General features: G+C 42.1%; 7 protein-coding genes and 2 long non-coding RNA genes across 21 annotated transcripts; 4 read left to right on the forward strand and 5 right to left on the reverse strand.

Annotated features, from left to right (window-relative positions):
• Nucleotides 1-44,662: 44,662 nt before the first annotated feature.
• Nucleotides 44,663-62,644, reverse strand: slc2a1b (solute carrier family 2 member 1b). The gene is made up of 10 exons (XM_034585133.1): nucleotides 62,277-62,644; nucleotides 54,467-54,562; nucleotides 49,749-49,909; nucleotides 48,161-48,401; nucleotides 47,873-48,035; nucleotides 47,155-47,342; nucleotides 46,935-47,039; nucleotides 46,315-46,416; nucleotides 46,013-46,216; nucleotides 44,663-45,718 (listed from the first exon to the last, which is right to left on the reverse strand). The coding sequence occupies exons 1-10, from the start codon at nucleotides 62,289-62,291 to the stop codon at nucleotides 45,518-45,520; spliced, it is 1,476 nt and encodes a 491-aa protein (XP_034441024.1). The 5' UTR covers nucleotides 62,292-62,644; the 3' UTR covers nucleotides 44,663-45,517.
• Nucleotides 62,645-83,539: 20,895 nt separating this feature from the next.
• phc2b (polyhomeotic homolog 2b (Drosophila)) lies at nucleotides 83,540-114,019 on the forward strand. 2 transcript variants are annotated; one of them, XM_034584770.1, is made up of 16 exons: nucleotides 83,540-83,674; nucleotides 94,330-94,666; nucleotides 96,823-96,984; nucleotides 97,122-97,199; nucleotides 97,695-97,856; nucleotides 98,796-98,930; nucleotides 99,226-99,520; nucleotides 105,738-106,060; nucleotides 106,659-106,754; nucleotides 106,923-107,070; nucleotides 110,525-110,736; nucleotides 111,493-111,622; nucleotides 111,997-112,102; nucleotides 112,189-112,303; nucleotides 113,298-113,616; nucleotides 113,744-114,019. In XM_034584770.1, the coding sequence occupies exons 2-16, from the start codon at nucleotides 94,388-94,390 to the stop codon at nucleotides 113,896-113,898; spliced, it is 2,715 nt and encodes a 904-aa protein (XP_034440661.1). In that variant the 5' UTR covers nucleotides 83,540-83,674; nucleotides 94,330-94,387; the 3' UTR covers nucleotides 113,899-114,019. The 2 variants fall into 2 exon arrangements, with proteins under 2 accessions (XP_034440661.1, XP_034440660.1); XM_034584769.1 differs by lacking the exon at nucleotides 83,540-83,674 and adding an exon at nucleotides 90,972-91,128 and having other exon boundaries at nucleotides 105,753-106,060.
• Nucleotides 114,020-114,585: 566 nt separating this feature from the next.
• LOC117761132 lies at nucleotides 114,586-115,274 on the reverse strand. The gene is made up of 2 exons (XR_004613795.1): nucleotides 115,144-115,274; nucleotides 114,586-114,786 (listed from the first exon to the last, which is right to left on the reverse strand). It is a non-coding gene; the product is annotated as an uncharacterized LOC117761132 (long non-coding RNA).
• A 3,499-nt stretch (nucleotides 115,275-118,773) lies between these two features.
• Nucleotides 118,774-125,758, forward strand: LOC117761223 (T-complex protein 11 homolog). Its single transcript, XM_034584919.1, is given in 11 exon segments — nucleotides 118,774-118,844; nucleotides 118,968-119,093; nucleotides 119,205-119,325; nucleotides 121,554-121,774; nucleotides 122,496-122,578; nucleotides 122,581-122,613; nucleotides 123,529-123,629; nucleotides 123,923-124,039; nucleotides 124,041-124,105; nucleotides 124,545-124,717; nucleotides 125,520-125,758. Coding segments are annotated over 11 exon segments (1,350 nt in total).
• On the reverse strand, nucleotides 125,491-171,500 carry anks1ab (ankyrin repeat and sterile alpha motif domain containing 1Ab). 11 transcript variants are annotated; one of them, XR_004613792.1, is made up of 15 exons: nucleotides 170,980-171,499; nucleotides 157,412-157,484; nucleotides 150,705-150,820; nucleotides 145,749-145,847; nucleotides 144,543-144,689; nucleotides 141,652-141,759; nucleotides 139,672-139,842; nucleotides 137,447-137,584; nucleotides 137,257-137,328; nucleotides 136,821-136,904; nucleotides 136,551-136,688; nucleotides 134,981-135,157; nucleotides 132,869-132,967; nucleotides 127,972-128,119; nucleotides 125,491-125,504 (listed from the first exon to the last, which is right to left on the reverse strand). XR_004613792.1 is itself a non-coding variant. In XM_034584776.1 (14 exons), the coding sequence occupies exons 1-14, from the start codon at nucleotides 171,262-171,264 to the stop codon at nucleotides 128,081-128,083; spliced, it is 1,746 nt and encodes a 581-aa protein (XP_034440667.1). In that variant the 5' UTR covers nucleotides 171,265-171,499; the 3' UTR covers nucleotides 126,498-128,080. The 11 variants fall into 11 exon arrangements, 6 of the variants coding, with proteins under 6 accessions (XP_034440667.1, XP_034440664.1, XP_034440662.1 ...); XR_004613791.1 differs by having other exon boundaries at nucleotides 132,869-132,984; XR_004613790.1 differs by lacking the exons at nucleotides 125,491-125,504; nucleotides 127,972-128,119 and adding exons at nucleotides 130,059-130,165; nucleotides 131,416-132,035 and having other exon boundaries at nucleotides 132,869-132,984; nucleotides 170,980-171,500.
• Nucleotides 171,501-185,422: 13,922 nt separating this feature from the next.
• On the reverse strand, nucleotides 185,423-190,662 carry snrpc (small nuclear ribonucleoprotein polypeptide C). Its single transcript, XM_034585907.1, has 6 exons — nucleotides 190,545-190,662; nucleotides 188,702-188,744; nucleotides 188,481-188,589; nucleotides 187,436-187,498; nucleotides 186,488-186,592; nucleotides 185,423-185,972 (listed from the first exon to the last, which is right to left on the reverse strand). Exons 1-6 carry the CDS (start codon nucleotides 190,550-190,552, stop codon nucleotides 185,851-185,853), a joined length of 450 nt encoding a protein of 149 aa, XP_034441798.1. The 5' UTR covers nucleotides 190,553-190,662; the 3' UTR covers nucleotides 185,423-185,850.
• A 1,077-nt stretch (nucleotides 190,663-191,739) lies between these two features.
• On the forward strand, nucleotides 191,740-200,017 carry ilrun (inflammation and lipid regulator with UBA-like and NBR1-like domains). Its single transcript, XM_034585906.1, has 5 exons — nucleotides 191,740-192,325; nucleotides 195,208-195,362; nucleotides 195,480-195,677; nucleotides 195,899-196,203; nucleotides 197,914-200,017. The coding sequence occupies exons 1-5, from the start codon at nucleotides 192,168-192,170 to the stop codon at nucleotides 197,947-197,949; spliced, it is 852 nt and encodes a 283-aa protein (XP_034441797.1). The 5' UTR covers nucleotides 191,740-192,167; the 3' UTR covers nucleotides 197,950-200,017.
• On the reverse strand, nucleotides 197,121-200,310 carry LOC117761731. Its single transcript, XR_004613875.1, has 3 exons — nucleotides 200,182-200,310; nucleotides 197,291-200,143; nucleotides 197,121-197,252 (listed from the first exon to the last, which is right to left on the reverse strand). It is a non-coding gene; the product is annotated as an uncharacterized LOC117761731 (long non-coding RNA).
• Nucleotides 200,311-212,084: 11,774 nt separating this feature from the next.
• On the forward strand, nucleotides 212,085-221,252 carry LOC117761728 (SAM pointed domain-containing Ets transcription factor). Of its 2 annotated transcripts, none has more exons than XM_034585903.1 (6): nucleotides 212,085-212,562; nucleotides 218,658-219,104; nucleotides 219,782-219,979; nucleotides 220,123-220,170; nucleotides 220,328-220,462; nucleotides 221,040-221,252. In XM_034585903.1, the coding sequence occupies exons 2-6, from the start codon at nucleotides 218,660-218,662 to the stop codon at nucleotides 221,216-221,218; spliced, it is 1,005 nt and encodes a 334-aa protein (XP_034441794.1). In that variant the 5' UTR covers nucleotides 212,085-212,562; nucleotides 218,658-218,659; the 3' UTR covers nucleotides 221,219-221,252. The 2 variants fall into 2 exon arrangements, with proteins under 2 accessions (XP_034441794.1, XP_034441796.1); XM_034585905.1 differs by lacking the exon at nucleotides 212,085-212,562 and adding an exon at nucleotides 217,764-218,343.
• The last annotated feature ends 739 nt before the right edge of the window (nucleotides 221,253-221,991 follow it).

Genomic DNA, 221,991 nt, shown 5'->3' on the forward strand with positions numbered 1-221,991 from the left:
GCCACTTAATGAAAAAACACAATAGAGGCAGGAAAGGAGCTTTTAACGCCCTTCACTGAACGCTTTATAAATATCTTGGCAATAATACTGGTTCAGTGTGTTTAAACCTAGATGAAAAAGCTGCTTCATAAAGAAATGAGACAGCGCATGTGAGAAAAAGCTTCAGAAACCCATGTATCTAAAGACAAATGCAGAGCATAAAGGATTAGACCATGTTTCCTCTCTAATTAACCACGGACTGGTCTGTAATTACAAGGTCGTGCATTCGAACCTCTCGAAGTATCACATCTTTGTCAAGGTAATTTCTGCAGTGAAGAATGGCCTCTATAAAGACAGTGTTGCATGCTGCTCACCGCCTCTGTCGCCGACTCCATGCAGAGGCAATAATCTCAACAAATAGCGGTCTCAGCCGTCTCAAACGCCACAGGAAGTGACCTGCGACACTCCCACCACATTACAGCTCGCCACACATTGGCAATACAACATGTTTTTCCTCTGTAGTTGATATTTCTAACCACCTTCCCGCTGAGTAGGTGACGCTATATAAGCTCTGATTCTTATCTCAAGTTTTGTTGTCAGTAAAATGTTGTGACGTGATCTGGGTGAGATGATAAATGATTGATGGCCTATATGTGAAGCCCCTTTTCCTTTTGTCAGATTGGCAGTGATGCATGACACCCGGATGAACCCACCAATTTCTTCTTCCTCTTCTTTATTTTGCCAGTGCAGAACACCTTTTGCGGCACAACATTATGATGCGCATTGAATTTCCAGGAGTGGGCAGGTAAACAGCCATGAAGGTTTGTGCACGTAATGTTTTTTACATCTTGGGAACGTGCAACACTGTGATTATTATCTTTGTATCTGGCAAGATGCAACACAGGCAAGACAGCGAGTTTGTTTCCGGTGCAGAGAATTTTAAATGTGATCAATCCCAATCATGTAACTTTATAGAAGTAGCTGTAGCCACAGGTGAATGCACATATCCATCACGCAGTGGATTTGTTGGATACAAAATAAAGGAATTAATGGTGCTCTCATTTGTCAGTATGATCCAGTATGAATCACGTCTTAATCGGCTATAGTTTGCCTTATTTGACTGGTTTGTTGACTTAAATATGACACACATCCTCAAGCAGATTAAACCTCCCACCCCCCCCCCGTCTGTGTACTCGGAATTCAACTGGCAGCTGCAAAAACACACATCATGAATATCAATTTATTGCTAAAGTGGAGCTGTGAAAATTAGCAGGGCGGTTCTATTGTGTAGGTTAATGGAAAGTCAGACAGGCATTTCACTGTCGGGTTAATGCCAGTACTAAGCCGCCATGACAATACTGTCCTTGAGCTTGAATAATAAATTGAAAATGTGTGTGGGCCTTTATGATTGGCTGGCAATAGGCATGAAATATTGGATTTATCAAAATGGAGAAAGCAAGCAAATAAGCAAAAGGGAACAAATTATAAAAACATCCAATTTGTGCTTCACAAGGTTTGCTTCTAAATTAGGAATCAAATCATTTAACAAAACCAAAAACATGCTGTGTTTGAATCGTATGACACATCAAGAAATCGTACGTTTGTATCTTCAGGCAAATTCCCTCTAAATAGGAAGCAGAAACTCTAATTGACACAAATCACCTTGGAGGCGTGAATCTGAACTGAAGCAACAGGATTATGTTCAGTTAGAGCCTTAATCGTAAAAATTAGCAGTATAGTGTTTTTGATCGTATTAATTCAAATAAAAAATAACTCGGGATGTTCTGAAATTCTCCCAGTGATCCCGTTAATTAGCATTTTTTTATTAATCTTCATCTGTGTCACTTTAAATCCCAACCAGTTGTCATGATGGGTTTTATTGTCAAGTATCAATAGGAAGTGTTGACTTTTTGTAGCAGCTGAACGTTTCTTTTTGTCAACAAAACCTGTAAATGGATAAAAACGAGCAATATTGATTCTACTCATTTTCCATGACGTTATTCCTCAGTAACAGAGCTCAACCATCGTCCATCAAATATTACAAAACATGTTAATCGTATGTCACGTGATCAATGGATTTTGTTTGCTTGTTTTTTCCGTCGACTTAAAGACGGTTCATAATCTGGAGCTGAAAAAGTTTGAAAAAAAGTCACAGAACATTTTATTCGTACATCTTAATAAGAACCAATGGGATTCTGAATCGGCGTAGAGACACTGGAGTGAACCATCACAATGTTTGTTTAAGTCTTTCCATGAAATTTGCCACAAAGAAGTAAATACAGGCATAACACTGCTGCTGCTTTATCTTTGAAAGAGAAACTCAAACATGCTGTTATGTTTCCTTTACGCCCGAGAGATCATTTGAGATGCGAACATTAAAAAACAGTTTTCAGTTCAGCATCTGCAGTTACCTGGAAAATCAAGACTGAGGGTGAAATCCCATCACCTACGGAATGAGCAGTGGGAACACAGTTTACCGACGGCTCTGGGATTAACTGGCGGCTCTGTCAAGAGATGTTTTCTTGACGATTATCCTGCGGGGAAAACTGAGATGCTTTCTGAGTTTATCCTGATACGAGACAACAACGGTAATTGAGAGCGACGCCTACGGCAAACTAATCATTTTAATTGCAGGATTGAATCTCAGAAATACATAATGCATCCCAAGGTTCACATCAATTCACAGCCCATTTAATAATTAACTGCTGCTGCGTTTTTCTTCAGACAACAATGCCTCACACACACCAGACCTAATTTCAGACAGCGGAGCCATTCTCACTATCACCCACCATCAATGATATATCCCGTGTGCGCTCTAATCCTAATTAACAGCAGGAGGTCAGGCTAATCAGCGAGTCCAGTTATTTACATTGACCTACTCTGCAAAGGAGAAAATGGAGAAGGAACAAAAGTAATTAGGTCGAAACCACAACTGTAATCAGAGCGTCTTGATGAGAGGAATGAGATAATCATCTGTGGCAAAGCCTTCAGGTGCAGGAAAAGCACAATAAACCGATTTAAATGTAAATAGTCTGAACATAGAGGAGAAAACAAATTGAGCGATAATGGCAAAGTGAAGCCGGATGATTAGTTCAGAAGAGGAGAGACTCCGGGGCGACTTCAATCCTGATAAAGGAGATTCAGAAAATCATCAGTTTATATTTGCAGTTTGTTCACATACTCTGGTTCTCTGCTGCTTTTTTCTGCCCACACCACAGCCTGCACCTGCTGCACCGAGCCCGTTTCCACACGCTGCTCACCTCCTTGATGTGCTGAAATAGCTTGGTTGTATTGGATTTCACCTTAAGGTGTAACATGTGAAAAATCAATGCTTCCACAAGATCTAAGAATGTGTCTGGCTTTGTACAAAAGAGGTTGTTTTTTTTTTAAATAAGAAAAGAGGATAATATGATTTTTAGATAATGCATGTATATAGACGTCTAAATGCAATGCAGGGAATGCATCGCCCCTTCAATGCTCTTCATTGCATTTGTTTTTCTAGCCTTTTCGGTTCTTAATGGAAAGACGAGTGCACTGAATCAAAATACTGTTTATCAGACATTTCCTTTAATGAATGGATTTGGAATAAAATCTAGGAAGATGTATTGGGTCTCAGAATGATGGAAATTCACGCTTGCAGGGAAAAGCTGTGAGCATGAAAACATTTCAGTCTTTTTACTCCTACAACACAGGGATTGATGCAGCGAGTAATTACTCGTGGAAGCGCAGCAGCGTGAGGAATGAGGCGCCATTCAATCTGTGCTACGCTACAATCAGTCAGATGATTGGGACGCGGCGTGTTTGGGGTAATGATCAGTCGTTCACTTTAAGATCTGGTGTCGTATATAGAGAGAAAACACTGAAAACCTTCTGCTTTTAGTTGCTTTTTCGTGACTGGACAACAGGGTCAGTACAGGATGTTGTTTACTAAGTTATGGCACAAACAAGAACTGTTCTCCACAACAGTTCCACCCACACTAAAGCTTTTAGAAAGCACTGCGGATCAAAGTGCGATGGAGGGATGGGGCTCAGGAGAGCATCCTAAACAACTCAACTTCTGCCGAATTACACGGTAAATATACCAAAGCGTGTATAACACCATTATTAATTATTTATTAACTATGAGCTTCAGATCTGACTAAATGAAAACATAGAGCTCACAACATGCAATTTCATAAAATGTGCTGAAGCTGAATTGCTTTATTTGAATAAAAAAAAAAACAATTACGTTTTTTTAATGAGATTGTGATACTATGCTTTGTCTGACACCGCCTGACGCTACATGCAACAATAAGGGAAACAGAAACTCGTCGAAGCGGTGCCTGGCAGGGGCAGATGTCCCTGAGAGCCGCAGGCGTGGAAAACATTTGGGATGATAAAGAGGGAGAAACAATGAGTTGCCAGAAGGTAGAAAAATGAAAACACGGAACATGACGGAGTAAACAAAGTCTTCAGAATCGAGTGTTCACATTCGCAGGAACACAGGACCCTGGGGGAAACTGTCTGCTCTGTGGAGCAACGATTGAGGGAAAGGGACTGTAGGACATTTTTATAAAGAATTGACACCGGCTTTCTATTCATAGAGTGAAGAAGAAGGGTTATATTGACTTTGCATTTTGGATTTTGGTTTCTTTTGTTTTGGTTCTTATAGCTCAAGGTATCATTTTAATCACCTACTTCATGGAAAAGAAAGAGAGACTGACCTCTCACTGTTTCAGCTCATGCTCCAAAATGACAATCTTTTCTTCTTAACTATGATCATTCCATAACCAAGTGTTTATTATTATAGTAAAAGACTGTCACCATGACAACAAAGATCCCTTTATCCTCACTCATCACTTAAACCCAAACCCATGTTGATGTTCTAAACCTAACCGAACCTAAGGCGATTTCAGAAGCGTTTTTTTCTTACATCTCTTGAAATCCCTTTTACATCCCGCCAGCACTGAATAAATGAAAAGCTCTGACAACAAAAAGAAATAAAAATCCTTCATCTGTGGAAGGCTGTGAAGAGTTCATTCGTCCTGGATCACATGATCGAAGGCCCGACCTACGTGCACTCTGCTCGTGCATCATCACGCATGACCAGAGGCTTCGTATTCTTTATGATAATGTTTGGTACTTTATCAACAGTGAATGAGCCGTGAGTTTACAGTCGGCCATGCTGGGCTCCTCTTTACAACTTGAGGATTCCTCCACCACACAGTCGCTGTGATGTACAATTATTGGTTTTGGAGCAAAGGGCTTGGATTATTTTTTTGTTGTTGTATCCTTTCAAAATAAATCTGCTTTGCCTGGGTTCTCTGGGTTCGCCGACTATACATTTAACTACAAGTCTACATCTCAATATGGCGTTTCCTTTTCAGCAAGTTTCAGAAGGAACAGACAAACGACCTTCCTGCAGAAAAACAGTCAGATCTAAAGAGCACTTTTCTATTCGGAGGATTTCCTCGGGGATTCTTATTTAAACAATGAAAGTAGGAGACAGGTTAAACTGAAGTGTGGAGTTGACAGCGAGTTTGAGGAAGGTAAATAAATAAGAAGAGCACAAAAGTCCTGCAATAAATTCTACATCCACCAAAGGTAACAATGTGAAATATTCATTATTTCTTTAGAGAGGTGTTGATTCAACTTTATGATAATTTGGACAGTGTAGTTTTGAGGTTGCTATTGAACTCTATAGAGTTATACAGACTTTCTGCTTTTTAAACTACCTGTGTGTACTGTGCAGTAAATGTGAGGAAGCATTTTTTCATCACCATAAATTGTGAATAAAGGTGAGAGTCTACCTGTAGAAAGCTTCTTACTCAAGTAAGGAAGTGAAAGCTGGAATAACATCACTACGACAACATGCTGTAGATAATGACTGGGTTACAGAATACTGTATATTTGTGATTGGCATGTTGCAGCCTTGCCTGAGGCGTCTGTCACAGCCCCGAGGTTGGATTAGAGCCACAAACAGTTATTATGGGTTTCCAGTAGACCGTGAAAACTATGAAATAAACTGTGTGGGCACAACTCAGGTCCCTCGAACGCCCCCCCCTTTATGTAAATGCTGTCTGGTGCAGTCAAAGGTAGAGGTGTACATGCTGTTAGGAGGCTGCAGACAGCACTAACTCCTCTTTACTGTAATTGTGTTTTCCTCCTCTCTTTGCACCCTGGGGAGCAGAAGGGCAATGTTGCACAGCTCACCGATATTTCACAACAGGCTGTGTGTGTGTGTGTGTGTGTGTGTGTGTGTGTGTGTGTGTGAGAGTGTGTGAGTGTGAGTGAATGAGCATAAGAAGTGAGTGTATGCATGTCTGCTGAGAGTCGGTGAGGTTGTATGTGAGTTACAACTACTACGATAAACTCTCCAGAACCATGTTAGAGAATAAAAGACCACATGCATGCTACATATTAAAAAACATAAACAACTAAATAGAATGACCTCGTTTGCCGACTAGTTTTGATTTAAAGCCTTCAACACTTAATTGTTAGAAATTGGGCTTTATCAGGAGGGGGTGCCTTAAAGAGACAGGAGCTAAAACCAAGCAATTTAGACAGAGGCTGAAAGGAGGAGCTGCAGCAACAGACAGTTTGTGGAAAGATAACAGCATGTAAACATTTCCAAGTAATACCCCAAATTAAAATGATGCACCTGACTGTGAGCATACATGTCTCCATTTTCAGTTTCTTCATTATGCCAAATCGTATATATCTGAAGGTTAAGACCTTGACAATACATTATGTACGATACAAGAGGAGAAACCCAACAGTTCCCACTATGCCCCTCGTTTTACCATCGTTTTGTGGAAAACATCAAATAACTTAATAAATTCAGATTCCACTGTCCAACTTGCAAATGATTCCTTGCTAGAACTTTTAAACTTGGTTTTCACAAAGATTAAATAAAAAAAATATGAAAATCAATACCACAGATTTCTGTCTGGTTGCAAGCTCGCTTCTTTGATAAGGGCTAACCTCCAAACATTATTGATTTGACACAACAGTAAGCACAAGAAAAAACTATAAAACATTATTACTGCCGAAAAAAATCCATCTGGTTTTGTCACAGATTTGAGTCATTGTCAAAAACATGGTCATGAAACAGCGTCACATACTTCAATCAAACAGTGTTGGAAGAAATAACAGGTCCCAACACTTTTCTCTTCCAGACAAACTCCAAACACAAGAGATGCTTGTTTTTAAGAAAACTGGAAACAACAACTGGCTGGAACAAAAAAAGGCAGTTTTAAGCATGCGAGTGCCACAACACAAAATACTGTAAATACTTCAAGATTCCTTTACTGGTGAAACACTTTCACAATAATGTTTTGAAAATCTCACATCATCACCACATGATCAACATTTCTTTTCCAGTACTGAAAACACTGCAGCGGATTATACACAACCCACTCCCCTCAGTGTAATCAATACATACTTAGAGGATTGTAAGGCCAGCAGCAAAGATCACCAGATATCCATCTATATATATAGACCTTTACAAAGAGTTCCGTGACACCCTGAGAAACGCTTGATGCCAACACTGAAAATCTAATTTCAATAAACTTGCCTCAAAGAAGGTGATTTTCTCCCTTTTTTTAACCTTTTATTTTGGAGTACTTCTGCTTTTTTTTCCTGCCTTTGTTCTGTGGATTAAAGACAGTTCTTTCTTTGAGGCAGAGCACCTGGCTGAACTGCAGATTAAAAAAACGTGCCCCCCTTTCCTCTTATGAATTCATCACAGTTACCTTTGGCACCGTGTGATTTCTGAGAACTGTCCGAGAAATATATTCAGAAGATACTTTCTGAAAAGAACCAATGCATTTACAAACAAATCACAAATAAAACTTCCCTGGGGGCTTGTGTAAATATTTATATGATTGCCTGTTATTCTAGTTGCAATAGAAACCTTGTAGCTTAGATTTTCCTCGGAGGCTGTTTAACTGGTGAACACTGTAAAGATATCATTAAACTTAACAGACTGAAAAACAAACCTAAATTCTTTATGTCACCTTAATGCTGTGGATCTTGACCTGGGGGTTGTGGGAAGGGTGTGACAGTAAGTCGATATCAAATCAAAGCACACAATATTGTAATTGAGTGCATGGCATAGCGCCATACTTAATAGCACCACCATGGGGCACAAGCTCCTGATTGAACATTATAGTTGGGTTACAGACACATGAACCGATTTCTTATAAGTGTGTGCAGAAAATCCCCAGATGCAAACACTACAAAATGTCCAACAGAGAAAGAAAACCAAGGAATTAAAGCGGTGAAATGTGACTTCTCAGATGGCGAAGATCCAAAACCGCAGTGTGTGATTTGTTGCAATGTGTTGGCGAACAAGAGCCTTAAACCTTCCAAGATTCTAAGGCTTTTGCAGACTCAACGTTAAGAGCTGCAGACAAAGGCGTTTTACTGTTACTACAAGAGCCACTTGGTCAGAAATCAGTCCTGCAGTGAGCCTGAATGGAATTCTAAAAGTGGGACGCCGCATGACTTGCAGTGAATAGTGTTTTTTTTCTAACCACGCAAGAGATGGTGTAAATTATGCGAAACGTGCAGCAGATCAATTAGCATTGATACGAGAATCAAACGATACTGTGGATAGTAAAACTGCACATGGCAACAGATGTGAAAGAGTCCCGAAAATAAATTTGAGTGTGAATAATCACGTTATAATAATCTGCCCTGTAAAGCAGCAGAGGAAAGTGGATGAGAAATATCTGTTTCAAAAGGAGCGACAACAATACGACTCATTAATTGATGCTATGGGTGATACAGCTCTAAAGCAGAGGTTCGTGGAGAAGCTACTGGCTGAAGGTTGGACATCAGTGCAAAGTGAATACTGAAGAGTGACATTGTCAGAGTGACATTGCTCTAAAACACCCCCCCCCATTCATTTCAACCAGTGTGATCTTCTTATCAATCTCTGAGGTCGGCTCTTCGGTGCTGGTGCTACTGAAAAACAAGCTCAAAGCCCGTTTTGGTTCAATAACGGTCTTCAGCCACGACTGGAACACCTCATCAAGTCATTAAGGAGGCTTTATACCGTCAGACTTTTAAGATGAACCAAAATGAAAAGGTGGTCTGGAAAGATTTTTTTTGGGATACTCCAATTTCAGACCAATTGCATGAAGTAGACAGAAGAAGAAAAAGAAGCTGAAGCGGCTCTTTTTCTGCTTGACGTCTTCGCCACAGATGATATAATCTTTGAGTAATGAGGACGTTCATTTAGACGTTAGTACGCCCAATACCTTAATGATATTACAGAGGCAACAACATTGACTCAGTGAACCGGTTCATTATTATATATTCAAATGAAAAAGCAATTGTCTTCCATGCACTATATTCAAAACAGTGAGCTAATACAAATGTCACATTGACAACACGCCCACGTCAGATGCACATCTACAAACCAGTCCCAGTCAATAGGCAGATGACAGGACGTACGTACCTATCGTGCAATGTGAAACCACAACTAACCGGTTCATCTGTAAACAAAAACATGAACGCCCTGAAATATGAACCATCTTATTTCCTTGTGTTTGTGCTTCTTGACCATTTCTGTAACCGAGACATAGAAATGGGAGAGAAACTGATCATTTACAGATATTTGTGGGGATGCAGCAGAATGAGGGCGAACAGGGCATCGTCGTCACAAGGTCTGACTCATGTCTCCTGCAGGCTTGTTAGTGATGCATTGAAGTTCAGGCTCTCCCAATGTTAAATTCCTTTCTCTCTTTACGTCATCACCACGCTGCATCACGATAGTCTCGTCTGGCCGTGGCCTGGTTGTAGCAGCCATTCTGGCATTTGATTACATCTGACAGGCTTTACATAAAAAAGAAGCCTGAGCTTTATACGACTGGCTTCTTTTCAATTCCGTCCATTAATCACTGCATTTCTGGGTCTTTGGCCGAGCTTCCACCAGCAGATGCACCCTGCATAAAAGATCTTGTCTCAAGGCATTTCCCCTCGTTTTCAGGCTTGAAATCATTTCAAAAAACGTCTGGTGACATCATTTCACTTGCTCAGAGTGAAGCAGTCCCTGGCTTCTGCTTTTGTGTCAAAGATACAACACTTGTAGTGACTCATACACGATCACTGCATTACAGGATTCTTTAAATATACAGGGCTTCACCTGCAATTATTCACAGGAAATATGTAAGAAAAGGTGGTAAGTAAAGTTCACACACACACCTTCACTTGCCGTCAATCACATGGTATCCAAGCCCCAATGCAGACTGTGCTTTATCATCCGTAATTTACAAAATTAACATCATGCTGTATTGAAGAAGCCTTTTAAAACTAGAGATTGAGCCCATGAACTCTTTGTGAAAATGTTTTAAATCAAATGAGGTCGGGTCATTTTCTCAAAGAGTTCAGTAGAAACTGCGTCGCCCTCTCAAATACAGTTTGAAGGTACTTTCGCATTGGCTTCACTTTTCCAGGCTTTTGTGATTTAATTGCGATTGATTTGGACGATTGTTGCTTTGCCTCATGTATGTTTTTGTAATTAATATTCTGACATGCTGGTCTGATTACTACAAGTGAATGTAATTGATCGATCAATAACCTATAAGGTGAAACAGTTTTTTTTGTCCTGTAATGTTTCCCCTGAAGCCTTCATAAGGATTTCTTTATTTCTGCTAGAAGCCCTGTATGCATTGAATAATACTGTCAGAAAATAATGAAAATCTGACAGGGAAGTTGCTCATTCCCAAACATTTTAAAATGCATTTTCTGTGAACAACACCGTCCGTGCCCAAAACGTTATTGGTCTTCAACAGCTGACTCCAACTCAGTGATTTCCCTGTCGAGCTTCCCTGGGACATGTAAAATGTATGAGCTGTTGATTGCAGCCTTTTCAAGCTTCCCACTTCTCCACGGCCTGTATTCAAAAATATATATACAGTTAAAGAAATGTTGAAATGTTGCCTTGAAAAATGTTAATTTAAGCTCCGACACAAGCTTACTGAAGCTTTTTTGGTTTAGTTTTGTTACTTCTGTGCTCCGCAATCGAAAATATCCAATTCATGACCACGGAAAAATGCTATTTCAGCCCATAACACTCTCTGTGAATACATATCATTTCTGCTACTCCGGCATAAATTCATTCAGCTCCACGCACAACGTACAAACAAAATATATGAATTGATAATGTTTAAATATATAATAACGAAGGTAAGCTCGGGAGCCCCGTCTTTCTCTGGGTGTGAATGTGTGTTGAGTCAGAGGTGGCTGTCATTACACCATTTAATTACGGAGGTGACAGAACCAAGGTCCTCATGCTACATGAGTAATGGAAGGGACTGTGCAGCCAACACAGCCCATCGGCCCCAGAGCGCCGTGATGACTCTTATCAGTAAACTCATTCCTGCCTCATGACCTTTCAACGGTTCCACAGTCGTCCGCTCTGCCCTCCCACAGAAGCGCAGCGCAGGGGACTGTTCTTTGTTTGATGCGGGGAAAGGATTTCACTTAAGAGATTCTGCCTAAGTGGACATCGTACTGCTCTCAGCGAGGAGTGGATCGACCCAGCAGTAAATCAAGAGAGTCTGACTGCAGCAGCCTTGTTTTCTTTGGCACAAGGGACATACTGCTGTAAGGTTTATTGAAAATATGACATGCACACAGTAGCAAACGCAAAGAAAATCATCATTAGACTGCAGCTAAATTCTCAAGCAACACTCCAATGTGAAGATCAACGAGATCTTTGAATTTTATAATTGTGTTTCAGTTTCATCTCTCCAGAGCACAGGAAACTGCATTTAGTGAAAAAGCTCTGATAGACTAAACATTACCTGCCCACATGTGCAACACACACACACACACACACACACACACACACACACACACACACACACACACACACACACACACACACACACACACACACACACACACACACACACACACACACACACACACACACACACACACACACACACACACACACACACACACACACAGCTAGCAACTAACAAGGGAACTAAGTGGAGTGTTCAGCAGCTACGGAGCCATTAATTTCCCTCGGGGGTCGGTGGAGACCAAAAATAGAGCCACAAGGAGAGTGGACTTGGACAAGGGCCCAACTTCAACTGAACGCTAATGTTGCTGTGTGTTCGACACAACCACTTTACAAGGTAATTATATGTAAATGTGTTTTTTACAGCTTGTGGCATTGAGACAAGCCAAAATTCGATAAGAGCGGAAAATCTTGCTTTTGTTGACCTCACAGTTGAAAGTAGGCTATAAAAGTTAGAAGATTTACAGAACCACAAAACATGTTTACACTCATGCCTTGTCTAATGGTTATTTTACCCTCCCTTTAAAACAAAAAAAAGAAATCCACATAACTTTCATTTTAAGAAAAAACACGGAAACAACGCAAAAAACAAGTATGCTTGGCCAGTAGGTGGCGATAAAGTCTAAATCAATGATCCGTCAAGTACCAGAGAATAAAACTGTGGTCCAAGTAATATTGGACGAAGCCGATATGTGTGAATTCCATTTATGTGGTGTAGTAATGATATATCCAGCGGCAAACTTGTAATTAGACCTCGCAGTGCTAACCAAACATAGAGAAACCGTTATACAGCCGCCATATTTGTTGTTGTAGCTTTCATATACGGATACACAGAAACTGCTGTTTTTAAACTTCATCACTTTGTAAAATGTTGGTAAAAATCTCTGTTTGGGTTAGTGAGTGGATGAGAGGCTCAAACACAGAGGGAAAAGTTTGCTTTGTAAAACATCCACATTAGTGTGAGTCATTTGAAACTACAATGGTAAACAGCACATGCAATGTCTCAAACAAACAATGTGCAGTGTCTCGTTACAGCATGAATGTGGATTTGACTGTTTCTTTTTAACAAATGCAGACCAGAAGGAATGTGTCACCCTCCGCCCCAGCACAGAACCCTGGGCTGCTAATGTTTGTTATATTTTAAAAAGGCTCCCACTCTTACCCTATGTTTCATAACCAATTCAGATTTGCAAATCATTATTCACATTTTAAATGTGACAAACATGATTACGCAGGGAAATGCTTGAGAGATAAATGAGTAGTTTCAAACACATTTGTCATTTTCCATCCTTCAGTGTTCCTGAAGAAAACATTGATTCAGGCTTTTTATTTAATTACACCCTGGAGTTCAAACCAGGGCTACTCTTTGTTGGTTCTCACAAATATTTGGTGCTGTGCAATTTTGCACCTCACTGAGTCCCATCTTCTGAGAAAAATAATTTGTGATTCAATGAAGAAATTCCAGAGGACAATATGTAAATGGTTGCAAGACAGAGAGCGCATTTCACAAAGTCTCCATGCTGTTTACTCACAAATTGTATGTAGGTGCAGCCCTGCAATTACAGCTGCACTAAATGGACTTCAATTTAATCCAACACATTACAGCTCCACAAACCAGCCTGCAAAACTAAGCACCGTTGATTTCACCGTGACGGATTTCTCATAATCTCAACAACAACCGACAAGCATGTGACAACAATGTGACGAGCTTCACATAGGTTGGATTTACCGAAGCGCTGCTGCGGAGTATTTACTGGAGGTGTATCTCAAATAAACTGGCAGCATCAGTGCATATTTAAAGAAAGCTATTCAAGAAAGGCAGCATCTAAGAGTGCATGGGAAATCTCCAGGCAGGAGCCTAACATATCATTAAAGAGCAATTTACAGTGGAAAGCAAAATCCACAGAGTTCTGATCAACGAGCGATAGATAAGGAATTTGATTGAACACATAATTGTAATTAAGATATAAACAGATTTATAAGTGGTCGTGACATATTTCACAGTCTTTACCTCGTCCAATCTACTGGTTATTATATAGTAGTTGTGCCACAATTTTAATTACAACCCACATTATTTTCTGGTGACTTAACAAGCTGTCGAAAGCTGTGTTGGTTTCGAGAGCTATAATTTGTCCCTGGGAAATGCAAAATTATGGTAATTCTGTGAGGTTGTGAAACAAGAAGCGGTTTTCTGGTCGATATGGTCAGTACATATTGGCCAAACACCACGCTACTCACACGTACATATCATAGACTGTGTACAAAGATGGACGACATGTCACCAGTATACAGAAATTAAGCTTAAATACCTTGGATATGAACGGATAACACCAATCACGAGTCAGTCTCAGCTGTCAATCATCACCCAGTTTCTATAACATCAAATAACTAATTAAAATCATACCATGAAAATGAACACTTGGACAAACAACAGTGTGATAAGAACAAACATCTTTGAGGAGAAAATGATTAAGCATGTTTACTTTGGTCCATGTCCTGTGTGCTAACATGGAGAAGGAAGGGTTTATGACCTTTTAGTGCATCCAGTCACCAGGTGGCCATTGAGGCTCTTTGGCTTCACTGTTGGGGAGCCGTCACGTCATCCATCTTTATACAGTCTAAGCTCGGGACACACCATATAGCCAGCTGCTAATACGGCATGCTAGCTGTAGATGCAATGCTACGTGGGAAGTACTCAGATAACATGATTAGGGCAATTGGATTGATAGGGCTCAAACTACCTTTCTCAACTTCTACCACATGATGCACAAGCAAAACCAGGCAACAGAACCACAATGCACTTCTGCAACAAGTAAGATTTGTTGCCAACATCTAGAAACAGTGTAAGTGGTATTTATAGCTTAAATCCGATCACCTTAACAACTCAAGACCTCCAGGACTGAGAGAAACGAAGAGAAACTAGTTCTGTCACCGACTTTCTCCGGGTTTTCATCCCCACTCACGGATCCAGGCCTTGGCCATTAAAGTAATGAATCGCCACTGCTCGCTTCTCAGATGCCTCAATTTGGTTTCGTCAAATCCTCTCCTCTCCACAATGTCTCCCATAAATTGAAATCTGGCTTCCTCTCCAGGCGTCAGGGCTCATGCTCCTCAGAGGAGACGACTCGTCTGCCTGCATTTCAGGATGAAGCCTCATATCAAGTCATTTTTCCAGCCGAGCATGTGAAGACAGAGGGAATTTGGGAAATCGCACATAAAGGTGAAAAAGTTATAATGTGCTGTATAATGACTCGTGCTGGCAAACAAGAATGTAATGAAAGCAGAGGAATTTTTTTGATAACTTGCTCCGTCTCTGCCAAGGTGCTGATACCTGGAGGATAATAGATTCCATGTGAACAACACAGGCAAAAGCAATCAAAGAACAAATCAGGGAGCACAAGGAAAAACTAATAGTGTCCTTCCAGAGACACTTATCTGGGACCCGTCTTTGGGAGAGTGCAGAGTCGGGCGGTCGCGGTTCATTACATATACAGACAAAAAACAGCCGGACTATTATTGGACGAGGGGATGATTGGACTCCTCTAGTGCTGCTCTCTGGCAATAAAGCCGCTACATGAAATGGGATCTCTGGTCGCACCACAGAATACCAAACAAGTTTCCTGTTTATTACAGCTCGGAGTGCCTCTATTTGTCGGATTTATAACACCAGCAAGAAACTGCACGGAGCAGCAGAACAGTGGTTCTCTGTCAGAGGAGCAATTCAACACAAAGACGGAAATTAAGAACATCCCCTCAGTGTCACACAGTTTATTTAACATCTGCGTTTTTTATACACTTTATACCCATGTGTATTGCTGAATTTGTTATTATCCCTTCTTTTGGTAGTTATGCAGTTTGTATTATTATGGCTTCGATTTTCTTGCCTGCATGAAATAAAATGTACAAGTGACTTTATAAAAACATAATAAATAAACTTTCCATATCTACTTTACTGTTGGAGATAACTTTAAACAATGCCTAAATATCCATTCAACGCATAAAATGACAATATCTCGCTATTTTACGTAAGTAGCAACATATCCAGGGGACTTCTGACCTAAATACGTAGTTAATTAAAGGTCATTCATTGTAACGAGATTAAGAAGCCATTTTGAAATCAGGAAATTATGTGATAGTCTGTGTCAAAATTCAGATGGTGTGATCTCTGAAGTCTGCGAAAGCCAAGCTGAAACCTGACGGTCTGGTCTACGAAGGATTTCCTGTTTGTTACCGCCGCATCATTAGCTTCTTTCAGCAACTGCACTTACTGCAGCTCGGCCTCTCACAAAACTAACTCATCAGCTTCATCACTGGCGCTTAATGAATCCTGGGATAGATTGGCACTAGAGTGATCCCCTCGTTGGATCCTTCGTTGCTCAGGGATGGAAAGGACGCATCTGACGGAGACTTTGAAATGTGACCGTCTAGTCGCTCGCTGTTGTGATGCAATCTGTCTTCAAACGTAGACCCTCAAGGAAGCGGCCCCTGAATTGGGACACATCATCAAAAGGACCCAGAAAGAGCCCTGTGGTGCCGCAGCAAGGTGATTAGAATTTGATGATCTGTCGTAAATGTTTGACAATTTCACTCTTTCATGATGTAAAAACCTCAGTAACAAACCAAAATAACACTCAGTGAAAAGTTTATGTTACAGCATGTTGAAATAGACATTTAATTTAGTGCTGACAAATGCTTTAAAAACTTAATAAATATCAACATTAAGTATTTTTGTATAAGTGTTTGAAAACTGAGTTTATGTTTGTGTAAGAAAAAGACTGAGTCAGTATCTTTTGATCTTCCACAGAGGTGAGAAAGATTTTTTCTGAAACATACAAAAAGCCATTTTGCTTTTCTCACAACATGTGGCATGAAAGCTAGAAACCGGCTTGCTCACAATTTTTTTTAATGGAGGTGACGCAATGTAATTTCTTCTGTGCAACACAAGCATCGATCCTCCTTCAGAATAGCAGTGGGGATAAAAATCAATGGAGGATCACATTAATCTTTATTGGAAAGTAAACAGAGATTTATCTTGTGCTGTTCATGTTGGGGGGGGGGGGGGGGGGGGGGGTGACAGATGTGCTATTTACATGAACTCAACAGTGGCAGTGGTTCGTTTTTAAATCTTTCATCCGAGGCTTCTGGGCTTAACCAGACTTTCCCTTTCATCCTTTGTGAAAATCAATGTCAGATGACAGAATGAGGCAAACTATGGGGTTGTTTGATTCAACGTTCTGTAGCGTGAGTCAACTCCAGAATCAAAAATGACGCTTGTGTATATACAAGAAAGCAAAGAAGCCTGTGTGCGGCATGTGGATGTGATAAGTGGTAATAACAGTTGTTTGAGTATATTAACACCAGACTGATGTGTTAATGCCCCTGAAACACGGTACATGATATCATCATCTTGAGCGCCCTCTACAGGTTGGCTGAATTAAAAGGTCATAAACACTGCCTCCTCCATGTTAAGAGATCGGACATGAACCAAACTAAAAAGGACCCAAGTACACGTTAAATCTAAATTTTCTAAAAAGAATATATGTCATTTTAGGTAGTTCTTATACAATCGTTTAAGAACTACCTAGTGTTCATATGTCTGCTAAGTTTGGCTTTAATTAGTTATGGCTCCACACCACGATCACTACTTTACAAACTGAGTCCAAATGACGTCAAAAACACAAGATGGCAGCCCCCGTATCCGAGATATTTCGGCTTCCTTTTCGTACAATGAGAAGAAGTGGATACGCCTCACCCATCTTTATAGAACCTACATTCTATAGGTGAGATTTTATTTGTTCACGGCTTGCAAACACAATTTTGTTCCAAATTCTCAGGCAATCAGAAACAATCTTACCCAGTTTATTCCTAAAACTCCAGCGCTTTATTGATATCATATATCCTGAGGATCACTGGAAAAGGCAGATACACAAGAAGATATAGTTAAAGACAATTTAAAGTGGAAGAAGAGGAAACTCGAAGCTCCACAATGAGCACTTTGCTAAGATGTAGAATGTGCATAGCTCCAGTACATCTATCTGATTGGTTAATTACAGTTAAGTGCAATGAAACACAGTCTGAGTCAGACTCTGGCTTTTCCTCCAGTCCTGCCACAGGTTTGCTGTGACATCGCAAACACAACAAAACAAAAAGACAAAAAGGCAACAACAAAAAAAAATGTTGACGCCTCTCATGCATAATGGAGGAACCCCTGCAGCCAGTCAGGAACAACAGGCACCTTCCACCCCGGATTCTTCAGAATCAGACCAGTGGTGTGTCAGAGAAAACCCCTGAGAGTCTCACATTCGGATCTTTATTTATTGCATCTTTAACCTGCAGATCTGTGTTGTCTTTTTAAATGAATGTTAGAGCACAGTGATGTTTTTCAGCTGCTTTTAATAAGCGAATAAGAGACGTCCTTGAACATTCAAACTCTTACAGAGCAGCAGCAGTTATCTTTCTCTGTTCACAATATACACAGGGTTTGCTTTCACTAAGAAGGTGTGCAACTCTATGATATTTGTAATGTTTTACATACTGCATGTGTGGTGTTAGCCCTTCAAAATGCATCCTTTATAATTTAATACCATTTAATACAGCCGCTAAGAGTTACAGGCATTCCTTTTACAGACAATAAAAAGGTTCAGTTCTTGGCCACGGGATATTTAAAGGGTATTGACATAGAAATGTTCTTCTTTAAATTGTTCGACCTGAGGCACATATTCAGTTTGTTTACAGAGCAGTGTATGAAGATTGCACGAGGTGAATGTTAAACCAGAATAAAGCCCGAACGGAGGAGAAGACTGCAGACTGAAAGCTGAAAGGATTACCGGGAGCACATTATCAGAGCCACTCAAATTAAAAGACCTGCGAGTGGAGACGCCACAGAAAACAGGAAAAGAGAAGCTGCACAAAGCTCACGAGTGAGTTGTGTGTTGTTCACTCATTAAGTGCCACAGAACGAGAGCGAATTTGCAGGGAGTTTCAGAATTGCATTTTAAGCAGCTATATAAAAAAAAGCAGACACATGACATTTCCTCAGCTGCATGATTTAAATCTTTTAAAGCGCGCCTCAGGTGAAAATCAAGTTTTTAAACATTCAACACGTCCCCCTGTGCTTTTTATATTACCGTGCCCATTCTAATCCTGCCTGTTTGGAATGGGCTGTATGTTTGAGCTGTGGTGATGCTGGTTGCAGCTTTTCTTTTTTTAAACTGTAAATAGTGACCTGCAATAATTGAGCCGAGGTGAGTAAAGACCTGCTGCAGAAGCCTGAAGCTGCACCCCCGCTGCTGCACAATGATCTGTTTACCTGTTCATTCAAACCTCTGAAGCTCGACTCAGTACGCAGAACACCAAACTGGAGAATCAGTCGTGAACACCTTGTTGAGATCTACAACGTCAGATATGTTGATGAGTCCCAGCCACAGAACACTGGTCGTCTACTTATTTAAAGCATACTGAACTTTTGTGTCCAAATGGCACCAAATTCACCACTACACCTCCTTGGCACCTCAACAATACATATGTCAAGTGTGAAGCTGATAAGATGATCGGTTCTTGAGAAATGAGGCCCATTCTTCAGGTGACAGGCAAATCCAAGATTCCTCTGGAGTGTATGACAATGACTCTGGCTCCCTGAACACAGCTCAGTGCTACTGGCCGATAACGTCTACGTCTCTGGAGCCTCCCAACATAGTTTGTCAGGAGCAGGTGGCGTGATCGAGTGACGTAAACAATTCTTACGTCTTTTAGTTCTCAACAGAATACGTCTTTTGCACAAGCTTCACCAAGCGTGTACCTCTCTGACATATAGTTAATCCTCATGTCACGAGCAGGAGGTGATTGAGCAGGTGTGCACCTCCATATAGCAACACATAAAAGATGAAAGCCGCCTCAGAGATGAAAGTCGGTCCTGATTACGTTGTGTGTGATGAGAAAAGTAAAAGAGTAGTTGGCAGGAGAAGAGAGCAGCTCTGACATTCAGTAAAGGTGATGGACTGGACTGCCCAGTGTGCAGCCAGGTTACACTGTGGGTGAGCCGGCCGCCTGCTGGGCATCCAGGACCAGCAGGACCAGGGGTCACATCTCGGAATGTGCAGGACGCAGACGGACACATGTTCGCCTGATGGGCTCTGGAGAAAAATCCCATTAATACTGAATAAACTGCCGAGCTGTTTGCACCCGCTGAGCCATGCCTTGCTCAGAGGCAACATTTTTCACATGTGGGAATCAAACCAGAGGCTTTCGAAACATAACTTTGACTCCGTAAACAGCCCAGTGTTCCTTTAAATTGACGACCAGAGGAAAATACAGAGATAAGCAATAAAAAAGAAAGATTTGTCATATTTGGAAGGAAGCAAATCTGAGATAGAATAAAAACTACAGCAACAAAACACACACAAAAAAAAGAGAAAACACTTAATGGCAGTTTCATCAGGATTGCCTCTGTGTGTTAAAGCGTTTAAAACTGACTGGATTTTCTTATCGGCATGTTTACCCAGTGTATTGGAGGAGTGCTAATTGGAAAAGGGGATTTCGTACCGAGGCTACTGGGAAAGGCAGAATTAATTACACATCAAAATGTTTAATTAGGCTGCTGCGGTGACTGAGTGTAAGTTACCCTGTGGCCCGGAGTCATGAACAACACTTGCAGTTTGCAGATGTTGGAGAAACAACAAACAGCGCGGGCTTCGTGTTGGCGCAGTTTCCTCACATCTCACCGCCTCTTGCATCTTCAGGTGCAGGAGGTTTGTGAAAAAAAATGTTGCAGGGACAATGAACTACTCTGGTTTGTTAATTGCAAAACGATGCGTAAAAACCACACTTACGCAGCAAATTACGCGTAAAAAAAAAAGTTGTATTCTCTTACCTTTTGGGGGAGAAATGGTGCGAGCTGTTGCGTGGAAAGCGCGTCCTCGCCGCTGTGGTGGTGATGGAGGAAACAAAAGGTGCGGTAGGTGCGTTTAATTCTTGCGGGGGTTTAGTATTCTTGCAAACTGCGGTTGGAGAGGAAATGAGGACCCTCTCCTCAGGAGGCTGCCGGGTCCGGGTCCGGGGTGGAGCAAGTGCGGGTCTGTGCAGCCGGATCCTCGGTGCGTTATCAGCCCCGCATCTGACGCTCAAGTCTCTTTTCCCCTTTCTTTTAAAACGCACATGCTGTCACCGTCATGTGACCGATCCGCGCCGACCAATGCGCTTCCACCCGCTCACGCACCGAGTCACGCTGCAGCTTTACTATGCAGCAGCTCCTAACAGCTGGAGCAGCAACACGCACACGCTCACACACACACACACATGCTGCATGTACTCTCCATCTAATTGGCTTCTTGTGTAAAAATCCACATGAGGGTAATCGTGAGGGTTTGCGAGGACATCTGCTCATTTTCATACTTTTCATAAAACCCTCACCTGAGCAACACAGGGGAGTGTGCATGCTCATTCATTTTCAAGGGAGGGGGGGATTAATATTTTACACACTCACACACTTTTCCTCCAGCTGCTTCATGAGACCCGCCTGCCTTCCACAAACCATCCCCATTATAAAGATCCAGTCCATCCTCCCAGTCGTTCTGTGTCCATCAGCGGTTGGGCTGTTTTTCTCCTCAGGCGGTGCTGATGTGAGGGATTTGATGTTTGGGGCTAAGTGGAGCCGCATGAGTCCAGACGGTGAAATTGTGGACTGCATCAGGTTCATGGAGAGAAGCGCCGGCTGACACTGAACCCGGCAAAGCAGAGAGTTAGATTCAGACAAGAATTTAAAATGTGGTTGTGTATGGATGTAAAAGTGATGAGAAAAAACCCTCAACAGGTGGTCGACTAGTTGTTTGCTGGATGGAAATGTTGCTCTCTGGGTTAGTCCACAATTTTGGATGTTGAGTACTGATCTACCGACTGCTTCTTCTTAGATTTTTATTGAAATAAGTATTTCAAGGTCAAAATTTTCCAATAATGTGTCTCATGACCTGATAACTGCAAAGCTAATGACATATCAGTTGCGTTTTGTATTGTGCTGTTGATCAAAGGTTAGCCTGACAACATCTTAAACTGAAGCTAACTTCAGAAACTCTGCACATATTCTTGACATTTTCCAGAGGGGCTGTATGTGAGAACCCAAAAGTCTGAGACAGTTGGTCCAGACATTTACCGTAACGTTTCATGACAGCCCATAAAGAGAATACAGCAGGAAATTGCATTTCTAACACGCAACAGATGTGAAATTGCAAGAATACGAATATCTGATAATGAAAACGAGGGGCCAGCAGACACAGACGAAAATGCCCACTTGGATAAATGAGATTCAAGAGCTTTTGGTGATAAGGGCCGACACAGATGGGCTGGGAACAAAAGCACTGCTCATTTCACAGCAGAATTTATACGTCATGTCCTGCCTCCTGCTGCTCTACCCAGATGTTGTGAACACGTCTGACTTGGACAATCTCCTAGTGTAAAGTGTGATGTGAAAGGCGCAGTGTCTCAGGTTCCAAGCTCTACCGATCACAACCAGAAACCAAAAGGCAAAACCTCAAAACCATGACTCAGGACAAAATAGAATCCAAAATGTTTGGTGCACAGGCAGAAATTTGGCAAACAAATCCAGAGGGTGAGGCAAGAAGAAGAAGAAGTCAAGAAACTGCCTCACAGGCAAAAACAAGAGAGGACGATAATGAGAAAACGCTTGTATGCTTTGTCACAAGATGAACAGAGACAGAGCGCAGGGAGCACACAGATTAAATACACAAAGAGAGGAGACAATTAGACTCAGGTCCCACAAGTCAGGTCGACAATCACAGGAGCGGGAAACACACAAGGGCAGGAAGTAAGAATCTGAGAGGAAAGGAAGAGGTTGGAGACAACAAAATAAAACAGGAAATAATGCAATGAAAATGAAAACACAGAAAACGTGACCTGGGAGGTGGAGCGGGTCAGAAATTATTCTCCCACCAATGCGCCCAGACTTTTTATTGCATTAAAAATATTGGTCTGTCATCATCTTTACTTTGAGTCACTGAGGCTAAAATAATGCATTGTTCATTACGCTAAGAAAATGTTGGATGAAAAACAAATATCCCCCTCAGAGCATGAATTTGCTCTGATAATTTCACGGTACTCTGGTTATTAAATCACTTATTATTTGCTTTCTGCCAATTTAAAATTTTTACTTCAGGGTGAGAGGAAAACACAGGGAGTTCCAAAAATGGAAATGATTCATCCTCAGGGGAGCATGAATGTTTTCAGTATTTTGTGGGTAAGTGCAAAATGTGGCCTGTTGGTGGCTCTACACCAAAACCCCAGTGGAACATTACAAATCATGAGCAATCATCCCCTGGGGACAATGAATATCCACAGTACATTTCCTAGTAATTTGGCTAATGTTTGTTATTCTGCTCTGAAGCAATGTTGGACATATTGATGCACAGGCTGACCTCAACGTCCTCAAGGTCGCAGCTATTGACACGTGAAATATGCTGAAACTAAAAATCGATCTTGCCCGTGGATATTTGCGATGTTAGCATGTTCTTCATTGGTTGAAACATGAGGAGAGTCAGTATTTTATCACAGACACCTCAGCAGAAATCCAACATGTCGCACCGCAAACTGCAAAACTGACGGTTTATTTCACCTTCTTCTCAGGGATCCAGGAAACATGCTGATAGCACCACCCACTGAACCTCCCACTTCATAAATAGAGGAGTCGACTTCTCCTCTGTGTCTCTTTGTCTCTAACGCTTCACCCACACAGTGTTTCATGGTGTTTGCTGGTGTTTGCCATGTGTCTCTTGATTTACCGTCACTGTAGCTAGCAGTTTATTTCAAATCGTTTGGATTTACATGAAGAAGAAGAATAATCATATAAACATCTAGTTTGTTTGTAGTATTATGATTAATAGTGTTCAGCTAACCATCAAATTAAACTTCAGGAATTATGAATTTATGGTTTGAGAATGTGTTTGTTTTTTCTTTTATAATCATGGCAATCATTATTTGAATCATTGTGAGAATCATCAGTCACATCAGTCAGGAGAGATAAACTGTATCTTTGTAAATTGTTTTATCCGGAAGAAAAACTTTAAAGCAACATTACATAACTTTTATAAAGTGACAGCGCCCTCTGCAGAAACACGTGGTGATTGTTTCTTTTGGGCCTCGTATCTGAGCGATAAACTGGTTGCTCTGACTGCACAGTCCCTGTCCCTGAACTGAAACAGTACCTATTTCCCATGATGCCTAGTTTCCCGACTCAATAGAGCTGCCGCTGTAACAAATCCACCAAACTCTGTTTAGAATTCTTCACACTTTAAAAGTTTCTTTTGTGCAAAATTCTCCAACCGATAAAAATGGCAGATCTATAAAGACCTGGCGTTCAGGGTGAGGCGTGGGAGGAGAAGTGGCACCATTCTCCCAGATCAAGTCCCTGAATCATCAAACTGACGATGAAGCTGCTGTTTTATGGTAAAATAAAAGATGCGTAGTGCTGCTTCAAAACCTGCAGTGGAAACAGTTACTGCTGCACGTTGACACCAGTTGCTCCTGTTTATGTTTTGGAAGACGAAGTAAGAGTCAGAAAGAGACGAGAGGGGAATCCTCTGTTGACTCTCTCCCCTTTAACACATGCCAAACAGCCGGCAGCGGTGGAGCTCCTCTCGTGTAGCAGCATTATTTTGATGCATTTTAATGAAGAGCGAATTCCCTCAGACACCAAATCTCACTGTTCGTGGCCCCACCTAGATGAGGCCCGGGGGGGGGGGGGGGGGGGGGGGGGTCTATTTGTGGAGTCCCAAACCCGAATTGGGATATTGCCTCGCTCTAGTGTGAATAGATTACACGCTTTAGGCTGCAGCTAGACAATCCCTTTTAAATGCACTGCTGTGTGTGAAACGAGAGGCTGTGAGTATCTGCAGAAACTCAAAGGACGGAATGAGGATGTGGAAGATCCCAGAGAAGACGAGGCCTCACACCGACACTATATCTGTCTTCTGTTTTTTTTATCTATGTTGTTCCATCTTCCTCCGATAGTACCTCACCTCTCGTCTCTGCCATTGTCCGCTCGTCTTTTTATGTCTTCATTTTCTAGTTGGCATCCGCAGCTGATCATCAATCAATACACATCCACGGATCAGAATCGATCCTTCAGCAGCGGCTTCATCTCAGCTTCATCTTTCTCCCCTTGGAGGAGTTTCCTCAGCACCTTCAGGGATTAGGTGAATGTGCCTCGCTGAGGTGACAATAGATCTTTTTGTGCACAGCCGATTTTCCCCCGAGCGAGGACACGTTTAAAGCTGTCAGTGCACAGAACATTTCTCTGTCCTCCCACGCTCTTACCTCATAACTCTCGATTCAAGTCACTGCTCTAACCATCGCTGCCTCGGGTAACTGAAAACCGTTTGACTAAACCAGCATCAGGTGGGAAAGTCTATCAAGTAGCAGGGCTGCTGCCAAACAGAGAAGAGTCCAAAGCAGCGACAATTTGGGAGAACCCCACTAAATATTATAATGAGCCATGTGTACAGGTTGTTTTTGCTTTTATTACACAAACCTTTTATTGTATTGCATTCATAATACCAATGCTTGTGTCTTTTATGCTTTGATATACTTTTATATTTTCCTTACTGGAAAAATGAATTCTCTCACTTATATGGAATGGACCAAATATCATAGTATTATGTATCGATACTATTTCCATTGTGAAGCTTTTGTCTGCATCGGAGAGGTTAAGATTTGCTTCCTTCTTCCCCTCGTGAAATAAAAGGTCTTATTCTAATCGTGCTCATATTGTGCGACGTCCTGTCAGTCTGAGTTGTAATATTCACCAAACAGATATTTGAGTTTTGAAAAACACCTCAAGCCAAATGAAAGCAAATGCTCTCATCTGCTCTGACTCAGTCGTCATTAGCTGGGAGGTGATTAGATCTGTGGCCTGGGAAAATCCACTTTCAGAAATCTCTGTGCGACACAGGCCGCGGTTATGGATGAACGTCATTTGTGTGGAAGTTGCCCGAGGAGACAGACGCTCCATCACAATAAAGCTCCGGTTAGTGGAGTTTAGCTGCACTCACAACTTCAACAGATGTTTAAAACGTGATGTTGTGACATCGTTTCGCCCTTTAAGAAGTTTTATTTGGGTCATTATTACACATAATTCTGTCTCTTTGCCAGAGGTTGTAATCCTGAGAAACCATTAGCATCCTCATTTTCCCATTCCGTCTCTGAAACACGAGCCTCGTGTTGTTTCGTCTGAGCAGCGGTGGCAAAATGATGTTCTTCACTCAAGTAGAAGTTGTTAAAGTAAATGTATTGAATCAATCTCTGTACTCAAGTTAAAGCATAAAAGTACAGGCTCTAAAATGTACTTAAGATATGAAAGTATAAAAGTACCCCTCTGAGAGCCATTTCACTGACTGTATCTGTGCAAAGCAAATGAAACCAGCCTGTTTTGAAAATTTAAGTAGTAGAAAGTAATAAAATAATTAGTCAAGTAAAGTACAGATACCTGAATATTCTACTTAAGTAAAGTAGCAAAGTATTTGTACACTGTATCACTTCCCACCTCGGCCTGTGAGGATGTGAAGACGGAGGCAGAGTCACAGTCGAGCGGTGGCATTGGTGAACAATCTGCAGACCTGGTGCCGAGCGAGGACACAGCCTGCCTGCCTGTCGGGAGGGAGGAAGGGAGGAAGGCATCAAGGCTGCCTAATAGATCTGTATTCATTATTCAGACCTTGGCTCGATGCTGCACAGAGACGGAGGGAAATGTCAACATCATGCGCCTGTAACGAGCTGCGCTGTCGTTCCATTCCAAAGACGGAGCTAATGAAAGGAGCTTTTCTTGGTTTGCTGTCGTGAAGAACAGGTTGTTTCTCAGGCAGTAGCCTTGTACCTAAACATCACAAGCTACTTCTTCTCTCTACTAACACATTTTAATAGGTGTGTATCAAGCCGTGAATTTATTGTAGTTTCAAGGACAGACTCTTATGTGGAAATAGGGTCAAGAGGTCCTGAGTGTGAATAGCTACAGAAACGTGCAGATGTTGAATGATGTAAGGACGTGGAGGCTCTTACTATCCCTGTGGTGAATTTGAGAACTTTTAATGTATTATTGTACTTTTTAAATTACTTTTTACTTGTTTTTAAGTCTAGTAAAAATGTATGTGAACTATCTCTACAGTCACATATAAATCAAGTGTTTGTGTTTCAACAAATGACTGTAAATAAAGAATATTCAGCATTTACTTTGATTCTAGTTTGGCCTGTGTCCCATCTGCTAATATAGAGGGGAATAAGGTTTATAATCTATACTGTAGCCAGCCACCAGGGGGCTATGAGTGTCTTCATATACTGCAATTGGAGATACATCTGTGTGATAAGAAATGCCTAAAATCACAGAAATCATAGGTTAAAAAAAGTTATTTAATTAATTTCTGTCGATTTTGGCTCAGGTCCCATCCACAAACATGGAGGAGGCCGCATTCATGACCTTCACTGGACCACCAGGGGGCCCACGGTGGTGTTTCACTTCTGGGGATCTTTTGATACCGTTTTACTATCAAATTAAACTCGAAGCAACTCTTCATCAAAGGAGAACCTGCGAGACGAAGAGCTTTATTATTCAGAGTTCATTATAAAACAATGGAGTCCTCACGCTACATGAAATATGACGACCTTGTTGCACGCTCCCACAGCCGAGCAGAACAATCCCATCTGCTGCCTTGTTCCTATTCTTTTATTTCCATTAATTATTTGCTCCTGTCTGAATGTGAGAGGAGGCAGAGCTTCGACTCCTCAGAGGACCAAGAAGCTGCTTTCACCCAAACCCCTTGTTTTTCTACTATATCTCTATAACTCTATCCTCACAGAGTTTGAGTGGTGAAGACACTTGTGGCCAAATACACTTTAACATCAGAACCTGCTGGACATTATGTCTGATTTCACTTCCACAGTTCTGCCAATAAAGAGGCATTAATGACATATTTCCTGTTCGTTGGTAGTCGTATTATTACATCTGCCTACTGTTATTTTATTTTAACAGTGACCGCCCTCCTTGACGTGACCTCTTTAGGGATTTGCAAATTTTACATTTGGAGTTATTTAATGGTGAAACATGAGTTTTAATGCCCCACTAGTTTACCCCTTGTTGTACCATTAGCTGTTCAGTGAAGTTGAAACCTGATACTTACATTTGAAAGTGTGAACATTGGACCTTGTTTCCTGGTGACATTACTTCTTCTTCTTCTTCTTTGTTTGGTTTATTGGCGGGTGGCGTTAAGGTGCATTACCGCCATCTACTGTGTGTTTCAATTACCTTCTTCTTCTTTGTTCAGTTTATACCACGTTAAATAAAAAATACTACTGGTTCCTCACTGAAGCTCAATGAATCCTGGGATAAATTGGCCTGAGAAGGATCCGCCCGATGGAACCTTGGTTGGAACCTTGGTTGGAACCTTGGTTGCTCAGTGGATTGAAGGATACATTTGTTGGCAGCACTGGACGGAGCTTTGAAAATGGGACAGTCTCGTCACGCCGCTGTGACACAATCAGTCCCCGAAGGATCCGGCTCCTGAATTGAGACACAGCGTCTGTCATATGCCTAATCAGTTGATGAACTATACCACTCAAACTACCTCTCCAGCATGTGACAGTGGCCTCACTCCTCACAGAGGCGTCTGTCGGCTCAGATTTTATAGATGTCCCACACTTGAGTAGCTTCATCAGTTCATTTTAGTGACCTAATTCAGAGCTGCGCTGCTTCCGTCTAAAGGGGACAAATCCTTTTATCCAGGTAAATTGGAGATGCGAGTGGGCATTATGATTCTCCATAAGTCAGGCCCGGGCTCTGCTGTTAACCAGGGAACATTATGCTCCACTCTGCACCGGCAGCTCCTGTATAAATAGGCTCTCTACATGAGTCAGGATGCACTTGCATTTCAGAGTGAGAGACAGCGTGACCCCGGAGGCTGATGGTGAAAGTCGGGATGGTAGTTTTGATCGCTGCGAGCTGGAGCTTCAGCGGCGGCTGCCTTCGCCGCGTGAGCTCCCTGTCGACACCATTTGTGAAATGACATGTTTGACGATGGGTGTTTTATTGGCAAGTGGAATTTCATGTGAAAACATGGCTTTTATTCCACAAATGACAGGTAATTATTCATTCCAGCTATTGTTCCTGTCCGCATGTGTAGAGCCATTGACTCCCCTCTCCACATGAGTCACGATTTATGCACATACAAGAGTGGGAGAGCGAACGGGGGGGGGGGCTGATGATAACATTTTATGTGTGCTGGATTTTTCAATAAGTCGGTGCAGTAACACTCTCTCCCTGCTGGAGCTTTCATTCCTTTATGTATTTTTCTGCTGTTTGGGAAAAACAATCAGCTGCAGAAGATCTGGAGAAGAAGCCTCTTTTCTTCACAGATTTACAAGAACTCAATCTATCAGTGGATTAGAAACGATCCAGTTTCGACATTGAAAAGCTCAGTTCTGCTCTCTCCGCTGTGAATGTCAGAAATGGATCATTTGCAGCTATAATTATGTTTATGTGGGCGGGAAGACAAAATGCGCCACAACTGCAGTTCTTTGTTATTTGATCCGTTGTCCTAACAGAGTGTGCTATGTACAAATTGTACGATGCTGTGTGTTGTCACTTGATTTGTCTGCGACGGTGCAATCAATTCAGCTCCGGATGATTCCGACGGACACTCTTTTGTATCGATGGACAACAAAAGACGTTGAAAAATCCTGTAGGATGAAAGCTGACAACAGAATAGCCCCTGTCGTGCTCACAGTCTTAATCCATCCATTATCTATACAGCTCATCCTTTAAGGCCTTGTCTACAGATATTTTCATCTCAGTTTTTTATTTTTAAATCCGTCCACACGACTAAATATCTCCGTACAGGCGAGAACACAAAAACAAACGCTCAAAGAAGCATGTGGGGCCAGTAGGTGGCGATAAAGTCTACACATCAACGATCCGCCAAATACCAGAGAAGAATGCTGTGGTCCTTGACCCAAGCTGTGATGTCACTGTTTCCCTAATGCTTTGTTTTAGTTTGTGAACATCTGCACTTTGGAGGGCGATTGTAGAAATGATCGGCATTAGCGACTTAAAAACACCACTCACGTGTGGACGAGAGGCTCAAACGCAGAGGGAAACGTTTGTGTAATAAATTATCCACATCAGTGTGGACAGGGTATTGGCCCCGAGTGTCACAAAGGGCTGTAGCCAATCCCAGCGGACATTGGGTGAGAGGCAGGGTTCAGGTGACAGGTCGTGTAGAGCTGAGACAAACAACCATTTAATCTAACCCCCCTCTGTAAATCATTGGATTGTGGGAGGACGTCAGAGAACCCAGGGAAAACCCACGCCTAACCCTGGCCCTGGCCCAACTGGGAATTTAACCTTCTTGCTGTGAGGTGACAGCACACGATTACAATTTGAAACAAAGGTGAAGTTGATCTGCACCTTTACGTCCTCTGGCCAGTGAGGAACCTAAACGCTGATTGATTCTCAGGTGAAATTTAGCTGGAAGGAAATTCTGCTTCCCGTGTGATTACTGAAGGTTTTCCCAGGATGTGTTATCTCCGCTCGAGCCACAGAAGGATCCGTTTCCTTCTCTCTGGGGGCGACGCAGCCGGGTGATCTGTGTCTGCTGGTCCGTGCCACAGGCGCCATTGAGCCTGGGATCGATCGAACTCAGTTAAATCTCACTGGCAGGGTGTAATAAGCTGGAGCATTACTGCTGTTAGGTGCGTATGAGAAAAAGAACTTCCTCCACCGTGATTGAAAAACACATAAGTGGAGAAATGGAACAGTGCGAGGAGGGAGGGAGGGAATGACTGTGTGTGTGTGTGTGTGTGTGTGTTCCTGTGCAATATGTGTGGTGTGAAAGGTGTATACTGTTATTTCCGAGTTCAGGGGTGAGTGACCGGCTGTTTGTCGTCTCTTGAGGTAGAAATAAGACTCATAGCTCAGCCTTACTGCGATGGATTAAAGTTATTCGCAGAGTTTCAATTTCAATTCCGAATTCAATTTGCTCTCTGTACACTGATGACCCCATGAGTAAGCCAACGGTCGTCTCCATGGTTTTCCACTCGGAAGAAAAATCAAAACACTTTTACTGCTCATGTGTGGTGACGAGGATATTTCTGAATCCCTGCTTCTGTAAACCTCCTGTTGTTTTCTCTCCCACATTTTTTTCCTCCAGGCAATCGAGTACAACATTCATATTTTTGATCCCCATGAGTGATGGGCTCCTGCATCAATGCACCATTTTCTGTCAGTGTTTACAGACATTTCTGCCTCTGCTGTTTTATCCCTGCTCTTGTCGAAGTTAGTTCAAATTATGACGACACTTTTAATCGTTTGTTGTCTGCTACCTGTGATCAGTTACTTCCACACCGGCCTGATGAAGCAGATTTTGATTGTTAAACTCTTAATAATTAAAACCTTAATGATTATATCTATAATTTCATCTTGGATATTTACTGTTATGCAGAGATAAACATCCATCATGTCCATCCAAATATCCATTTTAGCTCCTCACACACTTCACATCCATCAAGTTTGTTTCCATTACACTTTGTTCTTTTGTTGATGCAGCACCTTTTCCCAATAAACAGAAAACTATTTTTCAAGCTGTCAGGGTTGTTTTTTTTTAAATGTACAAATTAAAAACGCACAAGCGGATAGAAACACATTTATTCTCTCTTGCATGAAAATGTCATTGAAGAACCTGGGAGAAGTTAGATGACAGCTGGTCACTCAGATACTGTCAGAGTGTAACGTGACATCTTTTAACTGCAGGTCTCTCGTCATATTCCGTGTGTTTCCACGGCATCGCTGGCATCAGCGGCTTCATTCACGCTCCACAAACAGTTTGGCAGATCACCTTCTTCTAATTGTTCACGTTACCTTGTTATCACTTTCTTCTGATCTTTGCTTGGCTGTCGTTCAATTTTCTTTAATTATCTTCCACAGGGAAAAGCAGCTCTGGCAATAAATCATTGGAAAATGCAGTGGTCCCTGAGCGATGTCGGTGAGGAGGGAATGTGTTTTGTGAGCTTACAACGTATTTATTCACCAGATGAAATTAGATTAATTTTTTTTTCTGTCAAAATCCAAAACAGAAATACGAAGGCAAAGGTTTATAATTGTGTTGCCTCATTAATGTCTTGTTGGGTTAAATTAATGATGGTTTCTGTTTAAACGTAACAATTTGCATATATAGTAGCATATTTGCATTTTGAGCTGATGCCCTGATCCAAAGCAGCAAACTTTCTGACGTGCCAACGAACCACCATGTTCATTATACAGCGCACCAGTGTTGAACTTGGGTCACTGTATTCAGTTTGTATGCATCCAGCGTTTTTGTATATTTCCATATGTGGGTTTCCTGGAGAAACCTCCCCCCCCCCCCCCCCCCCCCCCCCCCCCCCCCCCCTCCAGGACCTGGAGACCCCGGGTGGTCCTCCCCACTGCCGGGTGCTCCTGCCGTGCACGTGCAGCGCTGGTGGAGCCGCTCGCTGTGGGTCCTGTGGGATGGAGGCTGGTGGGGGTGGAGGATGGGAATCCGGGGCTCACTGTGGCAGAGCTGCTGAATAATTCATGCTCCCCCCACCCTGCCTGCCTCCACTGCTTCCTGCAGTGCATCAACCCAGAGCTCCATAACCGTGTGAGGGAAAGATCTCAGTCTTCGGCCTCTACATCTCAAATGGGGTGTTCTTTCTTGGTTTTGGAGAGAATCATACGAAAGCAGCAACAAGACACAGCCGCCAAGAAACTTCGATTGAATTTAAAACAAAAGGAGGTTGTTCATCCAGGAGGTTGTTTCAGGATCTCTGTGTTCATTTTATATAACAGTAAAGAACAACACACAAACGACTGCACCGCAACTAAAATCAATATTTCTTGGCACGCGGCACACACACGTGCACTCTGTCAAGTTCAAGACGAACATGCCACACGCACACTGAAGACCTGCAGGACTCTGCTGAGTGGTGGTGTTAATGGCTGAGCTCGCCTTTGTATAAATAGGAGGCTCTAAATTTGTCTGACCTCAGATACTGTGGAGAAAATGGATCGGCCGGAGGGGACGCTTGTACTTGTTCCTTCCCATCAGCCTCCTTCCAAATGTCAAATTTGCTTTTCACCTCACAGACACAAAGACTCCACTGTACATGTCCACCAGCGCGGCATCAGTCCGGCTAATGAGAATTAGTTTTGCTCTTCATTAGTATTCACCAGAGTCACAGGAAGGTTGGCCTACCTTATTAATACGACTCACCACAGGCTGCTGTCGCTCATGCTGAGTTCTCTGCTGCATGGCTGATCAACACACAGATAGATGGACCCGTCGTTTCTCCACATTTACATCTCTGGATGAAACTTATTGATTTCACTGCAATTTGTTGTGTTAAAATGTTCTTTAATGTATTTCATTCCTCCTTCTTACCTTAAAGGGATAGTTCACCGAAAAATGAAAATTCACTCATTATCTTTTCACCACTATGCCGATGGTGGGGGTGGGTGAAGTGTTGGTGAGTCCATAAAACACTTCTGGAGTCTCAGGGGTAAACAGTGTTGCAGCCAAGGTCGCTCCACTTCTTCAGACGTGATATAAAACAACAGAAAGAAAGAAAACCCCTAACCCTAACCAGAAAATGCCTCCATGCTGCTCCTGTGATGTCATCCAAGTGTCCGCAAGCCCCGAACTTCATATTCGAAACTGGGTCATTGAAACTGTGTTTTAGGCCTAAATGTCCACTACTGGAAGTAGCGATGCAAACTCACACCCCGCTTGTGCCCTGAGGCGAGTGCAAGCGGTTTTCCTGTGTGTCTGCGAGAACGTGGACGAGCCTCCGAGGATATCAGATGACATTTAGGCTAAAGACTTGGAGGAAATGACCTTGTTTCGAGTTGAATTTGAATGTCGGGACTCACAGACACTTGGACGACACCACAGGAGCAGTATGGAGGCACTTCATGTTTTTTTTCTGTTGTTTTATATTACGTCTGAAGAAGAGATCGCCTGGGCTGCAACACTGTTTACCCCTGAAACTTCAAAAGTGTTTTGTGGACTCAAACACTTCACCCACCACCTCCATCGGCATAGTGGTGACTAGATAATGAGTGAATTTACATTTTTGGGTGAACTATCCCTTTTAAAAAGCACGTCTCTGTGAGTCGCAGCGACAGATGATATCTTCTGTTTGTTTAAATTAAAAGACCTGTTGGAAAGCACAGAGACAAAGGTAATCTGCATCCCAACGCTGCTCCGAGGGGAGAGTGAGGAACGCCATCTGTTCCCCTGAAGCTTCCAGTTTGTAGTCTGACACCAGATTGAGTCTCATCATCAGGTTTCCTTCGTGTTTTTCTCTGCAGCCACACGATTTAAAATACAAATTTAAAGTACAAAGCGCTGGGGGTGGGCTGCGTCTCCCGCTGTGTTTTCAATGCATCATAATTTCCTTTCCACAACACATTATGCCCATACGACTGCGGTACCCTCCCGACCTTCCTCCCCACAGCAGCATCCGCCTTCTCCTCCTCCTCACCCTCCTCCTCACCCTTTTATTTCCACTTCACCTCCTGGTAGTTCAGCCACCACTGCCGGGCTGTTTGCTGCAGACACTGTCTCTCCGTCTCTCTGCGTCTCAAGCTTCACTTCGTTGTCATGTTGCTTACACTGTCAGTCCTGAATGTCTCGAGCTGTCACAGTTGATGTGCAATGTCAGAAATAATTGCCCAAGATGGAAAATGAATAGCACCATGTTCTCGGGCCATGTTGTTCTCTCTCTCCCTCTCTCTCTCTCTCTCTCTCTCTCTCTCTCTCTCTGAGGTCAGCAGCTTCACTGAGTTGCAGAGAGAAGACTCAGGAATTAAGAATCATAAAGATTTTGGCAAATTTAGTTTTCGCTTTTTTAAAATCAATATTTCATCATCTTGGGAAATAGTTGTTTTCTTACATCGATGCAACTTTCCTATCTTTATATATTTTAAACCTACAGCAAGCAGGCAGGTAGTTTACTTTAGCATCAACACTGGAAATAGCCAGCAGGGTTTTGTCCCAAAGTAACAACATATACTCTATTATAGAGAGTATTTAAAGACGGATGATGTGTCACCACTTCCTACGACTATCCAGAAATGAAGCCAAAATATTACAGATACGAACGCTGCTGTCTTGAACCCAGTACGTCATCTGGAGCCACAGTCTGTGCAGTGAAGGAAGGGTCCCAGCGATACACGACCAATCACAAGTCAGTCTGAACTGTCAATCGTGACGTTTCACCTCGTTTTTATGGCTTTGAATAATTCATTGAAACCAAACTTACTGGAAAATCTGCATTTTAACATATTTCAGTGTCAAGAACTACCTAACATGTTAGTTTTACTTTGAAAAATTGGGGTTTATGAACTACACTGCAGCCAGCCACCAGGGGGGGATCAAGGCACTGTGGCAGTCTATGATACCGACCAGAGCAACAATTTACAAGGATATTATCATTCGATTATACATTCGACTAAAATTAAGAGTCATCTTTTCAATACCTGAGAATGAGCCATTTAGATCCACATTGGGAGTGGATCCTCTTCACCCATGTTGCACCGCCATGCTTCTACAGTAGAGAGGGTCTTGTTTCTCAAACTGCCTGAAGGCCAAACTACTGCAGTTTCTCTTAAAACAAGGAAGAAGTTGTGGATTCAGTCCCCTTCACTTTACAAAAAAGAGGAAAGTGTCTCACAGAGACAATAAATAGTTAGAATTTCTATAAAATCAGGCCTGCACTGTACATATTGTTTGTAAAAACATTTCTCGCTTCATGTCAGGCGGTGTCAGTATCTACTTCCCCCTCCTTCAAACATTACTGATTAATTTGTCTGTACAAGGCGACAGGGATTTCCTCTAACTCCTGTGTACCTTCAGCTCGGCACCTCTCATGTTCACTCAGCTTTATGTGTTGGCTGGTGGTAACAGCAGCCTGGCATCTGTAGATTACTGTCACGGGAAAGAGGTTGAAACCCAAAGTGTGGCTCCATCTTGACAGAAGCCACTGGAGCATGAGCTGTGTGACCCCCGGGGAGCAGGGATTTGCATAATCAAGTCTTGATTACACAGAGATTGCAGTTGGTATCAGAAGGGGGGATTCTGCAGTTGATAAATTGTCGCTGCTTATGAAGACACAAACTCCGCTGGATGCTTCCAGTGCCCTCCATCCTGCCCTTCACTCTTCCGTGAGCGCTGCTGAAACGCTGTGTGCCTGCTTGTTTTCCCGGCTGACAAAGTTCAGCGCAGCGTGCGGACCGACTGTGCACAGCTTCCTAAAATGATCGTTTGCAAATTAAATTGCAAATGTCACAATTATAAAGCTGCAGGACGCTGAATACATATTTCACCCAGAGCTCAGTTTGATGTAAAGTCGTGCTCCATGGTTTCAGCTCAATTATCTCATTGTAATTGTTTCGGCCAATATATGTATTAATAGTAAATACCGTGTACTTTGCTGGTAGTAATGAAGAGTAATGAAGGAGCATATATCTACCTCTAACTGGACTAGTCACAAACATTCCAAATACACAGTTTTAAAGTTGTTGACATAATCTTTGATATTCAAATGTCAGCCCCTAATTTATAAATATTATTGGGGGGAAAAAATGTATTACAATTTCTTTTGTGACAGTTATAGGACAATGGGAAATTATTCAAATAACTGTATATTATTATACTGGTCATCAAAATCCAGTTTCTCCAAAGGGCAACTGCTCAACAAATCTTCACCATCCATCCATCATCCATACGTTTATCCTGTGGGGAGGGAGTCTCCAGTCAACCTCATCCAAATTTGCATGTAGTAGGAATGGGGGAGGAAGCTATAGAGAATTCAGAGAACACAGATGTGGAGAGCAGCTTTGTTTTGCATCCTTTAAAATGTACCAGTTCATCCTCCCAGTATGCCCCAGCAGTACACATTAATCATACTTACATAATGCATGCCTTATGCTAAAATGTCATTGCTCACACACACACACACACTCCTGGTGTTTTGACACTCACTCTAAATCGGTGTGAGCTTAATGGCTGGTGTTTGGTCAAGAAGAAACATTTTTCCTTTCCACCAGCATCTCTGTGGCTCCCCCGCCTCGAGCTGCCCTCATCCACACATGAACGTATCCGTGTAAGAACTCCTCAGGTCAGTGTGTTGGCGGCAGAGAGCCAGAGAGACGAGGGGAGAGCAGGGAGGAGCAAGGAGACTCAGAGGTGGTGTAATCACCGGAGGCACCGGGCTAATCAACACACCACAGGGGCAACAATAACAATAACAACAGGAGGCCTCGGCTCCTCCATGCACTGTGCATCCGTACTCATGTCCTCCATTTAGCACCATATGTTTCAATTAATAATAAATACAAGCGTTTACTTTTGCTCGTATGTCCAATTTCCTGTATTCAACATACTGTGAACCTTTATTTGGTGGTTTGCATGTTTTATTAGATCAATCTGTGTGTCTCCACTGTCAGTTCCTCTGCTGTTGCCCTCTGTTGACTCATCGATTCATCTCATCAGTGTTGCTCCCTCATCTTGTAAAAGTTCTTCACCAACATCATCAATTAAAACTCCAGCAACACACAAAACTACATGGATATTATCTCTCTCTATGCTGATGATGTTTTACTTTTTGTTCCTTTACTCTTCTAGTGTCCTCGTGGGTTAATTGTTTTGTGTTTTGTGGTTTTTTATTCCAGTGGAATAATGTCAACATATAATTGTTCAAGCATTAGTGACATCGTCGTGAATTCAAAAATTTACAGTTTTTTCAAATGATTATCTTCGTTACGTTTATATACTTAAATTCCAATGATTTGTCAATTGAGAGCATGGCTGGCTCCACTTAAGTCAAATTGTGTTTTGGCTCAGGTAATGAAAAACAATTTACAAATCTAGAGTCAATTTGTTGAAGTAAATCGATATCTGATATTTAATCATTCATCTTCCTGGAGATATGTTGTCAGATGATGATTCCTGATGCTGCAGCTGCTTGATCCTGGATCTTGTCTTGTTCATGAAAAAAAGATGTTGACCAATAGATGGCAGCAGAGCAGCTCACTTAGTCATTTAACACACAGGGGTGTTTTTCTATAAAGTATTTCTACGACAAAGTATATTATCATCATTATAGAAAATGGTCTGTAGTGTATCTGTCTGAACTTTTTGAACTCGTGTAGTAGTTTTGTAGAAGTCTGACAGTACTTGTTCAATATATGTTCGTCAAATAGACCCAGTGTTTGTTCTGTGCTGTGAGATGAAACTCTCTGTTTTCTCCAGTGTGTTGATTCATCATGTTCCCTTCTCCTGCACACTGTGACTGACTGACTGACTGACTGCTGGGAGACCTGGGGACCCTATCACGCCGCAGGATCCAGTGTAATGCATTGTGGGAACAAGGAGCAGTGACAATCACACAAGATGCAGAAGCCAGCGAAGCGTCTCAGCTCTTTCTCTGGTTTGTCTTTCTTCTTCGCAGCAGATCAAAACCTGCAAATACGTGAGAGAAGTATCATTAATCTGCTAAATATTACAACTTCAAGGTCCTAGGTCGACCACTGAAGTGTTACATATTTCAAAAAGTAATGGTTGTATGTGGATAAGTTACAGTGTCAAAGATGATGAAGCAAATGATTTGGTATTGATGTTTTTATTTTGATATTTTCACTTTGAGAACAACCAGCACCAACTGATTGATTAATTGATTTGCCTTGATTCAATGTGGACAGCAAATTGAACATGTATTAAGTATGTAAAGTGTAAAACAATTGACATACATCACGTCCTGAATCCATAAGACACACTAATGCTCTGCAAGTTTTTCGGTATGTAGCGTGTTCATACTGGAAAGGTGACAAAATAAATTATCCTTAGACTGGAGAGCATGCATATCAAATACAGTTGTTTTGTTTGAGTGTGCTGTTAATGGATACTAGTGTCTCTGCAGGAAGATGACAGTGTATTGTGCTGATTATATATATACTATATAGACCTGTGTGTACGGTGGCCCTGAAGTTCAAATCACAACGACAAGTAAGAAAACACAATGGAATTAATTTCTTAGACAACAGGTCGGTATCTGCGATTGACAAGATTTATTGTTGATTGGAAGGAAGCATTGTCCACGTGTTTTGTGGTTGGCTGTGTTTTCTTATTTCCTGTTGTGTTTTCTTATCTATCATTGTGTTTTCTTATTGCTGTTATTCTTCCTTAATGTTGTGTTTTGTGATTTGCAGTTGCATTTTCTTATTTGCTGTTGTATCTTTGATTTACCATTGTGATTTTTACCTTAAGGCCACCGTATATGTAGAATAAATATTGAATAAAAATGGTAGGAGTCAACTTTCATTGTTTCTCATTATTCAGAATCATCTCCCAATGTCCTGCTCGACTTTAAACACTGAGGTTGCAGCCTCGAACAGCTGGGAGTCTTTTTTCTTTTTTAATCTGAGAACCACCTCTGGCTGCAGGAGAGATGATGAAGCATTTCACAGTAAATATTGTATCACACCATGAAGCCCTGGGAAAAACAGGAATGAGCCTGTTTCTGTGTTAAGTGTGAGACGCCTGCATGGAAATGAGAAAATTATATTCTAGAAAAATTGTGGCGTTAAAAGAATCATCAAAGAAACCTCGCACCTCATTCTGTGGAAGAGCAGCATTTATGTATCAAAGCGTTGTCCTGGACTCCGGATGTTATTTATTCAATGGTTTATTAATCCCTGTCTGGGGACGGACTGCAGAGCCGCTGCTTCACAGAAAAAGGTGCAGAGACAACATTTGGATGCATGAATATCACATTATACTTCCATCCTGCCTCCTGCTCAGTCATCCTTCTCCTACCGTTGGATTCATTCTCACAATCACAACTTTATTTCTCTCGTCACACCTTCTTCCTCTGCCATTTTTTGGGGTTTTGCTTTTCTCTCCAGGGCCCACACTCACTTGTTAGATGTTCATCCTCCTGTGGAACCACCGGTCTGTGAGCTCTGGCTGCTGCTGAGGCTCCACCACAGCAAATGGGAGCTGAATGTGTTTTTTGCTCAAAGCCAAATTGACAGAGTGGCTTTTGTTCACTTTCCCCAGGCAGCGAGCGGATGTGGGCCACTTAAGGCACTGGTGCGGCACTTCAGCTCTTCTTGTCGTACAAAAGGGTCACGAGCCTTGTGTTACCCGCTTGTAAAACAGCATTAGGGTTAACACAAATATCCCAAAGCAGACATGGGGCCTTTTGGGGCAAACGTGCAGGGCTCTGAGCAAAGTGAAATCTGGACGTGAACCTCAAGGGGCCGAAAGGGTAAACGGTGAATTTGGCCCTAAATAGCACAAAATAGAAACATCGCACCTCATCAATATTCATGTATCGATTTCACCTCCGTCTCATTTCCATCTTTGGTTCGATCTTGTTCCTCTCAGCTCCACGGGGTTCGTGAGCTCGTGGCTTTGTTTACACACAGAACAGTAACTGAATGCATAAAATATCAAGCGCCGCTGCCTGATATCGATTTGCAGCCTGTTACATAATCCACATCTCAGCTGTGTCAACGATTCAGGATTATATTCAAACTTTAATTTTTACAGTAATACCTGTGATAGAATCCGTTTCTCTCACTAAACACAAAGTGAGGATGTGTTTTATTATTGCACAGAAACATGGGATTAGTCAACAAAAGAGGACAATCAAACAGATTCTCCAGGGGTCACAACAATTACACACATTAATCCGAAGGTAATCTGTGGAAATTTGCTTTTTAAAAAGGGGTCGGCCCCCCCTGTGTGCGGCGTATGTACCCTCCTTCCCCTTGCTGGAATCAATAATGGCAGGACATCAAACAACGTCACAGTTATATATAGCAAACATGCCTTTGAACTGCTTTATCCTATCCATCAAGCAGAGGGGGAGGGATTTATCTGTGTAATTACAAGTGAGGGAAATATGGAAGCTGCGCCCAGGGTCCCCGGCGTTGAGAGTGCCTCCGCTTTGTTCCACCCTGGAGGTTCTGGCTGCCTCGCTGTCTGTCTGGGCTACAAACGCTCATGTGCCAGCGTGGGATCAAACATATTCAAATGCTCGTCCTCTATCTCATTATTCAGTGCATTGCTCTCGGCGACCTTGAGAATTGTTTAAAATGCACAGGAACACGCCAGGACTTCAGAATGTGTGTTGGATGTTTGCTCTCTGCCGTTTAAGTGGCTCTTTTGCGAACCGGTCTAAAGCCGAAAGGTCACAGATGATGGATAAATGTTGTGCTCTAGTGTTTTGCAGGTGTGTGGCTGCTGCTGTGCAGCCATCAGAGGAGAATGAGACGTTATCCAGAACAAACAAACAGTCAAGAGTGAGAGAGGGGAGACTATCCAGCCCTTTACAGTCAGATGGAGGACGTGAGTGAAGTGTCTGTGGAGACGATAACCCTGATGTCTGTCCTCTGGAGGTCGTCCATGGAGGTTAACATGAAGGCCTTTTCTGAAAGGCAAGAATAAGCTTGTTATATTTCCTCAGTTGTTCTTATATATCATTTCTAAGAGATGTGCACTTTGAGTTGCAGCTTACACCAGTCCAAAACTTGCTGTTCCTCTTCTGGACAGAGATTTTGGATGTTGTTCTTCACAGCAACTTTCCGGTCCCGACTTCTCTGACCCTCACTGTTGCCTCTGCTTTCCACATCCTCTCCAGCTGCTCACTCAGTGTTTGGTCTTTTTCCAGCCTCTCGTGCTCCTTCTTCTTGATGCTGCTGTCTCTCGGGTTCACTACGTTGACCACCACGATGTCCGGTTGGTTAGCCGTCACCATTTTACCCGTCTGGAGCTGGACGTCCCACAGAATTTTAGCTCGCTCATTCCAAACCTCCTTCTGGAGGTGTCTGAAACTGTCACTGTCTCTAATATCTTCAACCATATGTCGATGATACACTGCGAAACCTTCCATCAGATAAACCTAATAATGATTATTATTATTAATCAGTCACATCTCAGAGTCCTCTCCAGTGAAAATGTGAAATGTCTCACATTGTCGTAACAAAATAATCCAAGCTAAGGGTCCGGTTTCTGGTTTTATAGTTGTCAACCATATATCAGCTAACAGAGACGGCTCAGGGTCATGTACAATCACTTGGTGTCATGTGAGCCAAGTTACACATAATGACCCCCCAGGTTCCGCTGTTCACTGAAAAATCCATTTCCACGCTTTGCTGCTGCGATCAATATTGTCATACATCAGTAGATTACACTACGTCTGCAGTAATAAATCTAGAGATAATTACCACCTGACTCCACTCAGCTCTTCTCTGTCTCTCATTGCTTCATCAGCGTCGTTCTGGGACTAAAACAAACCCACACACACGTTCACTCACACTCTGCCGGCACATTTGTCAGGGTTCAGACTTTTGGGTTCAGTATCTTGCCCAAGGACAAGGAACAGGGGGAGACAGGGATCGAACGGCCCACCCTCTGGTTAGTGGACCACCGCTGAACCTCCTGAGCCACGGCTGACCAATGCAATGCAAGGTGTTGTGTTCACGTATTTACTGTTAACCAGATTTTAACCTTGGTTTTACTTCTTTACTACTCTAGTGTCACATATGTTGTACTGACAGGAGTTTACGTCTCCGAATCCAATTTTAACGCTTGGTTTTACTGTAAGTATTCACGTGTTTATTTATGATATATTGTCATTGGCTTTCTAGAAAGACGTTGTGAAATAAAATGTATTATCATTATTATCTTAAAACCCTGGATACTTGAAAGAGGAAACTAGAGATGAGTGATTTGTTTTTGGATAAAGCTAAATCCAGGTAAACCTTTATGTGTAACTTCCACTGACCTGGATCTGAAGACTAGATTAGAAATTACATTAGATTCGTTTGTGTAAGAGAGGACATTTAGTTTCATGTAGAATTTGTGTGTATGTATATTCAAATAGGGGAGGGAAGGAAGAAAATATAAATATATAATATTTCTTCTGTCGGGTGTCAACACTAGACGACACAGAATGGAACAGACGCTGGTCCCTTCAGTCTTTGGGTCTTTGTGTCTAATTCACATTCAAAACCAGCTCATCAGTCACAAAGTGCCTCCCCCACCATCACAAGTTACTGTAGCTACTCAAAAGGTAATAACGTTGTAGTTTGCTGCCCCCAAGTGGAAAGCAGAAACTGTGAGTTTAAAGAAAAGTCAAAAACTTCAACTTTTGCATGTATGATTTCTTTTTATTCAGCCTTTAAATCCCTCGTACAAAACTGTAGAAACGTTCAGATCCCATCCATCACAATCCATGGTCCCCCTCCGCAGAGGCTCACACGCCAGCACCATACACACAAAACTTTTAATACAACAAACATTAGAATATGCTCTGTGCACTAAAAAGCTACCGACTACATCTCATTGGAAAGATCCTTCAATGTAAAATCTGAATTAAAAACTATTAAAAGTTATTAGGCCACAATATTGTCAGATAGCAAATCCCCCAAAAAGGTAATAACGTGGAAGAGATTCACGACCCTACACTAATCATTAATTTATCTATTAAAAAAAACAAAAAAACAACCTAAAACTTAAATATGTTATGAATTGGGAGTGGGTAAGGCTTTAGTGACCATCATATTTACATCTTCCACTGTGTTTTTTCGACCACCAACCCAGACCATGAGGCTACATGAAAAATGAAATGCCCATGCAGAAGTGTGAATCTATGTACAACAAGAACAAATTTGATATATGCAGTAGACGTCATGTGTGGGGACGTGCGTGTTTTGGTGCCATCGCCCGAGTTTGCTGGTGATGTTGCGTGATGTGATGTGAAAGTCACAAAAAGGTACAGAGACGTGGATGTTACAGTGCATTCCAGGATAGGTGAGTTGACCCACTCCAAAAAAAATAATATATATATATATATATATATATATAAATATATATATATATAAACTATAGAATACTACTATTTACAATAATTAACAATTATGGAATGATTAAAATTTGTTTGGGTCTACTGGGTGTGTGTGTGTGTGTGTGTGTGTGTGTGTGTGTGTGCTGTATACAAGAATGTACTAGATATGAACAAATGACAGATTGACATACAACTTAAAAACATCAAGTAATCCATCAGCAGTACTTCAGTCTCTCTTCAGTAAAAGTTTCCACACTGTTTAAAAAAAGATGACAGAGAAACATCTCAGTGAAGAAAATAAAGTGCGGCTACAACAGATGAACTTTCCCCCGAACGATGCACTTTGAAGAGAAGAAACACACGTGACACAGCAGTCGTAGACTTGTACAGCAAAGTGAGCCAGGCAACAGTACACGACTGAAAAGAGAGAGAGAGCTACACAACGCTGCTCAGTGCACGAGGCACCGCAGCGTTAGGTGTCCACCTCCTATGACACGAAGTTGTGGAGTGCAAGGGACTCTGGGAGTTTGATGTCAGGAAAACCTTTAAGGTTGACGTTCATTTTGGTCCCCATTTTTTTCTTTCTTCTTCCTCTTTTCTGAAGATACCCTGTTATGATTGTTTGTAGAGGAACAGCCTGCAGCTCCAGGTTTGTGTGAAAAGATCCCAGACTCGTGACGTTCAGAGGCTCCACAGGTGACCTCAGCTCAGAGAGGCTCGACAAAAAGGTGAAGATCCTGACAGGAGCTCTGGGTCTGGGTCTGACCCGGAGCTGCGACGGGCTGCGATAGGCTGGAGGCAGAGGAGGCTGGATTGTTTTCGACAGGCACTTAAACTCACAAATGTTCTGGTTTTGCGAGACAGATTTGTGATTGTGTGGCGGCTGATTGCCGAGTGTGTACTTTCCTCTTGTTATAGTAAAAAAACCGGATGATTTATTCATGCAGCTTCACTGCCAAGTTCAGCGCTGTGTTACAGATCTGTGCAGATTCTGCTCCTCCTCCACAGACCCGATATTCATTTCATCATCTGTGATGACCGAATCTCTTGATCTATCCGACACAGTTGTGTCGTTATGACCAATAATAAAAGGACAATTTCCGTAACAACAGTAAAAAGAGTAAAATATTGTCGAGTAGGAGTAAATCAGTAACAAATCTGTGTAAGAATTTGGATCACAACCATTAGAATCCTCGCAGACATGCGACAGATTGTGTTCTCAGTAACTTAAAAAGGTGCAAACAACTTAGTTTTGATCAGTTTCTTCAGGGGAATGCTCCACCTGGTGGAGACAACGTGTAGCTGTGCAGCTTCTACAGTGTGAGAGTCTACAGTGATACAGCTTTACAGCACACTCAACCTAAAGTATTTTTTTTGCACAGTGAACGGATTCTACAGCTACAGCGCTCGATATCCATATAACAACAGACCCACTGTATTGTAACAGGCTACAAAGAACAGAGCATATGCAGATATAATAATAAATTCAGTGAAAAAATGTTTAAAAAAGGTTGTGGATTGATGCAGAAATTCCTTTTCCTTCTTTTAAATATTTAAAATCTTCCCCGTCTATCTTCGAGTCCCCTCGTCCGCATGTCAGGCGGCAGCGCCCTCTGAGTTTTTAGATTGACGTGGCGTGGAAGGGGCAGCAGAAGATGTCATGTTGGGAGAATCACGCTGGGCTTTTTTTCCGTGTTTGGTGAAGACGCCCGAAATGTGGTGACAGTGTTAAAGTTATTCTACCGATGGATCTGTCTACGTCTAGTCAGTCGTTCCTCCCCCCCGGTCTGAGAAAGAAAAAGTTTGTTGGAACGTTGGCGCTCAGAGCTGAGAATCAGCTCCCAGGCTGTTGAGCTCCTCCGGTGAGTGCTTCTCTGCGCCCGTGGCAGCCGTCTGCCGGAAGCCGGCCGAGATCTCGTCGAACGTCCGGCCCTTGGTCTCCGGCACTTTGAAGTAGGTGAAGACGAAGAAAAACAGCAGCAGCACAGTGAAGATGACAAACACGTAGGGGCCGCAGAATTCCTGTAAAGAGATTTCAAGAGGAGAATCAGTTGTTTAGTCGTAGGTTCGGTGAAGGTGAGGACGTAAGTTGGCTTCTACAATTTGGAAAGAAAGCAAACAAATAAATGGAAAATAATTTGTTTTTTAAACTTTGGTTTAATAAGGTTGTGTTCAGGAAAATTCGCAACAATTGCTAATAAATTGAATCAAATCCAAACTAGAAGAATGTTTTCTGTAGAGTTAGTAAACCACATAGAAACTAAAGACACATTTCACAGTTACTTGATCCAGTGTTTCCCCATGTTCTCGACTCACCTGTACATACTGGAAGCCCATTCCCACTATGAAGTTGGCGGTCCAGTTGGACAAACCAGCGATAGCGATGGCTGCAGGCCGGGGTCCCTGCGAGAACAACTCGGCCACGATGAACCAGGGGATGGGACCCGGTCCGATCTCAAAGAACGCCACAAAGGAGAAAATGGCCACGATGCTCAGATACGACATCCACTTGTACTCCTCCTACAGGGACAGAGCACAAGAAATAAAACAAAAAGATTATTCATTGTCATTTTTAGTGCAATCACTGCAGATCTAGTAAGATGCGTTTGTTGATTTACCAGCAGAGCCAAGGCAATGGTCATCAGGACGGCAGACGCGGCCATTCCCATCAGCCCCACCAGGTGCAGAGACCTACGTCCTGCACGCTCCACAATGAACAGCTACAAGAGAAAACAACAAACCTCAATGAAGAAAAATAATAAACTTAAAAACAGACAGTGATTCAACCTCTGCTAAGTCATTCCTTCAGGAATTAGCATTTGCTTTGGTACTACATGACAGATCCTCAGTGTTTAATGAAAAGTGATTTCTAGAATACTGGTTGCAGTAACACAGGAGTATTTAACATTTACGACCTCAGATACGTCCAAAAACAACAACTTAGTATCTTGAAAATCACCAAATCATTTCTGGGTAAATAAATCAACAATTTCAAGAGAAAAGTCTAAATATTAGGAGAATAAAATCGTAATATTACAAGAAAAAGTCATAGTTTTATCAGAATAAAGTCTTAATACAATGAAAATAAAGTATCTTGTAATATTATGACTTCACTCTTGTTATATCACATTATTCTTTAAATCTCTTTTTCATTAATATGGCCCTAATACTACGTTGTGCAATAACATGCTGACACCATTTTTGTATCTGTGCTGTTAACACTTTATACTGTACTCACCGACACCACAGTAAACGCTGTGTTAACGACACCGGCACCGATGGTGGCATAGACAGGCTGCGCTACCCCGGCCTTCTCAAAGATTTGGGTGGAGTAGTAGAACACCTAAAGACACGACAATAAACAAAGTGATGGTTACTATTGGGTTTGTGTGTCTGTTCTTCAGAATCTCAGCTGCAGTTCTCACGGGGACCAATAACATGACTTCTGGGAAACTCACGGCGTTGATGCCAGACAGCTGCTGGGACAGCTGCAGGACGACGGCGACGATGAGGGGCTGGCGGTAGAGCGGCGACTGGAACAGCTCCTTGATGTTCACCTTCTTCTCCCTCATCATCTGCCGGCTCTCCTCCTTCATCTCCTGCATGTCGGCGCTCACATCGGTGGTGCCCCTGAGCTTCTTCAGCACTGAAACGAGCAGAGACAAAGTGTTGACACCGGTTCAGCTACATTTCTCTTTGTCTTTTTAGTTTTCTGATGATTTTGTCCACAGCAGTTATATTGAATATGGTCAACTTCATGTATGTGAACCACAGACTATTTATAGAGATTGATGACAAGACATCTCTCAAAAGTGAAGCCAAAACATCTTGATTGCCCCCTGGTGGCTGGCTGCAATATAAGTCATAAACCCTACCTCTATATTAGCAGATGTGACATGGACCATGCTAAAAAGTCAAAGTACACATCAAATAAACTTTTCCCAACAACGGTTTCTGACATTTTCATTAGTTCAAGTGTTTATTTCTCCAGAACGTTTGGTTTTAGTTTGTTATTTAATGCTAAATGCTAATAGACTGACGACATCGGTATCTGCAGCTCCACACCAGGATCAGAGGTGCAAAAACGCGGCACCCGGGATATTTAAGCTTCAACGGGAGGAAGTGGAGGCGCGTCACCCATTTCTATATATGCAGTCTATAATGTAAAGAACTCACCTGTCTTGGCCTTGTTCTCTTCGTTCCTGTTGATGAGCAGGAAGCGGGGGCTCTCGGGGCAGAGGGGCAGCAGGATGCACTGGGCCACAGCTGGGATGAAGGTGAAGCCCAAGAGGAGCGGCCACAAGCTGTCGTTGCCCATTAACGCCTCCATTCCAAACACCTAAAGCCAACCCACACAATCCAGACATGAATCACCTGCAGAGCCTCAACCATGCATTGGTATAAATGACCACACATCTGACTAGGAGGCTTAACATAAATCTACTGGAGCAGCTTTGCACCAACCTGTGCGATGAGGATGCCGACGACGATGCCCAGCTGGTGCAGCGTGCCCAAGGCTCCTCGCAGAGCCGTGGGGGAAACTTCACCCACGTACATGGGCACGAAGCCCGTGGAGAGGCCGGAGTAGAGGCCGATCACGAACCGACCGATGATCAGCATCTCCCAGGAGCTCGACATCTTGGAGAAGCCCATGAAAGCAGCCGCGATGAAGGCCAGGATGTTAGCCATGAGCATGGAGTTCTTCCTGGAGACGACACGGAACAGAACAAGGTCAAGTTACATTTCTCGACACTTCCTCATCTCATCTCATCCCCCCCCCCTGCAAGTTTAACCTGTGACGTAACCTTTTGTTTTCCTTGTGGATGTGACACCTCTCTTGATAATGTGATCTTATGTGTCTCAGCTGAACAATGGAACTTATTCTAATCTATGTAGCAAACTAAATTCAGAAAAACTTTATTGACTTTTCATGAGCACTAAACCACTGGATGTTGTGACTGCCTTAACTTTTTTCTACTGCTGTGATGTTTCATCTCATTGTGTTTTTGTGTGTAATTGTACCTATATAGTTCTATTTTATTCTATTCTATTTTTTATTCTATTCCTTTCACCTGTATTATTCTTTACTTGGGCAGTTGTAATACCCAAATTTCTCCAATGGGGATAAATAAAGGAAGCTATTTATTATTTCTAGCTATGTAGATTTGCATGCTGTCACTGGGCAGCTGTTTTATATTTTATATAATCTATATATAGAACTTGTACCCTATCTATATATATATATATATATATAAAATCCAGTTTGCACTACTCTCATCCTATCCACCGTGTGCATTTGACTGCATACTATGTTGTACTATGTACTTTGTTTAAAGTACTTAATATGTTGCATACTTATATGTTCTATCTACACCGGGGATCATAGAGAAACTGCATTTCAATCTCGTCCATGTCCTGTACAAAGCAGAATTGACAATAAAGTTGACTTTACCTTTAATTTCTTTTCTTATGACTTTCAACATACAATATTGTTTTTTTCTGTGCTGTTTATGTTTTTCTGTGGAACCCGGGAAGAGGGAGGATCCTAATAAAAACATTATGAAAGAACAACTTAACACTAAATCCACATTACCATCCTGGCGCTGGTATCTACAGTGTCCATTACACGGGAGGTTATTTGGTTTTTTAGTAATCATGTAATAGTGGAAAAGTAAAGTAAAATAGCGATGACTTTTCCTGGAACTTGCAGAGCAACATCCCATCTTGAAACCTCTAAAGAGAGTTCCACAGTCTCAAGGCCGAATGCATCAGTGTTTGTTCTGTGAGGTCGGTGGAAAGATTTACCTGCATGTGCACAGGAGGAAGAGATTTAATGGGAAGGTTATATAACGTCTGTGTGTTCAGCCATAATCCCTTTGTTTGGGGCCACCGGGAAGTTTGTTTCAATTTATTGTGCAAATTGATTGAGAAATGTTATCGTGGATCCATCTATTAGACGCCTAATTCAATGTTGTAAGTGGTTTGTATCCACATCATACCATTTCCATTTTATTCGATTTCAATTCCAGCAGGGATTTTATCCGGTACTTACCGTCCTAAGCGGTTGACAAAGAGTCCGACAGAGAAGGATCCTATGATGCCACCGACCGAGAAAATGGAGACAGAGATGGACCAGATGGCCGTCAGGGAGTTCTTGGTGATTTGCTCCTCGTAGCGATGAAACCATGTCTCATTGATGAAGGACTCAATGGTCTAGAACAACAAATAAAGAACAAATGTTTTGTAGAACTGAATCAGAAAACAGGAATTTACACTTTATACGACGAGTAGGATCTTTTTTTTTTGTCTTTTAATCACAAAAACAAAAGAGAATCTTCAGATCAGGTGCTGTGTTCCTCTTGCTCAGGCCCATACATAGTGTTTCTCTGTGACCAGCGGATGGCAGCACTGTATGATCATTACCATATCCTGGCAACCAGGAAGTTTACCAGCGCAGTTTAGTTTCCATCCCCCCTCTCCCTCCCTCTGTCTCCTTTACGGGACCATTTCCGCATGTTGACAAACACACGCCCACAAGAGCTGGTGACAGAGGACAGGCAGCAGAGCCTGTGTCTGTTTACTTGTGTCATACCGACATGTGATTCAGAAAGGTCACCGCTCAGAAAGGTCACCGCTCCGTCTGCGACATCAACGGTCCCCCCCCGGTCCCCCCCCCCCCCCCCCCCACACACACACACACACACACACACACACACACACACCACTGGCCTTACCAAACCTTAACCCTAGCCCTGTCATGTGCCTCCCCGATAGTGTCACATCATCCATATTTGTTTTGAAACACTTGGCCTCGTGTCAGAGCTCATGATGTACTAGAGCTCGGTGAGGGTATCTGGAATAAATACTCAGCCGTGTCCTTGTGAACTAGTTATGAATAGAAATTCTGTCACCGACTGTCAAGGGCTTTCCTGCGGTGTGGGAATACATATAGAGTGACATCTTGACGTTCTTACCGCGGAGCTCGGGTAATTTTTCCGCTATCGTCTTTCGCTCACAAGACCTTGCTTGGCGATAAAACAAGTGCATCATCGTGCGTTCACTGTATTGCACCCCCGGCCCGCATGATTATTAGCGTTTGGTTTCAGTTGGTGCCGTCGTTCACCAAGCAGGAGCCAGGACACAACATGATGATGAAATAAAAATGGTGCCTGTCCGGCCTCAAACAAATAAAAGGACAGTTGTTATGTATTTATTGTGTTATCTGGCATTATTGTCAAGTGCTTCTGTTAAGATTTAATTCTCTGGTTCTGTTATTTCTATTTAATGGCTACTTATTATTATTTATATGCAGTGTACTGGATCTGTGTCCTTGTTCCCGACATCTGAAATTCATCCTACTTTTCAACGACAATGGCTGAAGAGAAAGGAAACAGCGATTCAGTCTAATAACCGGAGCTGCAGTAGCAGACCTGCACCTTCCCCAACTTGGTAAACGATGAACCCGAGCGGCTGATCTTGAAAAGTTACGCAATTATTTTGTGTTCTCTGCCCGAATCTAATCTGATCACACCGCACAGTACAAACCCCCAGCTGGCTCTTAACATACACTGGAACAAGCTGTCCATTCATTCGTTCAGGTTGTTCAGCCTGTCAGCAGCATGTGTTGCTGGGCTGTCAAGGTGAGGACTGTGTATGGTGCACACACAGGGAGCGTGTAAAATCATTTGACAACAAGTGGAGTAATCGTCCTTCAAAACTCAGCATTTGTTTGTTTGTTTTATAGAAGGATGAAACTTGGTGGAGGCAGATCCAGGAACTTTTTCTTTTAATCACTTTCTTTAATATTGTGTATTTGATGTTTTCACAAATTTCCCCGGGAAAATTTAATATTTAGGGGACTGATATCTATGAGTGTGAACAATTTTGTGCAGCCTGGTTGGATTTAAGGGGACTGTTGGGCCTTGGAGGACGTGTCTGATCTGTCTCAGAGAATTGTGTGTGAATCTTGATGAAAAAGATAAAGGGGAGTTGGATTCAGTATTGTGCAATTTCATGTGAATCCAATCTAAAATCTGGATCTAATGGTGTGGAGGTGAAGGGGCTGGGAGAGCACCCTCACCTGCTATAGAGGATCAATCAGCGCAGGTGAGGGTGCTCTCCCAGCCCCCTCACCTCCACAAATGGATATGAGGGTGGTTTCTGGGTGTATACTAACAAATAGGACTAAACAACTTTCTGTACAGTTGAAAAATGTAATGTGTTCTTAGTTATAAGGCTTGTTTGAATTTAAAGAGACTGTTGGACCTGCAGACATTTGCTCCACGGAGTCCATTTGTAGTTTGGTCTTGAATTTGTAATAATCCAGCAGCATGTTTTTATTTATGTATTGCTTCAGGAACAGTAAACTAGAAGTTTGCATGTTTAAATAACATTAATCACAGATTGTGACCTCCTTTCGTGCACAACTTCCCAAATAAGGACACCGTGTGCAGTGTGGAACAGAGTCAGGCATGAGGAAGGAGCGTGTCCAATCAGAGACGCTATAACACAGTGGAAAGCCGGCGTCACAGGCAGCAGCAGCAGCAGCATCACCACAGCCTCTATCACAAAGAGGGGCTGCTGATAATCTGAAGTGTTGTTGCTATGTATAAAAGTTGTATTTGCGCAATTACAGCCTCTTAACTGGTTATTAACAAATAAAGGATTAAGAACCTGTGTTGGGCAACAACATTTGTGCACACTGCACGTGATGCTGCTTAGGCCTGACAGTTTTGTGTGTGTGTGTGTGTGTGTGTGTGTGTCTGTGAGGCCAAAGCTGGGGAATGGGAAAGGGATAAAGAGCCAAGAGGGCAGGCTCATACTGGCCCAGTGTGTTACAGACGACAGGGTCCCCGCCTCCCTCCCCGCGTGCGGCCGCTCTCAGCTCACCCGGTGGCTGAGCCGCACAGGAGCACGTGTTGTTTTCACGGTGGAGACAAATCTTTGGTGCTGACAAAGTGTCGTGCTATTGAGGCAAAACACAGGATTAAATATATGAAGAATGTGCAGGACGTTTCAGGAACTTAGAGCCGTAGCGATTAGCCGATAAATAGAAAAAATTATCGGCCGCTGGTTTTAGCTGCTTAAATGTGAGGATTGGCTGGAAACAACCGACTGATTTGTCTAGAAAAGCTTTTGCAGATGAATTAACAATTAAAATAATTATTAGTTGCACCCCTTAAAGGATTATATTTTTTTATGGCCACAGTTTACAAAACATAACCAAGGCTTTCTAATAAAATTCCACTACTATAGTTTGTCTTAGGGTTAAGTGACCCAAAGCCTAAAACTCCCTCTTAAACATCATCTGCCTGTTTCATTGACCCCTTTATGACCCGAGAGGAAACGTACAAGAGATCAGATCTTTAGTCAGAATCTCTCTTCTGTCTATTTCAGCTCTTTTCACTATTACGAATTTTTCCTGTCTTTCCACACAGCTTTGACAGTGTGACGACAGTGGGCGAGCAGTCCTGATGAAAATCGTCCTCACAGAGAGAACAACACAAACACCTGCGTCTCTAGATCCACGTGACAGTCGGTCTCCTGCCCACCGAGGACTCAAAGGAAACTTTAACAAAGAGCGGAGCAGGCAGCGCTTTGGTCCGTCTGGTGACACACCTGTGACTTGTGGAGAGACGGCTGTGTAGCCAGGGGGCGTGTACAGGCCACCGCAAACTGGGCAGACTGGAAAGTTATTTGCACACCACTCAATAGAGACATTCCCCAGGAAATGAATATCTTTAGTGTACCTGTCTGTTAATTAAACCTGCTGTAGATTTAGTCCTCGGGGGGGTTGGAAAACATCTCTTTAATTAGCTTGGTTTGATACGGGGATAAATGACTCTCCACTTTAATTTCCTCTGAATTCCCTTGTCTAGATTTTCCCAGCCTGTTCGCTGCAGCCCAGCTCCAATTTTGGTCATAGACACACTCTTTTACACAGGGATCGCTCAGGGCCCGTTAAGACAGATGTCCTTGGACTTTTGCCTAAAAGCTGCTATTATTATCTCCCCAACCCCCCCAACCCCCTCAACCCATCAACTTTCAAAGTGATTGAACAGCAGTCACTGAGTCTCGGGCTGCATCCATGCTACTCTGTTTTTATTTAATAACACATCAACTCTGCTACGGATACACCAGGCGTCTGCACTACTAAACAGAGAAGTTTGGAAACGCTGCTGGACACGTTTCAGTTTGAAAACTCCAGCGTTGCGTTTTAGTCTGGACGGGCCAATACTGAGATGTTTGGAAACGATGACGTAGACGCTCACAACCATTTGCTCATTGGGTCTTTTTGGTCGTGGCCAATCCTGCGTTGATTTATCAGACTCCTATTACATGAGCTCCTTCCAGAAGGAAACAACCGGCATTATGTGTTGCTGACCCTCTTGGCCAACAAGCGTTGTGCAGTTAAATTCTGTATTTTATAAGTCTACTTACATTTTCTTCCTGTGTTTACACCGGCACGAGCATGTCCAGTGTACGTGAGTGGTCATGTGATCTGCGTTTTCAGGCGTGTTTGTATTGATGATGATTAAAACTGATCCAGAGCCAAAACGCTCACGTGGACAATATTCATTTCAGTTTCGCTTTAATTAAAACGAAAATGTATGGATGCAGCCAAGGTTGGGAGGGACGAGTGATCTATCTGTAAAAATAATGACAGCACGCACACATGTACTTCACACTAATGACTAACAGTGTGTGATTCATGTCTTGGAGATGCTGTTTGAGCAGTTCCATACTGTATGCACATTCCTCGTAACTCACCTTTTGAGGGGCATTGATGACGCCGGTGTTGTAGCCGAACTGCAGGGAGCCGATCACAGCTGCTCCGACGCTCATCAACAACGGGAACGTGATTTGCTGCAAGACAACAGAGAGAGGAGGAGGAAAATGCGGTGAGTGACTAGACCAGTTTGACCAGTTGCTTGACATTTTTATCCAGCGGACGAACAGACGGTTTGTCTTTAGAGCTGGGACATGATCTGCAGTAGCATCATCTTTCCAGTTGCACAAAACTTCCACCATCCCCGTATATATCACTGACAGAGATCTTTTATTTTCTATATATATCAGCTGCTGGAACATCATGACTTTAAAAAAAATTTTTGAGGTTGGTCAGCCTCTAATTTTATCTTCTCTGTGTGTTCATGCCCTGTAAAATAAATAGACTATTAAAAACCTGAAATATGTTGACGATGTGGTCGTCTCAGCCGTCATTATGCAACAAGGTGAGACGCGGACAGCTAGTAATCCATTACCTTTTGACACCTGAAGCCAGGAGGAACAAGGAAGAGACGTTTCTCACGTGACTCGTGTTATTGTCTGTGTTCTTGTTCCCGTTATTACAGAGTTCACTTTCAGCTTGATCTCAGCAGAGCCTGCTAGATTAGAGGAGATTTTCCTCATACCCAAAAGCTAATAAACCAGAGTAAAGTATGTCGCTGTCTGTGTCCAGTTCTCAGACAGAAAAACTGCCTCAAGCCACAATTTACCTTTTTGTTGTCGTTCCACCTGAAGCCACAATCATCTGTGCTTGTTTGACTTCTTTAGTCATAGTGTGTGAGCGAGGATGAAAATCTAATGAAAACTCACATTCCGTTTTCAGAACAACTATATAGAAAAGCCAAAAGCTGAGTTTCTCACTATTTCCATTTTAATATATCTCATCATCAGTCATCACGTCTGGAGCATGAACATTTGCCTCAGTGTCTTGTGATTCACACTAAATCCTTTGCGAGGCTGTGTCACACTAGATAGGTTCCTCGTGTTGTGGCAACAAAAAGACCCGACCTTCACCAGTGGTAGATGTCACCTGTAAATCTTTTCTTTATCGTGTGCAGACCAAACGAGCAGAAACATCACTTCTTCTTCAAAAACATGATACGAATCATTTTATCACGAGAATCAACCATTCAGACTTCAAATCATCTTTCTTATTCAATTTAATGCGAAGGCAAAAGTGAGAATAGACACAAACACAGGACACCACAAGAATTTGGAGGCTGTAAATTACGGCGTGACCCAACCACGCCTTGGTTGAGTCACTCAACAGCTGATTCCTGCTAATTGTTGCTCGCGCCAGGGCCAAATTTGTATTTGGAATTTTACGAATATGGTGTCTGGTATCAAAAGCTGATGATTTGAACACAACACTGATATTATATTACTGTTTTAGATTATTGTTTGGCCATGTTTTGCCTTTATTTGATACCACAGAGGACACACACTGGAGGGGGGGTGGATCATTCCTCTGTCCACCCGATGAATCTAAGCCTGATATTTACTCTTTTACTCCTTCGAGATTTTTTTTTTGTCTCCATTGATCTCTGAGGGAAACACATAGACTGTATATAAACACTTGGAAAAGTTTATTTGATGTGTATACTTTGAATTTTTAGTTTGGGCCATGTCCCATCATCTAACATGGAGGAGACCTGGGTTTATGACCTATTCTGCAGCCAGCTACCAGGGGGCGATTTAGACACTTTGTCTTTACTTTTGGAAAGCTGTCATGTCGTCCATTTTTATGTTAAGCCCTTGGGGGGAAATCTGGTTCTTTTGCGACTAACACACTCAGCTTTGCTCACCACCTGGTTGTTAAGCAGATTGGTGGTAGACAGGCAGTACACACTGGGTTTTTACCTGAAGACAAAACAGTAAAGTTGACATTAAAGATGCTAAAAAACTCTGTAGGGCTGAGAACTGCAGAGCTGGGTGATTATTCAACTTATTTCTAAACAACCACTTGATCCACAATTAATATGCAAATATTGATTAAAGATGCTTGAAGTATGAAGTCAGGTTTGCAAAGTTTTCCACTTTGAGTCAAACCCTGAGGCGGACTAATTTACAGTTTCCTGAGAAGATAAAGAAAAGACCGCTCCCTCGGAATTATGACTGCTCCTCTGTAATATCTAATTTTAAACAGCAGTATTCTTTGTGACAGCAGTGGCCTGACACACGAGTTTAAAGAGCTTCTTTTTACTAGCGTCAGAAGCTCTTTCTTGCATAATGAAGAGGGCGGAGAGAAGGAGGAAGAGGAAGAAAAACCTCTGTGTGTAGTTGTGGAGGCAGTAACTCCGACATGCTCCGTCTAAAAAATGGGGCCGGCTAACAAGACTTAAAGAGAAACATCTCTGAGCCAATCAGGTTTCCTGTTAGGGAGGGTCATCAAGTCCATGACAGGACTGTTTAGGCACAGTATGTAACACACACACACACACACACACACACACACACACACACACACACACACACACACACACACACACACACACACACACACACACACACACACACACACACACACACACACACACACACACACACACACACACACACACACACACACACAAAGCCACGTTGCAGACGAGAGAACCAACCAGAAGCAAGAATAAGAGCCAACCCCAGGCTGTTGCTGATTCAAGAAGGAATCTATACACCACCAGCTGCTTTTTACTATAAACACAAACCCCCTGTCTTTCCCATCTGGGGAGGGGCTGTAATTGTTTGCAGAAACTCCCCCTGAAGGTGGACCTCAGAATCCAGATGCAAGCGTGGAGACGGCAGCGTGTGTTCTTGTGAAATCAAACACGCCTCTGTGACATCTTTAACTTTAACCCACAAACCAGGAGACCTCCCTCGACCAGGCCTCAGTGAACAAACAGCGTTTCAATGGGCCGATGTGTGTTAAGTCAACATATAGTGATCACACCGTTTCTTTAAATGACAAAAACATGTGAAGCTTTATTCTGAAAGTGAAGGAAATTCAAACTGTTCTGTTAATAAAAACACAACTCTCAAGGTAGGTGAGAGCATATATACGGTTTCTCGTACGAGGGAAGTGGCAGCAACAAAATACACGACCTCCTCACTGGGGAAACAATGGAGTCACACCCAATAAAAGTATTTTTGTGACTATGTCCTGGAAGCTATGGTTAGTGACCAGTCCTTATCCGCTGCTGTGGTTCTCTGCGGTACCTGGAGCAAATCTCAGGAAATGCCATCGTCATTTTTTTGGCTACAGCAATAAAGAATCCTGAAATCTTGATATGTCGGAAGGTTTTGAGTTTTTCATCCTGAGGGAATCCTGCCTGTACAAGACTGAGTGACTTTTTCACTGCTTTACTTTTCAATCTGAGATGCAAAAAGAGAGAGAGAGAGAGAGAGAGAGAGAGAGAGAGAGAGAGAGAGAGAGAAAAAAAGGAACTTGACTCTCTGGAACTAACAAGCAGACACACTCAGCTGCCAAGAGCCACCAGGATCTGGCAGGCCTCTGAAAACCAGCTTTTCCTCTTCCAAGACCGACTCAATGAACAGTGTGGCTGCTGGAGAATTTTCTTCAAGCCACAAATAAAAGGAGAATATCTTGTCTGCGTCATCTTTATGTAAAAGTATCAGACATAGTTGCTTGAAGGCGATATCCATTATTGACTTCATATGCTTTTATTTTATGTAAATGCCCCCTAGAGCCCAAACACCCATGCAAATGTGTCCTCTTTGCATGTGAAAAGTAAAATGTGACGTGGGGAGGCATCCAGTGAATTCTAGTCGAGTCATGGCTGTGGTGCACATTAACACTGTTGATAGCAGCTTCCGTTGCTTGACAACACGGCCTCGCGACTGACAGCAGGCAACAGGACTGATAAAGAGCCCGTTAATGCAGCACATGATGCAGTTTATTGGCAGAAGATCAGTGCAAACATCAACGCAACAGCTCATATCGTAGACAAACCATAGGCATTGAAAAAACTTATAATGTACTAATGCTAAAACACAAGCAAGAAAACTGTATTTAACTTGCGGTCTAATGAGCAAAGTCAGCCAACAAAAGTGTGACGTAACTTCTTTGAAACAGGAGGATGTTGTGGTTAATCTAAAAAGGAGAGTTTGGCCACAACTAAGCATTTAAACAGGATGTGACGCACTTTTTAGTGAAGCAGATAGTATATACATAAATGGCGGCAAGACCAGATGATATGAGGCTTTTAGGGATGATCACTTTACAGGCACTTTAAAATGCAAGATTTATTATAGCATGAGTGGTTATCTTTAATCTAAGTGGATTTCTGGCTACTGTTTGGCCACAGGTTGACTAGAAAGTGATCCTGAATTTCTCTTGCGCGATGCTTTGACACTTCATTGTTATCTCTTGAGCAAACAAAGCCTGTTTAAGTTAAATACAACTTCACACTACTTCAACTAAACACTACTTGACTCATCAGAGTCAGACTCACAGAGGATTTCCTCTACATGAGCTCAGACAGTATCTAAATTTAAAGAATAAAGGAAGAAGTGGGCGATTCTCTGTAATTCGTCAGGGTTTAGTTCCTCCTCGGCAGGGCTGTGACAGAGTCGAGGCGATGGCCTACGCTGCCACCATCACGTCCCTCCACACGTAGCCTCTTCAGGCTCAGCTTACACAGCGGCTGGGAATCCAATCTGTTTCCCCCGAACTCGCCTCCTCCCTCTACGCTCTATTCAGCCCTGAAGCCTCCTCGTCCTGATCTGATCTGCCCTTTTGTTGTATTGGAGAATATCATTCACCAAAAAGACAATTTACATGCTATTAAAATAATAGCCCAGAAAATAAGAGTAACTTTCCATTTTTTCTTTACTTTTACTTGTGACAAAAACAATTGATGAATTGGTGTGAAACTACAATGTTGAAGAAGAGCATTGTGTTGTCTGTAATTAAATATCTTCCCCTGGTTTATAGTTCTGGTAAATCTCATCCAGGTTCGTCTGGGACTTCCTTGGAAGGAGAGTATCACTTACTATGAGTCTTGAAAAAACGTTTCCTGGTCACTTGAAACAATAAAGAATGAATTTTTATCTTATCGAGGGTTTTATTGCCTTCTATGTATTCACAGTGGTGCTCTCTGTTTGGGAACGTTGGTGTACAGTGCCTCCGCCAAGGACCAACAGTCCTGTAAAATTCTATCTAGCTGCACCAAATTTCACACATAGATATAACCTCCCTAAATCTGTCTGATTTGTCATCAAGACCCATGAATGATTCCCTGAGAAGCAATGACCTATCTTGAAATGTTAAAGAAAGTGAAGAAAAAAAAAGATCCTGGATCAGCACCAAGTAATTCTTCCATGGATCAACCCACATCCTTCCACTGAATTTCGTGGTAATCCAACGGTTAGTTTTTTGCATAATCCTTCTGACTAACTCACAAACCAGCAGACGACATAAACACGACCTCCTCCTGGCGGAGGGAGCAGGGGGACTGTGGTGCCTCTATGAGATCAGAGTTTGTATTTGCAGTACGGGGCCTATTTGTCATGATGATATTGATAAAGCCAGGTTTTGACGCCTCTGTGAAGGGTTTTGATCGATTAAGGTTTGTGCTATTTTTCCTGGTGACGTTAAACGAAGCCTGTCGAGAAGGCGGGCAAGCAGAAGTGAGAGATCCGTACAGTGACTATTAAAAACCATTAAACATGCACTCTCGCTTACTTGTTCATCTCAATTAAACCCCTCACAGATCTTTTAATCCCAACTTTCGCAGCACAGCCTCATTATGCCTCATTAGGACGTGGCTGACGGTCCCACTCTAAGACGTACTGAACGGAGCTAGTCATGCAGACGAAAGTCCATCTACTGGACCCGGGTCTTAAGGAGAGCAGGAGTTGGCAGATTTCTGAGAGGCACAGAGGATGGAGGGGGAATTAAGCCGCATGTGCAATTAAATTCCGTACAGTGCGAGGCTGGTTGTTGGCTCCAGGCTCCCAATCAAAATACCTGTGCTGTCGAGTCTGTCAGAAATCAAATGTGTAGGAGCTGGTTCGCTCAAAACAGAGCTGGTCAACTGTATGCTTGACCCCAATTAGCATTTTCCATTCTTTGTTGGGGAAGATTAGAGGATGAGGTGAGTTTTCAGGCCCAAACAAAGCCGACTGTTGTTGAGAGAGACGCTCTTAGATCGGACAAAGTGGGACGGCGAGTGTCATTAATGTCACGTTTTGATGGAGTAGCACGCAAACTGTTTTTTTAATAATGGAAAATTACACAACAGAAGACGGTTGAGGTTGCTTTGTGTGAATCTGCATTTGAACCTGGACTAAGGCAAGAGTGTGACTCTCTTGCGTGACAAGAGAGTCACACCTTACTGAACCGATGCCAGGACAGGTTTTCATGCAAGCACTGATCAAACATCCTACTAAAAACACTTCCCTGAATCGGATTTATGTCACCAGAACTATAAATCTGCCACTTCCTATACTGTGCTGGATTTCTTTGCTAAGTCACCCACTAGTCCAAATCTGATGGAAGCAACAAAACCCCCAAGAGGGAGTGAAGCACAGTCCGGGAGGGAGAGGGTCAGGGCTTTCACTCCCCCAGGGTTGACCACGTCTCCCTGCAAATCTGACCGTCTGCACATCACAGCGGCAACTGGGACCGTTTCCCATCACGTCCACAACAAACCCGCCCAGCTGAAGGATGCTATGCACGCTGAAAAACAGCCTGGAGACGGGGGAGCAGCGACAGCTAGGGAAACATTTTCTGGCCACGGTGTCAAGCTGAGCTGCCCTGTGCTGCACTCCTGGGTGAATGACGTACGTACCTCACTGGACTGCATGACTGCGTTTACTCAACAGTTACCACGAGTCGCAGCTGGATGGAAAATGCTCCATCACACGAGATCCGTTCTGTTTACTTTCTGAGCAACGAGCCTCACAGACTAAGAGACTGAAGAATGATGTCTTCAGTTGTGATCAGTGATTGTTTACACTCAGTATCAATATCAGGATTGAACACATAAGCAATTAAAAGGCTGGATAAATTACAAGTGAACATTTAGTTTCTGGTGCGTCTTTGATGCTCATTTAAATTGGGTCCAAAATCACAATTATGATTTCAATAAATTTGCAAATAATGATTATTAAAATGTCTAGATTATTAAAAGAGATGTAAATTAGTTTTTTGTTTTTTTAAATGTCCTATTTGGTTCAACCAAAACTCAATAAACAAAACACGAGCTGAAACTATTGATTAATCGATCAGTGCATTTAATTTCTAAAAGTAGTTATCAAGCAATAATGCAGACTTACTTGGTATTTAATATTTTACATTGTTGTATTGCCATTTTACCTCTGTAATAATGCACAGTAAGCTACTTCTTCCTCAGCTGCTCCTACTCATACGCTATAGAAATTAAATGTGTAATAAAAGTACAATATTTCCCTCTGAAATGTGGCGGAGTAGAATCATGAAGTGTGGGTGTGTTAAAAATGTTAAAACAATAACTGGATACTTTGCAGTAACTAATGGGAATAAAGAAATAACCATAACATATTTGTAGTAGCAGTAGTAGAATAAAAATACCTAAAGCGCCCTCTTTAAGTTAAATACTACAAAAATACTACTCAACGATTACAAGACGCAACGGATATAGTCAATTTGATGTTTACCCTAACAAATTACATATCTCGAACCCACTGAACTCGCGTGAGGAGCGGAACTAGAAGTCGGTTGAGTGGGTGGGGGGGGGACTGGTTAGGGGACAACACCGGGCTCATCACACGGCTCGTTGATGAGAAATGAGTGACGGTAGTAATTTACCTTTCCCGAGTCCATAATGGCAGCGATGCGGAGGAGATAGACTCAGTTTTCCTTCTTCTTTCCTCCTTGACAAAGTTGCCCCGAGATGGAAGAACTTCCTCCGGGGGAAGGAGCGGGAGAAGGCGGCGGCGGCGGTGGTGGTGAGGGTCTCCCGGCGGGGTCTCTCACAAGAAGTCGGTCATCACGGAGGTTCGGTTTTAAACTGAAATTGGGAGTTTTACTCTTTTGTTGGAAACGCTGCTCAGCTTCAGTCTCGGCCGACGAGTGAAAAGTCTCCCCTCCAAGATTGTGAGTGTTGGGCTCCGGAGGCTGCACCGTAGCTTCGGCTCAGAGGAGTCCGCTCCTTGGTGCTTCGAACCGGGTTCAAATATTGGGGCTGACGCAACTTCTGTCTGGGCGTGTCTCCATCGGAGGGCCTGTCCCTCCCTGACCCAATGACGGCAGATATTCTAATGACACATACAAGTACTCATGACACAAGAGGTAGGAAGTATTCACTCACATATTCTACGTTTTGACATACTCGTACTTTGATCAGTACTTATTCCATTGCTTTGCAGAGAGAAATGTACTTTTCGCTGCATTACGCATTTATGAGTTAAACAAAATTGGATACAATGTCATAAATGTATATACATAGCCTTAATCTTTATTATTTATTTATGTTTTATAAGATTATTATTAATTAATGACTTACAGAGAAGGGATGAGATTAAATAGGTTTGTACTTCTTCTCACTCCTTTTCGAATACTTAGATTAAATCATTAAAGGTTCAGTGTGCAGAATGTAGTGACATCTAGTGGTGAGGTTTCATGTCACAGCTGAATACCCCTCACCTCACCCTCCCCTTCCAAACATGAACCTGTGGTAGCCTTCAGTTTTTCATAAATACTCTAAAAGAGTTTAGTTTGTCCAGTCGGGGCTACTGTAAAAAACATGGCCGCCTCCGTAGAGAGGACCCACTCCTGAGGTCAATATAAAGTAATTGAATATAAATGGCCCATTCTAGGGTAAAGAAAAAAACGACAATTCAAACAAAACATCACTACGATTATTTTATATTCAATTCTGCCAATAGATCCCTTTCACCTAAATATTACACACTGAACCTTTAAGTGTTTGTAAGTACTACTTTTTCTGGGGGGTTTTTTTCACTTTTTACTTACATGTGTGTAAAAATGACTGAATGAATAAATTAAATGACACACTATTATATAAAAGCAAAACGTCACATGCACATTAATGCATCCAAATCATAATCCAATACAGAAATGGGGTATTTTTTATCAAAAAATGAATAATTTATTTGTTATATACGTTTGGTTGATAATACATTTAACTTATACTTGTAAGTGTAGGAGTTTTACTTGTAATGGAGTAGTTTTATACAGCAGTATACTACCTTTCCTTAACTAAGGGATCATAACTAGTTATATTAAATACCATGTATTGTTAAGTGCCAGAGTTGATTCAATGAAGCCATTGGTTGTTACTTTGAATTTAATGAGGGATTTCATATAACTGCCCAATAAGTAAAAAAAAAAACATTTATGTCAGAGCTACTAGTATATATTCAGAATCAGAATTCTTTTTATTGCCAAGTATATTTACACATACAGGAATATGATCTTTACACTTTTTATATATAAGAATATACTGCATATATAGCAACTATAGCAGATATTTCTATTCTATACGGATCTTAATTCCATGTTGTGTTGAAATGGTTTTAAAAGTGCAGCATCTTCAGCGTTCAGCCTTTTTAATAATAAGTGAATCGGTCCACATGTTCGATTCAAGGATCTTTCACCAGTTTGGTCACGCGACATGTCTGCCCTCCATTTCACCTCCTGTGATCTGCACTGCTTGTTTGCAAAGGCTTGAAAAAAAAAAGTACAAAATGAAAAGTACGCACTACCTTTTGTTTGGGATTGGGGGGGGGGGGGGGTGTCTCAGAGTGAATGTGAGGAAAAAATTAAGAAAATAAGTTCAAGAGCCAAAAGGGAAATTCGTGTGTTTACACAGCTCATGAAAGCACAGAGGCGAGGAAGGGTAACTGGTTGAATTTGTCAAAATTAGTTCCCTTCATATTATATCTGCTTGGGAAAACGATAACAGGGAAATACTCAGGAAGAGAGTTGACCCCAAATGGATAAAACTGTATTTTCAACCAAATGTCTGAAATAAATAAATGGAAACAAATCCAGCTACTTTAAGTTTGGACTCACTGTCAAACATTGTCACAACCATTTTTCCAGGTATCGCTCGTCCTTCTCGCTCATTTACACTATATCAGTCATGTATTTGTATAAATGTTAACACGATAAGTTTCCACTCTGTTTAAGCCCTGAAATACAAGCATGTATATTCTATTCAACATTTATATGTAGTTTGTGAACTAATTCTTAAATAAAGACGTTTTGAACCAATGTAAAAATATTTCCCCCACATCCTCTTCCTGTCCACAACCACTGTAGTCTATATCCCATACACAACCAAATATGTATTGACATCATGACTGTACATGTGATGCACGCCTCTCGCTACAATGGAATGGAAAGAAAATAATCGTTATAGTAAAAGAGGAAGCGTGTCTGCATTCAGAGAACTGCAAGCGGACAAGGAGAAAAAGTGTCACAGTTTATTGATGTTTAATTTCTAACATGCAAATCCTTTGAAAGCCCAACAAAAACAATAACAGACATTTTATTGAACAAAGACACAGGCGAATGTTCTGAAGGATGGTATTGTGCAGTAAATCAAACGCTCAGGATGCCAGCCACGACGAGTCCCAAGTTTTGTCCTGTTTAGGCAAAGCCTTTGCTGACCAAAAAGAATACATGGCATTATTAACTGTTCATAAGTTCTGCAGCGCACAATAATCCTGAGAGATTGGGTTACTTGTTTTGTCTGAATGCCATTGGAGCCAAAGATAATTTTAAAGGACTGAGAAGTGACTAATTTCGAGGAATAGGTGGACATTTTGGGAAAAACACTCGGGACTCCCTTTCTCGTTTAAAGCCTGATGACCCTTACGGGAGGAACAGTATAAATCACCAGGCAGCTGGCTCAATGCTAAATAAAATAGCATCTCTACAGCTCACTAATACACATGTTGTAGCTCAGTTGTTTAATCCTTACAAACACTAAAATGTAAAGGCACAAGGTTGTAAATAAACAAGATATAATAATTTGGGACTTTTATTAGATGTGACAAGATGTGACCAAAACTAGGATGGCCACTTCTCTCTGCATCTCATTTTCATGCTACACTGAGATAACCACCTGCTTGCTCTTGCTTATCTACAACCATAGAGTTAGTGGAAGGGACACTGGCCAAATTAAAAAGTCAAAATAGTGGAGCATGTGTTTCAGTCTGGCCTCACGACCAAGTTTCCAGCTCCCATTTGCTACTGAGCAGACTCTCCTTGTGACATGTCTGGCACACGATTACCACATTCATATCCTTTATATTGCCGCTTCATCCCGGGATAGTGAGATCAAATGTTCATCACAGGCGTAACACTGGTATTAATCTCGTCATCTACCTTGCAACAACAAAGTGGATACGAATTTTGGGCCAAATTTCGGACTATTCCATTAACAACATGTCACCCTCTGTGGTATTTTGCTGTTTATTTCATCGTAGAAGTTTTTGCATTGTAGATTACGTCAGACGCTCCCCTCTTTGCACATTATTTTTTGTGTTGGATAATTTTCACCCAAGTCAACTGGCGGCTCAAATTCTCATGTTCACAATAAGAGCCTCGGACTCGCTTTGTGCCCTCGTGCACGTAGGCTCCCCTGCCATGTTATTCTCACGGGTCAGTGTCCATCACCGGCCTTTGTTTGGCTAATACTCTTCTCAGAACGAGCTTTCAATGCTGTGGGAGCTCAGAGTTTTCTCTCCATTGCTCCTCAGTGACTCCTCTGTTTGTATCTGTTGTAAAAACAGTGAGCTACGCCCACTCTTTACCTTGTAAAATTGATCATCAGCAAGCATCCTCCTCATATCCGCAAACTCTGAGTCACTCTCAATGTCTAGGCATCCTAATACAGGTTCCCGTTTGGGGACTATACTCAAATGGGTGTTTTGTGCTTCGTGCATGAATGTAACTGACTTCTCTTGCAGAGCATGAGATGAGATCACATGAGATCATTGGTACTAAAAGAAATGAATAACACAAGCTAACCTGATGAAAACGAAGAAAAACTATAGCTTCAACGTTAGAGAAAGATTGACTTGACATTTGCAATTTACAGGATTGATGTTGAAACAGTTTACACACCTTAAAGTGTCAAACACGCCAAATAGCCAAATAATCAGGTGAAGATTTCTGGAGAGCATCCACCTTAATGTCAGCCTGTGTTGGTATGTGTTAATAGGTAGGGCATTAATGTGGGTGGTGGAGTTTTTAAAGCTCAATGCACATGGCTGGAAGAGTGATTTACAATGGAATATTACAGGTATGCAGGACAGTGGAAAATCACTGGAGTGTTAGCACGGAGCAGTCATGGGTTTTAAAGGAATAGTTTGAAATACTCAGGTTCATTTCTTACAGACAATCATATCTGTACAATAACATTGAGCCAGATCTAATGAGCAATGAGCTGCATTAATGCTGGTAGGTGGTTTTTTAACTATACTATCGCTACTAGCTGAAGCTACATGTTTATCGTTCAAATATGAGCGAGTCTAATTCAAGTAGCCAATAAACAAATATTCAAGATATATCAAGTGATTCCTTTAAAGTCTCAGTAACGAATGTTTTGAGTTTATCTCTGCATATGAATGACATACATTCTTAAAATGATCTTATCTGATCACAGTATATTGACAATGAACGTCATCGAGGTATTCTGTGAGCGGAAATGCGACAACAGGATACATATTACGGCATCCACCTCTTTGCAGGAGCTCTTCCGCTAACCGAACGTGCACACGCAATGCGGACACTCCCAAGAGCCGGGGCTTCTATCAAATACACAAACAAACCTGGGTTGTGGTCCTGAACAACACGGGACGCTTCAAAGTCCTTCTTTTATCATGGGGTCACAACAGTACATCACTGTCTGTGTCTGTTGTTCTCGTCACTACTGTTTACAGTACATGTGAGATTAGACCGTGAGATGTCAGATATGCCGTTAGCTTCAGACATTACACGTCACAAGATTCAGTTGTTAAATCGAATAGATTACAGGTAACTTTTTCTGATAAGAATACCATTTAAAGGCTTTATTATATAAACTGCCGCAAGGGACTTTAAGATACATTTCAGCATAAATTAAAAAGATTCTATAGGATGACATTGTTTCTATGATTTTATTATTATGTCACATTTGTGGATCTTCCATATTTGAGCTGGGAACACAGAAGCCTTGTAGTGGAACAGTGACCCTCCAGTGGACCTGGTTTTCTGCCACTGGCGAAGAGTTATGGACTTGGCCTCTTTGTTGAAAGTTTACTCTTGGCTCATCACTTACATGTCTGGTAGGCCAAGCCCTTAAGCTGACCTGTCATTCATCTCTCTAAGCATTTGGTATTTAATTGGCCAACTGGACTTAATGCCAAGCTGGGCCTAATACTGCTGCCAGTTATGCCACCCCTCTGAATGGGGCTTGTACAGGGCGACCATTACTCCTGGGTGCATTACTTGTAAAACCATGGAAACAGCAAATGTAAACAAATGTATTCTGGGACAAAAGGAATGAACCACAGTTATTGGAACACCTTTTCAAGGCTTGCTATAGATATGGCTGGGGATAGCAATGTATGTCTGTCGGTTGGTCCAGACTCAAATATCATGTTCCCAGGAGCATTTAAAGAGACATTGGAGGTGGGGGCCTTAAATCCAACCAAACCAAAACCCCCCCAAATCAGTATCCAAAATATACATGTATGCACATTCAAATAAATACTAGCATAACATAAATACGCCTCCCCCAATCCTAGGCACATCATACACACAAATTTATTATATTCGTATGCCAAACCTCTAAATGACGAAGCTTGTGGCAGAAAGTTAGTGGCATTGAGCCTTGTTAGAGGCTTTTAAGTTGATCGTAGACTAAATTGTTGATGCTGTGGACTGACCTATTCTGCTGAAATTGAGGCCCCCACTTAGCTCGGGCCCCCGAGGAAGGAGTCTTGTTCTTCCCACCCATGTCAGTTCCTCTCACTTCACTGCAGCATTAAAACACAACTGTTTCTGTCTGTCACAAAATTAGTCGTGTCTCATCAACTGAATCTGAATCCAAAATCTCTTCCATATACTTAACAGCAAAAAAGACAACAGTAGCAAGCAACGGCCCACTGCCTATGAATGTATACTTCAGTGTTATACTCCATCACCTCATTTACCCTCCTCTGAGCTGTGAAACGACAGCTGACGCAGGACAATGTCAACACGTCTAAAATTGGGACATCTGTTTTGGCTAATCTCTATTGTGCTATCCCTATCAGCAGGGACTGATACCTTGGACTGTATGTGTGCGCACACACTCACTTATTCCCATTGAAACATCCAATCTGTCACTAAGATAAACTCATCAGCTTTGAGACATACCCCTGAGAGGAAACAACAATAGGTTATATCTACACTCAACGGGAATATTGAGGACTGTCTGCTGGAGTTTCCTTGCACTTCACATTCTGCTGCTGCCTCTGTCGCAAGACAATGGTTTAAGCCTAGATTAGACTGGAGCAGGGCCAGTCTGCAAAGATCCTCTGGGGTCATGCAAGCCCGAGACTGCTAACAATGCTGCTACATGCTAGATGCTAGCATAGTGTAATACTCGTAATGACAATGTAATGTGAGTCTTGCAGGTTGTTTGGTCAAAAGCCATTGAAGAAGAATAACTAACTCCCATCCATCCATTAGACATTGGGCAAGAGGTGTGGTCAACCCTGGACAGATAGCCGGTCTAAAGCCAAATTTATTTAGAAGAGATGCATCCATTTTAAATCTTGTAACCATCACTGCCCACATACTTCCATACGTCTTGTATGTTGGCATGGTTGTTAAGCAATATGTCAATGAGCCCTGAAACTGACTTTTTGGACATTTAATATCTTTATCTCTTTATTACCTTGACATTAGTGGCAGTATCAAATCAGCATTTGATATTGTCTGGGGGGGGGCCTCTATTACATTTTGCGCATGTCTGTGCATGAATGACATATTGTGCTTTTAAAAGACAGGGGATCACCAAAGTTCATCCTCCGAGGACTATGAACGTCTGTCTAAAATGTCTCCACAATCTATCCAGTAGTCCGGTGAACAGACAGTGCAGTGTCGCTGTGGCCAAAAAGGTAACAATGAGGCAACAGGCAGGGGCCGTGATGAGGAAGGTTGTGTGACGGACTTATCTGAGGGGAGGAATGTTTCACAGGTGTTTTAAAGTCCAGATGGTGAGTATCTCTGTTTGAAGTCCTCTAGTCTCCTTTTTCAAAGACATGCAACAAAGCGATCAATATGCAGTGTCATGATAAACAAGCAAAAATGAAAAGCTTGAAAATGTTGAACAAATTAGTTTGAAAAGACTGATAATCTGTGCTATTTTCATATTTCTATTTATACTACTGCCATTAATTTCATATTTATATATTTATACCATATCTGCTTGTTTTCTGTTGTATAATTGTATATTATTAAGTGTTACAACACATATTTTGGGTGAACTGTGCCTTATTACATTTGACAGGCTACTGCGCTGGAGACCACTGACCTCTTACCTATTGACCTCTGCCCCCGGCCTCAGCTGACAATGTTTATATGCTTTCGCAGCTTTTTCAATACAAATAAAAAATAATTAGAAAAGAGTTCTACTCCCCCCCCAAAAAGCTCTCGTTTGAATTAATCCTCTCCTCTTCTCAGAAGTGCTATACAATCGAACCTCTGTTGTGACCTCATAAACCTGTGGCATGCAAATCTGAATCCCTCTCAACTGCTTATTATCGTGGCTCTTGTCCAAGAAGCCTTTCCCAGCCACTTCCAAGGTGAAGCAGGTGAAAACAAATTTTTACTTCTTCAAAAACGACAACTCTTTCAACACACAAGTGCCAACAGGGTTATTCTGCTGCTGGGAACAGGTCGGTGGAGAGAACAGGGAGGGAGAGGCGTGGATTTAAAAAAGAAAAAGTCTGCTTTACCTGTTTGTTTTCATGTTGCTTTCATTCAACCCAGAGGATTAACAATAAATATGTTACATAACAGGTGGAATTCAGACGCCCACGAAAACAATGTAAGCACATGTTCACCCAAGTTATGTTGGCAGCTGTAACATTCACACTCAGGTGCTCACATTTTAGTTATCAGTGATTTGTTTATATGTAAATGAGTTGTTGGAAATCTAGTTTGCTATTAAAATACTTCTATTCCTTTCATACATACAGAGCCATATATCTATTAATACAGTATATCTATTCTAACTGTAACCCCAACTTGTCCAGGGAAGCAGTTTATTTCCGTATGTATTTGAGACAGCAGTCGTGGTTAGAAAGGACGGGTTGAAAAAGAAGCATGCACACCTACGAAGGAAATCTTCATGACTTGTGCCAAAGCCCGTGGTTTATGACATAAGAGGGTTAAAGCTGTTCCTTGGCAAAGTTACCACTCTGGACTTTTGTTGAAAACAAACGCCAAGTCTTTGCTCTGCGGCCACTGCACGGTCAGGTGATCTCCGGGTGTTTTTAAACAGAACCACTGCAAACTTAAGGGGCAGTCAGACGATCGTTTTAATGATGTCTGTGATTACAGGTTGGCGGGGTTGTCGTCCGGCTTTATCCAGTATTTATTGCCCAAATTCAAGTGCACAGCAACTCCCAAGGACTTCAGCCCAAAAAGCATTGAATTACATGGGAGTTTTTCTAAATGACAACATATCTGATTTATCATATCCTTATGGAAAGCCCTGAGTTCTTGGACAGATGTGTAAATAACCCTACAAATACTGGGATGGTTTTGGGAAGTATTGCGGTGTCAATAACTATCATAAGCAGTATAATTACCAGCACATGGAAAAACAGTGCAGTCGTTTCACATGCTTTACCTGCTTCACATGAATTGCAGTTATATATGTGACTATATCTTATACAGAGGACAAAAAAATGACTTTATTTGTGTTATTATTATTTTATTCATTAACCTGTAATAAAAAAACATATTTAAAATTGTCAAGTGCATCTTTTCCAGTTTAACTCGTACAAGTCACATTTACTGCTAAATTTTTTCATAGGATAGTCATTTCAACACAGTATGACACACTGTCTTGCACAAAGCTTCCCAGTATTAGAACATGACAGATACAGACTCATTTCCTGAATATCAGTTGCCATAATTCAGCTTAGTTGTACAGTAAGTGCAGAGTGGACTGATGAACATATTCACATGGGAACACATGGCCATTGTTTCATGCATTTGCTTACTCCAAGTCTGCTAAGCTCTTATGTCACTAACACAGAGTTGGTCTTTGTGCTCATACATTTGTTTTCCACTAACTGTGTTTGAGATCTCTGCACACTGCCTGCTGGTGGTTAATGGTCCATATTAGATCAAATAGGGGAAGGATCGATGGCTCTGCGTCAAAGGAGCCAGGAAGTATTTGTATTCTGAAAAGTTATGTACTGTATGTAAGTTTTACTTCAGTGCAAGGAACCTACCGTCTCACTTTTCTTTTGTCCCTGCAGAAGTCCCAAGGTGATTACGTAAAGTATTGTTATTGAATACTGTTCAAACTGTTCACTTGAACAGTGATGAAGCAGAAGCAGCCATATCAAATGGTGCTAGAATTTGGTTAATACTTTTGATGCTTTTGGAATTAGGGGTTAGGGGTTAGGCAAAAACTGCCGAACCACTTTCCTTGAAACTTGTTGGAAGGGTGCTGAATGTGTCAAGGAATAAAATAAGTTAAGATGATTATCTTTATGAAGTACCTGACAGCACTAGCAGTTACAATAAGTACTAAGACAGGTGGTTATCCTTTCATTATCACTTTATTTCCTTTGCGTGATAATTTACATGACTGCAAAGAAGTTTATATATATTACACATGTATATGTATCAATTAAAGAGTATACAGTGTCAATCTTAACCACACACTGGTCACTCTCTTTAAAACATTGGAAGATGCATTGTGGGAGGAAGCCCTATTTTTAATGGTTCTGAGGTTCGGTCATACAGTGAATGAAAACCGGTTAATTCGGTCTGTGTGTGTCACATTTGTCAAACCTGAATGTCCGCGTGTAGATGAATGAAGCCACTGTAAAACAGAAATAGGAAAAGAAAAAACTGAAAACTGGTAGAAACATGAAACGATAGATGAGAAAAAAGAGAGAGAGACGAGTTGGCAGACATGTAGACCGGTTGGTGAGTCATGGTCACATGCACCGAGAGAGAAGCTGGACCAGTGGAGTCCTGAGCGTGCTGGCTGCTGCTGAACTGGTTCCTCCTCACCCATGATGTTTGAATAATTCACTATCACCAACAACAACCAGCCTCAGGTTTCCCTCGGCTTCTCGTCACTTCAGGTTTACACGTCTTTTACCACCGTGTGATGAAGCGCAAACAAAGGCCTTTATAACCACGTAATAGTTCTGCTTGGCTTGTGACAGAAAATAAAAATGGTGATGTTAGTCATTGGTATACTGTATACTCAGTACTAACATTGTCAGTCCCTTTACTGTCAGCAGTGATGCAAGAATTACATATCTGGAAAGACAGAGGGGAAAGGAAAGCAAATATCTCACTGCAATGCCCCTAAATGTCAGCTTGTTCTTTTCAATTATAGGTTTTTGACACGTTGGTTTGAAGTGGCAGGAGTCTTGGTTTCCCTTAGTGGGAATGCATTGCAATAACAGTAGTAGCTTAGTGAGAGCTTATGGTTTTGTAAGGGAAGTTGGGGTCATGTGGGGACAGGGACATTATGACCAAAAGTCTACGACCAAGCAAAACTTCCGTCGGCAAACTCGACATCTTTGTACATTTGTGGTACCTAAGAGTTATTAACAGCACCCTCACACCTATGGTTGATGAGACAGAAGTCGGTTTCACAGGAGGACCAGGGGCCTCGCTCGCATGTCCTCCGTTTGGCTTAGCTCCCCTTTCAACCTCATTTGGCTCGGGCTGCAAACCTCCGAGATGCTCCAGTGGATTTCTGCAAACACTGCCGTGGCGCGCTGATGCCATGTGACAATCTGTTTTTCTATTTTGCACGGTTTTGGAGGCAGCAGTGGGAGTGACATGTTTCTAATTGGACATAACGATGAGGAGAGACGGAGGTGGTGTTCCCTGTTTGAGATTGTAATGAGCTCACTGCTCGCTCTTTTTATCAAGGACAATGTGCAACTCCTTGATGATACTTTATTTCATGAAAATCTCGATAATGACCTAATATCACATTTTCAGCTGTATAAAAATCCACTACTACATTTAGATCAGATAACTAGAACTGCACTCAGTGGAAGTCATACCTCCGCCAATGCCAAAGAATCCTGCACATGATTTTCAAACTCTTGTGGTAGAAACAAAACATAAACAGGAAGTAGGCTGAGCACCTTTATTAGTCATTAAACATATTGGTCTATGAATAAAGCAGGGATCCATATAAAAAGCTGCGCTAAATGAACCGCATACAAGAAAAAAGACTCCGAAAAGTTCTCAGCTAGTTTAATAAGAATGTTTTTATTTATTTATGCATTTATTTATTGATTCATTCTTTAGTATCTACATATTTTTATGTTGTTTTGATGTGTATTTTGTTCAGTGAAAAACTAATAGATACAACAAAATAAAATTCTTAATCCATATCCGTACTTCTCAGGCCTCATTCATCCACCAAGTCTATTGGAAATCAGTCTAGTAATATTTTTTGCCTAATCCAGCGAACAGATAAACTGACAAAATACTTGAATGGTAGTTGTCACATCCCCTCCAGGGCCCAAGAGTCCCCTTGAATTTTAGGAAAGCTACAACAGATTGCCCACCCTGAAAGATTTCAGTCTCCTAAATATTATTTCTTGAGAAATCTACAAAAAAGTTTTTGAAAACACATTCAAGAAAAGAAAAATGTGTCCACCAAGTTAAAATAAAATTCTATGAGTAGTTTTCTCCGTAAACCAGCTAACAGGTAGAGAAAGTGATATGAAACCATGACATACTTGGTGGAGGAAATGAGTATAGCATCATATCTCTTCCTCTTTTTGCTCTCATCTGACGCCCTACCTGGAGCTGTGACACTTAAAAAAAACGTTTGACACTCAAATAACACTAACTCTACATATTGCACAATCCCTCCCCTTGTGCTTCTAGTATTCTTTATTTTTTATATTTAATTTGTGTTTCCTTTTCTTATATTTTCTATATTTATACTTGCACAAACACCACAGCAAATTCCCTGTATGTGTAAACCTGCTTGGCAATCAAACCTGATTCTGATTCTGATTCTGATCTGAGCTGGACTTATGTTTTCCTGGTTCTTCTCCCTCTACAGAAGTTGGAGAAGATGGCTGAACTGAATGACTCTCCTCCAACTTCTGTATGAAACGTGCCAACATAACGACGTCCATCAAAGTAACACCAGTGGTATTCTACAGAAAGCCTTTCTTTTTCAAATACTTATAACTTTACACCATCAGAGGGTCTCAGCTGACGCCTCGTAGCTCAGCAAGTGGATGTTCGGAAACTGAAATGCATCAACCGAGAGTTTCAGGTGATGTAAGCTACAGGCAAAGTCTGACAAAGGCACGAGGGTCATGGGAAAGTTTACCACTAAACATTTACATTAAAGTCGAATACTTCATACCGCCCTCCCTTTGTCTCTGACTGTTTAATTACTGTGGGATTAGACACTTTCTGCTCTCCCCTCCATGCACCTCACGGGCATCTTAATCAGGGCGGACTTAGGAGGGCCGTGGCACTGGGGGTGCAGCCTTTTGTGGGCCCTGCAAAGAAAGGAAAGGAGTGTGTCAGCGATTTTAGCTGACAGCATCAGCCCAGTTTGGCCCCTCGCCTGCGGCCTGGTCAACTGAGTTTCTGTGGGGCCACTGGGCAGAGTTACGGGGCCGTTTACAGTGAATCAACGCCTTGTTGTACCACGGTGAGTTTGCAAAGATAGATGAGGCGAGAAGGAAAGTGTAAGAGCGGGCATTCAGTCCCTCTGTGGGGAATCTGCCTCCTTCAGAAAGTGGTCATTCAGTGACCACACTGCCCAAAGATGGACCCATTTGTTCCGAGGGCTTCTGGTTGGTACTGTGCTGGCACTGAGCAGTGACTAGCCTTTAGTGCTTAGATGTGCTAAAGAGACAGAGAATACAAAGAAAGGAGCCAGACAATTTACAAATTCAATTTATTTTATTTTATTTAGGCATTTCATAGGTCAAGAAAAGAGTTGAGCAACATTTCCTGAATGTTGTTTCTAAGTTACCAAAATCCATTGTGATCAATCACGTTGCAAACATCGTGACCTTTCGCCACCTTTCACGTCGGCATCCAGAAAGACGGTTGATAAGATCTTATCTAAACCAACTTCTAGCATGACTGAAAAGATGACAGAGTGAAGTTAAAGTGGTGTAAAGTATTCCACGGGACTTATGTGTGAGTAGAAAACATAAAATCAATATGATTGAGTATTTTTTCCTCACACAGTGTAGTCAGCCACTGTGCTTTATCTCAACCAGTCAGTTTCACAACCACTTGGCAGTTGGGTGAAGTGAAATGAATGAGTCTGAACGAACCATTGTGCCCACAGCGGACGTGCCAGCTCTCTTAAAGGGCACCACACACTTTGGCATACCGCACCGCTCTGCTGTCCGTCGCCTTGGTGAATATCGCTGTTATTTATTTGAGCTGAGATGAGGCCTTCGTGTTAATTTCATCACACCTGACGTGTCACTGAAGTTGCATCTCGTGGAACCAGTCTCACAAGATATTTGTGCTTTGAGCCAAATGATCCGGCATTACATGACTATTCATGTAATGGATTTACTGGTGTGATGATTTATCTATTTTATGGTTAAAAAAAAAGGTAATCTCAAATCTGTGTTTCAGACCTGATTTCCTGTGTCTTCACAATATTGTTTAAAACAAAAGACCAATTTTATTTTATGTGTTCTTCCTGACCCATGTTCCTTCCTTCCACCAAGTTTCATGGAAATCTGTTTAGTAATGTCAGGGGTGAAAACATAACCTTAAGAGGTATATAAGAGGTAATCTAAAAATAAATACTTTATTGTAGAGATTGAAGCAGTCAGGGTGATGTGTTGATAATAATTAATTTAGATAACTATGCGTGATCATATTACCTTTAATTTGGTTAATCTTGTTCTTAACTCATTTATGATGCAGTACAGCTGGAGAGTAGCTCACATCTCTTTTCTATGTGATTCTGCTTCTCTCAGGCGTTCATGGCAGACGTGCACCAGGGCTCATGTTCACTCTCTGAGTCACTGATTGTTACCAGAAGAGGCTGACTTTCACATTCAGCCTCCTCGCAGCTGACAAGTCCCTGTGGTTCAAACCGCCAACACTCGCTCACACTGAAATGGAAATAGCAAAATGTGTGCGTGCAGGCAGGCATGTCGTACCTACTCGACTGTTGTGGTAGACTTCACTCTTACACAGGATGGACATCACAGGGGGAACTACCAAACTGCACCTGCATTAGCAATGAACTACAAATGTGATTTATAAAAGTGAACAAGCTTCGTTTTAGGCCAAACCGCAACCGTGTGTGTGTGTGTGGGGGGGGGTTACAGAGCTGCTTCTAAGTCCCCACCCCCATTGTTCCTGTGAAGTCAACTCATTTAACCTTACATACAGTATACACACATAACCTTGTGTTTCTGTCTTAGTAAGGGGAATTCATTGGCATATAGCCCCTTACCCTAACTCGAGCCATCACAACTAAAAGCCGAACCCTAATTTTAACTCTAACGCCAAAAGCAAGTGTTAACCCTCAAATATCCCTTTGAGGTAGGTCCTCACTTTCCCAAAATATCCTCACTCCACGAGGTTTAATCTCAAAAAGGCCCTCAAAAGGGTTAGGGTTAGGGTTAGGGTTAGGGGTTAAAAGTACACACACAGGTATGCACAGCTATGCTTACTAGGAATGCATAGACATCATTCATAGTGGACTACCTAACCAAAACCTTGTCCCTAACCCTAATCGTGACCAGTCCTTGACTAACCCAAACCGTGATTAGTCCATGACTAACCCAAACCTTAACTGTGACCAATCCTCAACTGACCCAAACCGTAACCGTGACCAGTCAACGACTAACCCTAACCTAAACCATTACCAGTCCAGGACTAACCCAAACCGTAACCGTGACCAGTCCACGACTAACCTTTTTTTTGCCTGTCCAGCTTGGATGCTCCGGATATTTTTTCTTTGTGATTGACATAATTTCTTGCACATTCAATCATTCAGACATTTCATGTAATTTCACAGTGTGATAACGACCAAGATACTGAGAATAACCAAGAAAATATGAAACACCGACATGAGCATTTTCTCTGCCATGTATAACTTAAATAATTGACATGCCTGTAATTTATATGTTTATATATTTTATGATTTCAGACTCAGACAAAGAGAATTTCTGCCAAAATGTTTACTTGAATATCACTGATTCAAAGATTCTCGTTTATACGGTAAGCTGCAAGACTTACACAGCACATACCTTCACATTTATCTAAAGACGGTTCCACGTGGGCCGGTGAGCTCATTATCTCATTCAAGATAATAACGTTGAGGGTTTTATCTTATGTTTCATCACCCATCCAAAAGAACAGGAACAGTGACAGGTTAAATCCCCTTTTACATCACAGGAGTTAAGTTGTAGATGAAAACAAAGGCAGGAAGAGATAGGTAAGATATTCAAATCTGGGGTTCTGCTTTTATAATAGCCACATCATCGGAAGTAAAGAAATCATAACAGAGCGCGTATACATTGTGTTTTATATAATTTTATATTTGATAACATATCTCTTAGTCATGTCATATTAGTCGTGTGTGTGTGTTAGAAGTGATACGACATTATAGATTCATGTATAACTTTCTGGCAGCTGAGAGACTGATGGTAAAAGTAAAAACACGGTGCAGCCACAGAACACAAACCAGTTGCACGGCCCATTCACCGGCAGTGAACCTCCCTTTAAAGACACTGGACCGTTGTTCGTCCACACACACACACACACACACACACACACACACACACACACACACACACACACACACACACACACACACACACACACACACACACACACACACACACACACACACACACACACACACACACACACACACACACACACACACACACACACACACACACACACACACACACACACACACACACACACACATCCCTGCCCACTTTACTCAGCGTGTTGTAATGTCCATGGCAAAAATCCTATTATTTTGATCGGGTGTGAGGAAATTGAAGTAATGAGCGCGTTGGTTCGATGGCCATTCAGTGTCTGCCGAGAAGCAGGAGACACTGTAGGCTACTGTAATACAGCTGAGCTTTTTTCCCCACTAATGGTTCTTTAAAGAAGCACATTGTCTTATTAAAGAATAAATAGAAGGAAAAGGAGACGTCAGGCTGCTCGAGTGGAGATATGAGCCGACAGAAAGGGACGTGATGCAGAGGAAATCCTTGTGAACGCTTTCCAGGATGCCACAGAAGAGTCTTAACTCACGTCCAGAACACTCACTGGAACAAACTGGCCAAATGGTCACTTCTCCTGTATGAATGTGGGCTTGGCAGTTCCTTTGATTGCTTCATACTGCTTGTAAATGAATGGAAAGTAAATATTGGAGATAGTGATACCAGTGCACCATGATTAAGAGTCTGACGCAGAGGTCAATGCACCAGGATGTCTGTATTCGCCAAACTGTGTTTTTTATTGTGAAATCTGTCTCATTCAGCGGGGAGGGGATGTCTGCTGGAGCTGAATCAGACGAAATATCCTTCCTCACAATTGTCATCCCCACTGTACAAACACAGAGTGAGACAAATCAACAATGAGCGAAAAAAGCGAGAGACTCACAAACTAATAAGCAAACTTTGATGCTTGGCCGTCACTCCCTGGCTCTGTTCAAAAGCAGTTCAAAAAAGGCATCAAGGTGGTGGTTTCGATTCGCTTTGAAGAAAATAATAAAAGCAAACACAACAGCAGAGGCCAGTGGGGAAGCAACTGCGCACGGCCTTTGACTCTCATTGTTTCATGGGAACAATTCACCTTGTTCCTGGATTCTATTTTAAACACATTTAACTCTCCTGAAATATTGTACTGAATATATAATATACTACCGAAATATTCTCATGCACTGTTTCAGATTTCAGACCAGACTTAAACTACAGGTTGAACATTTACATTTTCTACATGCTGGTAGATTCAAATCTCAGTTTTACATATGAAACAATCCTTGGATTTTGTGTGTCATGCTCATACAAACATATATTTTCAAGAAACCATAAGACTCCTCTATTTAAAAGTGTGAAATGAGTCCTGCTCAGTCAGTCTGACTATTTCCTACACTTTATTTTTAGTTGTGATTTTATTTCCTGTACAATTGCTTGTCCTGTGCAGAATGGTAACATGGTAGCACCCTCTTCTGGATGAGAAATGCAACAACGCATCACTATTCAAATCTATACAATCTAATATACAGTATGTGGGTACACGTGGGGAATTTCTGAATGACTCAATATTATCTGGAGCACAATGTCCAGGATGAATAAAGGTTGTAAAAAATCCCACCCTTTACCCTTTATCCTCTTACTAAACCTCATCGTTCCTGTGATGTTTGCTTTTCCCTGTTTGACTAATTTAACTGCCATGATGTCACACGTCCCTCTGATGATCTCAAGCATGATTATATTTCCCTTTGATTTTTACGTCTTCGTAAGGGGAAAACCATAAATTGATGATGGTCCCTGGGTCTGCATTGGTCAGGCCTGGGTTGCGTCATACTGTAACACAACCTCTCTGTTGAAGTGTTTGCACAACGTTGAGACATAACAGAAACAAAACAATAGTGTGAAGGGTTAGGAATTATTCACTGTGCAATAACCGGGTGAAAGATTTCTCAGATAAATTACGACACTGAAACTCATCGGCAGCATGTGGGACAAAAAAAGGGGAACAGTGTGTGTGGCTACACAACTATCAGGTCAAAAGGTCCCGGGACAGTTTGACAAGGTTGCAGTTGTTGACAGAACTAATTTAGGAAAGTTTGACTTTAAAGCAGACTAGAGTTTCGACCTGAGGATATTTCAAGTCCTAACTTCAGCAGAATAAACTCTGCCGCAGATGTTCAGCATTTTTTAAACTTCATGTCAGGCTTCTAAAACTACGTAGATAACGACGATGCATTACCAACAAAACCATTCCAGTGAAGTCCAACCAGTCAGGTCTGAGCCAAACCTCTTCACAGCACAGAACATTTCCTCATGCCCGTCATATTTGCTCTGATGAAACTAACATCGTAAGCAGGTTTTCTTTTTGTCACTAATTACCGGACTGTCTGTCAACAAGTAGTTGCGGGACTATGTTGGATTTTTAAGAGCAACACGAACATATCATTTTGTTCACTTTACATGCGGGGGGGGGGAGTTGTTCTGCCACAAATCCACTCATGTCCACTCCTGAACATCTCATGTGGGTTTTAAACCTTGAATTTTATTTTCAAATGATTATTAGTCCACTATGACATTTAAGCAAAAAGACAAAAGGAAAAAGCTCATCCTAGTGTCACTGGAGCGTTTTCAAAGCAGAAGTGTTCCCTGTAGTAAAGATCCATGTTATGTAATGATTGCTGTACAATATCCCAGGGGAAGTGACTTCCATTCATTCATAGAAAGAGAAGCCACAAAGGGGAACTTGTTTTATTGCATATGTAGTAATCCCCATGACCTGTAAACAAAGTTTAAAGTGTAAGAGAGGTGCAAGGCCTGAGCTTCTCCACAGTGACAACTCTCCAATCAAGAGGTGTCACTTTCACTGAAGATTCAACATTTATTATTTGCCCTGTAAGACATATTATCATAAAAAAAAAACTCAGTACCTTTATTATTATCTTTATCTGCCAGATTGTGTGTTTTTGTGTATTGTTGTGGACACAGAAATAATGTCCTCAATGTCCACCTGGATCCTCAGTAAACCATCAAAGAAATCAGATTACATGAATAATAACAATAAATGGGCTATCATATTTACCATATTGTGAATAATATATATATAATATTTAATATATATTTAATATTTTAAAAGTTGACATAATGCAGGGATTATTTTTCATAATGTAAGTTTGTTTCAGTCGTGTGGAACATTATACTGAAACTAATGCTGCTTCACTATGTTTTGAACACTGGGGATGTTGTGACTGTGACCATGTGACCAAAGAGGCTTCATTTGGTGAAAGATTCAGAAACACAACTTACTAAACAACTCAGTGACTTATGTACACGCAGTACCGTCTCTTTTTGGCTGTGTTTTTGCTTTTATGTTATAAATACATGTATATTTATAATAAAGAAATGTTTCTGTACTTCTACGTAAGAGGATCAGGTAACAAAGGCTCGGTGACCCACTCACAAAACATTAAAACTATAAATCAGTTTCATGTTTTCACTCTGTCTCCTGCTGTTCCATTGAGAAGCAGTGAGCTGTGGAGACACTGGGACACAGAACACCACATCTCTGACTTTGTTGAAACCGACGACCAGTCAAGCTGATCGGGAGCCCACATAAATATTCCATTAAGATTCTCATGTATAATCTACGCAGCATTACATGTGTCCCGGGGATATTTAATACACATCACTATGAAGGTATGCTGTGGCCCAGCAGAGCCGCTGTTTGAGCTCAGTGTTTCCTTTACCTCAACATTACTATCACACGGCCTCGCCTGGCTGCGAGCCCATAACGTGTCTTTGGGGATTAACCAAATTACTGGAACGATACTGTGTTTGTGCTGATGCTGCGTGGAACGTATCGGGGGAGCTATGAAAGAGCCGATAATTAACTCGGGGGGCCAACCAAATAAGTCATATTCTGATTAATTATTCAGTATTTGCAGGCGGATGAACGCACGCCCTGCTCATATTGCAGGCAACCCAATAACGACACCGCTGAAGCATTAGCGATTCATTGCTGTCCGTTTTATTGCCTTACCTGGTCACTTCCATCTGGATACACATTAGAGATTCAATGTCTAAACAATGTTACTTCACACTGTTTATATAATGTTGAGAGATTTTGTATTAGGGCAAAACACTTTGAGTGTATTTCAGAACATGTACATTTATACTTTGACTTGAGTCATTTTTAATACAAGTATCCATACTTACTTGAGTAATGAATGTGTGTACTTTTACCACCCATGCAAGTAAAATATATGCAACATTGTGCTTTTACGTTTACATTTACTCTAGTATAGTACTTAATGTACTTTGATTTGCACCAGTGTAAAAGTCGTTGCCTCTGACCTCAGCTCACACCATCAAGAACCCACGTGAGCTTTCAAACTGTATTGATGTGACACAAGTCTCAGTTTGCTTTGCACAGATACAACTGGAAGAAAACGTTTTACTTTTATAATTTGAGTTCATTTGAGAACCTGTACTTTTATACTTTGACTTCAGTCGTCTTTAACACAAGTATCTGTACTTCTACTTGAGTAAAGAATGTGTGTACTTTTACCACCTCTGCAAGTAAAATACATGCAACATTCTGCTTTTACGTTTACATTTACTCAGTTAATTTGCAGCAGTGTAAAAATAGTTGCTTCTGTCCTCAGCTAACACCACGAAGAACCCATGTGATGCTTCAAACTACGAGTACTCTCAGGTGGCTTTGCACAGATACAGCTTGAAAAAAACTTGATTGGCTTATAGTTCGTTTCAGAACCTGTACTTTTAAAGTATTACGTGTAGTACTTGAGTAAATGTACTTGCTCGTGTCCTCAGCTCACACCTTGAACAACCCATGTGTTGTTTTCGCAGAACTATAAACAGAAACGGTGCAGGGGTTAAATTCTCGGTGTTGCCATGGTGATGAAGACAGCGGCCGCCTTGACAGGAGCAATGGAGAGAGGGAGGGAGGGGGGGGGGGGCGCTGTTGATTGACAGAAAAAAAGGGGGCGGGGTATACCACAACCCTCGCCGCCCATTGGCCAGCTCCGAGTCACGTTGCCAGTTTGGAATGCAAATGAAACGAGTGGCCGGGCCCCGCCCCCTGCTCCGCCCCCTGCTCCGCGGGTCTGACGCAGCAGCAGCAGCAGCAGCCCGAGCGCCTCCGGACGCTGATGGTTGTAGAAGCGCCGGAGAAACGGTGAGGGAGCGCGGCCAGCGAGAGGAGCGAGCCCCCGCGGGGACCCACGACTAACGGTGAGGCGACGGAGAAACTCACCGCTCGGTTACGGCGGTGGGCACCCGGGGGGGAGTTGGGGGGAGGCACGGCGCGTGTGTGTGCATGTGTATGTGTATGTGTGTGTGTGTATGTATGTGTGTGTGTGTGTGTGTGTGTGTGTGTGTGTGTGTGTGTGTGTCGGAACGCGTGAGGGGAGAGAAACGGTCGCACAAGCTAACGTCTCCTCCGGGGGCCCCCCTCCAGCCCCGGGCAGCGGGGGGGGAGGCTCCGGCTCCGGCTCGCTCACGCCACTCTAACGGCCCGAGTTGAGTGCGCGGAGCCTCGTGTTGGTTAACAGAGCAAAAAGATCAGAAAAAAAAACAAACATGGTGGCGGATGAAGTGTGGCTAACAGCGCGAGCTAATGTTGTGGTTGGAATCCGCGGGGCAGCTCCGGCTGAACGTGACCGTGAGAGCGGATGAACTTTTCTGACCTCAGCTTCCCCCCCCCCCCTCACCGGGGTTTCAGCTCAACTTTAGCCAGGTGCTCGCTGGAGGAACTTGGGAGGGTTTAGGTCGTGACCTTGGGGGGGGGGGGAATCACGAACCAGATGTTTTTACTTTTTTTGACAACTCTTGGATGGTGCTCACTTGGTTACTGTGGCCATGGCCGGGCAGAGTGACCCCTGTGTGGGCAAAGTAGTGCCACAGTCAGAACCCCCCCCACCCCTGTGTTCAGCCAGTGTGTGTGTTGGTATGTTAGTCGACTTTACTCTTGTTTTGTAAACCGATTAACCGTTTCTGTCTTGTTTTCCAAGCAGTAGTGACAGTGTCAGCTCCTCAATTGAAGATGATTTGTTGTTGCTCTCTGTCTTCGATTATAAACATCTGTAGGTTTGTAAGCATCAAGGCTTCAAGGATTTGCCAATTTATTTATTAGGCAAATTAAATAATCTGTGCCAGCAATTATTTTTATAAGTAATTCATTAAAATGGTTAAAGGGATAGTTCACCCAAAAATGTAAATACACTCATTATCTCCTCACCACTATGCCGATGGAGGGGTGGGGTGAAGTGTTCGAGTCCACAAAGCACTTTTGGAGTTTCAGGGGTAAACAGCGTTGCAGCCAAATCCTATAACGGTGACCAATTCTTCAAATTTATAAAACAACAACAACAACAAAAAAATGTCCATACTGCTCATGTGGTGTCATCCAAGTGTCCGTAAGCACCGACATTCAAATACCACTTGAAACAAGGTAGTTCTGCTAAAAACATGGTGTAAACGACCTCGTTTTAAGTTGAATATGAGGGCCGGGATGCCACTTGGATGACACCACATGATCAGTATGGAGGAATGTTATGTTGTTTTATACATTTGAAGAATTGGTCAACGTTATTGGATTTGGCTGCAACACTGTTTACCCCTAAAAACTCCAACTATTATCAGACAAAAGTCAAAACAGCACTTTGCTCGGCCACAACATACCTGTCAAGTGATGCGTATAAAACATCCTGGGCCAGATGTAATGGTGTGTAGATTATACATGAGAATCCCAAACGAATATTTACTACTTTCCAACTCTGATAAAATATGATTGCTTTTCCACTATCTGACATTTTATTGACCATATAATTGGTTAAGATAATCAGCTGTTATCCTCCTCTTTGGTTAGTTGTATCTGGAAGTGTTTATTCTACAAAAGGTCATAAAAAAGTGAGAATGCATGTTTATGCTCATGTGGAAAATGATTGAGTAACTGCATAACAAATTTCTTTTGACATTGAGCAACATGTTGACTATTTGAAAGTTTCAGCCCTGGCTCACACCACAGGCACCAAGTGTCTTCTTTTCTTTTGAGGTTGCCCAAAATGCAAATTCTCACAAAAGGATTGGGTCAGTCAGTTCACCAGTAAAAAAAAAACACACCCATAAAAAGCATTAGACGGACACTGTTTACCCTTCGCACACACTGTATGTCCCCCAATTAGGTAACTTTTTATATTTTAATGTCATGTTGAATGATTGATTAATCCAAATAAACATAGAATAATGTCTCTAATATTATTTTTTGCGAAAGTTAATGCATTTCTACACTATACTTTTCATAGTGACACCATGATGATGCATTTCTTACCATATGATCATAAACTATTTTATGATCTGTACAAGCTTGAGGTTGTGTCTGAAGGCCTATGTGTTACCTCGGAAAATGACTTTTGAAGTGTGCATGACATAATTTTCTGACTTCTTTATTAACTTTTCGGCGCAGAAGTCTGTGTTTACATTTACTGGACAATGTTACTATTCTTCATATTGGGTCACGTTTGTCGATTGGGGCCCCAGCTAATTATTGCCAATGCTAGACACCTGCTCAAATTAACCCCTTTCATACAGCCATGGTGGAATTATTCCACCTTGCTGCTCTGTATTAAAGGTACCAACAATTAATGGAGGGCCCTTGTTGTTCCACCATAAGCCAGCAAAGGATGTAGTAGCTGGATGGATGTCGGACAGACGTTCATGTGTTGTTACCTGCCATGCCTCTGATTCTGGAACCCTGACATGCAATCTAAAAGCAAACACGGGAACTCTTATATGCTGGCTTTTCTTGTTTCAGTGTAAGCAAGCAAAGATGACTTAATGGCGGCTCTTCTTAACACCAATATCGTGGGATGTCTGTTTAAAAGCAGCAACACACTGGGTGAAAAATAACATAGATTTTCTTATGCTCTTCTGGGGTTAATTTCAGGTTGACGCTTGTTTTAGGAGCGTCGTGAATTGGTGTCTGTTGAGAGTTATGTAAGTGTTATGAATAGGCTGATTTAAATCTGATGAGAGAGTTACAGCCACACATCATTCAAATATTTAGTTTAGACAGGTGATCATTTACATGTGAGATGGCCCCACTGCCCCCCCTCCAATCTCTACCCACTTTGTATTAACTGGCCTCCTGCATGGCCATCTATTAGACTCGATCATGATCAGCATCAGAGCTGCTTTACTCTTTACTTTCAAATTAACTCGGCAGTAATAGTTTTGTTTTTTCTTGTGCTGACTCAGCATACCAGGATACATTTTTGTTGGCAGGATACTCACCAGCTGTGCTCCCAGCTGTTCGAGGTGCCAGTTTCAGTCCCAGCAACAGCCAGCATTTCCACAGTCACACACAGGTTGTCAGTAGGCATGCATCATATCAGGAAATAATTGATTCAAAGAGAAAAGTTGTCAAGGTCAGGTTTGCTTGATTATGTTATGTTATATTTTTAAGATGGCCTATTTCTGTTAAATTGTGACAACTTTGTTTTAATGGGTCAAATCAACATCCAGTTTGTGCTCTGATAAATCATTTTGATGACTGAAGGGAGCAGAAGTTACTCTTTAATGAATCAATTTTGTTGTAAGGAGAATCTATGTTTACTACCCTGGTTCAGTTTACAGTTCACTGTTTGCACTTGGTACTTTTAGCCTAAAGTCATTCTAAATAAACTTAAAAACCTAATGTTTGCATCAAGACATACTGCAAGGTCCCATTTCAGTTGTGTTCACAATTAAAGCCTTGAATAGGAAAACTGACATAGCCTCCCAATGCTCACAAGTTAGTCTTGTTTTTCTACATGATCTGCTATGTTGGTTGCTGGTTGTCTTTGATTCAAAAACTGGTGTTGGCAAAGATTGCTCTCCATTATTTGGTCATCTGTTAATAACTTAATGCAGCCACACAGACAACTTTTTTTACACGGACTCTTGATCAATGTTTGGTCAAGTAGAGCGAGTTAAAAATGTTAAAATCATTACAAATCGGGTTCATCTAAAAGCAGGGTTTTTTATGTATCTGCACCAAGCAGCTTAATTACGAGCAAATCAAGACGGTACAGTAGGAGTCTACTGAGTAGAGTTTTAGCAGTATTACATTAACTATAAAATGCATGGATTAAACTATCCACTTATTAATATTGACAAGTGTCCAGCTGTCCCTATTATTCCACATCTCTGAAACTTAACATCATTTCAAATGCTTTGAATGTTGAGATAATCTCAAGAGAACAGCACATAATACAACATGTCAAATCAGGTCAAAGACCACTCTGCCCCAGTGATGACCTGTGAATGCATAGAAAAGAGGCTTATTGTTGATTATGTTGACTTTTGCACTTAGTGTTACAGTCTAACAATGATTTCAATCAGGATTTGCTATTATCATAAAATGAAATAACAATTGTATTGCACATTTGATCTAGTCTATAAAAAAGTAATAAATAAATGTATATTTGCTTATATAACCATTAATCTTTCTGAGTCTCAAGTGACCCACTGAAGTGTATTTGTTTAACTTTTGATGCCTGGTTCACTGGTGGAATTGATGTACATTTTAAGATCTTTTTCCGAGAGGCCATGAAGCACTGTGTTTCTCTGTGCTGCTGCTCATCTCAGCTCATACCTGACCTATTTTTTTTTTTCTGTTGGGCCGATCGACTCCTGAGAGCGTTGCCTCAGAGACTGCTTTGAAAGAACAGTGCGAATTGAAGTGTGCTGCTAATCTGCGAGCTTTGCCAGAACAATTTAACCGTGGTATTTTTAGATCAGATGGAGGATATTTCATTTTGTCTGTCATCCCACTGCCCCTCTCTTTGCCTGTGCTTTTCTGTCCACTTCTCCCATATTTATTTTGAGAGTTGTTAAGCGTCCGGGCAATTTTTAGTTTCCTTGGAGCAATGTGCACCTAGAGGGCGAGGGTCTTACTAAATGGAGCTGAACAGAAAAAGACCAAAGGCCTCTCAGGAGAGTCAAATGAAAGTGTTTTGTATTTTCACAGCGTGAGGCTACATGTGCCGGAATGGCACACGCTTAGCACACTTAACCTGGAAAGCAGCCAGAGTGTCTTTGTACCGGTCTACTCAGCTGTAGTAGGCGAGGTCCATCTGAGCCAGATAGCTCAATTTACGGCTAGCTGAACAATCTTGTCCTGGGATCAGTGGATATCTATGTCTTACACACTCTAACAAAGGCACTGCCCTGCTTGTTATGTTTGGACAAGACCCATTGACCATCATCTGCCTCTGGGGATGACCCCCCCAGCATTTCAGGAGAAGTGCTGCTTTTTAGAGCATAGGATGTGGAAACTGACTTTTACACTAGCAATTCATAAACAAGCTCTTCTTTTATTAGGAATTAGGGGAGGGCAAATGACATATCCCTTTGACTGTCAAGATTCTAGGGATGTCACGATATGTAGAAACTCGTGAAGACACCAGTCTTACTGACTACACCAAAACTTTTGGTTGGCTCAATACCAAATGAGTGCTTAATTTGATCTTAAATGTTTTGCTGCTAGACTCATCAACCTTTCACTTATAGAAACACTGTGCATGGTTGTCTTTTTTTAAATGCTGATATATTGATGCACAATGGTGGGGGGAGGGGGGTGGCAGGAAATGTTTAGGAAAATATCTGGAGCCACTTACAGCCCAAAAATTTTAGGAAAATGTCACTTCAGTGCATGTCGGAAAGCATCTTTACAGTATCTTCATTTTCTGGGAAAAAAACATTTCAACGAGCTTGAGTGCTCTGTCCATAGAGATTTATGAGTCTGGCTGGCGAATACTATCCAATGAGCCCTCCCCCCAAAAAATAAGTGAAGACAGACATAGAAAGTATCTAATTAATTTATTCAGCTCCATAAGGGCTGAATCAACGAGGGCTGTTTCTGTACAATTCGTTCTTTTGGAACTCGTTATGCCACAGATGCATCTTTTTGTTTCATTTCAGACTTTTCAGATGAATTATAATGAGTAGGGAGAAGTTTACTGATGTATTTTCAAGCTAACTACGAGTTCATGGGCCGGCAGGGTCTTTTGATAAAGAAATCTAAAAGGAAAGCTCCTATGGTGCTTAAATCATTTATTATTACTCTCCTCCCCAGAAGAGCTTGTTAGGCATCAGTCTTCTTTGGGAAAAAAATGTTGACTTTAACTGTCCTCAAGCCTCTTGCTAGATCACCCCTGACCCCCCACTTCACTGGGACCACTCTGTTTATTCTTGTACCTCAAAGCAGTTTGGGGTCCAATGCCTTTAGATCTTGACATCCAACATCAAGCAGCTCATACCAAACAAATCAGCCCCATCTCTGTCCCCCCCCCCCCCCTCCTCTGCCGCACACATGCTCTGCTCGCCAAGTGCGAGACTCGAGGCTTGCATGTCTGGCTCCACCGCCAGCTAATCTATATGCTAATGACAAGATAATAATCAATGAGGTTCACGCATGGTTGGCCCCAATCAATACCACATTGCACCAGCAAACCATTCAAATGGCTAGATTTCATACATGTAGACAGTTGGGTGGCGTGTTAATGTGGTGGGGCAGACCATAAGTATGCTATTATCCTCTGGTCTTATCTTCCATATTCCACGTAAATGCATTCATTTGTCATTAAGGAGAGGTTTGAATTCAAATGCAAAGCTATCCCATTTCACATTTATGAGGGATTTGCAATTTTCCCCTTCTATTGTTTTGCATTTCATTTTCACAACTGCTTTAATTGGTGGTTTGTCACTGTTGTGCTGTGAATTGGCGGAAATATGTCTCATAGGTTCCCATTTACTTTTAATGGTTCCCGTTTAAGCAGGGGTTCAGCAGGTTTATGGTATTTTTGCTAAAGGTATAGTCTACCATTACCTCACATAGGTGGCAGATACTTGGTAATGGCTGTCTTGGTGAATCAATTATTTTTCCTCAAACCTCAATGTCAGTAATGTCTCAAAATTGATTCTGATTACTGGCCTGCTAGTTAGATGGTGGGTTAGATGTTCACTTGTAGGTTATTTGTGGAAATTGTGCTTTGTGTAAATGGTTTAAAACCTTCAGTCTCCAAATTTGAGGCACTGAAATGAAAATTGAGCCTTCAATTTTCAGCTGTCCAGACCAAGAGTAGGCAAAATAAAGGATATGTCATCTCAGTGCTGTCATTTTAATGAAATGCCTCATTACCTTAGGTGTGTGGCTTTTCATAAAAAAAATAATTAAGGTGATGATTACAGTCCACCTTATGTTAGAGGGTCTATGTATCCTAAAAAAATGTCGGGCACCAGCAGAGGGGGAGGGGAGAGACGGAGTAAAATCATTACCATCATCTTCATTAGAGAGCATCCTGTTGTCCAATCAGCATGCTGCTCTGCACGGGGAATCCATAGGCACCCCGTTGGCTGTCGCTAGGATACCACATAATCAGGAGGCAGGCCGCGGCCTGGTTGGTGGAGTGGGGTGTTGATGCTGGGACGACGAGCTCGCTGTGTGTTGGGGGTAGAAAAGCGGGGCCGGGGATTTGGATACAGCACAGGAACACACTCGCACACGCTCACTCAGTCACTCAGTCAGCCAACCAGCCAGCCACTCAGTTTGGCAGACAAAGAAGAGCAACATCCTGCAGGAGGACAGCACACTCCCGGGGGATGGGGCATCATACCCCTGCATCGCGTTGGGGGGGCCGGAGGAGGTAGGAGCACCAGGGTTAGGGGGCTTTGTCTCAGCAGCAGCAGAGTACCCCATCCACACACAGGCATACATTTCTCTTAGGATCTCTTAGCTGCTAGCTGTTAAAGCCATTATCACACATCAATCGATTGGGGCAGCTGACAAATGTTTTCTTGTGGTAAATTTTTATGTGGCTCATCAGAGTTTTCCTTAATGTGAACACTGATTGAGGCTCCTGCACTTTCCTCACTGTGATCTTAGCTCTGGAGAGACAGCCAGTCTGTCTGACAGACTCTTAACAGCTCTCATCTTCCTGCAGGCTATGCAAATCCTCTAGACACGAACCTGACAGCCGGTTCCTGCGGTCCTGCAGCGCCGGCATGAGTCGATCAATATGTCCTCTTGAGAGGGATGTAAAGGGCTGAAATTGTGTTGTTATGGTTTTGACCGGGTCTTTGCAAATGCACTGCACACTGCTGGTGCTGCTTTGATGTGCTCTCATACACATTGGCTCTGCCACTTCTCATGGGTACCAGGTTTTCCCTGGTATCGGCTCAAAGCTTGATGTAGGGTTAAAAACCAGAGTGTGTGTGTGTATGGGGGTGGGGGGTTCTCCATCATACCCCGTTCACTGATGGATGAGTGACTCCTCTCAGAATGACTGGGGCTGAACTGAAGGCATTATTACCGGAGGGGATTCCCTCTCATCTACACACGCGGGGAGGCAATGGGAAGCAGACTGGGATGTAGGCTAATGAATACATACAGGCAGGCAGGCTTTGGCAGCAGCTGTGCTTTGTTTACAACCACAAACCCACTATTTCCTTATCTGGATATCAGCTTTTTCATAGAAACAAATATGTGGAAGGGAAATTTTCAAGTCATGACAAGCACTCATTGTTTTCTTGTGTTGGGATTTTTTTTAATTTATTTTTGTATTGTTGCGAAATAGATATATAGTAAATAGTATTTCCTGGTACTCATTCCTTATAATCTTGCTTCAATAATTCTAAAACGTCCTGTTTTGCATTTTGTATCATTTTCTTAATTGATATATTAATATTTACTCTAATTTAATTAAAATTAGTGTTTTCTGTTAAGAATCATTTAAAGTTTTCATTTCGAGGTCATTTAGTTCATTCGGTGCCTGATTTGTTTACTTAGACATTTTAAAGCTGTTTAGGTTCTTTCAAGCTGCCATTTTAAGGAAAAGCATATGGTTTAGTGAGATTGCAGTTTGTTTCCAAGTCTGCTTTGTGGCATAAGTGGGCCATCGAGCTGTGCTTTGGCCCCTAATCCGCTCAAAAGAATAATGAGGAGGAGGAAATAGCTTAAGAGTTGCGGCATGGCAGCAGCATTGCTCCTTATTTAATTACTTCCATCACACCCTCTCTCTTTACTCCAGCCCATTTAAAACCCTCCACATACTCACCCAACCCTCGACCTTCACATGCGCTCTTTCCCCTCCAGCCATCCCCCCCCCCCCCCCCCCCCCCCGATAACTTCATGTGTACACCTCTAACCTCAGGGCTAGAAATTCCATCCTCCCCGTTTTGGCCTTTCTTTTCAGCTCCGTTACCTCAGCTGTCACGCTGTTTGAATTCTCCTCCCCACACTCTCATTAATCCCTCCTTCTTCTCTACACCACCAGCATCTCAATCTGTTTCATAACTTATTATTCTTATCTTTTTTGTGAGAGCTCAGCTTCATCAAAGACTTCGGAAGTTGCCTCATATCCTTTTCACAACTTTATCTTTGCTTCTTTCTCCTCCTATACGCTTCTTCTCACTTCTCATGTTGAGCTACTCTCCGTCTCATCTGCTCTGAGAGCTCTGGACCTTGTTTCTCCCGTGCTAATGGATAGCGGAGCACCAGGGGACCAACCCTTAAAAAGGCTTTTATGGAAGGGCCTTAAATCATTGTGCTTTTTTTGTCCATGACCATGATTGACAAGAGCAAACGGATGTAGAAGTAGAGATGGCCTTTGTGATTAATGTTGTTTTATATAAACAAATTACTTTTTTTGCTAAACAAATAGACTGGACTCTTAATTAGAGGATTTTGAGTAATCGTTAGGCCTATAATGTTTGGTCTGTTTTTGATATGGTTGTATTTGTAACAGCCTCTTTTGCCTTCGCATTGAGCTTTGATCAAATATGCATGTTCTCATTTAGGTTAAAAGCTTCAGTGCTTGAGATACAGTTCAGTAATAATGTTTACTGCTGCTCTGCCTTTTTAAGCTGAATTTACTGGATATCATTAGATTCCCAAATTGCATTTTTGTGGGCTACTCTAACCGGCCTCGCTCTGCCTTGCCCCACTTTTTGTTTTTGAGAATGAAGTCAGACTCAAAGAGTAGAGTTTCTGAGTTAGTGTCTGTCATCTTAGGCTACTACAGGAGTAGTTTATTACTGGCTCCTAAATTTAGATGTAGTTTCAGTTTTTTTCCTGTCATGCATTAAAACAACAGACTTCAGAGGAAGTAGTCGTTTCCCAGTTGAGGCTCAGGTCGAACTGCAGATTTGTGGAATGCCCCTCTTAACCTCGCTGTAGTGTTCACAGCTGTGTTCACATCTGCAGTCACATGGATTATACTGGGAATATAAGAGGTTTAGGTGTTGTGGCAAAGCTGGTTGAGGTGTCCGGGCAGACAGCACATCCATGAAGGTGTCAGGGCTGTCACCGAATTTCTGTAATTTAATTTTGTTTAGTTTAGTTTTAGATTAAATGCATAAATATACCATGATAAATTATAGTAAAGAGCAGATTGTAAATAAAGGCTTTCAGTAATTACAATAAATATTTGTCTTTATTGATATTCCCAGAAACTGTATATTGAGCTGTTTTGCTCACTATGAGTTTGCTTAATGTTTTGATGGAACTTAGTGCGGTGCATTTGGTTGAAGAACATTTTGGCAGGTCATATAACTGCTTATTAAAATTTGCTTAAGATGGAAAAATACTTGAAGGAACAAACTTATCTGTAGTCATGAATACATACATTTTCACTGCTCACATTTCATTAACTGATGTAATTAATTTCTTACTTGACATTTAATGTGTCACATTTTCCTTCAGTTGAGTGGTTCTTGAAATGTCGTGCACAGGGGAATTTTAGCTTCAGTTGTGTTGTGACTGAAAACAATTAATTGGGTTTGGTATAGAGAAGGAAAATAGTGTGTCCTTTTTCTCATTCCCCTCTGTCTCTCTCTCTCTCTTCCAGGCACAGGAGAGCCATTCAGAAGAGCCGGGGGTCAAAGGTGAGAAGAGCAGAGGGCACCATGGAGAGTGAGCCGGGGGCCCCTGCCTCCACGGCTAGCAACACCGGGACCGCTACTTCCTCCATCACCAGTTCCTCCACCACCACAGCTGCCAGCAGCAGTAGTAATACCTCCAACACTACTGCTACTACTTCTACCACTTCCGCCAGTAGTAGTATTAATAATAGCAACAGTATTAGTAACACTACCAGTAGTTCCAGTAGTAGTATGACAACAGGAAGACAGACAGTGCCTCAGATATCTGTGTACAGTGGGATACCTGACCGACAAACAGTGCAGGTGAGCTTGGCTTGAATAAAAATGTCTACAATTGGATATTGCATGTGTGTGTGTGTGTGTGTTTTATACAAACTCAGGCGGCATTCACATTGAGATGCACATAAAGAAGCACACTTTCCTCTGCTCTACTGCCCTCTGTTGGTGCACAAAAAACTTCCAATAGAAGTCTGTGCATTTCCTCATCAGAGCAGTTGATGAAATACGAGGCACTTCTCTCTCTGATCAATATACTGATGACGGCAGCTCAAACAAACCGTCACAACACAGGATTTGTTCAAGTTGAAGGAAGGAATGCGTTCAATCCTTTAGTGCTCTTGACCCTTTGACCCTGGGATAAACCTCTGCAGAGGATTACTCTCCCTGAATAAGGTCCTCTCAACTTTTAGGGCTGATGCTTTGACAGCAGGGTTTTTGTATCATCTCACCCTCCTTTCCTTGTGCTCACCCTGCTGACAGTTAGAGGGCAAACCCTATTGACAGCAAAAAGCCCGCAGAGCTTAAGGGACTGCTGGTCATCTATGGTCAATGAGAGCTGAATGCATGTATGTGTTGCATCCCTGCTAATTGTACCCTCCTTCCAAGAGATGTGGGTCTGTATGGTCCACTGTCACCACAGACCACAGGTCAACATCCTTTCTGGTTGCTTGGCAACCAGGCAGAGGGCACTTCCAGAGGTGAAGGGTGAGGATTTATTCCCAGTGGTTTAGCTTTGTTAAACTTTGGTCAAAGAATTGTTGAGACTTTTGTTGCTGACTGTGATTGAGATTTTATGTGTGTTTGCAGCAAATACAAATTTTACACATTTTGAAACACTCCAATTGTGTTCATCTTGTCAGTCTCACACAATTACTGCAAATACACAGTGCACAATCTAATCCACAGTACAATCACAATGCATTCTGATTCAATACAGTGGTTTTCAACCATTTGTCAGTAGCTTGTTATGGTAGTGACATTAGTGCAGCAACAAATTCTGATTTTAATTATTAATTTATCTACTGATGTTTACAATTAATCATTAATTTAACTATAAATCATCAGGAAAATAATAACAAATATTAAACATAAATTCCCATTTTAAAGCTCTATGTGACAAAGGTGATGCTTAAAAGTGACCTATGTTTGTGGTGATCAATGAATTGATTGAATTGGCCAATTGTTAAATCTGTTTTGTGAAAATATATACAATAAATAAAAAACTTATGATTTACATTTTCTGAATTATCCCATAGAGTTATGTCTCATAATCAAACGCAGGCAGTAATAAACTGGCCCCTCATCCTAACCCTGAGGAGGATACCCTTTTTCACTTAATTGCAGCTGACAGGGTATCATGTCTCAGTCCTTAGTTAGGTTTTGCTTTTCCAAGTTTGGGCATATTCCCTGTAAATAAAAAAGCACCTTGCCTCATAGCCCGTAGCTTTTAACTCTGTAGTTAAAAGCTGTATTTCTTACGAATGCCAGCATCACTTGCCTTGTGTTGACTGTCCCTCGCAGTAATTTAACTTCATGCTCTCTCTGCTTTGACATTTGTGGGGCCACCGGCAGATTTTATGATACTGTTGCACGTTTTATAGACTGCAGATACAACGTTATGATTTCACACAGTGTTGTACACAGCTGTGTTTGTGGGGAGTGGGAAATAGCTGGAAGCAGGCGTGTGATTTGGGAATGTAGGAAAGAGGTAACACACACACACACACACACACACACAAATGTATACTTGTCACACAGTGTTTTAGATTCTGACGGCTGCATTGTTATTTCATGCAGGGCTCAGGAGGTGGAGAGGGTTGTCCACTAACCAGAAGGTCGGTGGTTCAATCCTCGCCTCCAGTCAGCATTCCAAAGTGTCATTAGGCAAGATACTGAACCCCAAATTGCCCCCGACGGCTGTACTGACAGTCTATGAATGGTGTGTGACAGAAAAAGCTCTGTATACAGAAGTATGTGTGAATGTGCTTTGAGTGGCCGGTGAGACTGGAATAGCTGCTCTATGAATGCAGTTCATTTTCCTATTCATGCAGAATTTGGGACAGATGTTTGTGTATCAGTGTAGCTGAATGTCTGTCTTTTTTTGTTTTGTGTTTCTTGGCCCCCCTTTTTGTGCAGAGTGCATTACTCAAACATCTTTGTTTGTCTGTCTTCATATTCAGGTGTTTCAACAGGCGCCACACAGACAGCCCAGCACAGCAGCACAGTACCTGCAGCAGATGTACGCTGCCCAGCAGCAGCATCTGAGGCTGCAAACTGCTGCCCTCCAGCAACAGCACAGCCTCAGCACCGCTCAGCTCCAGAGCCTGGCCGCTTTACAGCAAGTCAGTAACTGACCATGAACAAGTCATTTATGTTGGAGAGATAATCCTTAATGTTGTTGTTGACTTGGTGCAAGATATGTTTCAGGAATCGGTGTCTCACTCATTTACACCTATTTCCTGCTCTCATGTTGTAATAGGCCAGCATTGCAGCTGGACGGCAAAGCTCTTTACAGAACGGCACTTCATCTCAGCAAACAGGATCTACTCAGGCTACGGTAAGTGCACTTTTGAGTGTTGGGTCTGTCCTCTAAGAGCCTCTTAATTTTAACTTATAGTTGTCCATTAGATTATCAAGAAACTAAGTTGATTTAGCACCAAGATACTTAAAGCAATATGGGCCCCTGACTGCAGCAGCTCTGTGCATTGTGCTGTTTTGCTATTAAATTAAGTTGTGAAATGTTCTGGGTCCAATGAGTCCTTGAAATTTTGTGTATTTTACAAAAAGCACAGAACACCTTTTTGAAAATAGCAAAAATAGAAATTGACGTTCTATTGATATTCATACTTATAAAGACTCTTAGTGTTATTACAATAATTTGTGATAGTTGACTATTTTGTGTTGAGGTAATTGGTGCTGAAAAGTCTCAGAAGTTCAAGAATTTGGTGTGAAAGAAAGTGTGGAAACCCTGGTACTGGTGTGATGATATACATATCTGTACATGTACAGAGGTGTGTACACTAATTATCCTGCTCATCTTCTCCCCCATTAGATCAACCTGACCACGTCCCCGGCGGCGGCTCAGCTGATCAGCCGGGCCCAGAGCATTAGTTCCACCCCCACCAGTATTTCCCAGCAGGCTGTTCTGCTGGGCAGCTCCTCCGGCCCCACACTCACGGCCAGCCAGGCACAGATGTACCTGCGAGCCCAGATGGTGAGACCTGGGGCGTAGCCACTGGCACATTTACATAAGCGTGCATATATGCATAAACACACACACACACACACACACACACACACACATACACATACACATACATACATACATACATACCACTTGAATAAATAAGAATACTCCGGCTCAGATTAATTTCTCTGCAGAATAGGTGTGTGTTTTGGCATCGGCATGAATGTTATGCATGCATCTTCTGCCACAGTAATTGGTGCTTTATGTTCATCTTGCCACCAGAGTAGGTGGTCAGGATGATCTCTCCAGCCCCAGAGGGCTCATTACAAACACAGAGGAGAATTCCTTGAATATGTATGAATGCTCAGAAATCCCTTCTCGTGACCTACAGCCAAGGTCACATGTGTTACCTTGTCTGTAGGTTAAGATCCTGTTGTTTTTGAAGAATTGCTGAATGAATTCAAAGTCTTCACTTCACTCCACTGGTCTATTTTGGTGCAGCTGGTTGTCTGTAACTTGTTTGTTTCAATTTGCTGTAAATAATGCAGCTGCCAGTACAAACAGACTGTTCCTGCCTCCTCATTATAACCAAGTACACAGCATTATAGAATGTCTTTGATCATTGTGAAAGGCAGCAAAACACATTTGTCAGGTTAGATTGTCATAGCTTTTATTTATGGTGCAGGATTCCTGGGTTAAATTATTGCAGTAATTAATGTTAAATTAGAGATTTTCATTTATTTTCGTTTTTCCACACATTCACCATTTGATGTTCAAAACAGTGGAGGTATTTTATTACTTCAGTACTTTCCGTTTAAAGACACTTTTTTCAGAAATAAATGTGTATTTATGTGCTGTGGCTTTTTAACCATTAATTTTAAACTATTGTAGATAAAAGAACAATCAAATCCATGAATCTCGTTGTTTTTTTTTCATTCAGTTCTCCTTTTTGTCTTTTCCCTTCAGGCCCAGCAGAATAACCTGGTGCAGGTGGCCAGGAGCCTCAGCCGGGCCGTCCCTCTGTCCTCTCAGCTGATCTTCACCCCAACAGGCACCGTGACGGCTGTCCAGTCAGACGGCTCCTCACAGGCTTCCTCACAGGTATGGGATTTTTTTGTTCCTCTTTATTGTCACCAAAATTATAATTACTCTCTTAAATGTAGTGTTTATGTCCTCAACTGGAACCCGCTTGTAAATATAATCTTATATGCAGAGGTGAGCATCATAGTGGAGAATGTGAAATGGAAGTTTTAAATATTTTAACACATTTAACAGATCGAATGTATTGCACTATTGTAGTATTGTTTTTTTCTTTTAACACTATCATTATTCTGGAAAACTAATAAAATCTATTCCTTTAACCTAATATGAAAGTTGTATCCATGTTTCTGCCCAGAATCAGGTCCAGAACCTCGCCATCCGTGGCCAGCAGGGGGCGGCCACGTCTTCCTCTCAGACTCAGACCATGCAGGCTCTCAGTCTGAAGCAGAGCCCTGTGCCCATCCAGCCCACCCCGCTTATCAAGAATCCTAACCAGGGCATGCAGGTCGCTGCAGGAGGGAGGACCAGCTCCTTAGACAGCTCCTCTGAGGGAGGGAAGAAGGGCGAGGGCGCAGCAGTCACAGAAGTCCGAGCCATTAACATGAGCCGCAGTGTTACGGCTGTTAGTGCTCAGCCTCTCATTGCCCCAGGTAAGAAAATCTTGTAATCCCATTACCTGAAAAGTTCAAATACTGGTAAAGTATGTACAATGGAGGCCTTGTAGCCATGAAGCAGATAACAATCACAGCTAAACCAAAAGGGCCCAGACCTCTGCAGAAAAATGGAACATTTTTTAAGGAGTAAAAATAATAATAATAAATAGTACTGATATGGATATTAAAGTTGACACATTTGCTAGTTACAGCAGCCAAACTATGAAGATTTACTCCCTTTTATATCTTAAAAGATAGTAAAACAGACAAAACAAACAACATGAAGACATCTCTTTGGCCTGGAGGAAATTGCAATAGGCATTTTTCACTTTTCATTTCTAATTTTATAGCTCGGTCAAGTAACCCATAAAGACCTCCGGCGCCTGAATAAAAATGCACTCTACAACTTAAGCATTATTTTAAACAATCGCTCACAGATCTGACAGAATTGTCAACGGTGACAAAAACTCTCTGTCTCTAAAGCAGAAAGAGGCATGAAATGAAAAAACATTTGTTGGCTTAAACATTTGGATTTCATCATTAATGATTGCCGTTTCTTTTAACTTCATGAATATTTTTTACACACTCACACACCTAATTTGTCTGCGGTACGCCAATTCTAAAAGTGTCCCAAATCAAAAAGAAACACTGATAGCTTGGTCAACTTCCTTAAAATTTCTTACACATTTATAAATCAGGTATTTCACAACATACTTTTGAAATCCTGAATATCGATAGGTTGATCAAACAAGCTGTAATCAATAGCTTGTCTCAAAATTCCCCATAAGCCAGCCCAGGTTCAGTACATCCCCTGTCAGTATTTGTCTGTGTCTCTGACGGATAGTCCACACTGGCTACACAGTAAATGATGGGTATGTTAAATTTAAACCAGCTGCCTTTTTAGAAGGTCCATGTTATTTCTGTACATACAACTACACTCAGTGTTCCATAGGAACGTTTTTTTTGTGGGCAGATAGATTTAGCTGCCAGATTGTGTTCCAGCTGCTGCCTGCTTCTTCTTTTTTTTACAACACATGTACATTTTAAACCTTTAAATAGACGTGAGGCTTCAAGCCACTGACGGATATACAGTAGAAACGTGCTCTCGTGTTTATAGTAAGCTCAGATGAGAAGACGTGTTTTTACTCTTTGCACTTTTAATAGCTTTCTCCTGGCCTGGGAGTGTGACATGTCGGGGCCTGCATCACAAACCCATTCATTCAGTAAAGGGGTGAAACCAGGCGTATTAAAGACAGTGTGTTGGGTTGCGTCTGAAACAGTGGGGCTGCTGAACTAGAAGCTGTGAAAGGCACAATGCCACGCAAGAGTCCCTCTAAACCACTTACTGTGTAATTGGAAGTTGGCAGCTGTTATTTTTTTCTCTTCCCTTGCAGTGTGAATTGTGTGGATATACCAGCACTACAAGCTGATTAAGTCAAATTAAGTCCCGAGTGTCTGTAGGATAAGTCCCTTCAGATGCATTATCTCATCTTCCACAGGGTCCTGATAAGACACAAAATACTTTGCAGTGTGGACGCTTCGTGAGCTTAAAAGTATGAATGTACTGTATGTGGAGTGTACATGAGTGTAAACCTTATTTACACTGGAATACGCTGTTAATGCATGCCGCTGTTTTTGTTTGCCTATTCATATGCGTGTGTGCGTGCCTGTGTGTTTTTTGGAGCATGTGTCTGGAAAAGTGGCGGGGGTGGGGATTATCCGAATGTGTTGGTGCACAACTGCGTCTTGCTTTGTTGCAGTAATGGATTCACATAAAATGAAAGGGAGGATGGAAGCAGAAAGTCTGGCTGCACACTGAAAAAAATTAACATGAGTTGCCATAGCAGCAGCCCATGAGGGACAGGTGTGCACACGCGATGCTGGGGAGTTAATACACTGTGGATCAGGAAGAGCAGAAGTAACACGGCTGTCTGATGGATCCAACTTGACTGTGACTGGGTCATTATGCACTTTTACTGAAATCACCGAAAATGTGTCTCTGCAGGCCCATCACTGTCTATAGTAAATAAAAATGTGTCTTGTTCCAGCTAATGGAAGTCTGTTGTGGTTAGTGCTGGGTGATAAGTTCACACCCCGTCTCTAACCTTGGCTTTAATGACTGTAGATATAATTAGTAATCTAATTAATTAGTCTTTTAATGTTGTTACTTTTCAATGGTATTTATGTGCTTATTACTGCTGAAAAGAGCCTTTAGTGATTGTAGTAGTTTGTTATATTACTTTTGCTTTCTACCCTAAATTGGTTGTGTCAAGCTCAAATTTATAGTCAATGTGGACTAAGACATTAAGAAAATCATCCTTTTTCAGTCCCACTATGGTATAACTTGCCGTGTAGCAGCAAAGGTAAAGTAATAAATAAGTAAGGATAGTTATAATGTTGTGATGCGTAAAGATATAAGACGTGATACAGTAATTAAGTAACTCTGACAGACTTGACATATTTTATTTAGCTAATAATTCAGTGCTTTTTCTTTTTCTCCAATGTCGTATTACTTCTTTGACTCAAGTTAAGTCTCTTCTTCTGCCTGAAGACATAATCAAACTGATAAACAGATAATATGCTGGTGAATAATTAAGGAGGCTCATAACTTTTCATAACAAACCTTATATTAACCATATCAGTAAAGAAAATATAACATCAAAACTAGTTAGTCAACTTCATCTTTTCTTTATTTGTGTTCAACATGACTCAACAGAGACAAGTCTGGCCCGAGCTGAGACAGCAACAAAGAGGAGGTGTGATTAACGTGCTTGCTATTTTTGGTTGTCATCTCGCTATCCAATACACGACAGTTCATTTCGGAGCAATGTTTCTGTTAACAGTGAAGACTTCACAAACATTAAGAGTCTGTTGCTTTTCCTCCAATAATAGGAATTGGGCTGAATACCAACGTTTGGCCATCTGGCTTGTTGCAGTCGGTGTTTGATCACCTCCTCTTGGCAGAAACGAGCCACCTTACTATAAAAACCACAGCAGGGAACCCCCAAAAGTACCATGCTCACAGATTAAAGAGCAGGTCTGAACACGATGCCTGTGTCTTGGCAAAATTATGCAGCTTCTAGCAACGGCATCGGTTGCCAGTTTAACTTGAATATGTTGACAAAAAGAAAACCTGGAAAGACAAAACACCAAGTGCTGAAGTAACCCTTTAAGAAAAAATGAAAACCCAGCCTTCAAATGTATGTACAACGTTTTCACTGAGCATATAATTGAACCTGTTTTGTCCTTGTCTGTAGTCTTTTGAAATATCCCCTCCTGTTATTTCATTTTATTCAAGGATTGAAAGGACCAGGATTGTGCAGAATACCAATGAAGTTCAACATTGGTTTTCTACCTGCTTTTATTTCTGTCTATTCTTCAGGCTCTGAACTTTTACTTCAGTTATTTGTAAAATAGGTTTTTATTTAGGAGGACCTGGCTGTTATGTTTCCATTATTCTGTCAGTGCAAGTCTCCTATTTGATTATGTATCTGATGAATTGTGTTGAAGTGAGGAGAGATGGCCTGAGGCTATTGTTTAAGGCTGGAATGTGCCTTTCTGAAATTATGCCAAAGCAGCAGCCAGTGAGAACATGGAACCTCGGATTTTCCAGGGCCTGGTGCTATGAACTCATTAGAAAGCGTATACTGTCCTCAACCTCAGAGCATTGCACAACTCTGCACCAATAGATATATATATATGCATGTTTAAGTGGGCTGGGAGGCCAAGCTGCAGATTGTATGATTGCACGTGTGTATATATATGTGTGTGGGTGTGGGGGCCCTGAGTCATTCCTGTCCTTAATCCCAAGACCTTGAGGGGGAAGAGCAGTTAAAATGAATTCCCCTGTCTTCCTCCTCCAAGACTTTTCTCTGTTCCTCATTAGGGGCTTGAGAAAGTTGTCAGGATTCATGGGATAGGCTTGTTGTATCCGGTGTGCACGGATTCAGAATTCCCCCGCATTTGCACAGACTGGAGCTGGGGAATGTAGAAACTGCCCAGTTCCTTTGTGGGCGCTGCAATTCAATTAGAAAACAAATATCGTTGTATTTTGACCCTTGACAGTTTGCCTTCGTTTGTTATTATAATTTTAGGGCCATATATTCAACAAGATTATAATGATCTATTCAATAATTCTAGTCTTTTGTCTGTTCGTGGCTTGCATAGCTGGAGAACCGTTCATCTTATTGGCTCCTCACTTGACATGTGTATTGTTAAGACTTGCAGAGGTGACTGTGTTGGTCTGTTGGTCCAGACTGAAACATCTCATTGGATGAAAGCAACCATTGGATGAATTGTTACCACATTTTTGACAAACATTCAAAATAGACAATCCCACTAGACTCCTCTCTACTTTGTTCTCACTGAAAATGGTGAACATGGTCAACATGAAATATTCAAACCTCATTTATGCTCAGCAGCCTCACAGAACTGTTGACATGATTTTGGACTCTTAGTCTCTGTCAGCACGCACAAGCCGACCAAACTGCATCGGATGATAAAGACCATGTAAAACAGTTAAAAGTTCTATTTGTCATCTCGGGCCATAACTGCTTATTTTCAGTGTTGATGAATTACAGAAAATTACTGAAGTATTAAATTACCAGAATTGTTGCTGATTATTTATTTAATTTATCAATCAACTAATTGTTTCAGCTATAGGCTCATCAAACTAACATTTCCAAAGTCAAGAATTTATGTGTATACCCACCCAGCTCTGAACACTGTAAATATTGTCTTCTGCGTACGCCATAGCTAACCCAATTTTCTGTTGGTGGGTTCCACTGTGTCTCGCCACGTGAAAAAGAAAACCGTTTTCAGCAGATCCTGGAGCGTTTAAGGGACTAATGACATGCAAACTCCGCTGGATTGAAACATCTACATTTTCCGCAGCAGGGCACAGACTGCGGTTAGTCTCTCGCAGGGAAACTTTGAAACCAGATGGAGCCTATCCCACACAAAACATCATGAAAAGAACAGGAGGAGGAGGAGGAGGGAGAGGATCATGGGGATTTCAGACAAATGCTGATGTACTTGGCAGTTTTCCATGCTTGGATTTATTGCAGAGGGGTTCATTAACATTACTAAACACACCTCCATGTTCATGCGGCTCATATAGCAGAAGCTACCGTATAGTTCTTCTCTGCAGGGGCCACTCATTTCTTGTTTGGATTTCAGTAACATGTCTGAGTCTGTTAGTTCTTATTGCCTCCTGGTACAGTCGTTGGAGAGGGAGGAAGCAGCAGACTGAGTGACTGGGACCCACTGACTCAACATTACCTCTATACAGACTGTGTCATAGACTGCTGGCTCCTCATGTTCGTTTCTGAGGCATTTCTAATGTTTGAGTAGCCTCGGGCTACTTCGCCAGAACACTCGCCCACTCACACATGCTCCCACAATGCAAGATTGATGTTCTGTGTCGTGGGCTCCAGGGCAGGTTATGAGCTCAGGATGTCTCTTTACCCACAACACCACTGACAGGTGATGACAGGCTGTTTTGTAACGATTTGTGAGTAATGTTCAGTCCAAAACTGTAACTGCCGCGACAATGCACCTTTCAACCAGCCCTCAATATTAGCTCCTGTCATCAGGAAGGTGAAGAGACGCCCACAAAACAGCAGACATCTCCATTTGTCATTAATTCTGAGCCTGTGACTCTGATAGACACTAGGTTCTCATGGTCTGTAGCAAGTCAGTTCAATGCAGTAAAGATATTTCTAAATTACTTTACAGAAAACAATTATATGTGATCAAATTGCGTATCAACTTTTAAACATCAGGCCTGAAACGTTCCTTTCTTATTGATTAATCTGACAATTAGTATATGCCTTTCAACATTTGAAAACAATTTTCTGTGAACCCAGGGGGATGTCTTCAAGTTGTTTTGTCTGACCAACAGTCCAAAACCTTTTTTTTTTTTTTTAGAAAGCGGAACATATTCACGTTGTGAGAAGATAGGAAAGATGATGTTTGGCACAGTCATTACTATAATTATTCACGATTGACTTAGATTAACAAGATTACATAATAATCTGCCCTTAACCAACAGCATCTCTAGCTCTCTTTCTTGATTTATTTATTTGTTGATGCAATGCACTTATGGCAAGTGAGGCTTGAAGGCTTCAGTAATTTAGAATCAAGGAAACGCTTGTGTATGGTGGAGGCAGCAGTTTGGTGACTGAATAACTTCTATATATTGTAAGTGTCACAGTCTTTTTCGTTCCAGCGTACACCCAGATTCAGCCGCAGTCCCTGGTTCAGCAGCACAAGCAGCAGCAGCAGCAGTTTGTCGTCCATCAGAGTCCAGGTTCCCAGAAGACGGCGGGTCAGCTGCTGCAGACGGCCTCCATTCAGCCGTCGCAGCACCCGGTCCCTGTGCTGCCCAAACCTGCTCCACACCAGCCCTCCATGCCCAGCCAGCAGGCGACCATCTTCCACTCCACCATCAGCCCCCACACCCTCCACTCCTCCCTCAGCCACGCCAAAGCTCAGCCCGTCCAGCTCACTGCCATCAACCTTCAAATACAGCCAACAGTGAGTACACTTGAAATATGATCTTTAAGGAAAAAGCTCTTGTAACTGTAGCTTAATCAAAAGCAAAAGTTATTATTTTGTTGATTAATTTGCTTTGTTTAAAACCTTCAAATTTTAATGCAGACTAATGAAAGTAAATTCTCTAAAACAGACATTTGTATATACAGCTGAGATTCAATCCGTCTCTCACAGTAATTTACCAAACATCATCCATTCTACTTGTTTCCACGCTTGCAAAATGGATGTGATTCATGGGTTTGTCCTCCATTTGTTTCTAATGATGCATGGCTCTGTGTTCTACTTCACATCCTGACTTTTTGTGTCGTTCCCAATCTTGAATTTAATATTTTTAAAGTGGTAACCAGAAAAACAAAAACTACTGTTCCAACAACACCCACAGTATCGATGTCAATTCCAAGACACATGTGAATAAGGGATCTTCTGAATTCCTGCTGTAAAATTTTCCCACTGGTTTGATGTTTTCCAGACCTAATGGTTTTCAGTTTTTGAGTCACTAACATTAAAAGCACTTATGGCCCTTGATGTGTCTTTCTCACGTTTTTTCCCCTCTGGCTTTTGTTCCTAATGCCAATTGAAGGCTTCTCGGCTGCTTCAGGACAGTAAAGACAAGCCCACCTCACTGGTGGTCAGAGAGACGTGTCCGACCCCGTCCGCACAACAACCGCAGCACCAACCACAGCACCCGCAGCACCAACCGCACCAACAGCACCAACAGCACCAACAGCACCAACCGCAACTACAGCACCAACCGCACCTACAGCACCAACAGCAACAACCACAACAACAACTGCAACAGCAGCAGCAACAGCAGCAACAACTGCAACAACAACAACAACTGCTGCAACAACAACTGCAGCAACAACAACAACTGCAGCAACAACAACAACAACAACAACAACAGCAGCAACCTGCACCTTTACCATCACAACCTGCCAAGCCTGTAGAGCAGCCCAAGGTCGATACCGTTACACCAGCTGTTCAGCAACAAGGTAATGATTCAGCATGATTTTCTAAGCTGCCAAATGACTCCCTGTGGAACACCGAAATGTTTTGGTTAATAAACTCTTCAAATAATTAGCCACTGGGACAATAAGTCTGGTAGCAGTTTAAAAACTGCGTTAACCACAACTTGTCACCTTGACATGGAATCTTTAACGATATCGCTGCTCTCATGGATTTGGTCAACTCTTGAAATCTTCAGTGAATAGGAAAATCAATGCTGATGTTTATGAACTGGATTTAAGCACTTGTTGTTTTAACTTTTTTATACTGATAATGGAATAATTATGCATAAAGAGTTACCTCAAAATGTTAGTGGGCACTTTTTTGGCAAACACCAGACAATCTCCCGCTGCGTTTTTCATATGTAAAAGATAAACTCCAGAAAATGTCTGGAAAATTGGGACTGGACTGTGGACTTTGTCTTTTTATATTTTAGTTCTGAACTCCAGAACTGTCTTCTTCTTCTTCTTCTTCTTGTGCACATTTTGTCGGCCAGATGATTTGGATAAAATGGAAAAAAAAGTTCTTTATAAGACATTTGACTTCATTGTCATCAGTTTTGCACTTTAATACTAATACTGCAAGAGGATGATCGTGCAGCAGCTAAAGTCCTCTCGCTGAGCACATACTGAGTACTTGTGTCTCGTAAACGTTGTCGAAGATCAGTCTCTATAGTGATATTTCTCTTAACTGGTTGAAAAAATAGTACTAATGCTGTGTTCCTTGTAAAATGAAACATTCTGTAAACCACAAATTGCTGTTTATGGGCAATGAGTTGGGTGTGATGTGTGGAACACTTCTCAGCAGCAGAGCAGGAAACTATTTCGGTAATCCACTGTCTGCAGGGGCTGATGACAGCAAATCTACAAAGTTTCTGTTGGTTTGTGTTTTTACTGTAGAAAAATGTGACGTTGAAAGAGTGAGCCTCTAGAGAAAAAGTTGGTTGGTTGAGTTGGTCAAACGTCAACTGCGCTGTATGCTAACAGACATTCAGAGAAACTGTCCCTTCTCTGTAAATTCAGATGTTTGCTCCGGGAATGACAGCTGTCAGAATGGCTCCGTTCACACAAATTAGCGTGACCCACTGAGACACAAAATATATAATATATAAAAATATAAAAAACAGCTGCAGTAAACTTTGTGAACCAGAAGTTGTTTTGCCTGTTTCATTGATGTTTCCACCTCTGAAGTGTTGTTTATTAATGCAAAGTGTCCAGAACTTACTACATCTCTGGTGGCTGGCTGCAGTACATGTTGTACACCCCACCTCCCCCATGTTCGTGGGTGGGACATGGATCAAATAAAGACGTCAACATGCACATCAAATACATTTTTCTCAAATATGGTTTCTGTCAACTTAGGTTGTTCTTAATCACACTGTTTGTTCATATGGTCATTTTTCCAGTAAGTTTGGCTTTAATTTGTTAAGGACTGAAACGTCATGATTGACAGCTAAGACTGACTTCTGATTGGTCGAGCGCCTGTCTTGGCGAGACCTCGATATAGCAACTCTTCACCACAATTGCTACTGCACAGTAGCGCCCACATCCTGGATATTTTGGCTTCATTTATGTCCACCGGGAGGAAGTGGAGATTCGTCGACAGTCCGTTGATGACGGCAATACACATAACAGAAGACTTGGTGGAAGTCATGTGGTATGTGTCAGGGAAAAAGCCATTAAATTTTGGTGCAGATCCAGGATTTGTTTTCACTTTCTTAAACATTGTGATATCATTTTCATTGATTTCTCAGAGAATGATGTGTGAATCTTTAAGGGGAAATTTCGGAGACATATTTAGGGGATTATTATGGTGTGGATCTAAATGAAAATCCAGATCTAGTGGATTAAAATGTGGCTTTATGAAGGGACTGTTGAGCCTTGGCTACTCTAGTTGTAATTGTCATAAAAATCTGGATGTTTGGACTCGGGCATAAAGAATATCAGAGACCCCCCTGTGTGGGCCCCAGATGTCTGTGCTACGCCCCTGCAGTAGTGTCTTAGTTGGTCTGGCTCTTTGATGAGTGGTCATAGGTGAACTGGTTCTAGTGGCTGGGACATTAAGATTGATGGTTGGAACATGTGGTCCTGCAGCAGCAGCCTGTGGAGGCTCCGAGCTGCTGTGGGAGGAAACAGGAGGCGGATCCCGGGTCCAAGCGGCGCTGCAGCGTGAAAACCCCCGATCAGACCCAAACAGCAGCAGGTCGCTGTGTGTGTGTCCGTGGGAGCGGTGGTACAGAGACCAGCTCACAGCAACCCGCACGTGTTCACCGGCTGAACGCAGAGGGAGTTGATGGGGTAAGGAAACTGTTCTCACTCTGCGCTGCAGGCTCTTCAGAGGACAAAGCGTGGCGGCTGTTTACTTTCGCTTTGTGGTTGTTGTCGACATGTGACGACGGATCCATGATGCGTTCACGGACCGACAGTGGGTCACTCACACATGGACAATGTGTTGTTGTGGATATGGCCAATCTAGTGTCTGCGTGTTAAATAGTTAGTTCGCATGGTTTAACGTGACGTTTAGTTTAGTACCCGATGCTTCAATGTGTGATAAGACAAATCACTTCTTATACAATGAATTAACAACTTAGTTCCTCGTCAAAGGTTTCCAGACATTTTACCAGTTTAATTATTATGGTTGACAAATTATAAAGGGAGTTAACCAGCATGTAACTTTCTCCAGTGAATAGATCATCAAATCAAACAGGGATATTCTCCATCTCGTCCTATGTTCTGAAATCTTACCTGTTTTTAATTTAGGATCACAAATAATAATAGATTAATGCATTTTTAATGATTAATCTGCTGATTGTTTCCTTGATTAATTGTTTGATCTAAAATGTGCAAAACAATACCCTTAAAATGGTCATTACAGATTCCTGACTTCCCAGGTGATGATCTTTAAATGTCATGTTTTGCCCAACAAACAGTTTAAACCCCAAATTATAGTCCGGTTATGATCCTGTGAGGAAAACTGCCAATACTCACATTTGAAAAACTGAAATGATATGATGTTTGGATTTGTTTAGTGTTGAGCAATTAACCTAAAATGTATCAAAACTGACATTTATAATCTCTAAATGACTTAAATCGTTCATTAATCATAATTAAGGTAAAAGTTTGAAATAATGGTCATATGGATTTATCGTATTGTTTTGTTGTTCAAAGAATAACTGACAATTTATCAAAAGGCTGGTAATTACACTTTTTAATTAGTTATTGATTGATTGCCAACAAACAGTCTTTATGTGATAGTCACATATATAAACATCAAATGTTTGGATTTGTGACGTCTGGCTTTTTGTTTTTCAAAATGACAGAAATTTAAAAATGTCTAATTATCCCTGATGTCATTTCAAACTGACCTCAGCCGTGACTATTCTTCACAAAGGACATGCTCTTGAATATTAACCGCACAGTGTTGTATTCGTGTCTCGGTCAGGAGGGGGCTCGACCAAGAAGCCGTCCGCTGCACCTGCGACTCCACCTCCAGCCATGACCTCAGGAAATGAGAGCGAGGCGCCCTGCGTGACGGGCAGCGCGCCGCACAACGGGGAGAACAAACCGCCCCAGGCCATCGTCAAGCCCCAGGTCCTCACACATGTCATCGAAGGCTTCGTCATCCAGGAAGGCGCCGAGCCGTTCCCAGTCTTGGTAAGTACCTGATCTCAGTTCTACCAGCAGGGAAACGTGAAAAACAACCTGAAGCCCCCGCGTGTCTTCAGTGAACATGCCTGCAGGGAGCTGTCAGCAGGCAAACACGGGCCTGTTACCGCTGGTAGCTCGCAGCTTGTGTTTGATTCAGTCATTAATTATAGTCAGGTAAGAACTCTGAAGATGGATGACGGTGTTTGTATAATGAGCCTCATCACAGTCTCTCAGCTACTTTACCTTAAGGCATTGAAATCCTTCTTTATTCCTCGTCATCTCCCTTGAATATGATGTTATTGTTTATACATTGTAACTGTAGAACTGTTGACTTTTGCATCATCGCATCTTTTTAATAGCTAAAAAAACAACAAAATTAAACTAAACATTTTGTTCAGGTGCAGCGTAATGTTTACTGTGAGTTCTAGACTTTGGGCTCACTGCCTCCTCCTGGACATTGCATGTAAATGCTCACTCTAAACATAAAGAGCCAAACAAACAGATATAATGTACTTTGTATTTAGCAGGAAAGATCATAGCATCTGTATTTTAAAGGAAGTTATAGGACCACTAAACAGAAGTTTGGTGGTTTGATCCCCGGCTCCTCCAGTCTGCATGTCAAAGTGTCCTTGGGAAAGATACTGGACCCTCGTGGAGCCCCTGATGTCTCTACCTGCAGTGTATGAATGAATGGTGTGTGGTAGGAAACGAGCTTGGAGTTTGTACCATTGTATTCACAGTTGTAAATATTTTCTACACCAGGTGGAGCGTCTGCCCATTCTCATCGACAGCCCAAAGAAGCTGGATCATCAGCTCTCCTCCGACCCCGACAAAACTCCAGTCAGCAACGCAGCGAACACCGACTCCGAGCCGGAGGACATGAACCAGCCAGGTGAGCCAAAGAGAATCTGACAAGTACACCGGTGTGTGTGCATATCAGTTTATGAGCGTGCTGAAGAAACTCGGCGTGCTCCGATCCGACCTTGACAATTTTATTTGCAGTACTTTTAAGGTTGATAAATGTTCAAAATTACACTGCATCGCCAGCCCACCCATCTGTTCTTAACTCAATGTAGTTAAATGCCTGGTGGTACAGAGTCGACAAAGATCAGGAGCCTCTGAGATGAATGATGATGGTGTTGTACCCACTGCTCCTCTTTGTGTCTCAGTGTAATCTCATGCTTCTGCTTCTCTTCACCTAACTGCTGCGTGGCTCTTGTCTATTCATGTGTGTCTCATGGTTATATATCGTTTCCACCTCCACAGACAAAGAACCAGAGCCGAAGCTGACGTGTGAATACTGCGGCTGGGTCGACTTTGCCTACACCTTCAAGGCCTCGAAAAGATTCTGCTCCATGGTTTGTGCAAAGAGGCAAGTCACATTTTTTTATATTTTGCTATTTAAACAATCAGCTGCTCCTTCTGTAAATGAAAACTGTAATGAGTCTTTGTGAACAGGTACAATGTGGGCTGCACGAAGCGGATAGGCCTTTTCCGTCCAGAGAGGAGTAAACCAACCAACCGCTGGCGACGAAGATCTCAGGGTCGTTCCAGTGTAGAGGCCAAGAAGCAGGTACAGAAAAACACACACCATAACTATCACAGCTAAATATATAAACTTGACCTAATAATAATAACCAGAACCCTAAATACAAGTTGCTGCCTTCAAAAAGTAGTTTGAAACCGGAGGGACCCCATGTTTGGTCCCGACAAAGTTCGTATCCCATCTAAAGTCCCAACCAGGATCTATAACAACTGTACACACACACACACACACACACACACACACACACACACACACACACACACACACACTCACACTCACACTCACACACTCAGTCATTCCGCGCTGTAAAACTTCCTCATCAACACTTTACCTCCATTACATACTGCCTCTCCTGCACATTTTGTACCCTGCACTTTTCACGCCTGGTGCCTTTTAATGAATTGAATCTTCATTTGTGCCGGTGCCTGATCATCTCCCTCTGGCTTTAAAGGGTCATTACGTGCTTTACGATCCTTGTCAACCTTTATTGGCGACCATCAAAAACGGGAAACTGTCGGCTAAGATTTTCTGCCTAAAAAATATTAAATAACATGCGCACGATGTTATTTAATATTTTTTTTAGCTCTTTGACGGTACGTCTACTTCTATCAGCTCTTCCCTTACCCTTAAAATACCAAAGTCTGTAACATTACACTATTTATTGCTGGAAAATATTTATTTGGCTTAAGGACAATCTTTTCAAGCCAAAATATTTCGAGTTATATAATGTCTCAAGGGTTCGGTCTAGAATATCCAGTTGGGGGGGTGCTTTTGTCTCATGTTTGGACCAATCGGTGAGTTTTATAAGCACCAGACAAATGAATCATTGAGGCTTTGGTATCAGTCACTCCTATCAACTCCCTGCAGGTATATAGCAGTCATGTACAGTATAAATCTTACTTATTACCCTTTTAATCTTTGCTGTGACTAACACTATGTCCCGGGAGTGTTTTACTGATGAGCCGTTAACTTTCTCTAAATGTAGAACCCTGAAGTCAAACCTGAATGTTTCCCTTTTCAGAAGCTGTCCCCGTCGCCGCAGCAGACACAGGGCGGCTCTGTGTCCTCGCCTCATCCCTCGCAACCCAGTCAGGAGGAGTCCAGCCCGTGCTCGGACATGTCCAGCTACGAGGAGCCAGCGTCTCCCCTGTCGGCAGCCAGCTCGGGACCCCTGGCTCCGACCCCGGCTCAGGCCCCCGTTCGCCGGCAGCAGAGCAGGGCCTCGGACCAGGAGGGCGGCGCTGGGAGAGATGCACCTTCACTCTGTCAGCGGTTCTTGCCCAACGACCCCACCAGGTGGAATGTGGAGGAAGTTTATGAGTTCATTTGTTCACTGCCAGGTCAGTTTTGGGGGAAGTGCATCCAAAAAGATTTACATTTGGAATCAATCACTTGTCTATTTTTGCCTATGAATCCTGTTTGACTGTGATTGACACTCGTCTGTTTTTCTTCCTCCTCTTCACGCAGGTTGTCAGGAGATCGCGGACGAGTTTCGGTCTCAGGAGATCGATGGACAGGCCCTGCTCCTGTTAAAGGAAGACCATCTCATGAGCACCATGAACATTAAACTGGGGCCTGCACTCAAGATCTTTGCACGCATCAACATGCTTAAAGACTCGTAGCAGTAAAGTGTGTGTATTGATCTCAGTGCATCTTTATCTCTCTCTGTGTGTGTGTGTGTGTGTGTGTGTGTGTGTGTGTGTGTGTGTGTGTGTGTGTGTGTGTGTGTGTGTGTGTGTGTGTGTGTGTGTGTGTGTGTGTGTGTGTGTGTGTGTGTGTGTGTGTGTGTGTGTGTGTGTGTGTGTGTGTGTACCTTGGCACAGGGCAGAGGATGTGTCACTGTAGCACTGACGGCACAGAGCACTGACTGCACTGTGACCTTGCCTTCTCTCCACGACTGGATTTGTGCTCTTGATTCAGAATCTCCCTCTAACTGGACCCGACTCCACAAACTGCTCATGTTTAACAGCCATGTGACCGTTGAAACTGGAACCGATGGTGTTTTCACCACGAGCACTTCAACACCACATCTATTTACGATGCATTAATATCTCGGACCAAAACCAACCCTCCCTCGGGCACGTCTCCCCCCTCCCTCTGTGTTCTCAGCAAGATGTCGCCTGCATTTAAACACACTACCAGAAGCACAACAAAGAAACAGCCAAAAAAACACAGTTTAGCTGCAGCCACGGTGACAGTTGTGCCAAATTATACAGGGTGGATTCTTATATACATGAGTATATGAATATACTTGATGTGGCTGATATCTGATCCAGATACAGCTCAAGGCAGGGTTGGAAAATGGTTTCTGAAACACCTTTTATCTTATTTGTTGACATTCTCTTCATGTCCTGATATCCATCAACAAACGAAGTTCGCTTCAACAAAAAATAAATGACGTCACCCTCATAGAATAAATTATAAAAAACACAACCAATAATTCATTCAATGCCGAATGAAATGATCGGCTGCTGTACCTGTTTGCAGTGCATGGCCCAGAGTCAAGTTGGCTAGTGAGTCTCTAGAGACTTGTAGCAGCTGTCAGACAGTTTGCTTTGATGAGAGGTGGCTGATGGGAGGAGGTGGGATGTATCAGTTCCACATTTTCAAAGTGCCGCCTGCTCTTGTTAGTTTTTCCAGACGTACCAACCCTAGCTTTAATGCAAGTGCAAATGATGCTGAACACTTCCAACAGACTTCAGGTGGTGCGGCTCACACTGGGATCAGATTTCAGCCTGGTATATAAATGCCACCAGGAGATGAGGCTCGACATAGAACAAAGAACATTGAGGTTTATGGTCAGCACCCGAAACCCGGGGGGGGGGGGGGCAGGTTGTTTGGGAGGAAAAAGCCAGTTGATGGATCACCCAACTAAACCTCTTCCTGTTATCTCAGATGACTCGTTCTGCTTTCACGTGCCTTGCTGTGCATTAGCGTTCTAAGATCCGATCCCAATGCAGGCGGAATTAAGATAAGAGAAGCACTTACTGATACCAGGAGTGGACGAAGGCAGCGGCTAACAGGTCTTTATCAAATGTCTTTAACCTGATAACACGTCTGAACACAGATCACATGACAAAAGCAGGTGTAAATAGGGCAGTTTAACCCAGTGGAGACAATAAGCCTGGAAGAACAAGAGGTGATGAAGTGTACGACAAACGGTTCAGTTGTGTGTGGGTTGGGTCACACTGCGACACAGTCATTGATGAATTGCGGCATTAAGACGCAGGAGTGAAATCTGGATTTATCGTGATGTTATTAGACATGTTATTCGTACAGTTTTGTAAGAGTGCGAATGAGGGAGAAGACTCTGGGCCTGATCTACTAAAGGTTTGCGCGTGTAAAAACGTGTTGATTTCACCCGCAAAAAAACATCCAAGCTGATCTACTAACGCACTGAGGATTGCGTGCAGAATAACAGGCGCTGTCCATTTAGTCCGCACAGATGGCTCTGCAGTTATTGTGGTGAGGAGGAGACGGCAGGAAGAAGACGGAGAGAACAGGTTTTTTCTGCTCGTGTTAGCATGTTTGGATTGACAGAAGCAAAATAAATCCCTCTCTTGCCAGGGCACTGATGGGCATCAACAGATGTGCGCTACAATGGCCCGAGTGTCGCGCCTGAGCGCTCGTGCCATATTGGTCAGAGGCATCTCTTCCACTGCCCCCCCCCCCCCTTCTGATGTCCTGCCATCTTCTCTTAATTTCATCGGTGGCTCTTTTTGTTTTACCCACAGCATTTACTTTCTCGCAGCTACTCTCCCATGTCATTTCTTTGAGTTATATTAATATTTCTTTGCTGTAGCTCATTTAAATACTACTGCCTCTACCATGTTTGCACCTGTTATCATTTGCGCAATTATCTTTAGTAGATCACCAGCAAAACGCCCACAAACCAAACGTGCAATCTGTTACAATGCACACGCGACTTGGCACTCTTTATTTGGGATCTAAGTAGGTCAGGCCCGGTGTTTGTTAGTTTGCTCATTCTGATTCAGTAGGTCTCCCTTTGCCTCTTTCTCAGCAGCACTCCCACTGTTCTGGAATATAAAGCTTGATGCAGAGAATCGATTCAAGCAGCTTCTTTTGTGACGATCGATTTTTCTCTCATGAGGAATTTGCAAGTTTTCTCCCGTAGAATTCAAAGTGCTTACAAATGTTTGTCATAGGACACTAAGTTATCTAAAAAAACTAATCTGGTTGTGCTGCGTCCTGCACATCCCTGCTTTTGGCACTTATTTTCTTTTTCATTTGCTTTACAGTTATGAGTCGCATCTGCGCGGTGATTCAAACGAGTTTATTTGTACATAGCAGCTCAAGTGAGGAAAGAGACTGTAACTTAGTGTGAAACTGACATTTGTTCTAAGTTATCCTTGTTATTTTAAAACAGAAATCTATTGGTGTTTTAATATTTTGAAATATGCAAATATATAAATATGGCCCCGGAGTTGTTTTTTAATGCTTTTATTTTCTTTTTCTAATGAGAATATGATCATATCTATTTGTGTTCTGTGGCTGTGATGGAAGGTCAACTTTTTTAGATAATGCTTTGTTTAATGCCCGTATTTATCAAGATGGTTTGTTACACAACATTTTGCAATTATAAATCATTTGCAGTACGTTTCTGTCTTGGGAAATTTTTTGAGTGTGAATGTAGAAAAAAACAAATGTTTGTTTTTTCTTCTTTGCGGTTTTATCGTTGCTTTGTTCATCTACAGTTTATACAAACAAGGACAAATTATTATTATTCTAAAGTATTTTCAGGCTTTGGCCTGTATTTGTTATATGTTACGTTCTTCATAAAGTCCCACACATCTAGGTAAACCACAGTTTTCCGATTTGAGCCATCAAATCTTGAATGTTTTTATCATTGATCAGACAAAAAAGGAGTTTGGAATACGTAATAGTATTTAAATGAGATGTACTTGAATTTGGTCACTTACAGGGAGATTCAAGTGTCACTGCATCAAAACAAAGTTCTAAAACTTATTAAAACTACAATAACATTCTAGTAATAAAAAATACAAAAAATCAGACCAGAAACAAAAATAGTTTCTAAGTAGAGCACATATCTCCACCGAGGTCCAACAGTTCTGTTAAATTCAATCAAGCTGCACAAAATTACACACACTTAAACACATCAGTTCCCTAAATGTGTCTCATTTTATTTTTTTCATCATCAATTATGAATCTCTGAGAAATAATTTAAAATTTCCAACCTCCCAATGTAAAAGAAAGTGCAAAAAAATATATAATCCTGGCTTCTCCTCTTTGTCCAAACTGAGCCGCCCCGCCCCCCCCAAGGACAGGGGTGAAAACATAACCTCACTCTGTGGATGTAACAAATATTCCAACAAAATGACAGTTTACCCAAAAATTTTGAATTGAATTAATACATTTAATAAATTGTGAACACAAACACAAATCGCCCGACAATCCAGAAAATGTAACACACTGGCATCGTACAGTTGAGTGAAGCAGCACAATAAACTGCTTGTGTATTCATTCTGATCATTCCGAGGTGCAGTATCAAACCTGCAGAGACACATGTGGTACATGTATTTGTTGTGGTTGGTGTCAGAAGGAACCAGGACTTTTTCCAGCTGTTTGTTTCATTGACACAAACACAGCAGCAGTTTTCTCTCCACTGAACCACAGAAGAAGAACAAGCAGGAACAAACAGGTTCAAATAAAACCTGAAACTTGAAAGTATCCCATAGACTGTATATAAAGTAAAAAAAAATACATCTAAAACACAGTCTATGACGCATTCAGGTTATATAGGCGATACTAAGATTAGGGCAATATCAATTATCATCACAATGTAATGAAACATTGTACGACAATATTTAAAGGCACAACCTTCGCTCAGACTTTAAACTTAAAGTAAATGATAATGAGGCATCGATCGTGATGATTATATTTTGTTCCTTAAATATATGATTTAGAAAATGTACAACTTTCAAAATTAGAAGTAGACTAAAGATTATATTTCATTATTGATTGATTGTTTAGTTTTTAAAACATCAGACTTGTGGAATCATTTCCAATCACAGGACTCACAACACCAATGTTTACTTTTGTCTGACCAACCGTCCAAAGACTTCCACTTTACTGAATGTGATACTATTCACATTAAATCTTCACTAAATACAACCTGACAGCAAAAAGGATTTTACATCACAGTTACTTAGAGCTTGAAATGACACCATCAAAAGTTTTCTTTTGTCCCACAGACAGTAAACACCTCGTGACTATTCTGTTTGTTGTTACTTAAAACAAAGAAAAGCAGCAAACTGTCACATTTTGAAAAGATCAAAGTCAATTTATTGATCATTTTAGTAATTTTTCAAAGCTGTAATAGATTTTCTGTTCATCAAAATCATCGATCGTTCCACTGATCGTTATCGCTCTAAACAACTGAATTGCTCAACGACCAGTTTCATTAAGTTGTGTCTTATTTATGATTCACTGTTTGAAAGGTTTAGACTTTCGCTGACATGGCAAATCAAAGAAGCAAGGCGGCTGACGACCTTCCCCGGCTGGATAAGCGTGACTCTCCTGCAGGTATGCAGCTTTATTATAGCACTTATTGTTTTTAAGGCACGTTCAGGGAGGATTACTGATTGAATTATAACCACGGTGGCAGTTTTAATTATCTGTGGGTGTGTGTCCTGTCTGTGGTGTCAGAGAGACCGCCCACCGCCTCATTATCCAGACTGATGGAGCTGAAGAATCGTTTATCCAACATGAGCCTCGCACACGAGATGGTGATGAACCTAAGCTGCTGCTTCGAATTCCAGGAGACTCCCACGGACAGGCAAGGCAAACTCCACCTCAGTCACGTGACCCTGGCTACTCTTGTTTTTAAAAATCAATCTGTTCAGGCTCTTCTTACCGGTGTTCCTTCCAAACGTGCTCCTCTCTGTAGTTTGGCGGGCGGAGTGAAGGATGTCTGTCAGCGGGCGTTTTGGGACGTCCTCCATGAGCAGCTGAACTCAGATCCTCCCAACTACTCTCATGCTGTCACCGTGCTGCAGGAGGTCAAGTCCGTAAATCCACAACTGAATTAACTTCCCTCAACAAAAGAAATTAGGTTTCAGAAAATCCTAATTTCCTTTAAAGTCCAGAAGTCTTGAATACATTTTGCTGCATAATGTGGTTTTATATACTTGTGGGCTATTTGTGTATTAAGTAAAGGTTGTTGTAATATTGGGTCGTGTTTGCAGGAGGCTGCTTAATTATCATTTTTTAGACAGTGACTCAAAGTTCATCGATTTATGGGCATGCTTCAATTTCAGCAAAAACAAAATAGACAACTTTTCATGAAGAGAAAAAAACAACACAATCAGTGTGTTAAACTCTGACGGAAACACAACCAAATGGAGGATATTACCCATGATCCCCGGCTTCCTGAACCAGAAGAGCTGCGGCTTTGACGAGTAAACCAAACTCTGTTTAGAATTCTTCATATTTTAAAAGTTTTCTATCTGAATATTAGAAAAGAAATGTAGTTTTAATGACTTTTGAACTGATCTACAGTTCAGCATTACTCTTTCATTTACTGGACCTATTTCCTGTTATTTAACCTGCGACTATCAGTCACACACTCCTCACACACAAAGCAAGAAAAGACCGTGAGAATAAAAGCATCAAATTAATTTTTAAGTTCCTATTTAAGGGTCAAACTATTTCATAGTTTAAACTAATTTATTTATTTATTTTTTGACTGGTTAATCAATTTTCTGACACCAGGAACTATTATTACACAGGAGATATAATTGTACATAAAACATTAAGAAAATGATATGATCAGTGATAAACATAATATTATACAATCTTATCATCACTACTGGCTTTGCATCGTTTGTCAATTGTGGTTTGTTACATTTTATTTTAAGCAGCACAGTAATGGAAGGTCCTAAAAAATGATAAAGCAAAAGCATTAAATATTGGCAGAAGCCCAACGTAATGAAATCGAAATATTAAAATATTAAATGACAAAAATGCTCATCTTTAACCACAACCAATCTCTAAATTAAAATGCTGCTTATTCTGCGTGATCAGTGTTTTTCTATCTGAGCAGTTCAGATAAAATACTGTCGCAGCAGTTCCCAAACGTACTGACCTGAGGAACAGCTTGTGGTTTATGTCACCTGTTGAATTCACTGACTAGTGAATGGAGCTGGAGCAGAGACACATGGACGGTTTTTATTTCGACAGCTGCAGTGAAAATGATGCCATAAAATCTTTCTTATGTGCAGCTATAAAGCTTATAGTTAGAGCTGGTCCAGGCTTGTCTTGGACCTGCTCTTAGTTCTGCTGCTGTAGATCTAGAAGGTCGGGGGACACATGACACTCGGAGCTTCTCTTTCCAGCTTCTCCTTCCTCTTCTCAATCGTTATCACATCAAAGGAATTCATATCCCATCAATACATGTTACTGACTTGACTTCTTCCCCAGAGTCCCTTTGCCTTATCGCTCGCAGATCCAGGGCCGCGGCTGCGGCCACATCGTGGATTAGGATCTGTGGATCGCGTATCAGAGATCGTAATGGTGGATCCAGTATGGCGGATTCTGCATCGTGCTGGCTGATCGTGATACTAAAGGCTGATCCTTTATCGTGTTGGCATCAGATAATGGTGGTGGACCACGGCTGAGGTGGCAGCTGATGGTGGATCCTAATGGCGGCAGTGGACAATGACTGTGGACTATAGTGGCCTCCGATCTTGATGGTGGATCATGATCTTGCTGGCTGCTGACCATGGACTATGATTGCAGCAGGACTGCTCGATACATAGTATTTCTCCTCTGACACTCGACCATTAATGACATTAATCCACCAATTCACTGACCTTGAGTTATGCTTCAAAATGTTTACCCTTATCAATGCTGCTAAAACCTTTATCTTGGTGATGTTCTCCTTTACACTTGACATCTATTGCACTTCTGTCCGTCCTGGGAGAGGGATCCCTCACACGTGTCTCTGAGGTTTCTACGTTCTTTTTACCGTTAAAAGGGTTTTTAGTAGTTTTACTCTTGTTGAGGGTTAAGAACAGAGGATGTCACACCATGTTAAAGCCCTATGAGACAAATTGTGATTTGTGAATATGGGCTATACAAATAAAATTTGATTGATTGATTGATTGATTGAGCTTCTGATAATGTTTTTTATTATTAGATAAAACTTCTTTGTAATAATCCAGAGGACACACCTTGATGGATAAACTGAAAGTTTCTGTGCGTCAACTATATGTAAACTGCACATGTTTCCCATTAGAACCTCCTGCTGATGCTGCTGCCCCGACACGTCAGACTGACATCTCAGATCGACGAGTCTCTGGACATGGAGCTGATCAAGAGGGCGGCCGATTACGGAGTGCTGGACTTCCACGGGCTGATGCTTTACATCATTGAGACCATGGCGTCTATGTGTGCTCTGGTTCGAATCCCAGAGATGCAGGCACTGAGGGACCTGAAGGACCCTGTGGAGCTGCTGAGGTGACGCTCGGATTAAAACCATTTTGGCAGAATAAGCTTAAAGGAGACACATGATGCTTTTTCGGTTTCTCTTTCCTCTCGCGTGTTTTATAGGTATTTTATGTGAAAGTTCGGCAAAGTTGGAAAGATCAAAGTGTAAAGGGAGCTCAGTAGTCCGGCAGAAAACACTGCTCCTGAAACATTGTGTGTCAGTTGTCCGGCAGATATCTCAATGGCTGACATTGGCATAATGAACTTCCAGCAGTAACTTTACCGGGAGGCGCCAAAACCAAGTGTTTCAGACAGAGGCTGCAAAGAGGAGCTGCAGCACTGGACAGGAGAGATGTGTTTTTTCTCCACATTGGGGCATGTGAACCTTTTCAAGTGATAACACAAGTTAAAATTATGAATCTGAACATGAGCATCATCTGTTTCCTTTAAGCCTGAAGATCACTGAACCCAGATGATTTGAACCTTATCAGACTTGTGTCTTGTAATAATCCCTTTGCATGTCAGTTCATCTTTGGATAAGGTCTCATGCATCTACTTTATATTTCCACTACTGATAGCGTTTACTTTGTGGGTTAAAAACCGTGTTGTTCTGTTGTCTGCTCTCCCTCTGTCCCTTCCTCTAGTGCTGCACAAATAGAGTTTGCTTGTCTGCATGCTGGTGTAGTTTTGAGATAACACCTTCCAATAACGTTCACCCAAACACGACCCTCCTCCCTCGCTCTCCCCTCAGGAACATCCTCCGCGTCTTGGGGCTGATGATGAGCGACGACCTCAACTTCACCATCCAGTATCACCATCTCCTGCTGCGAGAGAGGGCAAGTTCCAGGAGATCCTGGACAGGATGTCCGGTGAGTGTGAAGGACGTCCCTCTGGGGGGCGTTTAGACCTCTGTTCCCCCCCGGCTGCTGCGATGCGAGTGATAGATGCTAAAGGTGACTTTGTGAGCGTGGGATTCATGATCATTGGACGGCCAATCGCTGATGAACTGTGGCTGTTTTGGCTCCGATAATATTCTGTGCGAGTACAGCTGTGTAATCACAGTCGCTGGCAAAGTGACAAGCTGACAAAGTCATGTTGGCTCAACTGCTAAATATCCTTCATGACAAACTGTTAGTCGTCTGTTCCTGACTCCGTCCTCCAAGATATATATCGTCAGCAAATCCATTACTTTGGCTGATAAGTGAAATATTGGCGTATTAAAACAATTATTTTATAATCAAGTGTTTTATTGTTACTTGATTAATTGTTTCGGTCTTTAAAAAACATTTTAAAATGATCCCAGAGCCTGAGGTGAGCAAACATTCACATTGTGAAAAGCTGGAACCAGAGTTTTTCAGTGATATTTGTTCCAAAAAAAAGGCTGAAACATAATGAAATAACATTGTAATCTTTCTTCGGTTCGACTTATTTATTAATAAAGTAATAATTTCAGCTCTTAAGAAGAACAATATTCAATCATTTCCTTCGGGGAGGCAACTGTCTCCAGACGGAGCAGAAACTCTTTGTTGCTCAGACACTTTCAATATTTTCTGTTCATGAAAACAAAGAAAACATTGATTTTACGTCTGTGTTGTTCAAATAGAAACAAACCAGAGCCTCATTTCCACCTTTAGCAAAATCTCAGAGATGCTCCAGGCCTTTCTACACGGGAGTGATTCTGTGACTCTGCAGTGTATTCATCTTCTTTATCATATGAACATTTATTGACAGTATTTATGTTTTTTTTAATAGATGTTCTGGTTGATACCATCGCTTGGCTTCAGGTTATCCCGGTCCCGATGGCCACGTCAGCATCCCCCCCATCCTCAACCGGGCCTACATGCGTCTGCTCTGCTGGGACCCGCAGGACCAGAAAGATCCTGAGGTCAGCGGCAGCCTCACACACCAGGCCTTTTTTTAATTGAATTATGATTTATTGATTATTCAGGGTGTATTAAGTCTTTCTTGACTCATATCACATCATCCCACCAAGTTTGGCGGTAATCTGTTTTACAGTTTTTACATATTCCTGTTAAGAATCAAACAAACAGGTGAAAAATATCCATTGCAGCTTTTTTTTTATCAACCCAGATTGTTTTCATCTAGATAAACCTATTTCTTTTCTAATGCAGAGGCTTGAAATTCCCTCGTGATTAACCACATGTGACCCCAACACAGATCGTGCTGCTGGACAAAGGTCGCCTGGACACTGTGGCCCTCAGGCTCCAGAAGCTGGTCCTGGAGGCGTCGGTGCTGCTGCTGACCAAAGCTCAGACCGGGGGAAGCGGTTTTCCTTCTGAAGGGGTTTGCTGGTGAACTGAAGCAGACCACCGCTGCCTTGCTGGAGGACAGTCACGCCAGGTAAGAGGGGGACACGGTGATGCATGTACCGGCTGTCAAGAATAACGGGTAGCGTACGAGTAGGAAAACCAACGGAGGTGACAGGAGGCAGGAGGCCTGTCAGAACGGATCCAGCTAACCTCATTCTTTCTGTTCAAGAGAAGCCCGGGTCATGATTAGTGGATAGATGTGGAACAGCAGCTTGTGATACCAAAGGCCTGTTCACACTCGGAGCTGAGCTGCAGTAAAACTGTAGCACAGGCCATTTCTTCCTTAATCACCTTTATTAAAATGTAATTTTATTCAATCTAAACCTCCTGAGAGACCAAGATGTTATTAAGACCCAAATTTATTGACCCGTGCGAGTCCCAGAACTCTCAGCATTGCTTGTGAATTGCCTGTGACCTAATACACATCTAACGAAGCCTGCGGGTAATGTGTCTGCTTCTGGCTGCTGTAGGGACGAGGACCTGAAGGGGGCGCTTTTGGGGCTCGGGGAGAAACCTGTGCTGCAGGTGAACGACGCTGCGAGGAGCCAGGGGAGAGCGGCGCTGCCTCAGGACAACCACGATCTGCTGAAGGGACAAATATGTGACCTGTTTAAACACAACAACCGCGTCCGCACAGTCGTAGGTCAGAGCACGAGACACTGATCAGTAAGTAGCTGCAGCACCAATGGAGGGAAATGCTGTAACTCTTAACTTTATATTTCCATTTCCATGTATTTATAGCTGGATATTAGTGGTGTTTTTTTTTTATTTCATTTCAGGAGTATTTGGTAAATGTTTTACAGATGATAGAGAATACGAACCCCTCAAAGCTCATTAAACATTTTCATTAGGAATGAATCCGACCATTAAAGGAGACATTATTATGCTGCTCATATTCAGGGCCATAATTTTAATTTCATTAAGACTTAATGTAAAAAGGTTTACATGCTCTAATAGAAGTCACATGACTTTCCTCAGACTGTCCATCGCTGCAGCTGTTTGCTAATGATGAACAAATGTTTGTATATTTGCAACCATATGTTACATTGAAGCTTAAAGTCCTCACGTGTTAGGAGCTGGTACCAGGAGATGTTCAGCACTTTTACCTTAAAATGTATTAAATTTGATAAATTGTAAATATTGTAAATGCTCATATGTTATATAAGTGTTAATTGTTTGATCCCATGTTGAAAACTTTATTCAGGTAACCTCTGGTTGGTGGTCGTCATGCGTTCACTTTATATTTAGAAAATTCAGACATTTCAGGTTGATAGAAAAAAAACCTTCAGGGCTAAAACTGCATTTTATATAGTTTTAATATCTTGGTCTGTTCTGATTTTTATTCAACAAAAGAAACATGTATTATAATGTCATTTAGCATCGGTTATCTCTGCTGCTACTGCTGCAGAGAACTGACTCTCTCTCTCTCTCTCCATCAAACACAGGACAAAGGATGAAGGGCTTCCTCTGGGCCTTGCTGCAGGCCGGTCCTGCCAAAGTGAGTCTTGACTTGCTCGCCCCCCTGGGCCTGGTGAGAGCCGAGCTCGCTGAGCTGTCGACGGTGTTTAGGAAAATCGTCCACTTCAACAAAGCGGCCTTTGGTCCCTACTTTGCACCGATCTTCCGGAAACTGCTGTTCCCACCAGGAGCGGCCGAGGCCGGAGAGACCTCGAGCCGAGTGTGACCTGAAGTGACCTCAACGGTTGAGCTCGTGGCTTTGATGTTAATACAGAGAACGACGATGTTACAGGGAGAATCAGTTGAGAGATGTCGAAGCAACACAGTTTAATAAGTTCTCTTGGGTTCACTCGTTGGGGTTTTCAAGCCTCCTCACGTTCAGCATGAGCAGCAGTACATATATGCATAAAAAAAAAAAATACTAAGTTGTTATTTTGACGTAAAAAAAAATTACAGTGTGTCGCTTCCATATAAGAAAAAGTCATAAAATGCCAAAAAGTATAGTATTATATTTTGTTAAAACTATAACATTTAGAAAAAAAAAAATAAGAATAGGTCAAGTACTGAATTATTATTATGAGAGGGTGGTACAGTTTGGTGGGTGATTGTGTTCATAGGGTTTTTCGGGGCTATACCAATAAAATGTGATTGGTTGATTTTATTAGGTTTCACCTCTTTCACTGTCAACAGGAAAAACAAAGTACCAAGAAATATGTTCACAATTTGTTAATAGTAATAAAGATGTTTGTGTAAGTTACCAAAGACACGATGCACTTTTTTCTTTTTCTTCTGATCTCTGTTGATTTTCTTAAAATCACAAACCAAACACAGACTTGATATTAGTGTGTTATTATTAAACAGCTGCTTATTTGTGCTTAAATCACAAATTGAATACTTTTCAATTCATTCAGGCAGCCGGTTGATCAGTGCACGTTGACGTCCAAACAAATGAAAATGCAGGTATCTTTAAGTTTAACAGTTTATTCCTGCAAGATCGGATGTGTTGTCCCTGAAGGTCACGGACAGGATGTTCATGTGATCGATTATACAACATAAGAAAGTTTCAAAGGGTGAAAAGTTGAACACAATTCAAGCGAGTCACATGAGGACATTTTTCATATTGTACAGAAATAAATACACTGGTTACCTGCCACAGTAAACAAAGCATTCGTGTTCTCTGCAGAATCTTTAGAGGAGTTGTATTAATTTGTGTTAAACCACTCTTGGGATCTGGAACCTTCTTGGAGCTTGAACATTTAAATGCATGGAAACTTAAGAAAACAGAAACATACGGTCTTTAACACTTCTTTTGGTTTTAAAGGTAATTCCAGGATCCTCAAATACGTTTCTAACAACATGAATAAAACAATGAATTAGTCTGCAACACCATAAAAAGATTAAACCCAATTATTACTCCAGATTGGCAGAAATATCGTATCTCCACATTTACTACGGCACGACAGAAAAACACCAATGCAGTATTTTGTTATAAAAATATAATAAGTGGAAATTATATAATACGCTCTGTCTTTCATAGAAATTAAGTAATGCTGCATTTTGTTTTGTTGGACCTTTGGAAGTTATTTGAAAATCACTTTTTTTTCATCCACTAAGTTCGAGGAGTTTGTGACGATACAGAAAATACGATACAGAATCAGACGTGTTGCTCCGAGACTTAAAAAGACACAAATTTAGGCTGATGGTTTAAATTAGAAGTCGCACACACCTCACTAACCTCTGGGAAACATTGAAGGTCGTAATCGTTCAATAATTAGCAGGTTGTAATAGTTGTCTCTTTATTGTTAAACGGCTGGTTTCACGTTCTCTTTTCTGTCTTTTCTCACTCAACCAGTAAAAACAAAAAGTCATGCCGACAACAGACGTGAGAGGGATTCTTTTTGTCATTGTCTTATTTAATTTCATTAATATAATATTGCTTTGAAATTTGAGACAGAATCACATTTCCATTGAGCCACACTCTGTCCACAAACATGGGCAAAGCATCGGATGCTGGTACAGTTTTCTTTTTTCTCGTCTCTACATTTCTGTTACAGTTCCCTTCACCCCCTGCTGTGACTATCTCCCATAGACCTGAATCAATAGAAATGCTCATTAACGGTCTATATCATTAATGGTCTACGGTGCTCTAAAACATTACAGTACCTACATGATGAGATCAGAGAGTCACACGGAGGCCAGGAATTAGTCTTGACCTTTCTGGCTGACCTTTCCTGGAGACGGGAGGGACACACCTGGTCCCGCTCGGCCGCTGATGTGGGACAACGGCTTGCGTCTCGTCCGTGTCGTGTTGGGATTCATATCGTGTGGTGTGTGTGGGTGTGGGGGGGGTCAGTGCAGGAGCAGGGGGGGATATACAGAGTGGGATCTAAATGTCAGAGCAGCGCTGGTCGGCCCTGCATGTTTTTCGTAAGGCTTTACCTCTCATTTCCTCTCTCTCTCTCTCTACCTCCCTCTCTTTTCTTTCCACTGCTCTGCCCACTAAACTCAATGCACGCAGACACACTCACAGCGGCCGCTCCCCTTCAACTCACAGCTTGGTATCCGGAAACTTGAACGCTGGGGCGAGCTACACAAGGAAAACACCAATGTTAAAAGAGACTGGTACATGCACAGCCATTATCATGCCACCAAAACTTGCTGTAAATAGCTGCTGCTCATTAAAGTGTAATGCTTTTTTATATTATGCATCCATACTGGAGCAGGTTGTCTTGGTGACGCACAAAATGGGAGAACATACGTGACAGAAAATCTGTAGTTGGGGAAGGGATGACGACAGTGGAGGAGGGATGAGGATGATTTGTGTGTGAGGAGGGGGGGGGGGAACATAAAAAGCAGATGAGTGAGAGGAGACGAGACACTGCTACGGTACAAACGACGACTGCTCAGGCCAAGTGCATCGAGGGAGGACAGAACACACACAGAGAGGAGACACTGCCAACATGCATCGTCAGTGGAAGCTAACAGTGAACAGTCAGAACAATGGCGGCAATGGCGACGCAGCCACGGCACCGCCGCACACGAGACCGGTTACATCTTTTTTAACAGTCTCCAGCAGACACACACACCGGAGAGGAGCTCGAAAAAAAGAAACCTCGCATCTCCCGCAGCAGCACACAAACAAGGACGGTGGCCGGTGATGTAACAGTAACAGTCCCAAACTCCCATGAGGACACACAGAGAAACAAGGCACACAAGCACGCACAGCAGGTAGCGCACACAGAGTGGGGGGGGGTGTGGAGGGAGGGGGGGGGGGGGGGGGCCCACAGATATGCGTCGACTCCACAACGAGCATTTCTGAGTCACAGTGCAGCAGAAGGAAGATTCTTCAAAATAGAAATAAAAAAAAATAAAAAAGATTGTGTCACGTCCTCAGCATCACAAATCCATTCGACACCACACCAGATTCATTTTTTTCTTAAAAACTTGGCTCCTTTTTTAATGTCGTGGAATTTAGTCATTTCTTTTATTTCTTTTTTTTCCACTGCCGTTTATTTTCAAGTGACATACTTTTGCGTGTTCTGCTTTATTCTAAATCGGTGCGAAAAACCAGCATGGATACCGATAATGATAAGATGCTATGTTTGGGGGAAATGTGCAAAATTGTGCTCGGGGCTGGTTGATAATACACTCGAGTTAAACTGAGGATGTTTTTTGTTTTCCGATTGCCATAATTGTGAGATGCAGAAGCAAAGTCAGTACACTCCATTATGCTTGTGTTGTGTCTTTTCCCTTTGCCTCTGGTTGTCTTAATGTCAGGATCTCCTCCACGACCCCGTCTTCTAATCGCTCACTCCCAAAGTAGTTCAGTCAAATTTCCCCCGTCTATCAAAAAGGTATCACAAAATGCACCGATTTTTTTTCCTATTTGCATCGTAAGAAAAAAAAAAGAAGGTATTAAAAGGGATAGTGCCACGTTCTTCGTTTTTTTTTTTTTTTTGGAACACAGTGTTTTCTTTTAAATTGACAACAAGAAGAAGAAGATGCCGTGATTTGCAGTCTCTCTCGGTGCTACCGTGACTGCTGAGAGGCACAGGGCAGAACGAGACCAGAGCGGAAAGACTCATCTGGACCAAACTGTACCAGCGAAACAACAACGTCATCCCAGCCAGTCGGAGTCAGTTCAACACAACAGCAGGAAATCAGACGCGTTGTCTCTTTTCTCTTTTTTTAAAAAGTCTCGTAGAAGCAGGGGCGGGGCGTGCAGCTGTTGGGTGGTGGTGCTCAGGGAGGTCAAGGGGCAGGAGGTGGTCGGGGCTTTAGTTGATTATAGATAACCCGATAAATCAAGTAAGGCTGTTGTCCTCGGGATAGTGTAGGAAAGTTGTCCTCCAATGTGTGTGTGTGTGTGTGTGTGTGTGTTTGTGAGGGTTCAGTTCTCAGTCCGTTTGAGTTCAGACATCAGCGATAGATTCCGTCGTGTTGTTGTTATCATGAGTATTGTACAAATGTGTAGAAAGGAAAAAAAAAAAGGTTGTTTGCTGCATGTAGCTGCTTTTTTTGGGGCTTTTTTTGTCTTTCACTGATTATTTGTTCCGTCTTGCATTCCCATGCTAGCAAAGCAGCCTCCTCATGAGTGCCTCACAGTGGTAGATGCCTGGTAAGACAGGACAGGCTACAGATGGAGAAAGAAAAAAAAAAAAATCATGTCTTGAGGCAAAACACCCAAATAAACAAGTAAAATTATCGACAAAAGTCAGTAAATTAAAAATAAAAAGTTATGCTGAAAATGTTTTTTATAATATTTTACACATTGGAAGTTTAAATCTTTAGTCTGCGAGTAAAAGGAAAACGATTAAATGCTTTCTTGCTGAGAAATAGATGCAAACACTGATAACACTCTCACGTCTGTGACATAAATATTAAACTACAGCTAGCAGCCGGCTAAGTTAGCTTCGTACAAAAGCTGAACACAGGTGAGAACTCCCCCTCTGAAAATCACACTGTATCTCTATTGTATAAAATAAATCTTAAAGATTACGAGTAAAACAATCGCCATTTTACAGGAGGTTGTGTCGTCCCGACTCTTCATCAGTTCACAAAATGGTTTGAAACAGGCAGAACTCAGTAAAGTTCCTCTGCCCAGACACTGCTCACACTCATAGATACCAGGTCCCTAAACATGTCTGATTTCATCAAGATCCAAGAATTATTCTCTGAGAATTTAATGAAATTATTGAAAAACACTGTATCTCGTAATTTTAAAGAAATTGAAAATGTTTTCCCTGGATCCGTCCACTTCCGTACCAAAATATAATGGGTTCCTCCCTGACCCATACCGCATCCTTCCACCAGGTGTCGTGGAAATCTGTTCAGTTGTATGTGTGTAGTTTTGCACATAAACGAACAAACAGGGGTCAGGGGTGAAAACATAACCTCCTTGGTGGAGGTAAGAATAAAAATGCAAACTTCGGGCGCTATCAGGGGCCTGCACACAAAGTAACAGGAAATACTTTGGCACAGAAAGAAGTTATTTGTCATCTTTACACTTTGAATTTGATACGGATTAAAGAAATGAGATGGACGGACGAGTGGACGAAGCCAGAGAAGCTGTTTCCTCACGCTTCCTTTACACTGAGCTGCTGCCTGTAGCTTTATATTTGCTGTACGGACTTGAGAGCACCATCGATATTCTCATTAACTCTCTGGAAGAAAGCAAACAAGCTTGAGCCATTGACAGACTTGCTCCTTTGGTGTGACATAAAACTTTTTACTTTGTATTTATTCAATATTAAAACTTAAGCTTGCTGGAAACTCTCAAACTTGCTAATGAGGAGTCTAGATGCAAAATAAAAAATATCAAGCTGTTTGTGAATCAATATGAATAAAAAAAAAAAAAAAGAGGAAGAAATATAAAGATGCAACCTCTGGGAGGTATCGGGGATTTGGAGGCAGATGCAAGCTGTCAGGAGGAGGAGGATGAGGAGGAAGAGGCAGTTTGGTTGAGAGAGCAGGGCCACTGTAAAATGAGATCAGTCCGAGATCCTCCGTTCCAGGGCTCCGCCATTGGCTGCAGCAGCAACAGGCGAGGGAGGCTGCCGGGGGGGTAGTCGGAAAGGGGGGGGAGGCACGGGAGAGTTTGTCATGGCGGGCGGGAGGTTGGTGATGAAGGTCGCTGGGCAGGGCAAAGGAGGGTGCAGGAGTAGGCAGCCCTGAGGGGTTGCTATACCATCACAGTGAGAAGGCACGGGGCTCGCATGTACGTATGTGTGAGTGCAAGAGAGAGAGAGAGAGAGAGAGAGAGAGAGAGAGAGAGAGAGAGAGAGAGAGAGAGAGAGAGAGAGATGAAAAAGTGGATGCAGGGTAAGAGGAAAGTGTGTGGGGGGGCAGAGGGGGCAGCTGTGGACGGGTGGGGGGGTCCGGCCTCAGAATATGGTGGTCTCGTACTTGGTGCTGACGGGGCGCCTGTTGGAGTCGCGCTGGTCCAAGAGCCAGGTGGTGCTGCCCAGGGACTGCATGTCTGCGTCCATCTCCAGGGGGTCGATCTGCCGGAGGAGGGGGGGGGGGAGAGGAAGGGAGGGAGGAGGGACGAGAGGAGGGCGTGAGACGGGCGGAGCAGTGGCGGCCATTTCTCGCCAACACTGGCGAGTCCTCAGCTCTCTCTCTCTCTCTCTCTCTCTCTCACACACACACACAAAACGTGCATGTGGATTCAGAGGCACAGTCCGGTGATCGTTGTTATCGATCACAGACAAGGTCGAGGTTCGTCAATCCACAACATGGATGATGTCTGACAGGAAATACACTCAGCAGGAAAACCAAGGCTACGACCCTCGTGTTAAAGTACTGCGTCTAAAAGCAGCACGTGCTCTACACCAGTGGCTTCTGTCATAACATGAGCAGTCACTTTACTTAGAATTACAATGTCAAAACAACCTAGTATGTTATAGTTTACACCTTCAGTTCAACATGTAGGTAGATACAGTATTCAGCAAATGATCCAACAAAGTCCACTTCAACTTCTTTTTTTATCACCGCTATGGAATAAACCCCCTCACTGGCCAACAGTCCTCGTAACGACAAGGTTAAACACATCGAGAAAAAAAAACCTTTTCTCCTTATTGTCTTGAACTAACTGCATCTTAAGGTGTGAAAATGAGATGATGAAGATGAGAGATGGGGAAAGTAAAGGCATGAGGAGAACGTTCATGGCTGAGGGTTTTTAAGATCCACAAGACGAGAGGGGGGGGGGGGCAGAAAGTGCAGCGCGGCACCCGCAGACACCGGGGGGGAACGTAATAAAAGAGGGGAGGGGAGTGGTGTGGAAGCAGATGTGTGATGATTCAAAGGTTAAATAGAGGAAAGGAAAGAGAAGGACCTGGACTCCAGGGCTAACAGAGTGCAACGGGAGGAAGGAAGGACGGTGGGTAGTACACGTGTGACAGTGACAGCAGCGGCATTCGAGCAGAGGGGCACCCTGGGAGGCAGGAGGACCAAGAAGACAAGAACAAAGACATGTTAAAGAAAACGAGAGAGAAGAGCGGGACAGAGCATTGTAAAGGCACCGGATGTTTTTAGTGACAGCGGTAGGAGAAGTTGTTTTTATTCACAGGAAAATGATTCAACTTCACATGTTGTAATTAACCATCGCTGATTGTCCAAATTATCACTTGGCAACCGTGACTAGGCACGGCAGGTGTGTGAAGCTTTGGTTTTCTCAACATGTAAAGATTCTTTTTCTTTAAACTTTTCACAAATCTAAAAGCACAAGAAGTGAAGTGTGAGGAATGAATTATCTGCCCTAACGTTAGCTGTGATCATTAGCATGTAGACTGTTTATAAAGATGGACGACATGGAAAGTGAAGCCAAATCATTTTCATACACCCCCACCTCCTCCATGTTAGTGAATTGGACCAAATTAGGAAGTAAAAGTAGACGTTAATTATGGGTTTAATTAGTTATTTGATGCTAAAAACACCGGCCAAAATCTTCTTTAATTTTTGTACAATAGGAGGAAGTGGAGACGTGTCCTACATTTTTATATACAGTCTATTCCCCTCAGCAGTGAGTCCTTTATAAAGTTACAAGTTACATTTTCATGCACTTTCTGGGAACATGCAAGAGAGCAGACTAATCTCCATCAAACCTACGAATACCAGAGATTTATGAACATCACATTTGTCGAAGACATATTTAATTCGGTTTCATCATAACAACCATTTCTCTTGTAACGTTAAAACATACGTACATATAAACAAGTAGCAGGTAAACAGTGTTATTTAAGAATAAATATCCTGCTTAAAATAAATATACTTGGTTTAATAAGCTTTGCTAGAACAAAGCTTTTTCTTTATTTCCATGCTGACTTCATCCTCTGTCTTTTAGCGCAATAAACTATATAATAAACTACGAATTTTAGGAACTTCTTAGTGTCGTTTAAATCTCTTCATAAAACCTTTTTTTTTATCGTAAAGCTTTCATGAAGGTTTGACGTAGGCTACGTTTTATTTTCGTGTACAATTTTCATTTTCTTCTCCTCTGTTTTATGAGCCGAACATCTTTCTCTTGCTTAAAAATGATAAAATGATCCACCGTCATTTCAGCAGGCAAAACTGACTTCTAGTCAAATTGTTGTTTCAAATATTACTCAATCATCTTGAGATAGGAAATCTCCTGTAATCATCACTGTATATGGATGAACTGTATTTGATAAAAAAAGCCAGGATTCAAAGTTTAACAGGTGTAGTGACTGTAAGTGAGGCGGGTGGAGCTTCGCCAACTGTTTGTCTGCAACACTTTCCGTCTAAACTAAGCAGATTTGGGTGCATTCGTAGAAGCGGTAATGAGCACGGAAACCTAACAAGCAGCCGCACTCATTATGCAGCTCTGTGATTACTCCATATTTTATCCTCACAGGCAGGTAGTAAACCAAAGTGATTTGTGTCCCTGCATGAGCATGTGGTCCGGGCAGCGTCGGAGCTCCCGGCTGTGCAGCTACTCTCGGGTGACAGTGATCACCGGAGGCTCATTATATGCAGCCTGAGAGGTCAATGCATCAGAGGTCTACGTGAGCGTTTACGCAACACAGTCAATCAATGGCGAGGAAGCAGCGGATGGGTCCAACCGGCGCGGCGGAGCCCTGAGAGAAGTCCCACAGGAAATCATACACCCGCCTGCGAGCAACAAATAAAACTATTCATTCATCATGTTTCGCATATAGGCACAATAAGGCAAACCCCCCCCCCCCCCCCGATCGGAGTGAGTCACTGAGTTGGGGGTTGGGCGAGAGGAAATTGGAAGTAAAGTAATGAGTCATCACTTTCTCCCACACACACGCACACACAGTGAAGCCTCCTCTGTAGGTGGCCCACTGGTTATTCACAGGAAGAAGTCGGTCACGAGGTCCGTGCACGTTTCGTGACTTACGATCGCACACACTCACAGATACACACTTTCATCGTGCTCCGGTGTTTGTGAGGTGGTACTCACTGCTGATCTCCGCATGCTGCTCCACGACTGGGACGCAGGACGGGTGGTTTTGGTCTCGATGACCTCTGAGACATGAGATGAAGGGGGGACGTACTGTCTCGCCCTAGACTGGATCGCCATCTGATAGGCCACCTCGAAGGCCTGTCCCAGCGTCAGGATGATCTCGTAGGTCTGTGTCTGTGTGAACAAACCAAACATGAGTCCTTCTACTTCAGCTGGTGCGGACACAACGTCCTCACAGTGGTTGTCTTTAAGTTTTGATAGGTTTTTTAATTGATTCCCAGTGTATTTGCAACTAATTTGATTGGATCCTTAAACGACCTCCATAGTAAACCTCTGCTTAATAATTAGTTGTTGGAAAAGCAACAAGTGGCTTTAATCATCAAAGTTTACCATATTTATAATTCTAATCACTTCTGATGCATTCAATATTTTATATATTTTACATTTCAATAACTAGAAATACCATAATTATGAATCACACAAAAAAATAATCATAGCGTAGCACAGAAAAGCTTTTCTCCTCAAATCGTTGGGATAATTATTAAAATTATCCCACAGCTCATTTTCAGAGAAAAGCAAAACACAGTTTTTTGTTGACTTGTGTTAAATACAAATGAGTGACGCATTAAACTTATAATCTGGTCTTGTGAAAACTCAAATCAAATCATTACTGCTCAGTTAAAACAGTTTCCCTGCAGGTAAACGTGGCTCTGCAGTCGCCCGTCGGTCACAGATGATTTACTGTAATCAACCTTTACAGAAGCCGAGACACAAATTACAACATAATCGTTGCCTGTACGTGGAAATGCCAAGCGTAGCGGGAGTGGAACTTCAATTAAGCCATTTGACGAGCCAATCAAAGGAAACGATGTTCATCGGATGCAGCATGCAGTTCTGATCGCAGGATTCCTGACATCCCACAAAGGACACCTGGTTTTTAGACTCAATAATGAGTTTATAAAAAGCTCATGTCTGAAGGACTTTAAAGAACCAGAGGAGAGTTCGGAGAGTTCGGAGAGTGTGAACATTCGCAGAGGCTAACGTCCTATCTCGTCATGTTAAAGGAAGGGGAAAGAATCAAATACATCATAGACTGTTTATAAAGATGGACGACATGACAGCTGCCCAAAAGTGAAGCCAAGTTGTTTTGATCGTTTCCTAGTGGCTGACTGCAGTTTAGGTAAAAAACTCTCCCTCCTCCATGTTAGTGGATGGGACATGGACCAAATTAAAACGTCCAAATACGTTTTTCTCCAATATGGTGTGTGTCACTGTAGGTAGTTCTTACCACACAGATGAACAAGTGCAGACTATTACGATAAGTTTGGTTCTAATTTGTTATTTGATGCTTTAAAAAACGGGGTGAAATGAGACTGACTTTGATAGCTTGGCTCCATCCCCTCGTTCGCTACTCTGGTTCAAACTAACATCACCGTGCATGATTGCATCGATTATATTCTGGCTTCACTTCTGAATAGTGCGAGGAAGTGGAGACGCAGCGTCCATCTTTATAAACAGTCTTTGCTTCAGGCCCATGTTTCTAACAGTGTTGACGTGTTTGCCTCACCACTTCCACGGTGCTGAAGACATGACAGAAGTGGTGGCCACTCTTCAGATCCTTGGTGATGTAAGCAAAAGTGCAGAGGTCGTCTGGGTCCTGGGCGGCGCAGGAGATGTTCCTGATCTCGTGCTCTGCGACGATGGACTGATGGAGAGACGGCAAAGGAAGTGGAGGGGAGTGACTGGAAATCAGCTGCTAATGGAGGCTGAACCTGGGGTGTGTGAGTTGTACAGATCAATAAACACAGAGACACACACACACATACTGTCCCTTTACCTTCGTGGCTGCATCGATGAACTTGACCCCTCGGTAGGTGATGGACAGGATGACAACTGGACCCTTTCTAGAGTCTTTTGATTTCTGTAAGGGACACAATAAAAAGAGAAAGTACATGTCGTGCAAACTATTGACTGTAAATAAAGCTGGACAGCTCCTCAAAAGTGAAGCCAAATCATCTTCATCACCCCCATGTTATAAACCTTGCCTCCTCCATGTTATTGGATGGGACATAGACCAAACTAGTCTTAGATCTTTGATGCTATAAAAAATGATATAGCCTATGACACACAATGGTTCCTGCACTTCAAATTGATTGTGACAAATGGTGATTGTCAGCTAAAATCATCACTGTAAACATTTACTGTCTTTTATTAACATTCATAGTCAACAAAATGGTTTCAGTAGATTCTTAGTTATTTCCAGTGATATTCACCCTAATTTTGGCGCAGGCGTCTTGTGTGGACTCGATCCCTCGTAGATCCCTGATGATCATTGATCCTAGGTACTAGGAGAAAGAATCGAAAACACACCAGTGTTGGGTCAAACTGCTTGATGGTAAAAAGTGTGTTATGTATAGATTCATTGTGAATAGTGAAATGTAAAGAGAGTAAAACGTGACTCACGGTGGCCTCGTACCCGCAGGACTCCAGGATGAGTTTCTCGGGCTGGTGATGCCAGGCGGACACCGTGGCGTAGGTCGCAGACTGGCTCGGCGGCCGGAGGTTTATACGAGAGTCTTTGTGTCGCTCGCTCTGTCTGTCCTGCAGAGATGGAAAAAACACTGTTTGGTGATCGCAATGAAAAGAGGAAACTAAAACTAAACCTGTGACATGAAACATATATCCATATCCTTTTGATCGCAACCTGGTGGCTGCCTTTAGTGTAGGTCATAAACTCTGCCTCCTCCATGTTAGTAGATTGGACATGGACCAAACTAAATAGTACACGTGAATTTTTTCTCAAAGATGGTTTCTATCATTTTAGGTAGTTCTTATCACACTGATGTTTCAGTTTTTTTTACTTTACTAGTAAGTTTGGTTTTCATTCATTATTTGATGCTATGAAAAAACAGGTTGAAACATCATGATTGACAGCTGAGACGGACTCGCGATTCGGTCAAGACACCATGATCACGACTGCGCGGACTCTGGCGCACATTACGTCCAAAGCCAAGATGGCAGCACCCATTTCCAGGATATTTTGGCCTAATTTGGGTGCAGTGGGAGGAAGTGGAGACGTTTCATCTATTTATACATATAGAGTTTATCGTCAGGACACAGATCCTCATCTCAAGACTTTAAAGAAAGACTGTATTCTGCATTATATTAGAACTGAACAACAGATCAAAATTATGACCACATGACTCCATGTACTGTACATATTTGTGTGTTTCCGTCCATCTGTCACGACGTCTGACTGCCGCACATTAGCACGAGGCAAAGTGAAGTGCACCTGGTCAGCACTTTAATAAAAATCATTTTCTATCTGCTTCTACAAACATAAATATTCATGCCCTGGGTTTGGCCTTGAGGTCAACGTACGCCGTGCTCAGCTCTTTCATAAATCACTTGTCAGAGTAAAATATAATGAGTACAATAATCCACTAAGCATTTTGAATTGAAGTATTGATTTTACATATATGGACCCTGGTGAGTGCCGTCGTGCAACTTTTCCCCTGCAGACGCTGCTCGGTGTTTTGTGTTCGGCCGAAGTGAAGCAGGTACCGGGCGACTGTTTGTGCGAGTGACCTTTAGAAAATGGTAGATTCTGATCACTGAGATACTCTGAGTTCATTCTCCAAGGCCCAGCATCACAGGCGAGCTGAGGGAATTCAGGGAGGCACATGAGAACTGAACTCACGTCAGGGAGAGAAGAATCGAGTGGATTAGTTCTTATGTTTAGTTGTTTCTTTTCATTATTTTAAACCTTCTTTAAATTAAAGGCAGCTCTGGATTTCACTCTGGGATAAAATCCCCTAAGTGAAGCCAAATAACTCAGTGCTTCTAGTAGAAGTAATTTAATTGGAAAAGTAATAATACAATAAACTTGTGTTTTAAAATGTAATTTATCCAAATTAATGATTTGATGCCTTTTTGAAATCAAAGACTAACAAGTCATAAATAAATTATGTTTTGAAGTCTTTTATCTGATGTAATGCAAAACACAAGTTTATTTTTTTTAAATGTAATTCACCATATTTTGCAATATATCATTTTTGAAATAAGAAAATGGGAGAAATTAGCTAAACTTCTAAACATCTAAAATATATGTGATAGAATATATATTTTTTAACCATAAGAGACACTGTGGAGCTTTCTAATATTACTTTCCCCTTTTTAACAGAGGAGTTACTTAAGTTATAAAACTTATTGTGGGAAATCAATTAAATTGATAAGATATCCGACAGGAATGTGGCTTTTTGGCTGCTGAAGTAAATTAAATGTCAGACAAACCAAAGTAATTCTTTTAAAATATATTGTTTTTAAACTCACTGCTCATTGATTCCAACATTGACCACAACGGTCTAATAATACATCCTCCAATATAAAAGAGACAGAACAAACAATACAGCCAAATCTATGACTAATTCATATTGTCTCAATTTATATTTTGTTAAATTACTCAACAGTCAGTTTCTCCTATTTCAATTTTCCTAATCACATTCTAATGTTGTGGTTCTTTGGCTCTGACCGATGAGATTTAACTCAACCAGGAAGTTTGTTTTGCATCCAGATCAGCTCAGTGTCTCAGTGTCTCAGCGTCCTCCTCCATGTTCCTCCTAATCGCTCACTCAGAGTGAATGAGAACGAGTTCCTTGTTGTCGATAAAGGTGAAATGAGGAACTCACTACAGAGCGCGGCCTCTCGCTGTACGACCGCAGAGACACACTACAGTCCTGGTCCGCTCCTCTCCGCCGGCGGTCCGACTCGGTCAGCGGCAGGAGCATGTCCATGGAGCGACTGGTGTAGGGGTCCATCTGACTGAGGGGGGACGTGGTCTGGGACAGGAGGTCATGAAACTGCCACACAAACACACACACAAAAGACGACAAACACAGCACAGATGAATGAGCTGACAGCGCTGTGTGCGCAGGCCGGTTTCCCCTGATCTACATCCAAGCTTAATCCTCGACAAAAGAGCCTCCTCCGTGGAGAGTCTCCATTCTTTCCAGCCCAGTTTAATCTGCCTGGGAAATCAGCCCTGAGTGTTTAACCGTTGTGAGCATAATGATATTGAAGAATCTCGTTCCAAAATTAGATTTCCGCCGCAGAAAGGAGAGGATCCATTTTCTCACAAAATGATGTTGGCGTAGAGACACAGATTTCCACGTGACGCTGGTTTAACCTCCATCTTAAGCTCTGTTCTGATTGTTGTCCAATAAGAGAGGCAGCATCCATCTCTGTGCAAGTACTTTTTTTTCTCTTGAAAGCATTTTATGGTGTAAAGCATCTCGCAGCAGCGTCACTGACTCTAAATATGGGTCACACTGAGGGCATCTGCACAACTACCCTTTTATCTAATTGGCCATCTTGAGCATAACCAGTGTATTAAGTGAATTAGCGCTGACGGTATGTTTCTGCAGTGTAGTGGTGATAAAGTGGCTCGAACGCTGCTGCAGTCTGAATCACACTCTGAGCTTCAGATAGAAACACGCTACTGAGACTGTGACGTCTTCTTGTGCTTCACAGAGATGAGAAGATATCAAACCTGCGTCGTCTAATGAACACCGGGGTTCACAGAGTTAAACCGTTTTACTACAACACGCAACAAAATGTTATGATTATCCACCGAGGCCCTGAAGTGCAAGTCATCTCAAAACACATCGAGTAATAAGACGACTCAGCGACATCTATTGTTATGATTTCTCACGTTTCACCAGTCATGTAAACAAACCAGTGTATGAAAAATATCACTGAAAACCAGCTGTGCATTATTTCTAATTACTAACTATTAATCAATCATTGTTAATGTAACCTGGATTTAGAGCTGAAACTTGTGATCATCTATATGATCGATAACAATGTGAGCACAGATAGAAAGAAAGAAAGAAAGAAAGAGAAAGATAGAGCGAAAGAAAGAAAGAGAGAAACAGAAAGAAAGATAGAGAGAAAGAAAGAAATAGAAATATAGAGAGAAACATCGAAAAGAATACAGAAATATAGAGAGAAAGAAATAAAGATAGAAAGAAAGAAAGAAAGAGAGAAACAGAAAGAAAGATAGAGAGAAAGAAATAGAAAGATAGAAACATAGAAAAAAGAAAGAAAGAAAGATAGAAAGAAAGAAAGAGAGAAACAGAAAGAAAGATAGAGAGAAACAGCAAGAAAGATAGAGAGAAACATAGACAGATAGATGGAAACATAGAAAAAAGAAAGAAAGATTGAGAAAAAGAAAGAAAGAAAAGGGAGAGAAACATAAACAGAAAGAAAGAAAGAGTGTGAGAAACATAGAATAAAAGAAAGAAAGAAAGAAAGAAAAGAAAGAAAAGAAAGAAAAGAAACAATATATTGGTCTGAATAATGTCAGAAAACTGAAACACTTAGTTTTTTAAAGATTTTCAATTAAATTTTGTTCATCACAAAGAAAAGCAGTAAAATCTCACATCTGGAGCCGGAAACGTTTTTCCACATATTCTAAAAAGTGACAAAAACACATACGTCTGATTAACTAGATGAACTAATACATTAAATGACTCATCATTGCAGCTCTACTTTGGATGAGCAATTCAAAGATAACCTATTTATTCAAGGTCTGCATGTGAAGTTCACACGACATCGGATCTGAGAGATTAGAGCTCACAACACAGATCATGACAGGTCACCAGTCTCACCATGATGGGGGACAGACGACGGGACTTGCTGGGAGCTTCTTCGTAGGGTCTCTCTGCCAGAGAGGCGATGATCCTCTTCCTGTGGCCCAGGGCGCCGATTTTAATCACCTAGAAGCAAACACGACTCCGTCAATATGTCACCAAGAAGAATTTATCTCCTCTAAGCAAATACGTGTTTATCCAAAAACAAAACACCGAGTAGATGTCTCCTCCCTGGCAGCCGTCCACCGGCCGAGCGAATGACTCTTGTCAATAATTCAGCCTCAATCTGTTTTCGCCATAAGCCCAAAGTGCAGCAGCGTCTCCTTCCAGGGACATTGCATAACTCACACGACGTTTCTCATCGAACAACACAGGAGGAAGTGCGGATTTATGGGATGATGGCAGGTAAAATGCAAATAAGAGAAGTGATTTGCTGAAAACTAGGAGGCAGGATGTTTAGATGTACGTTTTTTAATTCACAGTATTTCAGCTGCTGCCACACACGAATCCCGGGTGTCTGTGTCTGAACCTTTTTGTAAATGTCTTTTCAAAGTGGTGTGGCAAGGGGAAAAGAAAACACACATAGGTTAATTTTATGCAGTGAGAGCTCATTATCTCAATACTGTACATTTGCATAATTGGCTTTTAACGTCCGTACTCATCCAGTCAAGGTGGATGTCGAGTGATTGATGTCACATTTGCAATTACGCTGCTTGGTACAAAATATTCTATAACCGGCTCGTGTGGTTCTTTGTCTGAAGGCTTCGATTATTTATGCAGTGAGAGTCGCAGGCAGAGGAGGCAACTGGTTCGTGCTCTGGATTTTCCGTTGGTGCCGGGTTTTTTTTTCATTTTTCACTTATTCTCGTGCACAGAATCCCAGCGAGACCAGTATGTGCTGGAGGTGCGCGGCATAAGATCATTTAAATTGTAACAAAGGGCGTTGGGATTGTACGGGAGTGTAAACCAGCTCGTACATCATCTTGACGCTTGGTACTGTTTGTTGAAAGATGCTGAGGAGTAAGTAGGAAGTGTACTGTGAGAAGTGAGTCCTGCCAAGATGCTGGGAGGCCGTTCTGCTGCTCTGCACACGGGCGGTAACGTGCCCTGCGCTCACACCCATCTCGCTGTGCTGCATCGCAGTCTGCTGGACCCTATCCTCAAACACTGCATATACAGCACAGTGCGTTTGGCTGCCGCTCTCCTGCAGCTGCTGATGCAACTGCAGCTGGTTTCTGTCTCTGCATCGATCAGGCCAGACACACCAGGGACTGAAGGGGAAACGTACTGAGAAACATGCTCATCCACATGCTCAGGTCACGTGTTTGGATCGTCTGGCTGCCTGTCGTCACTCCGACAAGCTGCTTCCTACTTGACAGGTGGTCTCCACTGAAACTAACGGGGAAATTCAAGAGACGCTGACAAGTTCAGACTCCAGTGTTATGTTGAGTCAATAATTATCACAACATAAGTGTCATCTATGGCAATATTACGGTGGAGTATTCGGGCCATTTTGAAGAAAAATAAATTTGGAGATTTCGAGAATAAAGTGATCATTTTAGACACTGTGTCATGTTAGAGGGGGAATATTAAAAGACCAATTCGTCACCTGTGTAAAAATGAGGAAAGTGGAACATCTTGTGAAGTTACACATTAGTTTAAAGTATCAGGACTTTGAAAAGATTGGGAAAGAAACTGTCTGTTCTGAAGAAAGAAAACCACGGAGTTGAAGGAAATTGTGTCCTGAGAATATGTTTGGCAGCTGTCGACTGCGAGGTCGTCTTTAGTCTGTGAACTATTCAGAGGGTTTCAGAGTTTCAAAATGAGATTGGAAAAGTCGTGATATTACGAGTTGCTTCTATATCACGACTTTCACCTTAAAATAAATAATAATGTGACATTTATCGTGATAATTATTGATATTGTCTGATATATATTGACATAATTTAACTTATGACCCATCCCTGAGGTGAATGAAGTCAAATAAATCAATCCATCCATTATCTATACCGCAAATCGCCTGAGGGTCACCGCGGGTCTGGAGCCAGTCCCAGCTGACATTGCGGGGGCGGGTACAACCTGGACAGGTCGCCAGCCAATCACAGGGCTGATGTAAAGAGACAAACAACCATCTATGGGCAGTCTGCATGGCTCTGGACTGTGGGAGGAAGCCACTCAGACATGGGGAGAACATACAACCTCCACACAGACAGACCCTGGTCGGCTCTCCGGTTCAAACCCACAAACTTCTTGCTGTGAGTCGACTTGTGCCAACCACTGCTCCACCGTGCCGCCCCAAATACAGATTTCTACAAAGAGGCTCAGTAGCTGTCATCAATTTTAACTTGTGACTCATACAAACAAAACAGTGTCGACTTACAACAGCATCACGACAGGCTTTCGACAAGTTCAACCAAAGTTTTATTTTTCTCTCTGAGGTTGAAAAACAATCCGGCGCTTCACAAGAAATTAATGATTAGAGAAAATGTAGCCGAGGATAATATGATTTTTTCATCTTCTCTGTCGTGTTATCCGTCAGATTTATCCTCCGCCGCTGTCGTCTAAACACAAACACTGACAAACTAACTCTACACAAGTTCAACTGATGAATTACATTTAATAACTTCAGCAGCTACTCAATGTTATTTCCACAATGATTCAACCAAATTCCCTGTTATCACCCAGCACTGTGCCTTTGACTTTACATGAGATCGGTTCTGTTTCCACTAATCACTGTGTTTCTGCCACAGATCCACAAGGAAACCAGTTTGTCAGAGGGGTTGAGACCATCAGCACTCGTGAGTCTTTGTCAAAACGTGACACACTGAACAATAATCGGCTCAACCATCATCTGTCAGAGCCCAGAATGAGAAGAATATGATCAGTGATTCGAGTCGTTGAATTCTTACATTGACGATCTCCAGCTCCCACAGGTTCTTCACACACTCCAGCGTGCGGTAGCCGCTTGAAAGGAAGTTGGGCAGATATTCATGCAGACCAAGGCCGTCCAGCCAGGAGGCGAGAGACGTGCTGCCATCACAGCCCAGAGCTTTTACCTGCAGAGTGGAGGAGGACACGTGGAACACAGTGAGGACTGTACCTTAAAAAACATGGTGGTTGTCCAGTTGTACTAACATGCAATTAAAAATTCCTATAAGCAGGTATGGACACAGGAGTCCTTCCCTGGACCTCAGGATGCTCTGACACGTCTTTGAGGTTTTATGCATTGTTATAAACCTGATAGAAATAGTAAAAATCCTACTGACTTCCTCTCGTGCCACCAGCAGTTTGACAGTTTTAGTTTTTTCGTTAAATATGTTGACAAGAAACTGGAAATTTGCTCCAGATATTCAAATCACATAGAGGAGAGAATCACTTCGGTGATCTCTGAACATTAAACTTATTTTACATCAGGTATCAAGTCCAACCCCCCCTGCTAGGTGACCCGGTTCTCTCCATGAGGAATTTGTACACCCCCCCTTCATACCTGTGTGGTTGACTGGCAACACCAAACTGTTTGTAGTTGTGATTATGGGGTGGAATCGTTGTCTGTCTCTATATGTCGGCCCTGGCAACGTGTCCAGGGTGCACCTATAAGATTAGCCTCCTTTCAACCCTCAAGAATGAGCAGTATCGTTAATAGATGGATAGAAACTATAAATGTTTTCCATCCATCCATCCATCTATCCATCCATCCATCCATTCATCCTTCCATCTATACATCCATCCATCCATGCATTATCTATACCACTTATCGGGGAGCTGGAGTCAATCCCTGCTGACGTTGGGTGAGAGGCGGAGTGCACCCGGCATAAGTCACCAGGTCTGACAGAGATTTATTTCACATTTCTCCATGGGGGAGGTATGTGCTGTACTGAGTGTTATTCTAGTTGATTGACTTGTTTGCACCTAAATCCATAGTATCTGAGGTAAAAGGCCAGTTTTTCCATTTCAACGTCTTTTGCTTGAAGGCTGCTATTTAATCTCCGATGAAGCAGAAATCAAGTGATCATTGTGTCAATGCACGATTACGAAAAACGTATTCTCTCTTTGTATTTGTTTGCGTCTTTGCTATTTTTCAGTCACGTCCCTCTCTCGGTGCCGAGGTCACGAACCTTGGGCAAGTTGCGTGCCGCGTGGAGGATCTTCTTTCTGTGTCCTGGGTCGGTGATCCCAACGTCTCTGAGGTCCTGGTCCTCCATCACGTTACCTCCCTGCATGTGCACAAACACAAGAGACAAAGTGCAAATAAACACACACAGGCGCACGCACAGGCGCACGCACAGCCACACGCTAACACATCATCACATACAATCAAGCACACGCAGATGCATGCACAGACACAAGGTACAACACGGACATACAGCACAATACAAGCTAGTACATCAGTTATTTAGTGCACGATAAATCTCACTCACACACACAAACTCTATATTTGCATATAAAAGACACAGCACTGACAAATGGCGATGAGATCATAGGTCAATACAAGTGTCATGACATATTGTACAATGACAGCTTCCAGGGAGAACACAAACACACAAACACACACACACACACACACACACACACACACACACACACACACACATCTCTGACACAAGCAGGGACAGCAGAGTGGGAGGACAATGAAGTCAAATGAATTGTGCATGCCAAGAGTAATCAATCTGATCTGGTGCGACTCAAAGAGAACAAAGCCTTCGTGGCTGCAGCAGCTTCCTCACAGTCACTTCGCTGCTGTGTCTCATTGAGGAGAAACTCCACCGTCCAACAAGGAATACAAATATTTCACTATAGTTCGCAACAATTCCTCAATTAAGGAAACAGAAAGAACAATAATCGTGTTTCCTCTCCGTCTAATCTGGAGCAGATTCTCGTCTGTCTCGTGTTTCTGTTCGTGTTCTCGGCTCCAGTTGCTTTGTCATCTTCAGTCAAGTTTACAGGCGCGAGTAAAAGACACAAGGAGAACCTTGAATATGTGGAGCTAAGCGTTTTTCCCCAGTGGAGTGCTGCAGATTAAATCTTCCTGGCCAAGAATGTTAAAATGTTCTGTAGTCTTTACTCAGTGTGCTCTCGCTGGATTGGCTTCAGAGCACAATGCAGCAGTGTTCGCGGGGCCTGTATCAGGGCGCAGTGGAGAGATTACTCACTGATCACTAGAATAAAAGGTCAAAATGAAGCTGGGAGGACCGAAATAGATTCCCCTCACTTCTATTAACACAGTTTGAAGTTCGACGACGCCTCGGGAGACTCCGCAAACTTATTATTTCATGCTGCATTGGAAACATGTGACGGAAATGTATGGTTGAGTTCCTTACATAGTTTATGAGCTCTGGTAGTTTGATCTGATCGGATACGACTTGCAGACGCAGCCATGGTAGAAGTCCTTCATCTCGCTAAATGCACTCGGTTAATGGAACAGTGAATTGGAATTTCCGTGCCCCAGAGAGGAGATGTTTTGAAAATTCTAATTTTGTCACGGTTTCACGAGTCGGCAGCCGCAACGGTAATCTGGCAAAGAAAAGATAAAAATACCTATTTCACGTGCTACAATATGTACGTTCACTACCACATCATCACGTTTGAGTGAGCGGGGGGGGGGGGGGGCTGGGGAGTCTGATGCAAAATTAATGCAGCAGGGATGTAAATGCATGATGGAGCATTTCTTAGATGTTTTGCAGTCGACAATTTGGCTCGTCGCCACGTTAGTTTGGTCGTCGGTGCAACAAAGCGTGACGCCGAGAGAGAAAAAACAAAGACCAGAAATCATTTTGAATCTTTGACTGTAAACGAAACGTGTAGGCCGCCAAGGCCACGAGAACAAAAAAGCCACGGGCGGCCCAATTCCGGCAGCATGCAGAGACGCGCAAAATGATAATCATCGTGTAAAAATTATGAGAATGGGCACACAGCTCTTCATAATTTATGATCCCTCAAAAGCTGCATCTCAGAGCAATCGTCGCATGCAAGGGAGCCGACTCGTGTGAGCGCCCGCTCTCTGCTCGGGTAGACGGGCCAGAGGAAAGTTTCCAAAGCAGCGCTGTAGATCTTCAGCTGTGACAGCGGCGGTTCAGTCGAGCCAGTACGAGATCTCTGCCACTGCAGAATTAAATGGTGGATAGTTCTCATCCTCCTCTGGACGAGGAGGTGAAGAATCGAATTAGTGTTTACGCTGTTTTTATTTGCTTTAATGTGCATCTAAGACTCACGCACACATCTTCTTCTGCCTTTCCTTGTGTCGTTTTTATTACATAAACGCACTCAAACATGACACTGACTGGGAGACGAGCCACAGTATACCGCCCTCTACTGGCTCAGCCGTCTATTCTTTGCAGCGAATCCCACAAATAAGTTCTTGTGCTGGAGTTCGGTCAGATTGATCACATCTGAAGTGAACGTGACAGAATCTAAAAGGGCACAATATTAAACATTCACAATGTCTGCCTCACTACTCTGACCTTTCCCTTTTGTTTGCAACCTCCACAATCCTTGTAAATATCCAAGGGTAATTTGCCCTGTGAGCCTCATGATTTATCTCCTTGATCCATCAAGTCCGGCTGACACATTAGCCGTGGCATGAAAATGAGCATCAGAATGCCAAATGACCCACAGTCCTCATCACGCCGCTGCCCCGCAAATCCTCTTCAACATACAGTAGAATCTCACAGCCGAATTGTACTGACAGGAAGGATGATTTGTTTGCTCTTAGATAACTATTCGCTAGTGTCGGCCAATACAACTGCGTGTATGCATAAAGTAAGATCATAAAAATGTGTCAGGCAGTAAAGACTTCAGGTCCATTTAGAGATATGTATATTCTTTAAATCTTTCTTTCTTTTTTTTTATGTGGGTCTTCACTTTTGTTTTATATGTGTCATATCAGAAGAAGATGTATGTTTTAGTAAATTGGGTTTCTCTTGTAATCTCAAAAGAAATGAACCAAATGCATTGACGTGATGCAGGAATAAAACATATATGCGTGTTTGTCTATTTGGTTTGTTGTTTTTAACTATGTCATAAAACGATAAGCAGAATAATGAGTAATGGCAGAATTGAATTTATAGGATTTTTCTAGTACTTTTTTCTGACACATTTAATTAACTTTAGGTTAATGAAACAATCTCATTTATTCTGATTATAAACAATTTCCCATTTTCGCTATCTTTGGCACAATATAATAAAAGAAAGTGAATGTTTTTGTATCCAGGTGAACTGGTGGTCAAAGCACAGACCATTTACTATGAAAGGTAAAGGATGATGGGTTCAGTTTTAGCTCAGGTCCTTTGTTGAGTAACTTTCTTCACCTCCCTCTCTCCTTGTTTCCTTCACCTATGTAATGCCAACTTATGAATAAAGGCATAATATATACTTTGTTTCTTCTGGAGAATTTATTTTTAATTCCTCATATCTAAAATTAAGCTTCAAAGCATTTTTACAGTTAATAATAAAGCAAAAAACATGAACAAAGAACTTGACCATGAAATTTAGAACACAGGAACTTTTCTGTTCTCTGGTGAAAACACTATTGTTGCTATCTGTGTTACTGTGCCGCAGCATTTTATTACCTAATGCTGGATATATACAAAACAATAGTAATAACCTAACATCTGCTTGTGAGTCTCCCTGGATCAGTCCAGTTCTAATCCATATCACAAACTGTTGCCTCTTTACTACGTCTACACACTATGACTGTGTATTTTACTTCTTCACGCTTGGCGTCACCTCATAACCAAATCACAGACTAAAGATGTTTACCTGTTCAGCCCAGTAGGAGTGATCACATGCTCGTGAGGCCGTCCATCATGTATTTATCTCATTCTTCAACCAGCACGCCTCAACTGAACCACTTAGTGAATTCAACATCCTTCCCTCGGAGCTCACTGCCCTCACTTAACTGAGCTCAGCTGTGACAAACCGGTGTAACATATAGCCCATAGTGCTAACGCAGCGCTGCGGTCTGACAAATGTCCGAGTGCGCCCTTTGGGGGCGAGTTATTTACAGTGTGCAGCACATGTTTTTTTTCAGAGTAACATGTCTGCGGGATTGGAAACATAATGGTGTTTTCAACAATCACCGCCCAACGCAGTATCGGGTTGCCACGCAATGTTCTTGTCGGGAAACATGATAACGCTTTTAGTCGTTATCGCACACAAGCTTTGAGCTGCAGTTAAATGAAGTTATCAATATGTAATCTGACCAGGGAGTTTAAAAAATGGAAAAACATTCGTGCAAACTGTGTCGATGACTTCCAGAGGCAGTAATCTTTACAGTCCCCGTATGGGTTTGGATAATGCACTTACTTCTGACATAATAAATCTGTCACCAAAATAAACGTCTGCATGCCAACGTGTGGTCAGAATCCAAACACAATGATTACACGGGATATAAATATCGTGTTAAAAACATGCTGCTGCAACGGAATCACACATTGTGCAGTTTGTGCAAGATTGTCTCAAAAAGCAGCACGAGCAGAGCACAAAGCATGATGGGTAGCAGATTAAGGGAGATTTGGCGAGCAACCATGCAAAGTCTATTTAGAATAGACTACAGTGTGTTAAGATAAGGGATTGTTTGTGTAGTGTAAGCCTTAAGATTAGGGTTAGGGTTAGGGTTAGCTGAATGTCTCTAGCTCAAGTCAAGTATCTGTAAAGCAGAGGATCCAGTATAAGGGAAGGAGATGACTGTAATAACTGGTACAGTAGATGAGATAGCATGATTGGGAATGCTGGGAAAAAAAGTTAATGGGTTTCGGTTGTCATTTGTCTTGCCATTGATGACAGCCCATGTTCTTTAAAGGGATTCAGTGAGGGGTCATAAATCTTAGCAGGGTCATGCATCGCACAGAGGTGAAGGGGAGTTATGAGGGGGGGGAAAGAGGGGGGAGGAAGACAAGGGGTTCAAGGGTGAGTGTGACATAGGGAGGGAGAGGGGGGTTGGGGGGGTTGGAGGAAGTGAGAGACGAGCAGAGCGGTGACATAAAAAGACAAACGCAGCAACGTTGACAGGGGCAGAGGCAGAGTGATGTAGAGTGGACCCGACCCCTGTGGATGACGTGCCGCAGGTGACTCACCATGAATCGCAGGTCGTCAAAGCCATTGACCAGGAACTTGCTCTCGTACTGCGGCAGCCCCACGTGCTCCAGCCACTCTCCCACCGGCTGGTCCAGGGCTCTACCGCAGGCCCCATCTGCCGAGAGAGGGAAGCGCTTCAGCAGTGAGAAGCCGTTCAGCCGGTAGCAGCGGCACTCAGAGGACGACACATGGCATTGCCACATCATCCTCGGCCAGCAGAGGCAGAGCCGAGTGCAGCAGCACAAGGTGGGGTGGGGGGGAGACAGGGTCCAGGCCGGGGGTGAGGGGGCTCCCACGGTACAGGCGGGGGCCCGGCTAAACTCAAACACGGGAGGAGGATGGGAAGTGCTGCGGGGCCCAGCTCAAGCCCTGCAGGGGGGGGGGGGGGGGGGACTGACTAGGCTAATACACACACGCTCGGCTGTTACTGTGACTGACTGGAGATGTCAGGCGAGGGTGGAGGTAGTGCAGGGGAGGAGGCCCATCTGAAGCTTGGTACTGTTAGTTATGTTGGACTGAGCCACTACGGCATCTTCCAACAAACAGGGTTCACTAAACATTCCTTTAGTGAGCAGATGAGCGAGAGTAAGAACAAGTGTCTGGCTAGTCCAAAAACATGACAATACTGAACACCGCAAGTCAGGGAGGGGGGGGTAAAAATATTAGGCTGAGGGAAAATGGAAATTATTTATCACTACATCAGACATTTTCATACATCACACATTATTTACTCTGCTTAAAACTATCCCCCGTCATTTTCTCTAAAATCACTCCATCAGGGTGTAACACAGAAATATTTCAGTTCCCCCAAAATGAATTTGTCAGGGTTTTCACCACATACTTGTAAAGCTCTGGCTGAGTCCCATGGCTTCATTGGTCAACCTCTTTGAGAGCTAGGACACGGCTCATACAATGAAGGTAGCAGCATTCTATAAAGTACTGTTGAGGTACTCGTGTTATTTATCGTCAAGGGACAGCATTTGTTTTAAATCATGTTTACTCCACAGTCACTAGAGTCAGGTAGACATATTGTAAATCCTGCAACCGAGACAGAGAGAAACGTTGGCTTTGGGATTTCCACAGTGTGCCGATTCCAAACTCCTCAATTCATGGTCAAATCCAAGTATAGATTCCTTGATAAAGCTCCGGGAAAGCTGAGTGCCAGTGGGAAAAGGCTTGGTGTCCTTGTTGCTCCCTGTGCTGCCCAGCATTCACACTCTTCCGCAGGCGCCGCCAGGAAACGTGCCTCTCATCTCTCAGAGCAGTAAATCCAGAGGATCAGATCCATCAAACGGCAGGTGAGCCTCTTGACTCTGTAGCGAGGATGACTGCGGGAGGACCACAGTGCGGGTTAAAGCCAGCTCCTCTACCCGAGGCGAGCGCCAACCTCCCCCACTCCAACTCACGCCCCAGCCCACCTGGTTCTTCTCCTCGCTGGGTGCTGCTAGCAGCCTCTGTGCTCAGGGCAGAGGTTTGCTGCATCCCCTGCCTGTCTGAGACATGCAGGCAGATGCAGTCACGGCAGCTGCTCCTGGCTCACACACGCTAACCCCCCCTCACTGCTCACAGGGCATAACGTCCTGACGCCGGCTCGACTTCTACACAGGAGACCACGATCTGATCTGCCTCAACCTCAGCGACTGCCGCCGCGTCCTTCCCACGTCCACGACAGCCGACAGACTCAGTGATCATCCCCCCTTCTCATCTGAGCAAATCTCTTCAAGCTCCTCTTTTCAACTCCCCCCCCCCTTCCTCTCTCTCGTCTCTCTCTCTCTGCTTTCTGTCTCTCCCTCTCGATCTCATAGCCCCATTCCCATACGCTGTGTGATCGCACTGCAGGGCTGCCGTATGCTGCCTGATGAAGTGGGGTGCTTGCTCCACGTAACCACCTCTCCCTCACTCTCCCACTATCTCAGCTCCCCTCCCTCTGCCTCGCACTCTCCCTCACTCTGTCTCGCTCCTCGCCTCTCGCTCTCAAACGCAGATTCAGAACACAGTCTCTGTCTCCTGCCTCATCGTCTGTCTCTCTACCCCTTCCCCCTTCTCTCCTGGTCCCCTCTCGAATGCACTCATACTCTCTGTCTGTCTTTAACTCCCCCATCGCCACCACCTAAAAACCCCTGATACCCCTCCTCGAATGGAAGGAGAGGTGGTGCATTGATTAGAATTGCACAGAGGCACTCTGTACTTGGCAGTGGAGACAGGACACCACCATCAGAGACAAGGAGCAAGCCCAAAAACCACACTCCTTTTCTGCAAAGAATGTAAATGGATGACGGGGACCCATCTTGTTCTGCAGGAGGAATTTCATCCTCTTTCTTTTTGGGCTAACATGGGGTATTGAAACAAAGCCTCCGCTTATTAGCAGATGGCTTTACTTCATTTACATCTTACTTTGATGATAGGACGAGGGGGGGCAGCATTGGTTCAAGTCGGTAGAAGTCTCTAATGCACGAGGAGAGGAAGAGGACAGGAGAGGAAGAGGAAGAGGAGAGGAGAGGAGAGGAGAGGACAGGAGAGGAAGAGGAGAGGAAGAGGAGAGGAGAGGAGAGGAGAGGAGAGGAGAGGAGAGGAGAGGAGAGGAGAGAAGAGGAGAGGAAGAGGAGAGGAGAGGAGAGGAGAGGACAGGAGAGGAAGAGGAGAGGAAGAGGAGAGGAGAGGAGAGGAGAGGAGAGGAGAGGAGAGGAGAGGAGAGAAGAGGAGAGGAAGAGGAGAGGAGAGGAGAGGAGAGGAGAGGAGAGGAAGAGGAGAGGAAGAGGAGAGGAAGAGGAGAGGAGAGGAGAGGAGAGGAGAGGAGACACACTTCAGGTCCATCTCCACCTCATCCAGTCATACAGCATGACAGAAAAGAGGCAAATTCCATTATGCCCTGTACTTCCAGATGCTCGTGTCACATCAACCATTTTTAGAGCTCAGCTGAGGCCACTTACGGGAAATGCAAGTGCGATGATTAAAAAACTCAAGATACTTTTTTGGGGACTAAAAAGACCATTTGACTCTGAAAGAACTGGTACTTCAGCACCCACCTATGTTGGGGCTGCTTATCTGGGTACGGCTGTAGGCAGGAGCGTAATTATGCAGGTTTTTTCAAGCTGCTCGCAATCACCTCACACATTCCCAAACGGGTTGCCAGGCCGATCGGTGAGGCCGTCAGGGGCGAGGCGAAGCGATGCCAACAGAAGGAGGCGAAGTGAAGGGCTATTGATTGGACCTCCTACGTAATTGGCCGCCTGCTCCCGCGTTGCTGTGTGGAGCTAACGATCAGGTAAAAGGCCAGGTCAGGTCTCCCCGTGACCCGTCAGTCATCGGCCAGGGCCTGCTCTCATCATTCGTGAGCAGGAGGAGGAGCTGCTGTCAGATTCGGTCCGGCCGAGGAGAAGAGTGACGGAGAGAGGGAGCGAGAGGGAGAGAAAATGAGCGGAAGACAGATAAGAGGCAGAAGAGGACTAATGGAGGAGGAGGCGATGAAACATACGGGTGAGATAAAATTCACCATCTTATCTCGAGGAAGTAAGGAGGATTGAAGTGGACTAATTATGATTCACTCCAAGATCCCACAACTCCTCCTCCTCCTCCTGCTGCTGCTCTTCTCTTCCCTACTGGGCCTCAAACCAAAGTGAGCCCTTACACCACAATATCCAGACAAAGACTGTTAAAAATACCAGCCACCTTATCCAATTACCTCCATACATTTGGGACAGCAAAACCTCCCACAGTCGTAGGACCTAATTACTGAATGACAAGAGTATCCACTGCTCCTCCCTGGGGGGAAACTGGGTCACTGTCTTATCCCGTGTTAAACAGGCCGAGCCATCAAATCTATCCAAGTGGGTTTCTGCACCTTTTGAGCACTGAGGTCTAGACTAGACCCCGAGGAGCAGCCATCAGCAGCACCTATTTACAGAGGAAGAGGTAGAGGTTGTGCCTGGAGAAAGCCGAGCCTCTTTATCGGAGCAGGAGGAATGAACAAGCTCCTTGTCGACACACACAAGCGCAGGAGAAAATGAGCCGCAAAGCTGAATTAATTCAGGGGAAACTGAAGGCGGACTCTTTCCCTTTGAACGTCAATGTGTGCCTGTACACAAACCGGAGCCGATGCCTCCTGCGTGCTGTTAGCTGAGCTCTCTCGCCGCTCCCTCTCTCTTTTTAAGCTCATTTACTCAGCGCTCTGTTAGCGCACAATCGAGGTGCTCGTGATGGACACACAACACAAACAATCTCATCCGCTAACGTGCAAAATGGCACAAAAATGAGGGGCTGGGGTTTTTTTTTCACAGCCACAAAAATCTGATGTTCAGACATAAAGATGAATTCATTGGCTTCCTGGTTGGAGTGGGACAGCACAGAAGGGAACGGTGCATGGAATGGTTTTCACACTTATATATCTAAATAAAATAAACTAAATAAAGGTTGGATGAAGAGCGACCATTTAGTTTTTCATATTTGTGTAAACCCTCCTTCTCTGCCTCCTCTCCTGCTTTTTTCTCTTCAGTAAATTGTTGAGAAAAAGAAGCAGAAGCTCTTTACCAACGCGCGCAGACAACAAAAGCAGCCTCCGGAGCTACTTATGCAGAATCTTCCTGTGAAATCTGCGAGCGGCTGCATGACTCAGCTGAATCTGGGACACTTTCCCGTGTGCCGCTCCTCAAACGAGGTCTATAAATAGCACACACCTGTACGTGAAACACACAAACAAACAAACACCATATTTCCCTTTATGTAATCACACACAACCTCGGGTCTTAATTGTCAGCATAGTAATTAATCTAAGAACGCGTGAGTGTGCTTGAAGTCAAGTTACAATTAACACCATGGAAACCAGCTTTGCTCCCGGGTCGCTCAGTTAATATGTATCGTAAAATAATGTTAACGATTATAAATGATTTTTGTTATGATTTGAAGCAGCCTGGAAGGAACTGATGTAAATTAACATGATGACGTGAGAGATGTTAAAGCAAAGTTAATTTACAAGTTGATTTAATTAACTTTGTTCAGAAGTTTGAATGATCGGCTCCTTCTTTTTTATTTTGTGAGGAACATTTTGTTTCTAAACGGTTCCGTATAAATTCACTTTTATTATAGTGATAATTAAATTGGGGAATGGCCGCTGTTATCTTGACACTAAAGACGTCAACTTTCTTCTCGCCACTCATCTACGTTTCTCCTTCATTAGTGAAGTCAAATTCTAACATATGAAATCAGGAAGAGAGTTGATGGAATGTGTAGATTCCCTTAACGTTTTCGGTGCTCAGCACTTAAATTAATTGGTTGCTTGGGTCAAACTAAACTCGCTTGCATACACATCCACTGTCAGACTTTTATAATGGGCTGACAGGAAGACGATATGTAAGGTTAAACTTAATTATCTCATAATGACAGTTTTAATTCTTCTAATTCCAATGACGTTTCTTTGCTTTATGCATCCTCGCTTTATTCAAATTTATCACATTTTACCAGTTCCACTGGCTCTTGCACCTCGCTGTGGTCAGCAGCTGTGTGGTCAGTGAAGCACACTGCGCCAAATTATTGAGAACTTTATTCAAATACATCTTGTGCAGTGCTGGGCAGACCCAGAAAAAGGCTGTTACACAACCGTGTATGATGAAACGTCCTTATGGCGGAGGATCTAATGGAGGTGGGTTTACACTGTATCACCTCAGGAGTGTTATCTAAACACACTGAGCTGATGCCAGCTGGCTTCTTCCTCTGCACTGCCGGAAGGACTCCTGGTGAAGCGTACTATCAGCTCCGTCCCTATAGAGGTTTACATTAACTCGAGAAAACAGGAAAATATGACAACGAGGGGAATTTAGAATTACGTTTGCCATTAGCAATGACGTGTCAAAGAAATAACAGCCTGAATCTGTGTGACGTATGAGGACAACAACGCTACAGTCCATGTGTTTGTGTTTGAATAAGACTTAATAAGACATAAATGTATTCAGGTACAAGGTGTAAAACGTTTGCTGCCAATGTTACATACAATTCCTATTCAATAAAATATATGGGACTATCATCAATGCAGCACCAAGTCAATTAGGAGCTTTATAAATGGTTAATGACTTAATTCCCCAAACCCCAAATTTGTTGTTTTGCGTTACCAAACTAATAAATTACGTACCACAAGTTCAGATCTCTGGGAAAAACTAGAATTACCACCCTACTGTTGTATGGCTCTACCAAACACTATATATGTATAAAACATTCCAGACTCATATCAGGTCACTGAAACCTTTAACCACTGAAATCTAATCAATGAATCTTTATGTCCAAGTGACAACTGGTCAAAATTTGAAGAAATTCCCTGAACGTAGATCTAAGATTTCTTGAAAACATGATCTGTGAGGTCACTGTGACCTTGAACTTTGACAGCCGACCACAAAAATCGAATCAGTTAAATTGTGAGTCCAAGTGAACACTTGTGCTAAATTTGAACGAATTCCCTTGAGGTGTTCCTGAGATATTGTGTTCACAAAGCAAACAAATCTTATCAGTTCATCATTGAATTCAACTGAATGTTGAAATGTGAAGAGATTCCCTCAAGGCTTTCATGAGATAAAACGGGATGGAGAACTGACGGACAACCCGAATACATAATAACTATAGTCCAATGTCTGTTGCCGATCCAGCAGCAGTAAGTCAGTAGACCGAACTGCGCAAATTGAAATCAATCATCGTGAAAATAGAAAAAGATGTGATGCATTACCTGAGCTCTGTGTGGGCTGTTTGCTCTTGGACGTTTCTATGCCTGCTCCAATCAGGTTCATGATCTTCTCGATCTGTAAAACAGAATAAGAATGAAACATGAAATATCAACATTGATTATTCTCACAGAACAAAGAATGAAAAAGATTTCCCGCGTTGAAATTCTTTTCAATTTGACAAACGCGCATGAAAACTCGTATCCAACCCTCCTCCATTCTCACCAGAGCCAAAACTGTTATAAAAGAATAACACTGCAGTAATGGCACTGGGTGAGGAATTACAGCAGAGAGCTGCTGCTGGGAGTGTTGGGACGGAGGTGGTCTGCTTTGCAATGATGGATTACAAGTAACAGCCCGACGTGGACAGCAATCCAATGACTAACCCCGGCACTCAGCGAAAAACACAGCAGGCTGATAAGATGAATTACAATCGGGAAGCTTTTGAAAAGTCCAAATTGTGGAGGCCTGCAGGAGAGACCCAGGTCCCGGCTCACACCCAGTGAGATTCAGATCTGTTAGGGAGCATTCGATTGCCCTCTCAGACCTGTATTATTTAAGCTTCGCGGAATAAAGAAACAGCTTTCTGCAAGGTTAAGTGAGCAGAATGCTGCATGCGGGAGATTACACAGCAACTCGCAGAAGAGTTGTTTAGGGGCTCAGAGCCAGAAATGTTTATTTAAGTAGTCTCTGACTTTCCAGGAGACACGAAATACATTTTCATGTTGTTTATTTTCATTTGTTTATTGTGCTGGATAACTGAATAGCAGCTCCAGATAAGAAACGGGGCTTTTGGTGCCAGATGCAGGATGTGTATATCAAGAGAAGAAACTGAAAATATAATCAGATAAGTTATGAATATTGTTAATCTTTTTTGTTTTGCACCAATACACTGGATCAGTATCCGCCTCAATACTAGGGTTAGTGTTTGATAGTATTTTTTTAATCATAATTCACTCATCAAATCCTAATCCTTTGTTCAACAATCATCATTTTCGGATAATTAAAATAATTTATAACTTCGATGGCAGCAGTTGAGAAGCCAGAAATGATTTTTAATCACAGCTAGGAACTTATCATTCCCTGTAGCTACAACCTTCAATTAGACATGAACAACAAGGGATATAAAATATTAACTGTAGATTATTTGATTCTACTGACACACATTTGATATATTTTACATAAACCCTGCCTCCTCTATGTTAGTGAACGGGACATGGACCAAATTGAAAAGTAAAAAATAAACGTGACATTTTTTTTCTCCGAAGATAGGGTTAGGGTTAGTACTCATGTTTCTAGTAAGTTTAGTTTAAATTATTTATTTGATGCTATAAAAAGTTCAGACTCCGGCTCCAAATGACGTCAAAAGCACAAGATGGCGGCCCCCATATCTGGGATACTTCACTTTCATACAACCAGAGGAAGTGGAGATGCGTTGTCCATCTTTATATAAAGTCTATGATCGGAACCAATCCTATAACCAATACTAACGTTATAAAGCAGACGAGGTATTGCCCATGACATGGCCAACATTTTACTTCTTTACACAAGAATCAAAATCAGTAGAGAAACGTTTGAATCAGTTCATCCCGATCCGACGCCTCAGTTGATTAGAAACAACCGTGTTGAAATGAATCATTTACAGCAGTTCTGTCTCTGTTCGCTCTTACACAAGGATTAAATTCCCCTGATCCCATTCTGCCCAAAGGAAATAGACATTTCATTTAAACTGACATTTCCTTCAAGCACCCAATGTCATACATCTTCAATATATATATACACACAGTAGTACATTTATTAGTCATGATATTCCATCTCAAGGAAACAGTCTGGGGAAAATTATACGTGCGACACGTTTGAATATAAATCAGGCTCATCGCAGGTAAAACGTAAGCAACTTGTCTCCAGAGCGATGCCGCGCTCCTTCATGCTTCAAGGACAACAGGCCCCCGTGCACTGAACAAATGTAGCCTTCACCCCACTATAAAGAGAGCAGACTCTACATATTAATGCTATTTGATATTCGTTGGCTGTTGCAGGAGGGGCGTGACCCCCACGTGCATGTTTTGACACCTTTGAACAAGGCAATTAGTGGGATGGGGGTCACCCGCAAATTTACGTGCAACCTTTTGCAAATCAGGCTGCTGGGGGAACTAAATTTAGAATCACCAGAGGAGTGTGTTCACAATGAGCAATGGAAATTTTGTGAGCTTGAAAAGCTGATTCTGCTTTCAATGGTGACACCAGAGACACAGCCAGGCTTATTTGATGTAATATTTAGTGTTTGAAAAAGCCCTATGCACTTTGCTCGTGGCATCAACACTGTAGAAAAGCCTTGATTCATTTGGAAGTCAGGCACGTGGGACGCATGGCATATGCCTCTAGCAATGCAGACCTCACATTACTCTTTGAATTAACCCAGTTACATTCTATATCTCACACACAGACACACACACACACGCACACACAGACACACACACTCACACACGCCAGGACAGCATTACATCTAAGCTTAAGTGTACCTTTATTAAAACCTGTCACCAAAATGCTCCTTCTGAGGAAACCAGCTTCATCACAGTTAAAGTGCGGAAATATTTCATAACATCCTGCACATGCAGCCTCATTCACTTGCATATCACCGGCTAGAGGTTTGGCAATGAGCATGAATCTATTACCTAAAGGGTTCTCCAGGTTACAGAGCAGCTTTTACAACCTTCCGCCAACTCCCATGAATCAAACAGTTATTCTAAACTCTTAGCAACTTAAAATGTAATTGATAAAATACTGCGTTATACATTTTAGGGATTCCGCACACAGCAGATTGTCTCTCTACAGTGAACTGTGGACATGTCCTGCACGCTGATGGGCCACTCTTACTTTTTACCTCTGGACATTTACACTTCCAAATTAGCTGCAGAGATATTTAACATAGATTAACATAACTTTGAGTTTAAAAATAAGAAAGTTACTGTAATTAAACCACACCAACTACTTGTATATAATTTAGTTTATTTATGTATATAATTCTGTGTTATTATTCTGGGTCTTACACAATATGTCCTTGTGCACTGTGTTGCACAATGTTCTGTTCTGCAGCTGCTGTAGCACTTTGGCCCAAGACAAATTTTCCCCGGGGGGACAATAAAGATATATTTGATTTGATATTGTCATAATGCCATTTCAAAATGACATCATCATGACATCATTATTAAATGATGGGGATGGGGGGAAATCAGTATCCAACTGTATGATCATATGTTATTTATAAGCTTTATATCAGGTCTATCGTCCTATGAGATGCAAAAATAATTTTATTTTTTACATAATTTTCTGACTTCTTCTTGTTGACCTTTGACCCATCAGCTCCAAAAGTTAATCATCTGAATCAATCCACCAATCCGTGCATATGCTGTCGAGTTATTTCCTGTTCAGGGTACAAATAATAACACCTACATGATTTTTAGGCCTTAGTTTATGATGCTGTTAAGTAGCTCTATGTACTAGGAGCTGTTTCTAATATCAATTAGAAACAGCCCTTATTGAAAAAATACATCACTGCACTTGAGCGTGCGCTGACATGACATCATGTAAATTTAAATTATGATCAGGAAATTGAGTTACGCATCGACTTGTCCTAATTGGACATGTTTTAAACAGGAACAGGTCCGGTTACCTTGACCTGAAGTCCACTCGTCAGTGGGAGTTAATTTGACACAAAATGTGTTTCTGAGGGAACGTCTGGGATCACGAGGGAAATAATCAACTGGATCTATTCACACTGAAGTGTAATGGATGAAGCAGTTATTATGCACATGGGACTCGGGGCGGTTATCATTAAATCAGTGGAGTCTGAGTGATGGCTTCCTGAAGAGATGTACATGTTAATGCAGGTGGATCTGCTCTTCACTTCCTGCACATGCTGCAAAAAACATGATCTATTTTATTTCATCATTTCAAGTTCAAGTCTGTGAAAGGGGAAGGTGAAATCACTCTGCCTGGTTCTGAAGTGTTATTAATTGACTGTCCTTGGTACCAGTGTCATTCTGCATCCTCTCGAGTTCATCGTCACTTATTCTGCATTCTTTGGAAACAAGTAGTTTGCTTTCTTTAGAGGATTATAAACTTTTAAAATCTAAGTTCTAAGATCTAAGACTCATCTGCAGATAGCTCTTATAGAAGTGATAGAATTTATGAGGTTAGGATGAGAGTCCTTGGCCGTCAGTTGATTTCACTCTATTGGTACATATACCCTTCGCATTTATTTAAGGTCCTAAGAAAGCTTTGAACCCTGGAAAACGGTCAATCTGGCCTCTTCCAACATCCTGAGACAAAAAAGCCTGTATAAAAATGTTAAATATTATTTACTTATATAATAATAGTTTACTCGTATAATCCTCGTGATTCAATAAACGTTGCATATAAATTGTATCTGGTTAATTTCTGTTTAAATACTTCCGGGTGTAGGGCGCCGGCCAAATGAATGTGAATGGTGGTCCTGAAAGTTTTGGCAACCATGTGACCTGAGTCTGCTTTTTAATTTGTTGTTGCAGATTTTCCTTGGACACTCCCACTTTTATTTACAGCCAATAGGTATTGATTTACATTTTTTTTTTTTATCTAATGTGATTGGTTGACCCTCGTTGCCGTCTCAGGTCACTGGGTTACGTCGGCCGCGAGCTGACCGGTAAACACACGGTGACTTCAAATGAAACTGTGGTAAAATCCGGTGACTTCTTTGAAAAACACCTCAACAAGAGAAGAAGAGGATGAAGGAGCTTGGTCCTGATTCACAGATTCAGTAACAAGTGATGAGGACGAGTTAACGTCTTCTCCTGCTCTTGTTATGAGAAACAGAAGAGACTCAGTTTGGAGAAAAGTCTTTTACTGCTTCACCTGAAACATCTCTCTGAAAACTGCAAACAGCCAGAAAGTCGCCACAGTCACAATGAAGCTACACTTCTGATGCAGGCTACAGGACTGACATATTGTGTTGTTTGCATCTTTTCCTCTGGGAATCAATGTACAACAGATCGTTGGGTTAATCCAGTGATTTTCAACATCTCACACTTTGCTTGTTACTTTATAGAAGGCCCCATGTTGGCCTGGAATGTGCCAGTGTCTCCCTGAGTCAGTCAACCTGACAGAGTTCCTCTACACTCATTATTATTATACCTACACTCATTACATGCATCACCGCCCCCTGAAAAATAAACAGAATATATAGATATGACTCTGTTTCAAGAGAGACAATCAGAATGACTCAATTATTGTAAAGCAGGAAATGGAATATTTTAATGTAATCAGAATTAATCTGAATATTTCCCAAGCTGCTACATAAGCCGAGGCACATAGATAGAGGGTTAAGACAACTTAGTGGCAACAATCTGCAAACAGCAACTTGTTTCTATGGACTTAAGTACTCGTGTGGTTTTTACTTTCTTTAACATGGTATAGTAGAGTATTATATTGGTGGAGGTATGTGCTCTTTGATTGTCCTTCTACTTACCTCTAGAAAGAAGATTATGTTTTTAACCCTGTCCATTAGTTTGTTTGTTTGTTAGCTGCATCTCACGAAATATGCTTGACAGATTTTTATGAAATTTGGTGGAAGGATGAGTACGAACTCTTATTTCTTACGTATTATTCTATCTTGGGTACTAAGATCGTCATATTTACTTATAGGAAAACCTATGTTACTTGTGAAATTCAATTATTTCATTTAGTTTGACTGATAAATTGGCCTGCCAGATATATACAGGCTGTTATTAGCTTTACATAGATTTATCAGGACCAGTATTCCGTATAAGTAATGTAAAAGACCCAAATAAGAGATCAAGATGGTGTCTACATAATTGAATTGTAGAATAATTTCATTGATCAGTTAGTGAGATGATCAATTCCAGCAAGCAGTATCAGCAAAAGTGATTTAAAGCACTTCATCCTGTATTCCAACTCTGTCATGATGAATCTCTGTCAATAACGAAGTTCAATAAATTAGCAAATGTGGTACAAATGGTCGTGTTTCCCATACGCACCATGCTTATCTAAACTTTTTTACAGACTTTATCATCCTCACAGTTTGAAGCATGAGCTGTGAATCGTGCTGTGACTTTGGAGCACCACTGCACATTCACAATGAAGAAAGAAAACTTTTTTCACCCTGTCAACCTATGAGCTGCTTCTCAGTTTCATTAGCGGTTGCTCCGAATCAACTTAACGATGAAAGATTTATCGGAACTAGTGTAAATACATGACAGACATGGAGTTCTCTCATTTTGTCACTTTTCCCGAGAGAGAAACCTCGAAACCTAGTTTGTAAAGTACGGAGCTGGGACACGAGACGTGTCTTTTGAGGGATGTGCAAGTTCAATAATTTCTGCCCTGTAGTAATAGAACGACTATGTCTTATTCATTCAGCTTGCATAGTAATTACAACATGCATTTTATTGTCCAGTCATCAACATATTACCTCATAGAGACAGTGGAGAGAGAGTACAGTATTGTCTATGAGTCAATAATGGCCTGCGAGCCCAAAACAGAGCAGATAATGGAAATGATAGCTGAATATAATAAAGGAAACTAAAAGGCTGCCTGCTCGACTGGCGCTGGTCTGGAAACCGGATTACTGCCTAAGTATCATTGTCAATAAAGACAGATGGGCCAGCAGCTCCACACCACAAGACCTAAATCACATAATTCTACCCGGCAGAGCTCACGATTAGGGCTGTTTTTCATCGTTGTGACAGTTTTTAAAACCATTCGAAAATAAAATAAAAACACTCAGAGAACGGCGACAGTAGAGTCAGGACGGACTGCACAGTCTGTAAAGTGCATCATATACTGTTACTGCTTTTCATGAGGATTCCTGAACCCAGCTCGACAGGCAGCGTGCCGGAATTGCGAGTTAACGTCAGATCACGTCAGATTATCATAAATTTAATTCCTCCCTGTGTCTATTTTTTTTTTCACCTGTATGAAAGAGGAATTCAGTTCTTTATGTGACTGAAGGATGAGGAGGAATTTTACATTTTAAAAGCTTCATATCGACTTCATTTGACAATATTCTGCATGAGGAACTGAAATTAATCAACTGTTTCTGTCACTTTTGAGCAAAAAATGTAAGAATGCCAAATACTTTCTGTAAAACCTGGAATAGTTTTACCTTGGTAGTTTTCTGTGGAGAGAATATTCACAACATCTGCAACAACAAACTAAAACATGATTAAGGACGACCACAACTTTCCATTGAAACATAATAAAAATGTTGACACCCACTTATATTGTGAAATATGACCTTTTTTCTATGTGATCAAACTTCTAAAATGCAGAGTTTAAGTTGTTATAATGCAAATGAGCCATAACAGAACTTCTCCTAAAAAAACATTATGATTTAAATGAGAAGATATCTGACAGTTACTCTGATATGGACACGATTCAAGTATCTACATTTGATACCCAGCCCCAGACGTTATTTTATTAGACATTCACCCCCCCTTTCTCTTGATGCCTTTAGTTGATCAAACCCACCACAACTAGTCCTGCTCCATTTGATGCAGAAACTCCATTGACACATCAAAACATGCGGCTCAATCAGGAGATGCTGGGAATCACATTTCTCAGAGTCATGTCAGGAGATTTCCGAAACATTCAATGTTTAGTTTGCAGCTTTTCTGGGGAGCTGATACGAACAGAGTCGGAGAAGCTGTACAACAGATCTGAAAATTGTCTGCATAACTTTCCCTCACCGCCACAAACTCTTCACATATCATATTTTGCCAGAGCGTAGCCTGAACAAATTTGTCTTCCGCAAAATGAAAGTATTTAAGCAAACAGACTTATACATTTTCCTCCGTGAGCCTCAGACTGCAATACAAATGAAAGAACATGATTTTTCAGAGAAAACCAGAAAACTCTATTCTCCACATTTTTGACACCAGGAACCCAAAAGGACACAGATGTGTTCAGGAGCGTCTTGCAGCGCGCGAAGCGTTAAAACTCTGGTGATAACCGTTACAGACCCAAACTGAATAGCAGGAGTTGAAGACCGAGCACTGAACCAAATCTCACTAAAGTCTGCGTCTCGGGGAGGAAGAAGCTGGCGGCGTCGCCATGGCAACCCGGAGCTGGAGTCGACTGCAGACAGCTGATGGACGTTTAGTCATTAACGGCTTCTCTGCTCTGAGCTGTTTACACACATGCGACGGGCGTTTCTGGCACAACACACATGGATTTACGCACATTTCAGTAGTTTCCACTGGAAAAACTGTTTCTGTGCCGTTTCAGTCTGTCTGCAGCTAATTTCAGCCGGTGGGAGGAAAAACACACACGCTTGGATTTTTCAAAAATAAAAATCTCCAAAACGGTCACACAGGCTGAACAGAGACAGACACAAATATGTGAAGAGACAGATGGACAACATGCTCATAATATAAGGTACACAACACAGATTCCTTTATAAACTACAATCAGTTGAACACATATCACTGCAAATTAAGCTGCACCAACTTTCACACACAAATATCAGTCCTCTAAATGTGCCTGATTTTCTCATTAATATATGTGAATGATTCCCTTGGAAATTGGTGAACATTTAAAACAAATTAAATCTCTCAACAAAAAACATTCTCGCAGCCGTCACAATGGATCGGCACCAAAATTGAACGGGGTCTTTCTTGGTCCGTGTCGCAACCTTCCATCAAGTTTTGTAGAAATCCATTCAGTAGTTTTTGTGTAATACTAGTGACAAACAAACCAATGAACAGGGGTAAAAACATCTTTGTGAAGGTAAAACCAACAACACAGTTTATCTTGAGCTTTCAAACACTCCGCAGCTGTTCACCTTCAACCTCGCCATAGACAGAGAATGACAGTAGAAGCAACCACCACAACTACTGGAGGATTTAGTTTGTGTGAGTAATAAATGTCACAACTAGAATGACAATCCCTGGAGCCCACACCTCCACCAAGGTCCAACACGCCCCTGATAAAACCACAGTTTATACAGTCACTAGATCTGGATTATTAAACACGTCTGATCCATGATTTATTCCCTGAGATATCAAGGAAAATGTGGAACATAGTTTTTGCTGCTAATCCTGCTAATCCTGCTAATGAACAAGCAAATATAGACAAAAACATAAACTCCTTGGCAGAGGTAAAAGATTATTGCTGAATGTAATCACTCACCCTTAAAATTTCGAATATAAATGTTACTGGTTGCCATTATGTTTCCTGCAAAATGCAATTTCCAAATGCAAAGTAGTTCTTAGTAAAAGCCGGTTCGAGGACCTGCTACGATTGTGATGCACAGACTCAAGTCAACAAAAATCTGTTCACTAGATAAAACAATACAATCATTGTAATTTCACGACAGCAGGAATCCACCTCAGCTTTCCCCATTGATTTGGCACCCGAGCGGTTCCGCACTGATCCGGTCCTGGCACGTGTGAAGTGACGGCACAAACAGCAAAGTGGAGGCAGAGTGGGGTCGCTGGTGTTACACCTGGTGGGAGACGCTCCAGGCGTGTGACAGGTGAAACAGGCCAGTGCCCCCCCCCCCCCTCACCCTGCCCCCACCAGCAACATCACCACTGCTCTCATATTCATGTACCACATCTGTCTAAGCAGATCTCAGGATGTGTTCACTCTGCCGTAGCTCTCTATATGAATTATGAACCAGCTTGCACGTACTTTAAAATTGTCCCTTTTTTATCAACTGGAACCACCAACACGAAAATGTTCTTTCTCTTCTTCAATTAAACGAATAGATGCGGAAAACTAATTTAGTTTTTTTTTAAATCCTGTCAGGAGCTTTGCTGCATCTTTTTTCCACACTATCAATTTCAAAGTTATTCTATTAAAGATGTGCATGAGCCACATGCCTTTAAAACAACTGATGAAGACGTAACATTATAATAGTATTAATAATTTGATGAGGGGGTCCCGGTCTGAAAGTGAAGATGCACACTGGCTGCACTTTGAAAGCTTGCATGTGTAATGACCTCTGGAATACATCTGGGAACTTTAGAGTACTCACACGAAAGAAACCGCTCAAGCATCCGTAACATGCGGTTGTGTTAACCTTTGCCTTTTGAGTATTGAACAGCTGTAGAGAAGACGTCAATCAACCTTAATCATGTATGCCATTTCTATTCTTAGTAACACGTGCAACGCTTACTGAAATGCAGGATTCTTACGTAATGAGGTTATTTGCGGTATTGCTCTTAAAGGGAAAGTAAGAATTCACCTTAAATTAAATAAACATACTGAAGAAAGAACAACCACATGCTAGAGGACACCCTCCGAGATTAGGTGAGACAGCAGGACTCAGTGTCGCCTCCTACAGGGCTGAGAGTGAATGTTTTGTCTTTAGGGTTTTTACACAGACTGTTTATAAAGATAAACATGACAGCTTCGCAAAGTAAAGCCAAATCATCTTGATTGTCCCGTGGTGGCTGTCTGCAGTGTAGGTCTAAAACCCTGCCTCCTCCATGTTAGCAGATGGGACATGGACCAAAACTAAAAAGTCAAAGTACATGGTTTCTGTCAGATTAGGTCAGTTCCCTTCACACTGCTGTATGTTCAAGTGATAATTTTCCCGCCAAGTTTGGTTTTATTTCCTTATTTGGTGCAATAAAACTGGGCTGATAGGTCCTGATTGACAGCTACGTGTATTTATCGCAGACCTGCACCATAATCACTACTGCGCTGACTTCATCAACAGGAGGAAGAGGAGACTCATCATCCATCTTTATTTTACGGTCTATGGGGTTTTTCCATTGTTCATTTCTAGTTTATTTACGTTTTATTTAGGAGTAATGAAACCCTCAGACTGCTTAATGTATAGACACCTTACCTTTGCATGCTCGTTGTTGAGATGGTCATAAAGACATCAAATTCACATTATTCATATTGTTTGTAACAAAAATATTGAAAAATGTCCTAATGTTCCACCAACATTTTGAGTAATCCTGCTAACAAATAAACAAATGAATAGATGCGGATGAAAACATAACCTCCTTTGTGCAGATAAAAGCCCAGTCTCTCTCTTTGTCTCAGTGAAATTACAAAAAGAAAACTAAGTGCTTTTCTCTACAACAGAAACCAAACAATGATCAGCAGTTACATAAGCTTCCACAAATACCACAATTTAAAATATATATACTGTGATGTTCAAAGGTTAAACTTCAACTCATAACTTCCCTTTTCTCATATTTGAATGTCATTGTATGTTGGCTTTCTGTGTGTGTGTGTGTCTGTGTGTGTGTATGTGTGCATGCAACAACACAATCGTGTTTGTACGTGACTTAAAGCCAGCCTCCCCCTGAGCCTCCCTCTGTCTCTTTAATGTTGATGCTGTTGGCTGATCATCTCATGCGATATATACACACAGGCCGGAGTTGGGTTTTGGCTCCTGCCCGGACACACCCCCATCTCCCCAACCCAAACAAATCCCTTGAAATCTGCAAGAGAAACAGACACTCGGGAGCAGCTGCAAAACAGGATGCCCTTGAGAACAGGACACTCCACCCAAAATGGCCTGAAAAAACATTCGTGTCAGAGGGCGGGGGGGGGGGGGGGGGGGGCAGAGAGCAGGGGCTGTCCAGCGAGGGATGACAAAAGGGGAGGGCGCATTACAGCCAAGTTAAAGTTCAAGAAGTTTGTTTATAACTGAGTGACACCAACAGAGCCTGATGTAATGATCAAAAAGGTAAATTACAAATACAGTATGTCCGTCAAGACCATGGCTGCTCCTCGACATGATAAACATTTCCACTTACGACAGGTGCCCAGACACCTGTCGTAAGTGGAAATGATGAAGTAAAAATCCCCAAACTATCCACTTGTACCAGCTCCTCAGACATTAATACTTGCTGCTGGTTTCCCTGTCCTCTATCTATTGATAATGATCATTGGTTGCCGCCCTACTTCTATGATGTCAGGTTTTCTGTTCTAAGTACTTGGCACAGAAATAAATGGAAGCAATTGGTTAAAACAAACTAAACAACTAATGAGTTCAATGTTAACAAGGACCACAGGATGGTAAACCCCTTTTAGTTGATATTCTTCTTCCTCTAAATTTCTAACTTTTAAATTCCCTTAAAACTTAAATTCACAGTGAGAATCAACTTGGACAAATTCAACCAGTCAGTAAAGTCCTTTAGAAAAGTGCTAAAAGCCATTGTCATGATTTTACATAAAGTGCTGAGGTCATGAGTCCAGATTCCTCCGGATAAAACCACACAGAACAGCCGCCAACCAACTTCAGTAAGAGTTTCTTAGAATTAAACTTTTCAAATATATTTTCTGTTCATATTTTGGGATATTTAGGCTAAACTTTTAAATAAAATTGAATAACAAGCATGTATGTCCAATATTATTACAAATCTCCTCTGGATGTCGATTAACCACTGGTATTCCCAGATTAAGCTATGGCCCTGGAAATAAAAGGTTGTGGTAATATTGAATCAAATCACAGTTAAAAAAATGAGACTATAATAAGATAATAGATACGATAACAGATGTATGTCGTAAGCTGTAAGGAGTGAGAGCCATCACATAAAAATGCATTAATTCAAATGCATAAATTCAGAGTGAGACGTTGCTTAAAAGTAGGAATTCCACAAAGAAACAAAGCAGAACCAATGGGACTTTCATTGCCTATTTCCAGCCATGACGTCATGATATCACAATTATTGCATAACGCCTGTAAGTCTGATCCTATAACTGTTACAATTGTGATAGGGATTAAGCTTTGAGCGGGAAGTTTCCAAAATGTTCCAGTGTGCACACTGGAAAAGATGCATAATTCTGTCTCTGAGCTGTATGCAGCTATTTCAGCCATTGTCCCCACAGGTTGCAACTGTTTAATTGCTTTTGGAAGTTGTGGTAAGAAATGATTATTCAATTCAAGGGGTCTCTGCAGCGCTTCGGGGTGTGTGCTGCATTGATGCTCCAAAGTGCTCAAAAAATCACAAGTTATGGCTTTTGGGGATAAAGGGGGGGGTGGACATTTCTCACAGTGTGGCTGTGAGAGTAGATGGCGCAAGACGGAGCAAAGGAGCCAGAGGAGTGCAGGAGGAGACAGTGGAAGCGTGGGTCGGCCCCTGAGACATGTACTGAGTGGATGTGGAATGACAGCACAAGCCCAATTAGTCTTGGATGCCAGGGCTGCTACAGGGAGGTCGGTGCAAGTGATCAAGCCATTCATGCATTCAAGCACTCGCCCGCAGGCAGTCTCCGCCGACAGCCTGGGTAAAGTTACTCTATCCCTGCTTCTGCTGGACTCCTGATCGCTCTCATGCTGCTACCTCCCCTCTTCCTTGCTTCCTTCCTTCCTTCCTTCCCTCTCCCCCTTCCCCTGAAATGTGTTGCCTCACCCACTCCCTTTTTTTTTTTTCTTATTTCACGCTAATCCTCAGTTGCTCTCTTCTTTTCCCACACATTCACATGCACTAGCGCACTCTCTCTTAAGGACTTGAAAACCCCGTCCATGCCTCCACAGCAAAAGCACCACTCCCTCCGCCCCCTACACCCTCCCACTTGTTTCCCATCCCCGGAGTGTGAGTATTACCTCATCCCACTCGGAGGCAAAGGAAGGCATGCGCTCCATGGACGGCCGCCCTGAGCTGCAATTAGACACCGACCCACTGCGGCCAGCCAGACCTCCATCCTCTTCGCCGAGCGGTGACGCCAACAAGTCAGAGTCTGACTTGGACAAGCTTCGAATCAGCCCCAGGTCTGCAGGTCTGACTTTGACCGACACGGCTGATGCAGGCTCACTTCTTGAGTCCTTGTTGTCAGCCTTTGGATTTTGGATCAACTTGGCAGGATTAGCATCCGGCGTGCTCTGTGCCATAGTTTGTGGAGCTGCCAAGTGCAGCTTGGGGGTCTTCAGTATCCTGCAGCACTCTGATTTGTTTAGTTAAGTCCAAAGATTGATTCAGGGTCTTTGTTGAGCTTTGAAACTTCTGCTGGAAGAAAGCCAATCAATGGTGGAGCTGAAAAACACAGAATGATAAAAATATAAGTTCTGTAGGCTGAGGGAATTCGCCTTTAATCCAAGTGACTCAAACTCATGCTCTTGTTTGCAGGGAAAGGGAGCATATACTAAGTGAGAGACTTGTTGTGCGGTCATCAAGGTCCACCCACTAGTCGTATCCTGTTGCCCTCCTCTTAGTGACTGGCTGTCCCAAAGAGTCCTTTATCCTCTGGCGTGTGACTTTTCTCTTTTGACTCTCCTACACTTACTTTTGTCCTTAGTTCAGCATGGAACTCCTGAATGAGAATATCCCCAGTGGAATCTAAAAATAAGACGCCAGGATTAAATGAAGTAAGAAGCACGGATCCATGAGCATCTACATGAGATAAACCGCTCAGAAACACGCAAGTGCATGACATCTGTAGTACTTTAAGATAAAGCCTTATGTCTGACTCAATCAAGTGAAATCAACAAAATCTCCCAACAAAATCATCAAAAACTCGTCGCTGCCTCCTCTTACCTGCAGACTTATTCAGTCCCCGGTTCTTTCCTGGCTCCGTGTGCTTGTGTCCATCCTGTTCTGAGGTTGTTTCCAGACTCTTTGGGCGGGTCAGCTCTATCCCATAGTGAGGATCAGGGGACGGGAGGATCCCAAAGCCTGGCCTTATTCCGACTGACAGCTGGGGTAATCAGGTTACTGAAGCACTGGGTGGCTGCTCCATTTTCGAGGCAGGAGAGACGGGATTCCTCCTTTTTGCCGTCTGAGGGTGTGTTCGTGCAGGAGACCGGGGTTACTGAGTTGAGCTTTGTTTTGTTGTTGCAGGGCAGACATGGTGGCAATAGCACTTCAAGTGTTAGTTGAGCCGGCGTTCTATCAACTCTGTCTTGAGATCTGAAATTATCCTGACCCCAACTTTATCAATGGCCTGGAGCATTTAGTTGACGTCCCTCTTGGATGCGTCATCCATTTTCCTTCTGAGAATCCTGCCTGAGCAGAAGATTCATCTCTAATAGACTCTCATGCAGATATTTTATCGTCACAAATCCAGTCAAGGCTAAAGTGGTGACACTTCACGGTGGCGAAACATTGCTTGTGATGCCAAAATCATCAGAGTACATTGATTTTCTCCACTTTTCCGAGATATATTTGAATGATATAATTTGCCAAACCATCAGTGCTATAACGTGTTTGTACTGAGCTCTCTGACTTGGGTTGTATAAGAGATATATGAACCTCTTGGGATCTGCAGAGGTTTGAGAAAAATGAAGATGGGAAGTGTTGATGATATGGGAGGAATGTAGAAAAGATCTCAAACCCTTTATGCTATTCATGGCTCTTCTCAAAGGGGTCGGGTGCTGACAAAAGGGTCTCTTGTGAGACATCCTTAGTATTCACAGGCAACCGTGGCCCTGCACAGCGCGTCTCCGTGCCCTCAATCAGCCGAGCTCCCTGCATGCTCACCTCTTCCCTATGGGAAGCGCTGGTATGTGCATGACAGAAAAGATAACATCCCTTCGCTCGCCAAGGAGGGCTCACACAGGAACTGCTTGGCTGGCAACGACAAAAGCCACAACTAATTAAGCGTGTACGATTGCACATCCAGTGATCGCTGTGACTGTGATGGGGATGAAGCAGTTTAAAGATATCCACAGCTTCTGTGCCATTTTAAACTACAGAGGCTGTGCATTTCAACATGTTTCAAGATAATGATGTCTTCACGGCATATTAGAGCGACTAAAATAAAACATGCATCCCCTCCTTCAGCTGGCTGGCTGCTGAGCCCCGGGCGAGAGACAGTAGTGACTCATGAACACTCGTCTCTAACAAAGACATGCACACTGTGCAAGTCACAGGGAGGCTGCGCGCACAGGGCTGCAGTGTTTTCATGCACAGTGTATTCACATCCATACAAATGTGTATGAGTTGTGTGCTTGCTAAATTGTTTGTGCTTCCTAACATGCCTTTTCAGGATTCTTGTGTGTGTTTGTGACACTCTTTACTCTACGTGTCCCCAGGTCCACAATTGACATTTTTAATAACACTGCGCAACTTCTAACACCACTTCTCTTACAGCTCAATCCAATTAATCATTATCCTTCTCCGCAATTTGGTGCCCTGCAGTTCCCACCTGATGAGCCGGCATTATGCAAGAATGAGACCACTGGGTAAAGATCTAATAAAGTTAATCAACCAAGGGAAATTACCTTGAGATAGGTTTTCTGGCTTCAACCTGATCTGAAAATTACCACAAAACTCCTGGAGTCGACAGACTGGAATGGCTCATATCGTTCATGCTCTGAGATCCCATCGCACTGTGTTGGGCTGGTTCTCCTTCGAGTCTGAGAGGACATTAACCCCGACAAGACTGCTCTCGTGCTAACCTTTGAGGTCATCTGTTCCCAGAGGCAGCGGCGATGCCAATCATCCAATGTATCAATTTCAGAGCCCTGAAATGTGGGAATTCATAATGTTCATCAATGCACAAGCGGAAAAAATCCCAGAAATAATAATGCAGAAGATGCTTTTTACGTTATTTTACGGATTTTTACGTTTAACTCGAAACAAATTCAGTATCCAGACAGTAAAAGTTATATTATTTCTATCAGGTTGGAAGCTATTGATCACAGGTGTCTCTTTGAACATTGCTTCATTCTATAAGAAAGTTGAGAAGAAAGTTAAAGGGGTTGAAATAAGTCACTTCAGCAGAGACAACAGCAGAACTGCCTGCTGTTAGCTAAGGATGCTCAAAGATGCGACTCCTGTGAAAGCTTCCCAACAGACACGGACGGAGCCGACCTCTCTGCAGGGAAACGCGAGGGCGAGTGTGCACGGCTGAGTGAAGCTGTAGCGCTGGATATCCATCAGTGTTAGAGAGGGGGAGAGGAAAAGTGACAGTGGAGGGTTGGTGGTTGGTAATCTCACTGGGGGTTGCACCAAATTAGCTCTTACCAATATCTGTAGGTTATTGGAAATTTGACATGAGGTCATGACTGGTGCAGAAGGGTATGATGGTATTTTTTAGCCAGGCCAGCATCATTTCTGTCAGTCTGCGGTTTCCAGTGAAATGTCTTGCCAACCACTGCACAAAAAAGTATCTTGGCACATATTTATGTTCCCCCCCTGAGGATGACTTGTAACTTTTGCGATCCTCTATCTAGCGCCATCATGAGGTGAAGCGTTTTCATTTGGTTGATGGAAACTACTTTGCAAAACCACTGGCTTTCCCATCGGCCTCAGCTGAACTTCTTTCAGACATGCACTGAAGTCCAGTTGCTCCAGTCAGGAACGTTTCCTTGTAGCCAAATTCACCCTGATATTAATGAATAAGTGTTATTCCCCCTTTTTGTGTGTAACGGAGCTGATCATCAAGTATTTAGGTCCCTTTCGTTCTGTGTCTAGAGGTCAAGTGAGTTTTGCTTTTGTTTCATAGTTTCTGAGTTTATTTGTGATCCTTTGACCTTTTGTCTTTATTTTCCAAATCCATCTGTATTTCCTCAAACATTTCAGCTCAGTCCCTCCCACTTGTCTAGTTGTAATTCTCCCATGGAGGGAAAGGATAGAACTATTAATTGAAAAAAAACGGCCATGGCAGCTTTGTTGAGCAGTATCTTTATCACAAAAGACAGTTTTCTAAAACGAGGAGGCTTTAGCAGGGGGGCACCTCAACCTCTAACTGCAGGAGCAGTCACACATCGACTGAAGAGGAGCGAGGAACCTTCAATGTGAAGGTTTGTGGATAAACAGGCTGTGATCTGAATCTGAGGGCTTGAAAAAATGGTGATAGTCTGTAGATGCCTTCCAACAAGATGCTTTGTATATTTGACACGTGTTAAAATGTAAAAAAGGGAGCAGTGGGACACTCTAGTATTGTTGCTGTTAAATCTTGGTTATTGGAGGCGTATATTCCATCCTTTTCAAAAGAAAATCTTTTTTGTGTTTTTGCGGCCTTGTCTGATAAGGGAAAGCTCATTCTTTTCTATCACGCTGGCGGCATCGTGCTCCACAACAACTGCTGCCGGCCACATAAGGATGAAGATAAATTCACCAGATAAAATCAGCATGCTGGAAAGATCCGAATCAAAAGTGCAGCGTGGAAACTGAACTGTGGTTCCTTCGGGGTTTTTTTATGTAAGATGAGAAATGATGGCATGTGTAGATGCAGTTTGTGTATTTCGCATGTTTGTTTATGTGTGCACATGTAGTGTATGTGTGCATGCGGGGGGGTAACTGTTTGTGTTGGAGCCGGAGCTTCCTGTGTTGGGTTGAAGCTCTCTGTGGTGCTTTCAGTGAAAACAATGGCACAGCTCCATGTTTCTGTTTTTCCCATTGTGTGGTGGACGGATTTAACACATTCCTTTTTCTTTCTTTTTTTTTACTGCAGTTGGCCCAGAATTGCAAAAATGTCAAGTTCAATGTAATAACACCAACCCACCAACACATGAAATGAAAGGTGCATGAAGGAGGAATACATTTAAATTCAGAGGACAAAGGGAATAAGTGAGCTGAAGATGCAGAGGAGAGCAGGTAGCGCAAGGACGAGGAGGCAGGGCAATCAATCCACAGATAATGCTGATGGTTCACAGACGGGTCACTTTCGGCGTAGCACCTCCATAATAGCTGCCCTTGACAAGCGCCATATCCAGAGAGTCCTGGAGATCTCTGTCTTAATGATAGCAATGATGTTGGCGGCCATGAATCAATCAGACATGCTCAATATATTCAGCCGAGAGTCGGGAACTTTACTCCCGGAGGTGGTGGCGGAAGACAATCCACTTTCATGATGTGATGGTTTAAATGGCACTTCTGAAGGACAACAGTTAAAGGAAAATCCAGCGTTTGCACAGATTCCAGGTATAAAATACGTCATGTAACTCTCCCTGTTGCAAAAACCCTGCCCACCGTCCGTTATGTGCCAACGTTTACTGCCTTCTTCTTTAGTCACTTAGCCAAAGGCTTTTAGCCTTTTTAACTTTTAGACCTCAAAGAATTTTAGAGACTGTAAGAATCTTTTCCCTTTTTAAAAATACATTTTGCCCATGACTCTATATCGGGGACATTCTTAGAAGCAATTTGACTTGTTGCTGGAGTAAAAGGAAAGACAGCACTCTGGTGTTCTGTCCGAGCCCGACTGCTTTACGACTACATCAGATTTAAAAGGTGACATCAGAGGAGATTTTTGTTCTGGCCTGGATTCACCTGATCGCTCTGGTTTTTTATCTCCGTGAAGGGGATTCATTGGTTGATTTGTTTGTTTTTCAGTAGGATTACGCTAAAACTACTGATCAGATTTCCACAAAACTTTATGGAAGGATGGGAAATGGCGGATCCAGGATTTTCTTTTCACTTTAACATTGCAAGATTTTTTTGGGACATTTTCACAGATTTTTCTGGGAATAATTCATGGATTTTAATGAAAAAAAGAATCAGGCGCATTTAGAGGGCTGATATCTATGAGTGCGTGAAATTTGGTGTAGCTTGATTGGATTTATGGGAACTGTTGGACCTTTGGGGGCGGTGGTTAGCACTGTTGCCTCACATCTAGAAGGTTCCCAGTCAGAATCCCAGTTCAGCTCTTTCTGTGTGGAGTTTGCATGTTTTCCTCGTGTCTCCATGGATTTGCTCTGCCTAATCTGGCTTCCTCCCACATGCAGATTGGGGTTTTGTCGATTTGGAGATTTGGTCTAAATTGACTGTAGCTGGGAATGGTAGTTTGTTTCTGTATGTTGGCTCCAATCAGAGCCAAGGTTGTTGGGCCTTGGTTGAAGTGTTCTTATGTTTTGCGCAAATGAAATATGTTGTTTCTTTATCTTGTAAAGTTCAGTGAGTAATAACTGTGACTCTGGAAATGAAGAAATTCTCAGAGAAGCATGACTTCAACAATGTTACCCCTCTAATGTCAATAAAAAGTCAATGATTTCTCAGAAAATTAATAAAGAGTCCATGGGAATGTTTGGGGTTTTGTTTTAATCACTTGAAGAGTTCGATAGCAGAAAGCTGACTAACTAAAATATGTGACAAAATAAGAAGGAGGCAGAGAAAGTACAAAAGCAAACAGGAGTAAGCAGTCAGTGTGTGAGCTGATAAAGACGTGCAGGTTCTGCTCATTTCTAACAAGAGCTGAGTCCTTGTATTAAACACCATCACATGCAAGAATGAGATGGAAACAGATGATGGGTTTTTCAATTCCACGTTGGGCACTTATTGACTGGCAGAAGAGAATAACAGAGATTTCTGTGGAGGAGATAAGCAGAGAGGCAGGTGATTGCAAAGTTTTTCTCGGGAGAAACAATTTGGGATCGAGTTGAAGCTGCTTCGCATACGCACGGAAAAGTTGGGATTTGCGTAACCTCTCTGTTTTTTTGCGTGCAATCTTTCACGATCATTACAGATAAAACTGCAAATTGTCAACCTTCATTCTGGATTCATCAGGTTCTGAAAAGAGTTGGACTGAACAGTGTTGAGATTGGGAATGAAGGAAAGAGAAAGCACGAGGTGTGAGGCTCCATCTTTCTTTGAAAACGTGTCTTATTCTGTTGAATCTCATGCACATGGTAATGACGCTCCGGAAAAGGTGCAGTGTCAGCGTCCAGACTCACAAATGAAGAAGAAGAAATTAGCATGTTCACATGGGCTATAATGAGATTTTCTCGGTTGGCACCTCTGAGGTCCGGTGCCCCAGGCAATCACCTGCTTAGCCCACCCTGTTGCAACGCCCCTGCGTATTGGCAAAGTTGTGCTGAAAAAAGATACCAAACATTGGCACAGTAAACATTTTTAATGTGGTGTATAAAAGCCAAATCAAAATCACTAAAAACAGACTCCTAAAGGATTTACACAACAGCGACGAGGCTTCATGACAACAGAAAAATATACAGTATCAACAGTACGGAGGGAAATTAACCCTTCTCAGGTATAAGTGTACAATATAAATACTCAGTGTGGGTGTGAGAATGACGAATACGAGTAAAGTAACAGACACGGGGGTGTGTGTGTGTGTGTAAAAAGTCACCGCACGCCTCTGGTGCATGTGCGGTCGTGTAGCAGTGGTGAGTGTTTAGTGCGTGGTGGGAGTCAGTGATGCAGAAGCTCTGCTGCAGGACACAGAAAGTTCAGTCCATGTGGAGCAGTTTCCTTTACTGTGCTGCTCGGCTAATTTTGTTAGCTGAAGCAGGAATTTATAGGGTTTCATAGGCCTCATAATGACTCATGCTAGATTTAAAAGAGTGTTTCTAGCTTTAGTGGCTCGGCAGTTGTGAAAGAGTCGTCTTTAATTTACTGAAACAACGCGTTAACCTTCAAGGAGAAAGGAGGAACTGTGTGTAGCAGAAGACAAAACTGGGTCAGGGCATAATAATCCAGTGCAGATTAGTAAAGACAAACTAGGAAGGTTCAGGTAAAACAGGAAAGACAGTGCATCAGTTACAGGACAGGCAGGAATCTGCAACCACTATGATATGCATGTGTGGATAAGAACCATATGTTTGAGGTGGTGAGGACCCTGATAAAAAATTCAAGTCTGAGTCCTTTACTTTGAGGTGAGGTTACATGAAACATTTATGGAGTCAAGTTATTCCAAATTTAGACTTGGAGAGAATTGGGGGGGAAAAAAGAAAAAGAGAGGATATACAGAGAACACGAGAGGAGAACATCACTTTCTGTTCCCACTTAGATTGCATAACATTCAGATCATTCTTCAAAGTAAAATATTTTTAGATGGATTTTAATTTATTTTATTTCAGCGATATTCATGCTCAATGTCACATGAAATCATTGGTTATTTGTGGCCACGTATGACGACACTTCTATTTACGACTATTACAATAATAAGGATAATGGATGATGTTAGGGTAATGAGGCCGTTATTGATTTTATTTCCCTCGTTCTTTCATGATGGTGTTTGATTAAAACACTTTAAGCTTCATTTCTTGTATGAAAGTATTTCTGAATTATGATTATTATTATTAAACAGATTGTCACCGATTTTCTTGTTCATATTTGAATGATTCATTAAAAAACAATAAACAATATCGACTGGACAAAACAATTTGAAACAATCGCCCCTCGCTGGTCTTGAGCTCTGGATTAACGATCTTCACCTGCGGATGGATTTTGTCCAGTTGTGCTGGAATTGCAGAAGCTCGAATTTGCATTTTCATTCATTCCCTTATCTTCACAGTTGAGCCACAGAAACCTGCAGAGGAGGACGCTGGGATGTGGAAGAAGAACCAGGACGACGGCTGCTGCCTCTGAAGTCAAGAATGTCCTGGAAACCTACAGGTGTTTTAAGGAACTTAAACTCAAATATTATTTTGGTGTAAATCCTCAACACTTGTTTTAAAACATGACAGAATTCAATTTCTCACTTTTAGTTAAATTACTTTTTTGAATATTGACCAGTTGCAGGTAGAATTTCTCTTTATTCTGTCCTTTAGTAAATGTAAGACCTTCCTACAATACTGCCACAAACTGAATATTAGTAAAAATACAGTATAAAAGTAGTTTTAAAATCCATGAAAGTTTAATGTAACACAACAAGCCTTAAATCTTATTTCACACCAACAGTTATAACCGACCGTGCCAGTAAATAGTTGTGTAAATTCTTTGCCCGTCCTTTTGACTTTATGAAACTCGGCTGTGAAATGCAAAACACTTTGGATGCAAATGCTGACAGATGAATATTTAACACGGTTATTTATAAAACATGGCACTGCACAACGCGGCAGAGGAGCAGGTGAAGGAGAATCACTGTCAGTGTCCGCAGAGCGTACAGCTGGCCGGTGGCAGGCCGCCACGGGGCCGGCTAAAGACGATTTGTACTTAAGTAGGACGGCTAACAATGTTATGCGCGCTCGAAACGTTCACCCAGTGGCAGCGAGTGACGAACCCTTTACAGTCACATTTAGACCTTCAGCTGACGGCGTGACGCACAGGCCGTTTGTCGTGATTGAACCTTTGCACCGCAGCGTAGTAAAGCTAACTACTCATCATCTCAGCATTGTGCCGGCAGTAAATCAATCCTGGGGGGAGTAGGAATAATAACTCCCATCTCTCTTCCTGGCTGCATAAAAGGCCCAACTAATCAAATTAGCCTTGATTAAACCAGATTAGATGCCATTTGTTTGCTAACTGGGCAAGAGTCCTGCATCTCAGTGGAACAGAATAATTCATTTGTGCTGTAGAGTAAAGACCTCGAGGTGAGACAGTCATAGACTTTAAGTCAAACTAAATACTTTTATAAATGTGAAGATAAGTCTTTCCACGTCTCCAGATGTGTTTAGTGCGAGATTCACTGTAAGCTCTGCTCCGTTTCCTTGGATACGGTGGTGTGCGACATCTGTATCAGCCTGCAGGCCCATGGGAGCCCCTGCTGGCCAACACCACCGTTTGAAACAAGCACATTCAAGACTGTCTCCCCGAGGCCAAGGGAAATGGATATTGATCTGGAGCCATGACTAAATGGATTAAATTACAGAGCAGTGTAGCAGGGGCACATCTTGGAGGGAGGAGGAGCGGAGGTAGAACATAGATGGAGGGGGAGAGACAAAAGGGAGCAGGAAAGGGAGAGATAGGAGGTATTGAAAAAGTCCAACTAAAATCTTTGCCTTGCAAACGGCTCGCTCTCATTCTTTGGATCAATAGTCCATCCCCCAGCATGCCCTGCTCCCGAGCATCCTCCTGGTCTTCACGCAGTCATGGGCCAATTGGCTTCAGAGGAATCGCCAGTCAGGGGATTATCATTTTTCATTCAACCAAGGCTGTTGAGTGTTAAGAATGCCAAATGCATACTGGGAGCAGTGGACGATGCATCATCAGGAATACACCACCCAAAACGATCCATCAGAGAAGCACAAATCGGGGCGGATCTAGCCGGTTGTCAATCGCGGTCAAACCTGTTCGGTCTCAGCAGATAATGAATCAGCAGTCGGCCTTAAGCCTCGCTCCTCCTCGGCCTTGTCGACGGGTCTGTGGGCAGCAGTGCAGAGAAAAGCCTCTGAGTGTTGATATTCGGGACATTAATGCGTTCACTTGTCTGACAGGAATATCAAGGAGGTGAGCATGAAGTGCACTGTTAAAAGAGAAATAGTCAAGTCAATTTCAAGGGAACAAATCTTCAACTAGAATGGGACTCGGTAGAGCACGTCCCTCCGCCGAGACCCAACAGTCGACTTCAATTCATTCAGACCGCACCAAACTCTACCCTCATAGAAATCAGTCACGAAAATATGACATTTTTCATCAGAGTTATTCCCAGGGACATTGGTGAAATAGTACCAAAAATGCCCTTTCTTGCAATATTAATAAAAGCTATAAGAAATGTCCTTTTTCGAGATCAAACCGCAATTTTTTTGTCTTGACCCGTGTCCCATCCTTCCACCAAGTCTCGTGGAAACCCGTGCGTAACCGTAATCTCCAGATCAGTCGTTGCGAGCAAGTGGGTCATTGATGACGTTTCTGACACGCGACGGACTAAACACGGAAAAAAATAAAAGCAATATCTCAGGATTCAAAAGGCATCATACACGTTGAAGACGCTGAAGAAGATGTCAACTTGGAAAGACAACGAGATTCAAGAGCTTTTTGGGGATAAGGGCAGAAGCTGATGTTGATAAACTGGTGATTTCCACTTCAACACCTGCATAGATCTGCCTATCCAGATACCACCATCATATTATAGACACAGAATTATAAACAGCTCACTTCAGCTCTACAGCAACTCAGTTTTCCTACTTTAACTTGGTTTGGCTTATTTTATTTTTGATCAGAGAGGAAAACCATGGGATTCACCTGAGACACGTGTACGATTCTGTGCAAGAAAAATAACTTTAAGGCCTTCAGATGTTTAGATTCTCATCCTGCATGCGGATCCGTCAGGGACGCGTCTGATCATGTCCCCAACTTATTCTGCAGCATGAAACAACGACCCCAAACATGCAGCCCCGAGTCTTAAAGAACTGTCTTCAGTGCTGAAAACAGATGGTTGCACGGCCCCCACAGAGCCCTGTACTCAACATCGTGGTGTCAGTCTGGGATTACATGAAGAGACAGAAGACACTGAGACAGACGAAATCCACAGAGTTCTCCGAGAAACTTGGAACAACATGAAAAACTGTGCACAAGTGAACGGAGGATAATTGGCGTTTCGAAGGTAAAGGGAGGTCACACAGTCTATTGATCGGATTTTAATACTTTCTTTTGAGTGCTCTCCCTCATTTAACTCTACTCACATGAGAACAAATAATTAAGAAACACTGAGAATCTCACACCCATACATGTTGGTAGGTATTTGCTGATAAGATATAAATAGACAGTAACTAAAGATGGATGATTCGTCTCCACTTCCTCCCACTATCCAGAAATGAAGCTAAAATATCCCAGATACAAAACCCCACCGTCTTGCGCCAATGACGTCCTTTGGAGTCAGAGTCTGCGCAGTTCAACCAATCAGGAGTCAGTCTCAGCTGTCAATCATGAGGTTTTTACTATGTTTTTCAGCATCAAATAACCAATTAAAACCAAACTTACCAGATGCCTTAAAATAACAGATGCCATGTTTGAGAAAAATGTATTTGATGTGTACTTTGACTGTTTAGTTGGACCCTTGTCCCGTCCACTAACCTGGAGGAGAGGAGCAGGATTCATGACCTCTATGAAGCCAGCAGGTGACAATCGTAAAACACTTTGGCTTCACTTTTATTGTGTCGGCCATCTTTAAATACAGTCTGTGTAGTCTATGTCTTTAGTGTATAGACGGTTATGTGCGTCTGCTTGTATTTATATATGAAACTACTACTGTATCTCAATGGGACCAACCTGGTTAAATAACAGTTGGAAAAACTATGAAAAAACATTAAAGACTAAAGACATTAATAGATTTTTATATAATAGGTTGTGAAATTTTATAGTGAGTAAGAGTGTTGAGTGACATTGAGTGAACATGAAAAAATGATTTTCTCATTTTACAAGTGAAAAACACAAGTTTACAAACAGTCTGACACTGAAATCCCAGATAAATAGTCTAACTCATCAGGTCTCATCTACTTATATTGAAAGAACCTTATTACTTGGTTTGTGGGCTGTTCCTTTTTCTTCAAATTGATGTTTTATACCCAAAAAATATAACTTTTGTCTTTTTAAAGTGCAGCTCATAGTAATAACACCATTGGGAGAATGTGGTTTTCTCCAAAAGGTCACTTCTCTTGATACAGTTGGAAAAAAACAATTGAAGTGAACAATAGCTTTTCCCTCCTATGACCTTAATTATAACATATTCGTCAGGATCAGGGCTTATTTCCTCAACTCCTGCACCTCTAATCATAACCCCACCCCCCCACCCCACACACACTCCACTTCATTCCCCTCGGGGCAGCGCTCCACGTCACAGGGAGATTGAATATTCATAAAGACTCCTGAATTCATACTACACACTGGTATCTGCCCAACATGTTCATAAAATGTGCATTAAATTGCTGTTATTCTGGTCCCGGTGATGTGCAGAGTGGAGGTTTATGGGACAGTTAATGGAGAGCGGCCATCAGATTCCCTGTAATCCACCAAAGTCTCTCTGAAGATTACAATTTACAACATGCATGACTGACAGATACCTAAAGTTTATCTGATGTGCTGCATCAGCTCGGGTCGTCTCTGCAGCTCTTTCCCTCCGGTCTGCAACTATATAAATTGGCAAACACGGCGTGAAGCATATGGCTGCTGCACCCAACAAGTTTGTTTTATCTCTTATACGTGGCCTAGAAATTTCTTAAACCATAAAGCCACAAAAATGTCCTCTGGGGGTGTGAGATACAAAGAAATTTGACAGTGCATGGAAGCACATAATCACACATCATTCCACTGTCCTGGGTTGCAATTTGCAGAGCACCGTGACTCTCTAGCGCCATCTGTTGAGAGGTTTTCCTAATTATACAGGCAGATGTTTGTGATGGATGCAGAAGTTTATAATCCAGCTCCGGGAGAGAAACAGTGAATTATTTCAAGGCACCGTCAACACAAATGTCAGCTGAGATAACGATTCACCGTCAGCCACAGATTCTTATGTAACAGCTGTAATTCCTCACATCACGCCTGACCGAATGAGCTAATGAGGGTCCGGTCAACCCTCTCATTTGCAGAGTGAAACAATATTTTTCCAACATCCATCTGTTTTATCCGCCTGTAACGTGCCGGCTGCGGTGAGGGGGGTGATGCTGAAAGGCTACAGCCTGTCCAGATCGCCAGGCTGTCACCGGGCGAACGTGCTCGACAAACACATTCACACCTTTAAGCAGCCAGAACATGTCAGATTCACTTAGGAAGACGCCAAGTGGCAGCGTGGGGGTTCATACAGAGGCATTTTTACTGTCCACAGTCAGTGATGACCTCAAATTACTAAATTTAGGAAGCTTGAATTCACCAACTCTGATTACAAGGCAGGAATAGACATTTTCTTTTGAATAAATACTTTAAATATTGATACACCTCAATTTATGAATGTTGGCTATACAAGTAAAAATTTAATTTGATGAATAATCAGCCAAATATTTCCAGAAATCAAGAAATTAAATCCTCTGCACTCTCCTCTTAGTTTTGCTACACTTGAGGACATTCTATTCGATTAACGTAAGAGTAAGTTTTGTGGTGTCACATAATTTTTAATACGACGGCTTGAAATGAGCCCAAACAGTGTCAATGAGCAGCTCTTAAAGATAAAAAAAAAAATTCACCAGATCTTTTGACGGATCCGCACCAAATTGCGCACACACACGCACACATTTAAATATCAGTCCTGTTAAATAGGTCCAATCAAGATCCATAAATGATTCCCAGGGAAAACTGTGAAGAATGCTTTTTCCAGGAAAGATTTAAAAAATTCCTGGATCCCTGCCAAAAGTTTTTGGTTCTTTCTTGTCAACCAAGTTTTGCGTAAATACGTTTGGTAGTTTTTGCGTAATTCTGCTGAAAAACAAACGTACAGGGGGGAATGCAGACGTATGAGCTTCACTGATAAACAAACATTATATGCAAAGTAAAATACGCAGGTTTGAAATCACTGTTTTATTTCTCGATGCAATGAAATACAACAAAAACATGTAAAACCTAAAACAAAGCAAAAAGACAAATAAAAAAATTGTATCAAAAACGCAGCGTAGCAGAGTGACAGGAGGTCATTTGGTCTTGATACTAACACGGGGGACGATGTTTTATTAAAGTACATTTTTAAAAAGGGGATCTGGAATTATTTCTGATGAGGTGGATATCAATAAATACCAAGATTCAAGCAGAAAAATAAAGTAATTATACAAAAAACGAATAATTACTTCAGGGACTTCAGCTTCGAAGGATGGAGAAAATGGACATTTGAAAATTAAAAAGTCGTATCGACAAAAAACCCAGATGTTAAACCAAGTGTCCTCGCTAGGCCGCGCGTCTGTTCGTGGCAACAAAGAACGGAGGAGATCCACTCGCTCTTATCTGTCTGGGCGCATCATGCCCGGCCTGACTGGCATCATCATCGGTCGAGGGTGACGCATCATGTGAGGTGGTCCTGGCATCATCTGCATGGGTCCTCCCATCGGCGGCCTCATGCCTCCTGAAAGTGACAAGGAGCAACCGCATTTCTTAATTAGATCTGAAGTGTGAAATTCATTACAATTTTATTTAGTGTGACAGTAAATGAAGCACAGGGAAATATCTTCCTCTTTTGGCTTTCTAAAAACTGTGAAAACTCACATTTGATTAGCCAAGGTTTCCAGTGACTTACTTTGATTACGGATTAATCTGTCAATTGTTTAGTAATAGTTTATTATATTGCTTATAAAATAAAATCTTAGGGAAAGGTCAAAAGAGCCAACAACAGCACAACATTTAATTTACCTCTTTAGTATTTGTTTTATTTTTTTAACTAAGAAATAAAAACTGAAAACCTTCAGATTTTGAGCATCAGGAACTAGAAGTTAGTTTTTTCCTTTAAAAAGGCACGTTATCCCGTATCAAATTGTTTCTGCAATTATTTCATATCATTAGTCAGAAGTCACCACCTGATTATTAATTTGCATGAAAAGATTCTGAATGTTCCTCAGAGGAAGAAGAAGAAGCTCGTCTTACCTGGTCCACCAGGCATCATCCCGTGTGGTGGAGGCCCCATCATGGGCATCATAGGAGGACCTCCCATAGGGGGTGTGGGCAGCATGCCTGGGCGTGGAGGACCACCTGTTTTACAAGACAACAAATGTTAGTGCTCAGTCGATGCTCAGACAATGTAGTAAGTACCTGAATTAGATCAGATTCACATGTGATCTAATTGTGATCACAGTGATTTTGAATTGGCCTCTCAGACTATGTGAATGGAGCAGTTGGGATATTGGCTGTGACTCAGGCTCGATAAACATGTTGTGTACGGCTCCGGGATTTAAACCAGGGCCCTGCTTCCCCCTCGTGACAAAGCAGGTGTCAATGTTTACAACTTGGATGAGAGGATGAAGCAGAACCCTCCTTCTGGTCATAAAAAGGAAAAGAAAACACAATGAAAGAGAATCACAGAAACAGCGATCAGGTAAACGCGTGTTCGCTCCTCTCTGTGTTTGATGTCAGCAAATAATTTAAGTCCTGTTGCAACAGATCTTTTCTGTGCTGAGGCGTTTTCAGCTGCTCCAACAAATCAAACACAATAAACCTTTGTGTTGCACCATCACAGTCAGGCTCAAAGTTACAGAGCAGCCCTGCAAGTGGTTGGCAAGCAAAGCAAAGACCGGCCCAGGAGAGACACTGCCCAGATTGATTAGTGAGACGCTAACATTACTGTGTGGTTTTTATTTGTGTAAAGTGTAAACTTAATTTTAATGGAGTGTAATCACCAAATACAGTGTTACTACAATTTATGTTCCACAACCCAGACTCGTCAGGTTTCATTTTACAACCAGGCTGTAGAATGAAAATATGTTCCATTATATCCAGTGGTTTGAAAGCTTAATTCAATTTGAATTTATGAGTATGAATTAAACAATAATAGGTTCTGTGTTACAGTAAATAAAATAAGACCATAGGCTGACTCACCTGGAGGAGGAGGACCACCAGGAAACGGCGTGGGAGGAATCTTTCCTTGTTGAAACGCAGCCGCTGAAGGAAGAAAATAAAAAAACATTAAACAAACATATTTCATGTACAACACACAATTTTCATATTGCTCTTTTGGTCTTTAGGAATTAAATTATCCCTGTTTGGTGCTCAAACAACACAATGTGAAGATGTGGTCTTTAATGAGGTCAAAAATAAAGTGTGTGGTCCAGAATCTGTTATGGTGACTGTCCACTACAATATTGAGTTTGCTATATTATACAACACTGATGAGAAGAAACTGTTTTTAGCATGATGGAAAAGTGTGTTTGAAGTATTTAGACATAAGAAACTGTCTGATAGAGATGAAGGGAGCAGCAATGACACTTGAAATGGAGGAGTTATTGCCAGTAATGGTAGAATATGTGACTTTAAGTCCTTATTTATGAAGATTTAAGTCTGTAAAACAACACATCACACCACACTGGACAACACTACTCTCCAGCATCAAACTGGCTTTGCAGCTCTTACGTGGATTAGTGGTTTCTAATCTCAGAGGCCCCCCCCCCAAGTAAGACAGTATACACAGTTAAAGCATGGAGCTTGGATACCCCACACACATGCATAAGTATGGTTTGAGTGGGCCGTGAAACAGGATTTACTCCAACATGAAATTTATTGCCTACATCTAAACATAGCACTAAATATGGAAAAGGGCAGCATGATGAGCCGTGCTTAGAGGAGGCGTGCGAACAGGACTACAGGAATCAGCAGTAATATGTGTGACTGCCACTAGAGGTCACTTTCATATTAAGATTGTCTCGCAGCACCCATGAGCTCAGTATCCCAAATGATCGACTGCTTGAAAACGTGTGTAAAGGACCTAAAGATTCCCTCCATGTTTTGTGTTTTAACCTCAAAACATTTTAGGCATCCGGATTATTTAGAATATTTTCCCTTTCAGATGTCCTGGAGAACAGATGCATCTTCTGGATGAGCAAACACCTTAGATTCACTCGGATAACGGAGACAATAGTTTGCTTACTTGTTTTATCGATCAGACTCTGAGCCTGCTCCTCCATCCACTTCTGGTAATAATCTTTGACATTTTCTTTGTGTTTTCGCCCGCTGCAGTGGGTTTTCCTCACCGATGGCTGGAGGGGAAACGGAAAACAGATTAATGGCTTTTTAACCGCAGGAGAACAGTGGATGAAGTGATTTATGCTTTTTCGACAATTTCATTTGGAACACGCAAACCCAACTTACCGAATCGTGTGTGAGGTAGGTGTCACAGTAATCACAATAAAACCTGTGGAAAGTTTAAAAATAAGAAATTAAAATGAGATTCTGATTTTATTCATATTCAGATTAAATATGCTTTAAATACATACACATTTTAAACCCATTGAATAGGCCTGGCTGGGTGAAATGATTAAAACACTCCCTTAAAAATAAGATGCATGTATTGCACAATATGTTCAACAAGACAATTCATGGGCTGGTTTAGAGAAAAGCAAAAAAACAATCTTCCAAGAATTTGTATTTCATTTTAGATGTATATAATATTTTCTAACCTTTCCATGTTCCCTTCTTTAAATTGATCTGAAAATTTGTTTAAAAAACGTGATAATTGATTTGTTCAGTGTAAAAATCCTAACTACTACTTTCTTACTTTCCCAGTTACTTATTTTATTGTGATGCTGCAGCTGCTTGGAAGATCAACGTGACGACCACAGCTACAACATTCATCTAGGAGCAAAGTTAAAGGTGATGTCGTTTTGTAACTTACTCCATCTTTAATGGTCGATAGTTCATTAATGAGTCAACTGCATATCACTTTCTCCATTGATCAATAATACGACAGAGATTTGTTTTTATTTCTCCCTGAGGCTCATATCTTCAAATGCCATCTACGACGAACAAAGACATAAAAATCCAATGTGAGATGTTGATTCATTTTCTGTTTATGGACTAATTGTTGCAGCTCTAGTCCAAATAATGTAAAAGTACCTGAAACCAGTTCTGACAAGACTAATGGGAGTGTAGGGTACCATTTAATGCATGTCGGATATCTAAGGTTTGGGAGTTAGTGTCTCGTGTACTGTGGATATAAGATGTAAATTGTAAATAGCAAAGAGAGGTCGTTTGAAGTTGACCTTTATGAATGAATATAACGAGATGGCTGAGGAAAACCATGCAACCCTGTGACACAGAGAACAAGAAGGAATGTGTTTATTATGAAGCTTAAAGTATGATTATGGAAACTGATGTATTTGCTTAAGTAATGACGGAGAATTGAAGTGTTTCCATAATCGTGAGAGTCAGTTTGCAGTTTAATAAGAACACACAGCGAAAACTAATGCAGCCTATAGTACAACATTCCTGCAAAAAATGTTGACCTTTCTAATGTATAGTTTTTTGTTGACACCGTTGTGGAGGTGTCGATTCAACTTTATGGTCATTTCAGAAGCTGTAGTTTGTAGTTTACTGACGTGTGATTCTACTATTTTGTCCTCTCCATTCATTTATCAGTTCAACAGCATCACATGGTTGAATCGACGCCTCTTAAACAGTTTGAACCCAGAAGTGAACAGTATAACTTAACATATGCATATATAAGATTAACTGCAGAGCTGTGGTACTACGCTGTATTATGTCTTTAACCAAGTTTCCCTAATAAAACTACCAGTTGAGCCGGGTGTAGTTGCTGGAAGACGAATGAAGACCGTGTGATGGTCTCGGTAAACTCCAGGAACATGCGACTAAATCGACGTTAATCGTCGGTTGTTTTCTCATCTGCACGAGTGTTGATTATCTATAAGCGAGTCTAGTGAATAACAGACGCCGTGAATTTCATGTTTGAGGAGTAAAACGAGAGTAAACATCTCGGTGCTTGTGGTTTGTTGGTTCGCTGGTAAATCGAGGTTCGCTCCAGCACATAGCCGCAGCCCGAACAAAGCAAGAAACAAAACGGGTCTGTTTGGTTAGTTTATCAAAATCTCTTTCATCCAGATTCTGTATTTAACACAAGTACTAACACTTGTTGAAATGAGCAGAGAGTGTAAACCAGAGGTTGATGACACAGAGATAAAACAACGTCTGTACTTACTTCGGCATGTTTCAGAATAAGCTCCGTCGAGAGCGCGGCGCCGGTGTGTTACGGATAAAAGTTCCGGCCGGATATGAGCTCTACAAACACTCCGTTCCGCCTGGAGGTCTTGTAGGCTTGATTACAGCGTGTGACCAAAATGTTTATGTTTGTTTTGGACAAACCAAAATACATTTAGATTTTTTTTTAAAGATTTTAACACTAAAGCCCAATAATTGTTCAATTAAAGATAGTGTTTGGAAGTTTATCACGAAGGACACGAGCAGCGGAAGTTGCTCTCCAGTCGTTTTCATCCCCGTGAAGTAGCACAAATACTCTCACACACAAATGTATATAAAAAATATCCAAAACTTTATTCATTAGAAATATATTTTAAAAAGTCTATTGACACTCTTTGCCTTCTGTACTCTCTCATTCATACAGCTTGTTTTAAATGGGCCAATATAAAGTGGATTCAACAAGTCCAATTATTTCATGTACAATTAAAACCAATTTAGTTACAAACAATATCTTATAAACACTGTATACAAATGTGAATATAGGCTATAGATAGTATATAATAGTAAAGATTGTTACAATATTTATTATCAGTCTATCTAAAGACATGCCATATGAAGACAAAGACACAAAAGAACCAACAGTGATGTAAAAGGATTACAAAAAGATACAATGTGACCAAAAAGAGATGAAAAATAACCACAAAATGACCCAAGAGATGCCAAATAAATGCAAAAAGATACAAAATGGCAACAGGGGGATACAAATGACTACAAAAGACTCAAAGCAACTACAAGAAGACACAAGATGACCACAAATACATGACAAATGAATACAAAACCATACTGAATTACCATAGAAAGATGTTGAACATGCAAAATAACCAAGGAAGAGGCAAGACGACCTGTGGGACCCAGAAAATGAGCACACACAGATGCCAGATGATTACAAAAAAAGATAATAAATGAGGATTCAAGGATGCAAAATGTCCACAGAGAGATGCCACATGGCTACAAAAGATGCAATATGACCAAATGAGATGAAAAATGACGACAAAATGACCTTAGAGACATGAAGGGTGACGGTAAGAAAAAGATGCAGCACGGCCACAAAAACGTCTTGAGCAGACTGAAGCCCAGCTGCAGACAAACCCAGCCCACGGAGCTGGGGCAGAACTGCGCACAGACTCGTCATTCGTCGTCACTCGGGTCTTTTCTACACGTCGGTGACCTCATCTACTATGTTTCATGCACAAATACAATCTTCCCACATGAAACCTGCACAGACTGAGGCGCTGGGCTGGAACGGAGCAGCTCGGCTCGGCTCGGCTCTAATTGGCGGCCCAATGAGAAGCGGGCTGCAAATAGCAACAGATGACGTGGACGCCCACCGTGTGATTGGCGAAGGGTGACGCGCGGGCTGCGGCGGCGTCAGACACCGTCCCCCCGCTGGTGCCATGCGCACTGCCGCTTGTTGTTGTGGAGCTGGCTGTTATGGCCGGACGAGGCCTCGGACCGAACTGAGAGAGGCATCCCCCGCCTCTCGTCCTCATCTTCCCTCCCCGTCCCAGCGCTACCTCCCCGGCCCCACGCACCGCGGGTCTCCGCCGCGGGACACCCCTCGCCCATGGAGGGCACCGACATGGACGTGGACGCGGAGCTCATGCAGAAGTTCAGCTGCATGGGCACCACGGACAAGGACGTCCTCATCTCGGAGTTCCAGAGGCTGCTGGGCTTCCAGCTCAACCCCGCCGGCTGCGCCTTCTTCCTGGACATGACGAACTGGTGAGTGCGGGGATGCGAGGGCCCCGAGTTGTCGGGCAGAAGCCGCCGCAGCGGCAGCGGCAGCGCGACGCTTTAATTAGCTTGTTAGCATGCGTGTGAATGCTAAAAGGCAAAAAAAATAACAATGGAGGCGGACACACGAGTTGAGGAGCCAGGGAGGGGGAATGGCAGGTAGCTCCTCGCCCGTCGCTTCGTGGCCACACGGAAGTGGAAGTTTTGTTTGTGTACTCGGGTGGACTGAATGTTTAACAAAAACACAAAAGAGGGAGCTAGCGAACCAGCGCGCGGGCTAATGCAGGCGCAGGGAACCCTCCGCGTAGATTATCAGCCATGTTACATAATCGTGCTCGGAGCCAGTTTAAACCTCGGTGGGAGACTCGACTCCCTTCACGCTGCTCCGCTGACGTAACCAGTCGTGATCGGCGGCTATCAGCTGCTTGACAACAAGTGGTCACGGTGGTCACTGTGGTCCCCCGATCAGCCGACAACCAGCTGATGGATGATCGATACCCAGATTCAAAGGGAGAAATCCACTCAACCACCAATTTCACCATAGTTCAGTGTTTTTTTCGTTTGGAGCGCGATGAGGTGAAGATGACATCACCTGGTATCAGTTTTGGTTTGATTCCGGGAAATCACAGTCAATCAAATCAATCAATCAATTAATCAACATTACCAATGGCTTTGATGTTTAGCCTTTGATGAAACTGTTGCAGAGAGGTGTAATTGTAATGTACGTCTGTGATTAACTCAATGTATTTGCTGAAGTAATGATGGAGAATTGGGAGTATTTCCGTAATCGTGTACAGACATTACATCTGAAATAATAGTTAAAAAACAACGCAGCCTTTACCTCAACATCCAGGGTCCGTTTACAGTTATTAAGTAGGTACACAGGTACAAGTATTACAGTCTAGTACAACTCCTCTGCAATTAATTCAACCTTTCTAATGGTTAAATGTTTAGTTTTTGTCGGAGCTGTTGCAGAGAGGTGTACATTCAACCTTATGGTTATTTGACAAGATGTAGTTTGCGGTTTACTGACACTCTCCGTTCACATCAGTGAGGGTTTAAAGCAGAACCACCTGTCTATATAATCCGGTACAGTTCAACAGCATCGCAATCTAAAATCTTCAAACAGCGTGAAGTCATTAATGTCTCAGAAAAAGAAATTAAGCAAAGGTATGGTCTTATTTTTTTAGAATTGGGGTCTTCCTGAATAAAAAGTTTGTCTCGTGGTCGTTTAAAGCTGCTCTCACACCAAATTTCCTGAACGGCTGTTTGTGAGAATGCAAATGTAAAACCCAGAGATTTGAGCTAGCACCATCATCATGTCAAGCATTCTTAGTTTGTTTATATAAACTAACTGCAACTACTAGCTTTCCGATTGACCTTGGCTGATCTGAAGTCCGGACATTTTTCTGCGATTTTCCGTATATGAGAACGCAAACGTACGAATCAGTTCCTCCTGACATGATTTTTCCTCCCTGGGAAAATGTCTGAAAAACGTCAGATTGAGCCCCACATGAGAATACAGTAGGAAAATGTCTGGAGTATTCACAGTGACTAAGTGATGGTGTTTCAAACATGCGTCAGATGTGACACTCAATATAAAAACAAGAATACCATTATCTCAGGATGAAAAAGAGCTGCCGTACACATTGGGAAGATAATGACGTTAAAGCGCTTTTGGTTTTTCAGTGTAATTTCTTCGTCATGTCCTGCCTCCTACACGCTCTGCCCAAGATCTCACCTGAATTTACAGGATATTTTCCTGTTTTTGCGAATTCATCTGACCCAGACACTCTCCTACTGCTTTCTACATATGTAGCAATGTCCGGACCCAATTTTCCGGAAATGTCTAGGAGTTAATGTCTGAAATTGACTTCAGTTTGACCTTTGATGCATCTTTTAATGGAGCTAAAAATGATTGACTTGAGTGTCATTCATAAACTAAATAAATTTTTTATCGAATCCTTTTTCACGCAGCCACTTCCATCACTTTGGTGTGTACAACCGAGTGCAGCTCTGTAAATGCCTTCGGGGAGAGCCTGACCTAAAGTGTGCGGTCCTTGGACTTTAGAAGAACCATGCACCCATTGGTTTTCAGATGTGATTGGACAACACTGAGCTCAAACTAGTTTTTCTGCTGAAAGGTCAAGATATTCTGGCTTTAGATACATCTCTGTTTTGTCCATTCTTTTTTTTAATAAGGCTCTTGCGTGTCCACCAACTTTGTGAAGCTCCCATGTAAATATCTGGCATTTGCTTTATGAAACAGTATCGCTGCTCTTGATCCCTGAGGGGAATGTTTTATTTCATAAACATGTTTTTAAAATGGTCATAACAGTTTCCCACAGCCCAAGTTGACGAATTTGAATTTGTTGTTTTATCCAACAAACTGACCCAAAATTAACAGTATTCTGTTAACAATCATTTAAAAAAATAATGATAAATAATGATATTTTAGATGCTGGAACAAGTGTTTTCCCCTATAAATTTGTCAATGAAAGAGATAAGAAGTATTTACAGTATATTGTCTGAGGAGTTTCTCTATTGTTCAGTATCTGTTGAGCCGTTGTCTGATTTGTCTTTTCGTGCTCAAGAGACTCAAAATACTACATGGCCATATAATACATTTATTTAATATTATAATTATATTCTTGGGTGTATTTTCTCTTTAACTGTCAGTGTCAGACGAGACGACTGTCATAGTTGATTATGCTGTTCAGTAGTTTGTGAGGAAACAAATCAGAAAGACGACATCAGCTGTATAGAGCAGAGTTCATCCCCCTGACTCAGCAAGTATCCGGTCAAAGTGACCAGGATTACTTTGGTAATGTCAACTCTTGATAACACATTTTCCCTTTCTGTTAACACAGGAACCTTCAGGCGGCTATCGGTGCATATTATGACTTTGAAAGTCCCAATGTGAACACACCATCCATGTCCTTTGTCGAAGATGTGACAATTGGAGAAGGAGAGTCCGTTCCTCCAGATACACCGTTTACAAAGACCTGGAGGATACAGAACACAGGTATGGATTATATTACATGCACACTCTCTAGCTCTGTGCACTGTAGTGTCGTATCAACCATGACGGGGTGTTGTTGTCGAGCTGTGTTTTAATTGCACCTATCTCTGTGTGTGACAGGTGCAGAGGCGTGGCCGCCTGGGGTTTGTCTCAAGTACATTGGTGGGGATCAGTTTGGGCACGTAAACACAGTTATGGTGAAGTCTCTAGACCCCCAGGAAATATCAGATGTTAGTGTGCAGATGCGAAGTCCCACAACTCCTGGCATGTACCAGGGTCAGTGGAGGATGTGTACAGCCACTGGGTTATTCTATGGAGGTAATGATTTGTTTAATTTCTTATCAGCTACTGTGATTCCCTTTTATTTTCCTTCTTCTATTCATCTGTGAATACATTTTATTTACAATTTCATCAAAATTCCTCTGGGTCCAATGTGAAGTCCCAAAATGTATTCTTATGTGTAACTAACTAAACCCAAAATATACAATATATCATCTTGTGTCCATCATGTAGTAAGCCCGTGCTGCTTGTCTTCACAGATGTAATCTGGGTGATCCTTAGCGTAGAAGTTGGAGGTCTCCTTGGCGTCACCCAGCAGCTGTCCTCCTTTGAGACAGAGTTCAACACCCAACCCCAACGGAACGTGCAGGGAGACTTCAACCCCTTCGCCTCGCCGCAGAAGAACAAGCACGACGCCACCGACAACAGTTTCAGAGAACCCGGTGGGGTGTGGGAACGCACACCGGAGCCAATCCAGCAAGATCAAAACGGACTGTCTCATAATGCTGTAAATAGGGCCTCAAATGGACTCCAAACCAATCTTTCTGTTGTGACTTATGGTCAGGTATGTATTCAACACATTTTAGATTTCATACTCCATAAAACTACTCTCCACTTCCCTGTCCTATGACAGTAGGACATGGCATGTTCCTATGGCAGCTTGCAAACTAAAATACAAGCTTCCATTCCCAGTATGTGTCTCCCCTGGCTGCTCTGATACATTGTGTGCTTCCTTCAGGGCTGACCCCGTACAATTGACTTTGGCCTTTTAAAAACATGCACATGCCCAGTGTACGTCGATGTGTTAGAACCAGCGGTCGTCTGGATCAGCAAGTTTACATCAAGAGGCGACACACTTTAACACTGTGTCCGAAATTTTAGAAATCAAACATGTTTAGTAATGTCATGTAATTAGTAAGGTCCAGACAAGCTACCGAACTTTGGTGATACCTAACTTCATCCAGGGACAATTTCTACTCCTCTAACTATTCTGTTTCAGAAATTATGGCTCTAGAACAAATAGAATCCCTGTTAACTTCAGCTCCATGTTATGATTGTTGCTAATGTATAATATAGGCTCTCTTTGTCCAAGTCTGTCTTAAAACAATAGTCAGGTGCCCATATGAACACTGAAGGGTTTACTCCTCATGCTAACAATGGTTTGAATGAAATCTGCTCTCTCGTCAGTTCCAATTTAAGTGTGTTTACTAATCAAATTGGAATCTTGAATCAAAGTTTGCGTGTTTTTAGTATAAATATCATATTTTAACGTCCCTCCACATTGAAATAAGGAAGGAAAGATGGCCTGGGGAACGAAAAAGGGGAATATACTAAAAACACAGCAATCTCATTTTACCTCAGAGGGCTGAAGCCTCATATTAGCCTCCTATATTTTCCATTACCATCTCTTTATCGCTTTCACCAGTTTTGTTTTCTGACGTGCAATTATCGTTTTAGTCAAATGATGCTGCTCGTGTGGTTATTGACTTAAACTCTTGTTAAAATCGTGCACTATGACCAACAGAAACGTTTTGCCACTGTTCTCTGCATTGCTTCTTTATTGGGATATGCATCAGTCCTCTGTTAAGGTAAAGTCCTCCGCCACTGCACCGACTTGTCGGCGTAACAACTTGTCAACTCGATTAAATCACCCGAATCAGTCAGGTGTGGCCACATTATTGTTATACTCTCCATGGTGGATAAACTGGTCTGTTGAGAAGCACTTAACCTCCATCAGCCAGTCCAGCCAGTTGGATAAATCATTCATTCTAAAGGACAATGACAGAGCTGCCTCAAAGTAACAAAGGATTGACACTGCCCAGAAACTGAGGAGCTGCCTTCAGACACGCACTGAACTCTGGGCATTGTATTAGGGAGAAAGCAATTGCCGGTCAGTTGCTCCGGACATTTTCTAGAACTTTACCCGCCAGCTCCCAAGTAAAGTGTCTGGAAAATACGCAAAAGAGTTGTCATACACGTAGAAGACATGGACGAAGATTTTAACTTGGAAAGACATTGATATTTGAGAGTTTTTGGCGATAAGGGCCGATGTAGGTGTTGATGGCTCTAGAACAACCCCTCTCCTGAATGTTTCGGACATTTTCCTGTTGTTCTGAACGCGTCTGACCCTGAGAATCTCCTGCCGCGTTCTTCATTTGAACGGCACATTCGGAAAAACGTCTAGAGTCTGGAGTTCACATCTGAAAATATAAGTACTGTAATTAAAAAGCTTTTTAATTTATAAGCTAATACCTGTTTTTCTAATTTTTTCCAGGGTATTCACGGACCCTTTCCCTTTGGACAGAGCTAGAATAACAGAAAGACCCCCCCTCTATGATGGATGATGAGCTGAACACCTTGGGAGTCCTTAATTTAAAGGAGTTGGAGGGGGGGGAGTGGACAGTTGTTTTATATTGACTCATGACAACCCTCTCCCCTGTCCATGGCCCTTTTCCACAGAAACACAAATTACAGTGAGGTGATGGATTGCATCTGCGACAGTGAAACATCCCCACCCGACATCAACACCTGGATTCGCATGTGTGAATGCTTCATTTTATTCTAAAAACCCTTAAAGATAGATACACACAACTATTTTTATTTACACTGTAAAACACAGCTAATTAAAGGGAAAATCTACCTTAAACAACCTACGTACAGTTCTGGTTTCCCCATGTCCCTTCAGGGTTCCTACACAGATCTGAACATGTTGGGGAAGTTGTTGGCGCACGGTACAAAACTTGATTTTGAGGCCTTTGTGGGAGAATTGTGATCTTTTACTCACCACACGAGTGGTTTTTAATAGAAGTGTGTGTGTGTGTGTGTGTGGGGAGTATTGCCGGTCTTCTCTCGACGACAGCCTTACACAAGTTTCACACACAAACCCGGGGATTAATGTGGGACGTTAAGCAGCTGGTGTGACAACGAGTATGACCTCACACACCAGCCGCATGGAAATGCCTGAGTTCAAGAAAGACCACAACAAAAAAGCTCTAGATAAATCTATGTGCTTTTGAAGCATCTCCTTACAGTATATACATGTCTTACAAGCTCTCACATCATTGGACTAAAAATGGATGATTTGGCTGTGTGAAGGTAGATAATGTGCCAGTATATCTATAAAATGTGGGTTTAATCACCTTGAGCGAGTAGCTGACTTCATGGAAGAACAACTTAGATGCTGACTTGATCGCCATGGCAATGGTGACCCTGACATGACGAGTTGCCGCTGGAATTTGACACCTTCAGGTCCAATAGTCTAATATAAGTTTACAGGGGTTTATTTTCTTTAATCAGTGTCTCAAAGGTTCAAATAAGTTGTGATCTAGTCCAGAATGAGATGATAAATTAGCACATTGTCAAACGTTGAGGTTGGATGTTCTGCTGTCATGTTTCAAGTATTTTTGTAGTTTAATGGATGTCACCACCAATATCCGACTATGTATTTTATTTATGGCTCAGAAGTTACGGTTGTAACTGGTGTTCATCCTTAAACAAGTAGCTCCTTGAACCCTGGTTGCTTCATTCTGTAAGAATAATCTTTTACATTATTCTGAAGCATTTATCACCCAAACATTTCACCATTTGCCCTTTTTTTTCTTTTTTTGAGAAAAACTTGCTATCAAATCCAAAACAACACAGCAGTGCCAGTCTTTCCTGTGACTTCTACAACACTGAGCAGCTCATCTCTGTGGTTATTAGAAGTAAAAAAGAAATCCATACTCATCAATGTCACAGCGCTCAGCCGCTAATTCCATACATGACATTTTAAGCATGTAAAGACGAGGGCAAACTCCTAAAATCATTGCAAAGAAATATATGGACGATCCCTGTGTAGGAACCCAATCTCTTCCAAAGATAAAGTCCAGACAACCAAGACACTAATCTGTGCTGTCATACAACAACTCAGTCTGCTGCTCCATTCAGACTGCATGGGACAGTGTGTGTGTGTTTTTGTTTGTTTGTTTGTGTGTTTGTTTTTGTTTTTTAAGGGTGGGGTTTTTGCTTTAAATAGATGCTGAAGTGCAAAAGGATGCAAGCGAGTTTGAGCCTGTGAGAAAGCTGAAAAAGCCATCTAAGTCCATTTTGCCTGGTGAGTGACTGTGTTTTCTGATGTCTACGGTATGTGTACTAGATATGTGCGTGTGTGTGCATGTATGTTAATGGTTTCTCTTTGGATTTAACTGACATTAAATGGTGTATACTACTTGGGCAAAGGAAGACGTGTCTATTCACACATACATGGAAATTGAGAGAGCTTTTACTAGGTGTGTACCTCTGAAGTATTTGAATTGTTCTGCATCGTTTGGATGAACCGACTCACTTATTGCTGATGTTATTTATTTGCTGTCACGTTGTGCATTGTAGGTGCAAAAAAAGAAGAAAAAAAAGTCCCATTTACAACCAGCAGGTGGTGCTAAAAATCAAACGACCAACTTGTCTGTGAGGATTCTAATTCATCCAGGGCGTGGGCAAACCGAAGCCCTGTTCACACCGTCAGAGATCTGATCACAAGTGGTCGGCTCTAAATCCCTCTGTTCACACCGGGCATTGCAATGTGTCCTCACGTGCCCCACACCCCCTCTGAATGTGGATTGAGTGTATTCAGGATGCATGTGGGTGCAGTCAGACCTGTACTTAGTGCTCATTGTGAAACAGGTCAGAGGACGTCAGCTGAGGAGGAGGAAAGATGCTGGTCATAGTGATCAGATCTAGAGTTGGATTCAGGGGCATTTTGGTGCCCTTACTTGTGATCAGATCACTGAGGATGGATGTTTGCAACAGGTCTGAACAGGGTCCGAGACATATTGAATCAAAGGCAACTGGAATCGGTTGTACAGACGTTTCACCGCTCAACAAAGATACTCTTTCATTTCTGACTTTAACAACAGTCATTAGAACAATTGAAGTCCCCCTGAGGCCAAGTGGGAATGGCTGTTAAATCTCCCCAGGAAGGGATGAAAGGACACTACTGCAGGTCAGGGATTAAGTGATGTTCACCAACTCCTCTCTACTTTGATGTTGATGGCCTCCTTCCTTCCATGTTCAAACTACCTGTCCTCCCTGTCTGCACATTGTTGCCATCGGAGGAGCATCCCATAGCCATTATAACTGCAGCTTCTTGACCTGAGGAGTTGAGCCTCCATGCGTTTCTCTGAGTATTAGGCCTGTGCCCTCCTCACTACATACTGGAGATTGGTTATCTGAGTGTGCCATCTTTTATAGGCACCAGTTTGTTTTCATGTGTAAACACGCGTGCACAAAAACTGGTGCATTCAAAATGATGGTCATTCACATTTGGCCTCAGCTGACGAGGAACTTTAACTCAGAGACACCAGCAGCTTTGATATCGACTCCCTGGAGGTTAAACACTTGGGGTTTTTCCACCAGTCAGTCAGAACTGAAGAAGCCCGAGAGCTCAAAGGTCTTTAACCATCTACAACCAGGTCCAGTTGCCCTTCGATTCAACTTTTCACGGGTGACCAACATTTACTTGACATGCTGAGAACATTGAGAAGAAAAGGTGACAAGCTGTAGTTGGACTGTAGTAAGACAATTTTAATATGAAAATTAAGGGTTTGCATCAGCATTATAAGCACTGATGTTTTCTTATTGCTATTTGCACAAAGCTCTCCACCACTAATGCTAATGAGGGAGAAAGTGGGTTTTTTTTGGCTTATTGTTGGGACCTTTCCGGAAAGTTTGATTCGTGAGTTCAAACATAATTCTTCATTATTTCCTATCCATTGGCTTCTTTATTTAGGTTTGACTGTCCCACCAGAATTTTTACTTCAGCTTTGCTGTATGTTGCTTATGTTAGACAATTAATCTCATCATGTATTTTGGCTTGAAAATAAAATGGAAAAAGTTGTTGATAGACTTAATAACATTTTTATTTCCTGAAGGGATCTTTCATTCAAACGGAATGACTTGTACATTTTTTTTATGCATTTAAAGTTATCAAATTTTCTCCCAGTTGTAATTATGAACATCTAATTGTAATTCTCTATATTGAGAGTTCATTGCCTTTATGATCGTATACACGTGTTTGTATAATTCACCAGCATTCTGTGTTGCATCTGTCTGTGACTGTGTTGAGTTGGCGGAGAGTCCTCCTCCCAAACAGTATACACTGTTCTGGATTGCTTCGTTGAGTCATGTCACTTTTTTTTTTTTTGTGTACGTGTGTGTGTGTGGGGGCTTTCCTCTCGTGATCTTGCTTGTGTGCATTTCTGTGTGCGTGTGGGTGTGAAAGAGAGAGTGACGGATGGTGAGGAAATTTGAATATTGCTGGATTCATTCTCTAGTTTTAGTTAGTGACGATGTATGGACTTGAGAAGGGTGGCATGGTGAGTGGATAAGATGAAAAGTTTACATAGTCCTGAAATAGCACATTTTATCTGAAGAGAAAATGTCAAAATAAAGCTTTTTTTCCCCCCCTGTATCTATAATTAAGCATTTGTATGATTAAATTAACACTGAAACAATGACCAAGTTGTGTTTTCTGTAATACGAGCTGTGTTTACACCAGACTCTTCAAACATCATCGAATTGAAAAGCTTCAGTTTCAATAAAACCTGTGCAACCAGTTCTTTGGCCCTCTGCCCATCTGCAGGTATGAAAAGTAACAGATTGTACCACTTTAAGACACTTGGAAATCAGAATTAAAATGCAGCGTTAGGCCAAGGTACAGTAACAAAGCTGTAGGGACGACAAAGGGGGCAATGCTGTTAGTCCACCAAGTTTTAATTTGTTCTGTCGGTTATCTAATGTCTACACATGGATATTCACAGCACAGATGATGAATCCCTGACATAGGTGATACCCTGAATTTACCTTGAGTATCACAATAATGTTCACGTTTGTGAACTTTCGTTCGTCCCTGGAAAGACAAATGGATTTCCCTGAATTCTAAACCATAACGACAAGTCAAGGCTAAAGATCTTAACAGCACATTTGCATTTGTTGCTCGTCTCCATTACAACCCATGTGACGACCTGAACTGTCAGTTTTCTCTGAGTCTGAGATATCGTGGATACCATCTAAACAAGCAGTGTCAGGTATAGTGCTGGTGGGAACCCAGTGGGTGTAGAACCATTTCCACACAGTGAAAGTATTACAACTGCAAGACCAAACAAATAACCAAGACCAAACAAATAACGCTTAACGCCAGTTTTCCAAGGAAAAGACGTAATTTCCTTGCCAGCTCAATGCTGTAAATCACTGAGAAGCACTGATCCATGTCCTCTACTAAAATGTGAAATAAATAAGTAATTCTCAAAATATACCATTTTAAACTGAATTGAAATGAAGTTTTTTTTATACTTTTACCATTTTAAATTCAGGTAACTCTCATGAGGAAAAAACCTGCACGTGTGTGCGTGTGCTCGATGCCCATGTGCATGCAGGTGGGACGCACTGAGGAAATTATTGGAATGGGCCTTGTGCAGACATCGTGTGACAGGGTAACAGAACAAATATTGACTCAGTGTGGATTCTGCAGAGCTCCTATCACATCAGTGATCACTTAGAAATTGAGTAGGTTTGTTTTAACTACGCATCATCTCTGCCAAAGTCCAACAGACATTTGTAGTTCGACTGTAAAAGTGAAGGAATGAAAAAGAAAGGTGTCACAGACGGGACTGTGTGGAAAAGTACGATCGACATTGATGAGGAGAAGCATTGTAGTGCTTTTATAACTGCTTTACTTCAATGACTTAAATGTCTGGAGAACATTAATGCATGTCTGGGCAAAGAAGTCACATGCTACAGGTTTTTCATCCATTTGATTTCTCTTTAAGAACTGGTTGCAGTGAGACTGGAGGGAAAAGGCTCGAGGCAAACTGGAGTGTTTAATTTAAAAATCTCTTCCTCCGATGCTTATCTGACGATATTCAAATGAACCTCTCCATTCTGTTTTTCCCCCAGCAACGCAGACCGTGAACACCACTCGCCAAATAGATGCAGCACGACACAGAGGAGACGGTTTTATTGATCAAAATCACCACTCAAGTTCAAATATTCATTTCCTTATTCGGTATAATGCAAAAACGGTGCAGTGTGTCGGAGAGGTCATGAGGCACAGACAGGAAGCAGATGTGTGTTTTCATACACCATCTGGTTGATAGAGTTCCTGCTGCCTTGGAGCATTCGAATTGATTAGATTAAGGGAAATGCTGCAGGTGTCGTAAATGACAAGCAACACGAGGGAAGCGGGGATGTGTCACAAGATCATTTATGTTACATGGCAAACGCAACTGCATTATAAGCACATTCTTCCGATGAATCAACATAGGGACAAATTCAGACTCACTGTTCAGACACAATTAAACTCAATATTTGTTACTGCTCTTTCAAACTACTGTTTTTTGTTATTACAGATTTGTGAATTCCATTATGTATTTGTGAAGTCATGAATGTGTTTTGCCATTATACACTTATTGACTCTTTCATGTTCTTTTTTGTAGACAAACTATTTAATGCAACCTTTTTACTTTTTCTTTTATTCGTAAATCCTATTATTTCTCATTAAGCTATCAAATAATACATTTCTTTGTATTATTTATTGATCATTTTTATTGGACAATCTTTTATCACTTAAATAATAATTTTATTACCATTTCCAGGACACACCTGAAGAGGAGGGAGGGACGTCTGTGCTTCAGGGCAAAAAGTTGTATATTAAAGTCTGTCTCGGCAGGTGAATCAAACCCATGCAGGAGATTCTTCTTCTCCTCTGGAGTAAAATGCAGATAATTATCATGTTTCAAACCTTGAACTGAAACTGGCAGAACACAGCATTCACACCTGTCTGCCAAAGATTTCAGAACTGGTTTTGATATCATTTGAATCCAATCCAGAGTAAAGTCTGTTGCTGTGTGAAGCAACGTTTTCTGCCTGTTGGGACTTGAAATGGATAGGCCTCTCTATTTTAATGTTGAACATTTGATCTATTGTTATTATGAAGGTATTGAGTGGTTACATCTTCTAAAACAATTGAATATTTGAACTTGAGTGGTGATTTTGATCAATAAAACCGTCTCTTCTGTGTCGTGCTGCATCTATTTGGCGAGTGGTGTTCACGGTCTGCGTTGCTGGGGGAAAAACAGAATGGAGAGGTTCATTTGAATATCGTCAGATAAGCATCGGAGGAAGAGATTTTTAAATTAAACACTTCAGTTTGCCTCGAGCCTTTTCCCTCCAGTCTCACTGCAACCAGTTCTTAAAGAGAAATCAAATGGATGAAAAACCTGTAGCATGTGACTTCTTTGCCCAGACATGCATTAATGTTCTCCACACATTTAAGTCATTGAAGTAAAGCAGTTATAAAAGCACTACAATGCTTCTCCTCATCAATGTCGATCGTACTTTTCCACACTGTCCCGTCTGTGACACCTTTCTTTTTCATTCCTTCACTTTTACAGTCGAACTACAAATGTCTGTTGGACTTTGGCAGAGATGATGCGTAGTTAAAACAAACCTACTCAATTTCTAAGTGATCACTGATGTGATAGGAGCTCTGCAGAATCCACACTGAGTCAATATTTGTTCTGTTACCCTGTCACACGATGTCTGCACAAGGCCCATTCCAATAATTTCCTCAGTGCGTCCCACCTGCATGCACATGGGCATCGAGCACACACACACACACATGCAGGTTTTTTCCTCATGAGAGTTACCTGAATTTAAAATGGTAAAAATATCAAAAAACTTCATTTCAATTCAGTTTAAAATGGTATATTTTGAGAATTACTTATTTATTTCACATTTTAGTGGAGGAAAGGGATCAGTGCTTCTCAGTGATTTACAGCATTGAGCTGCCAAGGAAATTACGTCTTTTCCTTGGAAAACTGGCGTTAAGCGTTATTTGTTTGGTCTTGGTTATTTGTTTGGTCTTGCAGTTGTAATACTTTCACTGTGTGAAAATGGGTCCACACCCACTGGGTTCCCACCAGCACTATACCTGACACTGCTTGTTTGGATGGTATCCACGATATCTCAGACTCAGAGAAAACTGACAGTTCAGGTCGTCACATGGGTTGTAATGGAGATGAGCAACAAATGCAAATGTGCTGTTAAGATCTTTAGCCTTGACTTGTCGTTATGGTTTAGAATTCAGGGAAATCCATTTGTCTTTCCAGAGACGAAAGTTTGCAAACACACAAACGTGAACCTCATTGTGATACTCAAGGTAAAGTCTGGGTATCACCTATGTCAGGGATTCATTACATTACATTTCATTTAGCTGACGCTTTTATCCAAAGCGACTTACAATAAGTGCATTCAACCATGAGGGTACAAGCCCAGAACAACAAGAATCAAGAAAGTACAATTTCTTCAAGAAAGACAAACTACAAAGTGCTATAAGTAAGTGCCATTTAAGTGCTACTAAATTGTTAGTTCAAACTTTTATTCAAAGTATAGTGGGAAGAGGTGTGTTTTTAGTTTGCGGCAGAAGATGTATAGACTTTCTGCTGTCCTAATGTCATTGGGGAGCTCATTCCACCATTTAGGAGCCAGGACAGCAAACAGTTGTGATTTCGTTGAGTGTTTAGCTCGCAGTGAGGGCGCAACAAGCCGATTGGCAGATGCAGAGCGGAGTGGACGGGCTGGGGTGTAAGGTTTGACCATGTCCTGGATGTAGACTGGACCCGATCCGTTCGCAGCACGGTACGCAAGTACTAATGTTTTGAAACGTATGCGGGCAGCCACTGGTAACCAGTGAAGGGAGCGGAGTTGTGTGAGTGAATTTAGGTTAAAGACCAGTTGAGCTGCTGCATTCTGGATGAGCTGCAGAGGTTGGATGGCACTAGCAGGTAGACCTGCCAGGAGGGAGTTACAATAGTCTAAGCGTGAGATGACCACAGCCTGGAGCAGAACCTGCACCAGAGCCTGGACCAGAACCTGCGCCGCCTTCTGAGTGAGAAGGGCGCGCATTCTCCTGATGTTGTGCAGCATGTATCTACAGGAACGTGTTGTTGCAGTAATGTTGGCAGTAAGAGAGAGATGACTGTTGAGTGTCACATCCAGGTTCTTAGCAGTCTTGGTGGGAGCTAACACGGAGTTGTCAAAGGTAATAGTCAGGTCATGGGTGGGAAAGCCTTTCTCTGGAAGGAAAAGTAGTTCAGTCTTGTCAACGTTAATTCAGAGGTTCGTGCTGCTACCTGTGTTTCAGATTGGGGAAAAGAGAGGATTAGTTGGGTGTCATCAGCATAGCTATGGTAGGAAAAGCCATGTCAGTGAATAACAGAGCCGAGAGAGTTGGTGTAAAGCGAGAAGAGGAGGGGACCCAGGACGGAACCTTGAGGGACCCCAGTAGTGAGAGGACAAGGTTCCGACACAGATCCTCTCCAAGTTACCTGATAAGTGCGGTCATTGAGGTAGGATGAGAGCAGGGAGAGAGCAGAGCCTGAGACACCCAGGTCCTGAAGGGAGGAAGTAAGGATCTGGTGGTTCACTGTGTCAAATGCAGCAGAGAGATCTAGAAGGATAAGGACAGAGGAGAGAGAGGCTGCTCTAGCAGTGTAAAGTTGCTCAGAGACAGCAAGGAGGGCAGTCTCAGTTGAGTGGCCTGCCTTGAAACCAGACTGGTGAGGGTCAAGAAGGTTATTGTGGTGGAGATAGGAGGAGGGTTGATTAAAGATAGCTCGCTCGAGAGTTTTGGAGAGAAAGGGAAGAAGAGAGACAGGTCTGTAGTTGTTTACTTCAGACGGGTTGAGGGTGGGTTTCTTCAGGAGAGGATTTACTCTTGCCTCCTTCAGAGAGTTAGGGACAGCCAGTTGACAGGGAAGTGTTGATAAGATGAGTGAGAAAAGGAAGAAGGTCAGGAGCGATAGACAGGAGAATGTGAGATGGGATGGGGTCAAGGGGGCAGGTGGTCGGGCGGGCGGAGGTTACCAAGGTAAGAACTTGATTGGGAGACAGGGGGGTGAAAGAGGAAAGCAAAGGGGATGAAGAAGAAGTTGAAGGAAATGTAATTACAGAAGGTGCATTTGAAAATGAGGAGCGTATGTCATCTATCTTTTTTGTAAAGTAGTTGACAAAGTGGCTTGGTAGAAGGGTGGAAGGAGGAGGGGGACTGGGGGGGTCAAGGAGGTTGGAAAAGATGGAGAAGAGTTTTTTGGGGTTAGAAAATGAGGATTGAATTCTAGTTTGGTAAAAAGTGCTTTTGGCTGTGGAAAAAGAGGCAGAGAAAGAGGAGAGAAGAGACTGATAAGTGAGCAGGTCGTCAGGGTGTTTAGATTTCCGCCATTTCCTTTCTGATGCTCGCATAGTGGCTCTGTCGGCACGCACTGAGTCAGATGTGTGTGTGTGCGTGTTGGTGCCAGGTTAGAGAAAGTAGCTAGTTGCATGCAAAGAAAGACTGTGAAGTGCATAACATAACTAACATTAACTTTCAAATAAGTTATTACCAAAATATCACAGCAACACAAATCAAACTTATAAACATCACACGGAATCGAAAAAACAGTCTTTGCTTAGCCTAGTATATTTGTTAAGCCCAGTTGTGTTACCCGTCCATGAAAAGGGAAAAAAGGTTGATTGGTGCTGTTTGAAGTCCAGTGAAGTCGTCTTGCTGGTTTGTGGCTCCTGTGTTTGTGGTTCTGCTGTGCGATGCAGCTCTTGTGCTGAAGTTCTTAGGCAGGCTCTTGCGTCGCTGCCTTTTGGAAGGTTTCAGCAGTCTGCTCCAGTTAGGCCTGCTTGAAGGTTGGTAGAGCTTGGAAGTTGAGCAGAAAGAGAGGTGAACTGGAGAGCTTCACTTCTCCTCTCGGAGAGTTGAGTAGAAAGAGCCAGAGGAGAGGGGGAACTGGGCTTATATTGGCCTGGTGACCTTATGGGTCATGGGGCCCAGAGTGACCAATAGTGGTTGAAAGTTGAGTCCACGGTCGGTTTTCACACCTCGGTGTGAAGTTGAAGCACCCTGGGAGACTGAGTTCTGGAGGCTCTCCTTCGTCTCCAGAACAAAGAAACATGTGGTCAGGATTTGACTAAACATGTAGGCCGAACTGTAGTTCACAAACACTAGGTCCCAGCATGTGTAAGAGTGTGTCAGTCCGTCAAGTAGACGTTAGATAACTGACAGAACTAATTTAAACTTTGTGGACTAACAGCATTGCCCCCATTGTCGTCCCTACAGCTATGCTACTGTACCTTGGCCTAACGCTGCATTATAATTCTGATTTCCAGGTGTCTTAAAGTGGTTGACCCAGATCTGCGGGCTGTCGCACATCACTGCAGAATCCCGCATATATCCGCAGCGCTCACTGTTGCACAAGCAGGAAAAGGCCTTGGCACGCTGCCCGGATGTTGGAGTGGCTCTTCAGAAAAAGGATGTTATGAATCATGACCTAATAACTGAACTTGTGAGGAGAAACGTTACAGTTGGATGCACCACTGTTTTCACTCTGTTTCCACGATTAAGCAGTATAATGCAGCTCCACTGCTCACAATGCACTGGATTTAATTTACATATTTGCAGTTGGCATTTATTCGTGGAACGTGCCGACATGATGCCACGTGTGGTCGTAAAAAAGTGGGCTCACATTAAAATATTAAAATCTATATTGAAAGAAAGAACTGCTGCACATTTTGTGCCTGATCCCCATCTGATATTTCCATTTTAGAAAAAACAGCCTTGTATAGATAGTATTATTTCTACTTCTATTGTATTTAGTGTTTCTAGTTTATTTTTGTATTCACATTTTTATTTCTTACTACATCTTCCCCTTGCACTGCTACTTCCTTGTGCTGCCGTGTCATTTCTGAATTTTCTCTACAGAGGATCAACAAAGGTAGATCTGATCTTATCTTATGTTGTCTTGTCTTGTCTTGTCTTGTCTATTTTTATCTCATATATCATATCATCTTATGTCAGCCTGATTTTCGATTTGAACATCTTTCAAAAACAGTTCCAAATGTTGAGATAAAGCAATTTATCCTATTCTGACTCACATGTAACATCAGTAACTCAACTGAGGAAAGTGACTCCTGTTTATTGACTTTGCGCAAACAGCTCAGGTGGATCACTGACACCTGTGCACGGCGGTGACACCTGCACAATCAAGACTCGCCGACATCACACTGCGCCAATTGTGGCTCCGTATTTGACTTCCAGTTAGTTACCTTGAGCACATTGTCACACTGAGCCATGACAAATGCTGTTCTGGAGCCAAATAAAAGGTCAAACACTAGTTAAAGGAACTGCCATGCAAATTTTGTTGTTTGGCTGCATGTGGGTGAAAGCAAACACACATGCAGCTCCTACACACTGTAGGTAGCTGTAGGTAGCTGTAATTATTTGTTTTAGCAAGAGCAAGGCAGCATCCAGCTTTAATTACGAGACAGTTAAATGTCGTAAAATGTGAATGCACGCGACGCAAACGAATGCACCCACGAGTCCATACATAAATATAATTTATATGAAACACACGTGCATTAGTCACACACAAGTACAAACAGTTATGGCCAAATTGTCCAATGAAACAAGGTAGCCGTGGCTCACAGTTTGATTTGGCGTGTCTTTAAACACTGTGCTGCTGAGATGTCTTGGCGCAGTTTGTGCACGCCCTCTCTGCCGCTCACAATCAGTCCATTGAGAACTGTGGCCGACCAAATCTAACTCCTAGCTCCTTCATTGGAAAGAATAGAAAACATGACAAAAGGAAAAAGAGAAACTTGAAGCTTTACTAGGTGCTATCAGAAGAGCAGCCATTTAGAGATTTACAGGGTAAATTAAGAGCGCGATTAGAGGGGAAAGATTAGATATGCAGTGAGAACCTTTATTGTTGTGGGTGACCACTGTTTTGTTCATTTCCTTTCAAAGCCTTTTCACCAACACCTGTTATTTCCATGCTTTTCACAGAGCCTCATTGTTTAAACACTCTAACTACGCAGAGGGCAATTCGGAAGGAAACACTTTCTTAATTACGATTAACTTTGCAAACAGACTTTCACCACAGACTTTTTTTTTACAACTTTTGTGGTTAGGAGTCATTCACTCTAAATATATGGAAATATTTTCAGAGTGGAGCTGCGGTGGCAACGTTTCTCCGTCCGCATTAAGGTCAATATTTAATATTGTATTGTGCAAGCGATAGAGATCTCACTATGTGCTTGTTCGCTTTGTTGTTGGGTACGATATCACATAATGCAACTCAATTTCAAGTCTTATTCTAAATGTTAATGTAAAGTCACTTAATGAGACAAAAACCTTATCGACCCAAAACCTCATGAGGTGTGATGTAAATTTTATAATGTAACAAAAAGGCCTCGTGATAACACTGAATCAATAATAATGATGATAAAACTAAAAGAGGTCCTAAAAGTGTTCACTCAATCTGCTGATACAGACTGTGTGACAGGGTCAAAAGCTCTGGAACAAGTGTGGTAGTGGACCTGGAGGTTCATGGACATATTGTTAAAAAGTAAAAAGAAAAGTGTTTAATTGTATGTAAATTCAAACCACATTTGAAAGGAGGTTTTATAATTAGCTATTTAACGGCAATACGTACTATTTACTTTAGATGAGGCTTTGTAAATATTGTGCCGAGGACTCACAATGCACAATGTTACTAAACTATATTTAAACGTCATGTGAGGGAGGGTGGAGATTAAGTGAAAAGACATACATATACTTTAAATACTTTTCATAGCATTCATTAAAAAAATGTCAGTAATATCATCTAAAACAAAACATTCTGCATTATAAGACTGTTTAAGACACTTTAAGTCCATTTTGAAGATGATATAAAACCCCTTTTACTTGAGTATTTGAATACCTGTTACTTATAATGCAGTATGTTGCATTGTAGTATTGCTACTCTAAGACTTTCAATCTTAAAGCAATTCACATAAAAGCTGAAACATTATTTTAATTGTCTCTCTGGTCCACGTTGATCTTCAAAGACTTCGTCTCTTAAAGCATCAAATCCTCCTCTGTGAAAATATTTATTTCAGCCCAAGTAAATCTGAGGCTTCAGCGGTTTGGAGGTGAGTTAAAATCTTTTTAACATCGAACGTGCTCTTTTTGTTATTATTCATAATCAAAGTTAAGTAAAAGTCCTGAACTCAAAGTTTAAAAAAACATATAGAAGTGGTCACCCTGCACCACTGCACATTTTTAAGAGCTTATCAAATGCTTTCTTTGTATAAAATCTGACTATGAAATAGAAACTCCTGATTATAGCTGTGAAATAAATATGTTCACCTGAAATCATTCGGCTGCAAAGCAAGAAAAGCTTTTATTTTTTACCACGTGATACAATTCTTTGGTGTAATCACTTTGAATTGTCTGTCACCTCAGCACTGAAGTCAGCTAGTTTAAGGGACATCTGAGCCAATACTTCAGACACACACACACACACACACACACACACACAAACACACAAACACACATTGCATTCATTCATTAGTTTCCTGATACTCTATCCCCAGAAGGAAGACAAGTCCCCATAATGTGACTGTGCAAACAGATTTAGGTCCTACACACACACACACCCACACACAGTTGATGTGTGGGTGAGTAAACACAACTGGCCTATAAATATAAATTGCAGTCAATGTAGCTGGGATTCCTTTGCACTCTCTCGCCCAGTCAATTTCTCTGGCTCCCTCTCACTTTGTACACACCCCCAGCAGGTGCTATCTCTGGAAGTTAAAAGTTTGCAGTTGTGCTTTAGGCTGTGACTTTCAGGTTAATTGTTAAAAAGCCTGGGAGAGTCGTCTGGGCTGGGGGCTCTGTGACTGTCCTCAGAAGGGGAAGCAGATTTGAGGGGTGCCCTCCGCTCCTCCTGCTGCACCTCCGTCTTCGGGTAGCGCCCGGGACAAAGGCTCATCGCTCATCCTGAGCAGAACCAGAGCTGAACCACGTCCACCATCAACCAGTCAAGTCTTTGCCTCTGGTCATCAGAGCATCTTCGCCACGGTAAGAAGACGCATTCCTCACACAGAGTCTTGAATTTTTTATTTATTTTAATTAAAATGTTATCTCAGGGAGGAAATTTTAGTTTTGTGTGACACTGGGTGTGGTTTGCAATTAACTAAATCAAATGTTCTATTTTTCTATGTTCATAATATCAACATTATCTCATCTGTCAGAGAAAATAAAAAGCATCTTCTTTGTGCACAATTAACTATTTCTCCATATATTTTCTGTGCAATATTAACTATATTACACACACACAACTCACACACATTTAAATAACATAAACGATCAGATTTTAGTTTTTTGGTTAGAGGTCGGGTTAGGTTAGAAACTTTACTGTTCACAGTGTGAAGAAGAGACATCATCAAATAATCATGATCAAATATTGTATAATAAGTTTGAAGCGGTTATACATGTTTTTCTGCGTGGTTACAATAGACAATAAATCTTGATTTAATCTCATCAGGTGACGACCATGATTTGAAAACAAAAGCATATCTGGGAAAGTGAAGTTGTTTTATTGACAGATAATCATTCAGGGAGAGTTGAATAAAAACTGTCGTATCTTATTAATGCATCATTTTGTTTTGTTTTCCCTGTTTGTTTGAACATTAATCTTGTTTCTAGTGCACATACGATTACATATTAGCTTTCACTTAGCAAGATAAAACAGAATGTGGTGAGATAAAAAGCGCCTCAGAGGTTGTTGATGGTTTCGTGATAAAAACCACAATGATAGGGCGAAATAACCAAAATAGTTTTGTTACGAATATCCAGGTTCAGACAGGATATTTATTCATGATTTTCATTAAGGTTGGAAATTAAATACGGCAGCTACAACCAGGCATATAATTAAAACTTATTAACTGCTCTGTTATAACAAAAGGTGTGGATGCAATTTGTCAGTCGGAGCTATCCTGTAAAGTTAACCTACTCCTCGACATTATTTTACAAAGCCGGTTTGGGGGAGGATAATATTATATTTTACAAGCAGCTCTGACGTTCTAAGGGACGGCAGGGAAAATATTTTTGGCATGGAGGAAGAATAAATGAAATGTTTTATGCTACTTTAAAACAAAAGCCAAACCGTCCCAGAGTGATTCATATTTTCTCATCTCCCCTTTAGAGCCTTCACATGTAGCTGCCTCTACGACTTATTTCCCAATGCAGAGATATAAATCCAGCTTTAGTCTGTCGCCATGTTTCCACTGAGAGTCTACATTTTTAATGAGCTATGATCAAATTAGCAAAAGGGAATAAAAATGAAGTCTCCATCCTAAGATTTCTATATCACTGTTAAACAAATCTTAGTCTTGTTTTCCGTTTTCCGATTATCAGTAGTTTAAATCCAGCAGCATCAGCACTTTGCCTTAGGCTCCAATAAAAGTTGCACGAAATCTATCATCTGCGTCATTCAAGATAAATATATGACACCACTGTCAAAATTTTATTGGACCAACAGCAGAATCCATTCCATTTTCATTTAGCTGATGCTTTTATCCAAAGTCACTTACAATAAGTGTATTCACCCATGAGGGTACAAACCCAGAACAACAAGAATCAAGAAAGTAAAATTTTCTTCAAGAAAGTGCTACTTTTTTTATTTTTATTAAAGGTATAGTAGGAAGAGATGTGTTTTTAGTTTGTGGCGGAAGATGTATAGACTTTCTGCTGTCCTGATCCAACATTTAGGAGCCAGGACAGCAAACAGTCGTGATTTTCGTGAGTGTTTAGCTCGAAGTGAGGCAGCAACAAGCCGATTGGCAGATGCAGAGCGGAGTGGACAGGCTGGGGTGTAAGGTTTGACCATGTCCTGGTCGTAGACTGAACCCGATCTGTTCGCACCACGGTACGCAAGTTTTGAAACGGATGCAGGCAGCCACTGGTAACCAGTGAAGGGAGCGGAGGAGCGGAGTAGTGTGAGTGAATTTAAGTTAAAGACCAGTCGAGCTGCTGCATTCTGGATGAGCTGCAGAGGTCGGATGACACTAGCAGGTAGACCTGCCAGGAGGGAGTTACAATAGTCTAGGCGTGAGGTGACCAGGGCCTGGACCAGAACCTGCGCTGCCTTCTGAGTGAGAAGGGGACGTATTCTCCTGATGTTGTGCAGCATGAATCTACATGAGCAGGTTGTTGCAGTAATGTTGGCCGTAAGGGAGAGATGACTGTGGAGTGTCACACTCAGTCAGGTCGTGGGTGGGAGAGCCTTTCCATGGAAGGAAAAGTAGTTCAGTCTTATCAAGGTTGATTTTCAGGTGGTGTGCAGACATCCACTGAGAGATGTCAGTCAGACAGGCAGAGATTCGTGCTGCCACCTGTGTTTCGGAATCCTGTGTAATGGTTCAGTGTTTCCTTGGTTACTGGCCTGAAGCCAGTGCACCTGACTACCAGCCCGACATCCCCCATTGGCAGTTAGTGTAACCTGCCAGGGGAAGAAAAACAAGCAATTAAAATTAAATAATAAACATACAGAATATAAATTAAGTTTGATTGATTGCGTTTAGGTGCTTCCGTGTAAAAAACAGTTTATTATTTATTTGATTGTTTTCTTCTTTTCTTTTCTTTTCTCTTCTTTTTTTTTTTTTTTTTCATTTTATGTTTGTGAAGCAACTTGTAATTCTGGTTGTGAAAGGCGCTATAGAAATAAAGTGTCATTATTATTATTATTATTATTATTATTATTATTAGCAACAGTCTGTCAAGTATAGATCATGTAAATAGCAATAAAAGAGAACACAGAATCAACTTTGATTTAAAATTCATAAAATTAACAATAACAACAACCTTAAAAAGTGAACACCTGCACTCGTCTGTGTCGTCATAAAATAAGATCTTTCTCCAACCTGCAGGTTTTTCTGATCGTGACATTGAGCAATAAGCAGCTTGACACAACCACGAAACTCCGTTTATCTTTGGAAGTGTGACTTCTTAAGTTGCTCCAAGTTTCCCATGAGAAACAAAGGAGACCAAAAATCTCCCTTTATTGTTCACATAGTCACGCCTGGCTGTACACACTCCTTTAGCTCCACATGCAAACAAAACAAGACCTTTTTTCTTCTGACGAGCTGAGAACTCAAACTTAGTCTGGTCACTTTTGGAAAGATGAACTCAAATCTGCTGCTGGTGAGATGTTTTCTGGTCTTTTAAATCCTCCAGGTTAGAGAGAACACGTTTGGGTGTTTTACTCGTTAACTTTAATCTAAACACTCGGCCGACTTCTGTCACAAAACTGTTTCAGCAAAAATGATGAATGAGTTGGGGGGTTCATTTTAAGCTAAATTGGTAGAATTGTACGACAACTTGTCTTGAAGTGAAGATTTCGAGCTCTTTAACTCTGTTATCCGGATTTTTCCTGTGAACAAAATTTAAAAATTCATGAATAGCTCATGATCAAAGTTTTTAAAAATCTCCTTTACTGTTGGTTCTTCTTCTTTTTCGATCACTGACTACTCCGGCATACTTCAACCGATTTCAAACGTTCAAACATCAAAAGCTCAAAAACCTTTGGCTTTTTTTAGAAGTCGGATTTCGTTTTGCAGGAATTTCTGCTGGAAAACATAAAATGATGTAGTAACAATGGATTGAAAGAAGAAATCCAAGGCGATAACAGGAACCTCACCATCCTCATGTTAAATGAGACCAAGCATGTAGAAGAAATGTGGTTCCCAGCGTGGAGGCCTGAAGTCCTGAGTCCCTTCCCTCTCGGTGTCAAAGGCTGACTTTGCTGAGTAAATGGAGCAAGCTCTAATGCTCCTGAAATGAATATCAGCGTCTTGACCAAACTCATTTAGAGATCAGTCAGGATCTTAATCCTTCTCCTCGGGGGTGTGTGTTTGTGTCTTTTTCTTGTGCCCCCTCTTCCTTTTGGAAGAAGGTAATATGGCTAAATTTGCTTTGCTAATGGGCTTAGCGCAAGCTGTTACAGAGCAGAGTTAACACCCAGCGGCCTGGCTGGCATACCAGTGGCTTTTAATCTGACTTCTGATGGAGTGAGAGGGAGAGTGGCTGATAGTTTAAGAGACATTCAGGGATAAAAAGAAGACAGGGGGTGGAGGACTAAAGAGAAGACCTAGAAGGAGGGAGGGAAGATAACTTCATTTATCTTTGGCGAAGTCTGGAAAGTATATAAACTTTTCTCATCAGTTGTTAACAGCTTATAAAAAGTTGAAGAACAAGAAGAAAGACCTTACGTAGTGCCGTTCTGGTGTTGTGCTTCACAAAGAGGAAAAATCAAAGTCACATCAAAGACAACAAGCAAAATAACACAACAGCATTCAAAACAAATGACGGTCAATGATACAGAGAGAGAGAGAGACGCGACAATAAACAAGAACAAAGAAGAAAGTTCTTCTTTAACCTTAGAGTAATGAAACGCCAAAGAATAGTAGAGTGGAACATAGAATGTGTAGAAATGGCGGTGATGCACGTTGACGTTGGTTGCCACGCACCAAGAAACCTAACAGAAGAAGAAGAAGAAGAATGCAAAATATAGCGGTGGTGCACCTTGACATTGGTTTGCCAACCGAGCGGAGAAGAAGAGGCAGGAAGGGAAAGAAGAAAGAAGCAGGGAAAAAGAAAACTCAATTGTTTGATCCTAGCCTTTATTGAACCAGGGTCGTCCCATTGAGATTAAAAAATCTCTTTTACAAGGACGACCTGGTCGCAGTTTGAGCAATAACAGTAATTAACAGACAAACACACGGATCAAACCCGGACTTTTACCAGAACTTTAAACTCATTCAGCGCCCATAGAAGGAAGATTATCACTCCCATAGCTCCAGTTTAAAAGAGAAGATAATCTAATTAATGTGACCTAAAGGAAAAAGAAATGTGAAATGTGTAACCCTAACCCCAACCCCACAACACAACAAAATACAACCTAAACACTTTTTTATCATGTCACCTTTTGGATATGGAATAAGCCGTTTGTCTCTTTTTGTCAATCTGCAGGCACTTTTTCCTCCTATAATAAAAGTTCACTGTCACTTAATTGAATTTTAAACTCTGGGCCTACTTTAACATTTGTCACCTTTTTTACGAGACTCTTAATTTCTTTGCGTCTTGACAAATAAAGCTGTGACTCTCCTTGAACATGTGCACGGTGGGAGCACACTTCCTTTCCGGTGGCCTCCTCTACAACCACTGATAACCTGGTGTGTGTGACAGCCCTGCGCCTTCCCATATGCCAGCTGTGCCATATGCGAATTCACCCTGCGATTACAACAGCTGACGTCCATAAAACGCACACTTATGATGGCAATTTCCTGCGAGGAAAAAAAAGCTGCCGCACCTTTGAGTTTAGTCTTCACCAAACAAAACCCTTTTTGTTGCACGCGTGGTTTTGGGCGCCCGCTCCCTCTCCTCTCCACATCATCTGACCTCCGTTTGATTAAAATCTCCAGCTGACAGTGGAGACGGAGGGCTGCAGAGACGGCACCTTGAAAGCCGGAGCGGCTTCTGGTCTCAATGCGAGTCACCTGCCCCCGAGACGTCGGCCATTCTGGGCCACTGACCCACAAATAAGAGACTCAGCCAAATCCAGTTGGCCCCATGCCTGTCAGCCCTGTGTGTGTTTTCACTCTCCTGAGGGTCGTTCTCCTGGTGTCTCCATTGGACTCGGGGTCTTTACAGAGCGACGACCATCAGCGCCTCACTTCTGCTCAGAGCACATTACCAGAAGGAAGTCTTGCTTGCAGCTGCTCTCATGGAGATTCTTACGAAGCTTAAACAAATGCTGGTTTAGCAGCTAAATAACCGTTAAGACAGGGAGTGTTGGGGAAGGTATTTGTCTTTTTGTCTTAAATCCGCCGCTTGCAAATTTGCAACTGCTTGAATGCTGCAAACCTTTGTCAGGATTATCAGGATCATTATAGCCAGGATTATCCTTGATGAGATCATCAAAACATCTTAATACATCTTTAAAAGTGCCTCTATTACAGGCAGATTTGTCGTTTTTTTTCTAATCGCAAACTTTAGAATAATTTGACTCTTTTTTCTAACCAACATTTTGCAGCGCTGAGAGGAAACCTGTGCAGGTAACGGGTTAGAAAAGGTTTAATGTGGATTCTTCTGTTTCTTTTATCTTCATTTACCAGCCATGTCAAACTCAGTGGGAAGTTTACCAGATGGGACAGTGTACGGGCCCCGGATTGGGATGACGGAGGACTCCCTCGCCATTCTGGAGAGAAACAGGGGCTCCGGGGACCCCTGGGACCTGGGGGAGACCAAACCGAACGTGGAGGCCCTGGAGCGTGGCCTGCAGGGCCTCTATCCCTCGTGCTTCGACATGCTTCTCACCGAAGATGCAACGTGGCTGGTGAAGGTTTCAGAGGCCTCCCCGATGGCGCCCGCACCACTGACCCATCTGGAGCCACAGGAGGAACCGGAGCAGTGCCCCGTCATCGACAGCCAGGAACAGGGCCTCTCTCCCGGGCTGGAGGGCCAGGAGGAGGAGCGGTCTCTGGAGCAGGTGCAGAGCATGGTGGTGGGAGAAGTGCTGAAGGACATCGAAACGGCCTGCAAGCTGCTCAACATCACCCCAGGTACGTCAGGAGGCGCCTTCCACCACACCTGCTCCTGTTGCCTGTAATCCTCGAGCGGGGCGTTACAGTACAAACACACATAACTGACAAAAGACACAGATCTGTAAAGCAAACAAGACATTTTTCATCCCAAAATTTTGTCAGTTATTTGCAGGTTAAAGAATATTTATTCAGAGATGCTTAAGCCACTGGTTCGCACTCCCAAAATCAACACGCGGTTGTGTGGAGCGTCCAGGAAAGGCGACAGATCTGTTGAATCATATCCTCGCTGACGCAGAGCCGTGTTTGTCTGCTCCAGGATCTGTGTAATCCTGACCTTTCGCTGGAGCTTTCTTGGGCTGTGACAGCGATGGTTCTTTTCCTGCCAGTCGACGTGTACACAGTGTTTAGGGCGAGGTCGCTCATGCAAAGCAAACAAGACGAAGCATTATGTATTGTAAGAGTTCTTGCTGTCATAAACCAAATGTGATCCCCAGTCATCTGCTCTGCTGATTAGAAACGAGGCGCCATAAAAACACCTTGTGTTTACAGTAGATTTATTACACGCCAAAGTACCTGAACATAACACACAAACTGGGAATTTGACCCGAATGTGATGATAATCTCAAAGCCCGGTCATTTACTGTCGTGGCAGCTGGTGGTTTTCTCGCCATACTCACGTCCCTTTGTTTTCTCAGACCCCATAGAGTGGAACACGGGGAACGTGCAGAAGTGGCTGCTGTGGACCGAACATCTGTACAGGCTGCCCCACGCGGGGAAGTCCTTCCAGGAGCTGACGGGGAAGGACCTCTGTGCCATGAGCGAGGAGGAGTTTCGCCAGCGTTCGCCGCAGTGTGGGGACATGCTGCACGCACACCTGGACATATGGAAGTCAGGTAGTGGGTGTGATATTTATCTTGTCGTGGATTGCTGTGGATTGTGTGTGTATTAGTTTGTGTATTTGGGTGGCTGTATAGGAGGTATAAGCATCATTTAATCCTAATTTCTCAAAGTAATCATCTTTCTCTTTTATTTATAGCCGCCTGGATGAAAGAGAGATGTTCAGCTGGAGAAACCAAAACTACAGGTATGTTAGTTTCTCTTCTGCAATAAAACAGAGGTGCAGAGACATTTTGCACATATGCACAGTAGCACAAATCACACACTTGTCCCCCAGAGGATGTATCTTTTCTCTGTGGGTCACAGCACAATGAGCCTCACCACCACCTGCTGTTTTGTTGCAGGCGTCGAGGAGCTTTGGTCTGAGGCAGATTCGTCCTGTTCCGGTCAGCCCATTCATCTGTGGCAGTTCCTCAGGGAGCTGCTGCTCAAACCTCACAGCTACGGACGCTGCATCCGCTGGCTCAATAAAGAAAAAGGTTCCCTCATGTTTTTTTTGTTACACGCATATAAGACTTAGTGCTTCAGCTCACACTTCAACTCCTGAAGTGACTCAATTTTAACTTGAACTGCTTTTCACCGATTTCTCCAGTCCAGCAACTTCCAATGTGTTAATGATGCACAAATAAATACTAAATACTAAATACAACATACAGCTTATTACATACAATATCAAAAGAGCACAGCTTATAACTGTCAAATTAATAAACAATAAATAGTGTTAAAATAATTGATCAGCTATTAATGAGTTTGATGGATTTAGGCACAAAAATTGATTCTGGCACATCGGTACAGTGAATTGAAATGAAGAATTCGGTTTCATAGCATATTTCTAGTTTGATAGACAATAAAATCAAAACTAAATAAGTCTCCAAAAGCATTTTGTTAACAAAAGCGCCTTCTCGGCCTTTATGGTGTCAAACCACAATGAGACTGCTGGTTTATACAAAAGAAGAGAAATAAAAGAAATGCAAGTTATGAGTAAATATAAAATCTTTTATGTGTTTTCTGGCTTGTCGCCGTCACGAATAACGAATCTCTTGCGGTTCCCACCAGGTATTTTTAAGATCGAAGACTCGGCTCACGTCGCGCGGCTGTGGGGACTCAGGAAGAATCGACCGGCCATGAACTATGACAAGCTGAGCCGCTCCATACGTCAGTACTACAAGAAGGGCATCATCCGCAAGCCCGACGTGTCCCAGAGACTGGTGTACCAGTTTGTTCACCAGGTGTGAGGCCGCAGCAGAGTGGCAGCGGACGGCAACCTACGAAAATCCAAAGGACACCATGTCCCGTCATGCACTTGAACACTTGAGGTGACAGGGAACACGAGCACTGACCAAACCCCAACGGTTCACACTTCCACTTGCAGCGCTGGAAAACTGCTGCTGCTTATCTGTGCATGGGGCCGAGAGCAGGAGGCGAGACGAGGTGGATGCTGAGGCTTTTTCTCTTTTTTTCTCTTCCTGCTGCAGAATGAAACACCCGCTGATTAAAAAACCAGAGACAAACTTTAATGCACTGCTTTTTCATTTGCATGATCTGCCTGTTGATTCAATGTGATTCTCAGTTATCCTTCACTCAGCAAACAGTCAGAATTGATGGCTCCTGCGTACCGGCTTCAGGAAAAAACGCCCCATCGCTCGTTTGCTTTGTGTTTTTTTCATTTGACTCATCTTGACCATGTTTGAATTGGAGCCAGTTTCTCTGCCACAGTTGAACGTGTGGTTGGGATTGTTTTACTTTTATTCTGGGCGTGGTCCCGGTTGTTAAACAGTCAGCTCCCGTAACTCATCAACCACAGAACAGTCACACTTTCTGTTTCCTTATCTGATCTGAAGTGTGACATCTTTTGGAGGATGCTTAAAATAACTGTCATGACTGTTTTCATAATGCCACTTCACTTCCTTCTTCTTTTTCTGAGCCGTAACTTGCTGGAGAGGGATCTATTCCCTGAAAACTGTTTTACCGATGAGCCGTTATATCGTATGGTTTATTCTGCTGTGTA

Source organism: Hippoglossus hippoglossus, chromosome 5, assembly GCF_009819705.1.
Source record: "Hippoglossus hippoglossus isolate fHipHip1 chromosome 5, fHipHip1.pri, whole genome shotgun sequence".
NCBI classification, from domain to species: domain Eukaryota; kingdom Metazoa; phylum Chordata; class Actinopteri; order Pleuronectiformes; family Pleuronectidae; genus Hippoglossus; species Hippoglossus hippoglossus.

Excerpts from the sequence above, each read along its gene's own strand:
- slc2a1b (XM_034585133.1), bottom strand. Across the intron at positions 47,343-47,872 it reads AGAGAACAAGGCCAAGACAG|TGCTGAAGAAGCTCAGGGGC; the intron begins GTGAGTTCTTTA and ends TGCTCGTTTCAG. Across the intron at positions 47,040-47,154 it reads AGCTGTCTGGCATCAACGCC|GTGTTCTACTACTCCACCCA; the intron begins GTGAGTTTCCCA and ends TCGTGTCTTTAG.
- phc2b (XM_034584769.1), top strand. The coding sequence starts at position 91,085 with ATGGGGCATCATACCCCTGCATCGCGTTGGGGGGGCCGGAGGAG. Across the intron at positions 91,129-94,329 it reads CGTTGGGGGGGCCGGAGGAG|GCACAGGAGAGCCATTCAGA; the intron begins GTAGGAGCACCA and ends TCTCTCTTCCAG. Across the intron at positions 106,061-106,658 it reads ACCTTCAAATACAGCCAACA|GCTTCTCGGCTGCTTCAGGA; the intron begins GTGAGTACACTT and ends TGCCAATTGAAG.
- anks1ab (XM_034584771.1), bottom strand. The coding sequence starts at position 171,264 with ATGGCACAGAGCACGCCGGATGCTAATCCTGCCAAGTTGATCCAAAAT. Across the intron at positions 141,760-144,542 it reads GGGAGCTGGAGATCGTCAAT|GTGATTAAAATCGGCGCCCT; the intron begins GTAAGAATTCAA and ends GTTTGCTTCTAG. Across the intron at positions 136,689-136,820 it reads TCATCGATGCAGCCACGAAG|TCCATCGTCGCAGAGCACGA; the intron begins GTAAAGGGACAG and ends TCTCTCCATCAG.
- snrpc (XM_034585907.1), bottom strand. Across the intron at positions 187,499-188,480 it reads GAGTCTGATCGATAAAACAA|CGGCTGCGTTTCAACAAGGA; the intron begins GTAAGCAAACTA and ends TTCTTCCTTCAG. Across the intron at positions 186,593-187,435 it reads TGGTGGTCCTCCTCCTCCAG|GTGGTCCTCCACGCCCAGGC; the intron begins GTGAGTCAGCCT and ends CTTGTAAAACAG.
- ilrun (XM_034585906.1), top strand. The coding sequence starts at position 192,168 with ATGGAGGGCACCGACATGGACGTGGACGCGGAGCTCATGCAGAAGTTC. Across the intron at positions 192,326-195,207 it reads TTCCTGGACATGACGAACTG|GAACCTTCAGGCGGCTATCG; the intron begins GTGAGTGCGGGG and ends CTGTTAACACAG. Across the intron at positions 196,204-197,913 it reads CTGTTGTGACTTATGGTCAG|GGTATTCACGGACCCTTTCC; the intron begins GTATGTATTCAA and ends AATTTTTTCCAG.
- LOC117761728 (XM_034585903.1), top strand. The coding sequence starts at position 218,660 with ATGTCAAACTCAGTGGGAAGTTTACCAGATGGGACAGTGTACGGGCCC. Across the intron at positions 219,105-219,781 it reads GCTGCTCAACATCACCCCAG|ACCCCATAGAGTGGAACACG; the intron begins GTACGTCAGGAG and ends TTGTTTTCTCAG. Across the intron at positions 220,171-220,327 it reads TGGAGAAACCAAAACTACAG|GCGTCGAGGAGCTTTGGTCT; the intron begins GTATGTTAGTTT and ends GTTTTGTTGCAG.